The sequence below is a fragment of the Maylandia zebra genome, linkage group LG8 (genome assembly GCF_041146795.1).
Source record: "Maylandia zebra isolate NMK-2024a linkage group LG8, Mzebra_GT3a, whole genome shotgun sequence".
Taxonomy (NCBI): Eukaryota; Metazoa; Chordata; class Actinopteri; order Cichliformes; family Cichlidae; genus Maylandia; species Maylandia zebra.
Window position 1 is genome coordinate 16,690,374 of NC_135174.1, and position 236,458 is coordinate 16,926,831.

General features: G+C 39.2%; 4 protein-coding genes across 4 annotated transcripts in view; 3 read left to right on the forward strand and 1 right to left on the reverse strand.

Annotated features, from left to right (window-relative positions):
* LOC106675612 (uncharacterized) overlaps window positions 1-1,444 on the forward strand; it is a 1,897-nt gene extending 453 nt beyond the window's left edge. The window contains exons 2-3 of the mRNA XM_014410558.3: window positions 301-436; window positions 692-1,444. Coding sequence (XP_014266044.3) covers window positions 301-436; window positions 692-1,444 — 889 coding nt within the window. The remainder of the gene's footprint in view (window positions 1-300; window positions 437-691) is intronic.
* LOC112435264 (uncharacterized) lies at window positions 1,425-3,640 on the reverse strand. The gene is made up of 3 exons (XM_024803567.2): window positions 3,451-3,640; window positions 3,286-3,362; window positions 1,425-3,029 (listed from the first exon to the last, which is right to left on the reverse strand). Exons 1-3 carry the CDS (start codon window positions 3,574-3,576, stop codon window positions 2,390-2,392), a joined length of 843 nt encoding a protein of 280 aa, XP_024659335.2. The 5' UTR covers window positions 3,577-3,640; the 3' UTR covers window positions 1,425-2,389.
* A 10,075-nt stretch (window positions 3,641-13,715) lies between these two features.
* Window positions 13,716-228,631, forward strand: LOC101480347 (protocadherin-15). The gene is made up of 40 exons (XM_076887498.1): window positions 13,716-13,796; window positions 14,167-14,253; window positions 27,011-27,161; window positions 45,301-45,315; window positions 45,795-45,860; window positions 58,149-58,309; window positions 58,776-58,931; window positions 62,127-62,246; window positions 64,664-64,774; window positions 70,254-70,424; window positions 79,434-79,542; window positions 82,528-82,640; window positions 86,909-87,115; window positions 91,160-91,294; window positions 94,253-94,402; window positions 94,663-94,754; window positions 95,265-95,366; window positions 104,180-104,312; window positions 104,511-104,590; window positions 108,683-108,776; window positions 126,423-126,551; window positions 140,837-140,956; window positions 141,960-142,145; window positions 143,295-143,531; window positions 152,021-152,137; window positions 154,039-154,179; window positions 155,693-155,805; window positions 179,666-179,775; window positions 179,991-180,131; window positions 183,335-183,462; window positions 186,404-186,634; window positions 187,612-187,700; window positions 191,284-191,460; window positions 194,115-194,333; window positions 198,497-198,607; window positions 216,605-216,626; window positions 217,258-217,296; window positions 217,558-217,631; window positions 224,799-224,928; window positions 226,980-228,631. The coding sequence occupies exons 3-40, from the start codon at window positions 27,029-27,031 to the stop codon at window positions 228,603-228,605; spliced, it is 6,288 nt and encodes a 2,095-aa protein (XP_076743613.1). The 5' UTR covers window positions 13,716-13,796; window positions 14,167-14,253; window positions 27,011-27,028; the 3' UTR covers window positions 228,606-228,631.
* LOC143419986 (protocadherin-15-like) lies at window positions 200,038-208,395 on the forward strand. Its single transcript, XM_076887848.1, has 2 exons — window positions 200,038-200,077; window positions 203,657-208,395. The coding sequence occupies exons 1-2, from the start codon at window positions 200,038-200,040 to the stop codon at window positions 205,375-205,377; spliced, it is 1,761 nt and encodes a 586-aa protein (XP_076743963.1). The 3' UTR covers window positions 205,378-208,395.
* Window positions 228,632-236,458: the final 7,827 nt, after the last annotated feature.

A 236,458-nucleotide genomic window follows, 5' to 3' on the forward strand; every position in this document is an offset into this window, starting at 1 on the left:
TTCAAGCTAACTGTTTAAAATATACCAAGGTCACCATCAGTTAAATTTCGAAAGTTTTTCCAGTCTTAATGAAAACAAAATAGAAATTTACTTTTTCTCTGCTGATTGTATGTTTTATGTAGATGCTTTAGTATTTAAACGATATCCTAATGCTACAGGTAAAATACAACGCCAAATACTCTTAATCAGACTATTTTATACAGCATACCATTAGCATATTTGTCACAGTTCACATTATTTTTATGTCAGTGTGTAATGTTAATTAATGATTGACACGATGTATGGCTCTCTCGTGAATAGATTTCCAAGCTATGATCATTTGATGGCATTCTGGGTTTTGATTGAGCCTTGCATCTATAAAATGATCCGGGTTTCAAGAGCCAAGTCAGCTGCCAATCGGAACGAAGAAGTGTTGACACCTGCACGCACATCAACAGTAGGTTATGGGTTTGTTGGTAGTTAGAACTAGAGGTGTAATGTTATTGTATTTATGTACAATAACATTACATTATGTACATTATGACTCAGTATCCTTTACATACATACACCTGTGCACTACAGCACCTCATTGTTTACCCCATGGTACAGTATGGTATGCCTAACCATTACAAAACATTTAGCCAAGAAAAGAATAATTTTACTAGTTCATAGCTTAAGGAGTAACATTTTCCCTTTTGTTTTCACCTTCCAGAGGCAGCTGCTACAGCCAATTGACGAGTTTTTTCTTTTCCTGGTTTTCCTGTCAGTTGGTTTGAAGGAGAGGGACCTGGCACACCGATTTAACATACACCAGTCCACAGTGAGCCGCATTATTGCAACATGGACAAATTTTCTTGCCACTGCACTGGGGTCTCAGTGCATCTGGCTTACACGTGAAGAAGTGCAAGCTTACCTCCCTGAGGAATTCAAAGATTTCTCAGACACCCAGATGATCCTTGACTGTATAGAGCTGAGGTGTCAGACACCATCCTCACCACTTCTCCAAAGTGAAATGTACTCTTCGTACAAATCCCACTGTACGATGAAAGCCCTGGTTGGCATAGCTCCACATGGTCCAGTGACATTCATCTCTAATCTGTATGCTGGTTCGGTTAGTGACAAGGAACTATTCAAACAATCAGGCATTGCTGAGAAGTTGACTGAAGACATGGCAGTGATGGTAGATAAGGGCTTCCTAATCACTGATTGTTGTAAATGCAAAGTGTACTGCCCACCTTTTCTATCTAAGCAGAAGCAGATGCCAGCATACCAGGTTAAGGAGACGCAGGCCATAGCCAGACTCAGGGTACATGTGGAGCGAGTCATTAGGAGGATCAAACAGAACAAACTTTTTGATAGCATCATTACCATGTCACATGTTTATAATATCAACCAACTGTTTGCAGTGGCATGTATGCTGTCAAATTACCAGAACACAGCATTAGTTAAAAAATGGGTTAAGTGAGACAAGATGGATTTTTCCCAAGACACCAGTGCCAGTACAAGTAACTTATGGAAAATGACCTGCAGCTGAGGCCACTACAGTTGCATTTCTTCCTTCTTAGCTGACAATACTTGATTACAGAACTGGTACTTGAGTGCTGATAGTTGAGTTTCAGTTATTGATAATTCAAATTCATTGCAAATGTTTAATGTTAATAATACTGTTTAATTATATTACTATATTACTATTCAGATTCAACAAAACTGTTTATCAAAATTATAAAGTAAATCACTAAATCGTTTTAAAATCATAAGTGACATTGAGCTTTTGGAACATCAAAAATACCATTTATCATTTTCTACAGTTCAGTTGTGTTATTGTCTAAATGTATATCAGTATGCTAGGCATGGAGTTTTAAATACTTACCATGTAAATAAGTTCTGCACAAATTCAACGTTTTAATGTGTGTTTTTAAAAATTAAATTGATGCCATTGCTTAAATAACAGTTTATTGATGTCACATAAAGGTAACATGTAACAACAAAAGAATTCATGAAATATATTGAAAATAAAACATCAGTTATTTTGTTCCAGCCAGCCTGAAGGATCTGTTTTTCTTTTTGCTATGTTTTTACTGTTCATTTTTTCAAACACAGGTATCTTGGCATATATATGTAAAAAAAGAAATAGTCTGCCTTTTCTCTGATTGCATTGTGTACATCTGTATCCATGTATATTCTTTGCACTAGGTAGTCCTCTTGTGCCCACACAACAAAGTCACACCACTGCATCCCACTGATGAGCAGTTGTCCTTGCACTTGCCAGTAATATGCGTGGCTCTTTTTTAGTTTAGGGGCACCACGTTCCATCTGCACATATTTGCAGTCAATAAAGTTTTGTACATTGGGACATTTGAATTCGACGAAGCCAAACTGGGGGTATTCATTGGGGTCAAAAACAACACCATCAGGAGATGCAGCAAGCAATGGGGTGAATGACCAGACCACAGGGTGAGTAGTTAACATTCATTAGCCTACTATACTCTGCTGCTATTGCAGGCTCCATCTCAGTTCCTCTCCTCATGTCTGCTGTCTGCCTTGTTCCCTTCAATATACGCTCTGCTAGTGACTCGGCCGAGCTCTGGCCTCTGACGTGACACACCTCCCGAAACCTAGAGGCAGTCACTCTGGGCCTGCGGAGCTGATGCCACTCAGACGAAGAGCTTTGCTCACGTGTAGCTTCCTCTATTTTGTGAGCCATTTCCAGAGTTACAGACAAGCTTTTCAGATGCAGAAGCTCTTCTTCTGAGCACACAAACACACAATCTGATGGCAAGATGTCATACCCCTCCAGAGGCAAGTGCGGTGTTGGTGGTGCATCGCGTTGTAGTGTGATGTACGGGGTTGTCAAAACCGGCTGCTGATATGACAGAACACTGCCCTCCTGCACCAGCCCAAAGGCACTTTCCACAAGGGGCTTGTCAGGTCTCATGTTCATTGTGGTCACAAGTGGCCTGTCCTCAATATTAAATTTTGCATATGCCTCCGTTATTCTGAACAAGCAGGGATCTGGTAACGGACCCACCATGCCTCTGTAGAAGCCACTCCTAAAGAAAACATCAATGACAATAATGTAAGGGAGAAGGTTATTCTACTGAACAACAACTAAACTAAAAACTAAAAGGTGTAAAACAGTGGTGCATAAGTTAGAGACTGGGATGTATATGTACATGACTGAGTTAGCCGTCTTCAGAAAGTGTAATGTTGTATGTAAATTAATACCTATTCTGACACATGTATGTATGAAAAAAATAGCAACATACATTTGTAACACGTGAAACCAAATTTTACAAATGTAATTACCGTACTCCAGTCTGGGCCATCCTATTTGGTACTGGCTTAGTGAAGATCATGGAGTTGATGGGTCCTGGCTTCACACCCTAACAGAAGATACATTTACTATGGATGGTGTTGCTGTTCATATGTAAACATGGACTAATTCAAAAACTTTAACCTCATTTAAATTACCACTGTCCGTGGCTTGTGCCATTGCTGTTCAGATTCCGTGCAGCTATGCACAGGGGGGACAACCGGCACTCTGAGTTGTGAGTAGTGTGCTGTTTGGAAGAGCAGTGCCACTGTGTGATTGCACATAACAGCGCCTGCCACACAGGAGCACTGGCTATGTGTCAGTATCACCAGCGATGAATCCAGAAGCTTAATCTAAGAAGAAAGAACGAAAATTAAAAATGTAACATCTTCATGGAAGAGCCGAACAGGAACATAGTTCAGTGTTATGGTTACGCACCCTCCTGAATGCTTAGTGTTTCCTTCTCTCCCTATTAAAACAACTTAACCATGCTTGATAACTGTAATAACTTAGATTGTGTATATTTGCAGTATTAACTTGTTGTCAAATGTTTCTGATCACCCAAACACACGTTGATTTAACTATCTGACTAGTCAAATTAGGAGTGATAAAGCAGGGAGACAAGGAAAACATTCAAGTTGATGGGCCTTTAGGAATGAACTTAACTAATGCTTAAATGAACTGAACCCCACTGAACGGGGATTAACAGCTTCCTGCCTACACTTAGTCTGTGTGGTGCCTCACTCTTCCTCATTGACCTGTAGCACGGGGCTCTCACACCGACCTCCCCTGACAACCTGTCTTTATTGGACACTGAATAAAGATACAAGTACCATTAGCATTATTTCTGTATTACTCATTTCAGCATGTCTTAAACATATATATTTTACACTTAGCAAGAGTAGCATTAGGTAGTTAACTACCTCCATAGTTAGCCAACTACCTAACGCCATTATAACAGTGTCTAACTACAAAAGTGACATTAGTTAAGAAAACCTCAACTATAGTTTAGGACGACATAAAACACCGTTTAAGAAAACATGTAATGTAGAGAACTGACATCAAATGAAGGACATAGCGGAGTAACGTAGTGTTTGCATTTGACGTTAGCTAGCGTTTCTTTGTCGGTTAATTTACGTTTTCTTACCTTCGTAGTTGTGTATATATGATGCAGCATATAACTTAAATCCTTTATCTAATTTGCTGGCGGGGGTAGTCATCACTCTGCAAATCCGATGAACATCGGTGATGTTCGATTTTGGGAGCTCTTGTAGGCAGCGAGTGTAGAACGTCGCCATGGTTTAACCGCACCGGAAGCACTGGGGCAGGACTACATAGAACGCGGAAGTGTTAGTGCAAGTAGTCCATTGGCTCCCTGAGCAAAAGAATGACAACACCACGGGACGAAAGTTTGATACCATCATGGGGAAGCTCGCGGTTCTCCAACGGGAGATTGAGAGACCTGTGTCGGAGTGTTAAAGAACAGCTTTGAAATTCTCATGAGTTGTTTGCAAAAGAAAAATCACCATCATAATCCGGCTACCCCTTCGGCGCCACCTGTGGGCTCAAGGCTGGAGCCGAACAAAAACTCCCTGATAACGACTGTGTTGAGTCTGTTCCTTCCCATTCCATGCAAGGCCACCTGGGTTGGCTGGAAGACTGTTTACTTAGCCTGGCAGGGCCAAGGACACTGTCTCAGCTGAACTATGGACGCGCACATACATACATATACTGATACTGATAACCACTTACTGACGCATCACCCTCCCTACCCCGGATCCAACGCCACCTCCAACGCTTACCTCTGATGTGGATATCGAGTCAGCTGGAGGCGCAGTCGAAGATTGCAGCGGTCCCAGATCAGATGTACACACTGGAACACTTTCCCATGTTGCTTGTCTGTGTTTATTGTGCTATGGTGTGTTGATACCTGTGCATTCCTATATTATCCCTTTGTGTTACACATTTCGATGTTTTTTTCCTCGCTGCTTAGCCTGACCTGTCTCCCCAATGTGATGTTTGTGTATTGTATGTACGGTCGGCAAGGTCTGTCATCTCGGTTGTGGGCAAAAGACCTGCAACTGACAAATAAAGGCTATCTCATCTCATCTCATCATCTCAAAGGGCACATTTAACAACACTCAGTTGGTACTGAGGGGCTGAAAGTGTGCCAAGAAATGATCCCTCAACCATTACACCTCTGCCACAAGCTCAAACCATTGTTACAAGGCAGGATGGATCCATGCTTTCATATTGTTTACTCATCTTGTTCCGAATTCTGCAATCAGTACGCAGGCTCCTCAGACCAGGCAACATTTTTCCAATCTTCAGCTGAGCCTGTGTGAATTGTAGCCTCAGCTGCACCTGGGGCGCTTCATCTGCTTTAAGGTTTGACATGTTGTGCATTCTGAAATGCTTTTCTGTCTAAGTTAGTTGTAATTACCTTCTTGTAAGCTCAAAGTAGTTTGGCAATTCTCCTGTGATCTCTCTCATCAGCAAGACATTTTTGCCCAGAGAGCTGCCGCTCACTGGGTATTTTGTTTCTTGGAGAAATAAATGCGTGAGAAAATCCCAATAGATCGGTGTTTTCTGAAATACCAACAGTCATGCTACACTCATAGTCACTTAAATCAAGTTTCGCCCCTATTCTGGTGCCTCTGCTGGATGTGTTGGCAATAGGTTCAAATCACGGGCCAGGGTATGTGACTAGTAAGGGTCCCCAGGCGAGACCCTCAACCACGTTGAGGAACCAGGACATGCTGATGACAAATGGACTGAGAACATGGAATTGATGTGCTGCACATTGCAGGATGAATTTTAATAATTTAGGAGTTGGACTTTTCCTTTGTTGAGAAAACAAATAAAAACACAAAGAAGCTGAAATAAGCTTGGCAATCTTTATTCAGTACCGAATCTTACAGATTCTTACCGGTGATTTAATTAGAATAGTTTAACATTTTAAATTACTTCTACAATATTTTAAGGTCACGGAAAGAGAATTTGTGCGAAGTAATACACAAGAACATAAATTGACAAATTGTGGAAATATTCATATTAAATGCCAGTTTTGGAGACTTGACATCAAGCTTAAATATGCAGCGACTTCTTAAAATCCTTGCAGTTTGAAGGTTGCGGACCTTTTGTTTAGTCCCTTACTGCTAAAATTCCCCACATTCCAGATTACAAAACATCTTGTCGAGAATTAACATATCTTTACATAATAACGTATTATAATGAGTAGCTTCAACTGAGCCTCATTCAGACTTTTCTTGAAAGACAATATATGGCACGACTGAGCATCAAGTGGAATCCTAGACAAGCAGTAAGATTTTAGTACGATCAGCAGACTGTTATCTGAGCCGTGTTGTCGGCTGTGTCGTGTCAAACTGGGGCAATACTCTCTTTGTTTTCACGACATAAAAAGATAGTGGCTTTATTTGTTTTCCTTTTTTCAGAGCATTAGCAACTTAATGTTCTTTGATGTACAGGAGCTGATGCATGTTTGATGAACACGCTGTGACTAAGAAGATAATTGAAACGCAAACGCTTAGTTTGCCACCTATTTCCCTCCAACAGTTTCCTTCTTTGTGTTTTTCTCCTGCTCCCTTTCCCGCAACCTAAAACCGACCGAAAACTTTACGACCAATTATTTTCACCCGTTCACCCGTGTGCTCTCCCCCATCCATTCTTCATTCTCCCCGCTGTTGTTAATATTTAACAAAGCTGTCAGATTTGAAGTGTTTTGAAGATGGTAAGTGTTTCTCTGTTGCTATCCAGTATAATACTCATGACCTTGTTTTTCAAAGCAAGCAGTTGAGGGGTTTTTAATATGTTCTTTGAGGCAACAGCACTTTTGCATTATTGTTGACTTAATTGTTTTTCACTTGTTTGTCAAGTGTTTAGTGTAAATATTCTCACAAATTATTTAATATCAAAACTCTCTGATGGGAATAAACCAATGATCCGAATCTTCTTTAACACACTGTAACATATAACAACGCAGGATCTGCTTTCAGCAGCTGGAATCACTGGATTACACATTTGCTAATTTATTCAGTCACTTCATTAATAAATTATGAAATAATGACTGAAACAGAGCTTTGCGCCCAAGTCCCGTGTTTGCCGATCAGTGCTCTGCAGATCATTGGATCAGCAGCGTTGCAGCTAGACTCAGGTGACAACGTTTAAGCAGTGTTGGCAGCTGTGGATTGCGTGCAAGCCTGTTCCAGGGCAGTATGTCAGGTCTGCACAGCGAGGGTAGGAATTAGTTCACTAGGCTGACAGAGGCAGGTTATATAAGTCTGAAATTTTAATGTAGGGAATTCAGTGAGAATGGAGAGCCCTGGTCAGAGCTAACAGTGGTATGGGTTTGACTCCACGCCAGCTACTTGCAAGAACGTGTTATAAATGTGTCCATTACTCCTGAATACCTGCTGTTAACAAAAATAGACCAAAGTAGACTTGAAGTGAATGAATTTAGAATTTTCAGGGAAACATGTAGCCTATTAAAATGCAACACTGCAGACAGAGAAGAATTCCAACCCACATTTTTTTCCATCATAGATGCCTGTCACAGTCCAGTAGACATTTCCTTGTGATAGATGTCATTCCATGTATGCCCTACAATAAATGAGTGACCGTGGTTTCCTTCCTACAGACTCCCATTTTACAGGCTATAAATTTATGCTAGCTGTTTAGCTTTTTTGTCTTCAATTACTTACCAAAAGTAGTTTATAAATACATTTCAGAGTCTCACTTTAAACTCATCATTTTGGTTTTATACACAATGTTTTCAGACTTAAATAAAGAAAAACATAAAAATATACAATTTATTAAATTAAGGGAAACAAAAACGGAAAACCAAAACAATCGACTCTTCTTCTTGTTTTTAGCAGTGAATAGGGACACTGAACAATTAGTATAAAGCAGGTACCACTTTTGAATGTTTAAATGTTTAATATCTCATTTTGGAACCCAACCAGCGCACGTCTATGTGGTACTTCTGTTGCAAGCTCACTCATTGTTAGCTGGAGTTTTTCACACAAAAAAAAGTATCTGACTGAGGGAAATTGAACCTACTATGACATTAGAGGTGAAATCAACCACATTAAATGAGATGTGAGATTTATTGCCACCCGTACAGTTATGTGACTGTGAAATAATTGAGGAGAAGGGAGGTGAAGGCTATCTGACTGATCAGCCATGGTCACTAGTGGCAGCACAATCTGTCATAGTTAACACCTACTTACTCCATGTTAACCACGGGGCATGCCTCATTATTCACTCCCTCACATGTGAGAGGCAACATGTGAATACATCAGCACATGCACTATTACTATGCTCCGTTGTGTGATGCATTGCAAAGATCTGCCCAGGAAGAGAAAAGGAAAAAAATTATGAAGGCTTAAAGAAAGACAGGAAATAAATGTTCAGTCCACTAATAAGGAGCTATAGGCTTCATATTTTGATGTAGAGCAAAGACACAGGAGTGGTTATGGCTATACTGACACATTGTTTAGCTCACCAGTGATGATTTTTTTTTAATTTCAGTACAAGATGAAATATGTATGGGGTTGTTTGGTAAGGGTGTCAATCATGAGCAATAACAAACTCTCTTTCAGGACAGCTCTAGCAGCATCCAAGTAGTCGTAATAACTTTAAACCCAATTAGCCAGCGGAGCTTATCCTCCCTCCTCCACCCTTTAGACATGCCCATGCCTGCAGGATCACTGACAGACAGACAGACAGCTTGTAGTTAAGTTTAAAAAGATCTGAAAATGTGCAAGCAGTGGCATGCAATTCAGTTAAATTAAATTAAATTATTCATATATTGCCAATTTACAACAGCAGTTACCTCAAGGTTCTTCATGTTATAAGGTAAAGAATCCCAGTAATCGCATGACACCTTATCAGTGAGCTTGTGGTGACAGCGGGAAGGAAGAACTCCTTTTTTTTACTCCCTTTTTATAGGAACCAGACCCAGGGAGGAGCACCCATCCACCCTGACTGGGTGGGGGTGAGGGGAGGGAGAAGAGAGCAGAGAGAGACAAAAGGCAAACTATAGCAAAGCGAGACAGAGTTTATTCATTGTTAATGATTAAATACAGTAGTGGTGTATGAACCACTTTTTTGCAGTTCATATTAGTTCAACAACCACACAATGATTGTGTCTGTTCCAGAGGTGGGTGTTTGTCATGAAGGACTCGTACTATCTTTCTAGCCACATGGGTTTTGATTGTGCTTAATGCAACCAGCAGTTTGTCTGGGTCCTTTTCAGTACCACAGTGTCAGGTTCTTGTTTTAAGTCTGTTAAATTTTGCTTCCTCTTTCGTCACAGACTCTTGTATTTATAGTGTTCTCATTTCCTTGTTTTCCCATTGCATTACTGTATTTACTCACTGTATTGTATGTTGTTGCTGCTGTGTGGGGTTTTTTTTTACATCCTGTTTTATTTTGGCAATGCCTTTCCTTCGTTTTGTCCCCTGTGCTTTTAATTCCTGTCTTTGAAATTCTAGCCACCAAATTGCAGTCTGTATTTGTTGCCATCTTGTCTACAGACAGAAAGAGTGACAGTAAAACTTAAAAAAGTGCAATACAACATTGCTAGGGACCAAAGCAATAGCAGGAAGGCTATACATGTTTGTAACCAATCATCCAGTAAGGAAATGCACATTTTACCCTGGTAACCAGTGGTTTCTGGGGTCAGTTTAAAGACTTGTGTTGCTGAGGACTAACTCTATGACTAGACTAGAACCACCAAAATGCTATAATGGTTTCAAAACACGAGTCCACAAACCAGCGAGTAAACGCATGAATTACACTGAGATACAATCTGTGGCAATAACTGCCTTGAGGTCATTAGTTAACAGCATCTATCTGTCAAGAATTAATACATTGGATATGTGGCTAAATTGTCCTCAGCTGACCTTACTTCCCTCATTGGATCTCTTAGTGCCCACTAATTTAAACTGGTCTTGCTTTACCACCTCTGCTGTATTTAAATAATTCAAGACTGCAAATAATATTGCTGGTATAGTGTTACTAATATATAGTATAATTAAAAGAAACACTTATGTTTATACCTTGCTGCTTTTTAATGCTTTAGTGCATAATTACCAGAGGTGTGGACTCGAGTCACATGACTTGGACTCGAGTCAGACTCGAGTCATTAATTTTATGACTTTAGACTTGACTTGAAAAAATGTTCTAAGACTTGTGACTTGACTTGGACTTTTACACCAATGACTTGGGACTTGAATTGGACTTGAACCGGTTTACTTGAAAAGACTTGATATTTTACCCCAAATACAAAATTTAACATGCATATTATATAGAGATTGAAAATGTGACGTCATTCACGGGTAGAACCGCAAAGGATTCTGGGAACTCGTGGCAAGCGGTACTAGCGCACGCAGGCTTTCAATTAAAATCAGTTATACAGCGATAAAAAGAAACACAAGAAGCTGTTGTATTATTAACTGCAATAGCCGGTCGCATGACAGCCATGGGAAGCCGACGGGTAAAGAGATCGGTTGTTATCGGATTACCTCGTTGAAGAGAAATTGTTCGAGCCATGTTTCCGAAGTAACAAAGAGGCGACGGGTGGCCTGGATTGCAGCCATTCAAAGGTCAAATATAACGTCCCAGAACACTCCAGCTCACAGGTTAGTCTGCTCCAAGCATTTACACAAAGGTCAGTGTTTTTTAGTAGTTAATACGTCACTTTCATAACATAACTGGTGATATAGGTTACAAGCAAGTCTGGCGCTGAACAGAAATTTTCGCGCTATGCTCCTTTATTTATTGTGCATAAATAGTGAATTGTCCTGACACAATATTGCGTTTCGCCTCTGTTATTATGGTACATTGACAAAAACACATACTTTTATTCACAGGATAAAACAGGTTTTTTGTATCACTAATTGCCCAGTACGATTACAGCATACAGTATTATTGTCACTGCTACATTTCTGTGATGCTACCAGAAATAATTTCCACTACTAATTAATTACCGTTGAGCTCAAAGGTCCTATTAATAAACGGTTAACGAATGTGTATTTATGACGACGATTTGTGAGACTGGTAAACTTATGATACGTACGATGGTCTTTACTTTCTACACGGTGCATTTCAAGGTCCTGCACCCATCCGTCGGTAAACTGTACCTGGGCTTGTTGCAGTGACCTGAAGTTACTAAACTTCATGAGTGTATGCACTCACTCCAAGAACCGTATGATTATAAATATGCATATAAATATGCTACGATGAGATAGCTGACTTCATCTAACTAGCAAATGTTGTCCAGGCTACGTTGGTGATACAGTTTTTTTAATGTGTATGATATTTTTGTCATGCGATTTTAAAGCCGGTCCTACAACCGCATCCAAGAATGACATGCAGCTTATCTCAGAACTGTCGGTGAAAACTATTCTTGGAGCTAGGTTTAATTGAGCTGCATTTTAAAGAGGTGCAATTTCACAATTTGTGTATATTTTCTAAGTTAACTATTTTGTCATGTGTTGAGAAAAACACAGATTTTAAAATTACATGGTCTAATATTTACATTTAGCATAACTGCAACATTATTTTTTCGTTTGTTTTTTTTAAAGACTCGAAAGGACTTGAAATTCAAAGTTTCAGACTTGTGACTTGACTCGGACTTTTACACCAGTGACTTGAGACTCGACCTCTGACTTGCCTGACATTACTTGAGACTTGACTTGAGACTTGAGGATAAAGACTTGAGACTTACTTGAGACTTGCAAAACAATGACTTGGTCCCACCTCTGATAATTACCCTGTAAAATGTGACACACTTATATTTGCTACTTTTCTTGCTTTCTTTTATCTTGAATCTTTTATTCTGTTCCTCGTTTAAGTTACCATATTTATTTTGTCATCTTTTCTCTTTTCATCTTTTCATTCTCAGTTGGCTTCCATGCAAACTTGCTTTTCATTTTCTTCTTCTGTTTGCACTTCCAGCCCCTCTCTGCTGTCTGGCTTTGTCAATTTGTTGTATATTCACAAATGTTGTTCTGCATTGCCCATTTCCTTCTTTTTCCTTCTGGGTTGACACAACTAATCGATACATATATCTCCGCAGCCTACATTTTGTTTTATTGTGCTTTCCACGAGCTCAGCAATAGTAGACTGATTACATCTAGAAAACCCTTTGAGGCAGATGCAAACAAATTCTACAAATTGCTTCATTCATTTGGTAGCACTTGAGGTAATGTTACTGCGACAAGTGTCAGTTTTTGTTGACATGAATACGTGGGAGTGTAATCCTATCTTTTAGTATTCTGGCTCCAATACTGCTTCAAGTGCCACTGAAAATATAAAAATTGCAACTTGAGTACAGATGAAACCCCACAAAGCAGCAGAAGACAAACTTGAAAGCCTTATAATGAGAGTTTGCAGTGAGAGTTTGCTCAAAGGTGGCATTAAGAGAGCATTAAAACATCTCACTGCTATACAAACAGTTAGCTAGCTTTAACTAGCAATATAAGGAAAACTTTATTGCATTTTTACATTTTCCTTATTTACTTATAAACTTATTTATTGGGCTCTGTTCCTGCCTTTGTTTATCTTTTCTGCTCTTGTTTGAGTAGAAGCCTTTTGGCTACGAGTATTTTTATTCTACTCAGACAGAACTTTGTTACCCTGGATAATAAAAGGAGCATGGAACTGCACTGCTCATTGAAAGAGGAGTGAAAGAAGCCATCCATGTCCACTGTGAATGGCCCTCTTTGAACAGAGGCGGTGGCTTACGCCCACTCACATCCTGGGCCATCTGACCTCAGGAAATCACGTGTTAGGGTGGGGCCAGATTTCATAATGGGTTTACCCAAAACCTTGGCTGATTGTGACCTACACCCGTTTTCACACCTTAGCTCATGTGATTAGGTAGAGGATCAATAGGGCGTTCATGACCCTGCTGGGGACACTCCCATAGGGCTTAAAATCTGCGACTCTTCACCAATTACTCTTAGAACTGAAGAAGCTTCTCGGATGAGAGGTGAAACGTCTTCAAGGAAACTTAAAGAAGTCCAGATTCTTTTCTTTCCAAGTTCCTTAGGTTGCATTCTTATATACATATATATATATATATATATATATATATATATATATACATATATATATATATATATATATATATATATATATATTTGCACCTTCCTTTATCTGGGAGTTTTTGTTTCTTCTTGTTCTGAAACCAGTGGCGTGTCCAGCGGGGTGGCCTGGGGGGGCACAGGCCACCCCCCCAACCAGACTGGCCACCCCAGGTGCCACCCCAAAGGCAAAACAATAAAATTCAATCAAATATCAAATGTCCGATTATGTTTTCATGGTGAAGCTCAGATATCCGAGTGTAAGTGAATGCAGCATCGGCTTCTGCGCAATGTGCATCACGTTAGCAAAGGTAGGAGAGCCAAGCACGAAAGACGTCACTGCAGGAAACAATTTTTCGGTGAAAGAAAATGAGGACAGAATAAATGTCCCGGTAAGTAATATTAAGTTTGTTGAGTTTAGTAAACTTCGGTGAAATTAGAATCCCAAGGAAAAAATAACACGTAAAGAATTATTGCAGCCGTCGAATATTTCAGACAGTATGCTACTGAGGGCAGCTAACATAAGAGTTATGAGTTATAAGATATAATCTAAGTCGTAACATTGCTGTATGGAGCTGCAGATTTGGTTGCAGGTTAACATAGCTGGACTGGCCATCGGGCATACCGGCATATGCCCGGTGACTTATTTTTTATTTTTTTTGTAATGGCATGAACAATGAGAGGTGGTGGATTGGCCAGATGCAGGTCGATGTGTAGAAATAACTCCGTTGTTTGGTGGTGGCTATGGCGGAGCTTCCACAGAGGCCAGCAGGTGGATGAGGGAAGGGGAGGCAGGAGGAGAGCCCCGAGGCAGCCGCCAGTCCGAGTGTCAGGTGAACTGAACTTCAGGTAAGAAGTTATGACCTGCAGTCTATCTGGGTCAGATATAAACTAAGTTTAGGTGGAGTTTATTTTCGTTGTGCTGACTTTTTACCCTCAGTTGCAATAACGCATACTGCCCGAGCTAGCATGACGGAGTTTCTGTACAGCTGGGTGGGTGCTATGATGTTACTGATAGTGAACTTTATTTTATTCATAAGGTTAGTAGAGTTGCCAACGGCTCCTTAAAAAAATGGAATGGTCCCTCATTCAGAGAAAATATTACGTGTTTCGTATTGAGCTGAGAAGAGACGCAGTTTGTCCCGAACTTTAGCTAGAATGAAAAAAAGACACAAAGCTGGATTTATTCTGTCGTTATTCTGCACAGCTGCCTCTTCTTCTCTCATTCTCTCCCCTCCCTCTCCTGTTGCTGCTTCAATCATGAAACTGATCAATGATCAGCTGATCGGCTTTTCTCTCTTGTTTGTTTATCGCCCACTTTGCGCCAGAAAGAGGAAACCAGCGGATGTCGCGCTAAAAAACAGCAGCACGTTTAAGCTTGATCAGCTGTTGTTAGAATTTATTTAATATTAATTTCTAGTATCAGCTGATGTTTGCTGGAGCCACAGCTGTAAAGCTGCTGGTCATGATGTCGGTTTGGATATGTGGTGAGAGGGAAACATGAAGATGAAACCAGGAGATGTCCTTACTGAATCATCAGAGCTGTGATGGAGAAACAGGTTTACCTTTTAGGTGACAGGAATGAGTTGAAGGGAAGTTATGAACTGTTTCTGAGAGACAAATAACACCAGGATCCTTTTCTATGTAGCTGACAGCTGGTAACTGTGCAGGGGCGGGTCTAGCAAAGTTTTGACAGGGGGCAGGTAGGGCTTTAACAGGGAAAGGGGGGCACAAAGAAATACTTTTCTGTCTTATTCTCATTTAAAATACCTAGCTTTTATTAAATAATTATCTAAATCGTACAACCAAAGTTTTTATCTGATGTAAAATGTATAGAAATCATACATATACCAACAAGACAGTGTACATCACTGTCACAACAGCATTTGTTTTCATTCAAAGTCTTTATGGCTTTAACACCTGGTGGGTCGGTCTGTAGTCAAAATGCCCGATTTTCTGTCCCAGTCCAGTCCTGCAGGTTAATACTGGCAGTGTCACCATGCCAGCTGACTGTATTTCATCATCAGCCAGTGTTGCTCTTGATCAATATTACCAAAGTTTACCATAAGGCAGCATAGAAAGTATTTACTTGCTTTCAGGTTTTATTCAAATGTTAGTCTTTTCAGTTGTTTCCCCACTTTTTTCCTGTTTCACAATCAAACACCAGTTTGTGAGAAGATGATCTTCTTTTTTAACAGGCAGATAAAGTTTTACATTGGAACTGGCTAATTTGTCAATTGTTTGTTACAAATGTTCGTATTTTAATATTCAAAAATGTTTTTGCTCAAAACATATGTGCACTATATGTCAGTAAAAATACTATGCAAATATTCCTTGAATACTGAGTAAACATTGACAAAGCACTGATTGTATCTCTTGTACTTTATCAACACAGAATCTAAAAACTTTGCACCGTAGTGGTTAAAATCTCATTCTAATAAGAGTTAAAAGCGCATTCGGTTATTAGGTTTATAGGATTATTGAATTATGGTTAACGGTTGGTAGAATTTTTTTTAAACATTATCTGCCAATTACATCTGCCACCCTTCTCCAAATCTGTGCCCCTACCTGGCCCCCCCAACAAAAATTTTCTAGACACGCCATTGTCTGAAACTCTTTTTCACTTATTGAAAACTATCAATTCAGAACCTTAGCATTAAGACCAGAGGCTTTAAAAACAGTTTGAAAATATGTGCTTACTTTCTGTCTCTTACTAAATATTTTTCTCTGTCCACTTGGGCGCAGCAAGGGAAATGATGTTATTTGGCTACCATTTCTTCACACTAGCAGGTGCCGCCTGTCCCTGTGACACTTGCTGAGATTGGCAGAACAGTATGAGCCTAGTCAACACTGTGGATATGTGTGTGTGTGTGTGTGTGTGTGTGTGTGTGTGTGTGTGTGTGTGTGTGCTCTCTGATGCTGCTGCATTATATCCCTAATCAGCATGTTGCAATCCCACCGAAGTGGTTTAATGGCTGTTCAAACTCCAAATGCAGGGGCACGTATTACTGTAAATCTCATCTATATGTGTTCTCTAGACTTCATTTGATAGAATTATACAAGCTTATGCAAGGAACAAAAAGCAGACTCTAAATGTTGTCTACGTGTGCAGAATTATTGGAAGCTACTCTTTTGTTTTATGTTTCAAAGTCCACTTAAACACTGAATGATACACAAAAACGAAATCCTATTGAGTCAATAGGATTTGGGGAAAAAAAAACAAAACGTCACCGTGCTTTGTGTTTTGCCGTCCTGTCACCACGGCTCTGTTACAGACCATCCTACAAGCAACGAGTCGCGGATCATTTTGCTCTCTGTCCAGCACACTTGAGCCTGACAGTAAACCCCACAGTAAGTTGCTCAGTAAGGCTGTCAGCCATCTGTTGGAACAGAAAATAAGAGGGAAATTTCTTGTCTTGGCAGCATAGAAACTGTGAAAGATACAAAGCAAACAGAACACTGAAAAAAGAAACAGACAGACGCACACTTACACAAGCAACACAGGCAGGCAAAACAGACGGACTGACAGAAAAGACATAGTCAGATGTCGGTCATGACAGCTAAAGGAAAATATTTTGATTTGTTGTCTTTTTCTGCGCACACACATATACAGTCAGTCAGAGTGACAGCGAGAACCTCTCATCAGTCACACGCAGCGACAAGAAGCTGATCACAAACAAAAAAGGAGCTGAACAACTTGAGACAGCATGTCATCGTCTCTATTTTCTCCTATTGTTTCAGGTTAACTTACGTAGCTTCTTTATATTACTATTTTTTAACAAAACACATGTTATCTATCAATACTGCATCTGTTTAAAGCCCAAATTTTCGTTTTTTCCAATCCAGAGCTTGTCTGTTTTATTTGTTCGCTTGTTTTTAGGGCCCTTAACTTTTTTGTTTGCCATTGTTTCTACCTTATTATCTTCTTTATCCTTCCAATATGTTGGCTATACCCTCTACTTATTTCCTCCCCACCCTGCGATCAGTATCCTCTTGTTAACATGTGATGTATCGACTCCCAGGTCTAGGCCTTTAATGCGTCTTATGGGCACCTGTCTTTCCAAAATGCCACTTTGCTGTTTCCCTTGTTGAGTTCACAAAACTAGTCAGTTGTCATTGTGCCTTTTACAGACTTTTATTAGCATAAATCATTTATAGCACACCTTTAAGCTGAGCTTTTAAAAGCTCACAGTGTCCCATGCACCAGTATTTTAATGCCTTTGAAACTGCCCATCTACTGAAGATTTGATAAGGAGTTTTAAGGAGCACATAAATTAAACCCTGACATCATCTCTATTAGTGATGGGATTTCCGGCTCTTTTTAGAGAACCGGCTCTTTCGGTTCGGCTCACTAAAAAGAGCCGGCTCTTTCGGCTCCGAACCGGCTCTTCAGGTTGTTTTGTTGCTTTATTTTATTTATGGGGCAGGGATAGCTCAGTAGGTAAAGTGGTTGCCCCATGATCGGAAGGTTGGCGGTTCGAATCCACTTAACGGCTACCCTGAGGTACCCCTGAGCAAGGTACCGTCCCTACACACTGCTCCCCGGGCGCCTGCTTAGTGGGCTGCCCACTGCTTCACTGAGTGAATGGGTCAAATGCAGAGAAAAACAAGTAATTTCCCCATGGGGATCAATAAAGTATCCATTATTATTATTATTATTATTTCATTTATTATTAACAATAATATAAAATTATGCACAAAAGGAATTACTAACGTAAAAAAAAAAAAGTGGTTTTATTTATATATGTTTATATATAGATATATGCGGTGGCCCCTAGAGACAAAACACGTACAAACTCCAAAACACATTTCTAGCATGAACTGAACTTCCAAAGCAGAGCTACTAGATCACTTAAATTACACAATTGAAAGCATATGTGTATTGTTTGTGTATTTATACACAGGCACTCATATATATTCAAATAATTTAAAAAAAAAAGTTCATTTACCTGTTATTACCACACACCAAATCCAGTCGTTGGTACTTGCTGGCTTGTGTAGCCACAAGATAACAAAGGCTCAACACTGTGCCCAGCATCCTGGAGCACTTCTGTTGTCTTTTGTACGTGTTTTGAGTTTTTATGTGCTTCTGAGTTTTTATATGCTTCTGAGTTTTTACGTGCTTCGGAGTTTGTACGTGTTTTTACGTGCTTTGGAGTTTTTACGTGCTTTGGAGTTTTTACGTGTTTTGGAGTTTGTACGTGTTTTGGAGTTTGTACATGCTTCAGAGTTCGTACGTGATTTGAAGTTTGTATGTGCTTTGTCTCTAGGGGCCACCGTAAATATACTTTTATTTATTCACTCCACATAAAATGTAATAAACAAATCATATAATACAAAAATCAACTATTCACATTTCAACTTTTAACTATTTAAATTTTCAGCTTTTTCCTTTTACAAATTTAAAGTGAAAAGAACACAAAACACTGCAAACCACAACACAATTAAATATAAATTATAATATGAAAACAAACAGAAGATGCACATTCTCTGTCATATGGACCTGCATGAATAAACTTTCTGAATCCTTTATCATCTGCAACCGAAAATAGTTGTGGATGATTACTATATCTTTCTAATGTTGTTGTCCCTGCCTCTCTTTCTCTCTCTCTGGCTCTGTTCCTGTGCTACTGAGTGTAACTACCGCCCCTCCCCCCCTCTGCCCAGCGTAAAGCACAAGGCTCGCGTGCAGAGTGAAGCGGAAAAAAAGTGCGAGAGAGAGAGGGTGAGAGAAAGAAAAAAAAAAACCCACGTGACGGCTCGCGATAAGGAGCCGGCTCGCGTCGTTCACGTCAAAGAGCCGGCTCTAAGAGCCATTTCGTTCGCGAACGACCCATCACTAATCTCTATGGTCAAAACTGGTCACGGTACGACGACAGAAACTTCAAGGGTTTAGGAAAAATGTTGGACTCAAAATTGTGGGTTTGAGTCATCACTTAAGTGTATTTCCATGTTATTATTCCTTTTTTTTAAAGAAAGTTTAAACGAATCAATAAAAAAGGTAGAAGACAATTCTTGTATAGAAGCTTTTGCTTACTAAAAAATATAAAAAGGACACCAAAGGTGATGTTTAAGAACTATATTGGACTCTTTGGAAGTATTTTTGTCAATCATGACAAGATGCTGAGAAAAGACTAGAAGTCGATGGTGATTCAGGATCCAAATTTTTGCTTGGTTAACCTTGTTCAGATATATTATAGCTGCACATAAATGTATTTATTGATTTTCTACAAATAACTAATCTAGATAACTGCTTTAGCTATTTAGGATGCTATAAACGAATCATTGTCATAACTTATGCTCTTCTCGGTTGCTTGGTTAATATCAGGTTCTGACAGGGAGGCATAAAAGCAGCAGGATTGTCTGTTAACGTGTCCTATTGAAGCAATGCGGTAAATTTAACTTTTTTTTTTAATAGAAGTAGGTTTTGCGTTGGTGTAAAAACAGGATGAAATGCAACACTTTAAACAAAGCCATTATGTAATATTGCTAATTAGCTATGTGCTGTGGTTGCTAATGCAATGTAACCATTTGGAGCACTCAATACGTGGTTAAAGCAGGCTGGTTCAGTAACTGATTGTTCAGATAAAGAGTGGTTTGGAAATGCATCAGAATAATGGAAACTAAATGGAAAAAAAAAATCAAGGTATTAAGCAAACCTTTGAATCAAAGCAGTCACCTTTAAAGTTCAGGGCGCAGACTCTGGCTCTTTCCTATTTTCTCTTTTCTTCTGTCTGTGTAGTACTGACATGGAAAAAGTCTCCTTCTTTTTTTCTTGCTTCCTTTTTCCTTAAGTAATCTCTTGTTGCCACCACCCCCTCCACCCACCCCTCCTCTTGTTCTCTGTTTTCTCCGTTTCCTTTTTCTGTTTCCACTGCATTTCCACGTTTCCTCTTCGTTTCCTTTGTCTGAGTCTCTCTCGCGCTCGCTCGCTCTCTTCTGGGTGTATTTCCGCTCCTCTCTGGAGGAATAAAAGTTTTTGAAGTTCCACCAGAGGAGAAGCGCCTTCAGCCCTAATACACTTCATCCTGGTTACTGACGCTTACAACATGGCCTACTATTGTCTGCCAGAGTGCTCTGTCAACTTTAGGGAATTAAACATGAGGCAGCGACTCAGCCCAACACAGACATGCACACACAGAAAGAGTCTCACAGTTGTGATCCAGAACTTCTTTTTTCACAGAGATGAGTCCAAAAATGTATATGAAAATGTGTTTTTATTGATACAAGAAATTCCTTAGATGGATTGTTGCTGTTCTTAAATTGATTTTTTTGTGATATATCTGTCTAGCTGTCTGACTGGGCAACATTGTTTTAATTCCCTGTAATTGTCTGGTACTGACGTCTTTTATTACATCAACTAGCACAACGCTGGCAACCACTGACAAGGAACAAGCATTAAAAATGAGCTTTGACACAATATAGCTAACATCTATGTGGCACATTTCTCTTAAAATAAACCAAAAAATGTATACTTTGGTGTATTAACTAGTTATGCAAAAAACAAGTGCAGTGTTTTGATGTGGACTGCAGGCCAGGTATTAACACTGTGTTAGTACTGTGTGATTATAATGCAAAGGTGCATTCAGTAACTGTTATCAAATATTCTGTGTCATGCATGATGCAAAAAGAATCCTTGTTTTTAGCTCTATGATCAAATATTCCACCGTTAAATCTCTAAAACACATGTTTGCATGTATAGTTGACTGTAGCACTGATAAAGCAAAGTTATATTTATTCAACCAGGAAAGCCAACTGGCATAAAATAACTTCTGCACTCTTAGACTTCTTTTTTAAGTGTGTCCTATTTAAGTTCGCCATATGGATACAAATAATGATTTCCAAGCCTTTTTTTCCCTTTTTTTCTGTAATTAAACATAAATTTAGCATTTATTAAAGTGGATGGCAAATTTGGGACACATTAACTTTATCAATATCACTTTAAAATAAGTGGCACAGCCTGTCAGTGTTTTCAAGCCTGATAATTCTGATTAAAGCTGCTGGGATTTTCTGTCTGTATCTCTTTAATTGTGATTGATCTACACTTAATCAGGAAGCTGGGGTCATATTGCTTGGCAGAAGCACAGTGTAATATTCTTTTACTGAGGCGAGCTTTCATTCAGATGAACTTCCCCATCTTGTTTGCATATTCAGCGTAGACATTTAGGCTTAGTGAATCAACAAAAGACCTTCTGATTAAATCAGTATTTATTGATTACAAATGTCTGTTGATAATACAGTACTGTAAAAAAAACTTTTGAGCCCCTTCATTTCTGTTTTCTAGGAGAATGTGAAATAGGTGCAGCAATTTATTGGAACATGGGCAAACAAAAGTGGAAATCCAGTATACAAGGCAGATTTTTGGCTGATAGCGCTTTGGGAATCATCTTGTTGGTGCAAAAATACTCTTTTGTGCCTGTCAAACTTTGATATCTTTGACATTTTTCATAGATTCAACTAAAGAAATCTGAGCAAATTATGTGTCTTTGTGATAGGCTATGCAAAAGATACCATCTGAAATGGGCTCTTTATGAAGTTTTCTGTCATGTTGTGTAGACAGAGCACTGGCTCATGTCTTAGGTGGATTTTTAATGTCCGAATGATTCATGGAACATTCCTTCCTTCACCCACACGCTGTGCCGGCAGATGACCGCCCCTCCCTGACCCTGCTTCTACCTCTTCCTGTTAAAAGGGTGTTTTTCCTTCCTACTGTCCCCTAAGCACTTACTCACCCAAGTTTGTCAATGCGATAACTTGAGTACAAGGTGACGCCGGGTTTTCGAACTGATACCACAGTTTTATCACCTAATCTCATTGACCTTGACCTCAAAGTCAGAGTTCATCTTTTTAATATGACGTCTAATAAAGCACAAATCTATACCTACAATTAATACTGCCATGGTTGTTAAGGTTTGAGGTTATGAACTCAGTGATTTTAACTTATGAGAGTCTCACTTCAAAGGGTGACTGGGCTTCAAAGGCAACTGTGACTCATTATTGTTTGTGTGACAATTAAAATAATTGTTGTTGAGTGGCTACATACTTAATCGAAAGTAACATCTTGACCCTGAAGCACGTTTTATTTTTTAAACCATTTTTAGAGGAAACTGATGACAGCTATTATTCAAAATACATCTAAATTTCATTTGCATACTGTATCTGCTATGCTTATACACATCATGTCCATAATAAATGCCATGACATATTTAGCCTGTACGCTTTAGGATATCTGTATGCTTGTAGTTGCTCAATGTACAAATTAAATATGCATCATGGGATTTTGCTAGGAGTTAGGAGTTAAGGTTATTTGAGAACCTTGAATATAGCATCACCTGTGGTTGATTATTGGGAAAAAGGATTAAATTTATGATATAAAATTGACCCAATTATGTTGAAAAAAAATCCACTAATACTTTATAACTCTGACAAATTATGTTTTGTGTTTCATTTGTCATTTAAATACACTTCAAACTCACCTTTTGAGCTCTTTGGTGTTTTATCAGGATCATAATATGACATCCATGCTTCCCTAAGGAGGTTAATCAGCTTTAATGAATGATGCCATGATTTTTAAGGGTGAATGCAAGCAGATGATTAGAGCATTCCTTCTCTTACTAGTCAGCACCAGAAATACTTGCTGGTATCATATTTTATTATTGTTAATGGCAATAAACTATCAGTTGTAAGATGTTACTCAGCAAACTGCCTCTAGTCCCAGCAAACAGCAGCAGCTCGCTTCGTGATGGAAGGTTGTAAACAAGCAAGGTGAAAGGAGAGCTGATCTAAGCAGGCAAAGAGGAGGAAGAGACTGCTTTGAAGATAGTGGTTACTAACAGGGAGCTAATGGAGCTAACCGGCTAAATAATTATTCACAGTTGCTTTTAGCAACTATACAAAAACATAAAACACAAGCATTAGCTATGACTGTAACATGGCTATTTATGAAAGGACACAGATAGCCAACTCCTGTATTTTGGCTGTGGTAGAGTAAACTGCCATATTCTCTCTTGTAATCTGAACAATGCAACACTACATTGAGCAGAAGGGCATGGATGCAAAGAAGAAAAACCTGCTAGCGCTAGCACCACTAACAGCAGCAAAGTGAGCTGGCATTTTGTTATGCACAGTGCAAACCGCCACACAATTTAGCTGCAGAATATGATTAATTGATTCAGTTAATCACATTGTGCAGTATGTATTTAAGTGCAATGAATCAATTCATAAATACACACATAAAATCTATCAAGACAGTCGCTTAGCAACTTATCTCCTTTAGCTTATTTTACTTTGTGGATGTTTTCTGAGTAACTGACACTATAGTTTATTAGTGTGCTCACTTGATTGCTTGGTTTTCAGTTTTGTTATGCATTTTATAGGATTTTTAATAGCTAAACACAGTTGCACAGCTGAAATTCCACTATAAAGGTTCCTTCGTGTCCAAACAGTCCTGGCTAGTTTGCATTGTTTAGACTCTCACCCTCTATCGGTGACTTCTGTATGTCATTATGTAACACACTGGCATAATTTTGTTTGGCCCTTTAAAAAAAAAAAGAAAAGAATAAACAGCTGCCTCGCTTGCAGTTTTGGTTCAAACTTTGATTGATCTGGGTGGTTCATGTTAGAAGGGGGAGAAGCTCTGAAAATGTCTGCATATTTAATAGAAAGAGGCACTGTGTCAATGTACAGGATGAAAACAATGATGTGTGTCAGATGTGCACTCAAAGTTTTGAAACATTTAGGACTCATAAAAATTAGACCCAACTGCCCACAGGCCTAACACCTCCGTGACTGGCCCCGGGGCTGACATACCACCACATCACACTGGAGTAAATGCAACTTGCTAAAGTAACAGAACGACAACTGTGATGTCTACAGGCATGGGGGGAAAAAATGGAGAAGCCCATTAACCACAGGTCCCCACAGACTGACCGGATGGGGTAACCTTCCAAACAAGCGAATCCCTCATTATCGAATCTTTCATTCAAGAATCATTTCCAGTGGATCAACTTCTAGATCTTTTACAGTTTTTCCACACATGAATTCTTTACAAAAGCAGAAAGACGAACTGCTCACCCATCAGTACTTCATTTTTCGACCTTATGCTCGGCAAATTCATTGACACAACCACTCCAATCTAAAGTCCTGACAGTGCATTCATTCCGCTCTCTTCTTCTTTTACGCAACTTTTTTTTTTTGCTTTGGCTTGTTAAACACTTAAAATGCTGCTAAAAGACACTTGTTGCCATAAAAGCGATCCCACACATACAGTAATACACTTTCCAGCACGACCAGTGCCAGCAAAACTTTTCAGAAGCTCCGCTTATTTTTAATTAGTGGAGTTTGGAATAATTGAGTAAATATGTGCAGCTAAAATTCAGTTCATAAGGAAAATGTAAACTACATAAAGTTCAGCTCTGGCTCCCAAGAAGATCCAGGACTTGACAGCAAATATATGCATTCTTTGCAGTGTGGTAGTGCCCGCTTAATACTGGGCTGCTTTTACCTTCTGGGCCCTGGGGCATTATTCTGGCTCCCTCTTCTGAAGCTGAGACATCCTTTCTCTGTTGAGACAGCATGTCTCTACAATATCCAAGGAGCTTTAAGATTCCTGCAGGCTTGCTGTGACACTGTCATTTCTAAAGCTGGAAACGTACGCGCGTAGAGCTGGAAAAACTTGTTATTAATATGTCATACTCGGTTATGAGAATCATTTAGAGGCACTTGTTAAATAAAGCTGCTCTTAGTTCAAGTCCCAGTCACTACAGAGTTTCCCCTCAGAGGTTTGGTGGAATATCACAGTTTTATTTTCATTGTCAGCCAACTTTATCTCCACTCAGAGGGTTGGGCAAAAGTAATTTGACTCTGTCACAGGAATTTCTGCCACGGGAGATTCATAAATTAGTCTCTAATTAAACAGACAGCAGATTTTGCATGATGAGGAGCAGTTAATGTTGTCCTAACTGAATAAGCCTAGTTGAGTTCAGTATCAGTATATTAAGGTCCTGCTCAGGTTAATTTTTTATGCAGATTAAATAATGTTCTCAGTGTGACTGCAAAACTAAGCAGATAAAGAATGAAACAAGGGTAAGGTGCTTGCATATTATAGTTCACTATCTCGAATATTTCACGTAATTGAATTCCATGATTGGGAGAAATGAACTTTTAACAAGAGACACCGTCAGTGTCGGCGCTTGACTCGTCCTCTGTAGCTACAGATGTAAGTAACTGAAACCTTGTGCAGAAAAACACTACAGCTCTGATAGAAAGATGAAAGCACAGCATGGAGGTGCTTGATTTGATATTATGAGTGCTATTTTGAATTTCCCTTGTACTCAGCTCTGTGTTTAAGCCGTGACATTTAACAAATATCTATCTGATTTGTAGGAACTGCGTTCAATTAAAAGCTAAAATTGCAAGGGTTTGAACATTAACAGACAGTTACCAGACCTTAGATCATACATAAGAGAGCTTAGGTGTGGCTCACCCTTGACTGAGAGTGTTTAGATTAATGTAGAGTTGTGTGTCAGTATCGTGAGTGACTGAAAGATGTTTTTCCTTGTACTTAACTGAACTCACTTTAAATGATGCTGCTACAAACCAATCCAAGACCAATTAATAGATATGTACACACAGAGTCAGACAGTATACAAATGTTTCTTTAACTTCAAAGAAACTTTTTCCCCTTCATCTCTGTGTTCTCACTATGACATTTAATGAATCTCATCCTAAGTGGTTAAAACACACTCACACACATGCACACACAGAGACAAGACTGCATGCACGCCAGCTTAATATATCTCTCCGCTCTTCTGTGGAGCATTTCAAATGTGGCACATTTTCCACCGCAAGATCTGAAATGTTGTTAGCACCACTGGCATTTTACACTGCACAAAAATATTTCCTTTCCTCTCATCATCCACAGGTTTCTATATTTCCCATTGTGGCGGCAATCCCTGTGAAACAATCATTTGCTTTCATGCACGAGCACAACGATTGATCAAAGATGTTAGATTGCCACGAAGTGGCTGTGAGGTACAGACACAAAACGAATATTAAATGATATCTGAGCTTTGGATTGGGATGATGTCTCACCCATAGGGATGTAATGGAGGGCGATGTCAATATGGAAAGTGTCTTTTTCTACTGAAGGGATGGGAAATCGGTGCATCCATTTCCAAGAAGTCAAACTTGGTAAGCTGAGATTCAAATGCAAGGGAGTAGATTGCAGGTGAAGTGTTTTTCACATTACATTAATCTAAGCTTAACCATATCCATAACCCTCTGCAGAGTCTCTCTGCTCTCTCAGAAGACTTGCAATCAAATGCTCTGCAACTCCTTTTGCCTGCTGCCTGTTTCTTTTAGTTGTGGAGAGAATCTCTAAATATGCTTCCAGATTGCATTTCACTGAGACCCTGGGTACGGGTCAGGCATTACATAAAGGCAACACCTGCAATTTACTTGAATTTTTTTTTTCTTCTCTATTTTCCAATGAGTGAGGCCACCAGATGTTTTTATGCTGCTGCTTTCAATGTTGCACACTGCACAGCTAAAAGTGAATCAGTTGATTGGGACTAACTGTCTGCTCTGTCTCTCTCTGTTCGCCCAGCTGGATGCTTGGTGAAGCATGGTGGTGAAGATGGTTAGAATGCTCTTAACGGGGCCGCTGTCATGGGGCTGGTGCAAATGGTCAAGTGTAACAGGAATGGGAGTCCTGTATCTGCTGATGCTATCAACCTGCCTTGGCCAAGACACGGAAGGTAAAGCGAGTTTCTCTTTGCATGTCCTGATCACTGTCCTCCCTCTCCACTTTGTCTCTTTGTTTTGTCTCATGTGTCTCATTCAGTACTTCAGTCTGCTTTAATATCAGCACTGTGCATGACTTTTTTGAGTCAAGGCTTATTTTAGGTAGTAAAGTGCAGGATTTTTTATTCTTTCATGATTTCATGTGTGACAAGGTCTTGTCTGGGGATCTTGAATGTAATCGCTTTTACTTTTTATTCTAACATCTACTGCAGCTTTTTTCCTGTTTATATTACATTTTATACCCATTTCTGCCAGTACTTCAGAATTAATACCATCTGCTTAAGCCACGCTTCGTGGGTTATTGATTCTTTTTGATTTTATGACTTACATGCAGTGTACCATGTAGCGATAGTCCTCCCTGCTCACCCTGAAAAAAGTAAATTTTTATCTCAATTATGCATAAAATAATGATGATTTTTTTTCTTTTTCTTTTTTGCTGAATTATTGTCATGGCTCAAAGTACTGTATTGCACCTTGGTTCAGCAGACCAAACTATATTTCTGCTGTTGAAATACCAATATGGTGGTTTGAAGAGGCTGCATATGGAAAAGTAATAGCTTTATTGGTGTTTGGGTTTTACACGTAAACACAGTTGTTCAACGTGTCCAGCAGGTAAAGCCTTGGAGGAGTTGCCACAGTTCATCTCAGTTGCTCGTGTCTGTTTATGAATAGAGATGGACCGATCCGATATTACGTATCGGTATCGGTCCGATACTGACCTAAATTACTGGATCGGATATCGGAGAAAAATAAAAAATGTAATCCGATCCATTAAATATCACGAAAGCACCTCACAAAACTTGCAACACGCCGTAACTCACCTCAGAACGTTAGCACGTCGGAGCAGTATGCATCACGTGATAGAGCGGCTGTGGCATGCGGGACCTATCGGTGGTCTGGATAGCATGTGGAGCTTCGCTAGCAACCCGGCATTTCATCTCCAACAAAGTTATCCCCGAGAGAAGTAAAGCAAGTGTGTAAGTCCATCTCTGAATGTTTGTAAAGCATGCCTGCGTTAAGCTTAACAAGCGATATATGGAGCGACTGCCTCTTCTTGCTGCTACTTCAATCATGAAACTGCTTAATGATCAGCTGATCGGCTTTTCTGTCGTGAGTCCGTGTCTCTTGTTTGTTTTTGGCCCACTTTGCACCAGAAAGAGGAAACCAGCGGCTGAACAACAGCAGCACGTTTAAGCTTGATCAGCTGTTGTTAGAATTTATTTAATATTACTTTCTACTCGAGGATCTTTTTCTACGTAGCTGACGGCTGGTAACTGTGCAGGGGCGGATCTAGCAAAGTTTAGCCAGGGGGGCCGATAGGGCATTAACAGGGAAAAGGGGGCACAAAGACATACTTTTCTTTCTTATTCTCATTTAAAATGTCTAGCTTTTAATAAATAATTATCTGACACCCAAAGTTTTAATTTGATGTAAAATGAATAGAAGTCAATTACTGTATATAGTAACTATTAAGTCTAACATACCCTAGTAAGCTATAGTACTTTTTCCTTTGGGAAGGCACCATCTGTGAATTCTGCAATTTTGTTGAAGAAAGATGTTGAATCTATTTAATATTTCTTGAAAAATAATTGATTTCTGTGCATTTTTTTCCACACTGCATCAAATTAAGGTTGATTACGTCGATTAAGCATCATGAGGTGGAGGGTGAGGGGTGGTTCCCTATTTTTTATTTATTTATTTTTGTTGTTGCTGGGAGTTGGAACCCTATTAGTTAGGTTGCTTAATATTTACGCTAAGTACTCTTTAAAATACCAGAATAGGGAGGATGGTGTAGGTTTAAGTTTATTAGATTGATCAGTATTGCTGAACTATGAAATATTTTTTTTTGCATACAGGTATAACAGAATAGCTTTAGTGTAGTTGTTGTTTTAAACTTGAGTATGAACTTATACAAAATGCAGCAAGATATTTAAAAAAAACAGTTTTGTTGATTAAAAAACACTATATCGGATTCATATCGGTATCGGCAGATATCCAAATTTATGATATCGGTATCGGTATCGGACATAAAAAAGTGGTATCGTGCCATCTCTATTTATGAAATCCCAGAATGCCATGATGAAGTTACGATCAGGGCTCTGCGGGGGCCATACCATCTGTTGCAGGACTCCTTGTCTCTGAAGATGGTTCTTTATGACTCTGGCTGTATGTTTGGGACCATTGTCATGCTGCAGAATGAATTTGGGACTAATTAGACACCTCCCTGTTGGCGCTGCATGACGGATAAGAATGTTGATAGTAAACCTCACAAGACTCCAAAAAAAGTTGGGGAGGCAAACCTGACAGTGAACCACCACAGTGAAACTGCAACCTATTACAAGCTCAAAGTTAGAAATAGCAATTTAATGGGGATCTTTATGTTGTAAATGTATATGGTCATCACCTAAAGTCCTTTGTCTTGTTTACAGACAGATTTAAAGACGGACTAATTTAGTAAATGTCATGTAATAGTTGCATTTATATGAAAGTTTCATTGAAATTACAAATAATATACAAGAAGAAGAAACAAAAGAAGCAAAAGCAGAATAGCCTACCTAACCAAAGACATGCTATTGATTCCAATGTAAATGTTAAGGTGGGTGTCAGGGCTGCACTGGCCATCGGGCATACCCAGTGGGCCGCTCGTGATTTTTCATTTTTATGGGCCGATGGGGTTTTATTTCTTTTCTTTTTTTAACGGTATAAATGATGTGGTGGATTGGCCAGTTGGTCATGATCGACTCTGGGCTGAACCAATTACAGCCGAGGAGGTCGAACTTTATAGTTGAGGTGAAAAGGAACGCAATTTGTCCCGTACTACTTCAGCTAGAAAGATGCTAATTCAATCATGAAACTCATCAATGATCAGCTGATTGGCGTTTCTCTTGCGCCAGAAAGAGGAAACCAGCGGAGGTCGCGCTACACAACAGCAGCACGTTTAAGCTTGATCAGCTGTTGTTAGAATGTATTTAATGTTAATTTCTACTATCAGCTGATGTTTGCTGGAGCCACAGCTGTAAAAGCTGCTCGTCATGATATCGGTTTGGATATGTGGTGAGAGGGAAACATGAAGATGAAACCAGGAGATATCCTTACTGAATCATCAGAGCTGAACAGGTGACGGAGAAACAGGTTTACCTTTTAGGTGACATGAATGAGTTGAAGGGAAGTTATGAACTGTTTCTGAGAGACAAATAACACCAGGATCCTTTTCTAAGTAGCTGACAGCTGGTAACTGTGCAGGGGCGGGTCTAGCAAAGTTTTGCCAGGGGGCCAGGCAGGGCATTAACAGGGAGAGGGGGGCACAAAGAAATACTTTTCTTTCTTATTCTCATTTAAAATATTTAGCTTTCAATAAATAATTATCTGAATCTTCCAACCAAAGTTTTCATCTGATGTAAAATGTATAGAAGTCCATTATTGTATTCAGTAAATATCAAGTCTAGTATATACCCTAGTAAGTTATAGTATTCTTTCCTTTGGGAAGGTACCATCTGTGCAGTCTGCTATTCTGTTGAAGAAAGATGTTCAATCCATTTAATTACTGGAGAAAAATAATAGATTTCTGTGCATTTGTTTTATACGTGCATTAAATTAAAATCGGTTTTGTCAATTAAGCATCTTGAGGCAGAGGGTACGGGAGTGGTTCCCTTTTTTTTCTTTTTTTTTGCTGGGAGTTGGCAACCCTATTAGTTAGGTATATGTAATTATAAATTAGGTTGTTTTATATTTTTGCTAAATACTGTTTAGAATACCAGAATAGGGAGGATGGTGTAGGTTTAAGTTTATTATAAAGGCTCTTTGGCTTTTCCTATAATACCATGGTGGGCCGGTCACTAGTCAAAATGCCCGGGCTGATTTTTTTTGTCCCAGTCCAGCCCTGGTGGGTGTTTCAATCTTTAAATCACTTGCTTTACAGCCCAAGTGATAAAGAGTATCTCTTCTATCACTTCACAATATATCAGTAATATCCAATGAGTTTAACACGAGCAATAACTAAAGGGGAAAAGTTGCCTACAAGTTATTGTAATGCTGAAAAAATATCCACATTCTGATTTCTCTGAACCTAGGGGAAGCTGAAGCAAGGTGAAGGATAAATGAAGTCATCACCTATGGGAGAGCTCAGCGTAAAACTCTCTTGACTTTCTGCTCGATTTATCTGAATATTAATATTCCATTTAACTCTTAGTCCTTGAGATTTATCTGGTTGGCATTTAAGTGACAGGGGTGTTAGTCAGAGGTGAGCGTCTTTGAGCGCCCATGCATCTGCGCAGAGATAGAAGGGGAACGTGCACTGATCAGCCAAAATGTTAAAACAAAAAAAAACTAGCCTCAATTTTGGTATCTTGCTTCAAACTAAGTTTTAAAAGTGCATTTCCCCTTACAAGTTATCCTTATGTAACACATGCCCAAAGTTAAATGAGATCCAGCATCTTTAAAGGCTCAATCAAGAGTGTTAATGTTCATTTTATTTGGCTCATCCCATTAAAACACAGAACAAATACCATGTTATAACAAACACACTATCTATATATTTACTATATTGATATTATAGATATTATAGCTCAGTAACAGTAGAGTAAAAATATAACAAGTTTTGTTCAGTTAGGAAACGTTGGTGGTTAGCCAATGATTGCACTGAATTGTTTTGCAGTCAGAGACCCATTGCAAGTAGTTCCTGTGCAGGTAACCTGGTGGGAGGGAACATGTCTGCAAACAATTGTCATCCAAATCAAACTGATTGCAATCATTTTCCAACAGATTAAATGGCAAATACAAAGGTTTGCACATGTCTCTTTGCAAAGGAGGACTTGGCTCAACAAGTTGCCAGCCAGTATATGGCAGTCAAAGCAAAGTTACTGAGTACCTGTGTCATTTTGTAGTTAAGTTTCCTTCTTGCAACAACTATGTCACTATTTGTGGAAGAATTTCTGAATTACTGCTTTAAGTCTATGAGGTTCTGGCTGGACTCTGATTGTAAACAGTTTATATAGTGAATTTAAGTGAATCCCAGTGTATGTGGTCAAATGATCACATTTGATCTCTGTATTATCACAAAGAGATTGCATGCACTTGCTAACTTGATCCCATTCATTGATGGCTACATTCATTGGTCAGTCCTTTATCTGATTGATAAAGGACTGACCAAATTTGTTTTGGAAGACAGCAACAGAGTGCGAGTGGTCAGAGACCTGCTACCCATCTTTGCAGTAACCATTTCAAAGGCAAGAATACTGCAATGTCATTGCACACAGTTGCAATAATTTGGTAGTGCTGTGGGCTCAAACACCAGTTTTCCAAGTGTGACTATAGGATTACTCACACTCAAATGGAGGAGTAACTTATAAAAGTCTTGCAATGTGGTAGACATCGTCCAACCCTACCACACATGCCTACTTGGATTCAGTTACAGATCCGGTCATTATCCTGGTGGAACTGCTTATAACAAGAATAGTATGTTTTAATGAGCCTGGGTACCCTTTTGACAGACAATGTTTTACTCAGTTATGGTCCCCTTATGACACAAGTGCTGGTGTTTTATTAATGAGCCCATGTCCCAGGATGAGCGGTTGCTTTTAACTTTTTGGACCATCACACGACAAGGGTACTAGGTTGTTTTAATTAGCCTTGCTCCCTAGGTAGGAATATATTTACTCACTTTTCGTTTGCCGGGTGAGAAGTGTACCAGTATATTTTTAATGAGCCTCAATCCCAAGATGATTAAACATACAATGAGTCAAATCAAGCTTTCGGGCAAAGCTGTTGAAAGTTGTAATTACTCCAAACTCTTATGCTCTTGTTTGTCTTCGTCACTAGAAACTTGGCACTACCTCCAATTAATAACATCTTAGTACTTATTGCTGAAATCATTTTGATTTGTAGCACACAAATTGCTTACTTTAGCCGTTGTCAGCTTATTCACATCTAAAATTTCTCTGCGAGACAAGTGAGAAACATTAATTGAAGTTTTAACTTGACTGATTATGAACTAATTTGAAGCTAGCATGTGCATAGGTGCTTCACTGTTTGTTTTAATTGACTGTGACTTATCAACGCATGTGAACAAGAGCCAACAAAAAAGGCTGAAATGTTATGCTCAAGTGGTCACACACTGAGCTTGATGGTCAACATGCTCTTTTCTAAACACTAAATACTTTAATTTGTTTTGCTGAACCTGAGTAATTACCTCTATGTCAGGATGGTAAATTAAAAAAAATGAAAACTTCACCGTACATAATCAACTAGATATCCCGCTTTTCCCCTTTGCCTTCACCCTGTCCTGTTATGATAACTTTGTCATACCAGAAACCTTTTTAGATGTTCTAGGAAAAAAATGTGACATAAAATTTCATGAGCGTGACAATCTGCTTCTACTCACTAACAGTTCACCATGAGGTGACACTCACACTGTGAATGAACCCACACTCACAGCTGTGTGGTCAACGTTGCATTAGAAGTGAGGATATAAATAAATTTGCCGATTGTGTATCACGAACCAGCACGACACATCAATCACTAAAGATATTAAGCTATTAATGTAGCCTAGTGTTTGAAAAGCCATTTCCTTGATTGTTTATAAAGGTACTGTGCAAAAGTCCCAAACCCCTCCTCACTGCTTTATTTTTTGGCTTCTACAGAGCCAGACGTTGTTATAATTCTGGTCATGATGCTAATAAACTGGGTGTTGAGCAGTAGTTTCAAAAAGCCTTTCAAAGTTTCTCTTTGTTTGTTAAACCGACCTATGAATCATTTAAGAGTAAAAAAGGCAACTATCTCAACGAATGAACCAGTGTTGTCCACATAAAACTGATATTGGGGTTATTACTAAAAAGAAAGTAAAGCATTACTCATTACTTGTCATTGTTCTTTAAAGTGATGCAGTGAGTATTTAAGTTACGTAATTACTCATTGCACTCACAGTAGAATTTAATTTGTCGTTACTTGTTGAATGACTTTTGCATTACTCCGTATCATGACCACTTTCACATAATTACCAAGTATCCTAATGAAAATATGTACAATATAATTAGTGCATACATATGAACACGAAACTAACAACATGGAGCAAAATTGAAAATTAGATCAAAGAGTCTCAAAAGCGATTGTAGTATAGAAGCAGGAACAGGTAGAAATGAATTTTACAATGTTTGGAGCCTAGCTACTCATCACTTGAAGATCATACTCTGGAAATGTCGACATGCACTCAGCCAATGACTCTGTGTTCTTTGCTAGCTTTGTGCTAGCATGCTGTCTGTGTGGATTGAAAGAGCTGGTATTGCCATAGCAGTATGACTTGGCTGTTTCTCTCTTGGATGCAGTTTGTACGTCACCATCATGATCTTGTACTGTTGTTCAATAAAGATGAATATAATGTCCATAGCTCCACTCCTCAAAGGTTTCCTCCACCCTGCTCCTGAAAATTTCTAATTATTTGGTATAACGTGCACATAACAGACAACTTAGCAAAGAACCATCTTCTCTTTAGGCATTTTGTCATTAGCTGCATGACACAAAAACATTTTAAACTTGGGTGCCACATTTCAATCAGTTTGTTTATTAGCTGTTTATTCTCAGTTGCATTTTGTCAGTGCATTGCTGCCTTTCTTGGAAGGTAGCAATGCATCCATGTATCAGCACCTTATATCACCTGTATGGCATTATTCCATGCCTGGTAGTGGAGGACTAGATGCAAGTGAATGTTAATCATCTTTAAACTAGTTTAAACTTTGCACAACGCTCCTGCTGCTGAAGAAAGACTTGTTTGGGTACTTGCCTGTCTATTGCTACAAGACTAATGATATCTGTTTTTAAAACTCTGGCCTGCATAACTGCAAATTAAATAGCACAACCCCAGTTTTATTAGACTCACTAATGTCTATTTGATTGGTCATACTTTGAAGTGCTTTAATAAATACCTGTCTAATCCTCTGCCATCCAAAGTAACATTAGACCGAAACTTACGATTTATAATACTACTGCAGCGACCTCAATACACTTATTAGCCCAGGCTGTCTTATACGTTATTTGGATGTGGTCTTGTTTCAGTCCCAATAACTTGTATTAATCTAAAATTCTAATCCTGACATCTTATTCTTTGAAATGATCCACTTTGATCTTCTTTCAAACTCATCCTGTGACATCATGGTCACATATGATATTGCAGCATAGCATATAACACGATCTGGACTGATATATTGCGTCATGACAGCATACATTTGCCTTTGATGATAAGGCTTTTGATAATGGTGATTGTTTGCCTAGCAGCAGGGAAGAGACCACCAAAATGAGGCTACCCCTCATTCTAATCACCTCATGTTTGGCACTGCACTTACTCAAGTCCTTAGCAGTACATCCATCAAGTTTGATGTGGATGGGACGAAGAGATGTCAAGCTAAGCTAAGAACACACATACACAGACAGACGTAAACTGATTTGTTAGTTAGACATTTTTCCCTTGTGAGTGTGCGTGGGTGGAGTTTTCAAGGTGATTTTAATATTTATTACTGCTTTCCTTTGATGCTTGGGAATGTCTCTTCCATCTTTTGTTATATCAGCTTCTTTTTGTGCTTATCTGTCCCTTATTCCCTGTCTACCATTTTCTTCTCATATCCCATCTCTGAAGCAGACTGGTATTTCTCTAGATTATATTTTCTCTGCCTTTCCATTTGCTTTTGGAGCCTTACCCCTCTAACATTTATTGCTGTTTTTTTTCCTTATATCATTCCACTGGCACTACCCCTTAGTGCTGTCTCTCCATCCCTGTATATTACTTTCCACATACCCAATTCTTATTTATTATGATAAGTCAGTGAGGTTTACCAAATCATCTGCACTTGACTCACACATACAACAGAAACATAACATAATATTTAGTATGGAGAACTTCACTTTGGATGTGCAGAGCATACTATTGAAGGACATATTCAAAGTTCTGCTGAACTGAAAGATTTCAAAGTTCAAATTAAGGGGGAAACATTGAAGTGAACATAGAAAAGACAACAGATCCAAAATTATAAGTCAGAGAGCAAATGTTGTGCTAATCCCTGAACCAGACAGTGAACACTGAAAGTAAAGGGAACTGTCAGGTTGACGGAGTCCTATTGACCCTGGTTAGTCTGTTGGATTTCACAAGCAGCTGACACATACCAGTGGATGAAGATTTCATTCAACTTTGAAGCAGTTTTCCAGTAATTCTGGCAAATCATGAGAGGACTCAGAAGGGAAAACCAGTGGTCTTCTCGCATGGGTGAGGTTTGATGCTGCTTGACTTTAGTCAGGCAGTGGAAGGAAGGCTTTGAGAATGTACTCAATCCCACTGACACATCCTCCGTAGAAGGAGCAGACTCTAGGGATGAGGGTGATGTCTCACCCATCAGGTGGTATTGAGGCAGTTAAACAACTCCTTAGCGGCAAGACTCCTGGGTGGATGACATTTGTCATGAGTGCCTTAAGGCTCTGGATGTTGTGGGGCTGTCTTGGTTTGGACACCTCTGGAACACTGAGCGATAGGTGCCTCTATGCCTCCAAATTGGCAGACTGACAGTGGTTCCCCTCTCTAACAATGGAGACTTTAAGGGGATTAAACTATTCGGAATCCCTAAGAAGGTCTACATCAGGGTGCTGGAGAGGAGACTCCATCTGGTAGTCCAACCTCAGAGTCACGAGGAAAAATGCTGTTTTTGTCCTGGTCGTGGTTGTAGACCTTTATCATCTCAAGGATATTTAAGGGTGAGTGGAAGCACAACTATGTGCTTCATGGACTTGGGCAAGGTATTCAAGAATGTCTCTCTGAATTCTGTAGGAGGTGTTTCGGAAGTATCACCTCTGTGGATTCTGTACCAGTCGATCATATTGAACAAATGTCAAACTAGTCCTTTATTTTGTTTTTTTAACTTCATCAGCTAATAGTATAGTCATAGCTATAGTCAATATTCAAACTGGATCTATAGATTGAAATGTGCGTAGCCTGGTGCAGTTGCAGGCTACCCAAGAAGCATTTTGGGTGCTGGGAAGGTGTTTATGTATTTCCGTTATGCGTCTTCAGATTAACTGCTGTCCGATCATCGCCACTACTGCTGTCAGCCGTGTTCAACCCTGCACTGGCTGCAAACAGACCTGACACACTGAAGCAGATAGGGAAAGAGAAAGGGGGGGAAGCGGAATAATGGATAAGCCAGCACACTGACAAAGTGGTGATCCCTACAGCACTGAGTCTGTGTGTGCGTATGCGTGTCTTTGTGTGTATACATTTTTTTTTTTCGTTTTTCGAATTCAAGTGGGTCGACAATCCGTTTTCTCCAGAGATGCATCAATCTAACACAAGGTTGCAGTGTCTTTCTTTGACAATCCCCTCCTTTTACTCCTCTCATCTCCTTTTTCCCCTTTCCTCTCATCACTACTCCCCATCAATCCGCTCATCACAACTGCCCCCTTTCTCTCCCCTTTCAGCCTACCCTCCTCCACCAATTCTCCCCTTCGTTTCTCTTCTCTATTCCCCTGAAATAATCTCCTCACCAATTTTGTCCCCTCTGTTCCTGCTCTGTCCTCAATGGATGAATGGATCAGGTAGAAAGGATGGATGGATAGGACGGGTGATGGATGAATGGCTGGCTGGTTGGGTAGAGGAGTAAAGACAGAGAGAAATTGGACCCCAGGGACTGTAGATGGGTGTACCTGCTGATGGAAGCTTAAAAAGAACATGACACAGGAGAACTTTAAAAAGAAAAAACAGCCTTTCTCCACTCTGCCCGCTCATGTATTTCAGCCGTTTACAACCATGTCTCTCAGTTTTTGTGTTTGAAAGATTTTGTAGTATATTTTTAGGAGTCAAACCTGTCAGCCAGCCAGGCAGTCCTGTAGCAAAACAATTTGATATATGTTTTGTGCTGTGCTGCAGCCATGACACAGCATTTGATAGAATAAATGGGCAAGCATATTAGCTGGGCTTCTTATTCTACCATTTTCATTTATTTTAACACTGTGCTTTTAAATGGTCTTGAAAGGACTTTTGTGCAGATTAAGTAAGTTGCATCAAGAAGAATGTCTAATTTAACTTGCAAGCTGTCTAGAACACCATGGCTAAAGACATACTGTGGTTATGTTATACACATATTATAAGGTCACTGCTATTCTATTTAGTGACAATTTAATAGAGATAGTCAACGCAGATCTTTCTGAAGTATCTCAAAAAAGATATTCTGGAAGATTTTTTTGGGTATATATATTTTTTTACAGTTCCACACCACATGAAGCTATTCAATCTCCTCTCTTGTTAAATTAGCCATTACACTTCAGTCTTTTTCATGAGACGAGACAGTATTATCATAAAATGTTTACCTTCTATTTTTGGTATGCCAGATTCAACTTATGTAGCCATCAATCAAGCAGTTTCAAATTCCTCTCTCCTTTGAGAGAGCAATATTTTTTTTCAGATATCCGATCAACCCAGGCGTCTGTTGAGATTACGCTTCTTTGCCTTTATTGCCACAGTATGTTCACATATTACTCCAGCATATTTTGTAGTTCACCATCATTGGGTTTTCCCTTTCACTCTGTATACTTCAGGCAAAGAAGCCATGCAAATATATAACAGATGGTAACAAGCGGAATGCAGTCAAGTACAACGTTCTCAAATGAGCACTGCTTTTTCTCAATATGGCCTGGTAAAAAATGATTAAAAAGCTTAAGAAACTATTGCAGAATCAGATGGAAAACAATTTGCCAGAAATCGAAAACTTTGCTTCCTCAGTGCTACCCTTAAATGTAATTGGTTTTTGCAACTAATCTGGTATAGTACTGGATATTAAGTCAACATATATTTACTACAATAATCGCCTAAAATTGTCATTGCGATCAGGTTTGGCCTAGGTGCTGAATTGGTTAATCTGTAACCTTTATATAGAGCTATATTAGCCATTATACCTCGTTTCCAGTGTGTAGCTATGCTAAGGTAGCTTTAATAGCTCACTATAGCTTCCTTTTCACTTTACAGATATGCATAAGGATTGATGTTCTCATCTGCAATAAAACTGATTATATATGTATGTGAAAATGTGAAGATTTGTTTTTTTTTATATTAACATAGATAAATAACAAGTACCCTGTAAGATAGCTGACTATACTTCACTCACAGAGCCAATCTGAAACATCATCTGATGAAATGAATCAATTATTTAAATGGATGCAGGCCAAGGTGATGGCTCTGAAAGATCAGGGATGTCTGTGGTGTTCTTCACTGTCATTTGGGAAGAAAGCAACCTTGGCTCAGCAATCTGTCACGTTAGTCCACACCATCAGACTTCTTGCCATGAATTAAACTCCTGCAGACACACTATTAATTTGTTATCGAATTATATATTCAGAAGCTGTCTTAACGCATGTGTGTGGCTAAACATGGAGATTAGCTGAAATCAGAGAACAGGTTCATAAATAAATTTCAAAGCTAGATCTTATTCGATCCATGGCGACTAACTATGAAGTTCCAAAGGTGGTGGTGCAAGAAGACCCTTCATTTTATTTTACTTTTGCAAATGCTCAAGGAAAGTGTTTGCTTCTGTGTTAGGTGTTTCCCTGTTTATTTGCTTTCTGTTTTATTTTGAAATCCACACATCTCTGGAGCTTTGTATGTACTTTTACGTGACTTGTCCTTTTTTGCTTTGTCTCCTTGTGCCTGATTGGTTTCAGCTGTATTCCTCATCTGTTACCTCTCCCTTTGTTGTCTTGTGTATATACTGTCTGAGTCTCTCCTTATTCTTTGCCGTGTTGTCCACATTGCTGTGTGTCTCTTGTGTACCCAGAGATAGCTGCTATTTGGATTTCTTGGCCGTTGTGAAATTCTTTTGGTCTTTTTTTTATGTGAGCTTATGGTAATGCGTTTTAGTTTACTCCCCTGCATTCATGTCTGCAAAACTTCAAGACACACAGTGGTTTAAGACAAAGTCTGTTTGTATCATGTGTGGCCTACAAACTCACTGACGTAGATGATTGTCCCATCAAAACTCTTAATTTCTTACATTTAGTGTCTTTCAGGTCATCTAGGCTTCATTATTTTCCCAACAGATCTATGGTTCTCTGCTATGCCACACATATATCTAGATGGATATAAAGGTTGACTGGAAATGTAAATAAAGAATGGAAATGGAGAAACGTGGTGTTATCCAAAGCTTGGCTCTAAAACTCAATAATTAAAATACTATGTTTGTTATTAAGGAATGTCAAATTTTACTTTTACTTGAGTGACAATAATACAAGATCAATACATTAATGCACTTTGTCTTCTCAGTGTGGAGTAACTCATTCTGTATCCAACCAGATAGACACACACAGCGAGCATCCCACAGTTAGGCTTGTCCAGGTGTCCCACTGAGTCACGGCCTCAGCATGTATATTTTATGGTAACTCTAGGATGCGTGAGTGTGTGGGGGCAGACCGACATCAGGGTTAGATTGTCTAAACTGTGTAAAGTGGTGTCAGTGTCCACATGGAGTTGTGGAAAACATGTCCTAAGCAACATCCATGTTTGTACCATGGAGACAGTTGCTGGGTTGTGGTTCTGTATGTACTGAAAACAATGACAGTCATTTTCTGCAAGCTCAAGTCTGGTTTGACTGCGGATCACTGCTTTGGTCATTAACAGTCAAAGTCACTTCTCTCTCAGTTTTTTCTTAGTCAACTTTGTTCTTAATGGGGACAGTTTTTTCTCTGCCGCTCTTGGCAACCTGTACCTGCTTATTGTGACTGCCAAATTTAGATGGACTGCATTTGAATAATAAATAAAGGAGTTATTGATTGAAACGCCCCGAGTTTAAATAAAGACGTGCTTGATGATGATAAAACTGAAAGGATTTAAACTTTTCTCTCTTTTTTTTCTGTGACTACCTGTGATATTGTCTGAATTTTAAAGTTTTAAGTCTTTTTTATGAGCTCCGCACCTTGAATGCTTCACCCCAATTCCCCTTGCACAGTTCTCAGTGGAGCTTTTCATCAGCTTGACAGGAAGCTGGCATTAGATGGATTTATTCACTTGCTCGTGCACAAAGTCATTCCAGTGATTATATATTTCTTTACAAGAAACTTTGAAAGATGAGAGCAAAAGTGTATCCTTAAAGAAGATTCTGTGAGCGCTTATAGGAAGACAAGTACATATCAATGAGAGAATAAAAATACACAGGTAAAGTTTTGAAGGTGAACATGAGTAGATACTTGCAGGATATGATATGAGCGCCTGTATGCTTGAGAACGGTAACTGTCTCGTGAGCCACTTTAATGGGTGTGAAAATATGCCTGTGACCTTTTGAAATAAAGAGCAGAGAATTTGAATTTCTGTGAATGTGACTCTTCATCAGTGAAACAGAGGATTGCTTTAATGCATTATTTAATTTGGAAACTGGTAACAGAGTGGCAACAAAATTCATTCCATCTTTGTGCAAACACTTGGAAGAATTTGCTTTAATCAATATTTATTTTGGAAGAATTCACTGCACTTGAGAGAAACTTTAAATTAGCACGACCTTAAAAGATTTAGCTCATTTCATCTGGGGAAATCTCATCATGTTCATCTGCCACTTTAACTTACAACCCAGGCTGTTTACTGTTTCATACTGTTTAATTTTTATTATTTGAGGGGGAAATCAGGCTGACAGGTAGAAAGGAGGAGGGCAAATTAGAGTAGACAGGGAAGAGGAGAGACGGTGGGTAGAGAGAGACTGAGAAACTGAGGTGCCCCGTGGAGAACAAATGGCTGGTTAGTAATATATGAGGGGCATCAGCTTACACTGAAGGATAAAAAGGCAGTGAGGCAGGGGATACACATCTGTCATCTGCTGTTCGCACACACATGCACACCCTCATGCACCAGCTGGGAGAGTGTGATGTAACTAGTGACTATTGTTCCATCGCTCAATCCTCTTTTCTCGGTTGCTAACCTGAAATCCACCCTAGAAAAAAGCTTCAGAGGGGTAAAAGGCATGGACATCGTGGCCCGTCGCCTTCTCGACAACAACGGCAAAATCGGAAAATGCTTAAACTTCGTGAAACTCTAAATTATGTGTAAGAGCAGTTGTATTGGACTAGGTCGCTTACTCTTTAAGTGTCCAGATAATTATGCTGGCCATTGCTGCACAAGTGACTTGCAATCAAAACACATACAGTTTATGAATATGTCTAGACACATCATTTGGTTTGAGGGAGAAAATATTTTCTGAGTTAACTAATAAAACATTCAAAGCCTGCCTGGAAGCCATGACACAGCTTGACATCCAGGGAAATATGTGTATTTTTCAAGAAATGAACAGGACTGTGGATGATGTAGGCATAAAAAATATTTGGGTTACAGAAGATTATTCTTCTGTGTCAAAGTCTTTTGCTTTAAATATCTAGCTATCTAACCCATAAAAGTAATATTATACACTATTACTTGTGTGCAGTAAAGGAAGATTTTTTTCATTTCCCATGAAATATTGAAAAAAATGGGAAAATAAAGCAGCAATTGTGTTTTATCAATATGGTATAGAGAGATGATGAATTTAAATTTAACTAACATATGAACCCAGAACAACTTCATTGTATCTTAAGATTGAGTTTCATACCACTTTTATATCATTTTCTTTGAAGTTGATGAATTGAAAGTCCACAAATTTAATGTAGTAATTTTGGCTCAGGAGAAAGAGAGATTTATGTATCTCACAGAGTTTAAGTGTGTGCATGACAGTTACAAACCACTAAGTCAGAGCAACCTATATCTTGCAGAAGCAACCTACTGATTTGGAAAATGACAAGCTGGCTCTGGTATTTGATAAGGCTGTTTCACTTTACACACTGTGCTCTGAAACCCATGTTTTCTGTGGCGTCATTAAGTAATTGTTTTTCACTGAGTTGAGCAGTGAGCATTTACATATGCTTTGACAGCTTATTTAAGTGCAAAAAAACACAAGCATTGTGCTGTATTGCTAGTGATGTATAAATGGCTTTACCTTCCTAAGGAGTAAAAATGAATAAATAAAGCTTTTTTTGAAACTTTACTATTTCAATATACTAAACTCTAGAGTGATGTCACTTCCAGCACCGACATCCTCCTCCTGAGACAAATGGAATGCGGCAACAGTACATATGAAGACCATTAGCAGACTCAAAAAATTGTGTAAATTTATGTTGAGTTAGCCACAAACCATAAAATATGAGCCATTTTCTCAACCTACCAGTCTGCGTAGGGTGTACTGCTTTCTATATTGAAGAACACATAGATGGTAGTGGTAGTTGGATGAGACAGCTTGGGAGTCAGTACCACAACAACAGTAACCATCTACTAGTACTAAACTAGCTAGGCTAACTTGATATTAGCATTCCAATGCTAGGGATTAGCAATCATTTTACTGTAACCGCAAATGGTAATAAATGTAATTGTGAATACTGAAACTTGTGTTTCTGCTCTGTTTCAGCTAGCATGTTCTCTTTCTTTTTCTGAATGTTTGTGAGGTCGTGCATAATTATTTACTGGTTTTGTTCTGGGGCTCTGTGGAAATACCAGAGATAGCTGGTGATGCTAACATTTCACCTTTGTCTTTAATCTGCCATTAGCAAAGCAAAAAAAAAAGAAGAGCAACAGTTATTTACTATGCCAACTTATTTAAAGCACACATGAAAGAGATTGAGAAAGAAAAGTGATTGAGTATTTCGATCTTTATATATTCTTTCATTTTATGTTCATCTTTTCATTTCAAAGTCATCTCAGTTTGCAACGTTTTTCCTTCACCTCTTCCACAGGATTTAGTCAGCTTAATATAAAAATTAGTTAAACACATTATTGTAACATCATCTAAACTGAACATTTGCTACATACTTTTTTAATTAAAACGTAAGTGGCGGCACATGTGTGCGCTATGTGTTAGTGCTGCTCCAATATAATAGTACAAGTTAATCCAATGTATTCAGTTTCAGTTACTTTAGAAAGGAAATAAAGTTAGAATATTAGGTTTACCATGCTAAGTTTATTTAATTTCAGCATTTCAATTTTTAGTTTACCTTAATATCCTGCTGTAGGTAGTCTGCCGACACGGAACATGATTGATTATTAATTGCTTAATTGTGCCATGCAGTGTGGCTGTCTGAGAGCATCTGTGTTGTTGTGTTTTTGCATTCATTTATTAAGGTTTAATATGTTTCTGTTTCCTAAAGCTATTAAGACTTTGAGATTATCACCTGTACCATGACCAGATTCCGTTTTTGAGGAACTATAGAGTAAGACAGTTTGAGTAGGCCTCAATCTATTAAGTAGGTCTTGAATAGATTTTTTCTTGAGTGAGTGATGTGGTTGGATTTTTACAGTATGGACAAAGAAAACGTTCATGACAAACTGGAAATCTGATATTTTTAGCAGAAAGATGCGCTAATATGAACTATTTGTGTTAACAGGCAAATAGTTCCCATTTGGGAGCTTCATTCTACATGAAAATACAACACACCACATCACCGACTTCTGATATAATCGCTGATGTCACACAGTTGTAATGCTTTATCCTGGAGAGGTAGAGCAAGAGGGTACGAGAGAGAGAAAGTGTGATCATTGTTCCATGAAGTCTATTTTCTAGGTGAGCAGATATCCATCTTCCACCCTTCCTCTGGGACTTTCCCAACCATCCTCGAGAGCTGTACAGTAATATCGGCTTGTCAGGTGAATGTGGGTGTTCTTTTTTTTTCTCACTGTATCTCACAAGAACAGGGAAATAGATGAAAGAGAATGTTTGAATGCCGGTGCTCTTTTCCCTCTGAATGAGACAGTTTTTAGCTTCTGGCCAGTTTTGAAATAATTTCTTCTCGTAGTAATACAGTAAATTGTGGGTGATGGCTCTGAGAGATGTTGGAAAAGCTCAGAAAGATTGGCAGAAATTGGCTATCATCTTCAAATCTTTGAACCTGCTTACTGCATTTCATGTTTGACGCCCTTGTCTTTACCTTTTGTCTTTGTTCTGATAGTTAATTCTGATCTTAAGTGAAAATTTTCTCCTAATTTCTCTTTCTTCTTCTCCTCTGTTCACTGCTACCTTTCTTTTCCCCTCTCTCTCCTTCCTGGTGCGGTGGGGCTGGCTCTTGATGCAGACTGGCAATATGAGGGTGAGAACATTCCTCCTTTTTCTTTCTCTGTTAACTGTGTGTTCAGTCACTGTGCTAGTTTATTAACCCCTGCCAACCTTACAGAGATGGTTATAGTGGGCTACGTCTGTCAGTCTCTGTACTGTCAGTTCTTGCCTTTCTTACTCCACCTCACCTTATTTATACACCTTTCATTCCCGCGATATAATTCGGCTGGACTACAGAATCATTTCCTCTCTCTGTAAAAAGAAAAATGAGGTCATAAGCAACAGTTTATGTCTGCCAAGCTTTCCTTTTCAATCTCTGTGGAGTTGCCCTTAGACCTTTTCTTACACATGGTACTGCAACCCTGTAAAAAGAAAAGAAAAAAGATCTGTCCTCTAAGTACTACATAGTGCTTAGAGGACCATTTAAAATGAAATTGAATAATGAAACTCAATATTCAGTAATGTATTAATGGTACCTTTTCATGTTTCTTTTTTCTCTGTTTTTCTATCCAGAATGCAAACTTTCCCGCTCGGGTCCTCCTGCTACCATAGTTGCCATCGATGAAGAAAGCCCCAACGGTAAAGTATTATTTTCTTTCTTGCTTAATGCTTCATAGGAGATTTTAAAAATGGTCTAAACTCAAGATGTGATGGGCGACCACTTCAGTATGATTACTACCTTTTAGCGTATGTTAGACAAACACTGTTTGAAAATCTTGACCTTTAAAAGACGCTGATTGGAATAGCATGTGGTGTGCCCTCATTAAAATATTCTGTGCCAACTGGGTCATAGTTGAAGCCTCATCTTATTTGAACTAATGAAAGGTTCTAACTGCTATTGTGTTTTTCTATATGTGCTGTTTCGATCTGGTCACAGTAACTTCTTGGCATTTTTACTAGTTGCCTGGCAACTTGGAAGTGATAACAAGATCTTGGTTTTGAGGTGAAATGTGTTAATTATTAAGGTTTGAAGTTCCTTGCTGGTCGATTTCATTACCTTTGTTTGACTGTCTCCAGACAAAGCTTCACATTAAACCAACAGCTAAGGAAGAGGTGCGTTTCACTTGATTCAAGCTATATTAAGGTTTAGGAAAATCTTGTGTTTACAGGCTGTATTATGATGACTTCGTCAGTATTTTTAGAGTTTATAACTAATTGTGTTTCCGGTTATGTGGATATCTCTTCTCTTCTCTTCTCTTCTCTGTGTTTTTGTCTCCAGCTCAAATTATTTAAGGGATTTATGGCTCATTAGTGGACCCTGGTTCAACATCTGTGCCATTTAGACCAAAGGGATGTAAACAAACACACATTCCTAGAGTCTGCTTCGGTTGGTATATCTAGCATCATGAATTTTTGTGTAGTACAGAGCAGATTATGTGTTGAGGGACCACACATTTCAATGGATTAATTTATTCCCTGCTTAAGTCAAGTAGATCAAAGCAAATGCATTTACAAATAAAGGTAAATTATGGATAGACAAGTTGATCTGTATTGTTAAATTGCTCTCGTATCTCCAGCCTTTAGATTACTGCTTGGGGGAGGATATTTGCTATGTCTGGTTTTTCACAAAGTTTTAAAGTGTGAGACCTGATTATAGTAATCCTAACTGACGTGAACAGAGATTTAGCATAGCAGAACCAAACACAGAGGAGAGCAATGTTTTCCATAAACCCAGCTGGCATCGCTAGCTGTTAATGGCTTAATGCATCACACAAAGCTACCTACCTTTTATTTTCCTGGTGCTTTTGGTAATCAGCCTGGAAGTGTTAATTTCATGTAGGGCTTCCAATTAACACTTATATCTTTTACGAGTGAAACGTCGCTAATGTTCTTTTTATTTTTGTTGTTGTTTAAAGATAAAAATTTGTTTTAATCTGAGAAAACATTTAATCATAAAATCATAAATGCTATAAATCACCAATCAAACAAGCGTGCTGTTATTTAAAAAAAAAGATTTTAGTGGGACATCTACAAAGTACTAAAGAGATCCATTTTCAGCAAAAATCACTTTCGTGAAAATTGTTACCTAATACATGTTCGTTATGTTGAAAGGTTGATTGACCACAGGAAAAACAGTTTTTCCAATTATATTAGCATAAGTGAAGGCTGCTCTGCTGATTAAAGAAGCAAATAAATTAGGCTAGAGAAAAACTTGTGAGTCCAAAAACAGTGAATATTACTAATCAGACAAAGAAAAAGATAAAGTGGGAGACCACACGCAAGAGCAAGAAGACGAGTACAGAGCCTTTAGTTTGTGAAAAATACGCCTCACTGGTCCTCTGCTGCCAACTTCATTAAATGCACAAAACACCGGGCTCAGTGTCAACAGAGAATAGGGGACTCCAGGGTGTTGGTCTTTGGTCTGAGAAAAAGAGACTGGTTGATAAAATGAAAAGATAAGTAGATAACTCGACATTGAAATTCAAGCTTGGATTTGTCAGGCGAGTAAACACTAGCAGTTTCATCACATCAGAAGTTAAAAGCACAATATTGAGCATTATTATTGTGTATAATTAGTTTTCAGTTTTATTTACACATTTTCATTCTGGTTTCATTCAAGCAGCTGGTGGAATCCAGATGTTGACATCTGTATTTCGCCTCGCAACCTTGTTGCAGCTTTTCTCGATTGCTCTGCTGTCCCTGTTTAAATCTCAGAACTCATCAGAGACAGTTTGTACTTTTGTCAGTCAGAACTACAGATTTATCAGCTTCACTGCATTAGTGTTTTCAATCAAATCACTTCAGACCTTTTTTCAGATATGTATGAAAGAGCCTGATAAGTCACACACTGTCAGTAGCAGCACTGAAGCTGTCCTTCCAAAAGCAAATATAAACAACACATTGTAAGAAGAGTTGAAATAAATAGACACACATGAGGGTTTTTTTATATTTGAATGTGATTTCTTTGTCTTTTTTGGACAATAGTTTGTAAAGCTTTGAGGTGGTTCTGTGAGAAAATCCCAACAGTGTCCGAAATACTCAAACCAGCACGTATATCACCAGCAACCGTGCCGCATGTAAAGTAACTTAAAAACCTTTATTCCCTATTCTGATGCTCAGTTTGAACCTCAGCAGGTCATCTTTACCATGTCTTCATTCCTAAATGTGTTGAGTTGCTACCATGTGATTGGCTGATTAGATATTTGCATTAAGGAGCAGTTGCCTAATAAAGTAGTGTGGTTTTACTGTACTATACAGTAGCATCGTGTGAGTAATGTTCTCGGTTCTTATGAGGTTTGTTTTCTGACAGAAAAGATAACACAACATGATATGTGTTGAGATTTCACATATCATGTTGCTTTTCTCAGTTTCAGTATTTCTATCATGTAAAATTCACTTAAATCCCTCACATTTTACTTTTGGGTCTGAACACTTCTGAACATTTACTAAAAAATGAAATGTCTAAACATTAGATACAATCACCCTTAACAGATTTAGTGTTGATAGTTGGGGGGAAAGGATTGTTAGGGACAGTAACCAATTACCAAACAAATTACTACCCTTTAATTTTTTTTTAAGATTTCACACAATGTCTCTTAACTACTAAATAGTTTGTTTGAATTAAATATATCATAGGTAATAGCTTGGCCACATTGTTTAACATTGTGTAATTCATTTGTCGGTGCAGTAATTGTGTACATATTGAATATCCAAGTGTGTGCCTGTTTAAGCCGTAATCTTCCTAACGGGGCTGGTGAAGAATAATTTAGCCTTGGAATGGTTTGTATGCATTGTGGCTTGTATTGCTCTACAACTGTGAAATAGTGTTACAGATTTAATAGAGGTTGTTGCTTTAGGGTGATTATCTCGGGTTGGTGTTAGCAAACGGGAGAGAGTCGAAGAAAGACAAGAGAAAAGAGAGGGAGACTAACAAGTTGGAAAATGTTTGCTCAATTTTTGCATTTAATAGTATCTAATCAGCTTTGCTTACTGCTATTTCTAATATTAATGTAAATATACTGAGGTTTGTTAATCTAGCTTGCACTGATAATAACGTAGCTGCAAGCTAAATAAAACCGTTATTAGTCTGCACTTTCAGAAAAAGTTGCTAGACATTATAGTTATGCCTGTAGGTTTTTGGAAAGAGGCACATCAGGATGTGATTAAAGTACAGACAAAAGTATTGGATTAACTGTTTAGTAGTTACCGCTGTTTTAACAGTCTCCAATTTTCATTTTAAATAAAAGATTGTTTTTAATAGTTGATGAAAATCCTTTGCAGTCAATGACTGCCTGAAGTCTTGAACCCAAAGACATCACCAAATGCTGTGTTTACTTCCTTGAGATACTCTGCTAGGCCTTTACTATAGCCCCCTGTTGTTGCTGCTCATTTGTGCATCTGTTCTCTCTGCCTTCAGTTTTGTCCTCAGTAACTAAAAAGCATGCACATGCACAAAAATGCACAGTTGTGTTGAACTCCAGTAACCAACTTGGTTATTGAAGAATATACCATTCATTTGCCTGGAGAAAATTATATGTTGCTTTTATATGTGCTTTGGGTCATTATCATTGAAAATCAAATGGAAGTGGCTGAGTGTGAGCAGAGTACAGCCCTATACACTTCAGAATTCATCCTGCAACTTCAGTCGGCAGCCACATCGTCAAACACCTGTGACCACTTTAGCCACCCTTTAAGTTTTCCCTTTCCCTGATTTAAATTTTTTTAACATCCTGTCCAACATGTCTGCTATAACCTTCCTCTGGACATGTCTAAACTACATTAGTCTTGTCACTCTTACATTGTCTCCACACTGCTCAAACTGAGCTGTCCTTCTCTAATCCCTTCTCGTCACTCCTAACACGAATCTTATCATCTTCAACTCTGTCACCTCCAGCTTGGCTGCAGACACCTGACACTTGTCTGCACCCACTACACCCTGCCCGCACTCTTTTCGTCACCTTTCTTGTGCTGGCCCCAGGTGTTTAAACTTGTCTACCTTTCACCTACCACCTTACATCTTTACCATTTCATCTGCTTTCCTCATATTCACACACATGCCTTCTGTCTTGCTTCTGCTGACCTTCATTCCTCTTCTCTCCAGAGCATACCTCCACCTCTCCAGACTCTCTTCCACCTGCTCCCTACTCTCACTATAGATCACAATATTATTTACAAATATCACAGCCCACGGAGACTCCCGGACAAATTGACCTCATCTGTCAATTTGTCCATCAACAATGCAAACATGAAGGGGCTCAGAACCAATTAATGATTTAATCCCCCCGCCTTGAACCCAATCTCAATCAATCAATCAAGGCTTTATTCGCCACATGCAGGTTGCCCTGCAGTGAAATGTGTCCTTCGCCCTGCTTCCAGCCAACCCAGGTGGCCTTGCATAGAATGGGAAACTTCTCCGTGATGTAATCCAATGTACGCTCAGAGGTCTTATTCTGAGTATTCACAGCAGCCGTAAGCTTCTCCAAGATCTTAACCATGCTGCACTCAGTCAGCCCATTCTGAGAAGTCGTGCCTACTACTTCATTCATGTCCTGCACCAACCTCGCATGCTTTTCTGCATATCCTTGGTAGCTTTGATTTCAAGCTCTAGTCAGCTGATGAAAATCCTTGTCTCCTTCCTTAGTGCCTAGCCTCATGTACAACACGCATTACAAGCTTTTTCCTTTGCCACCTCTCTCTTTGCAGTATAGCTAGCCTCCCAATACTCCTCTCTACTCTCTTCATCTCCCTGACTATCCCACTTTTTTTAAATTAACTGCTTCCTTTGAATAACTTCCCAGTACTTCCCCATTCCACCACAGATCTCCTCGTCTTCTTTCCTCTGTCCAGAGGATATGAAGACAGTCTCTTAGCAGTTTTTCTCACAACTGCAGCTATACACTTCCATTCATATTGTAACTCTTCCCTGTGCCACCGAGAGCCCATCTTAAGTCTTCCCTGAACTCTGCAACATTCTTCGACCTTATCCTCCACCATCTAATCCTTGCCTCTGCCTTCACTCAGTTCCTCTTCTTGATTTGCAAACTACCATTCGATTCTCCCCTGACACCACTTTGCAGTTTCCTATCTCTCCTTCCCACAAGATATAGTCCTCCTGTGTGCAGCTTCTCCCACTCTTATGTCACCTTATGTTCCTCCCTCTTTTTGAAGTATACATTAACCACAGCCATTTTTGCAAAACTCATCACCATCTGTCCTTTCTGCATTTCTCTCCTTAACCTACCCAAGACCTCCTCGTCACCTCTGTTCCCTTCACATGCATGTCCACTCAAGTCTGTTCCTTCATCCAACTTACTCCAGAATTCCTTTCTCTTCTGACATCCACATTGGAGGCAATACAACATCACCACATTCAACATAACCACTTCCTACAATATGTTCACCTCCACAACACGACTAACGCACTCTTCCTTCAAGATTACTTCCATTTCATTACGTTTCCTTCCTACGGTAGAAAAGTTTGAATCCATCTTTCATGCTCCTAGCCTTGACTCCCTTCCACCTGGTGTCCTGCACACACAGCACATCTAGTTTCTTTCCTATCAGCCAGCTCTAACCCTTAACTAGTTACAGTCTCTACACTTAAATTCCCTATACTCTCATCTCTACATTTATACCTTTTTATTCTTTCTCGTACCCTCTGAATACTCCTTCCAAATCTCCTCTTCCTCTGTCTTCACCTTTATGCAATTCTTCCCATTTATCCAGACTTGGGACCAGCACTAGGAGTACACTGGCTTCTGGCCCCCTTGGGACTCGGTTTAGCCCAACCCTGGATTAAGGTTATCACTCAAAAAATTGTCATTGTTGCATTTGATGTAATTCAGTGTGGAAATACCAGCAAAGGCCCACATTGTACCTCTTTTTCTGATAAACTACCTTTTTAATTATTTATTTATTGAATTTTATTTTTCTTACTTTTGGTACAGATGATGTGAAAAGCCCTTGACTTGTTGTGTGAATGCAATGTTTTAACTTCCCTTCTCACACACCAAACAAAATGGACAGAATTCAGAATGCTGCTATGTTGAAAGAATGCTTTGTTTCAAAGAAGATTCATCTGTGAAAAGTGTCTCTCACCTCTGTACTTTTCTTCCTTTTATCACTTTGGAGGGACCACTTCAGCCTGTTTCAAAACAGATTAGAGCGGTCAAACAGATGTCACGAGTACTAAACGCTACATAGCAGAAACCATTATTTTGCAGGTGATAACATTGTAAATTATAGGAAGTCAAACTACTATAAAACCTCAGTAAGAGAGTCAAAACAACTTTTGATGCTTTTAGAAATTATAATGTTCTCTAATATGTCTTTTCTATGTGTCTGCCATCGAACTATCTCAACTTAAATGGTAGATAAAGCGAATTTACCTTGGCCAGCCAACACTCATTACTTCTTTTGTCCTTCCTATCCAGTGCTACAGTATTTGTCTTGAGTCTCTTCCCACCCACTAAGCGCTCAAGAAGGAGGTAGATGTGATGATTACTTTTCAGCCCATGGTTCATACCTGGATGACACACTAGCAGTGCAGCCACATTCAGTTAAGCTAATGTCCTGTAAAATATTCTATTAATGCACTGCCACTATGCTCATTTTCTCTCTATTTACTCCTAATATTCTCTTTATTCTTTATTTATATCACCCTCTCGTTCAACCCAATCTTTCTTCTCTTCTGCTGTCTTTCTCATTTCCTTTTTCTCTAAATGTTCTTTGTGTTTCTTTTTTTTTCAGGCAATTCCCTCCTTCGTGCACACCCACACACACCGGCGGCTTCATATGGTTCTGCCCGTGTGCTTTAACACGTGGGTCAATTTAATCAGATGCTGCTGTGTGCTGTATTCAGTCTACTATAAAGTGAGGTCACTGTGAAAAGAGTCCATTTGCATTAGATGGTCTGTGGTATCAAATTAGACACAGTTATACAAGGTATAGGCACTATTTCTATCAGGCTTCTTCGCCTGTCTTGGTGAGGGTTTTTTTTTATTTAAATTTTTGCTAGAAAGAAGCAGAAAAACCAGCAGAGAGATAGCCAGACGATGGTAAGGAATGAAAGCCCCCTAATGAATTCCATTTTCTATCCCATTTCTCATATAAAGAAACCAATTTCATTAAAGTTCCTCGTTTATATAAAATCAGCAAATCACAGCAAAGCATTTGACATGGTTTCCATGGTAGCACAGAAGGCCATGACCCAATTTTATGTCTGGCAGATCAGATATGAGATCGCTCAGTGCGTGTGTGTTTATGTTGTTGTGTGTGCAGACGGGTGTGTGCACACAGACGAGAAGTTTTCCAGCGAGCAAACACAATCCTGCTTGCTTCTCAACTTTCTAGGGTTCTCTTACACACATGAACATACACACAGTAGTTTGTAGGTGTAGAAGTTTTTGTAGTTTTTTATTCCTTTTTTTGTTTTTATCCATTTTGTCTCTTTTGTGTGGTGCATTGGTCATTTTGTCTTATAAAGTTGAGTTGCGTTGAGCACAGATGAACACAGATGTAATTGTTTACAAACAAAAGCACTTGTTTCTCAAATCTGATAGGCCAGATCAGGTCTGGTTCTCCTAGTATACCCTTGGGTGCTTAAGGCAGCAACAAAATTTACATTGTTGTTTCTGTTACAAAGGTTTTGCTTTTCATTTTATTTTTTTGTACCAACCTGGAGTTACAGAGATCTCCCCTAATCTGGCTTCTCCCCTTGTACTGTACCTGGCTGACCCATGTGACCCTAGGCCCCCGCCAGCATAGCTCTCAGGCTGATTGAACAACACACAAGGGTTGCGATCCTATATGTATGAAAAAATGATGCAACGACAGGGATTTTTATTTCAGATAAGGTACAGGTAGGAGTGGAGACTCATCGCTGTTTATGTTTCCTGTTGGAAATCAAGCTTGGCTGCGGTTGGCACAGATTTAGCATCATTCTGCAGCAGGGAATAGTATTTTCTTTTGATATGTTTGGAAGGAATGGATGTGATGTTAGCAACAGTAGACAGTTGTTTCCAGCCTGGGCACAGTTTGCATAAATATTCTTGTCCATTTGTGCAATAAAAGTGAAAATAATATCTGTACTTCTCAAATGTTAGAGCACTCCATGAGAAAAGGAAATCAGCTGATTGACAAGTCCAAATAAAAAATGGCACATTTATTTTTCAATCCTCCCAGCTTGCATTCTTGAATATCAGTATTATAGTTTAATTAGTACAGAAAACAATAAGTTAACCCCATGATTCAATAACTCATAGATCCACTTTCAGTAGCAATAACTTGAAGCATAATTTTCTATAAGATTTTCTCAGTCTTTTCAGTGTTTTGGAGCCACGTTGACTAGACTATAGCAGCACCTTGATCTTTTTCTTTTATAGATTTGCTGCTGTGCTCTGGATTATTATCCTGTTGTCTGACCTAATTTAGGTCAAGCTGTAAGACGGATGGTACATTTCACTCTACGATTATTTCGCGTACAAAGGATTTCGTGGTTGATAACTCCAAGGTGCAAAGGTCCCGTGGCTTAAAAACAAGCGTAAATGATCATCTGTCCACCGCTGTGTTTAACAGTTGGTATGAAAGTATTTGTGCTGATATTTGACATTTTAATTGTTGTGTGTTATTGTCCAATATCTCCATTTTGGTCCCATCTGTTGAAAGAATGTTGTTCCCAAACTCTTGTGGTTTGTTCAGATACAACTTTGCAAACCTAAACAACGTCACCATGTTTCTCTTAGAGATATGTCACCTTCTCCTGGTAATCATTCCAAACAAGACATATTTGTTCTTTTTTATTATTTATTTATTTTTATTGTGATACCATGAACATTTAACATGCTAACCAAGGCCTATAGAGCGTGAGCTGTAGCTCTTTGTTTTTCTGAAGTTTTTCTGAGAGTAGCATGGTTTGACCTTGAATTCAATTTGCCGGAACGTCGACTGCAGGAAAGATTGTGGCATTGTGATAATGCACACCTGAATGCTCCAGATCAGCAGACTGTAAAAACTTCTACTTTTATAGAGGTGGTGACATTTGCTCAATTAATCAAGTGCATTTGATTAACAGCACCTGGCTACTATTTACCCTCTTAATTCCTGTGGAAGTGATAAAGGTGCACTTAGTCTTTTGTAGATCTATTTATGGTCATGTGAAAACTTTCTTTGTCATATGACTGAAATTATAAAGTGATTGCTAAATTTAGTAGAGCAATTAAATTTGTTACTGCAATACAGAAATATATAAAGTGATTACGGAAGTGACTTACTTTAGGTTGCATTACAAGCCGCTGTTGCCCTTGTGAACAACGGCATGAGCCTAATGAGGCGTAACTTGCTGTGCACCACTCAGTTTTCGTAACTTCACATATGCGGTCCGGTTGGAGACATGAGTGTAAAAGAAGGTCAATCTTTAGCATCATTTCAGTAATATATCAGTGCAGGAGCTCAGAGAGTCCCAGATTACAGAGATGAAGGTGCTGCAACAGCTTGAAAAGATAAGTTTAGAGAAAAACTAAAAAAGTAAACACAAGAAAAAAAGCAAACTGCAATCCTTTAATGCTTGCTACCTGTTTCTTCTATTCGTCAATCAGTGCTCACACAGAATTAGTTTTTTCTAAACTGTGGCCCCTATTTATTCAGTGTAGTGATACTCAAGTGCCAATGTAAATTGTCACATGGCCATGATGAATTTGCAGTTGGCAGCAACCAATGCACTAACCACAAACAAGGTTTAAGAGGAAAAGGATGTAGAGGAAGGAGAGAAGGGTGAGAAAGAATAAGAACAAGCCCAATCATTTCCGTCATTCCAGAATTGCAAGAAATGCACATAAGGGGGTGAAAGGACTGGCATCACATGATTTGCTGTAGCGTGTAATGGTGAATACTTTTTCTTTTGTACATATGGGGGGAAAAAACAATGCTTGGTTTTGAGCACAAATAAGTCTTTTTTAAGCAGCTGCTAATGTTGCTGACAGTTTACTGCTCAGACAAAAGGATGGGAGGCTTCGAGAAAACCACAGTGATCTTCAGGTTTAGCCCTTCTTTTCAGTGTTATGGAGGTGGTTCATAGAGAGGGTTATCTTAGCCTCCTGAGCAATCAATTTGAAGACACTCTAAAGTTTTTTTTTATCTTTCTCTAATGAGCTGCAAAGAAAACTTTAGATCCCTAGGCAACTTTAACTGCATTTTTTTACTGTTGGCCACAAGCAATTATAAAGCAATTTTTACAAGGCTTAGGTGCCTGAAAATAGCACCTAAGCCTTGTACTTGTTGACCTTATATTAAAGTTACAGATAAACGACGCAAACTTAGTGTTTTTAGGTCTTTTTTAACAAGCAAAGTAGTCTGTTCATTTAATGGAACATGAAATGGTAGTGATATGTTAGTACCTGTTGGCCAAAAGATTTTAAATGCTCACACACATATATTGTTTTCTTTTTTTAAATACCGTACTTTGTTTTCTACCACACATGCTCACACCCACTACTCTTTTGGCTAGTTGCAGCTGTGTTGCTGTACAGATTGTCCATTCTGTTTTTCATCCCTTCATATTTTTCTAACATAATACTTCGATCATCTTGGTAAAATATGCTGTTCTACTGCCAGAAGACGTGTCAGTGTTTGTGGCTGACCTTTCTCATGTGAGCACACTCCTTGGGTTTACTTTTCGAGCTAATAACCACCTTCGTGTAACTGCTCAGCATGATTTCCTGTTGTTTGGGCGAGTTGGACTTGGTTCGTAGCGCAGAGCCCTGGTCGTTATGTACCATCATCTGTTGAAAGGGCAGATGCCAAGTGAGATGTGTTATTAGTCTGGTAATGGGTCACTTGCATTTTGCTGGAGCTGTACAAATGGAGTCAAGCGGATACATTGTGATTCATTTTTTTTATATGTAGTTGTTTTTTTCCACTTTTATTTATTTTTTTATTTTTATTTTTTGCCTCCTCTCTGTTTAAATATTTCCCGTAAACTAAAACAGGTCCTTTATGGTTAACGACATGAGAACATCAGCAAATATAACAAGGAGCACATTAGACCAACGCTCAAGTTATTCATCACAAGTTCACCACTAATATAAACATCCCTGTTTGATTTTCATTGACAGTTTCACCCACAAACAACAAATAACAGCACATTTTGTGACATTTCCAAGTTTATCATTCCTCATGTAATGTGCCTTCTCAGACCTCATGGCTTAATTTTTGTTTTTGCAGATAATATGCCCAGCTTAAATGTCTACAGCTCACTGATACCATTTAAATGGTCTTTTCTTCCTGTTCGTACTGTATTTCTCTCTTTGTTTTTGCTTTCCAGTAGTTGTCTAATTCCCAAATTACTTCACCACCCACCGATGATTGTATTAAATTAATCGAGTTTATTTCATTTTGCCATCTGTCTTATTAAAATGTTTACTTTTTAAAAATATTTCGATGTTTTTCTTTAATTAATTCCAGGCTGAGAAAAGCAATTAAATCATTAAAACATTTGTTGTTTTCTTGTTTCTTCCTGAAGTCTGTCTGTTATGTTTTGCGTTCGCAGACATTCTTCAGTATTCCAGGTATAGTTATAGCAGAAGGAAGCAGAGTAGCCCCACTAAATGCCTTTTTTCCCCCCCTCATGTCGCTCTCTTCCTCTCTGGCTCTATGTTGTTCTCCACGTAATTGCCCTTGACTTTGTCTACATCCGGCATATAATTTCCAGGTATATATTTAATTGAGAACATGAAGAAAAACTGAGGGTTCTGTCTGAATTGTTCCTGCTTCCTTTTCATTTATTAATCATTTTGGACCAAACGGTTTCTCTGTCTGTTTCTGTTTAACTCCAGAGGTAATTGAATTCTACTTTTTACATCCTGAAGCTCTGGACGCTGCGTCTGTCTCTCGAGCCAAAGGATTATTAAACCTGCTTTTATTTTATTTCAGGAACATTGTTGGTGGACAACATGCACATCAACGGCGTGGCTGAAGGTCCGGATCGAACCATCTCTCTGTCCCTGAGGGACAACAACGATCGCTGGGTCATTCTTGACCCTTCCAAACAAGCCCTTTACCTAAATAGCACGGGACGGGTTCTGGACAGAGATGTAAGATTTATTCTAGCTTTTCTTCAGTCGCGTTCACTCATTGTGCTGTATGCCAAACTAAAAGTAAAATTGCTGCTTCAGCAAATGCAGTTTTTGCTCCTAGTTTTTCTTTATTTCGATTGACCCCAGGAGACATAAACAATGGAAGTACATTTACATATCTACAGCTCTTATATATTTATTTTTACATGTTTTTTACTTTAGCCATCATGTGCTGTTGTGAGAAATTTAGCAGGTTTTAGCTCTTTTTGCCTCTGAGTAAACATTCATCATCCTGTTCTAAAGTAATCCAGCGCTTCTTTTTGACTGTGTGATTTGGCACAAAAAGTAAATACAATACACAAAGTCTTTGTGTAGTCCTTTTTTGTAACATCTTTTTTTCCCTCAAGATAAATATACTTGATTTAAAATTGCACATTTAACATTTTAAGAACCTCTTTCTCCTCCTGTGTTTCCTCTTTTCCAGCCCCCCTCGTACATTCACTCCATCGTGGTTCAGGTTCAGTGTACCAATGAGCTGATAGGCACTGTGATTTTACACGAGGTCCGCATCGTTGTTCGAGACCGCAACGACAACGCGCCCCGTTTCCAGCAGCCCAGATACTACGTCGCCGTGAATGAGGTAAAAACCCAGTCGCACACAAAAACGTGCGCCATCTCTGTCTGTGAAGAAAAGCTAAGTCAAAAGAAAGAAATAAAGCAATAAAGCCATTCATTAAACCGACCTGCACAGCTGCTGCTGTTGTGAAAGTATTAATCAAAGTCATCGATTTGAGTTTGAGAGCCGAGTGTGTTTGTAGGGGGGCTGCAGCTCACTCATACATGAATACAACATATCAAGTGTACTGTACACTAAGCCTTTCCACTGCTGCTCTTTCAGTCATGCCCTTTTATATATTCTATAGAGAAAATGCAGCAGTGCACATCGTCTGGCTTTTTGTGTGCGTTTTTGCTGTCATACCAAAGTTGAAGGGCAAGGTAGTGAACAGTAATGAAAAAAAATCTCAGTTCTTGGGCAGCTATATGAGCGATCTATATCTGTTATTCTGGGGTTTCCAAAATAATCTTTATGATGCCAATCCCACAGTTAGTTTGTTCTCCAGAGTCTGTAGAAGCAAAAATATAACTAGAGGAGGTTCAAACTTAAGCTGGACAAGGATACATGTAGCCGGCTGCCAGCACAGTCCTAGCAGTCCCGGTAGAATATCTCATTATACAGTCTTCCACAGCCTGTCCAACTCAATCTGTCTTCTCAGTCTCTCCCTTTCTTTCTCTTGGCCTCTCCTCTGTTTTTGCAGAACACCTCTCCCTCCCTCCCTGGCTCTCACACATATACACACTCACATGCCCCCTCACCACTCCCACCTCTTCATTATGTCACCTTTTCTCAACCTTTCCCACCTTTTCGTTGCCACACTATATAAATTTCTGGTTGTCGCCGATTCTTGTCCCCACCCCATCACCTCCCACGCATTTCCACTTCCTCATTACTCCTACTATAATAGTTTCCTCCATTCACTACCAAGGTTCACAATACAATTAAGAAGATGCACTGTAAAAAAAAAAAAAAGATCCCTGTGGAAGGCCAAGATAAATTTATTCTATTTTGCGGTAGTAAGTTAAAAAATGAAAACATTAATTCAGATGTAGGTAGTAATTTAAAAGTAGTAGCACATTTATTGGGATCTGAGTGGAAGTGGGCTCATTAGGTGGTCAGCTATTTTCTAATTCACTTCTATTGGCCCCAGAACTCAGACAAAAGCAGTAAATTTGAAATCAAAAGGTGTTCATCCACTTTCATCTGAAATCTTATAATCTAGTCTTCTTCTTTGCTGTCTATTTCTAAGAAATACTGACTACAAGCAAGTGAGTCAGACTTATAAGACAGACAGATGATATATGGTTATTTATAAAGATGTCTAGGACACAATTTATGAGTTCAGTGAGTATTTTTTCTGAGTACAAGGTGATCACTGTGGCTGATTTCATGAGCTGGCACTGGTGCTTGAGTCTGGAGTTGCTTCATTACAGCTGTATCCAGAAGTGGCAAAGTGACAGCATGAGACATTCTGAAGACCATTGTGAGATCAGTGGGAGGCAAAGATAACCCTGTTGAGGGAAATGATGTAACAAATCACTGGTGCAACAGCTAAATTAAAGTTAATCGCGGATGCTTCCAGTGCTGTCTGGAGATTAAACTTCTGCTTTGACACGTAATCACAGATCCCTTGGCACATGGATCGAAAAATATAGCACAGCGATACATATATTGGCAAAGTTCGTCTCTTCTATGCACGGTGGCAAGTGTGCCTCTTCCACCCTAAAAATTTCTCTTAGAAAAATGAAATCAAAATGAATGGCGTTCTTTTTGAATGCCTTATCTGTTCTCTGTATGAAAGCAAGCTATCTTTTTCTGACTGTGACATTGAATTTAAAGGAAAATACTGGCTCACAGATCAGTGAGTTTTTGTAAACAACTGCAACAACAAGCTATTTTACAGTATTGTACAAAATCTTTAGCTGCCACTCGTTATTTAAATATTTTGGTGGGAAAATGGGAAGTACATGTAGTTATTTACTGAAACATGCAAACATGCAGTGCATAAGTACACAGTATATGAGGACGATGAGTTTAAAGGAGCTTTAAGGTGAATATTTAGTATGACCACCTTTATTTTTCAACAAGTCTGAACTCGATTAGAGAAGCTTTTTTGTCATTTCTTAGTCTTAGTCCTCAGGAATAGTTCTCCGGGCATCTTGAGGGACATTCAGAGCTCTTCTTTGGATGTTGGCTGCCTTTTGTCCTGTTCTCTGTCAAGATGATCCACACTGCTGCAATAATGTTGTTGTCCGAGCATCTCTCAGGTCCTGTGTCAGGTCTTTTTTTTCCCCCCGTTTCTGTATTTTCCTATTTCTCAAGGACATGACTTTCAGATGCTGCTTATCTGCATGACTTTTTTAAGCCTGTCACGTCTTCTTTTGTCTTCCATTAGTCCAGTTTGCTCAGTCTTTTTTAAGGACACTGCACACCATGTGAAGATACCACCATGACAAGTTTTAAACAATTTGGGAATCCTGTTGGTGGTGAAAAATCCTATTTTATGTTTGTCAAACTGTTTCTCTTTGGCAATTTTTCAAGCCTGATTTGACCCTGATTTGACATATGGCAATGTCATGCCATATACTTACTAAATAAAATATATTAAGTTTTGATAATGTAATATATTACTCAGATGGATGTTTAGTAAATAAGATTCTCCATGATGCTGCTCTCCCATGTTTAAGGGGATTTGTCCAGCTTTGCTCTCAGTAAATGAGCGTAAGCAAGGCACCAGTTTGCGCAGTCAGCTTTGTCCTATAAATCAATTAAAACTTGTAATATGCTTAAAAACAATTTGAACACTGGTGCAAGTTAATGTAGTTTCTCTCTGGATTTGAAACAACAGATTTTGACTGTGAGTCTTGTGAGCATCAGTTTGTGATTCTTAGTTTATGATAACTTTTTCTTTTTTTGTGTAATTATTGATTAACATTTTGATTTGTGTGGCTTTCCCTTTGCTACCATACGTGCAGGTATTTGAGTTTGTGTATGTGTCTCTTCTGATAGACTTGAACTGGATCTCACTGTGTTTTAACCGATCCAGGGACTGCAGATGGAAATGAGCTCGTACCTAAATGTGCTACAAAGCATATTTTCTCTTTTTGTTCATCTAAATTGAAATAAATAAACAAACAAACAAACAGCACAGTGTTGGTTGTTGCACTAAAGGTGTATAGAGAAAAATATTAAAACTCTCTTTTTCTGTTGTGTTTTCAGCTGACTCCAGTTGGAACGACTATCTTTTCTGGTTTCTCAGGAAACAATGGAGCAACAGACATTGATGACGGTCCCAATGGACAGATAGAGTACACCATCCAGTACAATCCGAGAGACCCGGTAGGTCATCCACTTGCCCACTGATCTCTGTCAACATGGTGTAGCATGGGTATATGTTCACTAGAGACCAAGCAGCAAAGCTGCATAAGCAGTTTTAGTGCTTCTGCCTCTTTATTCTTCCTCTTTCTTCTCTTTGACAATAGAGTATAAAGCAGTACTGATTTCAATTTTGATTGAGATCACAGTTGAGCACTGTTTACTTTTTCTTCTTGCCAAAACTGATCTTAGAAATCATATTTTTTAACAATCTGCTCCAGTTTCTAAAAACAAGTTACAAATTGGTTTCCTAATGCACACCAGCAAAATTAAGCAAAAGACAACCAACATCCAGAAAGGAGCACTTACAATTCCCTATTTACATCTTTATATAAAATATACATTATAGCAACATTAATGTAATAAACAATAAAAAAAATTTTGAAATTTTCATTTGATGCTCAAAAACAGTAGCCTATTACATTAGATTCTCCTTGTGCTTTACTTTCATCTCAGCCATAATTAATGTTAAAGGCTGTTTGGAGTAAATTACTTTTCACTGTCTCAGGGTTTAACTGAGCTACCTGAGTTCAGTAGCAGACTGACTAAAGGCATTTACTGTTCTAAGATTAGTGATCATTGCTAAAGACTGCACAATTAATCTTCTTCATAAAGTCAGCTGTAGCACCGTTTCTTATCTCTTTAAATGTTCACATCAGTGTTAATTTTGACACCAAATTTGTTTTAAGGAGTCTTTTGACTTAAACATCATTTAGTTTTAGTTATAATTTAGGCATCCTAATTCTTTTATTTTTAGTCTACTTTCATTCGAAGTTGATTTAATTGACCGAAAGGTTTTGTGTAAAAGTTTCTCTGTGCCAGTGAGAGCTGCTAAATGTGTCAGTAGAGGATGTCAACTCATCTCCTCCTTGTGTGTTGACATTTTGTTACGTTTTCATGAGAAACAGGGAGCTCATACCTAGGGCTGGGCGACATAATCATGAGTTTGTCCACGTAAGATGGTTAAAATGGCTTTATCGTAACCACTGAGTATAAATTGACATGTAAATACTGAGCAGTCGCCATGAGTTTTTCTTTTATCCTACGCACTGTGAATGCATCATTAATTCCGCCATCCCAGAAAATTTTCTACCTGACACAATGCTGAGCATGCGTGTTTATCTACTACCAGTAAAATATGGTGACAGGAGGAGTTTCGGGTAAGCGAGACTCGCTGGATTTCACATGGAGCTTGCAGAACAAGATGCAGTAATTTGAGTAGTTTGCAAAATATGCCGCAAAACTATTGCCGCAAAAGGTAGCAGTAGCATGAAATATTCCGCCAGCTGAAAGTGCAAAATTAAGACTTTTAAACTCTGCACTAATTATTTTACAATTTTTATATGTTATAAGCACAAAAGAGCACCTTTTTAATTTGAATTGTTTTATTTTGTGTCGTCAATTCTTGCTTCATGTACTTTTTTGTTGCTATTATCTTTTTTTTGTTGAAGGTCTAGTGTTGACCACAGAAAGAGACTTACTGTGACAGTAACCTCTGTGTCAACTGATGGTTAAAATGGTTTAAATAAAACATTTCAATTCATTCAGATTTTTGTTGTTGTTGTTGTTTTCAAAATGGAAAAATAATGAATAGTTAATTTGGATTTAAACATTTGGTGATATATTGTGTATTATGATATAGCCCCCCAAAAAATATCACAATATCAGATTTTCCTCAAATCTCCCAGCCCTACTCCTACCCTGTTTGTTGTAGACAGATCAAATTGTAGTGCACTTAGTGCACAAGAAGATTCTTCTGATTGGATGACTTCTGAATGCATCCTGCCTCACTATAAAACTTAATTAATTCTGATTTGAACTTGTCTCTCCATAATATTGTCATCTCATTTTTGTCCTCACGCATTTATTTAATTGTCTTGTTTTCATCAGAAAAAAGGTCTTTGACACAAACTAGTCAAAGAAATTAACACTTGTTCACATTAAGCTTTAGTAGAAACACTGAGATGTTATCTGTGCAGTTGAGAAATGTTGATGCTGAATCTCAGCTCCTTTGAATAAATTCTTTATTTCTGTTTTTTGTTTTAGCAAATTGTTGTCAGTACTGTGTCTTCTTCTGGTTTATTTTTCTTTGAATGTCACCTATTTTATAACCATACTAGTCTTTATTTTTTTCTCTCATCATAATAATTTTAATGAATTATTTTAAATATAGATTGCATGAATTATTTTTTTTTAAGTTTTGTATCATGTCAAGAAATCTAAAATATATTTATACTGAAATTGCACAGTCAGGTTCATTGCTTAAACCAAACAAGTGTAATGCATGCCTTGTCAAAACTGTATTGAAAGAGAAAGAGTGAATGGCCGACCCTGGCTGCGACTCACTCTTGATGTGTGTAATGTATCTGTTTGTCTTTCAGACAGCTAACAGAACCTTTGACATCCCGCTGACACTGTTTGGCTCTGTAGTTCTCAGAGAAAGACTCAACTATGAGGATATAACAAGATACCTAGTCATCATACAAGCTAATGTAAGTTTTTTTCAACATTTCTATTTGTGTATTATTATGTCGCACTGTGTTAGGTTGGTTTTTTTAATCATATATTAAGTTAAAGCTCTTGAAGGGAACACCTTTCATGTGGACCTGTCATAAAGAATGGCTGAAGAAAATCAGCAATCTCTCATGGGTAGGCGTGTAGACTGCTGCCTGGAGTGTTGTTTTATGTAAATTTGTATTATCATGGCAACATTAATGTTATGCAGCTTTTCTCACTATTTCTGTATTGTTGTGTGAGCCTTAAGGGATCTCTTAGAGCACCCCTAATTATCACTAATGTCTCTGTTAGCCTAATTGTTTTCCTTTTATTTCTGAGCTCTGTGTATGTTTTATTTATAAAGGTGGCTTATAGTGATTTTCACTCAATAAGCAAAGCACAGTTATGGAAAATTGTAGTTGAAGTTTGAATTGTTTGTGTTGCTGATGGTGCCAAAAAAGTTTTTTTTTATTGTGTCAAGAAAACCTTGCGTTCAAAAGCAGTTCTCGAGAAAGTATTCTGCAAAATATTCATATGTCTCAAGGCCCTGAAAGCACTATGGAGAGTCAGCAGTACACTGTAAGATTAATGTGTTTCTGGCTGCTTAACAAGGTGACATATCTGTTTGTCTGAATACAGTATTAAGAGTGTTTTGAGTAGCTTTGAAATTACTGTATATAAATTCCTAACAAAAGTTTAAGCTTAACTGAACCCATACAACCACAAAATAGAAAAGAAAAAAAATCCCTGGGAACATGGCTGACCATTTAAGCTGTACATATATTGCAGATAAAGTATATACACCTTGTGTGAAAACCTGTGGTCCGGTACGAAACGACTCACGGACTGGTACCAGTCCATGGCCCGCGGATTAGGGACCGCTGTTTTAGAGTCTGTGGTTTCAATCTTTATGTTAAACTTGCTAACTGTGTCCACGTCATAGACTGTCCTTTTAGCTTATTCTCTGAGTCTGAAAACTGATTTGTCTTAAAACTGCATTATTGTTAATGGCCTCTAGTAGTAAAAAGACTTCAGGTTGTAAAGAAGTCTGTAGAAAGATGAGCCTCAGCTCTTTTGATCTGTAAACACTTTCCTGATGACTTCATGGCCTCAATTCCTTGAACTGTGAAATGAAACCTCGGTTTCAGTTCATGTTAAATAACACATGAAGTTCGTTTTGCAAGGTATGTTCGTTATTAGAGTCACAATAGACAATTATCCAGGGGTATAGTCAAGACTCGTCATTAGCCGATGACTGCACAGTGCTCTCAGTTTTAATTTTAGATCCATCTCTCTCTTGTCTTGTCCAGTTTCAAAACACCAAGATAGTGTTGGCAGAATTGCTTGTCATGAGTCACTGCGTGATGTCACAGCTTCTCGTCAAGCATAGCTTACAGTAATGAAGCCAGCAGGGGAAAACTCCTCTGTGAACTTGATGGAAATCTACTATTTTTTTATGATTTTTTTCAGTCTTTAAACTATATATAATCAGAGTTTAATTATTTCATATTTGTGTTTTCTGATTTCTCTTTTTAGATGGTATCTTCAATCTTGCTCATTAAAGATGTTTCAGAAATTATTTTTTTTTTAGTTTTGAGGAGATCATTTCTTGGCAGAGGCCCCGGTTTCTTTCTTTTACTGTCGAGTAATTGGGAATATAATGTATTGCAATGATTTGATGTGATTAAGTAATATTAAAATGGGAACTTTGAGGAAACCTAATTAAGGGTTTATACCTGATATCTTGATTGTCTAGTGCTTAAGTTGTGCTACTTAGAAGAGTTTAATGGCAGAAAGCAGCTTTATCTGAACAGGATTTGAGAGTGCTCCCTCATATGCATACATAAAATGTGAAGCTGATGGAAATCTAGATGACTCACACATTGAATAGCAGATAATATCTCGTGGGTTTCTTCCTGTAAGTAAGATGTGGTGATTGCACCGACTGTTGAGTAGTTGAGGAGTTTAGTTAGTAGCCTTATTTGGCTATTTCTTGCGTTTTATCTTTTTTTTTTTCAACTGGACTGCAGATGAAAAGTAGATGTAAATATTAGAATTTAAATTGTAGAGAATAAAGATAATAAATGATCTAAGTAGACGGAAATGTTTGTGAGAATGCTTACTATCAGTCTCTCAGTAGGACTGTGTTTTTTGGGATTTACTTATTTCTATTTTTTTATGAGGCTTTCAATGAAACCCAGCTTAGGGTTTACTGGCGTTCTTTTGAGTTACAAGTCACATCTATTTTTCAATTTGTGTGTACCAAGGTCATACATTCTAGTGTTTCTTGTTTCAAAAGCTTCAAACCTTTCCACAATAGTAACATTCTCACTGAAAAGTAATTTTAAGATTCAGTTTTTGTCTTTGAGTTCAATGTCATCAACCACCATGTGAATTGGTCAATTGAAAAGAATGTATTTATTTAAACACCTCTTACATATATCCTTCTATTTTTAAATTAATACCTATATGATAATTATATTACCTGCAGAATATTTCCGAGTTTTAGAGTTTTAAACTACATTATTTAATTAACTTTTACCAAAAAAAATCTAAATTTATGTGACTCCTCAGAGAGACATAAACAAAACGAAATCAACCTGTAATTCTAACACGTGGGAGTTTTTGACTTTGTACAAAATACCAAATTCTGTTGTATCAATGTCATTTAGTTAGAAAATAATCAAAATCTTCAAAACATTTTCACTGTAATTAACTGTAATCCCATAATAACCAGAAAGCATGTCATGAAATGCAGCAATGCTGTTTCATTTTTATGCAATCTTACAAAAAAAGGAAAAGGTGGGTTAGCAGTGCTACAACTTAGTCCAGCCAGTGGACCAATAAACAATTTTATTCATGCTATCAAAATATGAATAAAAAGTTTGGTTTTCAGTATTTCATTGATATGATTTTTTCTACTACTACTACTCGGGTATCTTGAAAGGCACTATACAAATCTAAGTTAAAATTATTATTATTAACTGTTATTATTTTCTCTTCTTAATTTTACATGGGTGAGACCAAATGTTGGAACTTAATTTATCCTTAGCATATATTTGCATTTAAGAAATGAGAAAACAGGCTTCTTTTTTGTCTAATAAAAATGTTAATGCCTTGCAAGGCTGAAACACCTGAAAGATGTTGAACATCATTTCCTGTGTATAGTTTTGAATATTTTCAGTGAATCATACAGGAGCAGATGGGAGTGGGAGCAGTGCATGCTATACTTCCATATTTGTTATTCTACTTTACTGGAATTTATGTAATATTAGATTAGATTAGATTAGATTAGATAGAACTTTATTAATCCCTCGGGTGGGTTCCTCTGGGAAATTCGATTTCCAAAAAAGCACAGCACCGACAGAAGTTACAGAGTTATGTTGCTGAATGTGTATTTTTGTGAAATTTTGGTCACCAAAAGATTCATGAAATACAGGGTGGGCCATTTATATGGATACACCGTAATAAAATGGGAATGGTTGGTGATATTAAAGTCCTGTTTGTGGCACATTAGTATATGTGAGGGGGCAAACTCCTCAAGATGGGTGGTGACCAAATTGGCCATTTAGAAGTCGGCCATCTTGGATACAACTTTTGCTTTTCCAATAGGAAGAGGGAAATGTGACACATCAAACGTATTGGTAATGTCACAAGGAAAACAATGGTGTGCTTGGTTTCAACGTAACTTTATTCTTTCATGAGTTATTTACAAGTTTCTGACCACTTATAAAATGTGTTCAATGTTCTGCCCATTGTGTTGGATTGTCAATGCAACCCTCTTCTCCCACTCTTCACACACTGATAGCAACACCGCAGGAAAAATGCCAGCACAGGCAGTTTCAGGTGCTGCACATCTCGTATCTTCACACCATAGACAATTGCCTTCAGATGACTCCAAAGATAAAAGTCTAAGGGGGTCAGATCGGGAGACCTTGGGGGCCATTCAACTGGCCCACGACGACCAATCCACTTTCCAGGAAACTGTTCATCTAGGAATGCTCGGACCTGGCACCCATAATGTGGTGGTATATATACCACACCAAACCATCACTTTTGTTGTTCCAACAGTCTTGGAGGGATCCACCCAACGTGGGTTAGTGTCAGACCAATAGCGGTGGTTTTGTTTGTTAACTTCACCATTCACATAAAAGTTTGCCTCATGACTGAACAAAATCTTCTGCGTGAACTGAGGGTCCTGTTCCAATTTTTGTTTTGCCCATTCTGCAAATTCTGTGCGCCGATCTGGGTCATCCTCGTTGAGATGCTGCAGTAGCTGGAGTTTGTAAGGGTGCCCTTTGTGAGTAGCTAATATCCGCCGAAGGGATGTTCGACTAATGCCACTCTCCAGTGACATGCGGCGAGTGCTACGCTGTGGGCTCTTGCTGAATGAAGCTAGGACAGCCACTGATGTTTCTTCATTAGTGACAGTTTTCTTGCGTCCACATTTTGGCAAATCCAACACTAAACCAGTTTCACGAAACTTAGCAAGCAGTTTGCTGACTGCAGCATGGGAGATGGGTGGTCTCGTAGGGTGTCTTGCATTGAAATCTGCTGCAATGACCCGGTTACTGCGTTCACCCGATATCAACACAATTTCGATCCGCTCCTCATGTGTTAACCTCTTCGACATGTCAATAATAATAATAATAATAATAATAATGGATTGGATTTATATAGCGCTTTTCAAGGCACCCAAAGCGCTTTACAATGCCACTATTCATTCACACACTGGTGGAGGCAAGCTACAGTTGTAGCCACAGCTGCCCTGGGGCAGACTGACAGAAGCAAGGCTGCCATATCGCGCCATCGGCCCCTCTGGCCAACACCAGTAGGCGGTAGGGTAAAGTGTCTTGCCCAAGGACACAACGACCAGGACAGAGAGCCCAGGGATCGAACTGGCGACCTTCCGGTTACAGATACGCTTCCCAACCCCCTGAGCCACGGTCGCCCCAATGTCAATGGCTGTGAACAAAGAGAAACTTGTAAATAACTCATGAAAGAATAAAGTTACGTTGAAACCAAGCACACCATTGTTTTTCTTGTGACATTACCAATAAGTTTGATGTGTCACATGGCCCTCTTCCTATTGGAAAAACAAAAGTTGTATCCAAGATGGATAGAAGATCCGACTTCTAAATGGCCACCATGGTCACCACCCGTCTTGAGGAGTTTGCCCCCTCACATATACTAATGTGCCACAATCAGGACTTTAATATCACCAACCATTCCCATGTTATTACGGTGTATCCATATAAATGGCCCACCCTGTAGATTACAGTATGGTGTATACACTTGCTACATGAACATGAATGCTGTGCATTAGATATAGAATATATCAGATAAAAACCAGCCTTTCTGTATTATTACATGTTTTTCTTGATCATATCCTGATCGCTTTTCATTCAAGACACAAAGATAAATGTAGCCACATAATTATGCATTATCACCAAAAAAATCTGTCTGTCTGTCTAGGATCGAGCCCCTAATCCAAGTGACCGTCGAACAGCCACCACCACACTAACTGTGGATGTACTGGACGGTGATGATTTGGGTCCAATGTTTCTACCATGTACGCTTGTGGGAAATACCCGTGATTGTAGTCCCATCACGTATAAGGCTAATGTGCTTGAGCTGACCGAGCCGGTAAGTTTGTGTTTGTTCTGTACTTTGTTGTATTTGTGTGTACTATGTGTACTTAGCTTTAATTTTTGTAGCAATGTCCATTTGTGGATCACTTACTGTCTTCAGTGGACAATGATAACATGTATACACTCGCCGCCACTTTATTAAGTACACTGGTTCAGCTACTCATAACACAACATCAGCCAATCATATGGCAGTAACTCAATGCATTTAGGCATATAGACATTGTCAAGACAACCTGGTCAAGTTTGAACAGCAGCAGAATGGGGAAGACAGAGCATTGTTGATGCCAGTCGGGCTAGTCTTAGTATTTCAAGGTTCAAGGTTCTTTATTTGTCACATGCATAGTTATACAAGTATAACACACAGTGAAATGTAGCCTGACACGCTCCTCGACATGTGCAAAAATTGGGGGGGGGGTGTAGAGGAAGAACATTATATATATATATACATATAGTATGTACACTGGGTGAATGTGCAGTAGTAGCAGCAGGCAGGTGAATTCTGTACATTAATATGAATAGACATCTGACTTTTCAGAAACTGCTAATCTCCTGGGATTTTTCTGAATTATCATTTCTTGATTTAGGTAATATCATACAGAGTTACTTTAGTTACAACCTTTTAGTTCCCTAATTTCCAGTAAAATGAAACTCTGTTGGCAGATTGCAGATGGTTTAGAAACTTAGGGGAAACTGCAATTATTAACCACAGGGTATATTGATAGACTGTGTCACTATGGATATCTTCACTTTCTTGTCTTCGAGCTTTCAAATCAAGGTCTAATGCCAATTCAAGCCAAATGTATTTACTCACTTTGGCATTTAAAATGTAGCTCGTTTTGCTGTAAACTACAGACTATGTAATTAGAATGGGGGCTAAATTTTTTTGTACACTCTAAAAAAAACATGCAATTTCATTCTATATGTTAACTCCTGCAGAACCCATTGTAGGTTTTTCATAAGGAATTAGAGCCATTTGAAAAGGAACCCTGATATTTTAATAATAAGACCTTGTCAAGCAATGTCTGCTGGGAGTTACAATTTGCATAAAAAAAGGATTTTACTGTGTTTATACAAATGACTAATGAGCATCATTGTATACAGGGAATGTCTTGGTTTTATATTTTTGAAATACAAGTAGGTATTGTTTTCCTTCGATTATGGCAAAATTGTATGGCGGATGAAACTGCTATCCTAAAATATGTCATGTGTGGCCATCAAAGAGTTCTTGACATTCAAAGTTTGTCTTTTATAGATCCGGCTGTTACTCTCTTTTGTATGAACAAGTGTTTCAGGGCAGATTCTGCAACACTGTAGCCCATATTTATGCTTACACAGCTGTATGTACTTTTGCATTTGTATCTGTGGCATTTAGCTGATGCTATTGTCTGGAGAAACTCAGAGTACAACTTTGTAAACAAGGGGGGGGAAAGTTGCTTTAGGCAAAATCTTCAGCTATGACAAGTCAGCAGTGCATTCATCCCTTACAACACATATACACACACCTGCACACACCCTTGATGGTGACAAGCTAGCAGTGCGTTCATGCCTTAATGCCCCCCATTCACCGACACACATGTACATAAATCCAGTATCACAGCCGTGGACCGGACACCGTCTTCTTCATCTCTCTATTTTACACTGAGATAGTTGTCGCATGCACACACATGTGCTGACTCTGCTCCAGACAGGCTGAAGGAACTATTTCTCTGCCTCAAGATTTCTCTTTTCACCTCTCTCTCTCTCAGACACACACACACACAGACACACACACTCTCTCTCTCTCTCTTTCCAGCCAGAGGAGACAGTCTTGGCTGGGAGGAAAAACAGGAGTAAATCAACTTTACAGCTTGTGGTTTTCAGAAGGAGTAAGTGTATGTGGACAAGGACAGGGTTTAAGATGGAGATTGGGGGGGGGGGGGGGGGGGGATCTGGTGGATGGGGAGAGGGGAGTGAAAGACAAAGGGGGGGAGGGGCTAGGCAGAAACAAACTGTTTTTCCTGGGAGTTACAATTTGCATAAAAAGAGGATTTTACTATACTGTCTATACAAATGACTAATGAGCATCATTGTATACAGGGAATGTCTTGGTTTTCTATTTTTGAAATACAAATAGCTGTTTTTTTTCCTTTGATTATGGCAAAATTGTATGGCGGATGAAACTGCTACCCTGATATATGTCACAAAATGATACTATGTGTGGCCTTCAAAGTGCTCTTGACAGTCAAAGTTTGTCTTTCATAGATCCAGCTATTACTCTCTTCTGCATGAACAAGTGTTACGGGGCAGATTCTGCAAATCTTGAGGGGTCACAAAACCTATTTGACTGCCAGCACCCACATGATCATCATTAAGGAAAATCATTAAGAAATCTATTTCATAACAGATTACCTTAGGCAAATGACTGCCATGTATTTACTGCTATGACAGGTCAGAATGAAAAAGGTCCTTCATATAGAGCTGTCCTCTAAAGAATACAGTCTTATTTATCTTTAGGCTGCTCCCACCACAGAGCATCATTTCATCTCACCCTCCTTTGTCACGCCAAATGTCCCCCTTCACTACATCATGCAGTGATGTAGTGAAGGGGGACATGCAGCTTGTTGCTGAAGGAGGACACTACATCTGTGATCCGTGATCGTCCTCTTTGCCGTTCTAGTAACTCTGTACTCACCATGCTTTGTCCAGTATATCCACTACCCCTCCTCTCCACATGTCCAAACCACCTCAGTCTTGTCTCTCTAACTTTGTCCTCAATCTGCTCACCCTGAGCCGTCCCACTGATACACTCATGTCTAATCCTGTGCATCTTGGTAGCTCCAATTGAAAACCGTAACATATTTAGCTTTGCCACCTCCACCCTGGCCTCCTGTCTTTTTTTAGTGCCGCTGTCTCTAAGCCATACATCATAGCAAGTCTCACTACCATCTTGTAAATCTTCCCTTTCACTCTTGCTGCTATCCTTCTGTCACAAATCACCCCTGACACTCATCTCCACCCATTCCACCCTGCCTGCATTCTCTTCACCTACGTTGTGTACTGTCCGTCCATCCAAAACAACGGAGAAGGGCATTGTCCATGATGAGTTTAAAAACCCCAGCTGCAGTATTTAAACTAATCTATTTTCAGTATCTCTACACCTTACATGTGCACCTTTCCTCTTGTTTCTCTCTCATTCACACAATTCTGTCTCAATTCCACAAACTTTTTATGAGAATACACCAAAGTCATTTGTGTCTTGTATCTGCCTCCCGACTGTCAAAAATCCCCATGAATAAAGAAATTAGAACTTTAAATTCACACTTTTATTTATTTATTTTTGTCATGAGATGCATTGAAAGAGAAAGTAATGTAGTTTCTTTATCACAGATATCTGGAAAATTGTATATATTTTGTATTTCTGTATGGAAATTTAAAAGACATGAGCACTGGCAAAAAGAAAATAACAAAAGATGTCTCTGAGTTATGAAAGGTAAGGGAGAAATAAAGCAGTTTTGGAGATTACTTCCTTCCTTACTTGGAATTAAAATTTGCGGGAATGGGTTTGACTTTATTTATTTTTTTATTTTGTGAATTCAGTTCATAATTTTAAAGTTCTTCTTTTTAGTGCAGAACATAACAAATAACTGCTTTAATTGTACCTTTTTATTCATTTTTCAAGGTAGTTCATTTTTCATTAAAAATCAAGCATTGCTTTTGCAAAGCAGGCTTAAGCCTTTATATATTTCCTTTGTCCACAAGTTAGTCAAAGTATGAGTGTGTCTGTAACTGAGGCCTTCTAGGAAGATTTGTCTGTATTAATCAACCCCTGTGGTCTTGGTTAATACAGTATAATTGTCAGTTCTGGCCTTTGCTTAAAGATAAAAAGAAAGTTCAATGACGTATTCTTGGAATAAATAAATGCAAAATCTCTTTTTCTCATAACCCATGATTTGGCTAGCATGACAGCAGTGTAGATGAATATCTACTTCCAGCTTTCAGAATAATGAGAACTTTGACTGTTTGAATGACACACACTATATTAAATTTGCATGTTATATTTTCTGTTTCTGATTTGCTTCTAATGCACTGTGCAGAGATTCTTCTTCTTATGGTTACACTTTGACACTGAAACACTGAACCAACAGTGCTCTTTTATGCCTTACAGTGTCACTATTTTGGTCAAATGTAATCATTTCTCTTGAAAGAAATTACAGCAGCTATAAGCCTTCCTCCCTCTCTCTGATTGGTGTTTATATACATAGTAATACACAATATTATATGCACTCACATACATTTAAATGATCAGCACAATGCTTAAACTGTGCTTTTTTTCCTCATCGGTTGCCTTTGGTGCCTTTACTACCAGTGTCGCAGTTTGGCTAGATGAACGAGCAGACTGTGTGCTTTGACAGTGGCAGCTGCTCTGCACATTTCCATTTTACCAAGGAGAAAGGAGCAATTTGAATTTTACCAAAAGTCTTAGAACTGAAGAAAGCTTGCATAAACATCATTATCAAATCCATCCAGAGTGAAAAAACAGGAACAGCTTGCAGAAACTGAAGAGAAGGGTAAAGGGTTATGCTGTGCAACAGTTTTTCGTGAAACACTCAAAGGTTTAACCTGAAGAATTGATGAGCATTTAAGTTACTGGGTGGTATTTTTATGCCAACAGCAGGTCTCCTGTTGGTTTGGAAGCAAAGAACTGAGGAGGTGCAGGGAGATAGGTGAAGCTATAGAAAGAATGGAACGACAGCAACAAGCTGCTGTTCCTGGTACAAGAAAATTGGGGAGGGGAGGAATGAGCGAGGAGGAGAGAAAAGGCACTGTAATAGTTTGAGTCCTAATCAGGCTGATGAGAGATGACAACCTCAGAGCCTTGGAGCCAGGATAACTATTCTCTCTCTGTGTCTTTCTTCCTCACATACACACACACACACCCCAAGATGCTGGTCATTATGCCGAGGAGTTGGCTGTCAGGCCATGTTCACACATACACTTCAAAAACACTGCCATCTCTGCAGCTCAGTATTTCATAGCTGTAAGGGATAAACCTGATTATTGACCGAGACTTGACCAATAATTTAGTTTATCATTAAATCATACTGCAATTGACTGGCAACAAGATGCATGATGCAAAGAATACAGTACTCTGTCTGTAATAACAGTATTTTTTGTTGTTGTTGTTTTTTCCTGCACTGACACACTCAGCTTCCTTCTGCAAATTCACATCTGTTACTTGTCCACATATAGTTATATGGGAGTGTGACAAGTTCCCATTGCAACATAAAGTCTTGCCGTGCACTTTTGTGTAGCTCGGTAGCCAGCACAAAGCTTCTTCTGACCACCAAATGCCCTCCAAGATTTTTCCCCCCGCTATTGATCGCCTCGCTGCTCCCTGGATCAGACACCTGCCTGCACAGCGGCTGCCCATTTGCTCATTAGTTCCTCAGCATATACGCATATATACATGCACATATATGTAAATACATATATATAAACACTACCAGTCATAAGTTTGGACACTTCTTCTCATTATTTATTTCTTTTTTTTTTCACATTTGTTACATTGTAGATACATACTGAAGACATCAAAACTATGAAGCAAGATACACTGAATTATGGAAAAAATTATAAATACCCCTAAATATGTCTTATATTTCAGATTCCTCAAAGTAGCCAACTTTTGCTTTGTTGACAGCGCTGCGTGATATAGTCACCTGAAATAGTTTTCACTTCACAAGTGTGACTTGTCAGGGTTCATTTGGGGAATCTCTTGCCTTTTTAGTGCGGTTGGGACCATCAGTTGTGTTGTGCGGGAGTCACAGCTGACAGTCCTATTTGACAACTATTAGAATTCATATTATGGCAAGAACCAATCAGCTAAGTAGAGAGAAACGACAGTCCATCATTACTTTAAGAGCTGAAGGTCAGTCAGTCCAGAAAATTGCTAAAACTTTGAATGTGACGAAACAGGCTGACATGAGGGGACCGCCCCAGGAAAGGAAGACCAAGAGTCACCTCTGCTGCTGAAGATAAATTCATCTGAGTCACCAGCCTCAGAAATCACAAGTTAACAGCACCTCAAATTAAAGCCCAGATAAATGCTACACAGAGGTCCAGTAGCAGACACATCTCTACATGAGCTGTTCAGAGGAGACTGTGTGAATCAGGCCTTTATGGTCAAACAACTGCTAAGAAACCACGACTAAGGAAAAGCAACAAGCAGAAGAGATTTGTTTGGGCCAAGAAACACAGGGAAGGAACTTAGTGGAAATCTGTGTTTTGGTCTGATGAGTCCAATTTGAGATCTTTGGTTCCACCTGCTGTGTCTTTGTGCAACGCAGAAAAGGTAAATGGATGCTCTCTACATGCATGGTTCCCACTGTGAACCATGGAGGAGGAGGTGTGATGGTGTGGCGGTGCTTTGCTGGTGACACTGTTGGGGATTTATTCGAAATTCAAAGCACACTGAACCAGCATCCTGTAGCGACATGTCATCCCATCTGGTTTGCGTTTAGATGGACCATCATTAATTTTTCAACAGGACAATGACCCCAAACACACCTCCAGGCTACGTAAGGGCTGTTTGACCAAGAAGGAGAGTGATGGAGTGCTGCGCCAGTCACCTGAACTAAACCCAGTCGAGATGGTTTGGGATGAGATGGACCACAGAGTGACGGCAAAATGGTCAACAAGTGCTCAGCATCTCTGGGAACTCTTTCAAGACTGGTGGAAAACCATTTCAGACGACTACCTCGTGAAGCTCAGCAAGAGAATGCCAAGAGTGTGCAAAGCAGTAATCAAATTAAAGGGTGGCTTTTTTGAAGGATCTAAACTCTAAAACATTTTTTGAGTCATTTCACACTTTTTTTATTTACTACATAATTACATATGTGCTCATTCATAGTTTTGATGCCTTCAGTGAGAATTTACAATGTAAGTAGTCATGAAAATAAAGAAAAAATATGAGGTGTGTCCAAACTTTTCACTTTTCTAGAGCAAAGCAGGTAAATAGCTTTCAGTATTACCTGCAGCTTGACTTGCTATGTTGATCTTTTTTTAACCCCCAGCTTATTATTTGGCCCAGTTATATCAGACTAAACCAAATACTCAAATAAAATTCTTAAGTTTATAACTAAGCTTAAGAGTGGCAGTAGCCAACAACTGATCTTCATGGAGTAACCCCAGTTTTGCCCAGTCCAGCCGAAGATGAAAGAGGCAGAAAAACTACTATATTTAAAAGTTGTAAGAATATTACATGGTATAGAAGCCAAATCAATCACATTACTGAGCAGTTTTTCTTAATGGTTTAAAAGTATTCGTGTGTATAAATTGGCTGTAGCGATTAATGGACTTTATTATTTTATTAATTTCCAAAATCGTTAGTTGCTTAACTTAAATACTAAACAGCAATTCAGTGACAGTGCCAGAGCCCTGACACTTCTAAGTAAATTTGATTTTGACCGTTTAAAATTTAATTTGGACCGTCTCTTAAAATTAATAGACATAAGTGATGGATCACTTTATAATAAAGCAATGCAATAAAAAAGCCTGATTAAAAAAAAATCCAGAGATCTCTGACTGAGCTGATGTGTGTTTATAAAGTCAAAAGCCCTGCTTTAAAATCAGGTTGTGGTCAAGTAGTCTTTTCTGTTTAGGAAAGTTCCTAATTGAGTGAAATGACCCAGTATAAAGTATGAGCTTATATAACTTTCTAAATTCTACAAAAAAAAAATCATCAGTTTTGCTGGTTTGGGCTTAGCTGACGTGGACTGACTCAAGAATTTCTTCATGCTTTTTTTTACCAGCTAGTCAGTTAATAAGCCAAGCCATGCAGCAGCATGAAGAGCTTAAATAGAAGTGAGTGACTTCCCTGGAGATGCGTCACAATCATATCAAAGTTTGTGTATGCCCGTAGATAATGTGGCGGGAGTGATGGAGTAATTGACAGTATGAATGATAAATTATTTACAGTGTCACAACAGTATTGCCTCCACCGTCACAAATCACAGGCTGACTCTCACATCGCTTTTGTAGTTCTTGTTGTCAGTGCTTTTTTTCCTCATTGACAAAGTTAAATGGTGTCAATAACTAAAATTACAGTGGCACTCTTGCAGTGTTTTAGCGACCTGGTTGTCTTTCGGGGGCTTTAAGTTTCTTCCATGCTGCATTAACATCTCCCTGTCTCCCTTCACTCCTGACAGATTCATCTCCCTTCTATATATTTAAACCCTCTTTTACTCCACTCCATTACTCCCCATAACTTCTTCTCTGCCGGTGTTTTCGCTCCCTTCCTCTTCAGGCAACAGCAAAGATGGCTCGGTGAAGGCTGGTAGATTTTAAGTGGTGCATGACAGGTGCGGCAGTTAAATGTTGTGTCATAGCAGGTGTGTACGGTGCATGCATGTCTATGGGAGGATGCGTATTTAGAAAAACTCGCAGGCTTGTTGTTGTGCTTTGTTTGGCATTTTATTTCCTTAGTGATCATAATTTATTCCCATGGACATGTTATATTTCTCCCATCGGGGGTCTTCTCATTGCACGGACCACAGCAATATCGCACTGTCGTAAGTCAACATTATAGCCCGGCCACGTTAGTATGCAGATGGAGCCAGATTCTCAACTCCTGTGTATTTGTGTGTTTGAGTGTGTGTGCGTGGGTGTGTGCACAATATATATTACCATTTATATGCTGCACTTATATAATACATTTTAGTGTGTGGATGTGCATATTTACCCTCCTGTGTGATTTTTAAATTTACTCCAATTTTGTGTTGTCTTCAACAATACATTTTCCTGTTCTGCTGCTCCGATGTTTCCTCTGCTTGGATATAGTTTGTGCATTAAAATAACTTTTCCCAGACCACCAGTAATTAAATAATTGCTATGTCTTCCTCCTAATTTTAGCAGAGCTTCTGTTATCACACACACAACGTTGGCAGTGGATGTTAAAAGTGCTGTCCTATGTCCAAGTTTGATTGATTCATTGTTTTTCTCTCTCACTCTGTGGAAAATATTTCTCCAGAGTAAGGTGAATCCGCTCAATGTGACTCCACCCATACAAGCTGTGGACCAGGACAGAAACATACAACCTCCCTCTGACAGGCCGGGGATCCTGTATTCCATCCTTATTGGTAGGTTTGTTTGTTTTTACTAAACATTTTAGGAAGCTATTTAATAAATGGCAAAGCGGTACAGTGGTTTGCAGTCACGTCACAGCAAGGAGGTTCTGGGTTAGAACCCTCTGGCCTGCTTGGTCCTTGGTGTGTCGAGTTTGCTTGTACTCTGTGTGCCCACGTGAGTTCTCTCCAGGTCCTCTGGCTTCCTCCCACAACCTAAAAGGCATGTTGGGTTAATTGTTACATCTAAATTGGCTGTAGGTGAAAAGGAAAAATAGCATCCTTATGTTTTTGTTGTTGTTGGGGTTTTTTTTTTTACCCAAACAATTTTAAATTCACATATTTTTTTTAAGACTGATTGGTGAAACATTATTTAACATGCCACTTACACAGGGCAATACGCTCTGACTCTGTTCTTTCGAGATTATCTTGTCAAATGTAGATCAGTGGTATTGCGGTTCCTTAGGCTAGATTTAAGGCCCAATGCTAACGTCCACACTCAGAAATTTTAATATAAAAGTAAAAAGCGCATGAATTATTGTATCTTAAAGGCTGCCTTGTACTATATTATTTCCACTAGAGCACTTTGTTGTCTAAATGCAGGCTTACTTGGTGGTCCTAGATGATCCGAATTTAAGTAGTAGAATTTAAGCAAGAACATTCAGCCATCAAGCCCATTTCCTTTGGAACCAGCTCCCGGTTTAGGTTTAGGAGATGCATGTTCTCTACTTTTAAGAGTGTATGCATATCCTGTATGGCATAAGAGAGGCTTAAAATGTTCCTTTTTAAAAAAGCTTAGTTACACCTGGATCAAATGATCCCAAACCAAACCATCCCACTGTTTTAGGCTCATGATACACAGAGAACTCCATTTATTTATTTTCCCTTTCATATATGTCATTATGTTTTGTGTTCCATCCTGTTTGTTGCTCATGGTTTCAGCTTTCTGTCATTTATTTCCCCCCACCAACCTCAGGTAATAAGGTTGGTGAGAGCATCTGAGCCTTTTTTGTTAAAGGTTTTTCTTGAACCTCTTCTTTTCCACCGTTACCAGGTGCTTTGTTGTAGGGGATTGTTGGATTGATGGGGTTCTCTCACTAATCAGTGTTTTTACTTTACAGTATAAAGCACCCTGAGCTGCCTGTTGTGTACTAGCACTGTATAAATAAGCTGTGCTGAATCAAATGGAATCAAGTAACACACCTACAGAAGCACCACAGCTGCACACACATTTGCCATCAGAGTGGAGAATGAGACCAGGCCTAAATGTCCATAAGGCTTTTGATGAAGCAACTTAAATAGACAGTGATAAAAAAGTATGCTCTGGACAGTTTGTGAAAGATAACATTTTACAGAATTACAGAGGTGGAATTGTTTCTCATTAGTGCTTTATACGTATCTAAAACTATAGGACAACTGTGCATCATACAAAATATTTTGATTACCATTTGAAACTATAAAATGCAGCATAACAACAACTTCAACAAGTCAGGATGTGCATAGTCTGTAGAAATGTACTGACATGACTTGACACAGGCTTGATTAAATTTCCCAGACCCCTCCTGTGAAACTAATCTCTCTCTGAGTGAGGATTATTAGAGAAAGTGTGACAATGGGCAAAGAAAAAAGATGTTGCAGCTTTGCAGCTCATCCAACATTATGATTCTAAATCTAAAAACAGAAATTACTGTTGAAAGTAAGCTGAGGAATATTTAATGTGAACTGCAGTGGTTTTGGTTACACTACTTGTGATTTTTAATGAAGGATCTGACAAATATTTGAAGTGCCATTAATGGAGGCAGTTTAAATAAATCAAAGTGAGGCTTTTATTTTACTGTTAAACATCTAAATGCGCCAGTTCACCTGAAAAAGCAAGAAACACGCAGGAGGTAAAAAGACACAGAGAAGATGGGAATTGCAGCACTATTTATGCACAAAAAACCATTTATACACAAAAGGGTAATCAGGAAATAGGACACAACGGGGTAACTAAACACAGGTAAAGATAATCAAGGACAATGAGACAGGAGGGGGAGTAAAACATTTAACACAGGAGACAAATAACTATCAAAATAAGACTGGAGTTGATAATCTAACAGGGAAATGTAGACATATGAGTAAACTTTAAAAAAAAAAAAGTAATTTATACAGGAGGATGAGATGAGATTTTTGTGAGACCACAAATTAAAATCTAAAACAAACAGTAAGTAATCTAATAACTAAAAACTGAAAATATTAAGGAAATAGAAAAAGATGCAAATGTAAATAGTAATAAAAGTAAAAAGAAGGAAACATTTAACAACTTGAAAAAAGTCCTCCATATGAGACGTCTGTCCAGTTGTACTCTTGCTGCATGTCGTACTTGGCCCTCATTCTTTCTGAACTAACATAGAAATAACATTAAAAGAAAGGGCTTTTGCAAAATTAAGATGCTTAATATATTTACCTAAGCTTGGATTCTAGGTAAAAACACATGCCTTAGAAATAATAATAAAAAAAAGATATAATATTGGGCACTCACTCAAAGAAATTTATGTAGCACATTTCATTCCAAGTGGAGGCACAAAGTATCCATAAACATAGTAGAAATAATCTGTCTTGCAACGTGCCATCTCTCAAAAGCCAGTCAGATCAATGCTAGCTGCTGTAGCTGTAAAGATGTAACATAGACCGAAGTGCACACTTGAGAAATGTGATTGTGTACATCTGCCTGTGTTGCTGCTCTTTTTACCAGAGCTTGATTTCCCCATTGAACAATGTAGCCTTCATAGGAATCATATATGTACGGGCGGTGTGTACCTGTTGCGAGCTGCGATCTTTAAACTGGGAGCATTATCCAAGTCTCTTGCCTTGGAGTCTCCCTCTAGAAACCCATCAAGCAAACATAAAGTGATTCTAACACAAATGTTTCCTCCCCTCTCCCACAGCAGTATATCTTCTGTTAAAAATGCATTTTTGGTTTGCTCTTACTGTTTGTGTTTGTTGTCCTCTCTCTTCCAGGCAAACCAGAGTCCTATGTAGAATATTTCCGCTTAAACAGAACCACAGCAGAACTTCTGCTACTGAAGCCCATCGACAGAGAGCACTACCACAGATTTGATCTGGTGATCAAGGTGAGAAACACTGCAGCAGCAAACAAGGCAGTTTTAATGAGATTTTCTTTTTTCTTGCATGTTTCTTCTACCTCAAAGAAACCCGCCAGTTCACTCTGTAGTGCTTTTTTTAATGCCTTTAATCTACAAATATTCATCAAGTTGATCAGCAAATCTCTAAGTCCTAATAAAGACTGTTTATATTAGGTTTATTTATTTCCTGACGATTAAAAGTAGTCTGCCATGAAGACATTTAAATGATAGTCATTTTAAAGCATTCGCTATAGTAGTATGCATATATATATATATATATATATATTAGGGGTGCAACGATACACAAAATTCACGGTTCGGTTCGATACTTTGGTGTCACGGTTCGATATTTTTTCGATACAAAAAAAATGTTCATGCCTTTTTAATTTGTCATTTATTAAAATTATAAATATATATTTTAACTCAAAAGTTCAGTTTTTGAATTTAATGTTGCTGAAACAACAAAGTAATAAAAATAAATAAATCTATCTGATTGAGGAATCACTCATCTTTGGAAAAGAGTTTATTACAGAGAAATGGCTCTTTCCAAAATAAGAGCTATACTATCCGCTTCTTCTGGGCTATATTCTCAGCAGCATATTAAACATATCAGGTCCCCATAAGGAGAATCATGTGCTAACGGCTGTCTAAATGACTCGGGTAAGGTTTGTAGCATGCGTGCTTGTTGTTTTTGTCTGCTTCCACTTGTCTTTGCACTAGGATGATGTCGGCGTAAATGTGCAGTCATATTCGTTGTGTTCCCACTAGTGCTTTCAGGTTAATCTCGTTGAAATGACGTTAACGCCACAACACGGCAAATCTCCGTTAACGAGCTACCGCGGATCGCCCCGTGCGTGGGGCTGGACGGCCAACACGTTAACGAGCTAACTGCGCTAACGCACTAGTTCCCACCAATGTAATTGAGCATTGCGTGGCACATCTGACATACTTTTAGTTTTGTCCATGACGCGCTTACCTTCAGGGTCATACGTCACATGAAAACCAAAATAGTTCCAAACGCCACATCTGAATGAGGGTGGGGGAGGTTCAATTTGCCATGTTGCAAGGAGAGCTTAACTTCTGTCTCACTAGCTTGCCCTGCACTCAGTGAATCTGCACTCGACTACTCCGCCTAGGCTGCACTGTCGAGTGCAGATCCACTGAGCGCTCAACACAGACAGCATCGTCAGAAGGAAAGTTGATAAAATAAATTTAAAATTTTGTATTGTTCGATACATATGCGTACCAAACCGAAAGCACTGTATCGAACGGTTCAATATCGATACTAGTATTGTTGCACCCCTAATATACACACACACACACACATATATATATATATATATATATATATATATATATATATATATATGTATGTGTGTGTGTGTATATATATATATATATATATGTTACACTACTCTCACATACTTACAGAATTTTACAACTAATAGCTCTTTCAAAAAAATGAATAAATAATGAAAGGAAAGGCAACAGAAGGGAGCAAAGTAACAGAAATACACTGGTTTTTTAATAATCCACCTGAGGTAAACTAAAAGGATTGGTACACATTTATTTGTACAAAACAATTTATTTTGCCGTTGTGAAATGAAAGAAGGACGTTTCATGACTTTAGTACAAACAATAACAGGTAAAGTAGGGTCTTTGGTCAGATACAGTATGTGACCAGCACCTCAGTGGTCACCGCCTCAGATGTTTCTTGTAACATTTAAAATCCTTCTCGAAGGACAACGATCAACTACACTCCATCAAGCCACTCTGAATGAAAGATTTATAAGTGCTGGTTTGGAGTTTGCCAGATGCATTGAAGGATTATTAGAGCATGAGGAAAAAATATGATCCGATGTGCCAAAAACTATTTGGGATGAACTCCAAGAACTCTGCCTGATGAGCACCAAGCACTGGTGTTCATTAAGCTCACTAATGCTATCCCTACAGTGAAGCATGGTTATAGCATCATAATGCTAAAAGAGCGTTTCTCACCATTAGGGACACGGAGACTGCTCAAAATTAAAAAGAATATGAACAAACCAAAACACAGTAACTGTTCATCTTTTAAGAGATCATACCAGTGGCGGCTGGCCCATAGGGGGCGCTCGGGCTCCGCCCCCCCAAATGTGGAGGAGTAAAAATATATATTTTTAAAAAATTCATCAATGATAGTTTTACTATGTGTGTGCCCATATACAGCCAGGCGTATTTTAACATTTTCACCAGCTGACTCATTAAAGTTCAACCAACAAACGGTGTTTTTCTTCTTCTGGGGCGCTCGTCAAAGCGCCCTTGATATGCAGCGAAATAGCCTATCATTAAATGGTTGCCAGGGGAAAATAATAAATATTTGACCTATCAGCGTCGCTGAATTAAATGGTTTGGGGGCGCTTAAAATTGCGCCCCTGCAGAAAACGCGCGAAGATTTGCTGTTCTAGAATTTTACCTCAGTCAGTAGCCTAAGTGAGCTATAAGGTCAGAGAGAGACGATGGCAGCGGTATTGTTAACGGTTGAGGCACAGCCTCCCCCAAATTCGGTTAGATCGCTTCTAACCTACCCTTTTGCCAGAAGGACAATGGCAGAAAAACTGCAAATTAAAGAGTTGGGACCTGACAAGCCCGAAATTCAACTAACCCAGGCAACGAAGGAGAAGTCAAAAGCATACAACAGGACTTTTTGTCGGAGTTGGTTCCAGCGCAAGTCGTGGCTGACAGGCTGTGGAACAGCTAATGCACTTTTTTGTTTCCCGTGCATACTGTTCAAAAGTGACAAGTGTGATTTGACGTGGACACAATCTGGACAAACCGACTTAAAGCACCTCTCCGAACGAATCAAGAAACATGAAAGCTCACGAGTTCATATGGACAACAGTGTAAAGCTAGCTGTGCTAGGGAAAACTAGCATAGCGGCGCAGCTAGATGATGGACATCGGATTGCTTTAAGAAGGCACAACGAAGAGGTAGATAAAAACCGTCATATTTTATCTAAAATCATCGATTGTATTAAGTTTTGTGGTGCTTTTGAGCTAGCAATGCGGGGACATGATGAAAGTGATTCCTCAGACAATCCAGGGATTTTTAGAGGTTTAGTCGACTTGATGGCATCAATTGATCACGACTTGAGGCCATATTTACTCTCTTTCTCCATCCCTCTCTCTTTCTCTCTTTAGCCCACCCCCCAATCAGTTTACAGTTGTTGTTTTCAATAGTTATTTTTCATTCATTCAAAAAAAAAAAAAAAAAATCTGTTCATGTTCATTTTTACAAATCTATACAAATGGCCAGAATATGGTTGTTCATTTTTACAAATCTATACAAATGGCCAGAATATGGTTGTTCATTTTAAATTTAAATTAAAATTGTGTTGTTTGATGTACTCATTAAATGGGTCATTTTAGTCGATATCATAAAAATTGCCCCCCCTGAGATTTTTTTCAGGAGCCGCCACTGGATCATACTCATGTGGATTTGACACAAGTCTGAATATACTTGAGTGGACTTGAAACCCACAGAATATCTATAGAAAAACCTTGAGATGGCATCCATTCTTTGTGATGAATCATGAAAGGTTTTTCCAAATAAAAGCTCTACTGCCTGCCAATGCACTGGATGAAGGGTTGGAATGCTTTTGCAAAGAAAGATTCTTGTTTTTAAAATGACAATTTCTCAAAAGCATGTTTTCGTTTGCTCATTGTCAGTTCTACATACTTCTAATGTTACGTTGCCAAAATGTAAGCAAACGTAGACAAAAAACGGGTCTCAAATTAGTACGTTAGCCCTGACCTGTAGCTGAACTTTCATTACGGATCCATGTTAGCATTTTTCACTTGTAAAATAGCAGAGAAGCCACACTATACAACTCTACTGGTTACTTAAATAAACTTAAAAAAACAAAAGAAAAGAAAAAGAAAAAAAGACTGGAACTCAGAAATAAATCATCAACTCATACTTTTTCAGCAGCACTTAAACCTTTGAACTTGACTTACCAATTTCCTTAGAGAAATCATTTCATAAAATGACAGACTGATTAAACAGAATCACCAGCACAAACAAAAAAAGCACACTTGTTACTATTTTCAGCATGTGGAACTGTAATACATGGGTAGTCGCAGCATCTGTCATATCACTGTGTGTAATTTCGTCAACCACTGTAAAGACATAAAGGCTTAGCAGCGTGATTTATGGCTGGTCAGTTAGAGAAGATTCAAAGCTAAATTGGTTGTTATTACACTTTCCTCTCTCCCCTTTAGGCAGAACAGGACAACGGCCACCCCCTGCCAGCTTTCGCCAGCCTTCAAATCGAAGTTCTGGATGAAAACAACCAGGCACCCTACTTCCTGCAGCCTAGTTACCATGGCTACATCAGTGAGGCATCGCCAGTGGGAACCACCATAGCGACCAGCGCCAGCCTATCTGTACCACTGGCCATAATAGCACTGGATAATGATGTGGAGGAGGTATGATGAACATGTACAGAGCTGTGATTGATTACAAAAACAAAAACTAAATATTGTTGTTACTAATTAATCAAATTCTAACAGAGTGAAGAATGAAAATGTTCTTGTAAAACCAGAACGACGCAGCTGTTTTAAAATGGTTTGGATTTTTTAGTATGTGTAAAAACTCTTACAACATTTTGATCTGTTGAATCTACTTCTTTTATAGCTGGCACTCAATAAGACGCCTGTAGGTATCAGCTCGGTGCTTTCCTTCTATCTTGACCTTCAGAGTTCTGAGTGGTGTTAACAAGGACTGTGCTTCTAACAACAGACACATGACTCACTTATGTTAATGCTCATTGGTGTTGTGATGTTAAAGTTTACTATACTAGATGAAAACAGACCATTAGCCTTTTACTTCCTGTTGTATTAGAGATCATTTACCTCTGTAGGCCTGTCAAGCTCTTTGCTATCCTACTGATTTACTTGTTGTAAATAATACAACTGCTGAAAGGCACATCCTTGATAACAGGCAGACAAAAGGCCTGTTATCTAATTGCCTACTTTTCACACAGGGGATTGAAAATAACAGCTTAAGCTAGCAGATATTTTATTTTATTTTTACAATTTTGTTTTATCAGGTGCTAGCTTACATATTAAGCTAATATTGCTGATTGAAAACACTCTCTGTTCTTCGCTCTATCTCATGTTTTCAGCAACATTGTTAAATAACAAAAAAGAGAGGGAAACTGAGTGACAGGTTAGCCAGACATGATTAGCAGCTTACATAGGACCACAAAAGCACATATTTTAATAACTTACGACTAGAGTTGGATGTCTCGAGACCGGTCTTGGTCTCGAGACCGGTCTTGAGACCACTTTTACGTGGTCTTGGTCTTGTCTTGATCTCGACGGACTTTGGTCTCGGTCTTATCTTGGTCTCGCTGTCTCGGTCTTGCTGTCTCAGATCAACATAGTGGTCGGGAGATTTGGAGTCAACAGTATCCATGACACACAGTGTAACGTTCAATAATGTATCATGCGCAAAAGCTTTAGCTCTAAGAGCCGTGCTTAGAGAGTGCTTTGTAGTGAATCAGAATAGTCGACTCCCATTGAGCGAGAGCCGCAGCTCCTCAATTAATTTCCTTTCACTGCTCAGCTGTCACACAGCGACACACAGTGGCTCAGCCATGCTCAAATCCCTCCACATTGTGGATTATAATCTTCAGTTTGATGTTACAATTTTATCTATATATAAAGTATAACTGAAACCAGTTACATATTTCCCATTCTTTAGACAGTTTTTGGAGGTGATCGCTGTTTTGTCAGATGACTTTGGGGCCAGTCAGTACCATCATGTCAGCCCTCAAAAGCACACAAAAGTTAGTCTTTTTTGTCCCGGTCTTGGTCTCGGTCTTGGTCTCGCCTCAACTTGGTCTCGGTCTTGGTCTCGTCTCGACTTGGTCTTGGTCTTGGTCTTGTCTTGGTCTCGATACCCTCTGGTCTTGGTCTTGTCTTGGTCTCGATACCCTCTGGTCTTGGTCTTGTCTTGGTCTCGGATTAGGCGGTCTTGACTACAAGTCTACTTACGACTAATACATCTTTTTTCAGACAAAAGGAAATGTGATTTAAGGGTCTTTGAATATGGGATGGTTGTTGGTACCAAACAGGCTGATCTGTATATTTTAGAAACTGTTAACTGACAATTCCCCACGCTACTATCTCTAGAGTTTACAGAGAATGTTCCAAAAAACAGGAAAAAATCCAGTGAGCAGCAGTTCTCTGAGCAAGTATACTTTGTTGATGCCAGAGATTAGAGGGGAATGGCCGGACTGCTTTAAGTTGATAGAAAAGCAACAAAAAATCAGGTAACCACTCTTTACAACCAAGGTCTGCAGAAGAGCATCTCTTGAACTTGAAGCAGAGGACCACTTCTGTCAGCTAAGAACAGGAAACTAAGGGTACAATTCATATGGGTGAATTCTAATCACCAAAATTGGAAAATGGAAGATTGGAAAAACATTGCCAGGTGTGCTGCAATGTTGAGATTGTAGGATTAGAATTTTGATTAAGCAACATTGTAGCATGTATCCATCCTGCCTTAGATCAGCAGTTCAGGAAAGATATGGGGGTATATAATGATGTGGTGGTATATTTTCATGGCACATCCCACTGTGCATCATTTAAATGCCACAGCCTACCTGAGGATTGTTACAGACCATGTCTAGCCCTTCATGACCCAGTGACCAATCTTGTGATGGCTGCTTCCAACAGTTTAACTCGTCATATCAAACAGCTCAACTTGGTGAATGGTTTTTTGAACATGGCAATGAGCTCGCTGTATTCAAATGGCCTTTACAGTCGTCGGATCTCAACCCAGTAGAGCACGAGAGAATGTGAATGATTCTAACATGTCAATATGTACTGAACTCTCAAAGAAATGTTTCCAGCGCAAAGTAGTAAGGAAGTCCTGAAAGAAAAAATAGATTTTGGCACTGTACTAGCAAGTTGTACTAATAAAGTGTTGGTGAGTGTATATTACCTTCAGATGCCTTGCTGCTGGCGGGGCTATGTAGAACATATCGCAAAATCTAGATCTTGACAGGTCTACCAAAGCTATGACTAAACAATCAGGGCATGGGTCTATCTTCTGGTCAGCTGTTAGAAGCACTTTGTATCTCTTTACCTTACTGATATAAAATCCTGCTCTCATGTAAATAAACCAGCTCTTGCCTAGAAACAAAATTAAACCATCATGTAAACAAAGCTAGAAGCATGGTGACAGTATTTAATCATACCATACAGAAATGAGGGATTGGTCTATTCAAGTGTCCATTTTCGCCGCCCTCTTTCAAGCTCTGCCGAATCTCGACTTTGTGCCTTGCTTGCAGTGTGTGAAGTGCCCTATCTAATTTCCCTCTGAATCTGGATAGTAAAACCATTTCCCTCTTAAATTGCCTCTTGGTAATGTAAGATATTTACAGTGCTGCAACATTGTTATCGCCGATGCATTCCCAGGAGCTTAGTTTGTTTAAGATGTAGCATAGGCATTTTGACAAAAACAAGCTTTGGTTCGCTGCTTTCTAAAAGACCCCAACAGCTTGGAATGGGCTTAGAGAGCATAATGTGTGCATTTGTGTGTGTTCCCGGGACTGTGTATGTGTGTGTCAAGTGATATACATTGAGTTATTTTTAATATTGCTAACCCTGGCCTTTCCTCCAGCATTAAGCACCAACAATGATGATTAGTCCTAATTGCTTTTATGTGACATCCATCACTTTTATTTATGTGTGTGCGCATACAAATGCAAGTATCTGTGTGCGCCTGTAACTGTGCTACTGTGTGTACGTGCATGCTTATTTATGACTCAATATCCACACCGGCTACATCGACAGCATTATCAGCCCCCCCCCCCCCCCCACCCCACCCCACCCTACCCTGCTGAGCCAGCCTTATCTGGAATGAGAGCTCCCCTCTCTCTCTCTCCCTCATGCGCACATACACACACAAACAGACACACACACACACAGAAGAGATGACTGTGTAGGTAATGTCAGAGGAGGGCTTGGATGAGGATTGCCTCTCCATCACTGAGTATAGCACCCAGACACACACCGATTGAGCCCTCTTCTTAGAAATTGTTATGTCAAGAAAACACAAGGGATGTTTTTCATTCATATTCTTAACCATCTCTTGTCCAAGCACTTCTTTGTTCACAGCTGTTTTGCTTATGAAGCGTGTGGATTCACTGTGTTTTGCCACTGATATATTCAGCTTTGTAATGTTTAAATATAATTATTTCAGAGAAACACAGTTTGAAAGCTGGCTCTTGCCTACTTTTGCCCATCAATTATCATCTTGGCCAGAAACTCTGTGTATTTTTTTTTTTTAACCAATCCAGTGTACCCACTTCACTACAGGTTTGCATGTATAGTAATTAATGTAGATGATAGTGAGACATGAGGGAACGGTATCTGAGTGCAAGCGATCCCCCAGCAGAGGATTTAAGGGTAAAAACAAAAAGTTAAATGTTGTAATGTTGTTATGTCTCTCTTCAACAGACACGGGATCCGCAGCTTCAATTCTCACTGGACAGCTATTCTCATGTTTTCTCTGTATCTGCTACTGGAATCAAAAGATACCTCACTCTGGTGCAGCCTGTCGACAGAGAGACACAAGACTCCTACACATTCACGGTACTCTATGGGCTTGATGTCTGTGTGCACTACACAAAGTGTTTGCATGTGAGGGGAAAAGCGATAGATAAGTGTCTGAATGCATTTGAATAACTCCCCTTCAAAGTCAGATAAAAGCAGGGATCTTGGGAAAAACAAATAAAAAAATCTCACGAAAAGAAGTGAAAAATGGAAATAAAATGACATCAGAGGAATACGCAGAAAAATAAAAATATGCTTGGGTTTCTTAACCTATGCTTGAGCCTGAATTTAAGCCATTTTAGCAGTAAGGCGAGAGAAGCGAGATAAAGTGAGGAGTGGAGAAAATGCAGAGGATGTGAGTACAGGTGAAGCACACACACAAAAAAAGCAGATTAGAAAGAAGAGGGCAGAGGGTTACAGAGAACACAAACAACACACCGACTGTGGAGGGAGGCATATAGAGAGGCCTGAAGTAAGAAAATCATGAGAAGGCGAAGGAAAAGGGCAAACATGGAAGGAATTTCTTCAACCTTCATATGTTTTTAAAAGTTGATTTGATTTTCTGTCCTAACAGTGCTTCTAAAAAATGAGTTTTAAATGACAGTATTAATTATTATACTGTCACTAGTAATTAATGCCTTTGTTGCTTACTGTAGAAATGAATGTAGCAAACAAGACTAATTACAGTGATTACAGTCCTTCTGTGTCCACATCTTTCCCTATTTTTTCTGTCTACCTGGTGCGTTTTCTTCATTTTCCCCTCCTTGTTTTTTTTTTTTTTTTTATTTATCAGTGGAATCTAATCCAGCAGCGTCTTCATTGGTAGGGCGCATGTAAGCTGCCCAATGTCAAGCAGAGTATCAAAATGTATCTCAGTATATGATGTACTGCATTGTTACTTCACACAGCAGCTGTTATCTGACAAGCTCAGGCTGGTAACTCTGGCAGTGTGTGTTTGTGTGTGTGTGTGTGCACGTGTGGGACTGTATGCGGCTCTATGTGTCCTTGAGTGTGTATTCAGCAATTTGGGAGTTAAAGATGGAAAAAGCAGAAGGCCTGGTGTATTGATTTAAAGGCAGAGGTGTACAGTAATCATCATGAAGCCTTGGAGGAGAAATTAAACTCAAGGCAGAGAGAGATATGAGAAATGGTGGGTGATTTTCATTTGAAGGAGTGAATCAGCTTCTTGGCAGATGAGCTTGTGGAGAAGATTGGTATCAGCGAAGAAACTTCTTTCCTGCCGATATTCGCTTTGAATGATTTCTAAAACATGGCTGAAATGCACATTTTCGCTTGAATTTTTCTGCTACTGACTCATTTATGGGCGAGTGGAGGGACATTGGGGGAAAAAAAGATGAAACCAGGCACGGTCATAAACAAAATTTGTCATGGATGTGAAGCGCTTTAATTGACTTTTGAATGCTTTGAACATCTCAGAGCATGAACTAAAGGACAGGGGAGACTAAAAACATGCTTGTGACATTAAAGTTGATTTAAAAACAAACAACATACTTAACGTGATTAATTTTATCTAAGTTAATCGAGCTCCTAAGACTTGAACAACAATCAGTTTTCGACATTTCTCTCATGTCGAGTTGAGCTTTTTTCGTGTTTGTACCTATGAAGCCACAAAAACTGATGTTTTAAAGTGGCAGGGTGCAAAACACAATAATAAAGAACAGGCTCTACTTAGAGGAGCTCAGCAGTTTGCTTTCAGAAAAACATTACTGCTCACTTGATAGTAAGCAAAAGCCAGCCAGCTTCACCTTTATTGTACAGTATCCTTTCAGTCTTCTTTATACGAGGTTGACTAAGCATAACTCTCACTGTTAATGCTATTTCTTATTTATATGCATTTTTAAATAAATGTATGCATTATAAATGGCGATAGTTACCGGGAGTACTCTTGCGTGTAGGTTAAATTAGAGACAGCCAGCACTGATTAAAGAGTTTCCACAGTTTCCATTATTTTCCTTTCTGTACACAGATTTTGTAATTCTTTAATGTCCCTTCTTTTGGTAAATACTGTGAAGCATCTTGTAACTACACTCTCTTTATTGGGTACATCTCTTTGCTTGTTAATGCATATTTCTAATCAGACAGCATCCGAATGGAATAGAATAGAAATGAAAATTGAGTATTTTGCAAACTTCTGTTGAATGCTAAATTTTGAAGCACAGTGTCTACAGCAGAAGAAGACCACTCCAGGTGTCACTCCTTTCGGTTAGGGACACTTAGGGAAACTGAGGCTACAACTCATCCAACTTGGCTTAGGGTATATGGCATAAACAGCATGGATCCATCCTGCCTTGTATCAACGGTTCACGCTGGTGGGGGTGGTGTAGTAGTGTGGGAGATATATATTTTTTCCCCAGCAGAATTTTGGACCCAATAGCACCAACTGAGCGTAGTTTAAACACCTGCGTTTCGTTGCTGATCACGTCCATCCCTCTATGACCACGGTGTACCGATTTTTTAACGTATATTCTGTGTCACAAAGCTCAGATGATTTCAAACTGGTTTCTTGAACATGATAATGAGTTCACTGTGCCCTCCACAGTCACCCGTTTTCAATGCAATAGAGCACCTTTGGGTTGTGGTGGAACCCAAAGATCTGGAGCAACCGTGTGATGCTATCACCTCAATGACCAAAGTCTATGCTTAATATTTCCAACACCTTGGTGATTCTGTGCAATGAATTGTACTTAAGACAAAAAAGGGGGTCCAACTCAGTATTTCAAGATAAAACTAATGAAGTAACGTCATTTAAAAATAACGTTATTATTATTCTTGTTATCAAAAGAATCCTACACCTTAATTTTTTTTAAGAGAAATACAAAGTTAAGGAAACTCAAGATGTCAAGCACAGATTCAGTGCATAGTTCACCCGCCTTCTCATCAGCAGGCCTCTCAAAATCAAGACTGTGTTTTTTTTAAAAGAAGGAACACTTTGGCTCTTTGCTTTGTTAACTGTTTCTTTTTCTGCCTTTGTCTCAGCTTGTAGCATCAGACGGTGTCCAGGAGAGCACTGCAGTTACCGTGGCCATAACAGTGTTGGATGCTAATGACAACACTCCAACCTTTCCTAACGTTTCCTATAATGTGAACCTGTTTATCGACATGATGCCTGGAGAAGCCGTGTTACAGGTACACACTGTCGAACGCATACAGGTTAATAACACATCTAGTCTGTGGCAGCTTTAGCAGCATGATTCGTTAAAGCTTTTCTTGGAGCATGTTGTGAGTGTTTGGACATGAATCACATTTGTGAGTGTGTGTGTGTGTGTGTGTGTGTGTGTGTGTGTGTGTGTGTGTGTGTGTGTGTGTGCGTGCGTGTGTGTGTGTGTGTGTGTGTGTGTGTGTGTGCGTGTGTGTATGTGTGTGTGTGTGTATGCGTCTTTTCCTAGCTGTCAGCATTTGACTCCGATGCAGGTCAAAACGGTCTCATCACGTATCGGATTTTGGCTGGTCACCAAGGACACTTTGTCATAGGCAACAGGTAAATTGATGAGTGGCATTGTTTTTGTTTTATTTACTTTTTAGCATTGAGGGAATATGCTTCTTTGCTATTTTGTTGCAATTTTGAAGAGTGAAATCTCTAGCAGTAACCATTAATCGCTCAGCTAAACATAAAGGCTCTAAAAAGGTGAAACCGCTCGCCCGCACCAATCTATGCGGAAATAAAAAAAATTGTATAGGCCTAACAATGACAATGAGTCACTTGGGATTTATTGTGGCCTTAAGGTTGCCAGCAAACCAACACAGCATTGCAGTGGATAGAACTCCTGCTTAAGATGTTGCTTGGTATAAGTGCTTTAGACATTGGATCGAGAATACAAATAAATGTAGTAGTTAAATTGTCAGGCTTTTGCAAACTATGCATGTTAGAAATAATAGCATAATGGAAGTTATGTTGGTGATTTTCTTGAATAGCTCAGGTAAAGTTAGAAAATCCACTATGAAAGTGTGATAAGTATTTATAATCAGATAAATGTAACTATTTCCACAGCAGTGGGATCATCACTGTGGCACCAGGCGTGCAGCTAAGTGTTGGGCAGAGCTATGCGTTGACCGTAGAAGCCATGGACAACGGGCCTGAACCCCACCGAAGGTAGGGGTTTCTCACTTTGTGATTCGCCGGGTATTTTCTTTCTGTCTGGTGATGAAACTCAAAAGGTCATCAGATTTCCGGAGCGTCCACACTCATCGTCAGACACGGCACATCTCTGTCTGTCGCTTCCCACTTTGTTACCCCTCTCCTGTCACTCTTTCTGTTCGCCATTTTCAGACAAGTTGTTTTCATTCTTAGAAATATATATATCTTAAATTATAGTTTTAAATCGGAATAGAGCTGAAAAGGAGTCTGAAACAAGAAAATGGATAGTGTGAGTGTGAGGGGGGGGAAGAAACAATGCAGAATAAAAGGGTGCCTCAAGACACCCTCTTCTTGAGAGCAGAGAGAAAATTATACTGTCTCTGACTCCAAAAAGGAACGATTTTAACAAATACTGACATACGTGGCATCTGAAATACCACAGAGAGAGGTAGAAAGCAAATGTAGTGCACTATGGTCTGTTGCCTTCGAGGGGTACGGACAGACTTGGGAACACGGCTTTTTAAATATTTTCTTCTATCCTGTTTCCTGCTCTGCATCTCTACATCATTAATTGAATCAGTAAGGACCATAACTTTAAGCAAATCACAATTCCCTGCCGTTCTCCAACCAGCTTTATTAAATGGAAAAGGCAGCTGCTCCTAATACATTTTAAACTCTTTGTAAGTATTGATTTGCGTAGCTATAGTCTGGCAGAGATGTGAAATTTTAGTTTCAAGCAGTTACCGTACAATATTTGAGAACAGAAGCAAATCCAACCATTGAACCACTCACCCACTGGAACACACATTGATGTAGCAGCTGCACTCTCGGAGAGTTTGATTTTTTTGAGTGTTTTGTGCCGCTCCATGCTGCAACTTGACGCAAGAAACAAAAGAGACTCACTGGGAGCAAGCCATGAGCTTTTGTGTATAACAGTTACGCTTAGACTTTTTGATGTACGTCATCCTTCTTTTTGTGTTCCACTTAGTTTTGTTTTTTTGTTTGTTTTCTTGTCTTGTTGTATATCATCAGATAGAGGAACACCATAAAGAAGACTGCACAAAAGCATCAGAGTAATTGGCATCAATGAAAACAAAAGTCATACTCGCTGATCTACATCACCACACAGCTTTCTGATACTCGATGGGTGTTGTTCTTTGTATTCTGCACTTGGGAATAGCGCAGCAAAAGGACAAATTAACACTGTGTGTCCTTGTAGAAAGGACAAACAAGCCGAGTCCCTGCTTTACAAATGAGAAGCACAGAACAAAAGCAACACTTGGGTGCAAACATGGGGAAACATTTAATCAAGACTCTTTTTTTTTTTTTTTCCTTTACACACCGCTTGAGGAAAAAGAACAGGGCAATACCCAGGTGATTATCATTTGTTAGGCAGGCTGCTATAACAGGAAGTCAGTCTTTTTAAATTGATGTAAGATGAGCAGGTCAGTGGGAGATATATCTGAATTTCTGATTATAAAATACATTTGAGGATGTGATTGAATACTTGGACATTTAATTTGAACTGTCAGTGGGCACAGGTGGAGACTTCTGCTCTCTTTAGAAACCTGACAAAAATGCACCTGTATTCAATCAGCTCCCCTGAGACGTGGTTAAAATGCTGGAAGGTGTAAAATGAACGTTTTTGCATATGGTAAGGTCTGTGTATCAGCAGTGTGCAGCATCAGTAGTGTAGTGTCACTCCAAATAAAGTATCTGCACCTAAATTTCATTCAGATATTCCCACAGCTCTGACAGAATAACGCACTGTGCTCATGCACTATTATGTATGCAAACGTATGTGCTGGTGCTTGTGCAAGATTTGAGAATACAGTGCAGCTCAGCTCAATTATGATGTATAAGGTAAGAGCTTCATTAATAAATAAATAATGTATTTTGATAGTTGACATTTTGATTAGAGGTAATATTGTACATGTAGTTTGGGAAATGAACACTCAAATGCAAATATTAAACTTTAGCTTGCGAATTTTTAACTGAAGATTTCAACTGTGACTATGGGAAACCTGCATCTCAGACAGATCAATTGATAAATTTCATATAAATGGCAAAAAATGTATTGTGCCACATGTTTAAATACACACAGTTCTCTCATTTTGTCTCATACTGAAGGTACAGTATCTAATAAACTCTGAAGAAAGACTTCCAAAACAGTTGGAAGCAAGAAATTAACTTTAGCTCGCGTCTTATTAGCCTGACCTGTCACAGACATGTTACATAATTGTAACGCAACCTTTGCTTGGTTTTAGCGTAAAGAAATTATTTAAGAATACATTTCCTAAATTGCAGTTGGCCGTTTTGTGATTTTGGTTGCTATGCATTGGAGAAATTGCGCTGATTGGATGAAGTAACTTAATTTTTACTTAGACAATAAATCATAGAGGTTACTGCCATAACACTTTCACAATGTTAAATTTACCAGACAGAAACATCAGAAATATCCAGACCATATGGGTTACCTCTGGATATCAGACACTGTTGTGCCCTTGTGCTTTGTGTTTTACTATTAACGTCAAACAGTAGTAACATTTCTGATTGCATTTTGGGAAGCTAATGTAAATGTAAATAATGTAAAAAATAAAACGTGCAATGCCTTTCATCTCAAGCTTCCAAAGTTCAGGTACTTTATAAAGCATTAAAGTTTTTTGCATTTTCTGACCTGCTTACTGCCCTCACATTTACTCTGAATCAACCTACCAACTCTAATACATTAATTCAGCAAGACTGATAGTATCTAATGTGTAGAGCAAGAATAATGTATGGCTTGCATGCCACATTGCTTTTCTGGAGCAATATTTCTCAGTCATTCCAAAACTAGAATCCTTTTTTATCCTTCTAGCCATGAAGCTGCCAAATCAATATAGAATGTGAACTTCTGCAGATTGAGGTGGTTCCAGTGATTGGCATGGAGATTGTCCCCAAATTTCCCCAGACCCCCGTTTATCTCAGCTGAAAATGTAACCTGACAAATCAATATCTCTCTGTGCTACAGATTTGTTAAAACTATAAATCTGGACTCAGAATGAGCTGTGTCCTCATTATGATGGCAGCTAACAAAAACAAAAGAGAGCATTTTTTAAAGTATCGCGTTAGGCGTCTGGAACTTTTAATAATGAAATAAATCACCACAAGAGAGAGAGAAGATAACACAGATGAAGATGTTAGATAAAAAGTGAATTTGCAAAAAAGAGATCATTTTTACTGTACCTTACGTGTCATGTAGTGAATTATGAAAGGGAGCACAAGTGATGTGACTTATCAACTACAGCTAGCAAGCTTAGTTAACAAGGTGCATTGACTGTATATGTGCATCACCCAGACATCAATATTTGCTAATTAGTGCTAAGTAAGATGAAAAAAAGAATACTAAAAATTCACTCACTGAAACTGAAGCAGAGACCTTTGAATGTGATGTGTATGCGGTTTTTTTTACATTTAGCTGATAAATTAATTCGCATCAAAAGGCACCAACGCCATATACACAATCAAAAGGTCCAGTTCAGTAATTTTAATTAGCTGAGGTGAAAAAAGCCAACAGCTATAACCACCAGTATTAATTGCCTTTTAGTCAAAGATTATCCTTGGCTTTTAGCAATTCAGTCAGGTAAGCATTTAAAAATTCAGCCCCATGCAGTTAGCATGAAAAGGGAGGTCAAGACTATATCTACCAGGCTGCAATGTTTTTTAATGCTCTTAACTTTTCTATGGAGACGTTTGAAGACAGCTTTAAGAAACAAGAGTTTTTTTCCAGCCCTGGAGTTTACCTGTTTATGTCAAGATTAATACTATACTAGGACATACACCAAGAAGATCGTCAGTTTCAGATCATCAAACAATTTTCATGTTAGACAAAGATAACCAGAGAAAATATGAAATGCACTTTATTAATTAAAAAAAAAAGATTATCCAAACCTGCCTAACCTAATAACTGGAACTACAATCAAGCCATATGCAATAACTGCTAATGAGTCTCTCGCATCACTGGATCACAGGAATTGTAGCCCAGTCTTCTTTGCCGAAATATTTTAATTCAACCACATTGGATGATTTTCATGAAAGGCCTGTTTAAGGTCAGCATCTCAATCTGATTTAAGTCTGGGCATTGACTAGGGCACTCCAAAAACTTTCAATTTTTGAGAGCAGAATTCACAATTCCATCAATTACAAGTTATCCAGGGCCTGAATCTGCAAAGCAGCCTGTTTGTTCTGTAGATATCATTCTGGGGTCTTTTGTGACCTCCTGAGTGGGTTGTTAATGTGATTTGAGGGAATTTTTAAGGTAGGTTCATCACTGTTCCAAGTTTTCTCCGTTTGTAGATAATGGCACGCCTTTGGGTTATCCCCTTCTAGAATGATAGATGTCAATGACTTTGTTTATCAGCTGTTTATCAGCTTGGGGTTACTTTTTTACAAAGGGTCAGGTAGGTTTCCATAATTTGTCACTATTTATAAATAAAATGATTTAAAAACGACATTTTGTATTTACTCGGGTTGTCTTTTTCTAATATTGAAATTAGTTTGATGATCTGAAATTCATCATCATGGTACTGTATAGGTGCAAACATGAATGCATTGGGTATTGAAGCTTTGGAAAACTTTGAGTCTTAATTACATTTCATGTGCCACACATTCTCATTGAGCAGTGGAAAGGGTTAGGGAGAGGTTTGTGGTTTGTATTGCTGGCTTGCATTGAAAATAACAAGTAGTCAGTCCATTCTACATTGTCTACAGGAACCTGATGCTAATTTGATCATACTTGTGAACAAATGTGTTGAGGGTAGCCTAAATGTTAAACAGGAGTCCATGGGTTTTTGCTTAGAACTGCCATTTAATGCCAAAAACATTAAATATATAGCTTGACACTTAATTGAATAATGATTTGTTGGACAACCAAACTTTAAAAGTCTAAACAGGTTATTTGTGTTTCCCATCGATCTGAATGGTGACTCGAAGCTGAAGCGAGGTCAGTTGCTTATAAATTTGTGTGCCGACCATTGTTCTCGAGATTAAGCATCTGCCTTCTCTTTTAATTTGTGTCAAAGAACATAAGGTAGGTGATTAAAAGAACAGATTGTGGTTTTGTGTTTGTGTGCCTGCAAGGAGAAGCATTCATATACAACCATATCTGTGACCGAATTCTAGGATGTCAAACTTGAAGGCGAAATAAGTCTCAGTTACAGTATAAACCATGTCTGAATCATCTGCAGTCAATCGGTTTTCATCAATAATGCCTGAATTGTGCTAATAAAATGCTGGCTCTCAGTCTCTCTGGTGGCTTACATTTTCCAGCCTTCATGTAGTTCTTTATTTATTTATAGTTGTGAGTGTAAACAGATTTTGTGGGCTATTGTTTAGACCCGGGTTTCTTTGGCGTTTTCAATCGATGATCCAGTTTGAGTGGAGTTAATCTCTCGCTTCTCCCCTTGCTGAAACTCAGCACTCTCACCAAGTAGAAACACAAGCTAAATCCCTGCAGTTTCTTTTTCTCTTAAATTCATGATCGGTCGAGCTTGATGTTAAAAGCAGGAAATGGGTGTAATAAAGCTTTTCAAACCTGTTAATGTAGGGTTAGTATTTAAGATTGTAATTTATGAGAGTGGTGGCACTTGTTTTTGCAATTTAATCCAAACAATCTTCCGTCTGCCGCTGTGGGCCACAACACTAATAAGAAATTAATTCTAATAAAATAAAATGCGCAAAGCTTACTGATGCACTGATGGTTTGGTCAGTGCTAGCTCACGCAGTGCAGATGAAAACTATCCATTCTTAAATGGACTTCAAATAGCCGTGGTGATTTTATATAATGAGTTTTGGGACCTGTGTTTGCAATAAGATGCTTTGATTATTTGCATTAGATGGCTGTCGATGTACTAAAACTTATAACACCTTGTTTAAACATTATCGTGCTTCATGCAAGTGTTTAAACCACCTACTACTTTACATTCGTCTTCAGCAAATCTGGACATACAGTAAACTAATTTCTAATGAAACCATGAAAAAACGATACAAATAAAACAGTAAAGTACATCTCACATTGTTATTTTATGGGTGATGGGTAATATATAAGAAGAAAGGAATTTTGTCCCTGCACTGCAGTCATTACTATAGTCTCCCTAAGCTCTTGTGGATCTGAATATGTTAAGAATCACTGCAAAATCAACTAAATTATCTATAATCGTGTAGCACATCCCAGTGAGTACTGAAATACCAAAAGAATACAACAGGCTGTTTATAATGCCATAAATAAGCAGTCAATTTTAGGTCATTACAGTGACATGTTCATTTGGAATAAGTGTTATGCTGATTAAGCAAAAAAAAAAAAGTGTGACTACATTTTACAAAATAAAGCTGTCAGACCTTAAATCTTCATTTTATCACCATTTTTCATTTCTTAGACTTGTTTCTGGGAAATTTTTCTATTTTTGCTTTTAAAAACATTATTCAGGCATTATAATTTCATCATCCATTTTAATCACATTTCCACATTTAGTTTATTTAATACTGTTTACTGAATGTGTGGCTTAATTGAATTCATTTCCATCTGCTTTTTTTGGTATGTAGAATGATATAGATTCTTATATTATAGTTTTATGTCTTTTAATGCAGGGTTAGTTGAAGTTTAGTTAGGTTTAATTGAATTGGTTTACATTAGGGATGCAAAGACTGCAATTTTCGTGCCTGGTTTTGAATTCCGAGTTTTTGCTGATATAAATTTTCACCTATTTTGGTTTTCTTTCTAAGAGCATTAACTGACGGCATGAATAAACAAACTTAAAATTATTATTATTATTATTATTACTTTCAGTGGAATAGTGGTATTTTCATGCAAAAATTATCAAACATTATCATTTTCTTCAAACTGAGAAAAATTACAGGATTTTCTCTCAAACTGAAAATTAAGTGGTTTGGTGGTGGAAAGAGCTCCAAATAATTAAGTAAAAATTGCTGCACACCCACCTTATCTTTGCTGTATTTGGCTTGTGGTTGGTTAAAGTGAGTTCTGCATACACTTTAGCTATAGCCACTTTCCCTTTGGTAGCTTCATTAAAATACCCATGTTTAGCTAAATTTAAGTGCTTTTACAGACATGGTTTACTTTGGTGAACTCTGTGTCTTCATAGGTAAAGTCTGTGTCTTTGCCTATGTTGCTGTTTGCATGTTTTGCATGCATGAAACAGACTGTGAAGTGGACGAGCTGGTCACCAATCAGATCCAAGCATGCTAGAAAGCAGCTGGTCAATACATGGTTTTAGCTACTGTGACATCACCTATTAGTTTCTGAAGTCTCATTTTAAAACACCTCCAGTTTAGCATTTCAACCGTTGCCTTCTAAGTTGCCAAAGAAACAGATGTGACCAAGAAGAATGAGTCTCATTAACTAATGACTTGTGATTTTGTGACATTTTACAAGATTTACAAAACAGAGTAAATCTTTTTATTCAGTATGAACAAAAATGAGTAACTCAGCCCATAAAATCAACTGGAAAATGTTTAAAGAGGTCAAGACAGGAAGATAGACTTCTGCAGGACAACCATAGCTATCACCATTTGGTAGCCTTCAGGTGGAAAGCTGGTTTTTAGGCATTTCTGCATTCTACCCTGGAAGTTGTGTCTATCAGCACTGCCAGAAATAAAAATTTTCATGTAGCTATAGCCAACATGCATGTAATAGCTGATTTACATTAGTCCTAATAGGCTGCTTCTTTTATAACATCATGCTACAGGGAGAAAGAAATAAACAAATGCCAATGTTAGCCACACTAAACTGATGCTAGCACCAAGTATACATGAATCCATCTGTTGCTTGGGGGACGTTGCTACTTGGTCTCTGTTGAAGAACACCTGGTGTACTTTTCTCATAGCACATTTCAGAATTAGCGTTAGCCATAGCAGCACTAGTTAGGAAAAAACAGCAGCATGTTAGGCAGCTGGCTATATTTGGATTTAACTGAAGCAGCTACTCATGATTTGTTTGAAGGTGTGCCAAACTAGCAATTAGGCAATATGCTATTGTATTACATACTGAGACAAATAAGTACCAGAGCAAAAGCCTACAAGTCATGCATTCTGCAACTGTTGGATAGAAGAACTCACTTTTTGGCCTTTGTAAATTTGCTAGTAGTTTATATGCATTGAAAGCCTTGCAGACTAAAGCTAAAGGAGAGGTTAAAATACCTGAAGGACAAACTTCTGCACAGCATATTATACTTTATAATACTTGATAATAAAGGGCACAATAAAGAATTGTACAAAACAGCCTCTACAGTGAACACTGTGTAACTCTGTGTGTGTGTGTGTGTGTGTGTGTGTGTGTGTGTGTGTGTGTGTGTGTGTGCGTGCGTGCGTGCGTGCATGCGTAGTGTAGAAATACTTTTATTATAATTAAAGAAGTCTTTTCTCCTAATGTAACATCACCCATGTTCTTTATAAATGAATCATTGAAACATTCACTCGGGTTTGAACAAGTCGCAATAGAAACCTCAAACACTGCATTAGAGACCTTGTATTAAAGTACTATCCAGTTTCTTTGTCACTTACACTGTTGACTTCATGCTCTTATTGATCAAACTCGGCATGAAGTGCAAAGAAACAAACACTGGCCAGCCACTCTTAACTTAAATAATGGGCCATTCACCTTCCCTGACACTGCTTTCCCCTTAGTATCCTCTAGCTTTCCCTCCTAACATTCCTCTGCTATTTCTTTTCCCGTTATAGGATGCTTCTCTTCACACTCGCTGTCTGTCTTAGTCGCCTAACCCCCTTTCTTTTCTTTGCCTTTTCACCCTCTCTTTTTCTCTTTCTCCCTTTAGGTCATCCATTACTACGGTCTACATTGAAGTTTTGCCACCAAACAACCAGAGCCCTCCTCGTTTTCCGCGGCAACAATACAACTTGGAGATCAGTGAAGCTATGAGGACTGGGGCTACACTTCTTAATCTGCAGGTACATGCTGTCATACCAACTATTACACAGTCACAGTACTTATTGGGCTTTTAGGATAGTGTTTAATTTACATTCAGATGCCATGGTGCATTAGTGCTTTCCAAAGTACTAGAACTGACTGATGTATATTACATACCGGTACCTAAAATGAGAAAGCATATATGTTTATGTTTGTGCCTGTCTCTGTTTACTTTTAAGGCAGTGGATCGGGAGAGGGACCCCATAACCTACAAAATCCAAAGCGGAGACATCCAGGGACATTTTGCACTACAACAAAAGTAAGTAGGCCCACAATTCCAGTTCAGCATGGGTTCAGGTCTTTACTCTCTATGTAGAAATAAAAGTTCTAGCTTTGACTGAAGTTAATTTTGACAACATTTGAATGCATATTATAAAATAAATGTTCAAAAATGTCATATTATGTGACAAAGTGTGCTGTCAGTATTGCATGTAGGTGCATGATAGCTGTATCGATAGACACACTATTGAGGTTTCTCAGGAGATGTCGTGCACATGGTCACTGTTTGACTAGATTTGATACAAGAACTGGTTCCTAGGGTCAAACGTCTGTTCCCTTAACCTTTAGCAGTTGTTCTCGCAATGGATTTGGTTGCTAGTACATTACATATAGTTATTCTTGTTTTTTTTACAAACACTAACTCAGAGACCAATAGCAGTACAACTTGAAAAAGTGTAACATTGCAATCTCAAGAAAATGTTTCTAACTGGTTGGAAAATGCACATTTTCCCTAGTGAAAAGTGGTTGCCAGATGGTCACAGACCAGCCTCTCGGCCTCTGTGATTGGGTCACTTGATCTTATGAATGTCACACAACCAGTATTACTGACTAGTCAACATAACATGGTTAGTGGTCACATTTCTAACACACCTTGTTTGACATTTTGAATGTAACGTAGAAGTAAATACAAAACCCACATCATCGAGATTTTCTTGACCTATTTCTTTACATCAAGACTTTAAGTTAAGTAAACAAAGAAAATAAATGTGAATCAAGGCTGTAATCATAATATCCATTAGAGGGGAAACATGGCCCCAATATTCAAATGCAGTCCAAATTTCTACCAATGTATTCATATAAAATGTATATTTGTTCATTTTAAGAGTTTTTCTGGGACAGGTAACCACATACTACCTGTTCTATTTCTGTACACTGCAGTTGTGGCTTGTCCATGTGGTGTTTTGATACTCAAGCAGAAGCCTTTGTTGAACAGGTGTGTCTAGATAATCAGCAGCAGTGCAGATTTACAGTACCACAGTAAAAATTTATTGTTTCCCTTGTAACTTCTTTTAAAAGTGAAATGCTTGTAAGCTAATCAACAGCTGGCAATATGATCCACTCACAAAACTCTAACTCAGCTCCAAGCGTTTCTTTAAACCACGTTACTCAACATCTGAACATCTGCACCACAAATGCTCTACATATATAAACTGACTTGACTTTTTGAAATTAAAAGAAGCTTTTCCCCTCCTCACACTACTCTGACATATTTTATTTTTCTTTTTTGCCCCTTTGCCCTAAATGTGAAAACGAGGCATTAAATTCCCAGAACAGAAAGGCCTTGGCTGTGTGTCAATTCCATCAGATCACAGTGTACACAGCCAATATAAAAACATAATGCATGTACAAACAGATTATTTAAACTCCGTGCCTCATGGAATATTCCTTGATGCTTATAACTTTCACATTAATTAATGCAAACTTTGAATTAAAACAAAAAATTAATTAAATATAACTCTAATCTCTATCTCTGAGAATTTGTCTCAGAATCAGAATCAGAATCAGAATACTTTATTGATCCCTGGGGGAAATTATTTTTTGTTACAGTGCTCCATTTTAAACCAACATTAAGACAAGACAGACAATACGCTAACTAAGAATAGTACAATATATACATATATATACATACATACATACATAAGTCACTTATAAATAAATAGTTGGAAAAGAAACATGTGTAGTTGTAGCAGCAAACAGTGTGTTAAGTGGATGCGTTGTACAGGGAGATGGCCACAGGCAGGAATGATTTCCTGTGTCGTTCAGTGGTGCTTTTCGGTAATCTCAGTCTCTCACTGAACGTGCTCCTGTGACTGACCAGCATGTCATGGAGTGGGTGGGTCTGTATTCCGATTAACCCAAATTCATAAAACTGTATACGAATCAATTTGCTCGTAATCAGTAATGTAATGAGGGAATATGCTTTCTTATAAAAATTGGTCATGCAGGTCTTGGACGTCACCACGGCTCTTGCAAAGACACACACATACACTCACACAAGCACACATTCACCACATTCAAAGACACGCAGACTCTGATGGCTTTTGTTGTATTAATTCATTTATTTCTCATTAAAAATGCATTTCTGAAGCTGGGGGTAAGATCCTGTCTAAATTTCTGGAGGGTTGTATTGTGAAAGAACAACCCCAGCTGGTGCAGAATTATACAGATGGGGGGGGGGGGGGGGGGGGGGGGGGGGGTGAGAATGAGTGGTTGGAAAAGAAGATAAGAGAAGAGGGCATGGAGGGGAAAATGAAGAGCAAAATGTTAGTATTAGAAATCACCAGGAAGAGAGACATGAGGAATTAAAATCACAAAATAAGTGTGAGGAAAGGAGCTGATTGCTTAGAAGATTTTCACAGTACAAATTAAAATTAAGCAAAGACTTCATTTCTGCATTCTGGGGATATTTGGTGGGTTGTTTCTGACATGGTAAAATCTTCCAATGAATGCCAGATATTTCAGTGTCTCCGCTCTGTTTTCATTATTATGGCTCCATGGGAGGAAGCGTCCAGTTGTTCTTTTTCCACTGTGCAAGTATAATATAGCATATAACATATGGTGGCGTGGGAGGGAGTGATTTTTTTTTTAACTTTTCATTTGTTTTGTGTGGTTTTAGGAGTGCAGCTTAAGTGCACTTTACGAGGATAACCAAACAGGAGCCAGATGAAGAAAAAACCCCTCTGTATAGCAGAAATGTGCATACGCGTTCATTTTGTCTGATTTATAAAGCCTCATTTGTAAATCTGAATCATCAAGAACAAGTCTGATTTTCACTCTGTGCTTTAGCTGTGGATGGATATAGGCACTCCTACATATATATTTTAGGATTTGTCCATCCATTTTCACTGGGGATTGGAGCCTTTTTGCCCTACCTCAAGAGGCAGGGTATACCCTGAACATCAAACCTATGGCCAATTTACAATCACCAACTAATGCAAGTACACAAGGAAAACAGTGATTGGAAACCATGCATTTTGAAATAGTTGCTTCAAAGACAGGGACCAGATCTGAGAGCATTTGCTGGCAGTTGCAATATTCAGAGCATCTTTGGTGCAGTGATTCACTGTGATAAAATGGTGAAAACTGCAAATCTGTTGCTGTCTACACAGAAAATCACATTAAACCAGAGATCGAGGGTTGCTCAAAGTCTGGCAAATAGTTGGTTGCAAGGAGGTTGCCGTCCTATTTTTACTTTTAATAATACTATTACTGATACTACTGATAATAATAATAAATTTTAAAACATATCTAGGCTTTAGGTTTGAAGTGTATGCGAGGTCTTTATGGAATTTATGTACACTGGAGATTTCTGAAGAAAATGCGTTGTTCATATGAAAAAACTAGACTGTGTGTGAGCGAACCTACACATTTAAACATGGACTGCTTTTTATTAGAAAAAAAGCTCTACATCTTTTTCTCTGTGGGCAACTCTTCTGCGCACACAGACACACAACTTTTCCCGTGCATCAGCACATGCACACATCCTGATACACACGACAGTTCAGATGGTTTCTAACACATTTAAGAGGTTCAAATTAAAAACACTTCAGTCATTATCTAAATCGTTACTGGAAAATTAAAAAAAAGTAAACCAAGGCTAAAATCAAACATTTTCCTGGTTTTGATTGATCAGAATATTCAGACAAGTTGCACAGAAACAGATGATCTGATCATTTTTACTCAGACATAAAAATTCAAGATGCTGGTCTTTCACCTTTCTAGTTTTGTGTTAATTCATGATAACAAAACAGGTCAAGTCATCACCCTTGACCAGTTAAGTGAGTAGGAGGCACACTCTGCATTACTTAAATACCCATATTCACAGAAAAAATACACTTGTGGGAGTTAAAGTTTTAATGCAGTTACATGTATATATATCACTAGGGTTAAAGTAAAAAGTCAATCAAGACTTTTTGAATTTAAACTTTTTTTTTAACTCTTTTTTTTTTTTTACTAAACTACAGTATGCAGTTTCACCATGGTTTGCACAGTCTTTCATCATCTTTTTATTTTTCCTGTTCTTTTGCCTGAAGGGTTAACACGAACTCTGTGTGTTTTGTTCTCTCTCCAGTTCAGGCTATTTGGTTCTGGACAAACCTCTGGACAGGGAGACTCTGGATTATTACACCCTGGTGGTGACAGCCTCAGACGGACACCCAGAAGGAGTAAGAAACTCTTCTGTGTCATATGGATATTTACTTGTTGTTTTACTCGAGTTGTCTCAAAACCCCCAGAGGAGAAGTGAGGAGCTCCAGGAGAGAATTCTCCATCCTTCACAATGAAGCTCCACAAACAACAGATGTGGTGTTATCTGAGAAAGAGGGCTATTAGAATTGTTTTAATTACCTGTCATTTAGTCACAGTAATAATAACAAAAAGCTAAAATCTATTTATAGCAACTGACTGTAAAGAAATGAATGTCTACATTTATTGAGCCTGCAGGCTCAAAAAATGTTAATAGAATAAAATGGCCTATATGCCAGGAAAGGCAGAATAATGTGTTTTAGCTGGCTGCCGATAGCTTTTTATAAATACCAAGTGTGTTAAACCACATTGTTAGTATGATTCAAACACTACGATGGTGTGTCCACACGCTGCCTATGTTTTTTCACACTGATACTCTTCAGTAACACCATCCAAAGAACTTGATGTTTTGGTGTTGGTGGAACGCTTTTGTGCTTTTCGGTTACATTGGCATCCAAAAGCCCTTCTAAGCACACAGTCCCAGTAATATCATTTCATTTCTTTCTTACTGAAAGCCAATTTACAATGATGGTGAGTATTTGAAATGCATAACAGAATGCAAAGAGCACACAGAGTCCAACTTAAAATATGCTTGAAACCAAAGAGGGCAACAGAATGCTAACTGTTTGCTGTTAAGTTCCTCTTCTAGCAGGTTTTATGTTTGCTTTGTCTGACAACTTTTAAGATTATCCATCAGTTTGGTTTCACACTCAGGAGGCCTGAAGCATGAGGGATTCAATTTGAACTGCTATGTTGCAAGTTCAAGTATGGTGATTGAAATTTTAATGCATTGCGAACCTTCCGCACGACACTTTTCATAGAAAGTAGGTCGTTTTTACTGAATCATAATTTATGCTTTTTTTGATCTGTCTTTACAGCAGAAGCACTGTATACATATAGCCTGGTAAAAAACAACAACAACATACTGCTACTGTTCTATCACAATTTAAAATGAATATCCTCATATGTCGCCCTCATTTTTCTTAGAAACAAAAATTAGGTAAAAAAATAATCTGGTAATTCTTTGTTTTTACATTCATCGGGTCCCAATATGCTCAAATATCAAAGAGAAATTAAAAATGCATGCTGTGGAAGAGTTAGGGTCTCAGGAGGTTAAATGTAAGTTAATCAACACAGGCAATTAGTTGCACATACTGGTGATGTTTGGGTGCTAGAAACCTTACCGCTTAACATCCTTCTTTCACTGTCAGACTTTATGATCAAGCTGAGAGAAGATGAATTCTTTTTGACATTTGCATTGACCTCAAACGCTTCACTAAAACCCCCTCACATACTTTTCTGATGATAGATAGAAGGTGTGTTTTGTTCCCGATAATCTGACTTTCTTCACACCACGAACGTTTAGCTGTGCAGACGTGAGACAGAAGCCTGGCATTAACCTTGCAGTTTCTTCTTGTCTTTGTTTTCTTATTTGTTAACTATTTACAGCATTTTTCATGTACACAATTCAGCAACACTGTCATTGTTTCTGTGGAGGTATTGTGTAAAATGATTTTAAATGAAAGCTGCACCATCACCATCTGCATGATGGTCTTGCCGTTCTACGTCTTATTAAGGAAACCTGATATTGAATTGATAAAATGCTTTCCTTAGCCCCTTACTTTAACCATAACCATAACCTAACTGTATCCCTAAGCCTAAAACCACATTTTGAGCCTCAAAATGCCCTCAGATTCATGAGGACTGGCATTTGGTCCCGACAAGTCCTCAAAAGTATAGTGGCATGCCAGGTTTTGGTCCTCACAAAGATGTTTAAACAGGTACACACACACACACACACACATCAATTAAAACAAAAGGTAAAGTTTAAGATCCCACTGTGGAGAAAATGCTGATTATAATGCTGTGACCTTTTTTATTATGGAATATGGAGGGAAACGGCAAGTGGGAGTGAGAGGTACTCATTGTGCTGGTGCTGCCCTAACGGTGGATTTGTGCTAAAGTGATATTACACAGACTCTTGCTCATGCAACCATGTAGTTAGTCTATTGCTCTCTGGACCTTGGCAATTAGTGTATTATCTTTTATTTATTTATTTTTTATTTATTTATTTTTTTTTCTAAATGACATCAGAAACAGCAGTATGCGACATTACGTGATGGCAGAGCTTCAGTTCATCCTTTGTCATTTTTTTATTTATTTATTTATTTTTTTTAATAAATAGGACAGGGGGGATGAATGAGAGAAAGAGGGGGAGAGAAAGAAAGAAAACCAAAGGGGAGAAGAGACGGTGAGAAGGGGGGGGAAGAGAGAGAAAAAAAAAAGAACTCCTGGGTCACCTGTATGGAGAAAAAAAACAAACAAACAAAAAAAAACAAACAGAGGAGACAGCAAACAACAAAGAGCAACATAATAATAGAGAAAACAAAGCACCATCACAATAAACTAGCTAGTCATAGATATCAATATTTACTAAATAATAAACGATATTGTGCAGCACGCAAGATAGACAGCGCACAGTGTGCTTTGAGGCAGCAGCCAAGAAAGCTTTAGTCCGCGTCTGTGAATACCCATGTGTGCATACCTGTGTGGATTAGCATGCTTGCATTCCAAAGGTTTCTCCATGTAATGATCTGCTAGGGAGTGTGGGGGGGCCACAGCCCCGTCCTCCAGGGTGTGAAGCGGGTATGGAGGAGATCAAAACTCCAGACATCCAGAGGCCCCCAGAACACAAGAGACCATGGAAGACCAACAGAGGGGCAGCCGCGCCACTGTTCCAGTAAGAGCTGAGGAGAGTCCCAGATGAGGGCTCGCCCAGCAGCCGCGGAGCAGAAGTCAGGGGGAGTTGCAGTGACGCGCCCGTGAGCTCCGCCGGCCCCCAGCTGTGCCTGAGTGACCGAGCCCCAGGCCGAGAGGCCGGGGGCACCCCACCTCCAAAGGGGCCCGAGCGAGCCCCAGGCCCCAGGCCCCGACAAGCGGCCGCCAAGGAGTGAGCCGGTGTGTACCCGGACGCCCACCCCCAGACACAAAGAACCACCAACACACCGACACCTGAGGGAGTCCGCCACCGGCAGGGGAAGTGGTGGTGGGTGGAGATAGGCCTCCAAACCTTGGAGGGCCTGAGATGTCCCCAGAGAGGTGGCGTCTGATACCCAACCTGACATATAGACACAGACATAAAGGCACACACAGACACAAACATCCATTCCCACCCTCATGCTCTCATATGCACTCACTCCACACTCAACCAACGTGGAGACAGACATAAAGAGACGCTGTACACACAATCACACTCCCCAAGCGTACTCTACAAACCGGGTCTAGGTACCCTTGCCCCTGGAGGGGGGAATTGCACCCAGACCCAGGTGGTGTTACCCTTTTCCCTGCGGTGGGGAGAGGCAGACCACCCCGACTCCGCAGCAGCAGGGAGGCCCCACACCCCAGACCGCAGTCGGACGGCCAACTCCTCCTACTAGCCCTCCCGCTCCAGCAGGCCGCAGAGAATGGGGGTGGGAGAAGACTCCAAACCTCCCTCCACCCGCTCATTGTAGTGTTGATGCATATGTGTTCTAAGGTGCAATTAAAACCCAGGAGGGCATGGAGCTACCTGCCAAGGAGCAGCAGGTAAGCGCATAGTCCCTCCTGCTAGCCCTCAATGACTAAGTGTATTTAAAATTGAGAGGTGGGCAACGACGTCAGGGGTGAGGTATACACCTCCTCTGTAGCCTCCTCTGCACCCTGGTGACATACCCCCACTCCAAGGCCCTGCATGTGTGGGTGGTTGTGGAGGAGCGGGAAGAGGGAGGCAGCTGGAGATTGGGAGGGAAGGAAGGGAGGGGCAGGTAACCCCTCCCTGGGGCCAGCTCCCCCGCTGACCCCAGTAGGCACTCCCACCCTCCGCGACCCGCCAGGGAAGGGGGGCCCAGGCCCATTAGACCGGGGCCCAGTGCAGTAGCGCCCCCCGGCTCCACAGAGCCCTGGACAGTCCACCCAACCCCACCACAGAGAAAACTGCACCCACCCCACCATCCACACATCTTCCAGACTACATAAGACGGTAAACGCCCAGGCTGAGATCTTCCTCCACCTCTCCTGTATCTCCCCCTCCTGCAGAGAGTTCCTGAAGAGAAGAAAGCTCCTGCAAGATGTGACCATCCCCCCCACCAGTTGAAGAGCCCCCCAGGCGGCTCGACGCACCGGCGGCACCCTGCTCCAGGGCCGGGCCCCCATGCACCCACCCGCCCACAACCCCGGCAACACACCAACCAGGACCCAAGCCCCCGAGGCCCGGCCCGGGCCCCAGCCCAGAGACGGAGCGCCCCCAGAACCTCACGCCCATCCCGGACCCACCCAGGGGCAGCCAGGTTGCTAGGTCAGTAACCCACGTCCGTCAGCACAGACCCTCCCCTAGCCCCGCTGCACGCAGCCGCGAGGAAACAGTCACCTGAGAGCCAACAGAGCCCCCAACCGGACGTGACTGCTACCCCGGTTGAGCCCCCCAAGGAAGATGCCTCCGGGGAACCCCCCGACGCCCTAAGCCTGTCCCTACCCCCTCACCAATCACAACAGTGAAGGCGGGACCAAACTATGACCCCCCACCCCCACTAGGTGATGGAGCTGATAAAAGGGGCCCAGAGCAATTGATCTAATGTGGTGGCAGAGGCTGTGTCAAGATTAATGTAATCTAATAGATAATTTCTATATTGGTTAGAATTAAGATTATTTTTATTTTTCCAGTTCATGAGGACTGTTTTCTTGGCTATGCATAGGGCAGTGAAGATCATATGGGCTATATTCTTTTCTGAAGTGACATTATCTAAGCTGCCCAGTAGACACACTAAGGGGGAAGTTGGAATGTTACATTTCAGACACTTTGATAAGTCTTCACATATCTCGCGCCAAAACTTTTGCACTGGTGGACAGAACCAAAGAGCGTGGATGTAATTGTCTGGTGTATTGCCTTGACAGTGTGAGCAGTTGTTGGAAGATGTAAAGCCCATCTTGAACATCCGATGACCTGTATAGTGCACTCTATGAAGTATTTTGTATTGTATTAATTGCAGACTGGGATTTTTAATTAATTTAAAAGTTTTTAAGCAAATCTGAGACCAGAAGTTTTGGTCTAGGTTGACTGATAAATCTGCTTCCCACTTTGCAGTAGGAAGGGATATTGATTCATCTAATTTAGAAAGTGTTCTGTATATTTTAGATAATAATTTGGGGGATTTAAGAGTAAGAAAATGTGCCGCACTTAGTGGTGTTTGTAATTCAACTTGACTGAGGTTAAATTTCTTTTTTACTATGGATTTAATTTGTTGATATTCTAAAAACCTTGTCTTGTTGATCCCATATTGTTCAACTAGTCTGTCAAATGGAATAAATTCTGTTCCCTCTAATATATGTTCTAAGTATTTAATTCCTTTACAACTCCATTCTGGGAAATTAATCATATTATTGTTTTGTAATATGTCAGGGTTATTCCAGATAGGTGTACATTTGCATGGGATTAATGAAGACTCCGTTATTTTTAGAAACTCCCACCATGCTGTTAGAGAAAAGCTGATGTTGATACTTTTAAAGCATTCATGTCTTTTGATGTTTGAGCTAATAAATGGTAGGTCTGAAATCTCTAGATCCTTGCATAGTGCCTGTTCAACATCTAGCCAGGGCTCAACTAAGAAGGTATGTTTTAACCATTCTGAGATGAACTGAAGCCTGTTGGCTAAGAAGTATTGGTGAAAATTAGGCAGATCTAATCCTCCTCTATCCTTGGTTCTTTGTAGCGTTTTTAAGCTAATACGCGGGGGTTTATCTTTCCAAAGGAATTTGGAAATATATGAATCCAGAGATCTGAACCAATCTTGTGATGGTTTGTTAGGGATCATCAAAAATAAGTAATTTATTTTTGGCAAGATCATCATTTTTATAGTGGCGACCCTTCCCATGAGTGATATGGGTAAAGATTTCCATCTAGTCAGATCGCCTTCTACTTTCTTTAGAAGTGGGATGTGGTTTAGTTTAGTTAAGTCTGAAAGCTTAGGAGAGACATTAATACCTAAATATTTAATATTTCCGGATTGCACTGGGGCAGAGGAAGAATTATGGAAGGAGCAGTTAATGGGGAGAACTGTAGATTTTGGCCAGTTAATTGAATAATCTGAAACTCTTGAAAACCAGTTTATTAAAGTAATTACCTCAGAGAGGTTGGTTTGTGTGTTTTGCAGAAAAAGCAACACATCATCCGCATAGAGACTGATTTTATGTTCTATGTTCTTACATTTTATGCCCTTAATTGTTGTAGCCTGTCTAAATGCTGCTGCTAGAGGTTCGATAAAAATTGCAAAAAGTGAAGGGGAGAGTGGGCATCCCTGTCTGGTGCCCCTCAGGAGACAGAAGCTGGAGGATGTCTGGTCATTTGTTCTGATACGAGCCGTTGGGGAATTGTATAATATTCTTATCCAGTTTATGAAAGAGTTTCCAAAACCAAATTTGTGTAAAGTTGCGAATAAAAATTTCCAATTAACTCTGTCAAATGCTTTTTCTGCATCTAGAGATAATATTATGGTTTCGATGTTTTTATCGTATGAGTAGTCTATTAAATTAAGTAATCTACGAGTGTTTGTTGAGGAGTGCCGACCTTTTATGAAACCAGTTTGGTCAGGATGAATTAAGAGGGGGTCATTTTCTCTAATCTCTTTGAGAGAGCTTTGCAGATTATTTTAAGGTCTACATTTAAAAGAGAAATTGGACGATAGCTTGAGGGAAATAAAGGGTCTTTGCCTGGTTTTAGCAGGAGACTAATGTTGGCAGAATTCATATTTGGTGGTAGTCTGCCCTTTTCCTCGATTTCCTGCAACATGCCGTGGAATACTGGTGCCAAAATTGTCCAGAATTCTTTGTAGAATTCTGCAGGGAAGCCGTCTGGACCTGGAGCCTTATTATTGGGCATACTTATCAGGGCTTCCTGGAGTTCACTTGGCGTCAGTGGCGAATCCAGTTCCATTGCTTGACTGTCTAGTAATTTTGGAAGAGTTACGTTGTCAAGAAACAGATCAATTTCATTTTTAGATGGGTTTATTTGTGGTGAGTATAAAGTTTCATAGAAATCCCTAAAAATGTTGTTTATTCTTCCAGGATCATATATTGTGTTCCCCGATAAATCTTTAGCAGCACATATAGTTATTTTTTCTTTATTTATTTTTAGCTGGTTAGCTAGAAATCGACCTGATTTGTTACTGTGTTCAAAATTCTGCAAGCGAAGTCTTTGTATAAGGAATTGTGTTTTTTTATTAATAGTTTCATTTAATTCTAGTTTTGTTTTGCATATTTTGTTCAATGTTTCCTGATCTTGGTGGGACGCGTAGGCTTCTTCTAGTGATTTGATGTTTTTTTCTAATTCCTGAATATTTTTGTTTTCTTCTTTCTTTTTGTGTGATGAGAAAGAAATTATTTTACCTCTCATCACAGCTTTCCCTGCTTCCCATAGAACAGAAGCAGATATTCCGGGAGTGTCATTAAAGTCTAAATATGAAGTCCATTCCTTTTTAAAATATTTAATAAAGTCTTCATCTTTAAGTAGTGATATATTAAATCTCCAGTTTTTACTTGGCGTAGTATTATTCTTGTGCATTAGTGTTAAAGATACAGGAGCATGATCGCTGACAGCTATAGGATGAATCTCAGTGTCTGAAATGTCACACAGCAGTGAGCTGCTGACCAAAAAATAATCCAGACGAGAGTAAGAGTGATGAACATGCGAGAAAAAAGTATATTCCTTACTGGTGGGGTGAAGAGAGCGCCATGCATCGCAAAGACCAAAGTCGTTCATATACTGTTTGATTATATTTGTGGACTGCCAATTACGCTGAGTTCCTGTTGTGTTGAGCCTATCCATTTCTTCATTTAGTCCATAGAACTACTGTTCTATCACAATTTAAAATGAATATCCTCATATGTCGCCCTCATTTTTCTTAGAAACAAAAATTAGGTAAAAAAATAATCTGGTAATTCTTTGTTTTTACATTCATCGGGTCCCAATATGCTCAAATATCAAAGAGAAATTAAAAATGCATGCTGTGGAAGAGTTAGGGTCTCAGGAGGTTAAATGTAAGTTAATCAACACAGGCAATTAGTTGCACATACTGGTGATGTTTGGGTGCTAGAAACCTTACCGCTTAACATCCTTCTTTCACTGTCAGACTTTATGATCAAGCTGAGAGAAGATGAATTCTTTTTGACATTTGCATTGACCTCAAACGCTTCACTAAAACCCCCTCACATACTTTTCTGATGATAGATAGAAGGTGTGTTTTGTTCCCGATAATCTGACTTTCTTCACACCACGAACGTTTAGCTGTGCAGACGTGAGACAGAAGCCTGGCATTAACCTTGCAGTTTCTTCTTGTCTTTGTTTTCTTATTTGTTAACTATTTACAGCATTTTTCATGTACACAATTCAGCAACACTGTCATTGTTTCTGTGGAGGTATTGTGTAAAATGATTTTAAATGAAAGCTGCACCATCACCATCTGCATGATGGTCTTGCCGTTCTACGTCTTATTAAGGAAACCTGATATTGAATTGATAAAATGCTTTCCTTAGCCCCTTACTTTAACCATAACCATAACCTAACTGTATCCCTAAGCCTAAAACCACATTTTGAGCCTCAAAATGCCCTCAGATTCATGAGGACTGGCATTTGGTCCCGACAAGTCCTCAAAAGTATAGTGGCATGCCAGGTTTTGGTCCTCACAAAGATGTTTAAACAGGTACACACACACACACACATCAATTAAAACAAAAGGTAAAGTTTAAGATCCCACTGTGGAGAAAATGCTGATTATAATGCTGTGACCTTTTTTATTATGGAATATGGAGGGAAACGGCAAGTGGGAGTGAGAGGTACTCATTGTGCTGGTGCTGCCCTAACGGTGGATTTGTGCTAAAGTGATATTACACAGACTCTTGCTCATGCAACCATGTAGTTAGTCTATTGCTCTCTGGACCTTGGCAATTAGTGTATTATCTTTGTATCCCAAGGGTCCAGAAGTCAGAAAATGGATAAAAGTAGTTTGGACATTTGTCTGCTTGACACTCCATTATGTTTTGAGTGAGAGTAAAAGAGTATAGGATTGTGAATGGAGAGAGAAAGAGAGGGTATACAAGAGGGGAATGATATCAGCTACAGGGAGAAACTGAAAGGAAGACAAGGAAAGAAAGAAATGGGGAAAAAGGAGAAGAGGAGATTGGAGTGTAGTTGCCTTATACAGGCCCATTAATCAGAATCACCTGGAAGGCCTTGGGTTGTCTTCATATGGGCGCACATACACACGCACACGTTTGTGTCCTATATTATTAAATGTCCTGTTGTGAGAGTGTCAGGCTACAAAGTGCCTAATTGGCTATTTGGCCAGTGAATCCATCATGCTGCCACAGACTGAGGACCCTACAAGTTGGTGCAGTAAACCAGCTTTACTGTAAGGACGGTGTGCATTGTGGGATGCCATAGAAACTGTCAGCAAATGGCCCGCGTTGGACTGTGTCATTGCATTAGTAAATAAATCCTGTCTGGATTAGCGCTGCTACGTTAATGAATGTGAAGACTTAATTATTATGTGTATGGAACAGACAAGGTCAGACTTTTAAATCCCTAGAAAAGACGAGAAACTAACAACGTGCTCATTCTTCTCACATCCACCATCTCGTCTTCTTTTCCGCGCAGATGTAACTTTGGGGCAAGTAAAATATTTGCGAGGTGTCATACTGTCTGTGTGAAAATGCCTCCTATATGATCTGTAGTACACACAAGTACATCTCAGGCTCCGGAAGATTCTTACCTTTATTGCACATTATAATGTCATCACGTTGCCTAACAACCGCCTACTAATGTGCTAAAATGACCCATTTGTAGCATTTACTGTATGTACCTAGAAAACCTTATAAAAGTGTCATATTATTTTATTTTCATGACAACAACATAGTTTACATCCAAAAAACCTAAATAATGTGTGACATATTATAATGCATTTATGTTGCCTTGCAATCACCTAACAGCAGACGTAAATTACAGACTGTAGCATGGACTTGTACTTGCTAAAAAAATAAGTCGGCCTGTACTTGCAACATTCTGCAAATCTTTCCTATACATGTGCAACATTAATCTCTTCAGTTGCTAAGACAGATTTATTGAAGACTCAGTACTCCTTTTCAATCTACATTCAGTCAAGTTTTACTTATATGTAAAAATAGAGTAAGAAAATGCAACAAAAACCAAAAACTAGAACAACAGCGATGGCGGATTTAAAAAAGGAGTCTGAATAAAACATTCAAGGAACAGGCTATGAACAGGATATAAATATGAAAAACTATACAGAATATGAAATAAATAACTTTACAGAAATCTGAGATATACAGCTATACAGAAATGGGAACTATGCAAGTTGTAAACAGTTGTAGGATTAAAAATTATCGAATGTACAGAATGATTATTTACACAGATGTATGCATTGTATGCGTGAATTGTAGCTGATTTATTGATATTTTTTCAGCATACTAGAGGACAGCATTACAATAAGCTTTCCTGTGTCTTATAAAAATAGTCATCAATCTATGTGTTACCTGCAATATCTAACAGTCTCCTCAAAGTACTTTTATATCTGTACTCAAAATCAGTGTTTTCACATTGTACACGTAGCCAAAACTAAAACTACTTTTGACCTTTCATTACACACTGGATTAAAACATGGGAAACACAAGGTCAGAGGCATATACAGTAGCTCCAGCAAAGCTTTGTTTATAATGCAGCAAATGCTTTTTCATCTGATTATTACAGGCAAGTAGTATTGCTGTAAATGTGTGGGGGATTTAGCGCTTTTCTATTCAGAATGCAAAGGCACATTACTATACACTAAATGTATCTTCTGCAAAATCAAAGTCAGCAGCAAGTCAGCATCAGGTCTTTGTTGTGGGTCGGGCCAGAAGACAGCCTTTGATCTGATCTTTAATCCTTCCTCTAAGGATTCTCTGTATACTCACTTCATGTGCGTATCCTGTTGTGCTGGAGGACACAGTCAATAAATGAAATGCTGACCCTGTTGATTCCTTCACACCTCCATCCTTCTGTACTTCATGCTGTTGTTTTGAAGGACTGTTTCAACACCGAGAGCGTCGTGCTGGGAGTTACCTGTTCTGTGCCCTGAGTCTTCTGATTACTGGCGCCATAAAATAAACCTGCTTAAAGTCTGCACTCTTCGTCCTGCTTTCATTGGTCATTAAACAGGAACACTAATCTACCACAGTTTCTCCAATTTCAGATAAATAAACAGTTCTTGATCTCGTTCTTCTCACCATCTTCCTTGCACTCTTGATTGTTAGTGAGAATTCAAGTATTCAGCTTGTACACCCTGCTGTCTTATGTTGGTTTCATTGCATCATTAGCAGCAAGTGTGAACAACTTTGCTTAATTGTGTTTAACTTCTGCCTGGTTGCCATCGTTCATTACGAGCACATCACACAGCAAAAAAAAATGTTCTTAGGCGCCGAGCGTGTTTAAGATTTTGAAAGTGGAACAAATAAGATCTGCAGATTGTGTGTAAGTCAGGTTCTGCTGAGTGACTGATTCAATAACTGGGTTCAACACACTGAGCATTTGGCTCGGAGAATGTGATTTAGTGTTTTAGCAATTCCGAAGAACTGCAGTGTTGTCAGTTATCAGCTGTGACATTGCATTGGCGGACCACTAAAAATAATATAGCTAAACCCTTAAAAATGCAGCGTTCTCCGGTGGGGTGATTGCTAAAATATGGCAGATGGCCACCGTGTCTGTGAAATAATAAACTCTGAGGTGCGCGGGTATTTAAAAGCGATGTTCTCAGAGCTGCCAAGGCGAAATGAACCTTACTCCATCCCTTTCTTTTGTGTCCGTATGTGTGTTTGACAGTGTTGCTCACAGACCGCCTTTCATTGTGTCATAGCTCTCTCTGCTTTACATACACTGCCATGCAGATAAACAGTTTTGTCAGGTGTGAGTCTTTAACCTTAGATCACTTGCATCACCAATGTTCCCTGTCAGCCTCAATAGGCCGTTGTCACCTCTGAGATTGTCACTCTCCCCACACACAGGCCCACACATACTGCCTCTGTTCTTCTAATCCCACTGATATAAACTGGTGAGCCCTTCTTCCTCCCAATTCCATTCTTTAAAAGTCAAATATTGGATGACTCTCTTTCTTCCACTCATGAAAGTCAAATTAAGAAATTGGTGACATCTAATCAGTAGGGGTGCAACGATACACAAAATTCACGGTTCCGTTCGGTTCGATACTTTGGTGTCACGGTTCGATATTTTTTCAATACAAAAAATGTTCATGCCTTTTTAATTTGTCATTTATTAAAATTCTAAATATATATTTTAACTCAAAAGTACAGTTTTTAAATTTAACCCTAACCCTCGTCATATCGCAGCCACAGAAATTCTTTTGTCCATGAAACCATAAAGCTGCACTTTCTTTTTGCCTTATAGTCTGATTTGTCATAACTTTTCCGTTTTGTGGTAAGCTTTTCTTTGGCTGTCACTTCTTCACCCTGACCTGTCTTATTTGGCTCAGCAGAACTAAAATATATATCCTGAGAATTGCACTCACATACACTCAGCAATTCTCTGCGCGATTAACCTCTCACATGTTTAAGCTTGCTGCGGGAGATTTCACTCGTCATGTTTGCATAGTAAGCTAACGACTGATAAGACGATGTCAGAGGAATTGGTGCACAAATTATCATCACTCACCAATCAGTGCTGTCGCTCTCTATACACAATTCGCGCGATTGCAAAGTGAAAGCAAAAAACAAGCGCAAATTCAAACGCGATTTCAATATGTCACATATTGACAGTTGCTCACCGATGCCAATGACATAATTACCCAGCTACATTTCAGAAAGAATGCAAAAGCATTGACATATATTTTTCCTTCTACGATAGGCCGACAGGCAGGGCAGAGATAGATTTTGGTAGCCCGACTGGAAAAATCGCTAGCCCCGGGACGTCGGGCTAGCGATATTGCGAGCCCTGTATCTGATTGAGGAATCACTCATCTTTGGAAAAGAGAGTTTATTATCTTTCCAAAATAAAAGCTATACTATGCGCTTCTTCTGGGCTATATTCTCAGCAGCTTATTAAACATATCAGGTCCCCATAAGGAGAATCATGTGCTAACGGCTGTCTAAATGACTCGGGTAAGTTTGTAGCATGCCTGCTTGTTGTTTTTGTCTGCCTCCACTTGTCTTTGCACTAGGATGATGTCGGAGTAAATGTGCAGTCATATTTGTTGTGTTCCCACTAGTGCTGTCAGCGTTAATCTCGTTGAAATGACATTAACGCCACAACACGGCCAACACGTTAACGAGCTAACTGCGCTAACACACTAGCTCCCACCCATGTAATTGAGCATTGCAATGGCACATCCAACATACTGTTTTACTTTAGTCCATGACTTTTACTTTAGTCCATGACTTTAGTCCATGACTTTAGTCCATGACTTTAGTCCATGACTCTTCAGGGTCATACGTCACATGAAAACCAAAATAATTCCAAACGCCAGATCTGAATGAGGGTGGGGGAGGTTCAATTTGCCATGTTGCAAGGAGAGCTTAACTTCTGTCTCGCTAGCTTGCCCTGCGCTCTTCCTTCTGACAATGCTGTCTGTGTTGAGCGCTCAGTGGATCTGCGCTCGACAGTGCAGCCTAGGCGGAGTAGTCGAGCGCAGATTCACTGAGCGCTCAACACAGACAGCATCGTCAGAAGGAAAGTTGATAAGATAAATTAAAAAATTTGTATTGTTCGATACATATGCGTACCGAACCGAAAGCACTGTATCGAACGGTTCAATATCGATACGAATATCGTTGCACCCCTACTAATCAGCTACGGCCTCTCCCTCTCTGACTCTTTCTTGGTTACACAGTCTGATAAAGCCTAAGACAAATTACATTTGCTTATAATGTTCTGTAAAACACATTTTCCCCTTCAAACCCGTACAAATATACATCAAAGCCTCAGGTTTGTTTCGGTTGATTTTATTTACCATCTTAGACACTTTTCTCCCTCTCATTCGCAATCAGGTTTAGATCACACTCCATCCGTCATCTGTTTTGCTGACACATTTTTCATTCCTAGAATCTAAAGGCAAACATTCAGATTCATTTTATTTATTTTTCTTAGTTCAAGTTTTTTATAGCAGGGCCAAAAGCCCTTTTAAATTAGCATGCAGGGGTTTTTTAAACCACACTTACCTGAATTCAGTCTGAAAGCAGCCCCTCTTTAACCCTTGTCTGCCCCCACATTTCACTCTTAATTATTCATTTAACACTGACTGGCCTATATTCAAGCCAAGTGAAAAGTCTGACACTGTGTTTTGAATGCCACTGCCTCATTCACAGTGATCTTCTGAAAGCACAAACCCTCATTATTTAAAGGGATTAAATGGTAAATGGTAAATGGCCTGTATTTGTACAGCGCATTACTAGTCCTTAAGGACCCCAAAGCGCTTTACACATCCAGTCATCCACCCATTCACACACACATTCACACACTGGTGATGGCAAGCTACATTGTAGCCACAGCCACCCTGGGGCGCACTGACAGTTTTCAGTTTTATTTGTCATATGCAAGTTAGCACAGGGTCAACATTGCAATGAAATGTGTTTGACGAGCAGCAGTCACTAAGCAGCATGATACAGTAGGAGAAAATATAATAAAACAAAATAAAATAATAAAGAAAATAGAAAAATAGTAAGGAGCAAAATATTAGAGAGACATGGTAAAAGAGAAAAGATGACTAAATATATATGTACAGTATCTATAAATATAAATATATGTACACTAGTGATTAAATAAGAAAATCTTGAAAAGAAATATGACGGGAGGGCAGATGGGATATTGCACAGGAATGAGCAGCAGAAAATTACAGTATTGCACTTTTAAATATAAATATCAATGACAATAAAGTGGAGTGACCAGTGCAGATTAAACAGAGTACTTGTGAAGCTGCAGGGTAGCTTCTGAGTGCTGTGTTGTATGTGTTTAAGTGTTGTGGTTGAGGTGTCGTATGGCTTGGTGGTAAAAACTGTTTTTAAGTCTTGTAGTCCGAGCAGACAGGCTCCTGTAACGTCTGCCAGATGGTAACAAGGAGAACAGCTGATGTGCTGGGTGGCTGTGGTCCTTGATGATGCTGTGTGCTTTACGGAGGCATCGCTGGAGATAAATGTCCTGAATGTGCTCTGCTGCCTTCAACACCCTCTGTAGTGATTTACGGCTGCTGGCAGAGCAGCTTCCGTACCAAACTGTGATGCAGCTCGTCAGCAAGCTCTCAATTGCACACCTGTAAAAATTTGAGGTGATGTTGGCATTCGTGCTAAACTTCCTCAGCCTCCTCAGGAAGTAAAGCCGCTGGCGAGCTTTCCTGATAGCAGTGTCTGTGTGAAGGGTCCAGGAGAAGTCCTCAGTGATGTTGACTCCAAGGAACTTGAAGCTGCTGACCTTTTCGACCTTGACACCGTTGATGTGGATGGGCTGGTGTTCTCTGACTGGTCGTTCCCGGTAGTCCACTATCATCTCTCTAGTTTTGCTGATGTTGAGAGTCAGGTTATTTTCCAGGCACCACTCGTACAGCGCCATCACCTCCTCTCTATAGGCCGTCTCATCGTTGTCTGTGATGAGGCCTATGATGGTTGTGTCATCCGCAAACTTGATGATGATGTTGGACTCTTGTTTAGCAACACAGTCGTGTGTGAACAGGGAATATAGGAGGGGGCTAAGCACACAACCCTGTGGCGTGCCTGTGTTTAGGATGAGTGATGAGGAGGTGTGCTTACCAACTCTCACCACCTGGGGCCTGTTTGTGAGGAAGTTTAGAATCCATCTGCAGATCGGTGTTCCCACCCCAAGGTCGACGAGCTTCGTGGCAATTTTGAGGGGATGATGGTGTTAAATGCCGAGCTGTAGTCGATGAAGAGCATCCTTGCATATGTATTCCCTTTCTCCAGGTGAGTGAGGGTGGTGTGCGTTGCCAGGGCGATGGCATCCTCTGTGGCTCTGTTTGTCTGATAGGCAAACTGAAGAGGGTCCAGTGTGTCAGGGAGGGAGGAGCAGATATGACCTTTGACCAGCCGCTCCAGGCACTTCATGATGACGGATGTCAGTGCAACAGGACGGTAGTCATTCAGACAGGAGACCACTGATTTTTTGGGAACGGGAATGATGGTGGATGCTTTGAGGGACGTGGGGACCACTGACTGCCTCAGGGAGAGGTTGAAGATGTTGGTGAACACCTCTGCCAGCTCGTCTGCACATACTCTGAGTAGCCGGCCTGGGATGCCGTCTGGTCCTGGAGCTTTGTGAGGATTTACCTTTTTAAAGGTCCATCTCACAGCTTCTGTTTTCAGAGTTAGAGTTGCAGCCTCACTGTCCTCCTGAGGGTAGAGGATCTGCTCTCTGTTGTCTGCGTCAAAACGAGCATAGAAGTTGTTAAGCTCGTCTGCAAGAGATGCAGTGGGCTGAACACTGTGTTGACCTTCTTGTAGTCGGCGAGGCTGCCGGACACTGGCGCCATTGGGCCCTCTGACCACCACCAGTAGGCAACGGGTCAAGTGTCTTGCCCAAAGACACAACGATCGAGACTGTCGGAACCGGGGCTCGAACCGGCAACCTTCCGATTACAAGGCTTGAGCCACGATCGCCCCGGAAAAACATTGCCATGTCTCATGATTCTCAGTTTCTGCTGAGCCATTCAGACGGTTCAACTTTGGCATAAACAGCATGACAGCAATAGTTCAAGCTGTGCTGATGGTGTAATGGTGTAGGTGATATTGTCTTGACACACTTTAGACCCCTTACTACCAACTGAGCATCATTTAAAGGCCATGAGAATCGTTGCTGACCATGTCCGTCCCAGTAAGTGTCCAATCTTCTGATGTCTGCTTCCAGCAGGACAGCACATTATGTCACAAAGCTCAAATGATCTCATCTTGAACATGAAAATGAGTTCACTGTGTTCAAATAGCCAGTGGCTGGTGTAATGTGGTGGAATGGGAGATTGGCTGTGCAGCAACTGAGTCTCTGAGGCATGTTTCCAGCATCTTGTTGAATCTATACCATGAAGAATTAAGGCAGTTTTGAATGCAAAAGGAGGTCCAACACAGTACTGGCAATGTGTTAGATAGGAAGTGGCTGCTACCTATTTTCACCATAAATGTCACACAGCAATACTTCCAGGGTGTAAAGGGTTAAAACAAACAGACCTTTTACATCGAGAGAGAGAGAACAAGTGGACCAACAGTGAGCAGTTTTTAAATCTATTTATAGAGTGAACAGTTCTTACTAGCACAAAGGGATATGGCAGCCAGGGCCTGATTGCAACTCTTTAGTTAATTATATAAGACGATGTTAGCAAAAGGGACACATAGAATAAGATGGTTAAAAAAAACACAGTCTTTGAAATGTCGTGATTCAGTTTTAGTTTCTGATAATCATCATTTAAAAAAATAACGGTTTGTACAATAATTAGAGTCTTTGAACTAAACACTTACAGTCGTTTGTGTGTGTGTGTGTGTAGACGTCTACAGCGACGGTGAGCATTGTGGTGACTGACGTTAATGACAACGACCCGCTGTTCGATACTTCCCTGCCAGTGAACCTCACTGTCATTGAGGAGCAGAAACACGCCTACGTTGGACAGGTTAAGGTAAGATTAGACACACACACACAGAGCTGCACACAACACACTCTAAATCATTTGGAGAGAAGCAGCCTGCATGACCAACCTTATTTCTCTCACATTCCCACATCACTGTTCACTACATGTTTTTGAATACATTTAAGCACTCACTGCAATTAATATTTGTAGTGTGTGAACAGGTATAATTACAGCAAGTTTGCATGCTAATGTGTTCATTTTCCACTCGTTCCTGCCTGTGCATTTGTTCAACCTTTTTAGTTTATTTCCTTACACTAATCCTTTATTATAATGATGAGTCATGAACAAACAGACAGTTTAGATGGGACTTTATCTCAATCTATCAGAAACACTGATTCTCATGCTCAATTAAAAACCCAAACACAGCGGTACAGCAAGATTACTTTTTTCTGTTATTTCTCTAGTGGCTCACACCAGTTTGTTTGAACTGGTTGCACAGCTCTCGTGTTATTGTGACACAAATCATCATATCTGAATCTAAACCATGTTTCGTCTCATTTCTTCAGTTATAACTGCAGATTCATTGACCTTTCTGTTTTTCACATGTTTCATCTTAAAATGTGTTAATTTGCATCATGCAGGCTGGCTTTTTTGTCCCCAGAAAGACGGAAGGATCCCACAATATGACTGTGTAAACAGATTATTGTCCCCTCAGCATAAGTACATGCACGCACACACGGATTCACAGAGGCTCTAATTGAATTTAGCTCTTATAATCTTTCACAACAGGGACCAAAGACCACTAATGTAACTTCTTAAACTGTGGTAGCTTTGTAATTAGGATTGTTATTATGCTCATAGGACTTTGAGTGCATATTGCAGGTGGAAGGGGATACAAGGAAATACGTGCATGTCCTGTGGTGCAAGTGTGTGGAGTAGTGTCTATTAGGATTGTTACTGTACACAAAACCTTACAGAAAATAGGGAACGAATACAAACTGTGTGTAAATCCAAATATTCCCTGTTTAAAAAAATGCACAAACCATCAGGTAAAAGCACCAACGATGGCACTAAGACCTTTATGAAGTTTCAACCAACTTGCAGTATTTATTTTCTTTCTTTCTTTTGCAACAAGAAAAAATAAAACTGAGACTAAACATGTCCCAATAAAGTACAATGGTTATGTTTTTCTTTTGTTTGGGGTTTCTTTTGTTTCTTTATTGGAACTCAACTTGGATGAGAATTCTTGGTTACATTCCCTTTATTTTTCCTGTGTTTGTGTTAAAGCAGTGGCATGAAAATTATCTCTAAATCTGTGGAAAATCTACAAAAACAACAACTTCAACAACAATAAAAAGGAAAATAAATAGTTGGGTTTAAAGGACGAGCTTTGCTTTCACCTGTATCAGCACTCTGGTCTCCACTTAGCAGAAAGACTCCTGGACTTGTTCCAGACCTAATAATGGACTTATGTATTCCCTAGACAGGGGCCATGGGTAAATCTGACACTTTGATAGGCTCTGATCTTTAAAGATGCTCACTTGGTTGCATGCTTGCTTAGATTTGCTCCAAGCTTAATTCATAAGCTTTATACAGCGATGTCAGGGGGTCTTTGATCAGCCTGACACTTTGCCAGGTTCTAAATGTTAATCACGCTTCTTTGCTTCAACACAAGGACTTCTCCTGAGATAAATACATGGCCCTTGTACACCCTTATCCGGGACTTTGAACAAGTCATACTTTAACAAGTTCCAAACTTAAAAACTTCAATAGTGTTTCTTATTTGGACCATCGGGCACAATTCCAACCCTTATGCCCGAAGAGGATATCTCATTCCAAGCATTCCAGATTTTTACTTTCACTCAGATCTTTGGCCATGTTCCAAATTCAGCATCCAAAAACCCACCCTAATCTGTGGAGAGGGCATTTGAAAGAATTCCAATCCTGAACTTCCTCCCTTTCAAGGACCCTTGGATCTATTCCAAACCAAAACAGACTATGTGATCCCTCAGTGGGCTGATCAAGGCACGACTCTGGGCCACATTCCAAACCAGGGTTCGTAGCTGTAAGCATTAAAAAGATTTCCGGAAGAATGAATAGACCTGACCTTGGTTTGCTGATTCTAGTAGGTAAATGGGAACAGGGGAAGATGTGAAAATGCTTGGATGGCAGGAAGAAGTGGGAGAACCACAGTAGGGAATAAAATGTGGGATGCCAGAGCTAAGAGCCTCGTTCTTAAACTGTTTGTCATGAATTTAACACATATGGTTAAATAATTGCTTAGAAAAAGGACAGATTGAGTGAATTCAGTTTGTTGCTGTTTTAAAAAGCCCCAACATGAACTGAATTTTCATTATATAGTTGCAAATGGAAGCAAATACCTCACACTTTTAAAGCAGGCTGTTTTAAAGCAGGTCTGTTATACTCCTTCTAGCACCATATTTTCATTTCTTGAATTCCCCAAATTTACTTTGCATGGTCCACAGTTAAACATATCTATCCATCCATTTTCTTAATATTCCTGTCCTACTTGGGGTTGCAAGGAGCATGGAGCCAGCCTGAAAGCAAGGCAAGGAGGTATGAAACTCCCTGCTATGATGTAACAGTACTAACCACTGTGCCTCCCCAATTCAAAATAGAGACATCACTATGCCAGGAATGTAGTTGTCGGTACCAGTACCAGGAATAGATGTTTGCCAAGTTGTCTACAAACATAAGAAGAGATGTAGATTTGAAGAATAAAGTACCACCTTCCTGAGTGCTTATTGTCTGATATTCCAGCTCTATCAGCAACGCATAATGTTAGACACAGCCTCATAGTGAGATGCATCATATCAACTCTTAATCAGTTTACCAGTTCGGTCTATCCATCAACTGCAGGGTTAGGCAGTCATCCTGGGAGGTCTTTCTCAGCTCTTCAGCCTGAGAGAGGGGAATACATCAGTGAAATGACCTGCTACACTGTTGGCTGTTCATTACATGATTACCTGTCGCTGTGTGACTGATAACTTTCTGTGTACTGTCAGTGGAAATGTGTCGCACAGAAACTGGCTCGGCCATTTATTGTAAATTGTTTTAAATTGATTGGTAAGAAAAACATCATTTAGGGGTAAACTTTTAGGAAGTAGGCCACACATTATCGATATCCCTTTAGACTGTGTACACCTCCTTAAAACTATCAGTTCTGGTTTAATATGGCACCTCATAGCCAAAAAAGCTGACGAGAAACAACAGAAAAAGAAGCAACTCCACAAAAGCTCACTAGAATACATTGTAGTAATGAGACGACTAGCAAGGGCTTGTCTGTATAGTAACTAACCTACTTAGAAAAGACCTACATGCTGTTATTATACCTGAAATAAAAGAAATGCACTCAGAGACAGATTAATAATATCTCAGTAATCGAGTTTCAGTTGCAGGTACTTCTTTTAGGAATTAAGTTAGAGGCGGAGGTGAGAATGGGATTAAAAAAAAAACACACAAAAGGGGGGGAACTGAAAGAAAAGAAGCCTGTGCACCTGAACATGACAGGCAGAACTTGTGAATGTAGAGATAAGAGTTCATATTTCAGGCTTTAAGGTGTGTTTTTTTTTCTGGAGTCGGTCTCTGTTGAAAAGCTTCCTGCATAAGGTAGCTGAGACATTAATTCTATTGTGGTCGTGGCTTTTAACTGTCTGGCAATGTAATTACGCTTAGATAACTGTGAGAAAGACATCAAGGGAGGGATAAGACACGAGGACAGAGAGCAAAAGAAGAGGCAGAATAAAAGCAGAGTGGAAAGTCACGCTCATTTTGGATACGCAAACCTTCTGCAGCAACCAACTCTGGGAACTGCAGTCATGTTTAACATCAGGTGATTAATCAATGTAAATGATTCAATCCAGCGTGTAAAATGTTGTGACAACTTTACTGTACTGTACTTAAAGGTGAGTTTTAGGGGAAATGTTGTCAGTTAGCCCCAATGATTTACATCATTACAGCTCAAACGGTTTGGTTTTTTTTTTTTTACATTTCAAATTTATGCAAAAATACATAGCGACAGTCAGGGGCCCTTCTTCTTCTTCTTCTTTCACCTGGTCGCCACAGCAGATCTTCTGCCTCCATCTCCCCCTATCCCCTAGCATCCTCCTCTCTCACACAAACCTTCTGCATCTCCTACTGTCTATCTGCTCAATGTTCAACATCCTTTGTCCTGTGTGAACCCCCTCCCCTCCAAAAAAACCCCACAACTCAGCCTTGCTTCTCTAACTTTGTCTCCAAGAACACTCAAGGACTCTGAGTATACAAAATCTTGACAAAAAATTATCTTTTTAGAATTATTTGGAAATACATTTCAGATGGAGAAGACTGGTACCACTTTGCCAATGTCCAGGATGCTTTGGCCAGATTAACTTAATAGAAAAAAACAGGGGTTTAACCCATTATAAAAAGTATAACAATTTTCAATTCTGTCAGTATCTAATGCCACTGCCATTTTACTCTTATGGAAGCAAAAATATTTTGGACACTAAATGCTCTTAATCATTGTCGTATAAATTTAAAAACAATTACTTTTTTATTATAGTACAGAATCCTAATGTAGACAACAACTGCAACAATACTCTCAATATGACACAGCAATTAACAGGCGTCATAAAAGTAACAAATGTTTTAGAACTTGTTTAAATCTAAAAAAAAAATGTATTGTTATGTTTTAGGCAAATAGCAAACTGGATTTATGTTTTTAGTTTGCTTTAGTTTATTTTTACACAGGCATGTTGAGTTTCCTGTTTTATTGTGAAGTTCTGTGTCTTATGTTAGTGTGTCTGGTTTTGCTTCCCCTTGTCTCATCAGCTCTGATTTCTCCCAGCTGTGTTTCTCTCCTGCCTCCTATTCCCTGATTACGCCGTTGTGTATTATAAGCCCTGTGTTTCCTTTTGCTTGTTGCTGGTCCGTCTGTGTTGTCTCCCCGAGTCTCCCCGTGTTTCCGCCGTATGATAGTTTCATGTCAGTTTTGTTAGTTTCCTCAGTTTAGGTTTCTCTTAGTTTCTCTGTATGCCCTTCTCGGTTCCTCCTGCATCCTGTTCACCTCAAAATAAAGCTCAATCTTCGCATCTATCTCAGTGCCTGCGTTTGGGTAGCACCTCTACATAGCCTGCCTTGCCAGCCGTGACATTAACAATACGATTCACCACAGCCTAAGCCAGTTTTGCAATACCCAGACCTAGTTTTTAATCATTTAAGAATTTAAATTTAAATTTAAGACGGTATACTGATTTTTTCTCAAGTGAGAAATTGATCAAGCACACCATTCAAGCATTTAAGCTAATTTTTCTGAGCTGATTTCAATTAAAGGCCTTGTGTATACTGCTGGATTAACCATTACATATCATTATCAGTACTGTTAGTTTATGGCATAATGTGACATAAATCTTACATTCGTTAATGACCTAATAAGCACTACAACCGTGCTTGTACACAGTAAAGACATTTTGTCACTTTTGGATAGCGCCAGGCTCATTCATTATCCTTGCATTTTTTTTGCTAAGCTAAGCTAATTGGTGGGTTTTACAGCTAACAAATGACTGTGTGGTATTAGTCGTTTGTCTAATTCTCCACTACATTTCCCCCAAATGTTTAAGACTAACAATTTACTTCATTTGCACACACTAAAAGTAAGTAAAGAAAATAAGCACACACACTTTGTCCACGTCTCCTCGTTTTCAAGCTATAAAATTGCATTTTTCTACATTCTCGCCTTTTTACCTTCGCTCTCTCATTTATTTTCCATGTCTCACTTCTTTCACGCCTTTCTTCAAACAACATGGGATAATCATCCAATATGTGGATGCTCTATTAAGTTTCTAGCAGTTTTACCCCCAGATAGTAATGAATCACTGAATACGAATCACATCAAGAGGACTTCGTTTTTCTTTGAGTCTTCATAACACTGACAAGATGGAGTCTAATTTTCATTAATTCTAATAGTCGCTGTGTGAGATGCGATGAAACTTTAATGATCCAAAATTGGGGAAACAGACAAAAATGGGTCACTGCATTAGCAAGTAGTGACTGGAGTACAGCAAATGAGGTAGAAGGTAAATATGATTTGAGTAATGGGGGTTAGATGAAGTTATTCAACTGACAATGTTGACAATATTGCAATTAAAGCCTTTACATAAGGATTTTCCTCTCATTAAGTAAAGATGTATGGCCCCTGTTTGTTGTTTGATTTAGTGGCTATTTTTTTCAGAGATCATTACTAAATACTATTCAATTGTAATTCTAGCTTTTTACAGGTTGTTTTATTCTAGCAAGTCTAAGCTTTTAAAAAAGGGAAGGTTTACACATTTGCCTTCAGCCTTGCACTGTTTGGGGGGGTTTTGTAACCCAAGAACCATTTGCTGGTTTCACACAATAATTGCTGTCAACCCAGCTGTACTTTTAAAGTGGATATAAAGTCAAAGTCAAACTTCATTCAAATCATTCACAATAATGCTCAACATTGTTCAGTTTAACACATAAAATACAGAAAAATGCTCTCACTTTTTAAGTTAATTTCAATTTTTATTTATATTCTGCTTCACAGAACCTAAAACATAAAAATAAAAATCAACCAAAAGCAAGTTTAAAAATATAAGTTTTTAGCTGTTTTTCAAAAGCGACCATGGAGTCCACAGATCTCAGGCTCAAAGGGAGAGAGTTCTACAGTCTGGGGGCACAGTTACAAAAGCTCTTTTGTTTTCAGCCTCGTGTGTTGGACAACCAGCAAGCCCTGGTCACATGACCTCAGGGACCTGCTGGGCATGTATGGATGTAAAAGTTCGCTGATATATGTTGGTGCTTGTCCATGCAGAACCCTGAAAGTCAAGGTCAAAACCTTAAAGTGGATTCTGAATTTAACGGGGAGCCAGTGCAGCTGAATCAGCAGAGGCGTGACATGGGAGTACTTGGAGGACTTGGTCAGAAGCTTTGCAGCAGCGTTCTGAACAACTTGCAGACGCTCCAAAGAGGCTTTACATAAACAAGTAAACAAAGAATTACAATAATCCAGACGAGATGAAACAAATGCATGAATGACAATTTCTAATTCGGAGCGCGATACAATGGACTCAGTTTAGCAATGTCTCTCAAGTGATAAAAACAGGAGCGGACCAGAGATTTAACATGAGCGTCCAAAGTCAGAGCTGAGTCAATAGTAACACCAAGGTTCCTGATAGAAGGTTTGGCAAATGTAGCAAGTGGACCCAAGTTTTTCCATAACACTAGGTACAATTTTTTCAGGAGCACAAACGAGGACTTCAGTCTTCTCCTCATTTAGTTGAAGAAAGTTTCCAGTCATCCAACCTCTAATGGAGTCTATGCACTTATGCAAAATCTGTAGCTTGGAAACATCTTGGGGCTTAAAGGAGATATATAACTGAATATCATCTGCATAGCAGTGGTACAAAATGTCCTTAAAAGTGCTCAATAAGTGCTGAAGAAGAAGTAAAAACAGCAAGAACAATAAAGGCCCCAAAACTGAACCTTGTGGCACACCATAGGCAAGAAAAGTAGAAGAGGAACTGTACTTAGAGATAGCCACAGAAAGGATCATTCATGCAAATAGGATTCAAACCAGTCCAAAGCAGCCCCTGATATACCCACCCACTGTCTCAGCCTGTCTAGCAGAACATGATGGTCCACAGTATCAAAGGCAGAGGTCAGGTCCAACATCAACAGAACGGAGCATTCTCCTGCATCACAACTCATCAAAATGTCATTGGAGACTGTAAGAAGTGTAGTTTCAGTAGAGTGAGCTGTACGAAAGCCAGATTGGAATTTATCCAGAATGCTGTATTCATCTAGAACAGCTATAAGCTGCTTAGCCACAACCTTTTCCAAAATCTTAGCAATGAACGGTAATTTTGAAATCGGTCTGTAGCTACTGAGAAGAGAAGCGTCAAGCTTAGGTTTTTTTTTAACAGTCGGTGAATGACAGCATTCTTACAATAAACAGGGACCTGACCAGAAACCAGTGAGGTATTGATAAGTATTGTGAGCACACAGGGACCAATAGACTGAAAGACAGTTGGGCGATTTCGGCCTACAAGCATGTCTCTTAGCAGGTGCCATTTTGGGATCCTTATAAACACAGCATAATATTATGTTGAAGCACAGGACGTATTACTCTGCGAGGCTCCTGACTACAGTAGCTGTAATGCTCCTACAATCCGTCAAGCAGTGCAGCTTCGTAACTTACCAAAGTCATACTAAAACATTTTGACTGATTTTTCAGGGCCATGTATCACATAGAATCAGTTCGAGGTCAGTAAGCACAACCAGAATTGATACATAAGGCGTACTGGATGGTACTGGAAGGCGCACTGTCAGTTTTTTGAGAAAATTGAAGGATTTTAGGTGCGCCTTATAGTCCAAAAAATACAGTACTAACTTTAATGTAGATGAGGCCATCTCTGACACATTACAGGCAGCAGTCCTGCCTGTAGCCACAATAACTTGTAACCACACAGCACCTGTACAGGATAGTTTTTGACCTTCAAAGGTTCTTTGTTGATGGCTTGCTTTAGGGAAGAGAGGGTGCATTAGGATCTGGAAACAGTGGATTATATAAGACTCAAAAAGCAGCTATATAGACACTGAAATTCTAAAAAAAAAAAAATGTTTTGCAATTAAATAATATAACATAGAGTAATATGCAAAGGTCTTGAGCCACCACTTATTTCTTTATAATTAGCTTCCAAAGAGAGTTTATTGTATTTTTAATATGCTCTTGAGCAACTGTTCCCCAGTTTTTCTGATGGTCTTTCAGAGTTTTCTTTGGACATTTGCTGCTTTTTCACTTATTTTCAGTCCAGTCATTGTACGTGACCATTTTCAGAAGAACCTCTTAAAAATCCATTTAATACTGACCTATTACTTTCTAAAACGTTACCCAACTCAAGGGATCTAAAAGTGTTGTGTCTAAACATGACAGGAAACAAACGAAAAGAGCTCATTTTAAATTGGATCTTTAGGTAGATTGGAAAGACAAAAGTGGCAGGCCTGAAAAAAAAAAACAGAAAAGAAAAATAAAACAATCATACAACCAATTTTAAATCAGTACCTTGAGGCACTTGACTACTAGCAGCCATTTACACACATGTATATAATTTGTTTCTGTGGCTGAAAAAACAGAAATTGAGAAAGATTAACAGTCTGACAGCCATAAAATAGTATTTTTACACCAACAAAGTGTTATCAAAAACTTGGCATATCTTGGCATGACATACAATCTTGTGGAGTGATTGATTTGAAGTTTAGGGTTGATTTAAGGTTGAATTGCCATCACTGTACATCTGTATGTACAGAAGGAGTCAGGAAAAAACACTGTGTGGAGGCTTTTTCATGCATTCAGCTGTTGTATTTCAGTTCTTGTGTTTGGGATCTTGTCAAAATAAATGCAGAAACGTACAGTCAGATTTGGATCTACATCCAATGCCATGATTAGTAATATCTTGCCAATTCTCCCAAAACACTGCCAGTGCCATAAAAGCACACCTGGATAGAAAACACACAGTGGAGCACTATCAGTCATGGACAGGTATCCCCAGAGTGCAGACCGCAGCGTTATTAAAGCAGTGTGGGATCATCTCGACAGAGAACAGAAAAGAAGGCAGCCAGCATCCAGAGAAGAGCTTTGAAAGTTCTTCAAGACTGGAGAATTATTCCTGAAGACTATTTAAAGAAATTACAAGAAAGCTTGTCATCGAGTTCAGGCTGTGCTGAAGAATAAAGGTGGTCATACCAGATATTTACTCTCAAGCTTGATAGAGTTGTACAGCCTCTGGCTTTGCCTTATATAACGTATCTTTACTTCTGTTTGCACATTTTATTAAATTGCTGAACCTCTGCCAGTTTCACAGCAAAATACAAAGAGGTGAGGGGTGGCTCGAGATTTTTATGTGGCACTGTACACTTACCATCACTTAAGGGAGCTTTAAGGTTAGGACTTACTCTTACTGTAATTCGTGAATACATTAACATCCTTAAAATCATGCATAATTAAGCATATCAGCCTTTTCATCTGATACTTTCCCATCCATGTTGAATTTGTGTAACACAGATACCCCATCTGCACCTTGTGAGTGTCTTCTAGGGGATTTTCTGTCAGACATGTTTTCTCTTTATGCCCTTCCTTTTTTGGTTAAAACATAAGGCTGATTTGGGACTATGCTATGTGTCCCCATTGACTACAATGGAGACATACACTCTGTATACACTATATATAATGCTCAAAGCACTGCTGTGCTGTCAGTTTGCTAGCATGACTGTACAGTCTTGTTCCACAGTGTTGTTGCAAAGTAGGCAAAAAACACTTTGCTTTTTGTGTTACCTTGATCTCAAATTGATTTTGTCAGTTTTTTATCCTCATCTAAGAGTACAGTTATTAATAGCCGATAGTTGTCAAGGTATTACCTTCATTGAAAGAGAATTTATCCAAATTGAATCTGACAAACTACTAAATTTTTACCCTCAAAGAGCCCATTGAAGTTCTGGAAGAAAGTTGGTTCTGACAGAGCTAGACTATAGGATCAAATCAGCAACACTGAACATGTAAACAACAACCATAAGTAAAGCAGCCATCCTGAGAATACCCTTTGATAAACAGACTTTCATACAGGGCTTCAAATTTATTAGTTCTGCCATCTAGAAAAGAATGTTTATATGCCCCTGGAATCCTTCTGGAATTGTAAGCCAGATGGTAGAAGAATAAGGTGTGCCCACAGCCGTGAGTGTCTATTAACCCTTACCTTCAAAGTGCATCACAACGCCACCTTCAAACCAAATTACTAAGAGGTGTACTTGTGATCAGTGCACCCTTGGCACCTTTATTCAGGACTTCCAATCTATGGAATGGATTGCAAAGTAATTACACAAGGACCACAGAAAAAGAGACTGTGCATAATCCAAATTTCAATTAAAGCTAATGTTTAAACATATAGTAATTCAGGTTGGCCTTGAGAATTAACAAGCAGAAAGTAAATTTTTGCTCATTCTGGAGTTCAGATGGTCATTGGGGACAACGTTTTACAAATTACTGTGAAATAAATAGAGACTATGACTTGAGAAGGGATCTGACCATGACCTGTTTCTGTCTGAGGAGAGAACTCTCCCTTAGATAATTAGCATTCATGGACTGCTTGAAAGGTTCCCTTCACTTTCCATTCAGTTTTCTGACCTGCTCCAACAGGTCAGCATGACCTCTAGCAAACCTCTTCACGATCACATTCATCACTGCATACTTGAAAACCCTTGGCACATTAGTAGCGCTGAAAACCTGACCATCTGCAACTCAGTTTTTAAAAAAAATCAATTTCCACAAATTTACCATCTCAGTAAATGGCTGCATTATTTTAACCTTAAGTATATCCAATGTTGGGAAGGTTACTTTTAAAATGTATTCCATTACAGAATACAGAATACATGCCCCAAAATGTATTCTGTAACGTATTCCGTTACGTTACTCAATGACAGTAACGTATTCTGAATACTTTGGATTACTTAATATATTATCATGCTTTTTACAACAACGTGAATGTACTATTGCTGTGTGATTTATTACTATTACTGAAGGTCCGCGACTCTGAACTGTAGTAAAGGGACCTCTGACTAATACGGCGGGGTCCCTGTCGGCTCGTAGCCGAAAAATAGCTTTACTTTGTTGTGTGGGTCAACTTTTCTTGCGAGAGACAGAGAGAGGCGTTGAAAGACTGCTCCAACGTTCCGTTTTCGGAGGAAAACACGAACACGGTGTACAGTCGAGTCTTAATAGCTTACTTACAACTGGGCTCGTCAGGCACTCTTCTTGGCTGAAGTGGTTATTATTATATTTACATGCTTCCAGCTCCCGTTTTTCCTCGATGACAACTCGTACTTTTCCACTCCCCTTTTTCTCCCTCCTCGCGCTCACAGACCCATAACATGTATGGCAGTCCATTCTCCCTGCAACACGGACTACACTGCCCATGATGCTACATTCTTTAGAGCTATGCTTGTAGCATTCTGCCTGTTAGCTTAGCACAACAACAACAACAACGAAAAGGCGCTCTCTCACCCAGGAAACACACAGTCACAGAGAGAGAGAGCGTCACCCTGTAACCATGGCAACCGTAACGCTGCCGCCTGGAACAGCAGAACGTAGCTGTCAAACAAAACCCAAACAGTCCTGACCCGCGACAATATGAAACAGGAAAGTACCGCAGTGTAATCCATTTATTTCAACAAAGTAACTGTATTCTGAGTACCACCTTTTTAAACGGTAACTGTAACGGAATACAGTTACTCATATTTTGTATTTTAAATACGTAACGGCGGTACATGTATTCCGTTACTCCCCAACACTGAGTATATCATGCTGTAATACTGTGTTTTTGTTTTAGTCGTTATTTTCAATGTCTTTTCTCATCTTCTGGTTACTATGTTTTTGCGTGTCCATTTGTTTCTTTAGTAATTTATAATTGCTGAGTTGATGTAAGTTTCTCTTTAACTTTTGTCACATACAAGGCTTCTGTCACATGGAATTTGCTTACTGGTTGCTAGAAAAAATTCTCTACTCCCCAACTGACAAGCAGTGGCTGATGGTCGTTAGGTTGAAGTATGATGCTGCACAAGAAACATCTCCTTGTGATTGCCTTGGTCACTAGCAGATGGCAGAAATGGAACATTCTCTATTTTTGCAAAACGGAAACAGAGAATGTAAAAGTATGAGTAAACGTTTTGTCGTACTGCTTCAGCCAAAATGTTTGAAAAAACGCAACTTTTTCTTTTAAGCCAAATGGTCTCCTGTTTTGGTTTATGTTGCAATTTTCACAGCTTCACAACAACTCAGAGAGTAGATGTCAACTGTTTGCAGACAATTTGGCAACTTCCATGCAAACAATGGGCAACTGCTGCAATCCACAAGTGATCAAATGCAAGAAGGTTTTGGGTGCAGCAGCATATATTTTTTGTAAATACTTTTTATCAAGCACGTACCAGTTACTTCCATGAAAATTTGCAGTCTTTAGTTGCTCGGGAGACATTAACATTTGAATTTAGCCCCAAAGCTATATAGATTATTGCAACTGTGGTGTTTACAGGTCATTTTTAGTTCTAAAATGTGAAATTCGAAGGCATGGGATCACAGTTTATTACTATAAACATTTAACACACCAGGTTAATGAACAGTTGTTTAAGGTTGTTTAGTAATGCTGTATAAACAGATTGCTAATTATCTGAGCAAAACTTGCCATACTATGCCATAGACATAGTATGTGAACTCACAGTTTTCTTATTGTTCAGAACAGGTGTGAAGCAATTATTTTTAACACTTGCCACTGACTCTCAAATTATATTTCACTTCTGGGAACTTGTATGAAACAGCAATGTAAGCAAACCCTAGGCCCGCACACACAAATACACACACGTGCGTCGTGTTAATGTTTCCTCTGTTCTCCTCTCCCCTGCTCTGGCCTCATCTATTTTAATGCAGTGAGAATGCTGATTGGACAAGATGAACATTTAGACAGGGTGAAAGGAACAGCAGCTTGCAATTTGTCACCTTCTCACTACTTTTTAGTAGTTGAAAGAGATGATGTGGAGAAGGGTTTGACTGGAGAACAGATGCAGAGATAAAAGCGATGCAACAAAGGGAAGAAGACAGTGATCTACTTTCTTCCAAGTGAAAATTGAAACCACTGTCTCATTAACTCTGGAAAAGTTTAAGAATTGCTGGTGGGAAGTAACTTTTAACACATTTGGACAAGTTGCAATAAGTGGGAAAAGAGAGCAGATCCCTCAAGTTTGTCTCGACACCCTTGCCAAATCAAACCCAAAAAACTTTGGATTTTTGTATAGGAGCAATAGCTAAAAGAATGTTGAATAAAGTTTAGCTCAGACAATATGGCAGGACAGATGATTTCATGTAACTCTGACCCGCTTTCAATTGTTGTCAAAGTTGTCAAAAAGTCTGCAAATACATAAGGCCCCTTATGAAACTGTACGGCAGGAAATGCTGTTAATAATTCTCATCATTCACAGCTATCTGTCCTTCTCACACATACATTGATTCACCCCCTTACCCACCCAGTATCTTTCCTAATTTCAAAAGAGAAACCATGCAGTTGTTAACAAGATTGAAAAAAATGTTAAGAGTTGTACATCATTGATTTACACATGTACTTTGTTTAATATGAGAGGACTTTTTATTCAAAGAATGACTCACCTCAAAGGCAGCCTGAAGTGCTGCTTGCATTTCAAAACAGCTGATTAAACCCTTGAATTCCCTTTTCTTATTATGTGTGTGCCTGTGCTTTTTGTTCTGTCTGGTTTAGGCTACAGATCCAGATCTGGGGGCAAACGGTCAGGTCCATTATCGGCTCGTCAACCACCAGGGGCTGTTTTCCATCAATGCCACTGGAACCATTACAACTGCAGTGCCACTGGACAGAGAGGTGAGACGAAGCTACAGATTCTGTTCCTAATTAGTTTAAGGCAAAGCAGACAACTGTAAACGGTAATAGTATTTTTATGACGTAACTCCACAAACAGGAATGGCTGAAAGAAGTGTGTTTTTGGTTTGCAAATCCTTCTATATGTCCCATTCTCTTAAATTTGATCTTTTGATGATGTTGGAGGAGTTTTGTCAAAATCTGGCATTAACATTCCCTTGGAATGAAAGATGAACTGCGGGGCTGAATAAACTGTCAGTGCAGTAAAGATAAACCTATCCAGATCAACTGAAGGGCCAGCAGCTTCTCTTGGATCCTGGGCCAGTTTCTTGCTGGATTTTTGTTTTCCCCATTTCTTAACGACATGACTTTCAGAAACTATTCATATGCTGGAGACTTGCCATTCAGGGCTAATACTTGTTCTTTTGTTCTCCAGTTGTCTAGTTGGCTCAAATTTTTTAAGGACACACTGCACATCATAGCAAGATATGACATGTTTTCAGCAAATATTTTGTTATGAATCATCTTCTTTGTGCAAAAATAAAATATTTTGCCTTTCAAACTGTGTTTTGTTGGCATTTGTTGTAGAAAAACAGTTTTTGTTCCTAATAATAAAGTGCATAAAGAGAAGTTATGTCTAGACACTACAATGGATCATTCCAGTAGTTAGGTGCTGCTTTTATGCTAATATAGGTCTATAACAAACGGACTTAAAATGTGTGCAAAAGAAGCCAAAAAAACCACCTTTCTGAACTGTTGCTAGAGAACTATTGCTCAGAACCATTGCCCTTTAAAAGCAAAATTTAAAGAAAAGAGGAGTGGTTGAAGAGTTTTGCACAGTACTGTCAAACAATATAGTGGTGACATATCCAGCAGCTCAGAATTAAAATCTGGTTGACATGAATGCAAACTGTAATTTGGGTGGTTGGTGGAAGAAAGCTGTGAGAAAGTAATTCTTGTTTGTAGCTTTGTTAATGCTAAATTTTGAATCTGTGTTCTCCTGAAGGTTAAAGGCCATTACTATCTCACGGTTGAAGCCTGGGATGGTGCAGAGAATCCACGGCGATCCAGATTAACACTTCGTGTCACCGTTCTGGATATAGACGACAACAGCCCAATATTCACCCAACAAACTTACAATGTCAATCTACCGGAGAACAGCCCAAAGGGCACTGTTATATTACAATTAAAGGTAAGTGTTTGTAAAGAGGAACAGGTGGTTTTGTAGCTTAGGCGTTTAGCGAATCAAACAAAAAGAAAAAAATCTGTAGTTCACTGGAACTTTTATATCTAAATTTTTGGTAAAGTGAAAAAGTTCTCCAGTGTAAATAAGGCTTTGTTGCAAACAAAAACTTACTGAAACTAGATCATGACAAATAAATCATCTCTGCTGATGCATTGGTTGGTTTTAGATTAGTACAGTTATATCTGAATCAGCAGATAAACAGTGCAGCAAAGAAAGATGGGGGTTTTTTTTGAGAAAACTACCTGCATTATAAAATGTAATTTCTTCAGCAGATAACTCTGGCATGTATTTTTTATCTGAAGAAGATCCAACTCAGTGTTGCTCACAAGTCTTTAAACAAATGAATGGATTCCTAAAGGAACTGTTCTATATTGCTTATGCTGTTTTTATGTGTGCGTTAATTGTTTGTACTGCCATTGATCTAACCAACGATAATTTCCCAGAACAATTGTTTTTTTCTGTTTGTTTTTAGTGTATTTCTGAGAGCAATCACACAGCTTATATGTTTATATGTTTCTTAATTAAAACATCACTTTTTCTTGTCTTCTCAATGTTAGCGTTATCATTTAAATCTCTATAGCACTGTAGAGGTTTAGAAGAACTTTTTTTTTTATCAAATCTTAGCATTCCTTAGCAAAGACACAAATTGCTGGTTTGCATTTATTTTATATACAGATCAAGCTAATATGTTTAATGTCCTTAATAATGTTCTTAATAAATCCCTTTATCTTAAAAATTCCCATTGATGTCAGTCTAATTTAATGTTATTTGTGCACAAATTATTGAAAATTATATTTATGCTGCATGCAGTGATAGAACATTGATAGTTTGATAACACTTGCAGACACGCTGCACACTGCAGCAGAATGTGAGATAAAGCTGCACAGCTACACTTTAAAATTATTACATAAGATATGGACCACCAGCTGTAATTTAAAGGTTACTACCACAGGCATTTCTGACAACAACACAACATAGATCTAATTAAACTGTTATAGTGCGTTACAAGCAGGTATATATGGATTCTTGTCCTACTGACAAGTATTAGAAATTCACATTGCAGTGATATTGCTTTCCTTTCCATGTTCTCTGTAGGCGACAGACGCTGACCTCAACTCCAACCTTACTTACCGAATCAGAACCGAAGGCTCGGACCAGGACATCACTCAGCTGTTCCACATCGACTCCAGAACAGGCGAGCTTTCAGTTCTCAAGGTTCTGGACTTCGAGGCTCTGTCTGAGTCAGAGCCCACATACACGTTCACTGTAGAGGCCCTGGACACAAAGGGAAACATGCCTCCTGGACTAGCCTCTGTTACAGTCAGAATAATGGTGAGTGCGTAGGTATGTGTCTACAAGCTAGTTTCTCTGTGTGGACATAAAGATGGGTAATATTTTCTACTCTTTTAGTAAAGTGTCTTTAGTTTGAAGAAAGGTAAACTGGCGTTATGATGTAGCAGGTATTGGAAGATCATTATGCTTTTTGGTGGGGGTTTAATAAATGAATAATGAATGAAAATGGAATATGGAAAAGGCAAGCAAAGCATTTTCAGTCAGGAAAATAAAAAAGACCAAAAAAGCATTTTAGAACCAGCGTGTGAAAATACAGTGTTGTCTACATTGTAAAATGGCAAGTACCAATTGGCGGATACAACTGCTAACTTGCCATCCAAGTGGCATCGGCAGCATTAGAATTGATTGTTGCAACATCTGTTTGGTGTAGAGTCCAAGCGGCAACCTTTTGGGCTGAAAAAAAGCACCAAAAACTGCATTTTTTTGAATGACCATTTGACACTCGCTCCAAAAGAGAACTTTATAGTAGCAGTCACCATAGCTGGTTTTCCCTTTTAAATCAAATATGTGGAGGAATTCTTTTTAAACCCATCTGTTTAAATCATGTTAAGTCTTACATGTATTGGAGCAAGGCTGCTTTGAGTGTTAGATGGTTGCCAGTTCCTACTAGTTCAAATAACTTGTCACGGTCCGGGGCAGCGGCCGTGTGGAGAGCGGAAGGAGGACTCAAAACGCAGCACTTATTCAGGTGTGAGGGTGATTTATTGATAATATCCAATATAAAGTGGGGATGGTAAAACAGAACTAAGAATGAACTAACTGGGAGAAACTACACAAAGAAATAGCAAACCTGAGCATGAAGGGAGAACAGCAGGGAGAGCACGCAGGGGATTACACCAGGTATGAACACAGACGACGCGACGAGGAGCAGAGGAAAACACACACTATAAGTACACAAAGAGACACTGGGAAATCACACACAGGTGGGAGACACAGCTGGACCTGATTAACCTGACGAGACAGGGGAACACTAACACCAGGGACCAATAGAGGGAGCACAAACCCAAAACCCAGTATCTAAAATCCCAAAACACAAACCATCCCAAAACAGCCCAAGAATGATAAAGAGAATAACAACAATAAGGAACACAAACACAAAGTCACTGAGTCATGGCCGCAGGACCATGACAGTACCCCCCCCCCCCCCCTCAAGGGCTGGCCCCTGACAGCCACAGAAACACACCACCAGACCCGGGCGGGCGGCAGGGGGCCCAGGACGGAGGGACCGGGCCATGACCAAAACGAAGACCCCAGAGTCCCAAACAAACGTTCACAAAACTCACAGCGGAGCAGAGTCCGAAGCACAGTTCAGGCGGCCGGCCACGAAGAAGGCCGCGGCGGCGCGTAAAGAGTTCGGGAGGCCGTCCACGAAGAAGGCCGTGACGGCGCACAAAAAGTTCAGGGGGCCGACCGTGCGGAAGGCAACGGCGGCCGCTCAGGCGAAGAGGGTCCGGGGGCCGGCCGTGCGGAAGGCAACGGCGGCCGCTCAGGCGAAGAGGGTCCGGGGGCCGGCCGTGCGGAAGGCAACGGCGGCCGCTCAGGCGACGGCGCCCGGCCAGTAGCCTAGCCAGCGGTCTAGAAAACGGCCGTTTAGCTCCAGACCCAAACGAGACTGGGCCAGGCGAGGCTGAAGGCACGGAAGCCGGGGCCGCAGCGGGCGAAGATGCTGAAGACGCTGCTGCAGGCGATGGTGCGGATGCTGAAGACGCTGCTGCAGGCAATGGTGCGGATGCTGAAGACGCTGCTGCAGGCGATGATGCAGACACGAAGGCTGGACCAGACGAAGATGCAGACACGAAGGCTGGACCAGATGAAGATGCAGACACGAAGGCTGGACCAGACGAGGGTGAAGCCGGGCCGGGCGAGGATGAAGCTGAAGCCGGACCAGGCGAGGATGAAGTTGGACCAGGCGAGGCTGAAGCCGGGCCAGGCGAGGATGAAGGCGAGGATGAAGCCGGGCCAGGCGTGGATGAAACCGGGCCAGGCGAGAATGAAGCCGGGCCAGGCGAGGATGAAGCTTCAGGCTGAGGCGTGGCAGTAGCAGGTGGTAGCGCTGCAGGTGATGGTACTGCAGGAGGCGGCGCTGCAGCCACAGGTGGAGAAGCAGCCACAGGTGGAGAAGCAGCCACAGGTGGCTGGACGGGATCCTCGGGCCCCCCAGCAGGCGAAACAGGAGGCTGGACGGGCTCCTCGGGCCCCCCAGCAGGCGAAACAGGAGGCTGGACGGGCTCCTCGGGCCCCCCAGCGAAAACAGCCGCAGAACCAGTGGGCACCGGGGCCCCCGGCACACATGAAACATAACCAGTAGGCACGGGGGCCTCTGGCACACATGAAACAAAACCAGTAGGCACGCGGGCCTCTGGCACACATGAAACAAAACCAGTAGGCACGCGGGCCTCTGGCACACATGAAACAAAACAAGTAGGCACGTGGGCCTCCGGCACACATAAGGAGGGCTGCAGCTGCGCAGAGCACTGACCCTGCTCAGGCAGTGACAGCCCGGTGCAGTTCACAGCTGGCATCTTGGCCTCCAGGGGTCCAGAGTAAGCTGAGGGCAGTAACCCAGCCTCTGGGGAAGCCCCGGAGTGAGCAATAGTCTCTAATGTTGCCAGCTTTTGAGGAACAAGTCCGTAGTGAAACAGTTTGTCTCCCTGCTCAGAAACAGCGGTGGAAAAGCAGTGTGAAGGTTGTGACTCAGCCATTAACTGAACTACGGGTTGCGGCGATGCTAGCGGTGGTGGTGGCTGAGTGGCTGACTGGAGCGGCGGCAGAACATGTAATTGTGCCCTTAGGGAGGCTAACGGTGGAGCTACAGACTGGGAAGCTTGTAGCTGGACACAGAACTGAGCCGGAGAATGGCAATAAAGTCCTGGCTCAGAAGGAGCGGCAGAGACACAGTCTGTCAGTTTTGCAGCGGGTTTGTACACGCCCACTTGGGAAGGATCCGTTACCACGAAGGTAGGTAAGCGATCCATACAGTCTCCCATCCCGCTCTGAATAGCCCCAGAAAACAGAGTCCCGGAATCTGGGGAAGCCAGAACATGTCGCTCGCTCACCGCCTAGGGCTGCTCGAAAGTAAAAGCAGACGGGGGGTGAAGTCCGAGGTCCAAAAGGAGGAACTCCCGCTCCCACGAACAAAGCGAGCCCAGAAGCCATGGGAGACCGGTCACCAGACGCTGTAGCCGCCTCTCTATAGCGCGCTGGGACGTGCCACCCGGGTTTTCCAGCCACCGGTCGATGAGCTCAATTCAATTCAATTCAATTCTTTATTTATTTGTCACATGTAGTTATAGCTGGTACAACATACAGTGAAATGTTTTTTCTGGCTAAAAAAGTACTCCCCCCGACTGTGCAAACATGCTAAAAAGGATTTTACATAAGCTAAGAAAAAAAGGAAAAGAAACAAAAGTTAAAAGTAAAAAAATATATAAAAAAACAATGTAAAAGTCCATATGTTTGTGCTTATAAATATATATCCATGACGTGCAAGATATTGCACTGTAATGATTTGAATGAGAAGACTATAAAAATATACATATTTACATAGTACAGATGTATATAATAAGGTACGGATAAGGTTCAGAGAAGAAAGATAAAGTGCAAATTATGTACTGTGTGTGAGATTGTCCATCATGTTGTCCGGTTTGTGTTTTGGTTGAGGAGTCTCACTGTTTGTGGGTAAAAACTCCTCCTGAACCTTTCTGTTCTTGTTTTCAGGCTACAGAGGCGCTTCCCTGACCTCAGTGGCCTGAACAGTTTGTGGGCGGGATGGCTAGAATCCCTAATGATCCTGATGGCCCTGGATCTGCACCTTTCAGCATAGATGTCCTGCAGTGCTGGTAGAGATGTTCCCATAGTGCGTTCAGCTGTGCGCACAACCCTCTGCAGGGCTTTCTGTTGCTGTACTGTGCAGTTCCCGTACCACACCATGATGTTGTTGCACAGGATGCTCTCAATGACACCAGTGTAGAATCTCCTCTGTATATTCTTGGAGATCTTAAACCTCTTTAGACGCCTCAGGTGATAGAGGCGCTGTCTGCCTTTACTAATGAGGAAGTCCGTGTGTGTACTCCAAGTGAGGTCCTCGTTGATGTGGACACCGAGGTATTTGAAGTTGGAGACTCTCTCCACAGGGGTTCCATAGATCTGAATTGGGGTGTGAGTTTTCTCACCTCTCTGTTTTCTGAAGTCAATCACCATCTCCTTTGTTTTACTGATGTTCATGGAGAGGTGATTTGCCTCACACCACTTTGCTAGTCCATCCACCTCACTCTGGTAGGCCTGTGTGGCATCGATGAGATTTTCCCGTAGCTCCCTGGACGGGTTAAGCGCTGCTGGGTCCATGTTGTGTTCGCGTCGTACTGTCACGGTCCGGGGCAGCGGCCGTGTGGAGAGCGGAAGGAGGACTCAAAACGCAGCACTTATTCAGGTGTGAGGGTGATTTATTGATAATATCCAATATAAAGTGGGGATGGTAAAACAGAACTAAGGATGAACTAACTGGGAGAAACTACCCAAAGAAATAGCAAACCTGAGCATGAAGGGAGAACAGCAGGGAGAGCACGCAGAGGATTACACCAGGTATGAACACAGACGACACGACGAGGAGCAGAGGAAAACACACACTATAAGTACACAAAGAGACACTGGGAAATCACACACAGGTGGGAGACACAGCTGGACCTGATTAACCTGACGAGACAGGGGAACACTAACACCAGGGACCAATAGAGGGAGCACAAACCCAAAACCCAGTATCTAAAATCCCAAAACACAAACCATCCCAAAACAGCCCAAGAATGATAAAGAGAATAACAACAATAAGGAACACAAACACAAAGTCACTGAGTCATGGCCGCAGGACCATGACATAACTAAAGTATTGGTGGCTTTTGGATCATTTTAAATGTAAATATCTAACAAATAATATGGTTTACTGTGTGATTAATTATTATACTAACAGACCTCCCAAGAAGTCTGTCCTCCAGTTTTGGTGAGTAAAATTTGGGTATTTTATTTTTATGCTCTTATTAGCAGGTATCTGTGTCTGTGCAATGCACCCATAAAGTCTATGGATGCGACTTGCTAATCACCTTTGCTAGTGTTAGCAGATAACTTAGCATTCCACCCTCTCGTCCAAATACAGTCCCTTCTGGCTCCAAAAAGCAACACAGTGATGCTCACAATCATACAAAAAAAAGGGTTCACAAACCAATTTGTGATGAAACAAGTGGTGCTGCCATATACCAGAAGAAGCACATGGTGGACTGCTGTGGGTGGATACACTCAATGTAAAACAGTATAAATATAGGCTCAAACATATTGTATTGCCCAAGGTTTTCACTCGTCTGCCATCACATGCATATAAACTTGAGTGACATCACATATTTTAATTCATAAGCTTTAATATAATGTTGGCACATCCTTTGCAACTATAATAACATTAACTCTTCTGGGAAGGCTTTCCACATTGTTTAGGAATGTATTTATTTTTTACCATTCTTCCAAGGTATTTCCAAGGTTTGACACTGATGTTAGATGAGAAGGCCTGTGTCACAGTCTCTTCTGTAAATTATCCTAAAAGCGTTCTGTTGGGTTGAGGTTCCCAAACTGTTCCCACAAAGTTAGGACCATGAAGTTGTCCAAAATGCATGCATTTATTATTGAAGCATTGAGAGTTAATTTGACTGGAACTAAGGGCCCGAGCTTAACTCCTGAAAAACAAACCAACACCATAATGCCCCCTCCACCAAACTTTACACTTGGCACAGTGCAGTAAGACAAGTACCGCTCTCCTGGCAACCACTGAACCCAGGCACATTTGTCAGTTTGCCAGATGGAGAAGTGTGATTTTCTACGGTGTGATTTCTTGATTTTATACACCTTTGGCCATGGAAGTGAGTGGAACACCTGAATTGAATTATTTGAATGAATTGGTGAGGAAATATGCATAAGTGTGCTGAAGGTTTTACAATAACCTTTGATTAGACAAGGTCCAGGCCTATTAACCTCTTGCTAGTGATCATGATTGCATACTACTCTATGCAGAGGTATATAATGCTCAAGCCTACAGTGATCTGGAAACTGCTGGAAGCACCAGTGTGATCGTCCACAGTGAAACCAGTTTTAGATCACCATGGACAAACAAAGTGATGAATTAGAAAGAAGTCCCTATCCAGTCGTTAAGTGATGACGTGACGAATCCTACTTCCGGGCCTAAAGTAGTCTGCGTTTAATATGGCTTTTGTGTTAACATGTTTAATGTTTTGTATTTTCTTCTATTTAATCTCAAAAAGCTCCTAAAACAGTCAGTGATCACTGTTGACCTCCCTCGTCTTTTATTACCGCTAATCATTTATTTAAGCTCAGTTTTTAAAACCTTAGGATGTAACTACAGCCCAGCCCATGGAGCAGTATATGAATGACTAACCTCGTATTGTGGATGGATTATCTCAGTTGTTCTCCTGGCTGAAGTTTGGTCCTTTTACAGCATCCTGCCATGCGATTACATTTGTTCCTGACCACCAAGAACACTCACATTAACTTTTATTGAGTGGAAAAAAAGTTAGCTTGTTTATATTATGCTAACATAGCTGTGTCGCTAGCGGTCACGTAACACATCATTATATACCAGCTAGCCCAACTTCAGTAACCCTACAAACGTCACTGCTGTTTAGTTTTCTGTCCTTATTTATGTTGGAAGTGATAACAGAGCTGTACGTTTTAATTTGTTTCCAAAACCCCGCAGTCAGGACATGCTATATTGTATTTAGATAGAAGCTAGCGAGCTAACTCCCTGCTAACTTCTAACTCCGTTAAATGTCATAAATTCCGTTTTCATGGATGCCTGGATGTTAAACTCAATTGTTATACCTGGTAGAGCAGAACGCTGATCATTTTATTAAAGATGAAAGACTTTAGACAGTTTTTCAACTCTCAGTAATGCCATAGTGATTGTTTGATATATGGACCGAAGCAGCGGAGTTTAGGCCCAGACACGGCTAGTGACGTCAGACTTAATGACCGGATTACAAAACAGATGAAAACTTGGACATTTGGGTGTTCCAGCAGGACAGTGATCCCAAACACACTTCAGAACTGGTTTTGGATAAAGTAGGCGAACATGTAACTGGACACAAAGCTCCAACCTCAACCCTCTTGAAAATTTGTGGACTGTTCTTAAAAGCCATATCTGTGCCAGGAAACCAACCAATTTGAATGAATTATAACATGAAGAGTGATCAAGTATTTAGACAGAGTCATGCCAAAAGGTTGGTAGGGACATTTAACCAAACATTAGTAGGCATGTGCAAGCCTATATGTATACTTTTGACCCTGTGTGAATTAGAGAAAATCCAAAAATAAGTTCAAACTTGAGCACCCAGTTCTTGTCGTTGCTGATGTATAGTGTACAATCATTTCACCCAATGTTACATCTACTATGAAATTTCAGGAATTTGAGCAAAGTGTCAAAGAGCAAAACTGTACATTTGGTCTTCAACAGCACTGACTTCCTGCCTTTAGCCTTGACTATGTCAGTCTCTTATATACAGTATGTGGTAAAACCTTGTCTTTCATACATAGTTCACAGTATAGATGACTATACACAACAACAGATGTACATCCACTACATTCAAATTCATCTTAAACGTCTACATGCTAGTCTATTTGATTGCTTGACCTTGAACTTCTGTTCAGAGCATGGCTACTATTAGAGTAGTATATGCCAATATTTATAATCAAGGAAATGCATCAAAGCATCACAGCATCTTCATTTTACACAGCCAAAACAGCACATTGTCTTCCTGCTTTGTTTTTCTTTCCTGTAGTGCTGCTAGACACAGGATGGATCCTGTTGTCTCTGACACTCAATGACTATACCAGAGATTAGCATATGAATCTATGCAATCTATGGACTTTAGGTTCTGTTATCAGAAACTTTAAAATGACGGAGAAATAAGTGGACAGTTTCTGTGCTTTATACAACATTTAGTTTACATAGTGTGTTTTTGTTTTGTTTAGTTTTTTTGAGTTTGACAACTGTGAAAGAAATTTTTTAAAATCCATCATTTAACCAGCCAATGGAAAATTAAAAGCACAATTGTTTTGTGGTGTCCTCACTTTCACCCTTGCTGATGTTTTCCAGTACTGCTGACGCCTGCTGTGATTAAAGCCCCACAGGTTTTCATGAACACCCCATTTATTCTACTCACTACAGCATTTGTTCTATTCAGAGATAAATTAGAATCCAAGCCAAAGAAATAAAATAAACTCAGCATAAGCAATAGATTATATGCACTACTGTTCATATATATATATTCTTATGACAAAACTGCTACAGTAATTTGCTGTTATTAAAATTGTCAACATTTCAGGAACTTCAAGGAAACAAAAAGCATTTTGGTGCAGTGTATTTTAAAAATGCTAATGCCGTACCATCTCTGTGTTTGTGTTAAATCTCTCTCCAGGACATGAATGACTTTTCTCCAGTATTCAGCCAGTCAGTGTACCGAGGCATGGTTGCCCCTAATGCTGTCAAGGGAACCATCGTAACCACAGTGATGGCCAATGACTCTGACCCTGCGGTGAGCATTATCAGATGCAGCTATTCAATCAAACTGTTTCACAGCCTGCTCCTCAAATTGTGTACTGGAATGATGCAAGATAATGGTGCTTGTCTTCAGTCAGTGTGTGTGTAGGTGTGTTTTTAACACATTTTCACTTCTTTCTCTAGTGGAGTATTTATTTTTTTTTATACCTCAGTGTGTCACAAGGTGAAATCTCAAGAGAACATTTAATGCTGAGCATCCTTGTTGTGTAGACTGCTTTATTCTGGTTGTTGTAAAACGAGGTTTAGCTGTTTTATGTGAGTCTGATTTATGTAACTGTAGGTTAATAAGGTGATAACATGCTCATACAGAATTCTCATAATCGGCAGTATGTGAGAATACCTCACGAGGCTTCATTGAATCATGCAGCGACACTGGGAAAATCACTTTTTTAAAAATATTAGAAAGAAAAATAAACCAGCTGATGCGTTTAATTCACAAAACAGGTGTTTATGAAAAAGCACTGGGAGTGCTTTTATTTTGCATTACTGCTCAAGATGCCATGAGCTTATTTTTCCTTCCTCCTTCTTCATGCAGGATCTTCTACACCAGCAATGTTCTCACATAAGCCTCTTTAAAGCACCGCTTTCCTTTCACTGTTTCGCATGCTGCTTCCTGTGTCAGCTGAATTGCTTCATACTTTAGATTTAAGCATGAGAAATTCTCTTGGGTCAAAAACAACATTATAAAGTCCAGGCTATATGCTATAAAGGACCTCCCCGGTGCTCAACAAAGGTACTAAATAGCACCTTGTTTGAGCGCTGGAGCCTATAATATTCATATATCTCTGTGTAATTTCCATTTATACCCTCCAGATCTAAAGTATCCCTCGAAAGTACAAATACTTTCAAGAATTTATCAGCATCGGGTTTTGCTGACTCACTCTGAGCTGTTGTGCAAGAAAGTGTTACATCAATGTAGACAGTTGCTGAAATACTGCTCGCAACAGCAGTGCTTCTGCAAAAGTGAACTCAGATTAGACCGTTTGATGGCTGGATTGAAAAATGGCTGTTTACATAATTAAAAATATCTATTTTGTCTGTCTGGAGTTTCTCTTTAACTTCCCCCGTTGCCCTTACTCTTTCAGCGTTTCAGTGTGAAAATATGACCTTAGCGGACTTGTCATTGTTGTTTTTTCGCTGGTGGATTTACAGCCTTAAGGGAGATAAAGTGAATAAAGTGTGTATGACAAGCAAGACATGTAGCAAGAACCTTTCGTCCCCTGAGAATAAACAGAGGGCAGATATACTGTATGACTTTTAGCCAAAGGACCAACTTTTGTTGCTGTAAATGTTGTTCCTTTCTGAAAATAAACTAGCAAAAGCACCAGTTTTATCACATTGTCAGCGCGTATTTTTAAAGTTCAAGGAAAGCTTTAAACGCAGAGGTCTAATTTGTTGGTGTGTTTATTTTTCCTCCTCAGAATGGCACAGCTCATTAAAGAATACGGAGTATTTTCTTAAAATATGTGGATATTACAATGTAAATGTATGTATTTCCTGACATTTTGTGTCAAATCAGTCATAGTAACTTATGGCTGCTCATTATCAGCAACAGTTAAGAGGTTAATTCACGACCATTTGAACCGCATTTATTTAAAGTAATGATATGTCTTATAACGCTCACAATTATTTTTATATAGAGACTTAACATTTGGATCCCTGCTAATTGCTTTAGATATTAAATACTGCAAAACTCATTACATAGCCATCACCACACTATTTAATTACAGTTCAGAAGATATTAGAAAGAAAGAAATGGTTTTCCAGAAACCATGCATGAGGCATTTCATCCTATAGTTTTTTGTTTAATCAACTTCAAGTTTTTTATTTTTTATTTTAATGTTTAAAATGGATATTATTCTGTTGTCATCATAGGGTACTCCAGCAGGTTTAGTACGTTATAAGGTGGACCAGGAGGCGTATCCATACTCAGCCAGTATATTTGGCGTAGAAGAACAGACCGGACGTGTGGTTACCAGAGTGAACCTGAACGAGGAGCCGAACATGAAGTTCAGCGTAAGTGTGCACAGACGTCTTTTTTAAAAATCAATTTTTCTTTCTTTTTTTTTTTGGTAAAACACAATGAAGATGACTCAACTTTGCACTTGAGTCATCTTCATTGTTTTATTTAAAATCGACTGTGGTGTATAGAGGCAAAACTACAAATATTGCATCTTCATCTTCAAATTATGGTAGTAACTGTACTGAACTGCTGCTACATCAAACCCATCATTACAAGTCTTTTGCAGTATTTTTTGTTAAAACCCTGAAACCAGGTTTTACATTTGTGAAGTCACGGCCCACTCGGTCTTATTCAATAATGCCTATATTTCATTAAATGTAGCCATTGCGTAGTGAGTGTTTAATTGCATCATCTTACATAACAGCGGTTGTTATTTAGATAACATTTATCCTGGTGACCTTCTTTTGGCTTTATCGTCTGGATTCTGGTATTCAGTAGGTGGGGGCGTGGAACGACATCATACAAAATAAGTCAGAATGATTAGATTACTAATTCCAGATTTGATTTGCTTACATGTAATTCTTATGAACAGGGAACTCTGAACAATTCCCTATCCACTCTACAAAATATATTGCAGCAGCTTATTAGTTTCAAATCTACCTTCTCCCAGCTGTATTCCTCAATGGGCCTTGCTAATTTCATCTTTTCATTGGGCTTTAATTAACACAACAAGGATTCAGCATCCTCTGAAGATATCGCTCAAGGGACTAATTCTACCTTGTTTGCTCCAATAACTCAAACAAAATGAACTAGTCCAAAACTGAGTACAAGATTTGGCTTATGACTGAGATAAACCTTGTCTAATGTTCTCGTACACAGTAAAGACACAGTAAAGACGGTTTAAATGATGTGCAGCTAATTACTACCCAACTCGCTCGCCTAAAGACACCACAGCATTAAAAAAAATGAATTTGGTGGGCAATTCAGCGTGCGTAAGCAATTGTGCAAAGAAACCAATTGAAATCCTCAGTCGGAAGGAAAAAATAGTTGTGATGAGAATCAGCAAGCCACTTAACTATCACATGTCGCAAGTTCCCAACTGCTAAAGAGTTATTTATGCGTGTAGCTGTTTCCTATTTAAAACACTAGTTACTGTATGAATATAAAACAGGATGCATGAGCTGTAGCGTTCACCTGACTAAAGGAGATGAAGGAAACACAATATTTCAGTGTGTTGATATTTAAGGTTGGCCCTCATTAGGAATCCTTTGGGCCTGGTTAACAGCAGTTAGCCCCCCAATTAAATGAAGAATAAAAGCCGAGGCAGGAAAAGTCAAGCACACCAGTGGGACACACACCCTCTCTGTTCTTCAAATCCCATCTGAATCATGTGCAGGAAGAGAAAAGTACAATTTATTCTGGTTTATTGCGGGGCTGTCACGCATTGGCTACATCCCATTTAGCGAGCGTAAATGAGAGCGGCGGCGGCATCAGACAGCCATCTCGCAGGGGCGTGGGTATCAATGGCGTGGTGATGTTCTGGCTTTGTCTATATTTGTTTGACAGCTGGTGGTGGTGGCATACGATCATGGTGAGCCTGTAATGAAGAATACAACTCTGGTAGAGATCACAGTCCTTCAGCCCTCTGTTATCCCTGTCTTCACCCGTGAAGAATACAGGTATGTGCACATACATACACATTACCATTGTTTAAATTAAACGTCAGCCTTTTTTTCTTACAATACAGTATGATGACATCAGGCTGGTAAATGGCGTCACTAGTATGTGACACCAATACCAAAACAATGGATTAGTATAGCTTTTGTCAGACTTGAGGACCGCAATGTTGCTTTTGTGCAGCCATTTCCCTTGTTGCCAGGTTTCAAAAAAAACTTTTTTGTTTTGATTTTCATGAGCGCTGATCACATGAGTCATGATGTCTGTTCTCGTCACATTTTCGGATCGCATCACTGGGAATCCCAGACGAGTAGAAAAAAGTATCTGGTACCAGGTACTATCACCTAATGTAAAACTCTAAAAACCGAGTCGAGTCAAGCAGAGCCGACCCAAGTAAGTACTAGTGTTGTTTTTTATTAGTGGAATTGTTGCAAAGCAATAATCGCAATATATTTACTCAATATGGCTGCATGTATTTTTTTTTAACTCAGCTTTGACCTTGAGTGCTAACAATGAAGGTTCAAAATCAGCTGCTTAGCCAACCTTTAGGTATTCATATTCCCCAAAGTCTAGCATTGAGCTCACTGCACCACCCCTCCTCTGCAGCTGAGCCACACCTCCACCACATCTACCATCACACAAAATTTGAAAATGATATCTTGAATACTGCGGACGCTAGACTACTAACAAAAACAGACAGATAGACAAACAAACAGAACCAATTACATACTCCCTCCCTCCAGGAAGAGAATTATTGCAAAGGTTGTATTCCTGTGGAGCAAGAGGCAGGCACACATCTCAGTTTCTCACAGTTAGCTGAATAAAAACATAAGAAATGCTGGATGGCACTCTGTTGTGCCTCCCAAGTAAGATGAACAATTTGTTTCTTGTTTGGCAAATTAATGAAGTGAATTAATTTAACGGGTGATTAGAATATAGGAAAGAAAAACTATAAGGTGGAGAACTGAATTAATTTTCCCTGACAGATTAAAATCCAAAGTGCTTAGTAAGGTTCAGCCACATTTCAGCATGGACCTCTATCCATCCATCCATCCATCCATCCATCCATCCATGAATGATATATTCCTGAAAAATAATATTGTAGAGCATCAGGAAGCTTTTCTGGTGACTGTTTTCTCAACTCAGATGTTCTGCCACATAATAACACAGAAGGTGCTAAATCTGAACAGCATGATTGATGTTTGCTGCTATAATTCAGTTTTGATTAGAAGTGAAGTGATGTGCTTCACTGTGCTGAAATTCTTCACAATAACTTGAACAAATTTGGCAAAATTTATCTTGCCAAAACAAATATGCATATCGGCATCAACATATAAAGGTGAGCTTTCCGCACTTGTATTTCTATGAATTCTGCAAAAGCTGCTTACACTCACCTGTTTTGCAACAACACTAAGCCACACACTATAATTAACTACCACAGAGCATGCCTGTTTCATCTTTGAGGAGCAGTGTTATGTGTTTGATAACAGTAATTTTGTCATCAGCTAAAGGACAAAACTCATCCACAAGAGTCTGTAAAAGAATCAACCTTACACCGTTTTTAAATTACATTGTGTCAAAATATTGACTCATATTCAAGTCATAAAGCAACAGTATGTAATTTTGTCTCAATAAAGTGTGTAATCCATCTCCTTTGATTATAGAGCTACATACTCTAACTGGCCACTTTATTAAGTGCACCTGTTTAACTGCTCATTAACACAACTATTTACTCAGCCAATCAAATGCAAGTTCATTGCATTTAAATGACCTCCACAGTCACCAGATGTCAATCCTGTGTAGAGCAGGAGTAGAGCACCTTTGGGATGCGGTGGAGCAGGTGGACATTCACATGATGAATATCCACAGACTGCGTGTTGATGTCAGTTCAGCATGGACCAAAATCTCTGAGGAATGTTTCCAACTTTGTTGAACGTATGCCACAAGGAATTAAGGTAGTCAGAGGTCCAACCCCTGTACCTGCAAGTTCTACCTAATAAAGTGTGAGTTTAAATGTCTCTGCACAGGAGATTTAAAAGAAGCAAAGAGTAAATATATTTTTTAAGACAGCAATTTTTCATTCACTCTGTCAAGCGAAACCCAAGAGAACCCGGCCGATCAATTCCCTTACCTCATCAGCAGACACAAATACACACTCATTCTCAAGTTGTCACCACAACTCTTTCAGTCGGTGCTCGTTTTGTGAGGTCATGGTGTCACCTCAGGTTTTCTTTTCCGCAATTGGCTGTGGTATTGTCCCATAATGTCTACCTATTATCCTTTTTTTTCCTCTATTTTGATCTGTCATTCTTTCTAACTATTCCTCATAAAAATTGTTCTCCGTTATCCTGGTTTTTATCAGCCCCGTTCTATGTCCCCTCATTGATGTTAGAGTGAATGAATTGCTCTCTTTCCATTTGCTCCTTTGTTATGCTGGCTGTCAGACACAATATCGAAGACATCAGACTGGAAAAGTGAAAATTGCAGGAGAAGATGCTTTTAAACATCATATTTTTCTAAGTGTTTCAAATATTTTCACGTCGCTGGACTTTCTGTTAACGCTTGGCAGTGCGAAGGAGAGTAATACTTCGTATTATTCTTTTATTCACTCTTGCAGATTTTCTTTTCATTTTAGTTTCTTCGTCTGCCTTCATCATATCTCAAAGCGATCCATATTTTTCTATGCAGAATATGTGTAGGCAGTTGCAGCGATACAACTCACTTTTCAAGTGGCTGACAATACCAGCTGTCTCTGACACCTCAATATTCAGCACTTGAAAAAAAAGATCAAACCTTTGATACTGATTTTGTAAAAGTATATCTATATTGACATTAAAACTCACTTCAAAGCCCTTATCTCTCTTTATTCAAACACCGGCTACCGCGAGTTTGCGGCTAAATGTTTCAGAACATTGTAATTGCAACATTAACGTGTCAAATCCAACACACGTCTTACTTGTACAGATCACATTTCAAGACGTCAAGGTTTGTCTTTCACGCAGAGTAAAGCTCTTGTCTATTTTTAGGGGAAAGGGTTGGAGGCAAGAGAGAGAGATGTCATATAATACTGCATTTATGAATATGTAACATAGCTTCCAGCTAAAAGAGCGTGCACGTGTCTGTGTGAGCGTGCACTTTTTAGTATTTTTCTGTATTTGTTAATCATCACACAGTTCACAGTATTTGCATGCATCCACACATTGTTGTTCGTGCACATTAAAGTCCCTTCTTGCGCGTCTGTCTTTGAATGTGTCTGTGCATGTTTACTATGTACAGTATTTCAATGTGTTTGTGTGTAAAAGACAGCATTGTGTGTGTGCGTGCGTGTGTGTTGTTGCAATTCCTTGTCGTATTCACACAGTGTACACTGTACCAGCTTTGAATTAATTATCCCAGCTTTATAGAATAAAAGCTTACCATTGTACCAGTGTGATTTTGAGAGCTAGCTAATGCAGCTTAATGATTTCGCATGGTTTCAGCAGACCGGCTTCCAGCCATGGCCGAGTCTGAATTAGTAATATTGATTCCTGTAATGAAAAAGAGAGTAGCGCTGTTAAAAGTAACTTGTTGAAATTTCCTCTTTTCCCCCCAACATGGAGTATTTGTTTGATTTGGTCCAGTTGTCTTTCATTTGAGACTTGTAGAAAACCCTGTGCATCAATTTACATTCTTATACTGTAGGGGATCATAAAATTTGACTTGTAGTATCAGTGCACTGAACATGCATTAAGGAGCTTTCAGTGAATTTCCTGTTTTTGGTGTGCAGTCCTGTTTAGGCTTAATAAATACAAGACAAAAAATATAAAAGAATCAGTTTAATGGCATCAGTTTATGTGACACAACATCCGAAAACAATGTTAAAGTCCAAAACTGTTATTTATGGTGTACTTGCTTCCTAAAATGTAAAAGTTCCATATTGATATGTAACTTGTCTATCTTTGTTTATTTTCTATCAGGGCTGTCAACGGTAACGCATTAACGTGATTAAAATCTTTTACGCAATTAACCCATCTGGAGCGCAGAATGACTCAAAATCCATGAAATGTCTCTGTCAACGCAATTTGCGCAATTTGTTCAAAGTTTGTCCATTCTGCGCTCCAGATGGGTTAAATGCATTCAGAAAACATGCAAATAGAGAAATATTCACCTGCATCATGTTTGTACATTATTAAACTGATAAAAACTTATAAAAACTCCACTAGCTTTATAAGTAACCATCAGCCAAAAGAGCATTATTAGTATCATCACTGAGGGGGGGCATTGCTGTTACCAACAATGTGGCTTTGCCGAGCAGTTTTCACATCATAGCCAAGTGATTTGCTGGACAAAGATCTGGTGCAAAATAGTGTGTTTATGCACCAGAAAATATTCCATAAATTAAATTTTTGAGATGTTGTTTGAAGAGGTGTGCCACTTTAATTGATTTCACACAGCCTGACAAATTTCCTTTGGAGTTGGGGCTGTATTTGCAGACAACGAAGTTAAGACAACAAACACAGGAAATAGTGGAGTGTCCTCTTGTTCTTGATTCTGTCATTACTTGCTTGTTTATGTGCACAATTGAGATTTGTTTGTCTTTCTGTGTCTTTGCCCAGCTGTTCCTGTGCTGGGTCACATATGTGCAAAAAATGTATGGTAAAAATGCAGCTGTAAAAGCCTCGGTAATATATGTCTCAGTTCAGTTCTCAGCAAACTGCTTCAAGGGCCATGTAGGTTGGTTAAATCCATACTGGGTGAGCAATACGGGACTTGTAGCCCACAGTTTCACCCCCAGGAGTATGTATATGTATATGTGTACTGAAAAGGTTAGAACTTAAACCTTTTATACTCTCAATAAGCTAGAACCATAAATAACGCTGGGCTTCTCATTTGGAACTGTTCAAAACAAATATTCAGAAGAGTTCAAAATGCTTACACATAATGCAGTTTTTCAGCATAGCTAACCAAAGATATGTAGTTTTCATTGAAATGATGTCTTCTTATTTAATAACATCAGAAACTAGAGTTGAATTTTCACTGTATTTTGAAAAAGTGAATTATGAAAAAAAATGAAAACAATGTCTTCATTGTTTTTCTGGATGACACAAGGTTTCTCTGAAGGGGTGTATTAAAAATACAGCTGCAGATCCACACTTGCTCGCAGTATATTAAGACCAAAAACAAGTAAAGCTTTGGCACTGTCTGCTGATTCTTCCTCCTTCATCTAATAAAACCTTTAATGAGCCAAAGAGGAAGTTTGTTAAATCGTTGTAGCCACTGAGTGTAGAATTGCGAGGAGAAATTCTCCCCTTCCCCTCTTTTTCTGGACGTAGTGCCAACCTTGCACCTGCAGAATTAGTATGCAGTCGGTATCATGTACACATGAATAGTTATCAGCACCCAGTGGCAATTATCAGCATGAGGCTAAGTGAACAGAAAGAAAATATTAGCTTTTCAAAGATTATTAAAAGCCCTCCACTCATCTGCTTGTATATGTGTGTGCAGTCATGTGTGTGTCCATGCACGCAATTGTGCATCTGTAGGTTCAGCCCCCCCACCCCCACCTCCATGCCATCTAAATGCCTCATAGCTCGCTTGCTAACGAATCCAATTAGAAAGTAGGGAGACACATCTGAGAGCTTAAATGCCTCTAAACATCAAAGCTTAGTTTTTAATTTTTAAAAAATTGATCAAAATGGCTGCATGTTGCTTTATCTTATACGGAAAAAATGTACTTTGAACCGACTTAAAAAATGACTCTAATTTATTACAGCTAAATGTGTTAGTTTTACTCAGACTATTCAAATTTGACTGAAAGTGTAAATTTGTATTTAAAATAAGTCAAAAATATTTATCTTTCCAGAATCATAAATGTAGATTGAAACAAACTCAAAAGATAATTTATTCTAAAGACCTTAAATCAGGGGTCCCCGATCCCAGTCCACGAGGGCAGGTTTTAGGTGTGTCCTTGATCCACCACAGCTGATTTAAATGGATAAATTACCTTCTCAACATGTCTTGAAGTTCTCCAGAGGCCTGGTAATGAATTAATCATGTGATTTAGGTGTGTTGACCCAGGGTGGACTGGGATTGGGGACCTCTGCCTTAAATCTTTTTTTCACTTTGGTAAAACCTGATAGTTTGAGTGAGTTCCAAGTTAATTTGTTCTTTTAATGTCTCTGTAAAGCACTTTGAATCACCTTGTTGTTGAATTGTGCTATACAAATAAACTTGCCTTGCCTTGCCTTGCCTTGCCTTTTAATAGTTAATTGAAGCACTCACATTTTTTTTACAAGGAAGTTCTTTCAACTTCTACTTTAGTCAGTGTAATAAAATACAATTTCTACTTGCACATAATGGAAAATTGGTTTCTTATTGTCTGATTCAAACATACTTAATAACACTTCATAAAAATCTATTTTTTTCCTTAAAATTCACAAACAAAAGCTTTGGTTTTGCAAAAAGATGATTTTTTTAAGGTAAAATCAAGATTTTGTCACAACGAACTTGCTGGAAATAAAGATAAATTCTCTTTTGAAGGACTGAATTTATTCAAACAAAGGCTCCCTTTTATGCACAAAAAATACAATAAAAACGACAAAATAAAGCACTGAACAGTTGCTAAAGAGAAAGGAAAAAAAAACCACTTCCCAACCCACACTCACCAAACCCATGAAATGAACATCTCACCTTTAAACCATGAGATTGGTCAGCCCGTTCTCACTCCCGAGGCGTAACATTCCGACGATTTGTCACGTTCCTGAGGAACGCCAAAGGTGACCTTCCGCGTTCTTATGCTATGCGCCGGGTTAATGGGTGAAATCCAGTAGATTGATGGTCCCGCAGTAATACACGTTCCAGCCATGTATTCCAGCCCTAACCCTAACTTTGTCCCTAACCTTAACCACCACTTTAATGACGTTAAATAGTGTTTTCCAAAGCGATTTAAGTAAAATGAACAAACGCGTAGATTGATTCCTAACGGTTCTCATGTTCCCTCGGTTTTTTTCCAATCTCGTCATTTAGGGAAGCATAATAGGTTGACAATTTGTCACCTAGCGTAAAATATTTGGGAATGAGAACGTGTTGGATTGGTAATGTAACAGCCATTAACATTAACAGCATTTCTAACACTATGCAAACACAGCTACTTAAATAAAATGAATATGACAGATTTTTTCTCAAATTAAAGTCTCTTCCTTTCCAGTATAGTTTAATATAAATTCTTTATACTTCCCTGAAGTGTATCCGAATACATACTGTATAAGCTATCTATGCTCACACGTCTCTTTGGCTGATCCAGTGCTTAGAGCTTGACACTGAGACTACAGACTCAGACATTTTCTTTGGTTGTGTCTCCAGTTTTTGAACAGTTTGTCTCCAGAAAAGTTTTTGCAGTGCATTAAATGTTTACTTTTAATTTGAGGTATAGTGAAATAAACAGTTTCAAACCAGAAATCCCGATCAATTCAATTCAACTAAATGACACGGATGTTTCACTTTCTTCAGTGAACGTCTTTACAGTGATGGAGATGAGACACTAGACAATGGCAAGCAACTCAGTCAGGCTGTTTTTGTCAGCTTGTCAAAACAGATGCATAGGACGCTGCGTGTTCAAGAATCAAAGAGCTGTCTTGTTGAAGTTCTTGCAGACGCCATAGAGTTCAGCAACGTTCGGTAAATTGATCGAGTGTTACAGCATCATGACTAAAGCTTTAATCTTGCGGTCAGAAGAAGAGATTCTTTTTTCTGCTCCTCCTCGGTCCCTCTTCACATAATAGATGCAGCTGCAGAATACAGACAGTCGAGTTTTTTTATGCTTTTCTTTGTAGAGCTGACAATCTGAATGGAAATTAATCAAACTCTATTTCTGTATCTTTCATACAAGTTAAAATTTTCAGGACGGCATTTGTGGTTTTGCAAGTTGCTTCATGATTCATTGTCGAATGCAATGCTCAAAATAGGTATTCTCCTTTGGACTCGAGTTTAAATATTTATACAGCTTTTTCTCTTTGACCATTTCAAACAGCTCTTCTGCATGAAAAATTAAGCACTGGGGTGTGCAATAGTTAAGCCTTAGAAATCATTAGGTTTACAAACATCGTCGGTCGTGCTAAATGTTTTATTGTTTACAGGGTTGTGCAACGGCGGACGAACAATGATGAAATTGTAACTCAGATTTTACAATAAACAAAGCAAACACAGTCTAATACTATAAAGTAGTGTGCGAAAGCTTTGAGCCACCTCACATTTCTTTCTATCTTTTGATTCCATGGAGCCAGACTTTCCTGCAAAGTTTTCTTGAGCAACAGTTCTTCAGGCTTTCCTAATGTTTTTCCAATTTTTTTCTTTGGACATTCGCTGTTTTTTTTGTTGTTGTTTTTAACCTTCCTTGTGTTCAGTCCAGTCCTTGTCCCTGACCAGAGGTAAAGGTTTTTATCTGTTAACACCAAAAAATGAAAATCCTTACCTACTCCTACATAATGTTCATTTCTCCCTCATCCGATTTTACTCCCTTAAAAACATCTTAAAGTGTTTTGTAAAAAATTAAGCTAAAATATACATATACGGTCCCAATCAAAAGTTTAAGACCACTTGAAAAATGGGAAAAAATCATATTTTGCGTGGTTGGATCTTAACAAGGTTCCAAGTAGAGCTTCAACATGCAACAAGAAGAAATGGATGTGTAGCCTGTTTCAGTTTAAGCGTTGTTTTCAATAAACTGCACGCTCATGAAAATGTTTCGTCTCACTCCCATTTCTTCTTGTTGCATGTTGAAGCTTTACTTGGAACCTTCCCAAAAAGTTGATTCTGTTCATCTGGACAGTGTTGGTCAAGTTACTTAAAAAAAGTAATGAGTAACTAATTACTGGTTACTTCTCCAAAAAAGTAATCCCGTTACTTTACTGATCACTTATTTTCACAAGTAATTAGTTACTTAGTTACTCTTTAAAAACATGAGATACACAACATGAATAGGTCATAAAGCAATAGATCTTTCAGCCCAATTCTACTTTTTCTGCATAACCATCATATAAAATGTAATCAAATAAAAAGTCTCTCTCTTTTTTTTTTTAATTGAACTTTTACTTGAGGGGGTAGGGACAAATAAGTAAATACTTCAGCCTACTCCTTTTCAAACAAATAATGGAATGATATTTTGTAATGATTGTGAAGGCACATGTTTGAAATGTTTGAAATAAAAATGAACTGAACTGAACTGAACTGAACTTGCAAAGCAGGAAAACAGCAGTCACCAGCATATACATATACAGGACAAAGATGCATCTACATGTATAGCAGGACCTGGGAGGTAGAAAGAATAACCCAACAGCAATAGTAATAGACAATGAAAAAGGTTAACAATTGTCCCTTTGTTGCCAGGCTACATCCTGTAAGCCCGATTTCAACCTATGAGCAGAAGGAGTGTCCAGAAGGGCCAATAAAGGGTCCCATGTGCGATAGAAAAGGAAAGGTTTGTCCGTAAGTGCCGTAGAGAAGGCTTCCATTGGCACAATACATATCACAGACTGTAGCCACTGGTTGACAGATCAGTTGACTTATCAGAAATCCACAGTACCATAATGCACTTTCGAGCGTAGTGTAGCAGTATGTGAAGGAGATCTTTGCTGCGAAAGCCGGCAGGTAGCTCATCATTTAGTCCTAACAAGCAAGTCCTTGGACCCAGATGCAGTCGGCAATTAAATATAATACATAGCGTATCTATTAGTGATCTCCAAAACTGTAGAATAACAGGGCAGCCCCACAGACAATGAAAAAAGGAACCAACAGCAGACTGACATTTGTTGCAGAGATTAGGCAAAGTTGCAAACATTATGTGCCTCTTCTCAGGTGTAATATAAAGCCTATTTATAAGTTTAAACTGTCTTTCCCAAATAGAATTAGATGCCAAGGCTTTAAAAGTAAGACAACACAACTCATCCCAAGCTTCAGCATCTATGGCGCCTACATCTGATTCCCATTGGCCCTTGATTTTGTTAGAGTTATCCATTCTAAGATCAGACAGAATGTTATAAATCTTTTTAGTGATACATTTTAGTTGGGTAGTTTTTACCATGAGTGATTCTATAGGAGAAAGACCAAACCCTCCATTAAAATCCTTCAATTTAGAAGTAATATAGTGCTTTACCTGAAAGTACTTCAAAAAATCCTTATTGGTCAGACCAAACTTGCTTTTCAGTTGATTAAAAGTAAGAAGAGAGTTCTCATGAACAAGATCACCCACTGTATTAATCCCTTTTTGAGACCAGTCTCCAAAACCAGCCTGAAGACCAGGTAAGAAGTCAGGGTTTTCATGAATAGGAAACAATTATAATATCCTTCCAGGCGCCTGACTTTGCGCCAAATAGTGAGCATATTCTTTAACACCATATTATCTTGTGTTAGAACTGTGGCTTTACCTGAGGAAATATATAGCAGGTTCCGCAACGGCCAAGAGGGATTGTGGGAAGGAGGGAGCGACAAGACCGCCTTTCTGAACAGGCAAACACAGAAACTGTATCTCAATCTAGGTCTTTTCTTACGCCATATAAAGGAGATAATTGAACCATTTAATTTTGACAAAACTTTTTTGGACAGAGCAAGCGGTAACATCTGGAATAAATACAAGAGACGAGGGAGGATATTCATCTTGACCAAATGAATACGACCTAAAAGAGGCAGAGGGAGGCTGCACCATCTATCCAAATCGCGATTGATGGTCTGAATTAAAGGGGTGTAGTTCAGACTATACATTTCATGGAGACCAACGAAAAGGCTGAGAAATGTTTGGATCAACCTCATTTATAACAGAGAGGGGCATAGCCTCACTTTTAGAAAAATTGATCTTGTAGCCTGAGAAGGAGCCGTATTGGGAAATTAACAAAACTAATCTAGGAATTGAGTGAGCAGGAGAATTTAGGAAAATTAAAACGTCATCTGCATAAAGTGAAATCTTATGTTGAGAATTGTTCAAACAGAGTCCTTCAATAGCAGCATCCTTCCTAATGGCTGTGGCAAGGGGTTCCATAGCCAGGGCGAATAACAAAGGGCTATGACCATTGGTAATTACTGCCGAAAGAGGGGAAGTATAAAGGATCTGGATCCATTTAACAAAGTTGTCACCTAAACCAAATTCTTCAAGTGTGAAAAGAAGAAAGAGCCTCGGGGTTAAACAAAGATGAGTGCTGAATAATGTTAAGTAGACGCCTCACGCTATGTGCGGAATACCGCCCCGTATAAAACCAGTTTGATCATTCTTAACGATCGAAGGTAGTATTGGCTCAAGACGTATAGCTAGGACCTTGGCAAGTATCTTCAAATCAAGATTTAAAACAGATATAGGCCTATAGGAAGCGCATTCTTCAGGAGGTTTCCCCTTCTTCAAAATTAGAGAAATATTAGCCTCCATTGGGGAAGTTAGAATCTTACTGAATTTCTTAAAAAATTCCCCCGAGAACCCGTCCGGAACCGGAGCTTTGTTATTTGGAAGCATCTGAATAACTTTCAAAATTTCGCTTTGCTTTATAGGTTTACATAAGTCATCCCTTTGGATTTCAGTAACTTTAGGTAAGTTTAGTCCTAAGAAGAAGTGGTGGATTTAAACTGGGAGGTATATAACTGCTTATAAAAAGCTTTAAAAGTATCATTAATAATTAAATTGTCATATTTAGATAAACCAGATGAGTCTCTAACTCATGGGATATTACAACCAGCACCCTTATTATGAAGAAGATTGGCCAGATAGCGGTTAGGTTTATTAGCAAACTCTTATAACTTCTGCCTCATGAAGAAAAGAGATTTCTCAGCCTTTCTTGTCAGTAGTGCCTCCAAAGCTGTTTTAACCACCTGAATTTCATTCCTTAATTGCTTTGAAGGTGAATCATTATGTTTAGCTTGCAGTTCATGCAATTCCAGTTCTAATTTTCGTCGCTCCATCTGATTTTTCCGCTTCAGGCCTGCTGAATATGATATAATCAGCCCACGGGTGTAAGCCTTCAGGGTGTCCCAAAGCAGGCCTGGAGAAACTTCAGGGGTTGCATTATCCTTTAAAAAATGTGGACAGGATTTAGATCACTTAGCTGAACAAAAACCGGCGCATGATCAGATATAATAATATCACCTATTGTACATCTCAAAATGTTTCCCAGTGATCGTTTGGGGGTGAAAACGAAATCGATTCTACTACTTGTTCTATGAACACCAGAAAAAAAAGTAAATTCTTTATCGTTAGGGTGAAGAGTCCGCCAGGTATCAACCAAATCAAGTTTGTTACAAGTATCTAAAAGTGCTTTGGCCCTTGTAGACATTTGAATTTGTTTGGGAGGGGATCTGTCCTTAGTTGTAGAAAAATAACCGTTAAAATCTCCGGCTATCACAGAATTATCACAAACCTAGTCAGATAAGGAAGAGAAAGTATGAGCAATAAAGTCGTTAGACTGTACTGGTGGAAAGTAACTATTCAAAAATGACACTGCCTGACCACCTAGGGTGCCCTTCAAGGAAACATATCTACCAAATAACAGTTAACAATTAACACTCATGTTGACAGGATAATGAGACTTTGTGACCTCCATACACAGTGTTTACTTATGTGCCATTTTAATTGCTTTTATTCTTTAACAAGAACAACATGCTAATGATTTCATTAAAACGTCAGTGATCGTAATAGAAAAACTTGTCAGTGAAAAAAACAAAATTTGCTTTGTTTCACTTGGTGTTAAAAGTCATTTTTGGTTTTCTTTTATTGATTTCCAATGCACAGTAGAGTTTGAGGGATAGAAACTGTTCGTGGTCAGGCAAGGTTTAATATTTCAGTATCCCGGTGACTCAAAATTGCTTTGACAAGCACAAAGCAAACAAAATGTACAGTATATATCTTTTCCCCATCCAGCAATGCACCAAAGCAGAGGGCACAAATGAAAGGGAAAATAAAAGTACCAAAAAATCAGGCATGAAGTAGTAGTTGAACAATCACAATCCTCTGGGCAGAAAATGGACCAATGACGCACTTTTTAAACCTAAACTCTTCCAAAACAAAAGGGACAAAAGTGTAACACTGTGAATTACAATGGCTAAAACTCACACACCAACCACCTGTTTAGTTTAGAGTCATCTGCAGTACAGCACCTGTAGCTTTAGTAAAAAAGACTTTTAAGCACAGCATTAGTGCTTCATCATTTGCAGCTTTTAAATGGAAACTTTTCCAGTTTCATCAGCAAATGCTTGTGTTGGTTGTGTTGCCAATATAGTCAGCCAAAAATGTGACACCTTAACAATATCATTTTTAAGATACAACCTTGTTAAAACAGTGTGTGAGTGTTGTTCGAAAATCATAGTACTCTCTGGTATAAAAATGTACATTAAAGCACATCTAATATGTTGCTCTACAAAGCTTCCTAAACCATTCATTTCAAGGTTACCTTGTTTTACTGTTGCACACAGACACATGCTGTGCTCTTGGCACTTTTACGACTCAGACAACAAATGGAAAACGGCATCGGTGGTGTTATTTGCTGCTTGCAGTTGGGAGACAGCAAGAGAGATAGTGGTGAGGAAGAAGACTGAGACAGAAATAAGAAGGACAGACAATAATGTCGGGAGAGGATAGTGGCATTGAAGCAGTTTGGGAGATGGTGGAGTGTGAGTTTCAGATGGAAAGAAAAAGTAGGAGATGGAAAGTGAAGGGGGGGAAATGTGAGGAGTGGGAGAACAGGGGAAATACAACCATAAAAGTTTGAGGAGGTTAGAAAAAAAGGAGAAAACAAGTGACAATGCTGCCAGAATCCATTGTTTCAAAAACACACTGAAGTTGACAGGCAGAAAGGCAGACGCACATGCGTGCAGACAGATCAACATACAGGCGGAAAAGTCTTTAAAGTGCCAGATGAGCTGACAGACTGAAGCAGACTGAAGTATACAAGCAGGTAAAGATTCAAACAGAGAAACAATGCAATGCAGATGGACAATGAGATATCCGATCTAATTGATAGGCAGGCAGACAGCCAATCAAAATATTCTACTAGCTTTAAAGATCAGTCAGTACTCAGTCAGGTAGACATCTGTACCCACATATTGTTGATATGAAGACATATGGTTTTCATGTGTAATCTTTCAGATTTTATGCTTAATATATTGCAGCAAATTCGTAGTTTCAGCTCATAAAAACATCAGTGTTATTAAAAAACAAACAACGCATACCAAATCCTAAATTTGCTTAGTTTACCTAAGGGCTAAAATGAGCCTGAAGTATCCGAAGTATTACAAGGCAAGGCTAATATGAATATTTCAAGTTTTTAAAATGGAGATTGTGGCATGACTTTGTGAATTCTGCAGTTTCCTGTGACCTTAAACCAAACAGAGGTTCACATGAAACTCATGAAAAGGATGGCAGCCACAGTCAGAATAGGTTTGAATAGGCTGATGTCATTCTAAAGGGTCCAGGTTATTTCACTTCTCTCACTTGTGCAGACAATTTCTCTTGCCTTTGACACCCAGATTACCAGACCAACAGATCAAAGGAAAACGTTAAATTGGGTTCACTGTAAAAAAAACCCAATTTTGGACAGTTTCTTTAAACAGAAAATCTGTTGCTGACAATGTTGGACTGCATGTCTGCCATTCCCTGAAAGGCCGGCCTCTTTCAAGTTCCACGTTGCATTTTGAAAAGATCTTGATATTTGTGGTTACTGAAATGTAGTTCTGGGCCAGTGTTAACATCAGCACAAGGAGGAAAAGAAACATTGTGAGACTGCGTCAAGTATTACCCAAACCACTATTATCCAAATCCTTCTACAACATTTGTTGGTTTCTCCTTTTGAAGTGCACAGTGTATCGGACATTTGCTGCTCTATACTGACTATGTGCTACCAATGCATTTGACACTCACGTGACACTTTATAAAGATAGACAGCTTCTTCTTTGAGGAGATAGCTTTTAAATTAGTAATTTCATCAGCCAGGATCGAATCCGTTGGAAAATGCATGCGTGTTTGGTCAAGTAAAGATATTCTCTCAATTCTCAAGGCTTAAGGCTTGAACAAAGTGTGAGAAACATACCTCTATACGCAGTTCTTTTTGACTCATTGCAGTATAACGCCACACTAGTCTATTTCTCCTTTTTTCTTAATTAGCTCTCATAGCTCTTTTAAGTATGTCTTTTTCAACATTATTGTTCGATATTTCAGTAATTTTATTTTTCATTTTATAAACCTGAAGCTGTGTCTTCATGCCTGATTCTCATAACCTGATAGTTCACTTTAACTAATATGTTCAAATTCAGACAAACATTTACTCAGATTCATAGATGATTTGATTAAATTATTGTGGTTTAAGGTCAGAGGCTAAGGTCATAGTAATATCATCTCCTCCCCATGAGATATATGAGGATTGTGGGACTTTTATTACACTCAGCACAAAAGTTCACTTATCCCAAGAGCGAACTAATGGCATTGTAGAGGTCGAGGTCAATATGTGATAAAGAAATTAAAGTGACACATTGCTTAATTAATAATCTTCAAATTGTAAAATCACAGACATAGACATAAAAACTCATTTTGTTTTAAACTCACTGCATTATCCTTTGTTTAATTTAATTTCTATTAGAATCTGAAGTGCAGTACAGTTGAAAAAAACATACTGTGACATTTAAAATATATAACCAATGCTCCTTTTTAAGTGTGCTATGCCAAAAAAAGATGTGGTTTTTTTTTCTATTAAACTACGTAATTGCATTTCTGAGGCTCGTCTGGCATTTTTAAGAGACCGAGGGGGAAATGTATAATTTTTTTTTTTTTAGTCGACGCTGTTCTACAGTAACCTGTGTCTTTCCAGTAACGTTTGCTTGTTTCTTATTTTTGTTTTATTTACTTGATTAGTGTAATAAAAGACCATTGTTAAATTTGTTGTCCACAAGTTAAAGAAGACTATCTGTTTTTGCATATTTCAGTTTAAAGGATAACACTAGATCAGAATAATAGGTATACGACAGCACTTCTGAAAACGTGCATGGTATGAGGTTAAAGTGGGATACGCATAAGTTCTGCTGACTTGTCCTGCTGCGTTATCTGTGGATTTAGCGAACTACATTCCTTAGAAATAAGACCTATTACTTGGCAGTCTGGACAATTATTTAAATAAGTAAGTAAGCAAGTAAAATGTTATTGTTATTTATATAGCACGCTTTGAGACAATGATCACAAAGTACTTCACAACAAATTAAGCCAAAAAAAAAAAAAGATTAAATGCAAGTTAACTAAATGTAAGTCTAAAAAGATGGGTTTTTAGTTGTTTCTTAAAAAGTGACCACTTAGTCCACAGATCTCAAATTTAGAGGGAGAGAGTTCCAGAATAGTTATTAACTGTGCGAAATAGACTCAGAGCAACTGTATCTTCAGTGAGCAAATATGCCTGAATTGCACCAAAACAATTCATATTTGTATTGTTTGAAGAATGCCTTTGAAAAACATTGCATACTAAAGCACTTCTATTGCAACTTTATGGACATCTGCGTGCATGAACGCAGGGGGGTGTCCATCACGTTCTCTACGATGTCAGCTGGAAGGACCGTCACATTGGAGCACATTCAAATTTTATTTGCTTGAGAGTATTTTGTATAAAAATCAGATTGAATTACTTATTTGATCATTACACAAGTTACTGCAATGCCATCCTGGATCATTCCAGCCCACTGCAATACCTTCTTGTTTGAACTTTATCTTTTAATTCTGTATTGAAAGCAAGCCTCCATATCTTATATTATACGATACAACGGCTAATATGAACATGTCTTTTTTTAAGTTAGGTTTAAGCAAAATCATTAACACCTGGTTTGATGCACAGAGTTGTTAGAAAAAACATTATAGGAACGCCGGATCTGTTGGAAACCTGTTGTACTCGTTGCCTCTGGCTGAACTGCCAAGAAAACAAATGCAGTAAAATTATCTTTTGAACAACACTATGTAAATGCAATCCTGTGTATGCTCATGCACATGCCCTCAAATATTTATAGTTTGACCCAAGACATACTTTTTCATGTTCAGTTATAAAAAAGAATACATCAGGATGTCAATACAAGGAGTCTATTATGCCATGCAGTAACAATGAATTTAAAAGTAGTATAAGCCAAGGTTTTTGTAATTCATTAGATTCAATGGCTTAAAATACAATTTTCCTGCAAGAATAGGATGCTTAGATTGTGAGCTTGCATGCTTATAGAAGTGAGGTTAGATGAAGTTTCTCCTCCCAGACAAACTGCACAAAGGCATGGACATATATTTTTGTTATCCCCCTTCTTGGTTTTCTTTCACTCTCTCATTCTTTTTCATCCTTTGTTGCTTTTATTGCATGTTTATATGAATCAATATAACCATCCGTCTGATGAAATTTCACATGTTTTATGTATTGGTACTTGAATGTTGCGTCGCTCAAGTTCAGACTGCTTGAGATGTATTAAGCCGTTTGACTTTGAGTTGACAATTGTGTCAAAACTGTAAAGTAAAAGGTGAGAAGAGGCCTGTAAAAAGGGGAAAATATGCCAAGACGCTTGCTGACAGAATACAAAAAAGAGAAAATCACTTTTAGAGTCGGAAAGACTGCTGCAAAAAAAAAAGGGAGGGTGATTGACAGGAAGGAGGAGTGACGAAAAGGGAGCGGCTCCATGTGGACTAGTACAACAGAATGGAGAGAGGTAGAAGAGAGAGATTTGGGATTAGAGACAGGAGAATGCCAGGGGGTACAGAAAATGAGTTTTGATTATTCCGACAGTGCGGAGCAGAAATGAGAAACAGAGAAAAAATAGATTAGTTACATGCCCCGGCAACTGTAATAAAATCACCAATATTGGCTCACCATCACAATATTTTAACTGCAGCGTGCTGCTCTAATGTCACATTCTAAACAGACCAAAAGCAACAGTTTCAAAATCTAATTTTCACGTATCTGATTTTGTAACTCCCCACTTCTTCATCAGAAAGCCGCACTTTCAACCATCATGTCACAACAAGCTCTTATTACAGCAAGGGTATGTTAACTAAAAACTTAAAACTTCCAGCTACAGCTAGAGAACTCTAACCAACCTTTGAAGGTTATTACCTCACTCTACAGTCTCCTAATGAAAATCCTGCAGCTAATTAGAGACCTACTGAAAAAGCAGGATGATAAACTGAGAGATTTGGAACCAGCAGGAGTGAACAGCAATTTGTCATTTTTATCCACCGTTACAGCACTGCAGCAGTCCAGGCTGATGCTTACCAGAAAGCAAACTGGGCTCATCTTATTGGAAATCTGACTGCCTGTGCTGGATGTGAATGGACCCATGTAGATGGCAAGAGAGCCGTAGAGGGTGTAAAGAGAATCAACCTTTATTTGAAATGTACGAATGCATCAAAATAAATGGGATCATTTACCAAAGAAAGTTCATAGAAATTGCTAGCATAGGGGACCCTGTGATATTGTATCCACCTTACTTGATAAAGTAGCTGACAATCATGTCCATTAGCTGGCAGACTCTCAGCCACAACCATGACACTGTTTCTTGATCCACTTACTTTGTCTAGCCTTACAATGTGGCCATTTGGATGGTGGTTTAATGATTTAGCTTTTGGATGTGATTGCTTGACAAGTTGTATAGGCTGGTGCTTTAATAGCCAAAACATTCTGCAGAATCAATTCCCACCCGCTCACCACCAATTTTCACTTTAACAAACTTCTTGTTCCATTCGGATATTCAGTTTTAAGGGGGTTACAGTGTCTGGCTAGTTGCCTGAACAATCAGATGGCTTTTCCTGCATGTTTGTGTATTGGGCTGCCTTTCAGTTTGAACACTTCATCTATCTACCAACTGATATAGCAGATGCTCTCAAAGGATTTGTAATGAAACTGTAATGATGTTGTTTAATTGAAGCAATATTTTTACATATTTTGACTAATTAACTGATGATGAATGAATCTGAAACATTGCTGCAAAACAGCCCATATTGATCTGTCAGCGTGCAACCAGGAGTGCCCTCCCACGCATTGTAAAGCATCAGATCAAACATGACTTTCATCTGAGATTTAAAAACAACAACAACAAAAAATCTTTTGTGCAGTGATGTTGCCAAAGCAAAACGGAGCCAAAGAAATGCCCGGTACTGGACACAGCAGAAAAGGACCAGACCAGAATTGCTGTAGAGAAATAGAGAAATGAAAGGGAGCAGTGTGGGGAGGGATGGAAGAATAATGACAAGAAGGGCCAAATGATGCATCATAAAGAAACAGGAGCTGAAATAGACGAGATAATAACTGAGGAAAAAAACAATAAGTGGGACAAATGGATGACTGTGGCTTTGAGAAAAAGACCTACAAGGAGGGAGGGTATCATCGCCAGCATCTATCACTTTCCCCATTATCCTGTCTGTCCTTTCACACTGTTAAAACTCTCTTAAGACTATGTCCTGCAAACTGTATTTATTCAGAATGTGTACTTTGGGTAGGTATGTGTGCTTTTTTTAGAGCTAGTTTTAAAGTTAAAGGTTTTTTTTGAAATTCTGATGACTTTGCACATGTAGTAAGCTTTTAGGGAATGAATGACAGTCAATACAGTATATCCGCAAATATAGTTTAGGTGTGTGTGTGTGTGTTTCTGTTGTTATCAGTATCAGTCCAGCTTGCAGCAGTCAGAACAGCAATGATTAGAGAGTGCAAGAGGGGGTGTGACATAGGCTTGGTAATGAGCTTTGTGCATGTGCAGTTTTATGTGTATGTGCGAATGTAAAGGTGCGCATAGAGCATGATGTTTCGAGCATGTGCATGGGTGCGTGTGCACATGCGTGCATGTGTGTGGGCATTCACTCAGTTTTCTTCCTTCATCCCTGTCAAGTAGCCACTGTGGAGATGGAGGGTTGGAAGAAAGGATAACAAATAGCTGGTAGTTGCTGAGGTCTGCTGGGATGGTGGTTGGAAGCAGCAGCCTGAGGGAAAGATAGAGAGGCCGAAGGAGATGTGGAGGGAAAAATGCAGGATGAGGAATCTAGACGGCATGACTGGAGTGAGTCTAAGTGAGGAATTGAGATTTTAGTGGGGATGAACTATAGAAATGGGAAAGATAGAGACATGAGAAAGGGAGGAGGAGGAATAGTGCTGGAAGAGTAATAAAAATGTTTATTTTCATGTCATAACTAAATAATTAGCTTGTTATCACAAGGAAATGAGCGTTACACCAAGATAACACAGTAAATGAATGCAAAGCAATTACAAAATTAAATTTAAAATGATTAAAATCAGAGGCGTTCTTGGCTTTAATAGTACAACAAAAGGAAGGAAATCATTTATTCCAAGCCTTTTGATAAGTTGTTGCACTACAAAAAAACACTTCATGTTTATTCTTTATTGTTGGCTAGCTGTATTCCTGGTGCTCTTTTTTTCTTCTTCTTAGAAACAGTGTGCTTGAAGAAACTCAGCCGTTTTCTCAATTAAATGCGTCTTTACCACAAAGATATTTGTATTTAAGGCTATATTATATTGTATTATAGCTGCTTCTCTTTCCTAGCAACCCTTTACTTATGGTACATTGTTTAAAGGAGGAAGAAAATAACCCCAGTATCAGCTATGATGCTACAGATCTTTTTAAACAGGGGTGCAATGATTAGCACTGTTATTTTACAGCAAGAAAGTCTTGGGTTTGAATCCACCCTCCTGCTGGGCCCTTTCCGCGTGGAGCTCGCACCTTTTTATCCCCACAGTCCAAAAGACTGCATGTGCTGGTTTGGTAAACTGGCTATTCTAAATTGGCCGTGAATGTGAAATGTTGTCTGTCTCTCTGTGATAAACCTGGTAATTGTCTGGGGTGTAGCCTGCCTTTTGCCCTATGACAGCTGGGATAGGCTCCAGCACCCCTGAGACCCTGAACTGGATAAGAGAAAGGAAGGGAGCATGGATATTCTATGCTTGTAGAAGTGGTGAAATCTGCTCTTTGGATATGATTGCAGAAGCAAGTGACAAAAATGCAACATCCAGTTTTCCTGAGTGTGCCCAGGCCCTTTTGTTAGCTTTGTCTCTTTGTGCTATTTTCCTGTCAACACTTTAATTACTATACACTGTGTAATAAAGGAAGAAAATAGCCTCAATATCAGTACTGCAGACACAATAGATCTTTTTCACAGGAGATCTTTTGACTTGTTTACATTCACATAGACTGAAATGAATGATGGCTTTCAGGGTTTTGGTACAAATGCATGATGGGTCGCTGTCACACTGTCATACCTTGCAATGAAATAGTAGAATGAATAGAAAAGAGATATCGCTAGTAGCTTGTGTTTTTATTTTCCTTTTCCTAGCAGTAACAGGTCCCTATTTGAGTCTGTATTCATTTGATTAGCTTCAGGTTTACTATACCATTACCTGCAAGAGTGTTTGGATAGAACAGGTGGTTAGAGAAGCAATTGACTGGACTGGAAGTTAAAATTCATACAAACACATTCAGCACGCACTCTCTCACACTCTCCAGCAGTCCCATTTATCACATAGTGATGGCTTGATAGCTTAGCCAGTTGGTAGCCCATGTTATAATGTTTAGCCAGCTGTGACGGTTGGCCTAATGACTGGACTGGGTTTATTTAATGGAGCGAAGCCTGCTGGAAATTTGAGATTTGCCAGATTCTTAGAAAATCTGTCAGGGTTGTAAGTAGGGAAAACTGCACCACACACAATAAGAGGCAGGTGGACAAAAACAAGACCACGCATGGGTTCCCTTTGAAAACCTATTGATGGTTTAATTTCAGCGCTTGGCTCAGGCCACTAATGGGACCTGTCAGACAAGTTGTTCCAAATGTGCTGTATCAGAGCAAGTTTCATCCAAACATCATGTAAGCCTTCGTCAAACGACCAAAGCCCATTAACATATGTCACATATGGTTTATATCACTAATTAAGGTGGGATTGATCATCTACTAATTTGTTATTTAGTCCATAGGTATATCAGCAGAAAATAACTACAGACTGATTTATTTTAATAATCACATATTTTTAATGTGTTAGGCACAAATATGATGGATGTGCAGGCTCCAGCTTCTGAAATGGAGGATTTTCTCTGTTTTAAATGATGGGAATTAACTGTGTTGTTATTAGTTACGAGTTAATTGGTTAAACAGGAATTAAACCCTTTATTTAAATTCAGCAGAAGTTTAAAGATGATTAGCCAATGGGTCAATGAGCTTGTCCACAAATCACAAGAATCATCACTCCTCCTGCAGCGTTTTTAGTAAATATTACACACAGTGATCAAGGTCAAGATCATATTAGTCGTTTTACGGCCAATAACCTGTGAACTGTGATAAATCAGATGAGCTGCTATGCCATTGATGCTCTGGGTTTTTTTCTGTCACATTTGGCTCTTTGACTGTATTTTTGGATCTGCCCACCTGTCCAACTGAATGTTAAGCCAATGAGAGAAGCAGCAACATCCCACATTAGAGAATGCACTGACAAAAACATGGCACTGATTAGATCAGACATGGCATGAAAAGGAGGCGAGGTGGGTTGCAAAGCAGCTTTGCATCTGCAAGGCTAAAGTGACTTACATGGAGCAGCCTGTTGATTTGCTATTAGGATTTATAAAAGGGTAACAGCTGATCCATAAGCTGTTCTGCTGGTTGCTGATTCAGCTGTATTTAGTAGGATGCCTGAACAAATGCCATTCAGTTAGTTTGCATATTTTATTATTTGTTCTCAGTTGAACATCGGACTTTACAAAAAACACATAGATGCTTAAAGAACGTCCTTACTGACTTTATTCTTTGTGTGCAACTCATGTTATCAGTGAGAGCAGAGGCTGTTTTGACTGCTGTGTTTTGTCACACTGTCATTGGCATCCTATAACTGTTATGTGACGGCTGTGTGCAGGCAGGAAAAGGACCCAAAATGCAGACTCCGAAGACAAAACTTGAACTCAAAACAGCTTTAATGCTGAACTCAAAAAGGGTAACAAAACTAAGACTACAAAATAACCTTACACAGAACACACAGCAAGATAAGGGTAGATCACGACAATGACAAACTGAAACACAGGGCTTAAATACATAGAGGGAGCAATCAGTGAATGGACAACAGGAGGGAAACACAGCTGGGCAAATCAGAACTGACGAGACAAGGAAGCGTAAACTGAACACACTGAGATAAGACAGAGACCTTCAAAGTAAAACAGGAAACACATAACACAGACTGAACAAAGACACAGACTCACATGCAGGCACTACAACAGAGGGAACAGAGACGTGGGACCAGGGCAGACACAGACACTGACTGGACACGGGGATATAGCGGACAGGGAAGACAGCAACTAAGGATTACACAGAGACAAACCATAAGACATAACTCTAACAAAAACCCAAAGACTAGAAATTATAAATAATATAATAAACTCAAAAACCCTGGGTCGACGACCCAGGCATCCTAACAATAACTGACATATGGCTGGAGAACAGCAATGCACTGATCTATGGTGTCTGACATTACTGTACTGAGGAATATAAACAGGAGTGTTGTCAAAGATTAAGTGAGTTTGTTTATTAAATGCATTTTTAAAAAAAAGCTGTTGTTCAGCAGCCACGTCTTGCTTTATCTCTAAGTGCAGTTTCGAAGAGCAACTTCTTACGCATTTGTTATACAATCCAGTTTTTTAAAAATGTAAACACTACTTATAGACTTTGTCTCTGGGGTTTGAAGGATCATATAACTGTAAGCATGAAGGAAGGAAAAAAAGAATATCTTGGAAGTTTACAGATTCAACTCTCATGTCTACTGAACTTGCCAAAATGTGATTACCCTTTGAGAAAAGGTTGGCCCACAGTGTACACATACATATTTCATTTTCTCATCAGTTTGTATTGATTGACTGATCCATTGCCAGGTTTCTGCCAGTCAGCGAGGAGGCTGCTGTTGGAACCCCAGTGGGAGTCATCTTAGCATCTGCTGTCAATCAAACTATCGTGTACTCCATCATCGAAGGCAACGAGGGTGGTGAGTAAACTTAGAGCTGGTTATACAGAGTTTTCCTGTGTTCGGTTGTGGAGCTCAAAATCTATCACTGTATGCTCAGGAGACATTATATGACTTCCACTTCATCCTATAAAACGCTACTCACTAGCTGTCGGCATCCCACTCACTAACTGAACATTATGGAACTATATGCCACCCTTCTATCTTTCTTAATTGTTCTGTCTTGTTCTACCCAGGTGTGTTTGCTTTAAATGAAACAACAGGAGTCATTTACACTGCCAAGCCCCTGGACTATGAGACCAATGCCAGCTATGTTTTGAAGGTAGAGGCGGACTCCATGAGAGTGGTGTCTTCAAACCTGCGAGCTCCCTCAAAAAGTAAGTGCCTGATGACAGGACACCTCATGACCTTTTTTAATATACTGGTGCACTATATGGAAAAAAGCACCGGGCCACCTACATGAGCTGGTCAGCTATGAAATGCCATCCAATGAAGCTCCTGGTGCACAGTTTTCTGCTGATGTTAACGCTAGAGGAGTTTTGGACATCTGCTTGTTCACAGTGAGCAGAGCACTGGTAACTTCTGCATAGCTCAGCAAACGTCATGAATGAGTTGTTGTGGTTCCTAAATGCTTCCACCTTACAATAACATCACTCACAGATTACCGTGGAATGTCTAGGAGGGAAGATTTAGTATTCTCAAACTGACATCTGACATCACACATACTTTGTCCTGAGCTCTGACAGGTTAAACATTATTTTCTGACCGGTTCAACATTTGCATTATCATATGCATCTTCATGAGGGAAATGTCACAACACGTTCAGAGCTGCAGTGCATGTGTTAAAACTTTCACCTTGCACACGCTCTACAAAGCTCTACTTTTTATTATACTCTACCTTGTCAGTTAGTGTTGCCTTTAAAGCAACTTTTTCTTCTCGCTTAGATTGCTATCAAAGCTGCAGGTTTTGCCAGTTTGTTGCCCTCACTGTTGATGTTGATTTTTTTTTTAAAAAGCTAGATGTGTGTCTCATTGCCTCTCACTCGAGGTCTCGGCACATGTGCAATTATATAACTGCCTAGAATTTATTTCTCAAATGTCAAAGAGTGTTTGCTATGATCAAAGTGGGAAAATAAGCTGGCAAGCGGGTTGGAAGATTGAAGATCATATCTGTAAAGCTGTAACTTTTTCCAGTCTGTCCCAAGCATTGGTACTCAGTGATCTGTGCAGGTCAGTTCAGTGGTAAACCAGCTGTAATCTAAGTTTTCAAGTCTTTCTTTTTACTTTTTTTGTTGCCACAATTGCATGTGAGATCAAGTGTTGACTAAAACTGAAATTGTGGCTTTCCTTCCCCTCTTTAATTGTTTCTGCCTCTTGTTTCTGCAATTTCCATCTGCCTGCTGGTGTTTTTGCTTTGAAAACATATCTGCATTCTTCTTAATTGATGTTCAGCTACCAAGGTCTCTCTTCCTTAATTATAGTGTTTACCACATGCTGTTCTTGTTTCATTTAAACGATTTGAATTGAAGAATTCTGCTGGGATTAAAGCTACAAGTCATTGTAGTCATTAGCAGAACTCCTTCAGTTCTTCTTGGTGCGCATTTTAATCAGGAAACAAATCAATAGGAGATTTCAACAATATGTTAATCCTGCTTCTTAATTCAAGTGAAGATATGGCTTGAAACTATATGTTTTGCGCTTGTGTTTTAAGGATGCCTGTTAAAGATAAGCTGAATATTGTTTGCTTTATACTGTCAGCAGTGCAAGTTTATTAAGGGAATTTTTTTTCTTCTTTTGTCTGTATTGAAGTAAACAAAAGTTCACAATCCTGGGTTTGTGCTGTCTTTCTGACATGATTCACCTTTTAACCCTCGGGTTGATTTATTATGATGCAGTTTTCCGTGGGTGTGATTCTGAATTTCTTGTTCATGGCCAGATAAAGACTGAATGTGAGTCATTCTGAGGTACAATTAACAAATACAAAACACAGTAGCTTATACTGAATATTTAAAGGATATGTAAGACATTTAAAGCAGCTTTTTCTGTGTGTGTGTTTTCAGTACTAAAACATGAATTATTGATGCAAAATCTGGTTTGTAATCTTGGCAAAGACATTGCTTGTGAAGACAGTTGCCTTGGAAAGGCCAAGACGTCTCTGATGCGGTCAGTTATCATTAAGGGTTGAGATTTCTTGACACATGTCTCAAAAATCAGATCAGATCCTTCAGGTCAATGTTATTGCTCCATTACTTGCATACTCCACATTGAGAAGTGTCTTAAATATCTCACTACATACTTTCAGATGATGAACTTGAAGTCCTTTAGTCATTGTTCACTTAACTAACCCATGTTTTGAAATCCTTTGAATGCCCTGAAAATGCAGTTTGTTTTCCAGCTTCTCAATGCAATACATAGAACATTCATTGAACAGTCTCGGTACCACAGCACATACCACAACACGCCAATGACTTTTTAGGGACATTTGAATCAAAATGGAAGCATAGATGTTTGGGATGGTTTGCAATACCAAAGTTTTTTAATGAAATCTGATGAGAGCCCACCATCAGAGTACTGATGAAAGAGATGAGGAGATTCTTTTAATCAGATTTTTCATTCGAAGCTTTTAATTGTAGCCGAATTAATCATAGCTGTTGATGAAGGGAAATGCTTGTGATTAGTTACTTTAACTCGGAGCTTTTCTTTTGTTTTTGGTGTTTTTTGGGGGGGTTGGTTGGTTGGGAGAGGTTTTTTTTCACCTTTGCTAATGGTGGCAATAAGTTGTAACTCTAGCTGTAAATTTTAAACTCTTATTCATTGTCAGACAAGTTTTGGATACACCAACTTGCCTATACTGTACATATGCACTTCCTAGGAGTACGCAATGTGCTTTTAACATAAATCTAAATCAAGTGGCATTCTTTTAGAAGCTATGGCCAATGAGCGGATATGATAATATGAACGTAAACCACAAAAATCAAACTTTCAAATCAATTTGAAACACCTAATAACACTGAAACAATACATTTGTAAGCAATAAATTGGACAAAAAATGCCAAATGTAGCAAAAATGATACAAATTAAAACAGATATATGCAAATTGAAATAGTCTGAAGTTTCAATAAATACTTAAAAAATTACAATTTTCTGGCAGTTATTTTATGATTCAAGTTTTACAGGGCCAAAAAGAAAGTGATCAAATCTAAAAGGGATGTCTTGAACTCATAACATGGATCAGAGTAAATCTGATTAATGTTCCACAACCTGAAACACATCTGTTATGCGACACAGGCATAGACTCTATATAAAATATGATGTACTCACTGGGATGTCTCCTTTTGGTTTGTGAAGCTCCATTTTGAACCTTGACCATAGTATTTTAGGCCATTGCTATTATTTTAGCTATCGGCTAACTCTAGCTAGCTCGATTAACAATCTGCTGACGTGAACCTGAAGGATGAAATTACTGGTGCTACAGCACTGCAGCCAGTCAAGCTTGTGCTTGTCCTTGTATGTGTTTCACAAAAGCACTCCTTTATGGAAAAGTGTATCACAATGTGTATTTTGTGTTTCTGTTTTCTAGCTAACACAGCTAAAGTGGTGATTGATGTCCAGGATGAAAATGACCATGCGCCAGAATTCACTAGACCTCTCTACATTGGAGGAGTTGCAGAAGACTCCAAAACCTTCACCTCAGTCTTGCAAGTACAGGTACAACTACACAAAGATATGCCTATTAACACAAATAGCATAAAACACACAGTTCAAATTGCTAATTACAGTAGAGGCTTAAAACAAGACCCCGATTTATGTACTTTGTAGGCTTGTAGTATGGATTTTACTATATTGTAAGGTACTGCTTACACAGTGCTTGTTTGGAAATAGATTTTTTTTCTTGTTTTAAAATTATTCAAGTATTACAAAAATCATGATTGATAGGTATGTTTTTTCTTTCTCTGTTGATTGAGAAATCTCTCTGTTTCCCTTTGGTATACCTGACTGCTACAAAGATTCATGTAACTGTAAACAACTTGAGCGTATTATTAAAATGCCTTTCAGGACCCTAAATGGGTCACGGAGCCTATCTCTTTCAGCCTCTATCTTAGAAATTGCAATATGTTTTAATGAGCCTGGATGCCACAAGAGACCCAGTCAGGGTCCCTGGCAGAAAAGTATGCGCTTTAATATTTCATTACTGTTTTTAAGATCATTCTTAGATATTCCTCCTTCATTTGATCATTCCAGCGAGAGTGACAGGAACGATGAGAGCATCAGGAGAGCATGTTTCACAAGTTCAGACGATGTGCTTTTCTCACTCATGAACCGAGTGTCTCAATTTGCTATTCCTCTGCTTCAAACACCTGAGGTTTGGGGCTTACATATGGGTTTTGTATGGGTTAGAACTATGTTTGGTTGAAGCTGGATTACAGGAACCAGCTTTTTAAACAATTTAAATAAACTGAGAGAGAAAAACTGGTTGCAGGCTCAATTGCCACAGAGTGAGGCAATATATCTAAAGGTTAAAGGAGGAGAAAGGATTGATGGTTAGATAAGAAGAGCTGACACCCTGCTGAGAGACAAACTGACTGGACTGAAAAAAAGCAGGGAAGACATACATGATCTATGATGGATGAATAGATAACAGCAGGGAGTGACTAGAAAGATGGACAGGGATGCTAGCTGTACACATGGTAGCATCAAAATGAAAAAGGGAGTGAGACAAAAGCTTCAGAGTAACTTTGAGAAATGTGCTTTTCCAATCTTAATTATGAATAATCCTATCTCATCTGTCTGAAGCATGCAAATCGTCTTCTTCAGACAAAATGGGTTTTTTTGTCTGTGTGTTGCTACATGCAGGACGTTTCTGCCTTTAGGGTTTACAATTTGCACATGGAGGAGTTGATGTGTTATTTTGTCCCTCAGAGGATGCCATAATTCAAATATTGATTAGACTACATCAGAAATCAAGCTCAGTCATCTCCATTATTTTTTTCTAAATTCATTAATTTCACTTTTTGCCCGTTAAAAATGTTTGTCCAGATGCACTTCTGCCTCCGTAGTGTGGTGGTTTACATATTTGCTTGGCAAAATAAAATCACTGGTTCACTTCCAGCTGGAGACATAAATCCCCTTTGGGGTTGTGTAAAACTGCTAAATCATACATGCAGAACTATGTGATGTGGTAAACCCAGCTGAATGTAGCTATTTCTACTTTTCCAGCTGTGTAAATCTTTGACATTTAAGCTTCTTTCTCTCTTTTAACTAGTGTGTTGACCAGAAATTGCCTTAAAGCAAAGCCCTGCTTGGTGAGGTTGTGTTGTTATGGGTACTGATAAAATGAAAATATACTAGACAGAAAGTCCAGCTTTAATAATCCATCAGAGTTTCCAGTGCTGGGACTTTTTTTTTCCTCCATCAAGGCAATTACAAGGTAAACAGCAGAGCTACAATCCAATCTTTTTTTTTTTCTTTTTTTTTTTTTAATGGGAACAGCATCTGTTTGATCAGGATGCATCGCTAGATGATGCATCGTTGCTTCTGGGTTGAGTACTACCTTGCTCACCAAGTGCTGGCGTCATCTGTGCAAAATGCTTCTGAATAATTCTTAGGTGTGCAGGGCATGAGTATATTAAAATGTTTGCAGCTATTGCTCAATTATTCATTTGTGCCCACATATTTCATGTTTACAGGAAGTTGGGTAAGTGTACAGGTGCAAAGGCAAATAAACTGCGACTTTAGAACGACACAGACCTGCTTGGATTTGGACATATCTCTTCATAGGTGCAGCAGAGAGACCTGCACCCTGTACAGTTTAAAGCAGCTCTTCTCACTAGTGCACATTTTAATGTATTGCTGAAAAGTTACCCTCATCTCTGCAAGGAAGAACCCAGAAAATGAAAAAGATGTATACATTTGTTCTTCCTTCAGTACGCCCCCCTTCCCGATCTCATCTTTCTCCTTATTACCTTTGTTTCTTTTTTGTTGCTTCTTTATTCCCTAGCTATGAAAAAAAACATTTTACTTTGTTTTTATCTACCATATCTTACCTTTGATGTGGCGGGTGTCTATATCTACATTTCTATAATAACCCTGCATAAAATCAATGTCTGTCTGAGAGTGTGTCTGGATTTTAATGTGAGATTTGCATGTATATTGAACAAGGGAGAGACATGATAGTTAGCCAGAATCATAGATTAAATGATCTGCTCAGATTTCAAAGGATTCTTTTTACCCTTCCTCTGATTCAGAATTATATCACATTAAAAAAAATGAAAGAACTGAAAGCCTTTGAACAGGTTTTAAAATCCAGAAAAGCAAAAATAAAATGTGACCTCATGATGAGTAAAAGCTGAGACACACTATCAGTCCTGCGCTACTCAGTGTACATGACAGTGTCTTGTATAGTGTCAAACTCCTGGACTGAAATGATGATGGTAAGGAGGCAAAGAGCAGACCAACAGCATTATAATAATTACAGCGTATGGAATTTGTTTTACAAAAAACCCCAAAAAGACAACAGTGGCTTGATCATAGTGTTTGTGTGCATGATGATGATGACATTTCATAATGACAGTGATTATGGTAATGCTTGGCGGTGTAATTATGATCACAGTAATACCATCTAATGGTCCTTATTTTTCTTATTTTCCAGGCCCTGGACAAAGACACTGGTAACTACAGTTCTATAATATACCGTCTGATCGTCCCCCCTCCAGCTAGTAAAGACACTAAAGACACCAAAGATGGCTTTATCATTGAACCGTACAGCGGCGTTGTGAAGACTGCTATCATGTACCGCAATATGAGGAGGTCGTATTTTAAGTTTGAGGTGGTTGCTACAGACAACTATGGTCAAGGACACAGCAGCAAAGCAGACATAGTGGTATGTATAATTTATGTTTTTTTCACAATGATTACATTTTAATGGCAGGTTTACGATTACTTTTTTTAAGGCGTCCAACCTAAAATGAACTGGGTGACATGATTAGTGCAATGAGATTTTTATTGCTCATAGGATAGTGTGAAGGAAGCTGCACTGAAAGGATAGTTTTCCAAGCTGCTAATGACTTCTTACTGGAACAAGTAAACACAGCAAAACGATGCCTGCAGGGAGAAATCGTCTTTGGTTAACTAAAGCTAATGAGAGAGTAGTTTGAACTCATTTTTCTAAAAAATATGACAAGAGTGAGAGTGCCCATTTCATAAGAAACCCTTATGAAATGTAGTACAAAAACATCACATATTAGTAAAAAAATGTTGCTCATCTGAGTTCCTACTTGTTCGCACAAAGGTCCCACATAAGGCAAAAAAAATAACACATCCCACTTTAATCTCTGCATCTTGTGTCTACTAGTCTGACACCTGCCTTTAACCTAAAAAATTATAGTCTAAGGTTGCTCAGTTAACCACGTCACTTCTAAAGAAGGCTTGATTTGTGAATAATTAATACATGTGACTAATTTACATCCAATATAGTCAAGTTAATTGCTTGCAGGTTCTGTAGTACCCTAGACAAAATAATGGCAAAGTACACTATGCGAATATGAACGTAGTCCAACCACCAACAAGCTATAAAAAAATATGTAATCAAACTGCTAAATTACATGTGCTCCACTGCTCCCTTACACTGCCACATACATCCTTTAGCAGGTAAGTGTAAAAACAAATTCAATTTGTGGCAAACCTGAAGCACATTTTGTGTGCTGTAGAAGGGAAATGTTATTCATTTGACTGCATTTACAAACATGTGGAAGTTCTGTCTGTTAAGATGCACCGAAATCAGAGCACAGGATGTTATTTTTGGTTTATTTTAAGTGCTTCAGCAGGTTTTTATCTCAGTTTTCCTCTCCTGTTGTGTAGGTGTCAGTCGTGAACCAGCTGGACATGCAGGTCGTTGTATCAAATGTCCCTCCTACGTACGTGGAGAAAAACAAAGAGAAGCTTCTGAGGTAATGTTTGATGCTTTTGACAATAGAGCAAAAAGCTTGGGTTTAACCATTTGTACATCCAACTTGATGAATGTAGTTTATCTAAGAAAGAAAAAAATCTGTAGGAAGAGTTTTGGTGTTTGCAGAGGCAAACTTCTAATCCTCTCTGAAGCAGTGGATTTTAATAAACGGTCCTGCACTTAAATATATGAAGGTCAGGTGTTTTCTTTCCTGCTGAAATGTGTGGCATCAACACACCAAGATTGAAAGAGCTCTATTTGAAATAAATAATTTCACTCTAAGAGAAATCATCCCTTATTTTAACCGACTGCCAGCAGGAGCCTCCTGGTAACTATTCCAGCTGTCAAAGGGCATGGCTGCACACCAGAAAGAGATCAATTTGACCTGTGTGTCAGGTGTGCCAGAAAAAGTCTTTGCTGTCCAAAAACCTTATTAAAGCAAAAGTACAGTTTTGCAAAGAACTTTTAGTCCTTTAGAAGAATCTTCTCTGGACGAAAAAAACATTAAACATAGCAGTGTTTGGCCAAAGAAGCAGTAAATTGTTCTAGCACATACCAAAGAAAGCTTTTTACAAAAGGAACTTCATATGTAAAGTATAGTAGTGGTGGAAGCCTTATAGCTTGTGTCCAAGTATAATAATGGGATGGCTTCGTCAAAGTCTACGTATGAATCCCAGAGGGATTGAGAGGGATGGGAATGGACTTCAGACAGGCAGTATATACAGGAACATCAAGTGTGCAAAAGGTTGTTTTTTATTTGCTAAAGAGAGAAATACTAGCTTGGTATGTTAACATACCTTTAGCCCTTTAGCAATATAGCTTGGTAATGGTATCTTGAGCGTCAAAACAGTAAGGGCTAATAGTTCTCTGAAGGTTCTCGGTCATCCAGGTCATCGTAGTCTAAGGACCTGGGAAAGAAAAGCATCTGGACTTTCCTTGAAGACTCTTCACCTCTCATCGAGAAGCTTCTTCAGTTCTAAGAGAAAGCATCTGGGCTCGTGCAATTAGGTAGAGGATCAATAGGGCTTCCATGACTCTCTTGGGGACACTCCCAAAGGGCTTACAACCTGGGACTCTCCACCAGTTGCTCGTAGAACTGAAGAAGCGTCTCGGATGAGAGGTGAAGCGTCTTCAAGGAAACTGAAGTCCAGATGCTTTTCTTTCCAAGCTCCTTAGACAATAAAGGAGCTTGGAAAGAAAAGGGATATACTTTTTGACACCTTTTTCACTTGGTGCTTGGATAATGTGTTTTACTAGATTTGATAAGACAGATCAAAACTAGACTGCTGGTTACCTTAAAATACTTACCTGCAGTGTCATCAAGTAGCAAGGTAACAAAAGTGAAAGACAAATCAAGCTCTGTGCAAGCAACAAGAAGAGAACTCTTGTAAAAGTTTTCAGACTAAGTGTACTTTTCAGCATTGAAATTAAGTTTTAGTCACAAATTGATTTATTTCGAGTTTGCACAGTTTGAAGTCCTTGTATTGATTTAGCGATGGTGTCTCCCCACAGGAGGGACTTAAACTCTAATTGTCGCATGGGGTTTTCAACAGCAGTAGTTAAAGAGCAAAAACACTCTTGTCTTTAAATTTTAGATGTGCTCTTATAATGATTTCCGAAAATGTCCTTGTAAGAATAAGATCTCAAGTGTTTCATTAATTTAGAACACAATCTCTATAACAGTCACATGCAAACCACCACAGTTACAGAGTGCACAATGGCAATTGTTCGTTTTTAATTGACGTTAAGAGCTACTAGTTTTAATACAGTGCTGTGCAAAAGTCTTGAGCTCCCTTTCATTTCTTTGCAATACTAACAAGCTCGAAAGTGAATATTACCACTTTTATTCTTCAAAACAGCCTCAACTCTCTCTGAATTTTTTTTTAGTTTTTGTAAAATCTTTGCATAGTCTTCAGGAATAGTTCTCCAGGCTTCTTGAACAACATTCAGAGCTCTTCTTTGGATGTTGGCTGGTTTTTGTTGTGTTCTCTGCCAAGATGATCCTACACTGCATGAGGTTCAGGCTCATGGGAGGCCAATCCATGACTGATAATGTTCCACTGTGTGTTTTTCTATCCAGGTATGCTTTTGCTACACCGGCAGTCTGCTTGGCATCAGTGGCATGCTGAAAAACAAAACCAATCCCACTCAGATACTTTTCAGATAGCACTGCATGGTGGATCATAATCCCCAGTACATTTCTACATTCATAATCTCATCAGTTCTACCACATTGTAGATACATTGAGACACTCACCTCTCTCCTGACCTCCATAAATACTGATTGCAATTTCAGTTAAAAGTTCATCAGACCTGTGTCCACTGCTTTTGACTCCACTTCTTTTGTAATTTGTGTAATTTCTCCACTGAAACCATTTCTGATGAGGCTGACACAGGACAGCACACCTGTCCTGTGTCATGTTTGCTGAGTCTTTCCTGTTTTATTGACTGCCACATACAGTTCACCTGCTGTAGATAATTTTTTAGGCATGCCAGTTTTTCTTTTGTCATCCACTTGTCCAGGTTTCTTTCCTTTTTTTCTGTCCTTGAATGATTCATAGGTCAGTTATTGCCTAACAAACAAACAAACAAACAAACAAACAAACAAACAAACAAACGTAAAAGAACAATTTCTCTGTAAGTGGTAAGCCAGAAGAAGTGGGATGAAAACAACAGCCAGTATCCAAAGAAAAACTCTGAAAGCCTGGAGAACTATTGCTCAAGACCACTTTAAAAATTGAAAGAAAATCTGGTTACTTGGAAGCAAAATAGAAAGAAATGAGCGGTAACTAAAAACTTTTTCACAGTACTGAACAGCTTTTGTATTGTTTTCTCTTTTGTTGAGAGCAATTTTAAAGGGTATTTGAAAGCCTCTAACAGCAAACATTAGCTATTTTGTTACCTATGCTATCCGTCATCCCCTTTTTCTGCCTCCTACTCTCTCTACATTCTGTAAAATATCACTTGCTATATTCAAAGTACCTGACCTTATCCCCACATCAGTGGCAGCTGGAAAGTAAAACACTAAATGCATTTTCTTTTGTGTGACGACAGTCAAGCAAAACACAAAATGCGTAAATCACTGCATGATATGATATTTTATATACACAGTCAACAGTGGGCCTTTCTGTGACACGTAGCAAGTACTCTGCACAGCTGGTGCTGGACTGATGCTTTGTTTTGCCTCGCAAATACAGTATAATTTGTTAATGATGTTTTAAAGCACTTGTCATCTTTTCTGTCTGATTCACATGCACATGCACATGCAGACACACATGAGTTAGAGTTCCTGCTGTGAGCAGGTGTTTCTGGGGGGACAGAAATCAATACTGCTCAGCAGGAGTCTGCCTGGCTGACAGGATTTTTTTAAAATGTGCATGTGGTGGTGTGTGTGTATGTATGTGTGATGTGGTGTGTTTGGAGTCTGACGGCTTTGTCTGTCCATATATATGAGAACTTGTTTGGATCTAAGAAACAGTATTTTTCTCTACATTAATGTGTGTATGTGGATGTCATGCTGGGAATACTGAAGGGGTTATAATGCTTTGATGCTGTATATCAAAATCCAATCTTTTCAATCCTCAGCATTTTGGAACGCTATGTCCAGGAACAGATACCAGGAGCAAAGGTTGTCGTGGAAACCATCGGGCCTCACCGCCATGGGGATGGGATGGAGCAGGAAGACTACACCAAGTCAGACCTTATGATTTATGCCATCGACCCACTGACGAATAGAGCTGTATCAAGGCAGGAGCTCTACAAGTAAGAACTTTACCAACAAGCTAGCTTTATATGTAGAAAAGAACAGAAACTAATCTACGTGGCTTTGCAATTAAAACTGGGTTAGGCTACATCCTATAGTTGTGTTGTACATGTACAATAACAATAAAGGGCTATTCTATGCAGTCATGGTAAAAAGTAAGTTTATACATATCAGGACATAATAATTTATTTTTTGTCCTTAGCAGCTCTTAAAATTCACAGGTGAACCACAACACATGACATATTACACCATGCTATCATTTATTGAACAAAAACTGAGCCAACATCCAGAGACAGTGTGTGAAAAACTAAGAACAACCCAATGGTTGAGTAGCTAGAACCATCTTTAACAGCAATAACTTGAAGTAATTGTTTTCTGTGTGATTTTTCTCCGTCTCTCACATTGTTGCAGGGGGTTTTTCTTTATAGAAATGCTTCAGTTCATTGAGATTTTGCAGGCAGTCGTTTATCCTCCTACATTTCAGTTGTGCTGAGGTCTCGACCTTGACTAGGCTATTGCAACCCTTTGTTGCAGACTTGCTGCTGTGTTTGGGATCATTGGTCTGCTTTACCCACTTTAGCTGTCAGTTTTGATGCATGCTCAATCATCCAGGTAATTAAACGCCAAAAAGTTGATTCTGTTCATCTGGACGTAGCGTTTTCAGCGGGAGAAATGTTTCAGCACTCATCCAAGTGACTTCTTCAGTCTCAGCTGACTGCAGGTTTACCAACCTTATAAGCAGTACATTTGCACAATGACTGAACCTAGCACAACTGATGAACAAGGTCAGTTCCTTGATATGCTAATTGTCATGACCATTGATCAGCAACCACTGGTCGAAGACCATCTATCAATGGCCATGAGTACCATTCACAGAGAGCTGGGGAATGTCTGCAATCACAGCATTGTAAGATGGTGACAGATGAATTAGGCGCTAAACCCCCCTAATTTGGGGTTTGAAAGCCACAGAGACGCAGTGTTGAGAGAAAATACATCTAAATGGTTCTGATACTCCTGACACATTTGGGACCACTAAGGGTCTTTTCTTAGGCAGCAGTTGTCACTTGGATGAATGATGAAACATTTCTCCCACTGAAAATGCTACATCCAGATGAACAGAATCAGCTTTTTGGGATTCAACTGTCAGAGTGATGGCCTCACTTTTGACTGTAGAATACTTATAAAAGCATGTACAGTATACAGAGCAGTTCATGGTCGACTCAGTGACTACAAGAGGCCCAAATCCTGTGGCTGAAAAAGAAGCCCACATCATCATACCTGCATCACTGTGCTTGACAGTCAGCATGTGCTTCAGTTTCTACCCAATATGACGCCCTGCATTTTGACCAGATATCTGCACTATGATCTTGTTTGTCCAAAGGCCATTCCTCCAGATGTCTTGTGGTTTCCTCAGATTCAACCTAAACTGTTCAACTATATCCCGTTTTAGAGAGAAGATGCTTTCTTTGACAATCCTTACAAACAGGCCATATCCCTTTAGTCTTTTTCTAATTGCACTGTCTTGTATTTTAACATTTAACTTGCTAACTGAGGCTTGTAAAGTCTGAGATGTAGCTCTTGGGTTTTTCAAAATTTCTGACCTTGGGTTGAATTTGCAGGTAAGATTGGCAACTGCCTTGAATGTTTTTCACTTATAAATAACATTTCTTACTGTAGAATGATGGACAATTTGATGGGCATTCAAATTGTTTTGAAATCACTTTATAACCCTTTTTCAGATTGATGGGCAACAACAATTGCTTTTTTGATGTCAGTAACACTCAGCTGAATGCTTCAGAGCAGCAAACTGCCAAAACCTCTCCTTTTATAGAGGTGCTCACACTGGCTGATGATCTGTTAATCAAGTTGCATTTTATTAACACCAGCTGGCTGCTGCCCTTCAATTCCTGTGGAAGCAGTAAGGGTGTGTTTTGGCCTAGTATTTGTTAAATAAATAATGAATTTGTGTAATATTTCATGTGTTGTTGTTCTCCTGGGTTTTTATTTACCAGATTTTAAGACCTGTTAAGGACCCAAACATTTCTATTATATTCTAATTCATAAAATATTTGAGTTTTAAAGGGTATTGTTTCCTTTTATGTGACTGTATGTTTAAAGAATATATACTGATCATTTAGTTGATGGTAATTCAAGTCTGAGGGGGAACTCAGGTCTGTCACCTTTTCTTGGCTCTATTTTAGGCTTCAGATAATCTAGCCCATGACATGGGTCTTAAGCCTTTTTAGACAGGATCAGGTGAGTAGCTTAAAGGGCAAGTAAGAGTGGTCTCAGTGGCCTTTTGGGTTGAGAAGAGGGCCTTTTACCCAGGAGTGCCAGGTCTGAATCTGTAGACTGCATCAAAAAGATGATGTGTAGTTTCAAATAACTGGGAAGGCCAAATTGCTCAGCTAGAGGTTTCACAAACCAGTGGATGATGTCCCATTGGCTACAACTGTCTTTTATATAAAGGTGTGGAAGGGTTTTGCTTCAGGTTATATGTGTGTGATGGGAGTTGCAGAGAACAGAGAAGTGAAAACAAGAGAAAGACTGTTAACCTTGAATTGCTTGTTTTTATGCTATTTCTGTTTTGCGTACTTTGAGATATGCAAAAGATCTGCGTGTTCTCAGTTACACTGTTTGTCTTTTATCCAAGGTTTCTTGATGGTAAACTTTTGGACATCAATAAAGAGTTTCAGCCCTTTCTCCCTCCTGGTGGCCGGATTTTGGAAATCCGAACTCCTGAAGTGGTTACCAGTGTAAAGAAAGCTGTGCAGACTGTAGGCTACACAGAGGGGGCGCTGTTGGCTCTGGCTGTCATTATCATTATCTGTTGTGTACCCGCCATACTGATTGTCATAATCACCTACAAACAGTAAGTACGATTTATATATTCTACAGATGCTTTATGTGATGAGATTGTGTTTAAAGAATAAGGCTGATAATACTCTGCATATTTCCTATTGTCAACAAATGAATGACAGACCAAAATTTACCAAAAGCAAACTAGTCCCGCAAATAGTTAAATAAGTAGCCAAAGCTATTAAAATAGAGCTCATTACTTCCCTTTGTGGCTCAAAAAACATTGAAAATCTGTAATATGGGCATGCTGCACTAAGTGACCGTGTTCCTTCATTATAATCAACCTGAGCACTGTTGTTCATTTTGAGTCAATGTGCCCCTGGCATATTGAGCCACAGCTAAAAGTGCTCCAAACCAGATGCATCATTAATTTAATGCTTGAATAACATTTGATATAAACAAAAACATCCGTCCACTTTAAAAAATAACTGAGTGGTTTTTTTTTAAATACATTCAGAGTATTTTTTTTATTTATTAGGAACAAACTGTTTTACAGCTAAAAAAGATGTTTGGGCAGGAAGGTCGTATGAAGAACCACCTTATCCATGTTTTTATTGTTAGTTTTGGTTTTTTGGGTTTTTTTGGGGGGGGGGGGGGGGGTTCACTTGATTGGGATTCAGTTTTAGTTCCTTGGTGAAAATGTGTATTAGTCAAGTTTGAATCATTTGATTAAAATGTTTACACAATAGGAATCTGTTAAGTCAGCTGTAGAGTGTTGTGAGTGTTGTCTTGAACCACCCCTCATTTCTTTACTTTTTGCTTCCAAGCAGCCAGACTTTCTAGTTATTGTTAAAGTGGTCTTGGGAAATAGTTCTCTTGGCTTTCTGAAGTTTTTCCTTGGCTTTTTAACTCATTTGCAGTTCAGTTTCTGTACATTTTTAGAAAATTAATTATAGAACAAAGAAGACCTAAAGAAGATTAACAATATCTAAAAAGCCAAGTCTTTGTGAAATATAAAAATCCCCAAAAGTCCAGACACAGGACCTGATAGATCAGTTGGTCCATCATCACCCGAAATCCATCAGAAATTATCTCACGGAAGGGAAACAGTGAGAAAAAATCCATAAGAACTGGACTGAAACTCAATATTAACAGGTCTTATAGAGGGATAAATCCAAATTTGAAGTTTTTCTTTTGTTACCAGTGTCTACAGTCTAAAGAGGGACTGTAAAACACAGCTGAGGCTCTATCATGGTCTGTATTTCAGTAAGTGGTTGTGACGTTGGACCCGTTACACATGTACAGAACACGGACGTGATGACAGCACTTCTTTATTTACTCGTTTGGTTTTACTGTGATTTTGTTTACTGGGACACAGACACTCCCGCTCCGCTGTCACGTCCGCTCTCCTCTCTCTCCAACTGTCACTGTGAACATATAAAGAGTCACAATCACGTTCACATCCCAGCACACCTGTTCACCTCGCCCCTGCGCCGCCCCGGGAGCTCACTGCATCACCCCTCTGCTGCAGCCGGCCAGAAACCACACCCACGCCACAGTGGTATTGAAGAGCTTGTCAAAACTGATTGGCATGAGCTGTATTTTGGATGACCATGATCTCAAAACCACTATTAGTGCAGTAAAAGCATACCAGATACCATACCAGAGCCCAGATCTCAACATTACTGAAGCAGTGTGGGGTCATCTTGACAGAACAGCTTCAAGAAGCCTGGAGAAATATTCCTGAAGACTACTTAAAGAAATGACAAGAAAGCTGGATGAGAGAGTTCAGACTGTGCTGAAGAATAAAAGTGGTCTTATCCAATAGTCACTAACAAGCTTATTAGAATTGTAAAGAAATGAGAGGTAACTCTATTTAAACTAATGGCTCAATTAAAAACACTTAAGAGAATTCAAGCTGCGTTGAAGAATACCAGATATTGATTTTTAAGCTTGTTAGAGTTGTACAAACCCTGCCTTTGTCTTATATACTGTATATATAGATATTCATATATAGGCACATGTTAAAATACATAAATTACTGCATCGATTTCCCTTTTTTTTTTTAGCAAAATATCAACAAATGAGGAGTGGTTCAAAGTCTTTTGAAGCTCTTTGTAATGCATGTCTGATGCTGACATTTTCACTTCAAGCACAATTATGTCAGTGGCTGGAAAACGTGTGCATGAAGTTAAATCATCAGCATAAATTTGGCTCAACAGATTTATAATGCATGCATTTAGGTGCTCAAAACTAATCAGTATGAACGGAGGATTTGACTTCTAGTGTGGCAAAGATAACAAGCCATATAGAAGACTTATCAATTTCTTTCAAGAGCATGTAGGCAGTCAAACAGAACTGACAGTCGCTCTTTTTCCACTGTTTATCATCACCTGGGCCAGTCAGTTCCCCAGACTATTCAGCATGGCAGACTGCCCCCAGAGTGCCAATTCTAATAGTTTGTTTAGCTAACCACAGTGAAAGGCTATTAATTTTATCCATCTCCCAAACACGCGTGAACCATTTCACACATACACACACATCTGAATTAAATCAGTGCATTTTGGAAAGAGCCTTTTATCCTGCTGAGAAACAGAGACAAATAACAGACAACAAGAGGGAATATGAAGACAGAAAAAACATAAAAGCAATCATCAGCATGATAATCACTAGTATCTTTTGCTAAATTACTTTAATGAAGACCAATTGTCCAACTTCGCTTGTAAATTGCAGTAAGTAAACTTGGCTAACAAGAAGAACTGTGATTAATGGCTCAAATAATAACTAATCTTTCTCTCTCTCATCTGCCGCATCTGTCGCCACCAGATTCAAAGAGTGAGTACCGCTTTTATTTTCCCAAGATAAAATATTAATGTCATGGCTGTCTTAAACACCTTTCACTTTGATTAATCTGTTGACTTTCATTGTACAATAAGATGGATGAGATCAGAAAGAGCTATGAAACGGAGAGGACAGCAGACTATCAAACAAATGAATCCTGAAGAACATGGAGCATAAATGTCCAGAGCAGATGCTTTTATTAGAGTGTGTGTGTTTTCATTTGTGCGTCAAGTAGTAGTGCATATCAGGATTATGTAGAGTGGATAACAGTAGCACTCCTACGTTTTTATTTGAAGTGAGGATATAAAACTTTAAACAGTCATTTCAATTTATTGTTGCAGCGTCTGATGTTAGCAAACATTTACTGCATTATGCTGTGTGATTCGTATTACTCAGTCAGTGTACTTACTTTGAGTTCTCACTACTCGCGTCTGCATTCCCCCGTGTTTTATGATGCCATGCATTAAAACTTGAGTAGTTTGGGACTTTAACATGCTGCACCTCAACAAGAAATAGAGGTTTGTCGTTACTGGGTGGAGAAACAAAACTACCCTGCCACAAAAAGCACTTGCAGACATTTTCACTGTGGCATTGTTGCAGTAACCTTATTTCCATCCAGAGTTTGCAATAAGAAGCTATTTACTGCATTAATTAGGATTAAATATTATATTGCAAGCCAACACTTATTAATCACTGTGGTAATTATCCAACAGAAGGCTCTTACCTATTTGCTTATTTATCCAGGTGGTGATTTTTTATTGTTTTTTAGCCTGGCAGTGCATTATAAGAGTGCTACAGTATCTGCAAGACTGAATCTGAAAATACTACAATAGCAGCATGCTCCGATACAGTGTTACACAACTGTCTTTTGCATTTGTGGGGTTTTTTTTAGCATTTTGTTATGCTGATATTTCCTAATTGCAGCCAAGGCTTATATATTCTTAGACAGATCGCTGCAGGGAAATCTTAAGGGATCACCAGTGTCATGACAGTGCATCCTCATGGAAAATGTAAATATGAGGCCAGAAATGTCAGCCTCACTGTGGTAGTAATGAAAAGGTCATAGGTTACCACATTCAGACATCTTAATCCCCATGGACTAAAGAATCTCTGTGGAAAATGTGACAGAAATCATTTCCTCAGTTGGGATTGTTTAGTCAGAACTAAAGTGCAGAACAGACTGATGTTTCCTCTACAGCGGACACTGGATAGTGAAATTATTTTTTTGTTAATAACAAGGTGTTGATAGAACACAGAGGAGACATTTTAGAGAAAGTAGAAAGTTAGAGCCTTCGTGCTTGATTATGCCTACATCACTGTTTTCAAAGGTTGGTTCAAATGGCTTTGCTCTGACTTTAGATAACTAACTCTGCATTTCCTCTCTGCTCTGTCCAGGCGTCAAGCAGAGTGTGCCAAAACAGCCCGCATCCAGATGGCACTGCCAACAGGCAAACCTGGGGGAGGCACTGCCAACAACCTGTATGAAGAGCTGGGTGACAACGCCATGTAAGTGATGTGTGAAAGTGGCATTTAAACCGATGAGCCAAAGCACAGTCGTTAGCTCACATTTTGACGGCTGTTAAACTTCAGACTTTGGCAGTGTGGGCGCTTTGGGACCATTTTAACACATTTTCAATATTGCTGTGAACCATGCTCCTGCAGTTCAACATGCACTCTTGATTCCCAAAAGAATAAAAGTTGCAATTTAAATATTATCCCAGTTTGGTTCTGTTAAACTACTAAGGCTTCATGGTGGGAGAGTATACACAAAACCTTGCACATTCTGTATAAATATACCACATATCAAACAGTGTTGACAGGAAAGCGATCGCCACCTGGACATGCTTGTATAACAAATCAAAATGCAGTGAACCTTGCACCCATTATTGGGAAAGTTGACTGTGTTGGTTCTTGATCCTTAATCAGCACATATCATCATGACTGACAGACTTGTTGAACAACCATATTTAAAAACTTGGCAGCAAAGATTTGCAATCAGACTAATTGGAGAAAGCCTTGAGCCAGTCTTATGTCCAGCTAATAAATGCTAAGAAGGCTGTACTGACACAAAAAGCAGTCTGCATCAGATTGTTGGGAAGCTTGCTGCTCTAACTACAAGTCTGGTTACTGGGTGTTTTTTAGTACTAAGCAAAACATACAAAAATGTAGTAAATGTTGTAGTTTGAATAAAGCATGGTGAGATTTCTTTTAGCATTTTCACTGGAATAGAACTCACTGATTTATCATCACACTTGAGTTGCTTTGTTGAACTTTCCCAAATCACTCCTAAGCCGAGAGACTTTTCAAGGATTTATATGCCGAGTTAAAATATCTTTGGGCTTTTGTGAAAGTAGTCTTTTTTTTAATCGGTGGGGAGGCAGGGGACATGGCCTTTGCTTTATTTCACATTTTCCACTGGCCAGAGAAACTGACCCAAGCAGATAACACAGTCTTAGATTAATCAAGCAGACCTTGCAACCCCGCATCAAACTAACACCAAACAAAGGTCTGAGTTTTGAATGTGTTAACAGTCAGAGATAAACTCTGAAAATCACTATGTGCTCTTTCTTACATATTGTAATGCATACTAATGTCCTCTCTTTAAAAAAAAACTGAATGTCAGCCAATCTGGCCTTACAGCAGCAGTCACTTCAGGGGCAACTGATTCTATTCACATGAAAAACTATACAAACCTAAAACTTCAAATTCGGTTTAGTAACAACTGCAAAACATTAAGGTCAAAGTAAAAAATGTTAAAGAAATAAGCTGAGGTGTCCTTGTGCTTCCATCAGATGTTGACAACTTTACTGTCACATAACACAAAATTATCAGCATTAAAAAAAAAATAAGATAATGAGTCAGTGACACTGAACCTGTTCTAAAATCTAATGCAACACAAATAACGCCCAACAGATCCCGCACCTGTTTTAGTCATGATGGTCGTAGGCGGCCTTCTCACTGAATGTCCCATGATGGGTAACCTTTGAAAAATGGCACCACTCCGGACCCAGAACAGGAGGGAAGCGGTTAATGACACATTTTTAGAAATGTCAAACCACACTTTTTGGATGGTCCATTTGGTAACACCGTCACCTCACAGCAAGAATTTTGCTGGTTGAAACTCCATCTGGGGCTTTGTGTTTGGAGTTTTGATGGTCCCTGTGCCTGCGTGGGCTTCCACTGGGTGCTCTTTTCCACCCACAGTCCAAAGACATGCATTTTTAGGTTAACTGGTGCAGCAAAATGGCTAATGAATGCGAAGTTGATTTTTTTTAAATATATGGGATAAAGCACCTTGTGAATGTTTGATTAAAAATGTGTCTTGCAGTCTAAAGTGCTAAATGCAAGTAGTGTATATTAGGTCAGTCAAATTTAAAAACAATCGTTTTCCTCACTCGCCTTCATGCCGGATTGTTTTTGATTGCATTTGCTTTGCAACCAATTTATTTGTTTAATCATGTGGTCATGGACCGTTGACAGTAAACTGAAGCAATACAAATAGGCTTTTAGGTAATTATTGTGAAATTACTTTAACTTTTTATTAATTTTGTCCTCTATCTCGACTCACTAGATGGGCAATAAAACTAAAAGGTTTTATTGCTCATTTACTCCGTGTGGCCTTAAAAGGTCCCTTATTTCTGTCGGTTTTATACCAGACTGTGCTTAATTTATTCCCAGTTGTTACTAGTTTGATACATTTGACTTGGTTAAACAAGTTTCTAATAAGAGCTGTACGTACAGACACCATATTAACTTTTATCTAAAAGTTTTCTGACTTGCTCATGCACACATACACTGAAGGCACACAGATAGTTCATTTACAATTCCTTACTGGAGCGTTAAGGAGAAGTTGAGAGGAATTCTTATCAGCATTACATGCATCACTGGTTTCCTGCCTGTCCTTGATATGCCTCCCCACTCCCATTAACATGAGAGCAATTCATATGCAAGATAGCAGAAACTATCTGCTAATGACAACAAGGGATTTCCAACTGTATGTGTGTTTGTCATTGTGTGCGTGTGTGTGTGGATGTGAGATGATTAAAGCCCAAGCGATTCCCTGAAAAACGTGTGCTGAAATGAACTTGGATATGAGATAATTGAAATAAATGCGTCCCTTAATTTATAAAGACTGCCCCGGGCGATAATTATTTCTATTGATAAACTGCAGCTCGTGTTTAACTCAAGTGGGATCTTCCTGTATTTGTGCGTGTATGTGTGTTTACTAGGATTTCTTCCCTAATACTTCCACATCTATACTACTGTATCTGCATCTCTGCCTTCTTGCAGGCACTGAATCTCTAAAAACCATAAAACCCGGCAAAGTGCAAAAGTTTGCACATTTATAATTAAAGCCCATTATCAAACTGCTCAGTAGACTGATTTTCAAGGCTTTTTTAAATGTAATTATCTTTGGCTGTTCTCTTGACAGACTTAGTTTTTAATGTCTGTTTTCAATTACCTGTGAAAAATTAGGTGTTCTTAACTTATTATTAGCAGCACATTAAATGAAGCATGTTTTTTAAATGTTAAATTAATAGTCACATTATTAAGTGATACAGCATATTTCATCTCTTGGGCTGGCTACATAACCAGATCTGTAGAATAAGTCCAGATTTGTTCAAATATGTATATTTGCATAATGTCCCCTTGTATCCATGGCGATACAGGACTTTTTTTTTTCTTTTCTTTAATGGTGCTTGGCCATTAGGTAGCAGAGAAGAGCTTAATTTCAGCCAAGAAATTAAATTACAGAATAATACCCTATGATTTTATGTACATAGCAATAACTAAAGAAATTAGCAGTAAATTATTTACATTTTTTTAATCAAAACATCAAAATAAAAGTTTTTAATGAAATGCTTCAGTACATCTTAGACGAGCACTAAAATGTGTTTAAGGTGTTTTTTTGCAGCCCCCATTCCTGAAGCAGCTGTCAAATCTTAGTATATAGTAAATACCTTAATGTATAATAGTAAAGTATTTATTAAAGGTAAATGAATGCCATAAAAACAAGGAAGACTGCATTAACACTCAACAGCAGCACAACCAGGGCAGAAAAGTTATATAATAAATGGATATATTAAAAAAACAAAAAGAAAAAACAGCATCCCAGTGTTCCCCTACTTGTCTCTGATCTGCTACCATGTTTTATAGACACTGACCAAATTATTCCTTCATAAAGCCTCTGTCACACAGGCCTATAAACCAGTGACCACCTGGAAACCTCCAGGCACCGGGGGAAAAAGTGTATTCCCTGTCCAGTAGCTGAGTGGTTGCACGCCACGCTGTTTGCTGAAACTAACAAGCCTTCCAAGAAAATGTTCCGCCTTTTAAAGCGTGCTGGTTCCAGCCATAGGAAGTATAGAAGATAGACTATGCTACAATGACATCACTGCATGATCATTGGCTGCTGCCTTGTCAATCTCAAGTCAGTAGCCAGTGAGCATTAGATAGATTGGATGGTTAGGCTTTCTTTTTGGCACTTAGAATGGTATTAATTAGGCAAAGATTGATTAACAATGATGTATTAAGTTCTGAAGATCTCTTATCTTGATCTTGGTCTCATTTATTTAAAAAAAGGTGGGGGGGTAATAATCCAGTCTTTTAGTTCTGTTGTAGATTATTCTAAATGAAGTTTCTCTAAAACTGCCTGGAGCTCTTATCTTTCACAACTCTGACCATTTTATGTTTTTTTTTTTATTAATTTTATCTAATTATCTAATCTTCTTCACATCTTATCATCTTCTTCATTTACTCTCTTCCACCCAACCTCATCCACCGCTGACAGACAAAAGTGAGTAGGATGTTGAAAGCTGTGTCTGTAACGAGGAGTGTAACTCTGTGAATGTGTGACATTTTTGTTCTAATTTTGTCCTGGATAGTAAGTAGTTATTCTTTTTTTTATATTCATGGTAGGTTGGTAGATCTCACAGCAAATGCGTTAACCGTTAGATTTTCTTTTAAAGCTGTATGGTTATGGGACACCAAGAGTCTGCAGAGTTTCGTCGCTGTCACAAACTAACACTACTGAATTCACTGATTAACATACTTTTGTTAGAGAGAAGAGAACGTAACCAGTCCTTTGCTGTAAGAAAATCTGCATACTCTCAACGCCTCATGACACAGTAATCTATCCCCCCGTCAGATGTGGCATCGTTCATAGCAGTGCTGCAGAAACGTCTTTGTGGTGTGCTTAAAATCTAGTTTCCTTTGTTATTCAAATCTATTTTTTGTGCTCCATCTTTTGGCCCCCTGGTAAAAAAAAAAAACAGCACCGAAATAAAAACATCTTACCTCTTAAGATCCCTCCGCCTTTGCTTCCCGATCTTTTCTACATTTATCTGTTATTGTGAGGTGTGTTGTCATTACACGTGTCCAACCTCAGGTCTAGCAGACCGTCCTCTTTTATCTGCCTTTCTACCCTTCCTCTTGATTCTGTTGTTGTCTCTTCTCATTGCAAAACATTTCATTTTATTTTTATCAGTGTAATTGTTTTATTGGTGCTTTCATTTAAATTTCATTCAGCTACAATCCTTCTTCCATTTCATTTAGCTTTGATTTATATAGCTACATTTTTCCTATTCATTATTACCCTTGTCCCTCATATTTTATCTGTAATTCTTTTATTTCTTCTTTCATTCCATTTTCTGTCTCATTTTTTCCCCCTCTATCCATGTACCAGCCGTTCAAACCACAGTGGTGCTGGCGGGAGTGGTGGCAGTTTGGATGAAAGTGACCGCCAACGTCTGATCTCAGACTTTGCCACTAGAGCGATTGCGGTCCATCGCCAGTGCGTTGCTAATGGAGGAGTGCTCCACAATTTCCCCAAATCTGAATCCAACATCACCTTTCTTTCTGATGAAAACCCCCTGACTATTAAAAATCCCATCTACCATGAGGATGGGACTTTGAGTAGTCCAGAGACTCTTGGAAGAAGCCAAAGAAGAAAGGATCTTCTTGGGAATTTCTCCCCTTCCAGGAAAGGCCTTCGAGAGGCCTGGCTGAGGCTCAGCTCTCCCGTGTGTGATGTGGGGTTTGGTGGTTACAGCGGCAGTGACAGTGGATGGGGATCAGGTGGTGGACACAGCTGGACCCTCCCATCAAGACTGCATCGAAGAGAGATGTATGACGCTTTGAGGCGCCAAGTAGTTATGGATCCCGTTCAATGGGAGCTAGAGCTCCTAAAGGCCAAATTCAAAGAAAGTAAAGATGCTGGCCTGGATTCAGGCTTTGATCGTGGGCTGGATTCAGACGTAATGGGAAGTCCAAGTCTGGAACCCAAACTGACAGTGAAAGAACAAGCCAGACAGTTTGAGCAACAGGCACTTCAGGAAATGAGACAAAGGCAAAACAGAGACTCCCGAGGATCTCTGTCACCTGATATTTTACTTTCTGTTTTGCCAGAAACTCCTCAGCATTACAAGCATGCCCCCACCCAGAGTGTCCAGAATCCTCAGAATACAGAGGGACCCCCAAGTATCATCGTCACTCAGAGTGACGGAGGGACCCCTCCGCCAAGTCATAAGCCAACTCCTCCAGTGCTGCGGCGCTTTGGGGCAAATTTAACAGGAAATCAGGGTTCAGAAGACAGACTTCAGGTCCACTTAGAGTTTATTCCCGATCCTCCTTCAACACCTCCACCGCCACCACCGCACCCTCAAACCTCTGCTCCTCCTCCTCCACCTCCTCCTCCCCCCTCATCTCCTCCTCCATGTCATCCTCCTTCCCAACCTCCTGGCTCTCCAGCTTCATCCATAAAGTGTAACCATATAGAAAAACAGGCTCCTCCACCCCCTACACCGCCACCGCCTCCGCCTCTCCCTCCCCCAGTGTCACCCTCAGTCCACCATCCATCCATGTTTGTCCTCCCGTCACTCTCAGAGGTGCCTGCTCTGCGGCCTGTGTCCCTCCGACCACCACCGCCGCCCCTACCGGTGGAACCCGAACCTCCCCGAAAAGAGCTGAAGGGAATCTTAAAGAACATCCAAAACATAGCAGATATTGAGAAGTCTGTGGCCAACATGTTTAGCCAGATAGATCAGAAGCAGATTCCGCTAAAAAAGGTAAGGAAGAGCCGGGCCTCCATGGATTCCCTGGATTCTCTCGATTCCTTGGATGTGCTACCAGCTGGAGGGGGAGAAGGGGGAGACAGTGGTAAAGAAGGAGGAGGAGGAGAAGATCCTCCACCTCCACAGATTCAGCCCAACCCTAACATGAACTCCATCGTTGAAGAGCTTGAGAAGCGATTCCCCTCTCAGTCAACAATGCTCTAGCCTTTCCTTTTCTGGAATTTCTTCACACTGCTGCAGAGTCGACCATAAAGCTGTCAGGGAACGGATGTTCAACTTCAACACCATCAGAAAAAGAACTTTGCCGCATATACTGTAAACTCTACGGGCAAAAGAAAAATCATTTTTCTCTCAGCTGAAAGTTCTTGCTATGAACAAAAAAGAAGGTTAAAATTCTCGCTGATGGGCGTTATTGAAACAAAACTTGTGAAGTATATTTTTCAGGTAAAGCCAATTACATAAATGTCAACAAAAGTTATGCTCGGTCAGCAGGAGTCTGTGTTTTTCACACACTGATATTTAACGAGATACATAGTTGTTGACAGACACTTGCTGTAATGAGAAACTGATTACAAGCTGGACTCGGCTTCAACGCTCCCTCTGAACTTTGAAACAAGTTGATTACAGAAGTATCAGATGTGAAAAAGAAAATCAGACAAGGAAGAACATTGTTAACTCCGACAACCTTGATTGATATTTGCCGGACGGGGATTCTTTGTCTTCAAATGGGTAATTTTGTTGCAGTATTTATGCTCTTACAGAGCAACAAGCAGTGATGCTTATTGATTGATGCAATTACTGCCACATTGAGTTTTTCCATTTGATTTATTCTTTGTTACACAGTTACAAAGTGCTGTCATCTTTACTGTGACATTTTTTGTTCCCCTGTACAATTACATTTTCTGTCTTGCCCTATCAGTAGGCTGCTGTCTGCAACCATATTTCCATCTTTTCTATTAATTTGAGCGGTGCACTGTTTATCCTTTTCTGTCAAGTCTCCTAAAAATGTTGTTTCATATGCACAGCCCAGCCACAATATTAAAACCATCTTCCTGTCTCCTTGTTAAGTCTGAAGTACCTTCCCAGTTCTAGGCTCCATCAAAAGAAAATCCCTAAAGCAAACAAACAGGGACTATTTAGAATTTAAAATAGTCCAAAGTCTTCCAGCTCTAATAAGGTGATCAGAAAAATGTCCTTAATGAAGTGTAGCGTCCAGCCATCCATTAAAAAGAGGATTTACAGCAGGATTAGAAGATGATATTACAGAAGCTACTAATATGACATATAAAGAAGAGACACCATGTCAGGAGAGAAATGTTTCAAAAAGAAAAAAGTGCAAATAAATAAAAAAAACACTACTATAACTTTTCACAAAAAGTAAAAAAAAAAAAAAGCTGAAAAAACGAAAGGTTTTGGGGGATGAGTGAAGTTAGCTTCACTAACCTCTAATGATCTGCCGCCCCATAGGTAGCTACAGAGGTATTGTTAGACTAAAATAAATACCCAGATCTATCTCTTGTTTCCTCAGACTGTCCCCGAGCATTTTTTTCAGTGCAGGAGAGCTCATTCTCCTGCTGAGAGAGGCTGCTACCATCAGGGTGCATGGGGGTGGGGAGATGCTGTTTGTCTCTAACAATGTTTACCTGGGTGGTATGTGTCAAAGTAGCATCTGTGCCACGACCCAAAGTTTCACTGACGGACGTTTTATTATAATGAGACTGTATACTTTATATTTTACCTGTTCATGGTTTTAACGTAGGCGGCCTAATGGGTCTGTTTTTGATGGTAAGGCGATGTAAATTCAAACTGTTCTTGCAAAACAGGACGGGATGTAAAATAGGCTGCCGGCTTGCTAAGGGGCAGTGGTTTCGAGGGTTTGGACTGTGTTTGCAATTATCTTGTTTGCTTCAAGTAAATTGACAGCGATGTCGACTCTGGTAATTCTGTGAATAAACTTCCTGTATCATCTGCTCCTATAATGTAAGGAGACTGTCTGTATTGTCATGTTGTGTGTCAAGTTGGCTCCACAGTGTAGTGCAGGGGTGTCAAACATTAAGCCCAGGGGGCCAGAATTGGCCCGGCAAAGACTCTAATCCAGCCAACTGGACAGCTTTAGAAGATGTGACTGAGGGCCCACATTTTGGATTTTAAATAGGATTTTCATATGTTTTACAACTTTTTCTAACGATAATGGTCATTCATGCAACACCAAAGTAATCAACTAATCGCTAAACAATTAAAATACAGTTATGTACTATGAAGAAATTTTCACAGTAAATAAAGTAAAATAAAATAGGAGATTTTGACAAAAAATAATAAAAAATGTCTGTTTTATAATTACAGGCCAGTCAGTGATCTAAAAGAACTTTTTCTGTGATTTTACACATTTTCCTACAACTTCAACCTGATTAGTCTGCTGACAGATTTTTTTCATTTTTACTACTGCAATATTTCTCCAAAAATTGAGATTTACTGTTGACATGATACATATTTTTCTTACATTAAAACAGACAGAAGGGCAGGTTTCTGGTGTGGTAAAGTAGGCGTTATGTGGTCCATGATCTGAAATGATTTTGACCCCACTGGTGTAGTGGTTTTTGCAAAAATCCCTGGTTGATCAGGTAGGGCATCTGGTGTTACAGAAATCTGCCAAATCAGACATGTGGAGCTGCCTGCTGTGGTAACCCTTGTGTCAGACGTTCCCTAACCTAACAAATTACTGCCAGAGCCAAAACAGCTGTTAAAAAACCTCAATGGCAATAGTAAGTTCCTAAAAATACTATTATACTTGCTGTTGCAAATTACCTGTTCTTGATCGTGGTTTTTAGGAGACAGGGTTGGTCTTTTTACACTGTTTCAACTTAAGGAATTCAAATCGTGGCCACATTCTTATCTCTTTTGTGTGTTTTTCTCATTTAGCTGATAGTTTGTGTTTAAACGGGAAAAAAACACTCATTTGTCTTCAGTTCCTCAGGTTGATTCCCAGCTTTCTTTGTCATTCCACATCTCTCGTTAATTCCTTAAGTCGATTCATGTCATTAGGTAATTGCGTCTTTTCTGTTACCTCTGGACCCATGTTGTCTGCTCATCCATAGTGGCCCCAGCCTCTTTTAATGTCCTATAAGGTCATGAGCCTTGTTTTCTTTTTCAAGGACACAGTTGTGATTTATGCAGATGGGTGAACAGCCAAACTAAAAAATAAATCTAAAACATTCATGCGGTTTGATGTTTTTGTTAACAATATCTGCTACATTTTTCACAAAGATTTTCTAGAGGGTTTCTCGAGGGCGGATTTCTCTGGGTACTTAATGTGTGAATAAATTGAAAAATACAAAAAAGGCCGAAAAAATTAGATTTCTTTTTTTCAATAAAATATGTGGTGCTACCAAAGGCTCCAAGACATTTTTGTTTTATGAAAATCTGAAATTACTTTTACCTGACTTGAGAACACAGGATATATTCAATGGCAGGCATAAATAAAGCTATTCAGCGCATTAATACTTGAACAGCAATCTCTTAAAAACTGTCCTCAGATGAACTTGTTCTAGATAGTTTTCACTCTACTGCTTTACATTAGTTTAACTGGAACAGAAACAAAGTTAGAAACCCCACATGTGTATGTGTTTCCTGCATGATTTCCCTTAAAAAATGCCTCTGGGAGGAGCGAGAAGTGCCATGGGCATGTGCAAAATGGAATATATACTGACTAACAATGAAAGCATAGTTGCAAGTTGTCTTCGTCTTGGTGGAAATGTGCCAGAAAACTATGTCGAAGTATTCACATGTGCTTGAAGTCTTGAAGCATATTAAAAAGAAACCACAATAATTCACTTGCTTTATATGAGGAATGCTGTGCTTTAAGAAGCTTGCATACTGGCATTTATTGGCCTGTAATTTACTCCACAGCTGAAAAATTAAAGGAAACATACACGTAATGGTGGGGTTAAAAAGCAAAAAACAAATTGAATAAGATTAAACTTAGAAAAAAGAAATGGAGGTGGTGGAGGTAGGTAAAAAAGAAAAAACTGCTTCCTAGGAAGACAAGCAAGAGGAGTTTAGCTCCAAGTCTTTTTGAACAACAATGATCAAAGTGCTACCAGGTGCGTTGCATCCTGGGATCCATCGGCTTGAATATTGTAGAGTCTTTATATAGCAGTATGAAGCGTCTTGAGGTGATTGTTGTTGTGAATTGGCGCTGTATAAATGGGTCAGGGAGAGCACCCAGCACAAAATCTGTGCCAAATCAAACGTGTGAACCCATCCACTGTGATGATCCTCTGGGAAATAAGTGAGCAGCCAAAAGTCCCAAATAAAATTGAGGTTAAAATTATGCCTGAAAGAAAGGAAGGAGCAGGTAGAGCCAGCGACATCACCATAGTAGCATATAGCACGTGTCACAATGTGTCATCGTATTCATTCTCCAGTTCAGTGGGTACAACTTTCTTTTATTCTGATGAGGTGTAATCATAAAGCTGTACAAATGTGCATCCCTGTGCACCTCCTGACTGTTTCCAGTACAGCTCTTACAAATCTCACTTTGACTTTGACACTTGCACATCTACCATTTCACCATGCGGAGAAAAAAAAAAAGCCATTTTCAGTTCAAGTTTGTGTTCTCCTAACTCAAAGATATGGCTTCAGCTCATGACCATGGGTTGCCATGATACCAATGTCTGCTTTTAACTAAACCTCTAGGAGGTTTTTATCTTTTTAGTTACATCAATAAAATCTAAGCTCATCAGTAGCCCCACTGACAGATGTCTTTCCCTCTTTGTCCTCCTACCCTAAAAAGAAACTCAAGTCCAAAAGTGGCTGTTAATACACATTGGAGGAGCTCCCATGTGTTATACAGGAGGACAAATGCATGTAGTTAGACGTGACTATGGTGATACGATTGCAACGCCGGCCAAGAAAATAATCTTGAAAGGGAAATTAGCCAAACTTAAATCAAGTATGACTTTTTTTAAAGCAAGAAAGAGTGAGTCATTCTTGGAGAATGAATCGTGAAACCTAACTGGGCAGTCTCACATGAAGAAGTTGCCAAGAAAAACAGATCAATTGAATAATTTATGCCAAATGCTGCTGTGTGGCATCGTTTGAAAACTGTGTAGTAGTGTGTGTTGTAAATACTTGGTCATTCCCTTCCATTCACAAGGGATGCACTTTTGTGCAGTTAACACAAGTGATTGAAAGACATGGACGGAACTGAAAAATGTTGACTGTCTATGACTCTTATGATGTGACACCAAATTTTGTCGGGTTTTTTTTGGCTTTGTCAGCTGCAGATTTCACAAGTCACTGACAGTTTCAACAAGCCTAAGGGAATCACAAACCCTGATGCTCGTATTTCTGCACAATGAGAGGATTTACGATGTGAGATGTCAAACTCTTTCCTCCTGTAGATTCGTGCTGTACTGTCGCAACAGAGTTTGCAAATTTGGTTGTTTTTGTTTGGGTTTTTTGTCATCATTTTTGTTTCTAAGCAGTGCGTTTTTCTTCCCAGCACACAGCACATAATTCCGCTATGAGTGTTGTACTGTCAAGATTTGATTTAATAAAAGGCTGTGTGCATCCAAAACAAAGGCCCAATCACACATTCACACAAGAGCCTTTGCATAATCAGGAGTGTGAATATGTACACACACACATGCACACACATCTACACAGCAGCATTAAACGGGTTGCAGGAGCTACTGTTTCAGCTGACTGGGCTGGAAATGTTTTATGTCAAGATTAGCTCTCACCCTCAGTCTGCTGCGTGTCTTTACACATACACACACACAGCATATCTTCATTGTCTCACAGACACATTTTGTTTGCAGCCTTTCAGTTCGTATTGTGCGCTTTTGCCGGAGAACAAACACCTTTAAGAAAGTGTATTGTTTTCGGCAATTATGTATAATTTACCTGAAAACTCAGGTGTGAGACACAGCCACTGAGAGTCTGGTGTAATTTTAAAGTCGCAGGTCTGTGTCCGTGTCACTGAAGCAGCAAATAGCCACTGAAAACGACAAAGGAAATAGTAATGCTTCGGTGTAAGCCTTCATTATTTTTAACACAATGTGTGTTGGGCTACATTGAAGTGATCCCTCGTTTTGCACTTTGCCAAACTCAAGCTGCCACACAGCTGTGTTGTCACTGCAAAATAGCAGTGCCACATTAAAAATAAAGAAAGAAATATGATGTGTATTATGTTCATTTCAGTTTGTTTACCATTCTTGTTTTCTTTTACCAATTTAAAAATTTGATTTGAGAATGTAGGTACCGAGTTGAAACCAAAAAGTCATCTCCGTGGTCAAAACTGAGCACTGTCAATGTGGCAAATATTGAAGCAGCAACAGATATTAGTCAAAAATAAATAAATAAATCAGTTTTACAGGTATTTCAAGCAATGTTCGCGTAATGAGTCGAGCAACTTAAAAAAAAAAGACTAATATGTACTAATCCACCCAAAGATAATTCTTTAAATCAACAATAGTCTCATTTTTTGCGTGCGTTTTGGCTAGTTATCTTTAGCTTTTCATTAAGATTAACATTTTAAAATAAAACAGTTAATTTCTTAGAAATTATTTAACATAGTCATGAGAAACCACCTTACATCACTTTTTTTAAGTGAATCCCAAAAAACAAGGTGTTGACTTTAATTCTATGTAGATATGAGGTTGGCTCAGAGTGATGAGTGAGAATTAGACCAGAATATTGCAAAGAACAAACTTAAATATGTAATGTTGTGATGTGTACACGACACCTTTTTCACAAACTCAAACTAGTATTACTGGGGTCTTTTAAGCTATTTAGAGTTTTGTGCATTTAAAGTCTGTTTCATTTGTCACAGGGTGAATTTAACACTCCAGACTCTTACAATTATTCCATCTTTTCCCGCAATATTAGTGTCACAGACTTAGGACTCTGTTAGCTCAGTAGGATAATGGCAGATCCAAAAGTATGACTCACCACTGAAGATTTTTTTTTTTTATATTATTTTAAAAATCATACTCTAATAGATATTCGAAACCAGTTCTGAAACAGAAACTTTCTTTTGCTGTACTAAAAGAAAGTTGTTGTTTTTTAACAGCATGACCAGGTGACATTTAAGAAGTAACTCTAAATGATGTTGTAGTAATAAACACGACTTCCAGGTCTACTTTCATTTTGGAAATATTTTTCATCCATGACTATACGTCTAGAAAAAAACCTAAAGTGTTGTCAGGTGTTTTCAGCTGCTCCTTTATTTCTCAAGAAGTAATCACGATGACCTCCAAAGGATATGCGTGTTGATTTGTCTCAGACTGTATACTGAATGTGCTTCCTGAAGCAGTGGCTCAATAATATGATGGTTAACATGTTCGTCTAACATATGAATGATCCCGATTTAAGACTAGGAGCAGACACAAATTCCTAGGAGGGTTGTGCCTGGTGTAAAAATCTACCAAATCAAATACGCAGATCCATCCACCTCTTGTGAATAACGGAGAAGCTAAAAGAAGCTTTATGCCATCCCATTTATCTGGTCCTGAGACCACTAGAAGCACATTTCATTTGTGTCACCATCGGATTTTGAAGCAGAGCTCTCCCAGCTGTAAGGCAAATGTGTTAACCACTACATTCAAATTTCACCATCATGATGATGTCACACGTTCCTGATTCTGATAAAGAATTATCGCATCGCCTAAAATGTAACAAAACGTACCTGTTTTTGTTCTGATTATAAAAATAACTCGACTGAGCACGACTCCAGACATCTAAAACACTGCTCACATATTCAACACTGATTAGCAATTCAAGTAGTTTTGATGTTTTGCTCTGTGGAATTACAGAGGAATTGAGCCAGTGGCATTACATTTTTAGATTTTCGACTACCTGACCAGCTTTAATTTTTTTTAAAAACGTTGGCCTTACAAGATGCTGTGGCTCAAAATAATAAAATCAAACCTATGTAACGACTTTGGCACTGCAGCTCGAAGCTTTTGTTAAAGTGCTGAATAAGTATAATGCAAATAGGAAAATTGTTTAAGACAATATCTGTAATGGCCCTGAACTCGCAACCATATTTGCAACTCACCGGGGCACTTTCCTGCTTTCTCATCCACACCTGGTATTTTCTACATAACATGTGACTGTAATGAAAGGACAAATAGGTGAGGAAGGAAGAGGTGCAGAAGGCAGAAATAGAGGGTGAAACAGAAACATTGAGTATAAAGCCCTAAGAAGAAAGAGAAAAGAGGCTGTTATTGGGTGTCATAGTCTGAGTCTGTTCTTTAAGAGCTAATATTTCTCCCCTCCTGTTTCTCATACACGCTATGAGACAAGGTGGAGAGGACATGGAGAGCGAGAGTCAATCATGTCAAATGTGTGTATGTTTGTGTGCACGGTGGAGATCAGATAGCCGTCTGTGCCTTTTTGTCTCGAGAGGACCTAATAATGTGTCTGTCAGAGCAATAAGGGCAAGAAAAATAGACTTATCCTTCCACAGAAATATGCGCAGACATACACAGATTATGCTACACATGGTGGGAGGCATATTCTGATTCCAGCTCAAACGTAGACAGTAAACACACACTTTAAGATACAGTGACTGTGAAAAGGGTCATTACATTTTGAACCCGTAGATCACCCCAAACCATCCGTTTCATCTCTCCTTCCATTCACTCACCCATTTACCCTGTCTGCTCATACGCCCATCAGCGGTAATCCGCCCCATCTGACATCCTCAGCTTCGTATTTTAGCCGCATTTTGATACCCACTGGAAGGCGTGCGCCTGTGTGTGTTTAAGAGGCACATCTGAAATTCTAAAATGAATTAATGAGATGCTCGAGTGATTTACCAATTTGTGTGGATGCCTGCATGTGTTTGCACTTGAAGAGCAGACAGGAGAATGTGATGTGTCCTCCAAAAGTCTGCTTGTTGATGTGTGATACGTCTTCATTTTGCCAGCATTACCTTTGTTTCACATGACTGTACAGTCTGTGCAGCATAGTTAAGACAGACCAGACAGGTTATTGACTGTTTTTCTTCATTTCTCTCTTTGTATTTGTTCTTTTTTGCTTTTCACCCTCCTTTTTAATCACATTTCCTGCCTCCCCTTATTAAAGTGTCTGCTACCTTCAATGTATCTACTTCTCTCTTAGTTGGTGTTTCTTGCTCTCTCTTTGTCATACTGTCTTTAATTTTATTTTTCTCATAGCAACAAGTATTAATTTCACAGTACTGTAAACATTATTAAGCTGTTGCGCATACATAATCAACTTAGCTGCTGGATGGATTCAGTCAGATATACAGTAAAATTAATTGCATGTTTGTTGACATTCTGAGTGTTTATTTTTTTCTGTCAAATCATATGAACTTGTTATTGTAGGGATACAAAAAAAGAAGTATGAAAAGTTACATAAAAAAGGATATCACTATGGTTGAGCTAGTCGATGATTAGCTTAACTTAGCACAGGGAAACAGCTAGCAAACACATGTGGTGCAGCACCCCGGAGTGAACGCTAATCTAACTCTTTAGTTGCTCACCTCTTCCCCACATCTGGATGATTGACAAGGTTACTTTTAAAATGTATTCCACTACAGATTACAGAATACATACCCCAAAATGCATTCCGTTAAATTACTCAGTGTGAGTAACGTAATCTGAATACTTTGGATATCTTGGATATATTGTCATGCTTTTTACAACTACATGAATGTACTATTGCTGTGTGATTTATTACTTTTACTGAAGGCTACTCGACACTGAGCTAACATTGTTAGCTGGCGTTGGCTGAGGTTAGTTCATCAACTGCTTTCAGAACTGCACACGATTATTTGCAGCTAGCAGGTTGTTAATGCTATCCATCAAGTCTAACAGTATGCAGTCTATGATAGCTCAGTGTAGCAGCCTTCAGTAATAGTAATAAATCAAACAGCAATAGTCCATCAAAGTTACTGAAGTGTCACAAAACTCAGGTAGCTCCCACAACTAAAACAAGGTAGTTACAGTAGGCTAACGTTAGTTAGAACTTACTTCCAGATGTTTCTTTTGGTTGGAGGTGGAGTCTTTTGACTCTGAGAGCAGCTTGTTTGCTGGCAAACAGATTTTGCATTGAAGACTTCTCAGACTTCTGCCATTCCTTTCTTATTTAAATAAGAAGTGGTGTCGGAATTTCCAAGTAACATATGCATTCCTGCCCCGGCTCTGTTGTGTTGGCTTCAGGTCCATTTTGTAGCTGACAGCACCAACATTAACAGGACGCTTACATTAGAGCCTCTTATTTTGTGTTTTGTTTGGGTTTCCAGCAATGTGTGGATTTACCAGAATTAGAGAAGGGATATCCTAACTTATGAAACAGGAAAAGACAGCCGTGTAATCCATTTATTTCAACAAAGTAACTGTATTCTAAGTATCCCCTTTTAAAATGGTAACTGTATCATATTTTGTATTTTAAATACGTAATGTCGGTACATGTATTCCGTCACTCCCCAACACTGCCCAAGACTTTTAAGGTGATATTTTGTGGACTTGCGAGACAAAACCTGAGCTTTTTGGAAGGTTTGGGTCCTGTTACATCTGGCACAAAGCTAACACTGCGTTTCATAAAAAGAACATCACACCAACAGTCAAACATGGTGATGGTAGTGTCATGTTTGGAGCTGCTTAGCTGCTTCAAGACCTGGGAGACTTGCTGTAATTGAATCATTAGAATCATGCATTTTCCATTGTGAATGAAATCACTATTTAAAAACAGCATTTTGTATTCACTCAGGTTATCTTTGTGACACACAAAAAACTAAGAAATCAAATAGGGTGCAGATATTTTTTCACAGCACTGCATGGGCCACCACAGTATCACCTGCAGTATATGCTTCCCTGTGTGTTTCCATGCACAAGTCTTTGCTGATCTTGAGAATAAGTACCCATGTACTCAGTTGCTAAACTAGTTGAAATTTACACATTTACTGAAATATGATTATTACTTCTTTGGTTAATATTGACATACACCATTAACAGTATTCTCAACAGCAGAATGACTTCATATGAGTTGCAAATGAGATGTGAAATTGCATTCGTAAATCTCTAATCACAATATTTGCAAAGATACAACAACAATAGACGTGGATGACACAATGGCTTCTATTTCATTTGGCTGTGTTTCTTACAAAGTCGCCGTCCATTATCCATTTTTCTCAACGTACACAAAATCTCATACAATCACTTAGACGCATCTCATCTTCTTGCTTCCTTCCTGGAAACTGGGTTAATTTACACTCACTGTGAAATATTTCCAGTAAGCCTCATCTATTTTTTTTTTTTTTTATTATTTAAAAATTTCCTTTACAGGAAGAAAAGATTCTCATCAAAGCACTGACATGTATGTTAAGACAGAGCTATAGCCCAGGCAGTGTGTTTTCTTGGTAATATTAGGCTCACTTTTGCTCTCTTTGATCTTGTAGGCGTGGATATGGACAACATGAGGTAGGTGTCTTGGGTGTGCATGCTGTCGTTGCATGTCTGCACGCTTTCACTTACATTTATGCCCTGGTTTGCTTTCCATCTTTTTTTCTGTTTGATGCTATCAAGAAGAAAGAGCATTTACAGTACACAGTGCATGTAACTGGCTTTATAAAATATAATTTAAAAAGGCCACTACAGTACATGGAAATCTTGAAGTTAAATATATGTTTAAAAACTTTACCCACTCTTTTAAGATTCCAAAAAGTTGTCTCTTTAGACATCCTGGACATTTCTGCCACGTCCCCATTGTTAAATACATGTCATCGGTCTAGCCTTCCTATAAAGAGTCATCCAGTCACTTGTGCAGTGCATGCATTTTCAAACTCAATTTCAGCTTAAATTGAGTTCAGAAGTTATATCCGCTGCTTGATAAAACCTCATCCCCATGTTCCTACAATCTGACAGATAACATCAAATGAAAGCATATACATACATTGGATCCTGAGCTTTCTAGAGAAGCTGAATGGCAGGGCATCAGCTATCGATTTTATGTTTCTAATATAGATGTACACATTTCTGAGGGACAGCGCTGAAATACTTCCATTTTGCTTGTTTTTTATTTCCATTCACCACTTTTCTGTCCCTCTGGTAGACGCAACAACTTCTCCGACCTTCTCTGCTCCGACCTGAGGTACTCAGTCCCTCTCTTGTTTCAGTACTTATTTAATCCCTATGGGCGTCTGTCTGTTGGAGTATGGGTTTGTGGAAGTTTTAATGCAGTCAAAGTCATCACTATGAGTGTGTATGTATGTGTAGTCATGTCCTATCAAATTATCTGTTTGTGTGTGTGTGTGTGTGTGTGTGTGTGTGTGTGTGTGTGTGTGTGTGTGTGTGTGTGTGTGTGTGTGTGTGTGTGTGTGAAGCTTCTAACAAAGATCTGTCAATCTAACAGGAACTATCAATGGAATCTGGCATCGATCCTGGCCATGACTACTACACACAGGATTATTACAACTATGACCACGGGTTAGTACATCGCCGCACATCAAATTGTACTTCTTTGTTATACCCAGCTTGTTTTTGCACGCGTCCTTTATCATTTTGGTGTTTTCTTTCCATGTAAATTTTGTCAGGCTTTGAAAACGTTCATATTAGCTCTAAAGTCAGGAACAATGAACCTGAGAATATCAAATTTAAAATAATGCAGTTAGCAAAAGAAAAGCTATTTAGAGCTAATCTTTCTTTTCCATGCTTTATTTTTCAACAATAGACAGGACGTACAAAAGACATTGAACAATAACAGGGGAAAAAAATACATAAATATTCAGATATGTGTGTGCATGTTGCATGTTTTAGGGTGGTGCTGTACGACTTCGCTTTCAATAGCTGATATTAGTGAGTGAGGGTAAAATAAATGGAATCACAAGTAAACAAATGCAGAACAATATAAGAGCAAAGAGCAACAAAAACACAAATCAATCAAGTTAGTTACACAGTAAAGGTTTGTGTGTAAAAGACTTAAACTATCTCTTATTTTTATATTTTGCTGGGAAAATCAAGTGCTTTCCAGATGGTGGCTCCAAATCTGACAATATTTTCCACATTTATAATTCTATCAGTTTTGAAAACATCCCCACCACCAGCCAAAATGCAGCTCTAAACTATAACAGAGTCTCCATGTTGATGATGAACTGAACCAGAAATTTGGATTCATCTCTTTATCAGACCTGTTGCCACTGATTTTGAGTCCAGTTGTTGTGTAATTTGGTTCTTTCCCTTCCTTAAGAATGGCTTCTTGACTGCCAACCTTCCACTGAGACCATTTCTGATGAGGCTTCAGTGAATAGTAGACGGATTCACTGAAGGGCCAGTTGCATTTTTTAGGTCCTGTGCTAGTTTTTTCATTTTAAGGACAGAACTTCATAAAATTTTTAAGGATTCGCTGCACACTGCCAAAATATGCCACGTTTTCAAATAATAGCTCTTCGGGAAACACATTGTCGGTGCAAAAATTTGAACAAACGGTGTGTTTTTGTTACTAATTACAAACCTAAAGATTTAAAATCAGTTCTTTGGTAAGTTGTCTGTTATGTATAGACATAACACTGGCTCATCCCTTTGTGTCAGTGCTTTTTTATGCTTTAATGATCAAGGTTACGTGTCTTTACGCACAAAAATCAGATGAGAGTAGCATGGCAGATCTTTACTTTGATTACACAAACATTATGTAGCAGTGGGTAATTGATAATAGGTATTGATTTGCAAATAACTGGATGTGAATAACTTATAATATTATACTTAAGTATATCCTAAGCAGCTCGTTCTCTTACTCTTAACAATATTTAAATGAAGAAGAGTGCGCGTCCAAAGTAATGTGTTGTTAAGAATCCTTATAACTCATATGTGTGGTCAATACAAACAATGACAGTAAGAAACATAGTTTTAAATAGCTCTAAATAGCATTATTATAACTGACCTTCAGATCAATGTTTTGACCTAGAAGGAGAGGTCAGAGGTCAGATGTTACATGATGTTTTAAATCTTTATACAGTACTTTCTATGTGGTAACACGCCACACTTGTAAGAATGACAATTTCTAAGTTTTAAATTTCTAACTTTTCAGTTTTAGACTAACTGATTAAGTTGACCTTGAAGATCTTGGTGGATATAAGCCAGTTTTTTAATAAATTTTAAATTATTAACTTGACCTCACTCAAAATTAATTTAAATTAATTTAAAAAAAAAACCTAATTCCTAGCATTTTTGGACAGTTGTGTCAAAATGTCTCAACCAGTCATCAAGCAGTGTTGTTACTCATAAAAGGAATCTATTACACATTACTTTTTACTTGTTTTAAAGAAATTACTTATTTTACGTATTTACTATAGGAAGTTAGTTTTTAATCTTATATATTTTCTTATATAATTTCTGTATCTAATTAGACACATGGAAGATCTTTTTTAGTAGTAGTCCATTTAAATTTTACCACAAATCTGATATCAGAGGTGATGAAAAACAGCCTTCAGATAACGTCGCAGAAAAATATTGTGCTTACTCTGATTCTGCTGTGTGGAGTGTGACGAGACATTACAGTCATGTTCATCTCTGCCTCTCTCACCCGTTGAAAATCAAGCTTTGGCTCTTTGGTTGGGCTTGGGTTAAAATCAGCTTATGCATCATTGTGAGTCTGGAGGTGTCTGACTGCTAGCTTTGTGTTAGCGTCACAGATTATATTACAAAAAAAGAATGTATTTTGCTTTCAATGTGTTTGCAGCAGTGGCTTATTGTCTCTGGAACGAACAACCCAGTTCGCACTCTACTGGCACAATCTTATGAATTAATAGTGGCTATCTATGCTGTAGAGTGCAAATCTTTTAGACCATCATCCAACATAAGGTTTATGCCACAGCTTCCTAAGCATTGATTAAATACATTTTATGTGTCTGTAATGATGAATTCAAGAGAATCCTCAAGCTTTTTAATTAACATATTTTTAATGCAAAATTAAGTATTGTTTTTATACATGAATATTCAAAGTTGCTCTTTTACAAAAAAAGCAAAAATAATAGTTAAGCACTATTTTTTTAAAATTACAGTTGTTTAATTAAAATTAGTTTTAATGCTTGAAAGTCCCGTGTGTCAGTTCAAATTGGGGCGTAAAAAACATTTTAGTTCCATGAATTCAATAATTTTTTGATTTAAATATGTTTTTTGAAAGATATAAAATGCTTTCTTTTTCTTGTTTTTATGACAGGTGTAATACATTTTTTAAGTACTGTATATTGGTCTAACCTTCTTCTGTTTTTTAATGTTACATAACTGCTTGGATGTATTTTACATGGTTACAAACAGCAATTGCCACAAACCCTCTAAAAGCTGCATATCTAGGTTCATTCACTAACTGCAGAATTAACACAAATTGGTGCTCTAAAAATTAACGGTAACAAGACCCACGAAGTAGCACGGCGTAATAACGAACAAAAAGGAGTTATTGAAGAGTTCACGTTTCTCACAAAAGGTTTGTGATGATATATAATCAGAAATAATCGAACATAATGCAACGACCTTTAAAATAAGCTTATACAGATAAAATTCTCGGTGTTCTTTCCATGATCATGATTGTAACCACGCGGCCAGTTTCAATGTTGAACTTGCAAATACATCATTTAATTCATTAAAGAAACATTCAGTAGGTCTCATGTTTTAACAGCAGTCATTCATAGCAGCGTGAACAGAACTGTAGCAGCGGATTTCTTTCAGCTCTTATCTTTACCTGGCACTTTACTGTTTGTGGTGTTACAGAGCAATGCAGCATTTACCAACAGTGATACACAGCGGAGAAAAAAAAGTCTCCAGGAAATGAATGCGGGCAACTCTGCTATGTTCCATCTCCAACCTTTGACCGCTAGCACTGACAGGAAGGGTCCCTTACAACATATTTCCTCCTGCGTGAGTCTGGACCTCACTGTGTTCGCTTTATCCAGCTGAGTGTCATGTCAGCCACGTGGCAGCGGCTTTGACATCAAGCTGATTGCATCAGTCACACAGTGTGTTAGCTACTGTGAAATGTTGACACCGGCGACCTGCCTCATACTATGCCGCTCCTGTATTCTTCAAACTACAGGAAGCCAGGAGATTTCAGAAAAGTGATTTTGTTCAGTGTGTGTTTTGGGTTCCTTGAAGGTAAAAAGAACACAGTATATAAAAAACGCACACTTTAGTGTGTGTGTGTGTGTGTGTGTGTGTGTGTGTGTGTGTGTGTGTGTGTGTGTGTGTGTGTGTGTGTGTGTGTGTGTTATTCACACACAGAGCTTGCCATCTGTGATGCATTGTGTAATTTTTATAATTTTAGCTGCAGACTCCAGAGAACTTGATTTTCTACACCCACCTACGCACACTCATAAACGCACAGTGGAAGAACACACACACACAAATTCTCTTACGGCAAGCATCTTCATTCACTCGCACTTACAATCACTCAGATGCTCTCTTGCTCGTTCTTGCACACACGTGCATAGCATACGCGTACACACATACAGCTAATTCTCTCTGCCTAGCTTTGCAATACTGTAGCAGCTAATCAGGCAGCCAGCCGTGGAAGCAGACAATAGGCCAGATGCTGGTGGCTTAGAGCAACATCCACAAACTTGTGTCTGACTCTGTACGCACACTGGATCAGAAAATCAGACTTTGTGACCCTGTGGGACTGAGATCTAATCACTTTGTTTCGTTCACTTGCAAAAAAAAGGCGTAAACAGTCCGTGCCAGCAAATACCGAACCAGTTCTCAGGCTTTGGATAACATTTCTCATTCCTGATTTTTGTTTTTCCACAAAATCCTTTTTTATTTATTTATTTTTACAGTATACACTTCCAAAAGCATGGTTGGCAACCTTTTGACCTTTGCTTTGAAATTTCTTGAAAATATCAGGCCAAAATGGGATTTTCTCTGCATGTGGGAATGTAGCCATCTGCTGCTGGCATGATTCTGATTGGATTTACACAGATGCAGAATATAAACTGGAACCATTTGTTGCACAGGTCTAATGTTTTGATGCTGTTTTAAAAAAAAAAGGAAAACAACAAAAACAACAAACTGAGCCAAATTCATGTTGCCCTCTAGTCAAGAGTGAAATACTCAATCCATAAATGCTACAGAGCAATAAGGGATTAAATCTCGCTTTTCCAAAACTGTTATTGGTGTGGGTGTTGAGCAGTGTGACTGCCGTGGAGCTGATAGGAGCTCGGTTAGGGCACCCACATAAAAAGAAATGTGAGGACAATAGAAAATGTGGAAAGATTAGCTGAATGAGAGCAGAAAATACAAATGGATTAGCTGAAGTCATGTCCAGCTTATTTTAGATGCACGTTGTATCAAAGTGACAGCTCAACCCTAAAATCATATTCACATTGTGATCTAGTCTGTCCACCTAGTGGAAACGTTCTGTATTTTTAAATCATGATCCATTTACTTTATTGTAGGAACTGCTTTCTTTCCATCTCTACATCCAATCTAAAGAAGCAGCAAGCCCAATAATATTTCCATGCTGTCAGAGTAAATGGACCTCGTCAGGGGAAGATACAATGGCAGAAAAATCACCCTTTAAATTCTTTAATGCTCTTCGCAGAGTTCTGACATACCTTCAAGTTTGAACCAAGCCTGGAAAAAATCAAATATGCAACATAACACAAGTGTAAAGTACATGGAAAGCTTTTATACACTTGTTTATAGCATGCTACGTTCTAACACGATAGCATTTAGAGTCCCACTGACAGTTACATGAACAGGTTTAAGTCTCCATACTATACAGGCAATCAGTTTGTGATTAAAGTGCAGACTTTCAGCTTTAATTCAAGGGGTCTATCAAAAGTATTTAATTAACTGCTTAAGAATTACAGCCATTTTTGTAAGTTCTGGGTTGAAATTACATCGTTTTAATTGAAGGATTTTTTTTTTATTAATTTAAAAATTCTTTGCAGTCAATGACTACCCAAGGTCGAGAATCCACGGACATCTCTGCAACTACCACTCAGACCAAACCTTTAACATCATTCTTTTTTGCATTGTAAAGGTGGTGATTGGCTATGCCATGTCTTGCTATTGTCTGGCAGGCTTTAGCTTCATGTGATTGTAAGAAGGTCGGGAGCATCTTACAACTATATGGATGTGTGGACTAATTGAAGAACCAACACTTCTGTGCATTAAAAATTGATTTCATAATCTTTTAGTAAGGGAGAGCCCAGTTCCAAATACATTTTAACTGCCTATTAAGAAACTGAGTCCTCCATATCAATATGGATCTCAACAAATTTCAACAAACATGTCCAAAATATGATGACAACTATCATTTTTTTCAGTTAGTGAACACGTACAGCCTGCAGTACTACCTGTGTACAAATGAGATCACACACTGACTCATCATTTACCATTTGGAGTTCCACCAGTGACCCAGTTTGGTTCATTTAGGTTCTGACACATAGCTACAAAAATACTATGAAGCGCTGGCAGTGACTGATGTTGGTATCTTGATGCTGCAGAAGACATTTCTCTGACTCATGTGACTACTGCCCCCTAGTGGCCACAGGAGGCAGGGGGATGAGTGATAAAGGGTGAAACGATTGAAGGGAAGACAAGAGTTAAAGACAGAGGGGAAAGTAGGGGGAAAGACTCCTCAGATAAAAGAAGGAGACTTGCCTTTGAGTAATATGTTTGTGTGAACACTTCTGTTTGAGTCTGCAGTTTAATAATTAAAATCCTATCATTGAGAGAAAGAGAACAGTTAAGATACACTACCTTAGCGTTCAGGGGCCATACTGTTGGTCTATGTATTACCCAACCTTTCTCCTCTGACCCCCCTCCATTTTTCACTCATTCTTTCTTCTTTCCCTTTTATCTCTTAAAACACCTCTACCTCCTTCTTCTCTCCCCCTCACCCATCTGTCATCCACGTGCCTTTTCCATTTGTTTATTACTTTGCTACTTAATGTAATGGGAGGGCGACTTCTCACCGGTTGACTGTAAGCAGAATGATTACACAGGGCAACATTTCTGCACAGCTCTCTAAATGAAGCCAAAGGACTTGGAGCACATTTGTTACTTTAATCACACTGGGACATATTGTTTTCAGAATGGCATTTGAAAAGATGTGCTTTTTGACCCACTGGCTCCCTGAGTTGCTTGCTGCAGGGCACGGAGCCTAAGTAGTGATACACAACACGTTTTTTTCGGTCGATGGAGTCAGGCAGCGCTCCCGGCAACAGGCAACAAAGAGAGACAAAAGGGGGAAAATCGATTGCAGTGTTTTCTGCTAACAAAATGTCTCCTGGCAACAAAATGCTCCTTTTGTGATTAAGGCAGCTTTGCCTAGGAAAGTCATTAGACGCCGCTTATCATTGGCATGAACCACAGTGTGGCCCTATGTGTTATCGCTATAAGTGTCTGCGAATAAGCACTAGCCAAGTTCATCAGTTTTGTCTGTAAGCAGCTTTCTCTCCTATCTTTACTTCTGATTGGCTGAAGCTGCACAGTGGATTCTGTTTGCTTATTAATATAGCCAACAATAAAAAAAGAAGCCTCCAAATAATAACTTAAAACTCAGTATAGGCTCAACTTACTCTGCATATGTGCTTATTGATTGTAGCTTACGTGTAACATCCTGGTATTTCCCCCCCTCCCTCTGATTTTTTTATCCAGGTACGACCTTCCTCAGTACGGCAGCCGCAGGAAGCTGATCTCGCCCTCTGGCCTCTATGATGAATATGGAGAAGTCGTTGTTGACGATGACGGCAGCTACTACTACAGCCCACAGGAGTCTGATGGAGAGGTAAATGCAGGAAAACAGAATGCAAAGGGAAACGCTGGAGAGCAGATTATACAGGCTGGTAACAGAGTCCGTAATATTTTCACGATATTCTCAAAAATAGAGAATAATGAACCTACAGTTACACAGTTAGTTGGTGTAACTGTAGAGAATTGGTTAAAGGAATAGTTCAACACTTTGAGAAATGCTATACACTAGTGTGCTAAAGTGCAGTACTGCAATACTTAGATCTTCTTTGGACATTGGCTGCTTTTTTACTCATGTTCATTCCAGTGTTTGTATCTGATGATTTTCAGAGTAAGAGTTCGTTAACACTGACCTATAAATCATTCGAGCATAAATAATACACCTAACTCAAGGGATGAACTGGTGTAGTGTCCACACAGAACTTAGCAACAAGCTCGTTTTAAATAGCATATTTCGCTTCTTTGTTACTATCAGTCTGTTGCACAATCACATAATTTATTCCCTTTTCTTTGGTTTCCTCTGCCAAAAATGCCCAAATTACCCAGTTTTGTAGGCATAAACTAGTCATTTTGCACCAACAGTGTGATTCCCAAAGAGCTAAAATGTCTCAAGGGAACAGTGCCTGTCAAGAAGCCATTATTATGTAAGAAAATTGGGAGAAAAGCTTGAAGTAAATTTTCCAAGAACTAGATTGAATAGAATAGATAAAATTAGATGATAGAAGAGGGAGCCAGGGAGGAGAGGAGAAAGCTACAACAGCGAGCGTCTACAGTCATCTGTAAAACACCGTGGAGGCTCTGTCATGGTTTGCGGGTGCATTTCAGCTAGTGTTGTTGGGCAGTCGTCCCCAACCCCCGGGCTGGGGACCGTTACGGGTCCGTGAGTCGTTTGGTACCAGGCCATGAGAGTCGAGGCTCGGGTGTGAAATTTATGGTTTTCAGGGGTTTTATTGTCAACTCGGTTTCCCTGGGTCTTTTCCCGCGTTGTAGTTGTGTGTCTTATTTTGAAAGAAATATTTGTGTTACCATAGCAACCAGAGAGCATTAAGGGGGAGATGTGGCGCATTTCAGGAGGACGCTGCTAATAAAGTTACACAATTACGCGGTGAATTTGCGTTTAGTATTATATTTACAATATACCACAGTTTTTCTCTTGGTTATATTTTTTATTTGGGTGTATTTATCCGCCACACCTTAAAAGCCGGTCCGTGAAAATATTGTCTGACATTAAACCGGTCCAAGGCGCAAAAAACGGCTGGGGACCGCTGGTGTTGGAGATCTTGTCAAAACAGAAAGTCAGAAAAGTCAGATTTAGATCCACTATTGAAATACCATTTGGAAGGATTTCTGATCGGCAGTAACTTCAATTTTCTGTAGTGCAGACAGTGCAATAAAAGTCATGGACTGGCCTCCCTAGAGCCTGGACCCTAACATTACAGAATCTGTGTGGGATCATCGTGACAGAGAACAGAACAAAGGGCAGCCAACATCCAAAGAAGAGCTTTGAAATATCCTCAACACAGCCTGGAGAACTATTCCTGAAGAAATAAGTTATAATAAAGCTTGCCTAAGAGAGTTCAGGCTGAAGAATAAAGGTGTTCATACCACATAATGACTCTTAAGATCATTAGTATTCCTGCATATGTTTGCACATGCAATAAATCAGCGCATCAGAAATGAAGGGTGGCTCAAGATTTACAGTGACTGAAAGCAGAAAGATTGAAACGGGAGGAATTAGCTAGAAAGACAAACACTGTACAGCATTATCCTAAAAAGAAACCCTAATTCAGGCTCTTCTCATCTCAGATGGCAATGTGTGTTTGGCCCATATTTGCAAGCGCTAAAAGTAACGCAGATTAGGCCTGTATGTGGATGCTATTTGGGATCTGTCTGTTAATCCTAAATGTTCAGCTATCCTTTTAAGGTTGCAGTACATCCTTTTTTATTTTTGTTACAATGTACTACATAATGGAATGTGACTATTCATATTGAAAGCATGCTGTAAAGTTAATATGTAGTGGTTGCTCTTTATGGTCAAATGTTAGTGTTATCTAACTTGTTTTTGGACTAATGTCATCATTGCACCAGGTGAGGAGAAAAGTTCAAGGAGACAAATTAGCTCCACACCCTTCCCACCTTCAGGCTCAAACTATTCCAGCCCTGAGAAAGACCCACGGACACGTGAGAACTGAGGATGACAAAAAACAAGAAGGCAGTACAACTGCTAACACTAAACCTAAGAGCTCGAGCGTGGCTACCAGGTTGCAGGCTTTGATGCGAGTGAGTACGGCGCTGTCCTCTGCAGGGAAAAAGTCTGGACAGCCTCCTGCCATTCACCCTCCGTGGAACAAAGCCAGAATTGGACCGATAGAGGAGGGAGGCCGAGGAAGAGGAAAAGTGGAGGGAAAAGCGGGAGGAGTGAGAATTGGGTTTGAGAATGGGGGAGCAGGGAAGAGGGAAAATAAAAGGGTAGGCAGAGATGAAGCAGTAGAAATAAGGAGGGAGAGGGGAGGAAGAGAAGAAGTAGAAACATGGGGGAGAAACAACAGAGGTGGCGGCTCAAACAATGCAGTTGGAGGAGGAGGAGGCATCAGGCCAGAGCACAGGGGACGGCTCCCTGGACTGTTGTCCTCTGGCCAGTCTTTCAGCCGGGATGGCAGCATGGTCATAGATGGGAGTTATTTCCAGATGTCCACTGAAGCAAGCAAACCCCCAGCAATGGAACAAAAGCTGAGCGGGGCCCTCAGTCTTATCTCCCTAGCCAGAAGGCTCCAGGGACCAGCCAGGGTGGGAGGTGGACAGTGGAGCAATGGCGAAAGCTGGGACACAGGGAAGATGGATGGCTCCATGGGAGATATGAGCGTTTCTGCTTTAGTGTCTAAGGGAGCCACAGGAGAGGAGGGGAGGAGGTGGGAGTTCGGAGAGCCGAACAGCTCCATTGAGGGATGGTGGAGAAAAGAACAAAGATTTCGCGGTGGTGTTCAAAGTGATTCGGAAACAGGAAGTGGCAGCAAAGAGTCTCTGTCGGAATTCAGTTTCTCAGACGCAAGCAGCCACACGTTACGTGTCCCGGCAGAAACAGACGAGGCCGAGTATGACACAGAAACAGAAAAAACTGAGTCCGACTCAGGAAACGCAAAGGAAGAGGAAAGCCAAGATGAGCTGGGAGAGTGGTCTGAGTCTGAGACGGAAGATGAGAGGAAAAAAATGAGTAGAAAACCGGCAAAAAGACACGTTAGTGATAGTTCTGTGAGCAGCAACAGCAGGAGTCATAAAAGCAGAAGCAGTAGAGGGAGCTTTAGAAGGGAACGCAGCAGCAGACGGCGAGACCGGAGCGGCAAAGAGACTGATAGAAAGAGCAGCAGGGACTCGGAAAGTTCTAGACATTCGCGTTCAACCGTTTCTAGTTCCAGGCCCAAAACTTCCAGACGGCCTTCACGTGAAGCAACAGAGCCAGAGAGTGAAGAAGAGAGCGAGGAATCTGAAGAAGAAGAGGTAAAAAGTGCTGGATTGGGAAAGCCGTCAACGAGCAGGCAAGCTTCCAGTCACACCCAGTCAGACATCAGCTCAGGCCCGACGGACAGCTCGGACGACTTGTCACCAATCATGGAGGACAGCGAAGAGGATGAGGAGGAGGAGAAAAGCAGCGACCACGATGGGGAAGAAGGCGAAGATCCCAAAGATGAAGAAGAGGGGGATTTGGGAGTCAGCTGAGCCGAGATTAAATTCTTTGCCACTCAGTAAGGTCTGGGGTGAAAATGCTTGGATTGAGAGTGAAGTCATTACCTGAGTGGAATTTATAACTTTAATCTCTCTCTTTTTTGTGTTTTCTTGTTTGGCGTGATTTACATCCACTGTAATTTAAAGTGTCGGCGTGTCCTCTGCTGCCCTCTCTGACTGTCTCTCTTCTTCTTTTTTTCTTTCTTTCTTTGGCTTGTAACTTTAATCCCCCTTTTTTCCCCAGTTAGCCTTTCTCTCGTCTTCGTGAAGTGCTTTTCTGCTTTACATCTACAGTTTTTTTCCCCCCTGAGCCGACTTGTCTCGTTTTCCGATTGTGAAAGCTCCCACTTCGAGCTGATTGTTTCTCTTATGCTGCTACGGCTCAGAGATTATTTACTGACCTCTCTTTGTTGCACTTAAGGTTTACTCAAGCTTTTTTTCATTAGTCATTTCTCTTTCTTTGCTCATTCTTCTGCTAGCAGTCAGCTCTTCCAGCAGCGTTTACCAGCAGGAAGAAAAGATGCTTTCTTTGTTATGGAGAACATGTACTTTCTTCTATACAATGAAGGTTCTTTAAATCTTTAAGGGTTACATGGTGTGTATGTGTGTGTGAACATGTAGCAGTGTTGACCCTGACCTACTATATTATACTTAAATAATTTAGTTTTGTGTTCTAAAAGATTACATCCAAGACCAACATGTGCTATATTTCCAAAATCATTTCCCCATTTCAGTTTTTTTCATTTAAAAAAACACAAAAAACCTCATCATTAGATGATCCAAAGGCCGGTTTGTTGAGTCACACTGCTGACATGTCTTTGTATTTGCAGTGAGTCAAAGTGTTTTTTTTATTGTTGCTCATTTTCTCACTTTAAAATGAAAAAAACGTTTATTTTAACAGCAATTAAATCAAAATCTTTACAAATGACATGGAAATGTTGGGTCTTCTGACCAGAGAAGGTTTGGCATGTCTTCAGTCTGGTGTGTAGATAGCCTTATTTCCATATAAATACATATATCAACTGAAATACAACCCCAGTTCCATAAATGTTGGACTGTTGTGTGAAGAATTTAAAGTTGATGGCAGCAACAGTCCCAACTTTAACCCCTTTTTTTAGTCAGAGGAGAGCAGTTTCTGGATATTTCTTGTCTGGTAAGTGAAGCTAGCTCCCCAACAGTCCAGGGTCTTATTTGTCATAGTTTTCCTTTATGTGCCAAATGTTTCCCGGTTGGGGAAAACTCTGGATTGCAGGGAGGCAAGTTCAGCACCTCAACTCTTACAAACCCATATTCTTGTAATAGATGCACTATGTGGTTTAGCATTGTCTTGCTGAAATATGTAAGGCCTTCCCTTAAAAAACAACACCATCTCAGACTTTCGTTCCTATTGTCACCTAGTGTGTGTTCATGGGTTATTGTGATTGTTTATTTCTGATATTTTGAGTCTTTACTAGTGCTGTCAGCGTTAATCTCATTAAAACCACGTTAACGCCATAACCGCATTAACGTGGCAAATCTCCGTTGGCGAGTTAACGCAGATCGCCCCGTGCATGGGGCTGCTCGGCGCTAATGCGATAACAAGCTAACCACGCTAACGCATTGACGCAAGGATGCAGGTTTTTGAACTGAGCACTGATATCAAACCAGATGGTGATAGTCCTCTTTAGTCCCAATGATGTGGCCATCCAGTCCCACTTAATCTAATCAGTTACAAGATTTTCATCTAGCTGTTCCTTTTTTGAATCACTTACATTTCCAGGCTTTTGTTGCTGTCGTTCCAACTTTTTTGAGTTGCTCCCATCAAATTCAAAGCGAGCTAATTTATGTCTCAGTTTAAACAGTTTTTTTTTTTTTAATTCCATTTATTTTCTGTGTTCTATTATGAATAAAACATGGGTTTATGAGATTTGGATATCACTGCATTCTGTTTTGATTTACATTTTATACAGTGTAACAACTTTTTTGGAATCAGGGTTGTGGAATTCGTCCTTTGGCCATTTCCGACTATGAGAGAACTCTGAATGCAATGTAACCTAAACATAAATGCTATCAATGTTCACAGTTAGTCAAATCATTTATTATTAGTTATAGATTTTACCCAGCATTTTTTAGGATGTCTTCCTAAAAGACTGTATTAACCCAGAAAGCCACTGTGCTGATATTGTAACACATCGTCTTCCTAGCCCATCACACAATGCTGTTCTGTCAGATACCGCTTCTGTCACAGAGAAACACACAAGGTGTCCTTTGGTGTAGCTGCCTTGATGCACTGGCAGCGGTAGCACTGGATGCTGAGAGATAACTGTCCTCTTTTAAAAAGCAACGCATAAATAAATCACAGTGTCTCTGTCAGCCAGCGGGCCATGTCCTGTTTTGAAGCTTTGTACTTTGCACTTTTTGTTTTGCTTGATTTTCACTCGCCGAATAGTTCTTGCTGTTGCTTTTACCTCCTGCTTATTTTTCAGACATTGTAAACTATTCAAGTTAAAACAAGGCCGTCCTTTACAAGCGCCCATACTGTACATAATGAGTTGGGAGTGGGACCTCTCTCGGTTTTGCCCCAGTATTGCCACCGAATGCATCACAGCAGGGATGCCATTGGATACCTTGTGCTTCTCTACAAGACACCAGCAGCTTTGACACCTTGGGAATGAGACCCAGGTGGTTGTTACAACTTGTAGTAACACCTCTGTTAGTTGTGGGAATAACTGTTTGTTAAATGGATGCTAATATCATCACCGGTAAGTCTCTGATGCTCGCAAAGGAAGCTGTTTAATGTCGTGAAAGGCTTTAATCCTAGTTTGTACGCCTAAATCAAACCAAACCTTGGAAATGAAGCTTAAAATCATAAATCAAGAATACTTATGTGGGTCAAACATAGTCAGTCTTTATTTTTGAAAAAGATTAGATCATGGAGATACGCCATCACCCTGTCAACTTTTTACACATCCTTGCAAAGCTGCTGGTGCAACTAAAAGTACTTATTTCCCAAGGGTTTGCTACAGCAGATGGGTAAACAGACTTGATTTGGTACAGTTCTTCCTGAGAAAGCCTTCCTATTTATCCAGGCTTGGGGACTGGCAGAGGAAGTACACTAGCTTTTGACACCCCCTGAGGCTGGGTTTGTATCTCCTCCTGATCTCAAACCAGAGACTTTTTGCATGTAAGGCAAATGTGTTCAATGTCGACACCACAGAGGCACTCGCTGCTAGTGAGAGAAGGAAGAAGGAGTGCATTATTCTCCAAAATGCCTTTAATTTCAGTTTTAAACTTTCGATGGCCTTTTGTGAGTAGATGTGTGAACTGTGTGAAGTTCCCCAGTGCACACCACAATACATCATCAGGGTAACTACTCAGTACAGTTCACCGAAGGAGTTTTGAGGCATTATCGAAAAAGCACTTTGAGGCAGACAGCAGATGTTCACTTTTTGTGCTTTGTATCATCACTTTTACGATTCATTTCTCTTGCCTCAATGAAACTCCCAAGGTCAGCAGTTTAAAGTCACATTATTGATGTGTTTCTCTCAGCAGGGCAGCAGAAAACGTCGGGTCAAGTTGGTGTTTGACCGAGAGTACGAGACCAGCTCCACGGGTGAGGAAAGCGCGCCAGAAACCCAACGTGGGCGCTTGTCCTCCACCCACAACAGCCAAGTCAACGTTAACGGGAGCATCTACGTGGCCCAGAATGGCTCCATCATCCGCACCCGACGCTCAGTAAACACCACAGGGCCCACGCAAACCACTACTACGAACAACAACCTCAAACTCCCCTCTCCTATCTTCAGCTCAAGGCTGGCAAAGCACTTTAAAAAACTAGACAAAATGGCTGCCACACTGGAAGAAAGAGTTCCCCTGAACAGCTTCAGAACGACGCTGGACGGCGGGTGCAACACACTCCGCACTTTCCAGAGCTCGGGAACGGTTGCCACCACGACAACCACGTCCTCTTTCTCCAATCCTGACAGCAAAACGCTGAATGTGTTCAACACACGACAATCCAGCGTTTCTTCAGGGTCAACCAGCACCAGCAACGCAGGCCCTGAAAGCGTGGCGTCGAAATCGAACCTGCTCAAAGTGGCACAGGAAGGCACGGAGCAGTCCCAGAGCACAGCGGAGAGAAACGAGTCGGAAGAAGGCGAGAGAGAGTCCAAGGTAGACGGCAGTAACGACGACACGGACGGACTCGTCATCAGAGAGCCGCTGGAGTGCCCGAGTGACAGAACGCAGTCGGACGAGGAGGAGTTATGGATGGGGCCGTGGAACAGCCTTCACATACCCATGACCAAACTCTGACTGAACGCTACGCCACTGTGCTCGTCCCATATTGCCAAGATCACTGAAACATTGAGACATGATTTCTGTTCATTAGTTGTGGAACTAACAGGGATGCTCCAGGTCAATTGGAAGAAATCTAATTACATGATTTGCTAGTCTGTTGTCTGTGATGGAAGATTCCTCACATATCAGCCAGTAGAACTTTATTTTATTTACATTCAGAGAAGTGATGGAACTATATTTGAAGCAAAAACAGAACAAATTCATTGGCGTTTAATTGGTTATTTGGATTACTTATTAAATGTCACTTTTTTGTACCTTCTCCACTGAAACTGACCTGATTTCAGAGCTGCAACACCTTTAGAAAACTGGACCTAAACTGAGAGGACTTATATTTCTACTTTGATAGCAGAGGCAAAGGTGCGTGAACTTTTTAATGGCCCTTTAAGCGACTGGTGTCTGTATGGAACTGAGTGACTCATTCAGTATTACGACTACTGACGCAACTCATCTTGAATTTGCCTGACATGTTTCATTAACACATGAAGTCGTGTATTGTTCACACTTGCCTTTTTATCCTTGTAAAGTTGCTTAGCAGACTTTACCCAAATAAAATTCCAGCCATTGAAATGTGGTTTCGCTAACTTGATGATATGCTGCTAAACCCCAAGCTGTAACCTTGAAGGCTGGAAAAACAGGAGCCAAGGTTCAACTTCAACACCCTCCTTTTTAAATTGGTTAGTTTCCTGTCACGGACACGGCTTTTTAGCGTAGTCCGCAAATTTTCAATAGAGTTGAGTTTTTGGGAAGGCTATTTCAGCAGATTAATGTTAGCCTGCTTTTTTCATTCCAAAATTAGTTAAGTGTGTTTGGTATCATGGTCCTGTTGGAACAAGATTTAACTATCTAGCTGCTGATTTTTGGTGAAGTGAAGACTTTGGAGGGACTACACCTCCTTCATTGTTCCATACACCTTCTGCAGTGTACCAGTAGGACGGGCAGCAACACACCGTTGGTCCAGTGTGCTCAGGTTTGAAAACCTTTGACATATATTTGTTTCCTTGGAGCCATTCAAGGAGCAGACTTGATGAAACAGGTTTCAGATCCTCAAGATTTTCATATTAAGATATGGAATTTAATTGTATTGAAGGCCAAATAAAAATCAACAATACTTTTGACAATTAGGTTCAATAAGCTCACAGTGGCGTTGTCTACTCTTCTCTTTGGTCTCTAAGCAAACTGCATAGGGATTAAAGCACATACTCTGTTTTCCTTAAAAGCTCCGTCTTAACTAATTTTACAAGGATTTTCATCACCGCTGTTGTACGGGCAACCGGCCTGGAAGCATTTAGGGTTTTTGGATAACCGAAATTCGGAACAGTCACTAAAACAGCATCTTTCAATAAATTAGGTAGAACCTGTGCATGTAAAGTCAAAACCTCTGCTTTTGCCAACAGGCACGTCAGCCTAGCTTCACCCCCTGTAGAGTGATATGTTAAATTCCCAATTTGAGATATGAAAATTACCGCCTTGTCTTGTAGTGAATACCTGTTACCTGATGTTATGGGGTTGGTGCTTTTTGGAATGTTTTTATTGGAACTTCTAAAAAACAATACATCCCACTGTGTGGTACAGCTTATTCGATACGTTCTAGCATTTTATTAGCCGAAGAGCTAATGCTTTGGTTGGCAGCATTGGGTCTGTATACAGACTATGAGCATTTGGATTTGGAAACCAGACTCAAATATTTCAAAGAAGTGCAGTTGTTGCTGCAGTTGTTTTAATTTTTGACTTGAAAGCAAGTAAAAAGGACATTGTGGTGATTAGTAACCGTTGGTTAGGTCTTAAGAGCAGCAGTTCCCATTTGAAGATGCACCTACAAGCTAAGCACAGCATCTCCACAACATAAAGAAAGCAGGAGAATCAAGCCAAATGAAACTGCTAGAGTTAATTTTAAGCTTGGCTAAAGCTGTCACACCGAGGGACAGTTAACGAGGTGGTGGTGGAGATTTGGGGTTCAGGGGTAGATGCAAACTCACAGCAACGTTATAGTGAGGAAAGATGATTATACGGCAACTATAACATACTTTAAAGAGTTTTTAATGATTTTATTTAAAATGACCCCTTGAAAAAAGGACTTAAAATAAGAGTTAATTTTATTCTTGCTTAAACAAGATCAATATCACTTAAACACCTGTCTAATAAATATGAAAAAAGACCGATATGCCTCCTTCCTGCTTAGCAGCAGTAAAAAAAAGAAGGTTACAGCTTTGTCCCAAACTTCTCAATTTTACATATTTTATAAATTAATTAAAAGAAAAATGCTAATTACTAAAGTTCATGGATGCAGTTTCCAGTCTTCATGCCTTTCTCTTATTGATCTTCTCTTGCAAGAAGGCATATATTGCCAAAAGTGTAAAACCAAAGCTTTAATTTCATGAACAAAAAAAAACTTCTTCTGCGCCATTAATAGTTAATTAAATTTCATTTAAACCGATATTGATCAGAAGATACTGAAAGAAGAGATTCCTTTTAATTATAATTCCACACTACCATAGGAAATCTGCTTAACTTTGCACATGAAGCCCTCTCCTTTATCAAAGTTGCTCACAATAAGGCTGGAGGAAACTTTTTAATTGTGAACTGCATACAGTTTTATTTGAAGTCTTGAAAGACTGGGATCATTAAGCTCCAGAATTACCGGGGTTTAAAACTTTCACCTTTAATTGGATGACCACATAATTTTGCATTAAGGAAATCAACAGAGGGTGCAGTACGGGTGGTGATATTTGAAACTGTGTGCTCCTTATTACCTGGAATTAGTGGAGTGTACCAGAGTCATATTTTAAACAGTTTCTGGAAGGAAGGGCACATCTGAGCAGCTAACACTGATTCAACAAAATTGATTGTTAAAATTTTCACCGATTCCGGAGGTCACTGTTTTACTGGAGAAGACAGGCTGAACGTGGCTTATTAAGCTCTGACAGAGCAACCAGAGATTTGATTAGTAGCTGGAACATTGTGAGACAGAACATTTCATCCCCAAAACAAAGTGAGTCGTCATGTTTGCTTAATTATAAAATGCTCAAAACATCTCTGACAGGTTACAAAGAAGCTGGCTTTAAACTCTCACAGGCCATTTTATTTTGTACACTTTGCCATTATTGGGTTGGACCCTGTTTTCTATCAAATCTGCTTTAATTCTTCATGGTATGGATTAAACAAGGTGCTGGAATCCTTAGTCCATATTGACACGATAGCATCACACAGTCGGACAGATGGGCACACTGGGGTCATAAAAAGATGGATGTGGTCAGCAACAATGCTCAGGTAGGTTATTCCTACTAAGGGAATATTAGGAAATATTACTCACATCATTACATCACCACCAGCAGGCTGAAGCACTGATACAAGATTGGATGGATCCATGCTTTCATGTTGTTTATTCCAAATTCTAAACTGAATGTCACAGCAGAAATTAAGACTTAGTACATCAGGTAACATTTTCTCAATCTTCTATTGTTCACTTTCACTGAGCCTATGTGAACTGTACTCCGTTTCCTGTTGTTAGC

Coding starts and splice junctions, on each gene's coding strand:
- LOC112435264 (XM_024803567.2), bottom strand. CDS start 3,576: ATGTGCAATCACACAGTGGCACTGCTCTTCCAAACAGCACACTACTCA. Junction 3,363..3,450: donor GGCACAAGCCACGGACAGTG/GTAATTTAAATG, acceptor ATCTTCTGTTAG/GGTGTGAAGCCAGGACCCAT. Junction 3,030..3,285: donor ATGGCCCAGACTGGAGTACG/GTAATTACATTT, acceptor TGTTTTCTTTAG/GAGTGGCTTCTACAGAGGCA.
- LOC101480347 (XM_076887498.1), top strand. CDS start 27,029: ATGGTGGTGAAGATGGTTAGAATGCTCTTAACGGGGCCGCTGTCATGG. Junction 62,247..64,663: donor AGTACAATCCGAGAGACCCG/GTAGGTCATCCA, acceptor TTTGTCTTTCAG/ACAGCTAACAGAACCTTTGA. Junction 183,463..186,403: donor CCTCAGTCTTGCAAGTACAG/GTACAACTACAC, acceptor CTTATTTTCCAG/GCCCTGGACAAAGACACTGG.
- LOC143419986 (XM_076887848.1), top strand. CDS start 200,038: ATGGTCGTAGGCGGCCTTCTCACTGAATGTCCCATGATGG. Junction 200,078..203,656: donor CACTGAATGTCCCATGATGG/GTAACCTTTGAA, acceptor CATTTCATTTAG/CTTTGATTTATATAGCTACA.